We start from the raw sequence: 252,936 nt of genomic DNA, 5'->3' as shown, positions 1-252,936 counted from the left end.
CTGATGCAGAAACAATGACATCTTACAGAGATTCATGTGCATACTGAGAAAACAATGGAACTAGGACAACTGAACTTTATGCACTGTGTAATACAAAAGACAATGAAATACAGACATAGTATGAACAGTATACCAAAGCAAAAAACAGTAATGTTTTGTGTATTTGCTCACTTCAGATTTGCAGTTGCAGGGTGAGATACAGTACTGCCGGCTCGGAAGCTGCCCACATTTGTTAAGTAGCTTCAGTAGCAGTGATGATGAGACCAGTGTGCAGTTGGTAAGTTGGACTAACATGCTTAGTCAGTGATTGTGCGAGTGACAAAGTCAATGCAAAGTCACACACAATAAAAAGTCTCACACAGACACAATAGCATACACCACAGGAAGAGGCACGTGTCGAAGTGGAAGTAAGAAAAACAAGTTATCTGTCAGGGGTCAGATTGGGTCATTGATGAAAAGTTTCCGATGACTCAGCAATACAAAAAAGTTCCCACTGGTATTTTTAGATGATCCCCAGTACAAATGCAAATTTAGAAACGTTTGAGTGTGACAAACAAGGGCACAGACTTAGGACTGTCTATCAATAAATGTCTTCTATTTGTAACTCCAAACGGCCCACACCTATTGACAAATTATGAAATAAGGAGCCCCTGATGGACACTGGCATGTAAAAGGTCCCTGACCCCTCATAACACTCCTCTCCTGCAAGGCATCCAGACAAAAGCTTTTTATGGTTGTATTGCATGTCTTGTAATTGTTTTTTGTTGTTGTTGTTTTGGTTTTTGGTTGTTTTTTTTAAAATTCTGTGTCTGTGTTGTTTCTTTCTGGAAGCTTTTGTGGTTGTTTTGCCACTCTGTTTTGTGCATTGTCTATGTCTTTGTGATTATTTTGCATCTTTATGTAGCTGTTTCATGCTGTTTATGTGTTTCCTTTTTTTTCATGTCTCTGTCATCTTTTAATGTCATACTCAGGTGTAGGTTTCGGGGTCATCTCACCCCCACTTGCACAAACACATATACCGGGTATTCACATTAGCCCAAGTTCACCCAGTATTTCTGAAAAATCTGAAAAACCCAGATGAGGAGATGGTGGACCTGCATACTGTGCATCTTGACAGAAAGAGCACAGCGAAGCTTACACAGCACTCAGCTATTGTCAGGCTCTATGCCATGCCTCGCACCAACAGCTTGCACTCTGTTTCCATCAGATGTAACGCACAGTCTGGCACTGCAGCCAGTCAAACCTTGTTAGTTGCTTTAGCCTCTGTTTACAAAGACTGGGCATTTTGTCATGTTGATCTTATATGTGGTGGGGATTGTTTGATCAAGGAGGGTGGTTGTTTTGGTTTTCCTTCTTTTGCTGTAGGCTGCTTTGACAGCATGAGGTGAGCTGATCTGGAGCTCCCCTCGGCAGCACCAGAAACACTCATTGTTAATAGGCGTCTTTATGGCACCACAGACTTGTCATCACAGTCTATTTTTACTTTGGTGGAGGCCCGGCAGGCTCAGCGGTGTGGCATTTGAAGCTCACGCCGTTGACTCACAAACAGCACTGCTTCACAGAGCCTACACAACTAGTTCACAAGCTGTTCTGTCGCACATGTTGCCTTTCTATCACGCCGCTTTGGAGAGACTGAAATAAAGCAACGTGTTCCCTACTAAATCTATTTTTCATTGGCTTTTAGCACTGTGTTGTGCAAGCTGTTTGATTTCGGCAGTGCTGCCTTTAGAGCTTTGGCTCAACACATCAAAACTCCTACATCTCCTTACAACTCCTAAAACCTTTGGAGGTTCCTTTCTCATATTTGAGTCCAGAAATAGGAAACGGTGTGCAACACATTTGCCAAAAAGGCAATTTGATGAAGCATATGCATTTTTTAATTCACTGCTTTTGGTAAAAATAGACTAATACCAACTAGACTAAGACCAATTTAAGTCCCCGTAAAATGTAAACACACTGCAAGTTCATTAATGAGAAGAAAACTAAGAAAATTAACAAGACAAAGGCACATCATATTTTCTTTTCACCATTTCAGTACCTGTTACTGTCCTTCATCCTTTGCTTGTGCTGAATTCTTTACACTTTACCCACAAGGGTACACATGTTGAAGGCACAGTGTACATCAGTGTGTGTGTGTGTGTTAATGTGTGACTGCACTATATACAACTCACACACCAGCCTGAGTATGTGGCAGAATCGAAGCCCACCTCTCTTAAGATGTCTGAGGACCTCAGGGGCTCAATATAATATTGTTGTTTTCTACTTATTTTCTAAGAATGTTCCATTCCCAGTAGTGTGCTTCCATCCAATATAATGCTGTTTATTGTGCTGGAAGGACAGGATATGTTTGTTTTGCTGTCTAAAGGATGTGTTTTGTGTCTGCAAGCACTCAAGGTTGTATTCTGAATACCGTATAACAGCAATGACACAGAGTACAAATAAAGGTCCAACAGCTCAATGCTTCAGTCCATAAACTTTTTATATATTTTAGTCTTTATGAAACATTTTCTATTTTATATGCTGTAACCCTGATGAAGACTGCAGAGCAGAGTCATTCCAGTTTATTACTTAACTCCGTTTGTCATGTTGCTGAATTGTATGTTTTTGTTATAGTTCTCATATTCAAGCACCTCGCTAGAGCAGCAAATTAGAGACAATGAGTGTTTCATAAACTGATTAGCTCATGTTGACCTTTAGCTGAAACTACATTAGAAATAATATTTAGTTACCATTATGTTTCTTGAGTGGGTACAGTTCATGTTGTTGTTTTATTGAGTAAGCTATCTGTGAAATGCAAGCTGCTGCAGTGCCAGCGTATGAGTGTAGTGTGAATCTCACCTGTTTGTCCTGTCCTTGTCCTGCGTTTTCTCTCCTCTATTTACTCATATATCTGAGGATTTTCAAGTACAGGGTGTTGATTGTTGACAACAGAGCTTCACAGGATGCTTCCAAAAAAAAAAAGTTTAAAATTGTTAAGTTGGAATTTTGATAATGTTGCTGTTACAATACAAAAGCTTATACTGAACGAGGACATAGCACCATGCAGAGGTATGGATGGATGTTCGCTTTCACAAACTAACTTTTAAAGTAAACTTCAACATAAATCTCTTATAATACTACCGTATGTAACTTCTTTTTGAGTGGATTCAAAGACATTAGTTAAAACCGTCAATCAGTATTGCATCCATTGTTCTCCTCTAGTGGATCATTTGCAACAATCCAGAGATAAATCTGCTTTCTATTTTTGGGCTCTGACAGCCTCTACCTGTATCCAGCCGCCTGCTAGCCCCCACGCAGACAGTGACTGGCCTAATGTCTGGTCGCAGTGGCTTCCTTGAAGCGCTCCTGCAAGTTAATAAATTCTGGGCCATCTGTTTTCATACATCCCCTTTCCATTACCAGGTGCCCCCCCCACCCCCCACCCCTCCCTTGGACCTCTATCTAATTAACTTTCCTCTCTCTGCCTCTCTTTGTGCCCACATTCAAACTGGGGAAAGAGTGGTAGGGAGAGAAAGGACAAAGAGAGTGAAAGATGGGAAAGGTAAATTTGTTTAACCTGATGTTTTGAGGCAAAGTAAACCTTACGGTAGCCACAATGCTCTTTATTTTTTTATGCGATTTAGCAACAATGTTATTAATAACCATGTGATTCTGAAGGGTACTTAACCATGCAATAAAGAGATGGGGCATTGAGTGCCACTGTTCTGCCATCGCTTTGGAGGGGAACACTAATTGCTAGTCTGGGAATCTAATGAAAACCCTCCAAACAAATAACAAAGCAGACAGTGAAGAGTGTATGAAGTAGAACAAAGGAAAGAGAGCAATGCAAGGGAGAGAATATATGAAATAATTATAATGATAAACACTGTTGGTATAGTTATTCAATGCAGTCGAAGCTTCACAGACAGTGAACCAACAGTAATTCAAAGTCACAGGGAGAAGAAACAATAAAAAACCAGGCAGCCATGAATTGAGGAAGGTATTAGAGATCAATAAAACAAGTATTTATAGTAAGAATAAGATAGGTAAAAACAAATAATATAAAAAGCCCTTCTGTGGAACATGTTTTTGGAAAAGATTTAAAAGCTGACCCAAAGGGATGTGAAATGATCTCATTTTATCATTGGATAGCCTTTTATCAAATAAACATGAGCTCAGCTCTCACAGATTTTGTGTCCTTTCCGTGGATGAATGCTGTTGTTGAGAACAGAAATGGCTGTGGGAAGAAAAACAGCTCCCTGACACTGAAAAGACCAGCAATGCCCACAGCATATAACGCTTTTAACTACTTTTTGCTCTCACAGTCGAACTCAAAGTATCAACCATCAAAGCCATTAGGGTGCCAGAGTGCCCCTGTGGTTTTACCATTAGCCAATAATATATTGGCAACAACATGGCACAACGGCACTACAGTATCAACATACATGCACGGAGGAAAAATGTGCCACATAAATAGCATAGCCAAAAGAGCACTACACTCCTCACAAGGTTAGGATTCCCCATTGTGGAGGAAATGTAAGTGATGTGTCTACATTAAGCTGCAATGTTCTTGGAGAAGATGATGCCACTTTTTTATGGTGAGGCTGTTGACTATTCATGAAAATCATGATGGTGGCTGTAGGAGATTAGATTCCTGCTGTTGCAGGAAACCCTTGTAAGTCTAAGTAGTAATTTCCATGGTTCTACCTGAGCTGAAGGTTTATGTGGTTCTTTATAGGAAATGCCAGCTGTGTGACCCCAAGGCCCACAAAATCTATTCATAAACTACAATAAGGATGCATGGTTGTCAGTAAGAAAATAAGGCTGCTTTTCAAAGATACAAGGTTTCTACCCAGTGGCAGCCATATTTCTGACACGTTTGAGGCATTCCCATTTGCATGAATCCTATGCATATTACATCGCTCCGACCTGTTGGCTACCATGGGAATTGTCATCATCGGTTGCAGGCAATAATAGTAAGTTACTGCTGCTTGTCATATGCCTTCCTGTTTCTGCGATAATTTATGTGCATAGGACCATTGTCTTCTGGCCCAGGGGGCATTTTGTGTGCCTCGAATTTTAGCTTTATGACGTGAGGAGCGGAGAGCCTACACTGATTCCAAGTGAGCTGAAACCTGGCACATGTAGAGAATCTCCTGTCTAAATGAAGGTTTCACTTCTCTCCCCATCTGTGAGATGCACAGGGAAACGCATGGCCTTCCTGTTGACAGCGTTAGAAAGGCTACATATAAATGAAACTTAAGGAACGTGATGGGGATGGGTTACACCTCTGAGGAGCTCATTGGGAAGGGCACGTCCCTCATTACAGCTGTTTGGAGAGAGGTCTCCTTTTGCCAGCGTACTCTCCTCGGCGTCTTCCACCTGCAGCAGGTCAGGGAGGGAGGGAGAAGTCTCTGACATGACCTCCAGTGAAGTGAGCATGTCGGGAACCGCTGGAGATTGGGGGTGGAACCAAAGCCGAAGAGGGAGAAACACAAGCCTTGCAATCAGCCATGAAATGCAACCTGGCACCAATTGGACTGGGCCTGCAGGGAGCCTCAATAGACCCAAGCTTGCAGAACAACAGGGAGGGAAGCATGGGTAGAGGGTGAGGGATGCGGGGGGTGTAGAGAGGGTTGTGGGGTGCGAGGTCATTCTACCTCACAGGGTGTTTTATTAATGTAATTAAACACGGGCGAGCTCTCTGGCTCTGCATCATAGCTGACCTCCACAGCAGAGGGAAGGGGGGGTGGTTGGGGGTGGTGGTGGTGGTAGTGGGGAAGAGTCGGGGAGAGAGAGAGAGGATTGAGGGGGGGGGGGGGGGTGCAAGGCAAGGGAAAGAGGTAGGGATAACAAGGACATGAGATTGGCAGGATAAGGCAAGATGAAACAAGAGAGGACAGAGCTAAGCAAGAGGGATAAAAAGAGATAGATGCAGCATGATGCATGAGTGGGAGGGGAAGATGTGAATTTAGTCAGAGAATTAGTGCATGGGACAAGGCAACTGAGCCATGGAGGAGTCAAGGCCAGGGCATTTGAGGAAAGAGAGGTCAACATCGGGGCAAACAAAGGCCTCTGGGCCTGGTGCAAAATGTGAGGAATGTCATGTAATCATATTAGACACAGTTCAGTGCTCTGTCTAAACACAGGGCTGTGCTCTCTCTCTCAGCATAATGATAATGTTGTGCAATATCGTTTTTCCCCACACTTGAGTGTTTTTTTAATTATTATTATTTCTTATTAAATCTACTACACAGAGGCACGCAGACACTTCAAAGCCCCTGAAAAGTTGGTGTCATATCCTGTGTATTTCTCAATAACATTAAATGTTTATAAATAAATAAGAAAAAAAGAGATTTTGTTTTAAATTATTTATCAAAAATCCTATCAAAACTTCAGCTGATCTGACCTGTTTTATCAAGACTGTGTGTATGGGGTTTGATCTGTTTTTGTAGATTGGCAGCATAAACAAGAAACCTCACAACTGTATAACTACAACTGTCTAACTATTTAAATTAAAATGTTGGTTAACGCTGATTGGTTACCATAGTATGTGTCATTTCCTTTTTGCTAGTGAGTCCTAGCCACACCAAACCTCTGAGAAAAGGATTGACAGCAGCACAAATATAGAAATCTCTGATGTGAAATGACCAGAACCGTTCTAGTGTCTGCAGACAGTTTTGTGTACCTGTCAGACCCCATCACTCCCAGTTTGGAGCATGCTGAGAAAATATGTTTTGAGGGCTTTTGCAAAAACTTATGAGGCGTTCATGTTTCCATCACAATAGCTGATGAGCTGACCACTTGGTTATGGAAATCAAGATTTTGTTCTTGAGCAGAGAACTTGCAATGTTCCACAAAGGAAACTCAGAAGGAGAAAAGAAAGATTCAATGCCACACTACAGTATCTGGTGTGCAGGTTTGTGTTTTGTTCTTAGGTTCTGACTTGTCACTTTTGATGTTTTCCTTCCTGTGTCAGGCAACCCTGCACTAAAAAGAAAAATAAATTATTGTAAAAGAGAGCAAATCTGTTATTTTATTTAAGGTACAGCTCGTTGCAAAGTCACACATCTGCTTGGACCTGTTATCAGTGGGGAAAAGAGGTTCAAATAAGTCTTTCATGCTTTTTCTTATCCACAGTTGGCTTGGAAACATAAGGGCCACAAGCCGTCAAACCACAGCGTTCCTGCTTTATTCTTTTGTTTGCTTGGGTGTTTCTTGATTCTCCACTTTCTCACTGCAGTAGCCATGTATTTTTAACCATACTTAAGTTACAACATGATGACATTATATATTCCTACCATTTTTTTTTATGAAGGAAAATATGAGTTGAATGCCATAACAGTATGTTCCCCCCAAACCATGAAAGTCCTTCTGTCTCTGGCTCTTTTGTTACTGCACTGTAGATGAACTCAGTCACACAGTGTGCAGGCAGATAGAGAGACATATGCTTCAGAACACAAGCTAGAAGGATGAAGCTCTGTAATAGGTCAAGGCTTTTGAAGAGTGGTGCTGTAAAGAGGGGTCGGCAAGAATTCACCACTGTACGTGACAGCTTGAAGCACACTCCGTCACAATCCATTTCTCATCTCCACGGCCTGCATTAGACGCCTTGTCACAATAATTACATTTCTTTGTATTAATTGATGACTTAGAATGGAAATAAGAGCTGTCGGGGAATGTATCAAACTACAGCAACAATAATAGCAAAGGCAATAACCAAACAAATATCAAATGGACAAATGAGGGAGAGTATTAGACATGACTGATGAGGGGAGTGGGCTCAACCACACACACTGTGTTTGTGCTGTGGGACTTCTGCTGCTGTACATTTGACAGGCTTGTTTGACTGTGAGCACGTATGTATATATTTAATGGAGAATGTAAGAGTTTGGCTGCACTTTATTCATATGTTGGTGTGTATGTGTGTTGCTGTGTGTATCTACTATTCACGTTTAGTAGAGGCTGGAGACTTTGCTTGGAGGGAAATTATAATAACTAATAGAGCAGGAATGAGGAATTTGTAATCCGTGTCAGAATTGAATTACTTTCCAATAATGCTTATTTCAATACACAAAAAGACATAATCCCATTCATCTGTAAGCTTTGCTATTGTCATAAGCACTACACAGCAGAATATCAATGCAGAAATACACAGCCATTACATTATTGATATGAAAGCTCATTTGTCCTTTGCCCTCTAAGTTCAGAGTGGCTTAATGAGGTATATCTGTTGTTTTCAGGTATAAATATTTACAACTGCTGCATAATGGTTATGCGCAAAATGTCATTAGAATGTATGGTTTCCTCATGTGTAATGAACTGAAAAACCATCGCACACAGTTAACGATGCACGGTGCGAGCACAAAGTGTGTCCATGTATACAGTTAGTAATGCTACAGCGTACTGTAATCGTCTTTTTTTTTTACTTTGCCATTTGTCTCCCTTGTCTCTGAGAAATATCTTGCCACTAACATGAAGAGAGGGAAGGTTTTAAAGACTGAAAATGAATATACAAGCACATTTCAGTTATGACTCAGACCCAGACTTAATCTTTTAACAATAAACTTCAAAATCAGCCCTGCACCAACGCCACATCTACCTTCTCTTTTCGCTCTGTATTACTTTTAGTTCACTAGTCGAGGACGTAACAGATACATTGGTGTCATTTACAGTCATGCAGCCACTCTGCACCTCTAAGTGCCGTAACTGAAATGTTTACAAATTGACCGTCCCTAAAATTGTGCTGATGATCATCCGTGAAATTATATTCAGTCAAATCAAAAAGTGCCTTGATTTTAACCTTGACTCTGGAACAGTCAGAAGACTTAAATGGCCTTTAGGGACAGCAAAGTTAGAAACTGGCTGATGTAATCTGGCACCAGGCCACATAAAAACCTGTATGTAATCAGTCTTACAATAAACAGGGAAGACAAGAAGTGATAAACTCTCAGCTGTTTATATTGCTTTTATTGATACACCATTGTTCCACTACTTCATTTCCAACCAAGTATCTGTATGTGCAAAATGAAAATGCAGATACAAACAAAAGGTTGGAAACCCACCTAATGACATGTCCATTGGTGCTTGGTGAAAGGAGTAAAACACTCAGGATTGTATGAGTGATGGATCTGTAGAAAGTTGTGGCAGTTGTTTTGACTTATTGTGGGTTCACTGTAGTTTTCCTCCAGTGCACGATTCAAGTGAGTGAGTGTTCAAATAATGAAAGCTTGTCTACCAAGGAGCTGTTGTTTTTTTGTTCTCATCAAACCAGAACCAGCACCAACTTGCTGTTTTAATCCAGTCTTATCATGTAGAAATAGATATCTTAGGTAAACCAAAGCCAAAGACTGTAGCTGACATAATAAAATGGAAAGTTGAGATAAAGAAATTCAGATTGGATTTAAAAAATGGGTGAATTAATTCAAACCAGTGCCTGAAGTACCATCTACTGTTTTAGGCTGTTAATTAGAGTGGTGTGATCAATAGCATCAAAGGTTGGGCTGAGGTCAAGTAAAGCCAATATTGTGCACTCTCCTGAATCAACATGCTTACAGTAAGTATCAAGTCCAGACCATTTCAGCATTCAGGGAACCCAAACTGTCCCAAAATATCTGGAACACATCCAGATGAAAGAGAGCTGTTTTGAATAAAAAGCAAACTCAGGCCAACAGTCCTCACAACCTCTCAGAATACATTTGTGGGAGTACTATCAAGAGGAGAGGATGGCCTTATATATATGGCACCTTCTCAGTGACAGTAAGCAAAAAAAAAAAAAGCCCAAAGCAATTCAACAAATTAGGGAATGGGCAAGGGAGGTCCGCGGCAGAAATTAGAGAGGTTGGAGGAACGATATGAGTTCTTCTCCAGACTGAGCAAACCTGGGGAAAAGTCTTTTCATGTCCATGAGATACTGTAATGCAAACATTTGGAAGCCATTTCAGGGTCCCAGGGATATCACAAATATTTTTGCACTATGTCTTCTTTAAAATTAAGATGCATTTGTCATGTCCTGGCCGAGAGCACTGCTTCCATCTTGGCTGAGTGTCTAGTGAAGTGAGGTAGAAAAAAAAAAGAAAGAATGAAAAGAAATTCTTACATATCATTATATCAGACTCAGACAACACCACACCCCCAAAACCTTGACTTCTGTGTCAACATTCTTATCTTATTTCCATCCCCTGCTTAGACCTCTGTATAGCTACTGGATACAAAAAGTATATAGATATGATTAAAGCCATGTTTTAGGTCTGCTTACAGCAGAGAGTAATTTGAAATCTTCCCCTTCAGGCCATCCAGCTAGCCATTAGCATGGGGTCAGAGCAAGCACTTTGTCTTAACTATTGTAAAATCAAAATACTGTTGCACTGTACAATTCTCAACAACCAAATTAATGACCAAAAATACCATTACCAGCTATTCTACAATAGCAATAGCAATTCTACAATTTTATATTAACATTTAATGATCAACAGTTGTGTTACTCCTGGTTGTAAATGTGTGTTACATAGCATTTAATATACTTTCAAATTGGATGAATCTGCAGCATCCAAGCATTATAGACAGGTATCTCAGATAAAACATCCATTCCCCTGAAATGGATGAAATAATATGTGTCATCACTCCTTGCACCAGCATGAGTCAGCATATCCTTAACAGCATTTCAGAGATACTAAGACAGCATTATGGCTACTATCACCAATCTGCATTGAATTATTGTTGGGAGGATGTACTGTACAGAGGTGACATGGACACATTTCAAAGTTTATAGCTGAGTAATATGGGAGCTTTCTGACAGGTTTGCTTAAACACATTTGATAGATACACATTCTCTTGTATGCCATACTGTATGCAACATATGAATGTCATTTGTGAAAGAGTTGTCATCTTTTCAGGCACTGAAAAATGAATGTACTGGAGAGAGAAATCTTGAGATTCTTTAGGGAGGGAAGTACACAGTACAGGACATTGACCAGCCACCCAAATCACGTCTAAGTTTCCCTCATTGCAAACACGGTGTGTGTATAACACTAAGTATGTTCAGTGAATGCCAAACATAGTTCTGACATCTTGGGGAGCTCAAACCTATCACCAGGCTGTTAACATATTTAAACTTGATAATGGGTAATTTGTCAGTGCTAATTTGTTATGCAAATTTTCTCATCAAGCTTCCCTAAAAAGATTAGCTTTGTGGAAGCCAAGTACAATGTAAACCACTATGGTAAATTCAGCTCCTTTTTTCTCTCCTTTTTTTTCCAGGAGACAGACGTGTTATTGAGCCAATACTGGCTAGTTCTCATTTAAACAGAGAACTGGGATGCTACTTATGCTTTTATTAATGTGCTTTTATTTCCACTCAGTATTTTTGTAATATAGTGCTGGTACACAGTATGTGAAATCAAATATTTTTAGATGTCTGACTGACCATGCATGCAACTCCTACTCTTGTACTTTAAGATGGCAAGCTCCATAATAATAAATGTGGACTTTATAATGTGTATGGCTCCATTATCTAATGGTCTATCTATCTTTACCACCTCATCTCATCCTCTATAATTGTTACTTCCTATAGTGCCACAATTGTGCTATACTCTCCGTGTCCAACTCTTCTCTTCTTGCTGAGAGCAGGTGGTGATGATGATTGCTTGAAAAGAGCCTCGGCCACCACTGCATTACTGCATGCTTAGAACCTACTGTAAGTAACAGGAGAAGACATAACTTACTAGTCCAACAACAAGAAGCATTCTTGTATCCTGTCTTTTCTCTGAAATTTCGCCAAGGACTAAAAGCCAGTCCAAGATTTACCCTTGGCTCACCTATTCTCTCTTTTTCTTTTTCTTTTTCTATTTTTTCTTTTTTTTTTGACAACATCTTCCCTTGGTGTCTGCCATGACACACATAGTGAGCTACCTAGCCTCTTAGGCGAGAAAATGTTGCACTAAAATTACATGCAATACCAAGCCAGCTGAGCGCTGTGTCAGTGGTGCAGGTCTCCATCTCACAAGTCAATGTACAGTAGCATTAAACCATTTTGAAATCACAATTACATAGTATAATATAATGTGCACTCTACATCTACATCATCAGGGCAGGTTGGAGGCTACAGTGACTATACAGTAATAAAGAAACTACTGTAGAAGGAGCTGGGGGTAGCTGGTTAGTGTTCTCATTTCAGAAGAGGAAAGGACTAGAGACAAGAGTTTACATCAGCTTTGTTTTCCACTGCTGGAGACAACTTTTGGTGATTAAAGGGATGAAATGTGATGCTAAATTCTTAACGTTTCCGCTAGTCTGGTAAGGAAAAAGCTGTTAATGCCAGTGCTACAGTAACTGTGTAATAATGCCAAATAGCTAACAATGGCTAAAGCACACCCACAACCCACCCATAAATGTTATCATGTCTATAGGGGGCAACTTTTTTCTCTCTCCGGTGAGCTATCAAGCCTCCATTTCTTGGATTTGGTGAATCTGGAAGGGTCTCTTGTGATTTTTTTGAATAGCAACCAAAATAATTGACAGAGAGTATACCCCTTCACTTAAATGTTGGTTTGCAACTTGAAAACCCCCCAGACTTTTCTTTTATTTATTTGTTAAAAAACCACGACACAAGTATAAATATATAATTCATTAACCATCAATAAAGTTGTGTTGAATATCTGATGTACTGATGAATTATTTACAACACCATTTTACAATGTGATGAAGAGATGTCTTTTGATTTCAGTGTTGTTTCAGATACCTGAGATTGCAGGTCATCAGGTTACCAGCATGAAAATTTAAATAGCACAAAAACCCACCATACAATCGTGAGACTGTAAGAATCAATATTAATATCAGAAAAATCAATTCAAAAAGAAACCAAGACTTTAGAAAGGGATACATAAACCTTGTAGTTGGCTAAAATTACAGTACAGTAAGTTCACCAAAATAACAGAACAAGATGTCAGATACAGTCTCTACCATTAACTCTTGCCTGGTTTTCTGTCTCTCCAATCTGTGCAATCTGAAATTTGTAATTTCTTGTTGCAAAAAGGGGGAATATGAGTTTAAATTATGTTAAGAAAATAACACATTTGCATGGGGTGCATAATTTTTCCTCTCGAGACTGTAGGCCAGTGCTCTACATAAAAATGGGACATGACAAGTTAGTGAACATCTGGAAGGAGGAAGGCGACAAGGAGACAAGTTAGGAGTTATAAGGGCATCTGTTTGGCTCTCCTTCCTTCCGCAGCCTCTCTTGGAGCAGAATCTCTCCTTCTTCCTATTTTCTGGCATCTTTATCCGAGAAAGACAGATGGATTTGCTTCTCCCTGGATACGCACTCAATCACACACACACACACTCTAATTCCCATGCATGCATGTATATACACACATATAGAGTAACACATAACCAAAGGCACAAATAACTTACAGAGTGCAGGCATAGTGACTTTGACAAACAAATAGACTCCAGCGGGCACACACTCATACACTCAGCACTTGGGAGACAGACAGCTGTGCAAATATGCCCGGCCCTCATTCTTGGGATCTGAGTGGCGCTCCAGCCACAACAGCAAATATTTCCCCTGCTGTCATCTTCTCTATTTTCTCTCCCTTATTCATCAGAAGCGTGCCCAGGAAGTGGCAGGAGAGGTTCAGCAGCTTCATGGTACGGCCAGAAACCACAGCATCCCTCTTTTTCCCATTTCCCTCTTCTTCCTCCAGGAGCCAGATGCTGATTGGGGGGAAAAGTGGTGGCGAGGTGGGACCCCTACCTGTCCCCTGGGGAAGATGAAATGTAAATTTTGCGACGTGGGCTCATTTGCTGCAGTCTGTAGCTGTCTGATAGGACCTGACTGGAGGCTTATTTGATTAGCTTAATTCCATCCTCGTGTGGACCACCGCAGCAATGTTCCTGGAACATTTGTTACATTAGGCCCATAGTTAATGAACAATTTGTTCCGTTGAGCAACGAACCACACGAGCAACAGTGAGCTGTCCATGTGCTCTGTGAAAAGGTTTTCATAGTTGTGACACCTGTCCAAGAAATTAGATTGGAGAACTTGTGACTGTAAAAAAGTGCGGCCTTATTAATTTTCCTGTGCTCAGATGATGGGAAAAAAAACAGCCTTGTTAATTTCTCTCTGCTTGGATGATGCCTTAATTTGATGGCTTGTGCAGGTTTTGTATTATCCCAGGGCACTACTATGAATGGTGTTCACCTCTGAATGCATTACATTTTGCTCAGTGCTGCACATACAAACTGAATTTCCTCCTGGGACAATAAATCGTATTTTGTCTGACAGTATATGTCGCATATAAAGAGGTTCGGTGAAAGGTTGAGGCCTGAAAAGCTTCTCAGCATGAGCTCAGACATCACTTGTGGTGAAGTCATTCTACGCTCGCCTTACATGGTGCATCTTTCACACCCTCTCCATATGTTGCATTTCAGCGTACATCTCCATGTGAGAACAGCATGAGTCACAGCACCAAACAGCGGCAAGAACAATCAAACATGGCTGAGGAAACAGTACATATCACACACACATGGCCACATAGATTACCAGGCAAGCACTAAGAGTAAAATACATTTTGACAAAATGTTATAACCAAAAATATAAATGTGTGTTCATAGCAACTGTGAGTGTTGTGGACAATAAGCTGAAAGTGCTTCACACAGTGATGCTTTTTGGATGATGGAGAACATGGAACAGTATTGATGGTAACGTGCAGTAATGTGGCATCACAGCTCACTGTTGCAACGTAACAGATGTGATTTATGACTCAGAACAACACATGAACTACTACAGGCTAACAGGTGTGCTGTGTCTGTGTGCGTCTGCATAAATCAAAAAATGCACAAAAGCTTGGTGAGGGAAGCAATGGCATATGTAACGATTCTCAATTACTGTAACAACAGGAAATTTTGATATTTTACTAATTGTGTAGACTCCAGTATATTAATTGTACATTGTAAGCTACACAAATCATTTACATATGATTGAAGTTACATGAATAATCAATATTGAATAATCAAATTGATACCTGCTACCTGTTTGATTAATGAATGAAACACAATCCAGGAATTTATACATCCATAAATTTGAAGGCTTATGAGACACCAAAACACAGCTTTCTAATAACTGTGAGGTGATGTGAGAGACTTAAAGTTAAACTACCTTGTTCATGTACTTGCAGTGAGATGTTATCTGTTTTTTAGGCTGTGTATTAGAGATGAGTTGGATTTCCACATTGGTATAGTGGTAAAATGGCATTATTAAACCATGCCCAATGATTAAGTGAGACTTTTGGTAGTCTGTCATTTTTGTTGTAAAGACACAATTTCTTATCCTCCCACTGTCATGTGGGATAACATACAGATGAAAAGTAGTTCAAAGTTGCAGGTTTCAGCAACTGACCATAAGACAAGAACCTAAACTATAGGTTAGGGTGTGGTCCAGCAGGATGGTTGGAATCATTGAACAAAAGCCTGAGACAGTAAATAACACTCAATCCAGTTGCTACTTGACTCAGCTTACTCAAGCATTCGGTAATATTAATCAACTTTCCATATCATACCGCCATGGGATCTAGCACTGAGTAAAACTGAATATTTCTTTCTCACCTCAGTGCCTTTCTCTACTGTCACTTCAACCCCTCCTCCCTTCTTCCCATACATGCACATCTTTTTCTCTCTCCCTCACTCTTTCTCTCTCTGTCTCTCTGCCCTTCCTCCTCCGGCCTGCCGCGCTCTCATTTGTCACATTTACAATGGAAACATCCAAATTTACAGATGCTATCAATTAATCACCTCCGCTCTAATTACAATCCAATTAACCTCTGTTTCCACGCGCCATGCTGCAGGACGGCCAGCACCCTCCCTACTCAATCACACTGCTCAGAGAGAGACAGACAGAGACGGAGAGGGAAGGAGAATGGGAAGTAGAGTGAGATTTAATGCAAGAAAAACTAAGTCAGATGGAGAGGGAGATAATATACATGGTCAGATAGATGTACCATGTGGCCAAATAGGCTGAAAGTGTGCAGTCTATTTAATGGTTTGGTCTGTGCCCATTGAAGGAAATTTTAAAGTTGTAACATACTGTCTATTTTCTTAGAAATATATTGTATATCATGCTTTCAAATTGGTAGCAGCAGTTTGGGGAAGCACATTTCCTGTTTCAACATGACAACACCCCCATGCAGTGAGATGCATGAAAAAGTGTGAGAACTTGACAGGCCTGCACACAATCCTGACCTCAAGTTGAATGTACGTTTTTTGGATTTCCTGGGCCACCAACTGTGAGCCCATGATGCACATATACAGCATGAATACATGCATGCATACATATACATGCATATATACTATAGATGGACCAAAAACTGAAAGGAGGTGAGAGAGGAAGCAGACAGTCACGGATAAAATGAGAAAGAATTGGAAGAGAAGGAAAAAAATAAGACTCAGCTCAAGAGCTGATGTCTCAGCGGAGGATCACAGGTGTGACTTGTGCCGAGACAAAGAGAAAGCTAGAGGAGGTAGAGGTAGAGGTTTTGTTTATTTGTGACGGGTAGAGAGTGAAAGAGAGAGAGAGAGAGAGAGAGGAAGGGAGGGAGGGAGGGAAAGATGAAGAGCTGTTGCTGTTGTTGTCAAGAGGATTGAAGAAAAAGGAAGGATGTGTCCATTACAGACGAGACTGTTCTCTGGGTGCCATGGGAGACCAGACTGTCACCATGAACCACCTGTGCATGAGTGTCTGTAAGTGCTTGTGTGTGTGAGGTGTCTATATGCACATACACATACACATTATATGCTTCTGTATCCCCTACAATATGTACTTTCATGCATGTGCTTACACAAAAGCCTAGATTGCATCCTTATAAAAGCGCCTACAAATATAGGAACATCAACACAAAAAACTGAAAACACATACTGTTTTTAGACGCACACACACACATACCATACATGTATTAATATCATGTAGCCTACGTGTGTATACATGCAATAGACCAGACACACACATACATGGACACACACACTCTTATCCAGCTCTAACACAGATGGATATACACCACCACTATTAGCAGCTCTGGATTTACAGTGGCCCGTCAGCCTTCAGCTTTTAATGCCACGTGGGGCCTGTTTTACAGCTCTGCCCCAGGGCCCCAATCGGCTTTCAATTAGCAGGTGAGCTGCAGCCCTGTTCCCAATCAATAGCCCAGTACAGGCAGGCTGCAGGCACCCTGGGGCCCCCAGCTTGGAGGGAGGAGAGAGCGGGCGGAGGGGGAGGCGGTGGGGGGAGGGCAGCTGGCAAGAAAGGCTGAGGTGGAATCATGCCATGCTACTGGGCCAGAGGGCTGTTTGAAAGGGCCAGACCTGTCGCTTCCATATACACACATGCATACAACAAGAAATGCACGAGGGCAAATTGTTTGCAACGTTTTTTAAAACAAGGAAACCAGGCTAATAAAATCGACCAACTAAGAGAAGAGTGTTAATGCACCGGTGGTAGCCTTGGAGGAGGAACTGCCCTCCAGTCCAGCTTAAGAAATAAAAGCAGTGTTTATCAGTGAGAGAGGAAGGGGAATAAGAGTAAAGAAAACTCACTACACACAAGTTCAGTTTCACAACTTGGATTACATTCTGTAAGTTGTACAGACACTACAGTTTTTAATTCATTCATTTAAGAAAGTCATGTTTAAAGGGACAACGAGGAGTTTTGGAAAAGCAAAGCGTTTTCACACTACATTTATGAGCCTCCGCACGCACCGTAAAATTCTTTGACCGGCGCAAGACAGACTCATGTTTTCATTCATCAATAATTAAAGTCAGAGGTTCAAAGAGGTTCAGTTACCGTCGTAGTTCCGACCATAAACGGCCATTCAGCTGCGTTATTCTCATTAAGGAAACGCTGGTCGGCTCGACCAGCATTTCCGCCACCACTAATAATAACAAAATAACAATAGACAGAACGATATATTTATCGAAAATGGGCCCATTAACAAGTGTGGGTAGCGGAGATTCATCCACATTAACGTGAGACTTTTTTATAACCGAATAGAAACTCCTCGTTGTCCCTTTAAGATTTACAGTTTGAGAAAATGCATGCAGTTTAAATATTTGTGTTGCTGGCAATAACATCTCTATACAGAGGTAGTTTCACATGTTTCCTCTTTAATTTCCCCTGGTTGTGGAGTTTTCCTCAAAACAAGTGACAGTATCTTCAAAGTAGGCGATTACTCTCTATTTTTCTAAGAAAATGCCAGTTAATTCAAGAAGGCACTTGAAAGTGACTGGGTAGCATTAGACACAAGTGAATTTGTCTTGCAAAAGCGAGACTGTTTTACTGTTGAGACAACTGATTTAAAGGCAGATAAGATGAAATAATTCAAGATGGACAGTATATCTTTCATCAGGAAATCTGGGAAGTCAGTCCCGTGCCTCTTTCCAGGAACATCAATGAAACCAACATGAGTCGAGTCAAACTCAGCCGATGAACCGCCTGACAAGAGCACCACCATTTCTACACTTTGTGGTCAGGACATTTTAATCCCCCTGCGTTGGAAGTTAAATTATTTATGGCTATAGGGCTGAATACAAATTAAGTGACTTATTAAATTATTTTTGCAGTACACACACACACAAATATGCATCCACATGCATGCACAGCTGTCAAATCTGCACTCTCATCAAGGCTCAACTGAGTCCAGCTCCACAGAGAGGAGGCACCAAGCGAAACAAAATTAAGTGTTTCAATTCTTATCCACCTCCCTGAGACACCATCGCATGGCAAAATAGCCAAGTCATTTTAATTAGACCCACAGAGCACCACATGCTTTGGTCCCTACCTCCAATGCATGAAAAAGAAAAATCCCATTCCCCATAGTGACAACAGAGAGTGGAGGGGGGGTTTAAAGCAGGCAGCTTGGCACAGAACGGCATTCACTGAATAACGGAGCAGAACACCATTTTTACATCATGCCGCACTGATTGTCAGAAGAGCAACCTCCATCAAGCAATTTGCTATCTTGATTTTTTTTTCTTCTGTGTTTTGTAACCTTGCGAGAAAGCTAGTAACAAAGGGAGTGTGTTGCATAGAGGAGAGGTTAGAGAAGATTGGGAGGCGCTGAAGAAGAAGAGGAGGAGGAGGAGGAGAGAAGCTACAGGGTTACTGGAGTGACATGGGGGTCTTTGAAGGTACCACAGTAGAGGGGGTTGGGTAGATAGGGGAGAGGTGGGAGAGATAACCGGGTCCCCTCCAACACCCTGCTCCTCTGCCTCACTCACTGTGCCAGTTTTATCAGAGGGAGGCAGTGAGGGTCTTTGAAGGCATCCCAGCAGGAGGTGTACAATTGTGTGTGTATGTGTGTGTATGCAGTTGTGTCTATTATGTGTCCATATGTGCACAGATGTACATGCATGTGGCAACATTAATGTGTGGATGTGAGTAATGAGTTCTTGAGTAAATGAGTTCAGGTGTGTGTAAGTGTACAGCACGTATAAGCACAGTCTTGTTTATGTATGTGCAATGTGTTTGCACATGTGTGTAACTGCATGTGTGACGGGAGAGAAGCCCACTACAGTACATCTCGCTCTGGTGGAGAGGCAGAGCTGGAGCTGCTGGAAGGCAGAGAGACAGGCAGCTCTTCCCTCCACACATCTCTGTTCAAAGGCGCCATCAAAGTCTGGCAGAAATGTCAGTGCTGCAGGCAGGGGACCGGCCTCTGAATGTCAGTCCTTCTCAGGTCAACACCGAGAGCCAGCCTGCCTCGCACAGACAGAGAGGAGGAGGGATGGGGGGGTTAGATGAAGATAAAAAGAGAAAACATGGGGACAGTGATTAGGGGAACATGATAAAATGATGGAGAAGGAGAGAATGAGATGAAATTAACGAGAGAAGAATGATGCAAAAACAAAGAGGGAGATTGCAGGGCAAAAATAATAACAGAGAGAGTAAGTGAGCAAAATGTTGGTTTTGGGCGTTTGTTGCAAGACTGAGTTGCTTTCATTCTGTCAGTGTGTGTTTATGCAGGTGCGGCAGGATATCAAGTGACTTCAGGCCAGAGATCTGGGGGAGACTTTGAGTGAGAGAAGTAATAAGAAAAGAAAGAGAAAGGTAAAGCAAGGCACACAATGCAAAAACATCCTTGCGTCTGTGTACATCTGAAACACAGGGATACACTCGCAGAGACAGATATAACAACAGGCAGACACACAGATGCAGGCAGAAAGAGAGAGAGAGAGGTGCACTCATACAGCAGGCATACACATGCACACACACACACACACACACACACACACTGGTGATTGTCCCAGCGCAGGCCATGAGGAGCCTGTCAGATTACAGGAGGGTAATTGAATGGTAAGGGAGCAGACAACACATCTAGCACAGCCGGACTCCAGAGGCGGCCGCCACCATACCAGAGCTCAGGGGAAATTCAGGGCCCACTTAATAGTGAATTGGAGATGGGACATTGTGTGTGTGTGTGTGTGTGTGTGTGTGTGTGTGTGTGTGTGTGTATTCACTTGGTAGGTGTTGGACAAAGGAGAGCGCTCCTGGCAGCATCAAAAATGGTCACTAAAATTCTGAAGAAGGCTGATTTGAGAAGCTACTTGGCATGAGGAGAAAAAACACACCCTGAAAGAAAGAAAGAAAGAAAGAAAGAAAGAAAGAAAGAAAGAAAGAAAGAAAGAAAGAAAGAAAGAAAGAAAGAAAGAAAGAAAGAAAGAAAGGCAAAGAGAGAAGCAGAGGGATGAAATATAAGGCACTAGAGAAGGGGTTGAAAAAAGAAGAGCAAAATGCAGAGGCAGAAAAACATGAAGGGGACAGTGGGAGAGCAGAGGGAAAGAGAGCCGAGGAGCAAAAAAATATATTAAAAATAAAAAAGACAAAGAAACAAGAAGCGAAGACGAAGGAGAGCTGCTGCACGCCGAGCCTGAGTGTCCATCTGCCAATGAACATCTCTAATGGCAAAGGAAAGTGACAAGTGAGCGGAGTGAGCGAGTAAAAGAAAAGCACTGTGCATCGCTTCCTGAGGAAAGACAAGTGAAAAATGAATGTAGATTTTTTTTTCCAGTTGCACTTTAATGACTATGATCACTCCGTGTAATTTGATTCCCATATGAATAGGGAGAGGCAAGCTGACAGGACGCGCACAGTACACACACATATTATGACATTGACTGAGGGGAGTGGGAAGATGTGCATGTGTGCTTGTGTGTGTGTGAGTGAGTGAGTGAGTGAAACAAGCAGCCGACTTCTGGTGGGTGCCTTTGTCAGTAGACGGTAGCCCAGCGGCAGGGTAGAAACTAACAAGTAAGTTGGTGAGAGGGAGAGTGAGAAGCAGGAGCGGCACAGAGACGGAGAGGGAGAGAGAAAATTAAGAGATGGTGTAAGTCTGAGAGAAGGATAGAGGGAGAGGGAGAGAGAGAGAGAGAGAGAGAGGAAAAGAGGGGAGAAAACAAGAAGGTCTGCTGGGTGTAAAGTTTCCCCTGGATATGATATGTGGATATGGGGATGTCATCAAGCCTGTGAAGTGGAAATAATAAAGAATTAGGATTGTCTCTGAAGACAGGGGAATTAATCCAAAATGAATTACGAAGGGGGAGAGGAGGAGAGGAGGGAAAAAAAATCAACATCAGCTATTTCCTTTTCCTCTGCTTCGAGGCAGATAGGGGGGTGGTTTGTATGAGTACTGTGAATCCCATAAAAATTAAATTAATAACAAAGGGAAAACACACACACACACACACAAATAGAGGTGGAAAAATTAGTGGTACGGGGGTGGAGGGAGATAGTTGTACAGAGAGCAAGGGTACAGATGGAAAAAAAAGACAAGAGAGATTTGAGGGAACTGAGGGTGGGCACTGTTGCTGCCAGATTGCACTGCTCTTTTGTTCCCCCCTCGTCTTTCTGGAAAGGGCTGTCGGTGTTAAAGAGGAGATGCCGCGGAGGCCATTGTAATAAATGCCACTTGTAAATTGCGGAGTGGAATTATACAGCGTGCAGATGGATCCATACGCCTGAGCAAAACGTGGCCAAAAAACCGGGAGCGATAATTAAGACTTAGGGGGTGAATGACAGAGCCATTTGTGACGACGGTATATGGCGTCTCCTAGCTCTCTGGGAAACAGAAGGGCTCGGAGAGGCTCGGTGTCACAAAACATTACCCACACAGCTGTTGGCTTTATGAGCAGCAATGGTGCACTCCTTTCCTCCCTCCCTCTCCCGCTCATCCTCTTCTATCTCTTTCTACCCTCTTCTCTTCAACCCCCCAGCCCCCATGCCCCTCACTCCCCTTGGTCACCGCGCAGTGGTGCTGTTCTTTCCCAGTTTGTGCCATTTCAAAACAACCACCACCACAACCCCCCCACCGCCACCGCCACCCACCCTTCCTCCTCTCCCAAACACCGCCACCATCTCCTCCCATCCATCGCCACCTCCTTCACCTTCTTCGCCTCACACCACCATCCTTGCCATCTCTGAGGGACTAGACAAGGACTTGTACTCCATCATTCATATCCAGGGAGGAGGAGGAGGAGGAGGCACTCCGCATGCACACAAATATAGAGTAACACCCGGGCTGAAAATTCAATAAAAAGCACTGACACTGACAGTGCTTGGTACTGTTTTGAATGGGAGTTTGGGCTTACTGGGGCTCAGGGCTGACTGTAAAGTAGGAAAATCGAATTCTCTTGTTTTTCTTCTCTCTCTCTTTGTTAAAAAAAAACATTTTTGTATGCCATCCCTGTGCTCACATTGTCCACATAAGTCCTTGCGTGCAACACTGCTTGTAACGTTCAGGAATCAGGTCCGTGCTTTGTTCATACGGAGGCTTATTTTAAGCATTTCTCTCTAAAATCATTAGACACTGCTTCCGTTGCACTCCTGGGGATTTACCACACCTGCTCAACAAGTGCAGCCACACTGTCATGTGCATGGATACCTCTTTTGTTTTGTGCCACTGCATAAATTGTGGCTGTGTCTCTGTGCAAACTCTACCAAGAGAACCTCCTGCACATCTATCCAAATAAAGGGATTCTGATTTTGATGTGTCCCCCAAACTCTGCCCTCTAGCCCCCATCTCTCTGTTAAGTCCATCTATCTCTCTGCCTGGCTGGCCAGCCTGTCTTCTGGTCTCATCTACCTCTTTGTCTCTGTCCCGGGGGCCTCCACAGCGTGCAGAGTAGTCTGCGAAGTCTTAACTCAAACGAGACCCCTTCGCGCCCCGTTAAACCCCCGACCTTCTCTGTCACTCCTGTCGCCCGCTGCTGCCGACGACGGGGGCCTGAGCTGCAAGCTAAGAGACCCCGAGCTCAATAAAAGTGTGGGTGATTAAACAACTCCCTGTAATTGCTCCTTTTGTGCAGGAATCAAACGGTCACTCTTATTACGGAGGCAGGAGAGAGGGAGGCTGGGAGCAGTCACTTCCGCCGAGGGCCAGACACCCTCTGTGACCCTCTGCCCTCCCGTCACTACTCCTTTATCTGACCAAACAACCACTGGGCAGGGTGTGTGTGTGTGTGTGTGTGTGTTTACCTGTGTGTGTGTGTATGTGTGTGTGGGGGTGTGTGTGTGTGTGTCCTAATGCCCTGTGCGTATGTGCCAGGGTGTGTGTGCATTAAGCATGCAAAGAAAGCAGTTGAAACAAAGCAGGGTAGAGTAACACTAGAGCTCCCCTCAGTGGCAGATGATTGAACTACATCAGAAAAAGCCATGGTTGGATCTTAGCTACATGCAGTGGTGCGCCACCAGCCAGCTGGCTTTGGTAATCGAGGACAAAGCCAAACCAGGGGACCATGTCCAACATGAGGGCCGGGTTTCAGAGATCATAGTAACACGTGAACTGTACACATCATCTGCTAGTCACACACACAAATACAGATATTACAAGGGCCCAGCCACAGCCCCTGTCAAATGAGTCAGCTTACAAAAGGGAGGGACCCAATTACCGTAGCCACAAATACACACATAAAGTGCCTTTCAAGGGTCCATGAGTGCTTCAGCTTCCCCATGATTATACCCACTCTCAGCACACCCAGCACTTGTCGTACACATACAGGACCTGTGTGCCAAAACAGCCATCAGACTGGACTTTTGCTGAGGAGAAGCAATGAGATGTGTTCAGCTGATTTGAAAGAGGAGAAGCTATCTGTGGTAAGAGAGACGGCAGAGAGGGAGGACAGAGTGAGCTGTTGGCCGGTCAACAACTATTAGTGATCTGCTCTCTTTGAGGTAGAAGCGTACCCTGCTATATTTTATTTTAGGAAATCAATGTGAACTCCAATCAATTTGTGATGCAATAAAATGAAAACATTATGAAGTAGTTTTGGGAAGCTTGGATGTGGTACACTGTATTCCATTGTATTGGCCTGTCCTGCACCTCCTTTACAATAAATCAGTTACTTTTGAATGGGAAATCTGTTTGAATGGGGAGGTAATGACTAAAAACATTAGTCAGTGGAGTAATATTTCTTTCATTTACTTACTTCTAATGCAGTAGCCTTACATGCTGTGAGCCTGGCATGTCTTTGTGCACAGTGTGATGTCCATCAGTATGATGGTGAGGATTTTTTAAATCAGTTTATAATTGTCTTTATCATTGTAATAATTAACCCTAGTTATTTCTACTCTTGCTTTCAGTGTAATATTAATGTTCACATGAGAATTATTAAAGGTATTTTGTTGTGTATCTATATGTTGTGACACACACATCTTAGTAAATAATACTTATATGTATCAAGCATGTTTAAGTCAAATGCAGAACATGCTGGATCTATAAAGTGCTGATGGAATATCTTCGCCCGATGTCACCTCATTAACATACAAGGTAAATTTGATTTCAAATTTAACTCTGATTACAAAACATATTCATGTCCATCTATTATTTGTATCAGCTCTTTAAAGTAGTTATAGATGTAAAAGTTATACATTTCATGTATGAAAAACAAAAAAGTCTGGTTTGATCTTCAGACTAGACCAGACAAAGAGAGCAGAAGACTCTGGTGGCTCATGAATGCGTAGGTGGAGTAATGGTGCCCCCTTCTGCCCAAAATGCTAACACAAAGCCTGAGCCACAAAAGGCAGTCCCACATTTAATGGCCACACTATTTTCCACGGAGACATAAAAAAAAGGACACTGTATGTAAAACTGTGCAAAATCAGGCTTTATTCTTTTTTTCTTTTTTCTTTTCCTGCATTGTCGCCTTTCATCATCATCATCATCATCATCATCATAATCACCATCATTGTCGTCAACATCATCTTTGAAAACATTACTCACCGGAGACAGGGAGCGAGAGAATAGATTCTCAAAGAGACTCAGAGCTCAAACCTCTTTGCAAAAACAGGCATCACGTTTTTTTAGCGCAGTCCCGCAACACAATGAGTCAGCTGTACATGTCCGTCTCTCTCTGGATGGTACATTTCAACAAGTTCTCCAATGTCCTTATTTACAGTCCATTCTCTTTCAGTGCCTCAAAAGTCCATTCAGTTGTCAGAATTTTCAGTTCATGGAGACACTGAAAGCCCATATTAGTACAGACATAGTTAAGATTTTGGATATTATAGTCTTCTGACTCCATAAATACCCCCGAGCCCCCATTTTTCCTCCACTACCTGTCTACTGCAGGTCTGTGGACAGTCCATATCTCCAGTTTAGGCAAACGTTGAATAAGTGCAATGTCTAGTATAATGTCAAGAAAATACAAACCCACACGTACATACATACGTACAGTACATGACTAACTGATAAACTTGATTAGCTATACAAGGACGCCATTTTCCAAGCTGAAACCAAGGAGCTGCATATCAATGCACCTCTATAACATCCAGTCTCCATTAAAGGAGGGGATGGGAATCATGTGAGCTCAACTGGACGGGATACTGTCAGTAGATAGTTTGGGTAAATTGTCCATATGAATCTGTACAGTGATTTTTTGTAAGTTGTGAATCCAATGGGAAGTGTAGTTCATACACACAGAGAATTATTTCAAAATAATATATCCAAAGAAAAAAATGATATTCAAAATCTTATTTTTCATCAAATGTCAAGTTGCTGAAACTTTCCTAGTAATTATAGTAATTTATAGCCATTTTTTCTTGATATAAGCCTGATGGTTCGGTACCATGGTTTAGCCTTTCAGACAGATTCACAAGTATGCAAAAATAATTATGAGGTGACAGCTAGCCACATAAAGCCAAATGTTTACAATATTGGGTGTAATATCATGAAATTATAACAGCAAAACAAAACAAAAAAACATTGTGTGAAGCTTTAAGAATATTTTATAACTCTTGTTGTCATTTAAACTGTTGTGTGACATTTTTTTCCAGTCAGAATAAAGTTGTAGCTGCTTTTTGTAGTAGTAATTTGTTTTGTTTTTATTTGTTTGATAGGGCTGTCTCGGGCTGTGAGCTTTTGAAAGTGCATCATTAATTGGAACAGTCTAAATTCTGAAATGAAAAATCATAATACTCTCCATGGCTGGACTTTACTTTTTTTCTTTCTTTTTTTTTTTACCTCAGATAATCAAAGTGCCTATAGCGTACGTTACTTCAAGCCACACCTCGCTTAGTGAATTCAGGCAGCAACATCCAGTGGACAAGGACAAAATGACAGAGCAATGCCTGACCCTCAGATAACCATGTCACAGACATTAATCAATTTCATTAGTGGAAGAAAATTAAATAAACGCATCAGAGATAATGCCTTTCCAAACACAATAAGAGAAAAAACTTCTATTTGCATGTAAATCCATCCAACCACAAAAGGGTCTAATAATCTTTTGGAATGATTATTTTGTCAGTAGATATTCACAAAGAGAAATGATAAATAGAGATAATTAGTCCAAAGGATCAGAAAAGTGCAGCAAGAAAAGGAGAAAGCCAAGATGACCCAGGGTTTGAAAGTGAGTGTGTGTGTGTGTGTGTGTGTGTGTGTGTGTGTGTGTGTGTGTGTGTGTGTGTATAGGTGTGGAGAGCCATATTAGTGACTACCTCCTTTTTTTCAGTTCTGTTGTAAATGTCATGAGCTGAGAAAAGCACACTGAATTTGACCAGACTAAACCTAACTGAGGGTTAAATGAACATGTTATGTGTAACCATTCAGACAGAGGGAACAAAGAGAGAGGGGGAGGTGGGGGGACCAGAACAAAACGAGTCTTGAAATAATGTGCGCGAGAGCTCAGCCCTCAGCCTTCAGTATGAGGACTGAGGTCAGCTCGCCCAAACATTTGCTCTATCTGTCTGCCTGCCTGTGTGCCTCTGCCAAAGAGATGCATTGATCCCGGCGTCGCCACTGAACCGCCATTAGCTGGAGTAGATCTGGGTCCCAATCACACGCATGATCTCCTTCTGGACCTTAGGCTCCTGGGTGTTGATGTTGGCATCTCCTACTTGGCCATCCTCATACCTGCACACATACATAGATACACTGAGTTTAGTTACTTATCATTCAGCATGTGGAAGCAGTCTGTGAAAGATGATTTATTCTTCTATTGTGTTTTTTTCTGTACTATTTGGTGATATAATATGCCAAAATAAATAAATACACTCTTATCTTGTGGACAAGGTATAATACCGTTCAAGGTTTCCATGACAACTGAGCTTCAGTGAGTTACTCCTATCACCGCAGAGATTTTACGAGGAGTGATGTTTGGTCTGATATCATAAATCTTCATGTTTTCATTGTAACCATATTAACCATTTCTTCATGCTGAAAAATCCAACCATACAGAGAGCACAAGTCCAGAACTGAATTATATTTAGCCGTAATTTAAATTTGATTGCAGGGCATCTCAAATCTGATTTCCAACTCATTAGACAGCGGTGGACACGTTAATAGACTTTGCCATCTGGTGAAAGCTTGGACTCAGAGAGTCCGAACATCAGCAGCAAGTGTGGAAGACATTTTTTTGTACCTGCTGGGCTCAAAACACTGTTTCAAACAGTCTTTAACCTGAGAGGTAGCACCACTCAACCATGAACACAATTCATTCACTACCAGTTTAAAATGATGCTGATGATAAGAGATGGGGGACGAAAGCATCATGTATCATGATACTATTAAATCGCTGTGTGCAGCTGAGCAGGTAACAATAAGCATCATGAGTAATGACTATGCATATTACAGTAAGTGTTGATGGTTTTGATATTTGCTGCCTTTTTGCTGTGCCAATTCTTTTAGTAATTAGGAATTCATTCTGTGAAAATGATCGAGGAGTGTTTGAAGTGTTTGGGGGTACTTACACAAAAAAGAAGCGAGTACAGACATGGTCAGACACAGGACACACCCAGATGTTACCATGTTTCTGTAGATCCTTAGAGGTGATGACTGTTTAAAAGAGAGAGACAAAAGGAAGTAGTTTATTATTATTATTTCATTATTTTTTATCATTATTATTTCTATTGGTTGTAGTAGTAATTTCACTTTTGTATTATATAATACTGTTGCATATTAAACCCAAATAAGTAAGTGATGCAATTTATTTCTTCAGTTTATTTTTAACAATTCCCCCTTGTTATGATGACTATGATAATATCATGATAATTGCAATTTTTTTCTTTTCACTATTATCTAATTTTATTTAGATTTTAATAATTTAATGTCATGCCATTTTCACCTGTAAATGATTTTCAAATGTGCTCAAAGAAAGACTGTATTCACTAAAAATATGTATTAAATAATTAATATAATTAGTTAATGTAATGTAAATGTGCACTTTGTGAATACTGTATCTCAGGTTTAATACATATCATGCCTCCTGTATGTTATTACCTTCACACAGAGCAATACAGTTCAGATTTCGACTCTGAAGGAACCTTGATTGTATTGGACGGCTCTATGAAAAAACAGACAACAGTCAGGACAACAAGTTCCACCAACGAAACAACTGCAATCTAGCTATATATGTGAGAATGTAGTAAGTCATGTCCTCTCACCTGTGGTATGGTGTTCATGCGGTTGTAACGCTGCACCAGTTCATCTTTGGTGGGCATGCGGTGCTGTCCTTTCCCCATTCCTGCAAGAAGCAGCACAGAGAGAGCAAACAGCCCTCAGTCAGAACGACCTTACCTCAAGTCATTCAAGCTGTGAAAAACCTTCCTCTAGTGGTCGTGAACTCAGATAAATTATTACCCACGGTGCTAACCTTCATATGAAGGTTACTGGCCCAAAATGCTGCTGAACATTTTTACATGAAAAAGTAAATTCTTAATTTAATATTAACAAAAGGGGATATAGCAAGTACAGCTCTTGTCATCAAAAAGTTTAGACCGTGCTCGTTCAAAAGTCCTATTAGTGCTAAATGTGTACCAGGTGAATGTAATGCCAAACAATGTCATATTTTTTAAGCTTAGATTCAATAATCTCATATCATTAAAGTTAGGAGAGGACTGGCTTTAGGTGCTTGGTAACCTGATGACCTGCTGTCCACATAACCATCAGCAGTCTACCACTGTGGGACCTGAAATCTAATCTCTGAAATTGTGTCTCAGCAGAAAAACACAAAAAAGCAAGGAAAGTGATTGTACAACTCCATCCAACATAAAGGAAGCTGTACAAAAAGCCACCCAAGTACAAAGTAACACACACAAATCCACTGACAGCTCCATTTTATGCAGCCACAACGTAAAGTATGGTATGGTAGGAGGCACACAAGCTTAAAGGCCCAAGGCCTGGCACCCAAAATGGATACACAACACAGTGCAGCACAACAGGATTGCATGGACAGCTCCCACATGTGAAAATGAAGTGTCCCAGGATGATAATCAGGCCATGTCACACACAGAGAACACACAGAGTCACGTCAACCAACATGGTGGAAAAAATAGGAGGGTGAGCCGGTGGGGTCTGAGTTGTGAAGAATGAGCCGTTCCTACCTGAGTATCCAAAAGATATGCTGGAGATGGGGCTCAGATAAATGCCCTTTCCATATGCTGCCCCATGCAGCTTGGGTTTAAAAAGAGCAAGAAGGAAGGGTCACTGAGCAGTTGCACAGGACAGCCTCACATGCACACACACACACACACACACCTGTGTGTATTCTCACACAGTGCAATAAATACTATACTTACAGTCAAGTCATAGGAATATACAGCATCTGTATACAATAGTGTGTTGTGTGTTGTTCAGCGACAGTTCATAGCAAACCCCAGCAACAAAGCATACAGAATACACACACGCAGCCATACACACATAAAAATTTAAAGATGGTGGACAGCAAAGAGACGAAGAAAGACGTTGACACCATAATCTCTCTTCACAACATAATGCAGTCCAGAGGAGATCATTTCATACTCTTGGATTTTGTGAGTAAAATTTGTAAGTAATGTTTTCAGCTTTTCAAGAAAAGTTCAAATAAAGAAAAATGAGACCACAAATCCTGCTTTGAAGATGCAAGATGGTATGGGGATGACCGACAATGATGATAATGAACCTTCACACAAGGATGTCCATAATGAAGATGACTGAGGGACCACAGGTAAAGCCAAAGTGACACCAGAGGAGAAACAAGAGAGAAGAACAAAGAGCGAATTGATGTGAATAGAATGGGAGGAAGATGGAGGTTGTGGACATGGAGGACATGGCACATCTGGTAGAAATCAAAAAGAAACAATAGACGAGAGATTTTGTGTGATGGCTGGACCTGGAGGCAGAGTCAACCCCCCTTCCTCCTGTGAAACACAATGACAGAGGTGGGGGGAGGCGGTGTCAATGCTCAAGGTGAAACAGACAGGAGGCAGACAAGCACTGAGGCAAGATCAAAGAAGGAAAGTTCAAAAAGTTGGACAACAAAGAAGGCATAAATGAAACACATCAGCATGATAGAGCAATCATGGCCGTCGTGAAAGTTTCATAGATCCTTGAGATTTCAGATTTAATTGTGTTTAATCTCTTTTCAGGACTTATGGTGTGTCTCCAAGCAGTCATTATCAGCCATATTGTGCAAATGAGACAGTTCTGTGCTCTGAAGCGCTGACTTCTTCTTTCCTTACTTTATTATTTATTATCTTTTACAGACCTGGGTCACAAAGTGCAACAGCAACCTTGGCAGAACAACATAAAGATGCAGATGTATGCAGACTGGAGTAAAACAAGGGCACATTGTGAAGTAAGGTATGGTTTCTATGCCTCTGCACTGAAATCATCTTTATGGTCCTGATTAAGTCAATTTTTCCCATATAGAGATTTCAAGAAAACTGATTCTTCAATACCAAGACAAATCCAAAATTCCAAAAATGTGATAAGGTATCAAAGGTACCATAGGTGTCATAAGCACTGGAGATCTATTTATTCCAGGGCAGACTAGGGCATTATAACAACTCTACAATGGCTCTAGTCCGAAAAAAAGAGGAAGGCAGGCGTAGCACGATAACATGTGGATGACAGTGGCAAGTGTAGGTGCAGCAACAGGTCCACCAGGACTTGTGGGAAAAAAAACACAGCAGTATTATTTGACTGATCAATCAAAGACAAGTAAATCAACGATGACGCATCTCAGAATTAAGGATGGGTGAGTTTCAGTTGTCAACTTCATATTAACACTGGGTCCTCAAAATGTTCATGTCCTGAAATGTTACAATTGTAATTTGTGAACTGTGACAGCTGTTGTAGCAGCACTCCAACCCACACACAATGCTCACGAAGGCTAAGCTTACATGGGCCTTGTGCTCACAGCACGAGTGGGTTACTATCATTACTGTTCAGTCTGTCAGAACATAACCACAGGTGGGTCCGTCACCTTAATGCTCATACTGTTGCTTGAGTGTATGTTGTACACACACACACACACACACACACACACACATGCAAGTGTTATATTGTGTGTGCACCAGCTTACGGTGTTCCCTGTCTTTGGCTGTAGTATCAAGAATCATGGAATTTCATTGGTATTGTTACTAAATACCAAATTCCTGGTACCGTGACATCCCTGCAGTCACCTGGTATCAACTAATTCAAATCTTTAAATAAGCTGTTTAATGATCTGAGGCTACTGTTGGACTTAAGTCTGAATAGATAATGAGCGGTGCCAGTTACTGACCTTTTATGAAAGCCTTCCTTGTTCACCCACAGGAAGTATGTACTCACTATCATGTAGCTTGTCCTTTGCATCCGTCACCTTCAGACCTAGCCTACTCAATGCTCTAGGTGGTTAACCCCTACAGGGCACACAGGCAGCCTCCTGGTATTACAGCTGACACCACAGTCTGCTCCTTTTGTCCCACAACAGGAAGAGACGTGCTGTCCGCTGCTGTCGGCGAAGGAGTCAAAAAAGCAGCCAGACATTGGCCAGGAAAATCTCCCAGTGTGCCCTGCTCGCTAAAATGCCAATTGCAAAGCTGATGAAAGGGAAGCTGGCATCCATTAACTGCAAAAATGAATCAGCCGGACAGCGAGCCTGCTCTACCCAAGAGCAGGTTTACTGTCCGAGAGGAGATGCATCGTAAATTCCAGCCAACTGTCAGGGTTACGTACCTGCAGTTTGGTATAAGAGGCATTGACTAGTCCATTTCTCAGAACAGAGTGCCAGTTCTCTATATGGGAACCACTAGAGCAAGTGTAGAGAGAGGAGGAGATAAGAAAGAAGAGATAAAATAAAGTGCTATGTGACGCGTGGATCCCAATGTGCAACCACTGATGTGCAATACCCAGATCCATTGTTCTTTAAGAACACTGGAAAAAATGAATGAAAGGAGAAAAAGGGATAGCCAATGTAAAATCCTATAATTTGTACATACAGTCTATAAACTATTTTGTGTACAATATCTACCAAAAATGCTGTCAATTTTTTCAGCAATTATCGGTAACACTTTATAATGAGTACACACTATTAAGCATTAGTTAAGCATTAATAAATATTGAATTCATCATTTATAACACATGAATACTCATTAGTATGTAGTTAGTAAACATAGTTATAAATGTTTTACTCATCATTGATAAGCACAGTAGTTATGGATTAGTAAACACTGAATTCATCATTTATAAAGCATGTTTCTGACGTAAATACTCATTAGTAAGTGGTTTACAATCACAGTTGTAAATGTTTTACTCTTCATTAATAAGCTCATCTATATAAATGATGGATTCAGCATTCCCAAGCGCTCTTACGCGTTCAGTATGAATGGTTAGTGAGTGTTAGTAAATGTTTTATAAAAACTCACAAATTTCATTTCCAATGGATGACTTATAAACAGTTATTAATGCAGGAATTCATGAATTCAGGCAGTTTACAAAAGCACCTCTACTACTCGTTAATTAAGTATTTTGTGTGAGCTCATCTAAAGTGGGCACTATCTATGCCTTATAGAGCATTTACAAATGAGATATTAAGATTCACAAGGAGAGACACAACACGATATGGTTCATATTGCATTGTATTTATTGCAACTTGGGAATATTATAAGAGTCTGGTAAAAATAAAACTGATCAACCAGCGCATCCAGCGTTTACCATTTGTATTTATAAACGAGTCTGTGGCGGCCGCGACTCTCTCCCTGCTCTCTCCCTCTCGCGCACACACGGGCAGATGGAACAGGTCGTGTTGTGACTTGGTAACATGCTAATGCTAGCTATAGTGTTCTGCTATCCGCCCCCCATGGGGGGGTTCCCAGTAGTGAAATGGCACCCGGGTACCGCCCAAGCCGAGCGAGTACTCGGATATCGGCTTCAGCCTACAAACAATACGGCATCTACACTGATATCAGTTCACTCCGAACCATAGACTGTATAAAGTTCCGAACATACATCCATGACCCCGAAGCAGTCTTTTGCCCCCTGTTTTTGGTTGCACGCGCACCGGCGGCCGCTGGACGTGTACGTCGACGAGCCTTACACGTCATCAAACGTCACAACGCCTGGACGACGCTGGGGAGGCGGCAACACTGCAGCCGGTGCAGCCTGGTGCAGCAGCTAAGATGAATGGAGAGTTGGAGACGGAGAACTCTGCCCAGGAATCGACGAGTCCGGCGGAACGCGGGCCCAGAAGAAAGCCGGTGTGGAGATGGATATCGAAGTCGGCGGTCGTCAGCGGCACTAGTGGTGAGTATGTGTTCGTTTTGTTTGCTGCCACACATGGTCCATGGATGATAGCTAACGTTAGCTTGTCTGCAGCTGAAGGCTTTAGCTCTCGCTCCCTGACGTACTACCGCGACATGTAACACACACATTTCAGGACTGCTGACTTGTATCATCAGAGCAGCCTCCTTTCATATTTAATAGAGGGGGGACAATAACTGACTCTCATCTGTCAGAATGTGCCTGCTGTAAAGGATAATCATAGCTGAAAATCAAGGTTATTATGTCTGTTCTGATTTTACAAGCCAATGTGTGACTGTGTGTGTGTGTGTGTGTGTGTAGTGTGTGTATGTGTGTGACTTAAGTTAAATATCCTTTTTTTTCCCCCCTCTTTTCTTTATTTTTTAAACTGTTGCTAATTTTCCTTTTTTGTTCTCTAAATTGCAGTCCAAAATCTGGATCAGGCCGTTTCCCGGTACAAGAAAATTCTCTGGCCGTTTGGTTTGCTGCTTTCAAGCGTGTTGGGATGGACCGGAACACTGCTCCAACCGCAGAGAGCTGCCCCCAGCAAATATAAGGAACTGACTTAATTTTTTGATACAGAAAAAAACAAATTAAATAGGCTACAGAAGGATTTTTTTTCAAAGAATTATTTGCTGAACTTAAACTTCTGTGATCCACTGTTGGCGTTTTTATTCTGCCATGCTTACCCTTGTTTTACATCAACAGAACAGTTACAATATGTTGGGAAGTTGCAATAATACAATGCAATATGAACTATCCCTTTGTGTTGTGTCTCTCCTTGGTCTGTTAAGATAACCAAGACTTTTATGAGTCTTGAGGCATTGCAGCCTTAATATCTCATTTGTAAATGCTCTATAAGGCATAGATAGTGCCCACTTTAGATGAGCTCACACAAAATACTTAATTAACAAGTAGTAAGTGCTTTGTAACTGCCTGAATTCATGAATCCTGCATTAATAACTGTTTATAAGTCATCCATTGGAAATGAAATTTGTGAGTTTTTATAAATCATTTACTAACACTCACTAACCATTCATACTGAACGCGTAAGAGCGCTTGGAAATGCTGAATCCATCATTTATATAGATGAGCTTATTAATGAAGAGTAAAACATTTACAACTGTGATTGTAAACCACTTACTAATGAGTATTTACGTCAGAAACATGCTTTATAAATGATGAATTCAGTGTTTACTAATCCATAACTACTGTGCTTATCAATGATGAGTAAAACATTTATAACTATGTTTACTAACTACATACTAATGAGTATTCATGTGTTATAAATGATGAATTCAATATTTATTAATGCTTAACTAATGCTTAATAGTGTGTACTCATTATAAAGTGTTACCCAATTATCTCCTAAAGCCTACTGATCAAAATTCATCGCAATCAAAATTTTAACTCACCCTCAAAGGAAGTACCGTACTGTTACTCATCTATTTATACCATTTGTGCAGGGACATTTTGAGATATTCTGTTGTATCATTATTTTCTTCCAAATTTATATATTTTAATATTTAGAAAAAAGTATTAAAAGTATTAAGGTAAAGATGAAAGATGACAACCCATCACTGCTGTCGTTCTCCCAGTGCAGGTATCTCAACTGTCTTATAATAAAATAGGTCACAGCAGTGTCACCGGTGCTGTTATTTTTAACTACACTCAAAGCAGCATGAGACTCTTCTTCCCACAGTCTAACAAGTAAACAGGGAGAGGTTCTTAATTTCTCAATCAGCTGTTTAAGGATTCTCTTTTAAATCTTCCAGACTGTTATTAATTTGACTTCGAACATGTATTTATATTTTATATATGTTTCTATTTATATCCATACAAAATGATGGCAGCCAAGCTGACTTACATTTTTGTATTTTCTGCTGAGAATTATTCATTTTGTGGTATTAATCAGCACAAAGAGAGACTGTTAAAACTGCTCATGAGAGAGTTGTACCCTGCAAGTGCCCAGATGGGCCGTGTGTGTCTAAAATATTCAGCAGAGCCCCATCTGCTACAGTACAAATCTCTTTCTCACAGATATTGCTGGCTCCATGTGCTGGCTTAGCAAGGTGGTTTCTCTGTCCAAGAGAATGGCCACTGCTCTGTGCTGTTGTTTGTTGTGGTTCCATGAAAATCTGCTAGAATGGCCCCTCCATCGGCAACATAATGACCAGGTGTTACACGGAGACATGCTCATGTGTTTACTGCTGTAATGCTAAATTATTCATGCATTTTAGAGAGCATGCTTGATATGACTTTGGTTATTTACAGTACAGTATGTGCTTTCTCACATTATATTTGCCCTACAGCCACAAGCTTAACAACATACCAACTACAAATTAATTTGTGATATTTTAAGTCAGAATAATTTTACTTTACAAGATCCGAAGTAACCGCACAACGGAAATACACAGTGTTGATTGTATGGGAGCTGCAAAAGCCAATGGCAAAGAGGACTCACTGGAAGGCGAAGGTGCTGCCGTATAGCTTCTTGGCAGTGCGAAAACGAGCCTCCTTGGCTGGGGGACTGCTGAGCAGCAGGAACTGGTGGGAGGTGTGCATGAATTTCAGTTGCTATCACAATGAGGTCATAAGGGACAGGTGAGAACGAGAGACAGACAAACAGAAAGATAGAAAAAGTGAGCATGAGGCGTCAAACTACATAATGTAGCAGGAAACATCTACTTTAATAAAGAAAACTTGAGAGGGTGTCGTTCTGGTGTCCTACCCTACTGAGAGGCAGCTTGACGATATGAGACCTGTTACTGGAAATAATCCTGCAGAGAGAAGGAAAGGAGGTCAAATAGTAAGTGTAAGACAATTCAAAGTGGTGGCCACTTTGCTCCAACCCTCAAAAGCACGTTTCTAAGAACATAACTGCTGGTTATTATGAAGTGTCCCAGTAAGCTATGACAGCACGACAGAGAGGCAAAACAGCGAACACTTAAAGTGAAGCAGCTAAATTGAATTTAGTCATCTCTGATTTTATTATTTATACCCATGCTTTTCTGGCTGTGCCATATCAAAATGTCTGTTGAAATGAACCCATTGGCATTATAGTGTAGTGCATGACCGTTTAACTAATGTGGTGGATCTGACATGCTCTCCACTGATTCTGTAAATTATTTTCTGAACCACAATCAAAGCTTGAAAATGTGCAAAGTAGAGAAAAGACATTTTTAGGTCCACTCACCACTGTAGCAGGGGATGGGCCAAAGGATCCAATTTGTCCATCTGTTTCTTGATCTCCAGATATGAGCCCTGGAACATCCACACAAAGCAGAAATGTGATTGATACATAGTACAGATGCAGTCTGGGGAAAAGTGGCACAGATGAAATAAAATTAATGAGCTATATCTGTCACTATGATAGGCAAAGCATCCGTCTACAGTATGCTGCTCAACACCACTTAATACAAGATTGTGTAACCAACACTTTCAGGCCTATGGTGGACATAGAATGAATGTCTCGCATAAATTGAAAACTTTAAAATTGTATTGTCCACAAATATTTACAATTAGCTTTGATTCATCTGCTGTGGCCCCTCCCTTTTGTCCCGCCCACTTCCTCCTTGTACCTGGGTCATTTCCCGAATGGACATGACGCTATCCAGTGCTTTCTGCAGTCTCTCATAATTCTTCTTCTGTGTTCATTGGTTGAGCCAGACATCCATTGGTATGCAATGAGAGAGGGAACAACATACAGATATCTAAAATCACTTGTAGAGGTTAAGCAAAAATATTTTCGATCACCTATCCATTTTACAGAAAAAAACAATATCAGGTATCACTGTCATATAATCTCATGCATTCAGCTTATTAATAGCTACAGCAGTAATGGTTTTAATATGATAGCCGTTATGTTTGGAAACAAAAATGCAAATTTGAATGAAATGCATGCAGTTAGTAAGCATGATTCCAATAGTGAGGATACTGACCTTTGGGTTGAAGGCCAGTGTCTTGGGGTCATTGGGGTCAACGACTGATGGGTAGGGTTCAAAGATGATGCTCTTACGGGGAGACTCGAGAGCGGCTCGACACATAGCCACGAGTAGGTCCACCACCTGGTAAGACAGGGATACATGTGAACATTTTCTAATCTACATTTTTTGAAGATAAGAGTAGATAACTGCAATACCGCTAATACTCTAATACTCTGAGTTTTGTCATATGGTCTATCTTGCTGTCACCTCTGCACCAGTGGCCACTTCCTCTGCAGCTCCAGACATCACGCCCAGGGTGTAAAAGGAGAACACACACAGCTCCCTGGTGCACACTGCAGGCTACATAAACACACACACAAAAATGAAATAACACTCATTTGAATGTGAAGTACATACCTACACAATGACCTGAAGTAAACCCACCCACACATGTACTGACACATGCAGTCTTGTTAACAGGATTATGTCACTAATACAAAGAGAAAACATCCAGTTTGTGATGTTCATGATGTTTTTTTATTTTTTTTAACCAATGGGGAAATACATAGGTTATAAATCGATACTCTATAAACGCTCTCTAGTCTGTGTTACCTTCAGCATGGATCCATTTTGAAAGACATGCTGTTCGTCACAGACCACGCAATACTCGTTGAGCGTGGGGATCCTCTGTTCTGAGTACTTCATTATCTGTTCGGAAAAAAGCACAATGGTGTTCCCAGTTATCACTCCCACCTCCAGCACTGCCATATAAAGGAATACACACTGGTTTGGCAGAAGAATTGTCACAAATTACAATTGTGCATTGCAGTTATGTCTGGTTTAACCCACTACGAAGTCCTTGTCACAACACAATGAAGTATAGTACATACTATTTTTATGTGCTGTACTGGGTTTTATTGCTCTATGAATGCTCAACAGAGTTTCTCCTCAGCCAATCCCAGTGAAAATGTAATTGGTTTAAAATGTCTATCATGTGTGAACAGTATATAGAGGACTCTCAAAGGATAGAGTATAAAGGTTCCTCTTGATTAGTGAACTCTTATCTCCTTAAGGTCTAACCTGCACTAAGAAGCCATACTCCAAGGTAGGGATGTTCTTGCAGTGGCCGCCCGCCTGGGATGAGAAAAACAATTCAATCAGCTGCCTCGTGGTAATCTGCGCTGGGGCCCTGGCCGCCGGGACAGCCACAGTCTGATGAGTCAAGTGAAGACAAAGCATTATGGGAAACGGCGCAGCAGCCATGTAACGGTAGGGGTAGGGAAAGGCTTAGGTGGGAACAGAGCAGGTGGCAGGTGACGGAGAAGAAGGTCAGAGTGGATCACAGTGGATTATAACAGAAAAGGACAACATACAGTGCCTACAAAAAAGACAAAAAACAAACAAACAAAAAGAACATAGCATGCAACTCCCCCACCCCCAAGATTGTGCAGACTTGTGGGTGAGGTACACAAAGACAACAAAGTTAAACTTGAAGGTATCTGTGTAGAGTTAGGCCTGCTGACTTGTTCTGACAGGCACTGACCTGGCTGTTTGGGGGATAGCTGAACAGCTCCCCTTTAGGATTCTTCATGGTACATGAGATGGAACGGTTCATCAGGCGGGTCACTCTCAGCTCAGGCACACTCAGCTTCCCTTTCAAAACTGTGTCTTGGATCAAAGGGAAACTCGGAGACCTGGAAAAGAGTAGACACAAAACATGCGCATCACTTTATCAATCATTTCTCTAATAGTAGGGAAATGCTAATGATTTTGCTATTAATATCTTTTTCAAAAAAACAAACAAATGCAGTGGACTGTTTGGCTTCAAAGCAAAACGAGTTTTTTTTTACATCTCTTTGTCTATTATCTTGTATGGTGACAACCTGACATCGCCATTTCTTCACCTGCTAAGTACTTTGGTACTGGTCATTTCATAGTGACTCCACTCACCACACTTACAGTATTATACTCGCTCAGACAAGGGAAACCTGTTTAGACAGAAGCTCCAGCCACTAACTGTTACAATAAAAGAACTAGTGTTCATTTCCACCATCACTCTCATGACATTATCCAGGTCCATTTCTCTTGACACGAGACTCCTGTCATGTCATGAGGATGTCAAGACAGCCTAGTAGTTAGTGAAGCTGACCTCCATCGAGTGGGCTGAGATCCAGTCCCTGTGCACCCATAACTGTCAAAGCATCCTAGAGCAAGACAGAGGCCGAGAAGAGCACTTTTCTCTCGGGGAAAATGGTTGAGTGTGTCCGATTTTGAATTTATGTCAATCTGTACTGTGCTGTGTCAGAACTTCCTTTCTTCTGCTTGTTATCTCTGCTACAGTTCACCTTTTGCAGAAAAACCTTCATAAGGTGTTTCCATCACTATTTTTACAGCTCGCAGTTTGTTGACCAGATGGATGACATTTTGCCTGATCGCTCAGAAAACTCTTGGAAGTCTTGGAAAAATAACTCGTTTGCAAGTGAGTAAAATCTATTTGCTGTATACAGCACCTTTAAAAATCAGATATCATAAAATGATGTCAAAGAAAGACACAGTGAGTGATAAATATATAATAATAATTAAAAAAAAAATATATATATGTATATATAAATAACAATAAAAGACAAGCTGTAGATATTAGTCCCCATGAAACAGGATATTTCACAGTAAATATGTTTCCAGAGCAAAACGAACGGGTACAGACTTTGTGACAAAGATTTATCGGTGCACAGTAATCTGTGAAACCCTAGGCAACCGTTTGTATATTAAAATAAGTTTAATAGCCCCTCTGTTATATCCTATGTGAAGAAAGCTATGCTACTGTGGATACAACGTATGAACATACTGGTCTGCTTTATGCAGTACAGTACTTGAGGTAAATTAATGTGTATTGCTCTTGCACTAAATCAGGGCCACTAATAACAAAACAGTGCTTTTTGAACATCTGTGTCTAAATAAAGCATGAATTCCAACTATAGACAGCGATATTTATATGATGGTCTCTATCAGTTTATCAGATATTGCCAAAAATGGTCATATCTTGCATCTCTACGACTGTAGAATATAGATACATGGGCAGTTGCTTTTTGATACATTTATTCTAGAGCAGAGGTCTTCAACAGCGGTCCACAGAGGGTCATGAAATCTTCGGTTGATTATACAATTTTGTATATTTTTTGTTTCCACATATGCTTACAATAAAAAAAAGTCAATTTCAATAGCTTGTATGCATGGTTATCATGCAATTGACAGACATTGTTGATATAACAAGGTATGTTTATAAATGGCAGTGGCATGGCCATCCTACTCACTTTACCTTTAAAATAAAAACATGAATACATGAACCTGTGAATAGCTCAGTATTGAATCCACTGTATGTTTATACATGGTACTAGGACCAGTTTAATATAATAAACAATTTTATAATTATTTGAAGTAAGGGGTCCCTGCTTCATCTCCCCTTGGCCTGAAAAATGTTGAAGACTCCTGTTCTAGAGTATAGTATTAACTATGAACCTAAACTGCTGCACATTCCTCCTCACACAGCAACGATGGAGTGGATGGCTTGAAACAGACACAGAGTGAGAGAGAGAAACCTACTTGGGTATGGGGGAGAAGATGCTGAGCCCGGCACGGAACTTCTTGATGGTTCCTCCAGCTTTGAACCAGCTGTGCCTCTTCTCCTGCTGGGCCTTGAGGAACTCATTACTGAGGTGCTTCCACTGCTGTGAGGTGAACGTGCTCAGGATCCTACCATGTTACAAAACAGTCAAGAGGGAAGAAATGTGAGTAAACCTGGCTGAGGGTGAATTACTTTTCAAATCAGTTTCTGTTTCTCATTAGCACACTTTCTTTTGTTTGTGTGGAGCCAAAAGATTACAGAGACTGAAGATTACAATTAATACTTATGCCAAGGCATCTATTTTCTAAACCCACTGATAATTTTTTTTAAAGTAAAAAAGATAGTGTGATTTCCATTTGTGATGCTGCTATGCTTTTGCAAAATGTCTCACACATTGCTTACTTTTTGAGCTGCAGGCCCAGACTGAAGCCTTCTTTATTAGAGGGCTGGAACACCTCTACTGACGGCTCTGAGGAAAGATGACTAACATTATTACACAGGGCACATGTTCACACATACTCTTTCTTTCACTCTCCCTCTTGTGTAGCACATTTTGTACTCACCTCCCACACTCAGTGAGTAGCAAAAATACCTAAAGTCCCTCCCAGAAAACCAACATCCACCCTGACATCTTTACTCACCAGGTCCATCGAGGTACTGAGAAAGAGAAAAGCGCAGTCTCAGAATAATGGGCTCTGTTCTGATTACTTTCCAAGCTGTCGCAACCTCCTCCTGATTCAGACACACACACATACACACATACACACAAATATACAGAGTTAGCACCCTAATTAAGGCCATTTCTCATGACATAAATAAATTATGAGCACAGGATACATTATAAATGATGTGTTACTTTGCAAAATGGCAACGTTAGAATAGTAATGGGCAAAGATGAAGGAAGTGTGTGCACAGAAAGAGGAATGCTGACTCACATCTAAGAAACCGATGTTAATGTGAAGATCGATGTCAACGTCATCAATTGTTCCATATTCCCTGTTCAGGGACACAACAACAGATACAGTTAATTTATTATAAGTAATAGGATGCATTACACTACAGCCCTTTCAACTGATTATCCCTTTAGGGGGGAAAAATGGGGGTTATTTCTTTCCTGTTTTGCCAGACAGTGTTGAGTTAAAATTAGCACATAATCTCTTTGAATCATGCCTTTGTATTCTGTGCAGCTAATTAACAATAGTCAGCAGACTGAATCTCACCACCACTTGGTTGTCCTGTTTGTTTCAACACTTTAAAAAACAGCCCACATACAGTATGAGTGTGTTTATCTGTGCCATACCTGACAGAGACAGCACTGTCAGTGTAGATGTCTTTTACTGCCTCGATGTCTGCATCCAATTGAGGGTGACGGTACAGGTCGGCAGCGCAGCTCCCCTGTAATAAGCACTTGCAGCACTGAATTCACCACAGATTTAGATTCAGATTTCAGATTCATTCTTTATTTGTTTTCACAATCCGTATTACAGTACATTTTAACATATCACAATTGTTAACATAGAAAAAAACACACCCTAAACACAACACTAACACTCATACAAATTGCTACCAAGTTTGAATTTGTGCTCCTACTACTTGGAGCGGCTGAAGTTCCCAGCCATTCATTACTTTTAGCTAACTATTTCTGTTTATTCATTATTAGCTATCAGTATTTTAGTGTTAATTAGCTTTTAACTCATACCACCATTTATCCATTACTCTTAGCTAACAAATCTAGCCATTGCTTTTAGTTAACCATTTCAAGCTGTTTTCTGTTTATTTAGCTAATTTATTTCTATCAGTTTAGTACTTAGTACTGTTTCAACTGTCCATTTGAGCTGCCTAATTTATCTGTTTCAGCTAACCACTTCAAATGTTTATCCATTTCAGCTGTCTATCTATATTAGCAAACTAATTCAACTGCTTATCTGTTTTCACCACCCAATTTTCTATTATTTAACCAAATTATTTCTAATATTTTCTTTTATTTTTAGTACTCTCTTGCTAACATGTTTTTAATGCACTCACAGCGTCAACACGTAGTGCTCACATGTTACAACCAATTCGATGTATGTATCTAAATATATTACATGTACTAAAGTCATCTCTAATTTCATTTCATCTTTCCTTTAAGGTATTAGGATGTGCAATTCAGCATGGTTTGTAATCTATTTGATTTAGTCATCATCTTCTCTGTTGTGACATCAAGCACATTTTATGCTGGCAATAAAACCATGCATGGTTTACTGTGCGATAAAAAGGAAAAATGATAAAACTTGTTCAGGAGATCTTTGTAAATTGACTGCAGGCGATGAGAGTCTCTTTAAATGGAATGACTGGATCTAATCAGGATGTAAAAGAGTGAAAGACAAATTTCTCATCACAATAAAGTTATATATTTTAAAATTTGTTTTAAATTCTGATATTTAATATGTTCTGTTGTTACCTTAGGGCACTTTTAAGGGGGATATATAATTATTAATATTAATAATAGGTAACACACATGTTCCTGGTGTCTAGACTCGAAGTCAGACTTTCGTCTCCTTAGCTCTGAATGTGTAGAACAGAACCCACACTTTCATCCTTATCTTCACTGCACTGCTTTCATGTCCTCTAGACTGCATAGAAATTAGCTTTAAGTCCCAGACTGGATTTACATTTCAATCACAGGACTTGGAAGATAAGAAGTAAAAAGGATGACTAACAGATTAAGATCTTGTGTGGAAGTGAAGCATTGAACTTCACGAGATGAGATGATACATTAAATGGCGGCCATAGAAATTAATTCGACAGCATTGCTTGTGATTGATACTCACATAAGATGATTAACACCAGAAAGGCACTGTAATACCTGATATAGGAGGAAATACTACTTTTCTTCGAGAACATGATTTGCACTTTGTTAGTGTGTTAAATATCATATTTGCTAGTGGCAGTATGCAAAATTCATAGTTCAGATCTAGCCTGGGCACATGCCTTACATTTTAATAGAATACTCAGATTCACATGAATTAAAATATTTGCCCCAGTAGCAGTGAAGCATTAAGATGGAAATGTTAGTCAGCTGGTCCATCTGTTCGGCACAACCAGTGCAAGATATCTCATTTAGTATTGGCTGAATTGCTATGACATTTAGCCTAGATATTCATAATCCCCTAAGAATCATGCTAAATTATTTTGTTGGCCCCTGATTTATTGTTTAGTACCACCATCGGTTCTAAACTACCGATCAACACTTGTCTCTGAAAATGGTTTGAAAACTGCAGCTGATTTTCTTCCCTTGTGGGTTGCAATAGTGGGTGATTGGTTTTTAGGGAGTGAATAATGCTGTTGGTGACCTTTCCTTTAGTGCTACCATTAGGCTAAAATATCAACTTGTACCAACGATATCTCATAATCTAGCAGGCAGATTGCCACAAGGTTTGATAAGCACTTTATTGCAATGATCCCTAGGCTTTTTCTTTCGTACCACCCTAAGATTAAATCATATATTTTTATCCTGACAACTAATGAATATCTAAAAATTACACTCATCTTAGTGGTGAAATAAACACCTCCAGTCTAATTTGAAAATTAAATTAAGTGCTAGAATGAATTACATTAAAAAAAAACTAAAAGGTTATACTTTCTTTAAAGGTTATTCCTGTTAAAAAGTGTAGATAATTACCCAAACAGTAAGACATCCTGTGTTTTAAAGTGATAAAGTCAGGGTCAGCTAAGACACTTAGGACAGTTACCAAATAGTTGTTTAATTTCAAATGAGACCATTTTTGTTTAGAAATTAAAAGGGTGATAACAGTAATATGTTAATATTAAATAGCATTATGCTTAAACAAATATTTCAAAACACTGACAACACTATATCCAACATAAAGATTCAGGCAGGTTAATAGACTCATCTGTACCTGAATGCCATACAGGAATTGTTCAGACTCATTCTCTCCGTCCGACTCCTCGTCTGTCCAACACTGGCCTTTGATGTCCTGTGGGCCCACACATTGTGAAAAGGCCATTATAGTGGAGTGGAGAGAAAATGTAACCTCTTTCTATCATCCTTTCATCTCACATCCTTTCTCACATCTCCATATTTAGCCTCCCGTTCAAGGGCTTCAAAACACTACTTTATATAGCATCTCAAAGGGAGAGACAAAAAGGCATGATTTATTTCCAAAAGACAGGATATTCTCTGAGTTCAAGCTTCAAACGAGTCCTCAGCTGACAATTAAAAGGAATGAGTTAATGAAAAATAGATTTTCTAAAATAAAAATAACCATGTCTCCTGTCATTTCTTGCAAGGCCTAAAGCCCATGGGTCTTGTTGCATAAACCTACAGTTCCTATCTTATTTAATATTTAGATTTAGCTTATTCAGTATTTCAATTTCTGTGGGAAGTCTACACTTATGTTAGTAGCCACATCAATTCATTTTTTTCTGTCATTTTATCTCATTTGCCTCTATTCCATTCTTTAGCTTAAACAAAACCACTTAAGGATGACTCAGCTCAGTTATATGTAGTGATTACACCAATAGAATGGTGGCTGTCTTACCATTGCGTCTGCTGTTCATAGGTCTCGCTCAGACAGGTTTAGGCCTGTGAATACTGCCAACCATTTCAGCCTATTTCCAGGTGGAAGGAACAAGAACAGAAAACCCGATGAGCTTTGGCTGACTGCCTGTCTTTCCTGCGCTCTATAGAACTGCACAACCTTGGAAAGACAGAAATTAAAAATCAATAATGGTAGAAAACACGAAACAAAGAGGACATCTCCAGTGATGCCATGCCTTGTAAACGGTGCCCTCATCCTCTTTCCTTTAAAACGTCTGTACTTCACCTTGCCATGTATCCTGTATCCTAGCAACAGCCATCTCTGCCTCCTTTCAGAGTGGCATTAATCACTGTGGAGAGAACGTGTGGGAGAAATGTGCTGTACGTTCAAGACCCAAGATGTCTCCATTTCTTTGTTTTGTTTTGTTTTTCTTTTCCAGGAACTTAATCTATTAATATTTACTTATCAGTGCTGGGCATAGTATAGCAAAAATAACTGTTAATGCCAGTATATTAATAAATCATTATTATTAAATTGCTCTTGATTTGTCTGAAAAATAATTACATGGAAATCTTTACAATATCCATCTAATATCACAGGTAAGGAGAGTACACTGAAGCTAGGGGATGTTCAGTAAAAAAAAAAAAAAAAAAAAATCTTAACATAATAATTGCTTGCCTTATAAAGGAATATTTACAAGTGAGCAGAAAAAATAGCTCTAAAAAAAAGCAATGAATTTTATGACGCACGTATTTTGAAATAAATTATAACAAAATACCAAGACTGACACGACACAGGCAGCAACAGCACACTATGTATTTTATGGCGGCCCATCACGTTTTGCATCTGACATGTAAACAATAGGCACTGTGTCGTCTTTATAAGACTTGGAGCTGTAGATGAAGAAATACTTCTTTCCTTCTGCGGTATCAGAATTACAATTTATATTTTTAGTGCATAGGAAGCCAACATAACAAAGAATGTACTGTATTTATCACGACTACATCCTAAGAATTGGGCAAACAGAGACTGGATGGCAACATAGCCTGGCACCATAGAGTGTCTAACAAAACCGTCACACATGAAAACATCTAAGCTATGTATCCATATAATTGAAAGAAACACAATATACATTTTCTCTTTGTTTGCTGCACTCACTTAATAGCTCAAGCTCATTGGGTTGGAGTAGATTAGAGTCGGTCATTTTTGTCACGTCTACATAAACATGATCACAGCCTTATTGTGAATATATGTCCTTCCTTTTACACAACACCATTCGAGGCATAAACTACACCCAGTTAAACATGGCACCCTGGTCATTCCACATCAGCCCCCTCTCTCTCTTCCTATATATTCCCTGCCATGTCCTTAAACCTGCTATAGCATCGACACCCTGCCACCCCATACTCCTCGCCATTCCCACAGCCTCTGTCGTCTCACATACCAATGGCGTCTCCGATACCCCCCCTCTTACTCCCCCTACATCCACCACCATCACTGTCCTCATTCCTCCCTCTGATAACTATTTAACACAAACACAGATGCAGTCAGGCGGATTTCCCCCTCCCCCCACTCTCTGCACCCTCACCCAAGCCATCCACAGATTCCACACTTACCTTCACAGAGGATGGAGACTTGGATGCTGTCCTTGCCTCAGCTGCTCCCCCTCTTAAAGGGCACACCTGCCTCTCTCGCTCGGTGGCTGTTTTCCGCTGAAATGATAGATGACAATAAGCCCATTAAAATAAGATATTAGGGAGAACGCGGAGCCACAGTCCCCCAGTCCTACAGCAACTGCCTCTCGACGCTTGTAGTGTGTGTCTGCGAGCAAGCCAGCTGGTGTGTGTATATGTGTGTGAGCCTGTGTGTTTATCTATTGCAGATCTCTGCTCCTACTGCTGTCTTATATTTTGCCTGACAACACTGAGGGGTCTGAGCATGCTCACTGAGCCCAGTCAAGCTGGTCATGTGACCTGCAGCTGACTGCACTGCTGCTGAGAAATAAGAGGAAAAAATGGAGGAAAAAATGGCTCGGCTCCAGCATGCATCTGCCTGTGTTTGTGTTTGTGTGAGTGTGTGTGTATGAGTGTGATTGCATAAGCCAATGTCTGTCAATGTGCACTCATGCTTTAAAGGCAGTGTCTAGTTGTATCTTTATGCTGTTGTCTAAATCCATTCAAAAAGAAAGAGAGAAATAAAAACCACAAATATGCTACATCTGTGCTTTAGTTTTAGCAGCAGTTCATGCTGTATAAATGCAGATGAGGATGCAATCAGTATTTAAACTACATTTCAGTTAAAATTTATATGTATAAAATTAATATAAAATTACAATTGAAAAATACTTCTATCTGTGGTACACTGATTCATTGTGTGCAAGTGTCAAACAAAGTCCTTAGGCATTTGAGCTAATCAGTCTTTAGCCTCATTATCTCGAGGTATCTATTTAAGAACTGACCTAAAGAATAGACAGATTAATGAACAGGTGTTAGGCCAACTGTCTATCTACAGGGGAACAGATGAAAATTGAGTCCAACTTTTGTTTGGAAACCGGACAAAGGACACTAAATAAATAGGGGGGATTTAGTCTGATATCATGCCATAGTTACATGTCTATGGACATTCTCATTCATCCAGGTCATCGTTCTTTTTGTCTTGCTAGTGCGGACTAGTGAGACTTGTTGCATACGAACTGATGAAGCCCCTTGGATAAGAGGCGAAACGTCTTCCCAGACAAATACAAGTCCAGTTGCCTATGATTCAATTTGCCCAGAAAAAAAATGCCATAGTTACTTTTTCAACCAATATCATACAGTGGGCTATTTTTTTGTATTGGAATAGGTGTTCCACATCCACTTAAAGTGTAAATGTCCATAACTGTGCATATACTGTATGTATTTCTAGATGAACCTACGTAGACTGACGCAGAAATCCTTAAGATCACTTGCAGTAGGTCATTTTCAATTCCCCCTACTCATTAGGCTGCTAAAACTGCACCGTAGGTGAAACTCCCTGAACCTATCTTATTGGAGGATCGTAAAATGCAGTGAGAATTTCATAGAGTGAAGGAATTTTAAAACTACAATATCTTATTTGTGGAGAGAATTCTTGACTGTTAGCTCTCTTTTAAACATTAAGTTATGGCTGTCAACCAAGCTGATTGTGTAGGCCTAACTAACTTATTGTAGCAAATTCAAAATAATTTTCACTGTATAAATCTAATTTAGCAATGAGTTCACCCCACCCTTACCCACCCATTAGAACATCCTATCTCCTCATCTCTGAGATTTATCAGAGGATATTCCCACAGTGTCTTACTGTACCTCGTGGCCCAGGGGTTAGCAGCCGTTAATGCTGACTGACAGCCGGGGGCTTGGCCTGTTGTGGACAGGGTGACTGGACGGAAGATCTGTCCCTCACCTGGACAGGTGTGGCCATTGGCTTCAGGCACTGGAGTGGAGTGGATCCAGACAGAGGGTGCCAGCAGCCAGTGAGGTAACAACATGGGCAGTGGAAGCAGCAGTGCTAACACCACCACAGCTGTAGACAGGTGAGTGCAAAATGGGAATCTGGGGAAAGGGGACATAGAAGTGTGTCAGTTTACTGTTGGCAATAGGGAATACAGGAAAAAATCAGTGAAAAACAATATTCCTAGTCCAAGGAGTGCATTGGCCAGATTGATTTGTTAAACCCCTTCTGCAAATTGTACATGCTTAAATATGTCACTGTGGTTCAGCTATCTCTTTCACAGAGCTGATTATCACAACAACACAAGGAATCATCCTGGGGAACATTCGTAACAGAGCTGTCGTCTGCTCTGGAGAAAACAAATATTACATATGTTGTGTTATTATCTGCCATTAATAACGTTATTTAGGAAGTGATGCCATTACACTTGACATTAGCCTATCTGAAACAATGCAGTGGTATAGAGAACCTCAAACAAATTGTATTTCTCTTTTGTGTGGACTTGTAATTGCTATAAGTTAACCTCCTAAGATGAGTTTGGAATTACCCTTACAAATATTGGCTGTGGACTTTAAATTTGTAATTTTTAAATTAAGTTTAAAAAGAATATTAAATCAATTAAATATAGAAAATCATTTGTGAGGAACTTTCTCATATTTAGATTTTTTTTTTAAATAATATGTTTTTCCAATACTGAAAAACAAAAAACCGTTATATCATTTTTCGTCACTAGATGGAGGTATTGCCTCAGACACTGTGCAGTAGCAAGGTACCAGAATATGGAGGTGGCCCTCTTGATTCATCACTCAAGCATCCACTGCCCCGTGGTGAGCTGCCCATGCATTTGATGCAATTCAAAGTAACTGCCTGGTATTTGGTACCAGCTATGAGACCCGAACCGTATTTCTGCCCGCCCGATGGACAAATTACCTTAACTTTTCCATGTTTCCGGTGTGAACATTTTGATATTTCGCACATCCACACGATAATGAGGCCGAAAATACAGAGGCAACATGCCACATTACTGATTCCAATCTGTCACGTAGGCTCATGAATATGCACAAGGCATTGAACGCCATGATAACCAAACTAGTGCGTTTTGGCAGGAAACCTCAGCGTGCTATCATCAGCAGTCACATGTCGAAACCCATGCTCTACTGATGTATTTACGCCCTCTGATTGGCTCCCTAACTTTACCCAATCACTCACACGTTCTCTCTACGTATCCTTCCGCTTCGTTTTCAGTTTTTACCATTTCCTGGCTTTCTATATGTTTCATACAATAAATAAAACCAATGTTTACATAGTTAGTGATGGAAATGGTTGATGTAAATATCTTGAAGTGGATGCTTCCTTTTTATTTCTCTATGTTTTCTCGGATGGATATGTCTCAGCATCCCTAGAAAGTAGTTCCGCAGCGTGAGGGACTAGGGAAGGGAGATCACCTTGAGGTTGTGACAGTGTACCAGCACTTCTATCGTCCCACGTTGAACAGCGAGGTAAGGTGGGTATCTGCAACAGAGGCTGCTGCTCCGGCGTTTTATCGATTCTCTGAAGTGCTCTGATAACTTGTATGACTCTTGCGTTGTCATTATTACTGCCTTAACCATTTTTGCCTTTTTATAAAAAGTAGCTACCAGTACATCCTGCACGCTGGTAAGTCCGGGGATATATTGAGTCCGTTCACTGGTGGCTTGTATCCACTCTTTACTACTCAACTGTTTTATCGAAATCATGTTGTTAAAAAGCCATTACTACGTATACACTTTGCTAAGATGAGCCCTGTTCCGCTTTCTGTGTTAAACAACGTTATAAGTTCAAATTGCAGGTAATGGGTGAATGAACTGTGGGGATGTGTCCGTTCAGCTGTCTGTTTTACTAACGTATATCACGTTAAAGTTGATGTCGTGCTAGAAGATACAGTTTTTACATATAAAATTATGCAACTAAATTGTGATGTGTGTAGTACTGGACGTTGAAGAAGAATCGCTTCCTGTTGCCTCCTGTTGTGGGTGTGGCTGCTATGTCCTCTTCGTCCTCCCATTGGCCAGGCTCCGTGATGCCTGTAGATCAGGAAAATGTGACGCAGGATGAGAACGTGATCTTTAGCGCATCGCCTCAGATACATTTCAACTGTGTTGTATAAAATGACATACGATACATATAATGTTTAATAGCAAATGGTGTTGTCATGATGTCATAATCCTCGTGAAACGAATTCACCCGAGTTAAAAAAAACTGGACCGCATTAAATAAGAGCCTTGTCGTATAATAGGCTTCCTGCCATTCGCATTGGCACTTGCATCGTCATAGGTTAAATTCATCACGATCACCCTTCTATCCATCTTTACATCTTTACAACCTGAATCTCGGTATTTGTGCAGTAAAATGTCATATAATTTGATGTGTGTGTGCGTGTATTCCCTCAGCAGCGTCACTGCAGTGGCTTGCTGCAGTGGTCGGCTGCTGTAACAGACCTTGTTGATACTAGATAGCCTACGCAAGAAGCAAGGCAGGGCTCACTCTGCTTTTCTTGGTTTGCAAGTTTATTGATTTTTATCTCTATGTTCCGCCCTATTTATTTGAGTACAATGCCATGTTTGTTTGACTGTTCTTAAAACAGCCGAAGGATGATGATGAGGTGACCTAGCAAGGCCTTGTCTGAAGGTGCATGTGAAATGTGATAATCTCATATATCCTGGGGCCTGTAGCCTTGCCTGTTTTAGTATGATGTAAGAAATAATTGTTTTGTGATTCACAGATTTATGGAGACATTGTCAGTGCTATGTCCGTCTCACGCCAAAGGCCCTGTTGTCAAAATAGAGTCCTAATCCCAGCAGGCCAGCCGGGTCAAATGACAAGGAATTATGTTCAAGCCATGAGCTCAAAAAGGGAAGTGGACAGTGTCTGCCTGCTAATTAAATTTAGTCTATTGGCTAAGAGGGATGTTTTTCAATGATCGAAAGTCTCAGTGTTGTAATAAATGATTCCCCATGTCGCAGGAGAATCTCATTTACTTAACAAATTCCATTTAAAACCTGCGTCGGTAAAGTTTATCTGAAAGTTCAAACTCTCCTAGAGCTCTTTTACCCACTGAAATGAACTGCTGGTGACATAGACACAAGTTTGAGCTGAAATTGCGATTTTTTTCTGTCACTGTTACTCTGCCGGTTAATTGATGGCAAATGTGGACTGTACTGTAATTTCCCATTGTGGCTTGAAGTGTCCTTGACCTGCTGTTGAAGTACAGTATGATAGTTCAAATGCAGCAGAGCCAGTGGTCATTGCAGTGCAAGAGGCCCTTTCCAGCTGGCACCACTCCCATGCAGCCTGTCACCAGTGTATATTGTAACTGCATAATAAATGACTAATACTTTGTCGAGTCACGGGTTTGAAAAACTACTAATTATGGGTATTCCTTTGCCCTAGACTTTACACTGCATTTACAGAGATCCATGCACTCATGCATCCATGTTTGATATCAGGTGATTGGATAAAATTATTTTATGTGTATTCATAATACACTGAATAGGCCCAGCGCTCTGTATCATTGATGTCATGCGGTAGGTTTGTGTTGTAGTTTGCAGGCCTAGTTTACAGGCCCACATAGTGTAGATTCTGACTCTCCGAGTATTGGATTTCTACAAACAGACTCTGCATGCTGTGTGTTATTATTAGTCAAGACTCTGTTTTTAGGCTCGGGGGGATGCATGACCTACAGTGGTGGTGGTGGTGGTAATATCGGTGTGACACTTCTCCGGTGTGTCGTCGTTGAAGTCTCAATGTATGTCGGTTGGATCAGGTCATGGCGATTGCCTGGTCACAGCAGGCACTCTCCGTGTCCTTTATCCTCATTGAAAGGATTTACTCTTGAGCTCCTAAACGTGTCGTACGTATGCATGCGCAGTGCAGCAGTCAGTTCTGCTTGGACTGCTGTTTCAGGAAGAAGTTTTCTCAGTGGCATTTCAAGTTTCAACAGGCTGGGGCTTCTGTGGAGATCATTGGTAGTAACGTGCAGGGTTGTCCCCAGAAGGAACAGGAAACTCTACTGGTGGTATGTAGTGCAACCTGTAACTGGTGCTTTGATTGTGTGAGTGTGACTGATTGGAACCACAGGCTGTGAGCCATGCTGCATGTGCCCACTGTTACGTCATACTGTATCTATAAGGGATGATAGTAAATGTCATGTCACCCTGACACCAATGCTACTGTGTGTGCTAATGATTGCCCAGACATTATTCCTAGATAAAAAAAGAAGGCAGTTGTCCTAGAAAGAGGAGATGGTACAGAATGAGAATATGTTACCATAAGAGAGTATGTTACAGGTAGATGTGTTGTGAAGGGATTGGAGGGGATTATTAGCAGCCAGCTCTAAAGCTAAAGCTGTATCTGTGTCACGGTTACAGTGGCTGCTGTTGGCCTGTGGTGGCTGACCAGGGGTTAGGCACGCTATATGTCTGTCAGTGGGCCATCATGGCGGACAGTCGTACTAATACAGTCAGGAGCAGGTAGACCGGATCAGAATGGTGAAGATATTAATGCACTCAGAAAAGGTCTCCGCCTTGGAGATATCTCTTTCTTCCTGTGATGTTGCCTGTGACTTTACCTCGCCTCACCCAAAGATATAAGAAGTATCTCAGGATTGCAGAAGAATGGCATTAAACTGAAAACATTACAGGTTATAACTTGTTTGCTAAGCTCGACTGGAAACACATGGAAGCTATGATTTAAGTGGAAAAGAGGTACTATTTACCAGGCACATCAGAAGTTACACATGTGTCCTAGGTTACTAAAATACATATTTACATGTCAGCATTTTGTAGCACTGGAATTCAAAGCCAGCTTTGTTATAGACACAAGTCACTAATACTGCAACTATGGTTTGCCTAGTTGCTTGTAAGGATAGCTGCCTGAAATGTAATCTTGGCCTTTCCCTCAGAGCCAAATGTGCATCCCCTTTGAGTTTTGCAATTGCAACCGTCAGTATTGCATTGTCTTTAGAATTACATTAAAACTTGATGTTGGTGATATCTGTGTCTTTAGTAGCAGGCTAGTTGAAACATATGTTTTACTAAAATTCTGAATTCAACAGGTGAAGATAGTCAGTTTTAGATAAATTGTTTAGTCAAATAGCCTTTATTACTAGCGCTACAAGTGGTTGGTTTTTTATGATATGCAACAGGGTAACAACATTATTTTACTCACATTTGAGAGGCTTCATCCAGCAACTGAAAAACACTTTAAATCATTATTTGACTATTGCCATCATTGGGTGTTTTTTGCATCAGCAGTGTGCTTAGATGTTGGAATGATCCACTTCTTGTTTTTAGCTATTTATATTTTGCACAGAAAAGCCAGTGTATCATACAGAATTTAAATTCAGTTATTTTTCTTAAAAATGTCCTAAAATGAAAAAAAAACATAACAAGAAATCATTAAAAAAAAAAAACACACACACACACACACATGCAGCATGCTCAAGTCACTGTCAGTATGTCAGATTCTTTTCTCCCCTCTGCAGTCTTTCTCAATGGTTCAGCCCACTCGTGTGTCTGCCCCCTAGTCTTGTCATGGTTGTGTTGCTCTAGTGGGGATGTGATGGTGCTCACGTACAGCTCTGGTCTGGCACTGGTCTGCCCCATTGAGTCAGATGTTACATCATTACTCAGTGGCTCCTTTTGGTGTCGTGGCACTGCCTGGAATCCCCCACCACTATGCGTTTGTAGGTAGGATGTGAGTAAGAGGACATAAGACCATGAGTACTGGTATTGAATGCAACACATTTTCCTCTGACTAACCAGGACTACATAGTCTATTAAGATGGAAATACAGAACCAATCTTTCAACTTTAAAAAAATATATATTTATGGTAACTTATATAACATGCCCATCACTTTACATGGCAGACACCTCAGCTAGGTCCTGCTGTGTATATTATTCCATGTTTTAATTGAGACCACCAGGTATCAGAAAAAGGATAAGAGGATTAACTTGTGTCCTCGAAGAGACAATTATTTGTCAACCTGTTGCTCCTGTTATGAAGCAACCAGTGAGAGTATTTTTGTTGAAGTCCACTTCAATGAATAATTGAAACAGAGGGAAACTAATCTCTCCACTGGATGCTTTAGATGCCCTTAGTTTGCACTTGACAGAGAACTGTAATATTCTTAAGGTAATTGAGTAAGATTTTTAGGGGTATTATCTTCTTTTAATCACTTTGACATTCTTTATACTTCCCTTAATTATTCCCTTATTTTGATAATGTATTAATTATTGGAAAACACTTTCTTTGGTTGTTTTGGAAGGAGTCCTTGACATTACTTTGCTTACTATTCTTAATGGGAAATGCTGGTAATGTGCACACATCAACCTCTACATGGGTACAGGTGCACGATCTGCTTATTACAATGGAAAATATTGCTCACTTTCTTGTTCTTGGTCACAGTTTCTGTATGAATTTTAAATTTGGCATTTTTTTGTCTCCAATTTTCTGTTTGAATCACGCACATTTCTACTACGACTGCCATATCGCCAGACTGATTGTTCAGTCATGCGTCTCCTCCTCCTAAGTCTGTGGTTTGGTTATGAAACAAAGCAACCAGAGCCGTAGTAGAATCAGTAATCCTCCTCTTCGTAGAGAGGCAGTGCTACATCTTGCTCAAATACACCATGTTGGCAGTTTGCTGAAACATGTCTGGATGACATGTTTTTGTTTGTACAATATGGGGAAAAGGAAATTTCATGGGCAAAGCACACATTCGTCAATGCTGTGCACTCATCACACTATTCAGTCAGTTATTGGTGCACAGATTGCTGTCATGTTCAGTGCGCTGTATTTTTTCACTTGGCAATTCCAGCCCCGAAGTGTTGTTGCCGTGGATGACTCAGGGAGAGGTGGGTGTGGGGACAGGATGTACAACACAGTGTAGCAGCTCAATGAGGTGCACCACTCTGAGGAATTAGCTTTTGCCTGCTCCGTTATGTATCAAACTACTGTGTGAATGTCTGACACCTGCCTGGAAGGGCTGGTGTGGTTTTCACAATTGTCACAAGTATACATGTGTTATCTGTATAAACTACTGGTTGTGTAAGCCTACCTACAAGACAAATAGTAATATAACTCAACAAAAGGCAGTCCCTCACAATGACCTACTATTTACATAGACTTGCAGTGGTTATTTCATAAGCCTTTGTGGCTTGGATAAATTTAAACTCCCAGCTTGACTGCACTTAGATGTTGGAAAGCAATATCATTCATTAATTGATTCCCACATAGAGATTCACTTCACTACCACAAGGTCAGGATAGGTATACAGTAGTACTATGTTGCTAAGGAAACACAGCAGGGCAGATACCCTATCTAACCCTGAGTCACATCAATGCAGCCACAGTGCGAACTTTAATCCTCCTGCTGGCCAAAGGCAATTAAGTTTTGACTCTTCATGCCACCTGATGTATCTAACTGTCTGCTGTCCAAAGGTCCTTCTCTATTTGAAAAGGCAGTTTTAGTTTATAAACTTTGAAAGTGGCTGATTTGGGGATCTAACAGTATTTAATGGAAGAAATCTGTTGATTACCTTCACTCTGTCCACTAAAATACCTTCATTTTCTTGTAGGACTTCTCAAGCTACCCCAGTGATTGCAATGCCTCAGCCAAAGTCAGACATGGGCTCTGCCTTCATCCAGACGCAGCAGCTCAACGCTGCCATGGCCGACACCTTCTTGGAACACATGTGCCTGCTGGACATCGACTCTGTGCCCACCACTGCACGCAACACTGGCATCATCTGCACCATTGGTTGGTCTACATTGTTGGTCTGCATGCTTAAAGACGAGAAACCACAATGAAACATAACTTTCACAAAACGATAGAAAATGTTTTAAACTAATTACAGAGGAGAGTTTATTTATACTGTAAAAGGTTACTTGCCTGCTTAATTGTTCAGACATATGTTTTGTTTAGATGTTATTGCAATTGAGGTTACTGCATAATTTCTTGTGTAGCTTAATTTTCAGTAAAAAATTAAATGGTATCAAAATGTAAATCCTTCCCTTCCCTAAATGACTGCCTACAGGACCAGCCTCTCGCTCTGTGGATATGCTGAAGGAGATGATCAAGTCTGGAATGAACATTGCTCGCTTGAACTTCTCACATGGCTCACATGAGGTGGGTCTTTCACCATCTCTTCCTCAGTGTAAATGAGTTTGGCAGGTACAGTCAGCATCAGCAAGTCTGTTAAAAGTCACGTTTAACCTGCCCTGATAATATCCATCAAACATAGTTCTGTGCTTTATCACAAAATACCGTTGCTGGTTTGTGGAAATCTTTACCGTCTCTTAATATTTACTTTATTTATTACCACACAGGTTTTGTAACCCTTCTCACATAGCTCAAGGCAAGCACGTAACTCATTATGAGCTGCAATCAGCTTGGCACTTTAGGAAAGACTTGGCCAGCCAGCGTGAAAGAAAAAATAGTAATTGTTAACTTATTTAATATTGAGAATTTGGGCCAAATAACCATCAAATGTGATGGAGCCTTACTGAGTCTGTGCCCCTCAATGTCATATGATCTCTTAGTTATACTAGCTGCAAACCTCACCTGAAAGTTCCCAGGTGGATCAAAACCAGAGACTCACTGGCTGATTGTCAGCAGTTTGTACACTGTATTCAGGCAGGCATGTCAACTCAGGTTAGATGAACCCATAACCTGACCTTGTTCCAAGGCTTCTGCAGGGTGGAAGCTGTCATGTATCCAAGTCACACCACTCAAACCAGTTTTAATTGTTAACAGTATCTCTGTATTGTTTCATAATTTGGAAATGAGACAAAATGAAAAATCACAGCAGAAGCATATATGGACAGTTTGTGTATATAAAAACTGATTCCATCGCAAACTTAGCAGAAAAATAATTCTGTTTGATTATGGTTTGTGTGGGTGTACAACAAGATAAAAGGTCTGTGTAGATTCAAAGAAACAGCAAAAGAAACCAGGCCTATGTGCCTTCGGGTACTATAAATACGTCATCTGTAGCTTCCTGTCCTGCCTTTATCTCCTCAGCAGGCAGCACGCCTAGATTCTGAAGGTGTGTGTCTGTGTTTACACAAACCCTCACCAAGGTCAGACAACTTCCAGCCAAAGTGACGAACGGGAAGTAGATTATTTTGCAAATCCAGTAAGACCCATCTCATAAACCAACAGTAATAATACTGATAGAGAAGATAACTGAATCCATAAAATGGATTCACTTTCGCTTTGGTTTAATTGAACATTATAAACCTATGGACTCAGATCTGTACACATATGTACAGTAAATTGTCACTCACCCTAAATATAGCATTGGTCATAAAGACTTAACTTTCTGCTTTACCTCCATTGTAAAACTGCTGCATCACACTGGGGGCAGCCAAGACCCCAACCATATATTTATTTTTGGCTGGACTTATATTTTAACTTTTTGAACCAACATTTCTAAAATATTGTATTTGAGTCTATGTAGCCTTAGTGGTGGTTTATGTGACATTGTGACGTTGTGACCATCCAGGTTTTCTTCTTGTCATTGTGCTGTGAGTATAGTGTTTCTCAGTGTGTTGCCAATGTGAAAGGCAGCCAACGTGATTACCTGCCACTTAAGTTATTACTGAAAGCTCTGTTTGCCCAGGTGGGCAGCATGGGCCATGTGCAGCAGACATCTGTCTTCAAAGCCACAAACATCCTACTGTGTGTTCATTAGCTTGCACTAATGGGGGAAAGATGACTGACTGCATCACTAGTATAGCAGTACTGAATTTCTTTGAAGTTCTTCAGAAGTTCCCACAGTATTCCCAGGTCAAATGTGCACCCGCTTTCATTGTTTCGCTAATTATTTTCACTGGAATTTGTCAGACTCTGTTTATGGTGTAAACAGTATCAGACAATGAGTAATGATTGTATGCAAGTCTCTTTAAACTTCCATCTTTCATAACTGGGACAAGATTTAAATTGTTCAGTTTTCATTGTGTCTTTCATTCACCACCAAATCCACAGTGGAATTTCTTCCTGAACTGAACTTCCTCAACTTCCTCAACTGACAACCTCATAATAAACACTGGAGGCAGTAGACATTACAGTCCTTGCAGGTGGCGTTTCAGGTTTCATCATAACAATGTGTGACATGAGTTCAAGGACACACACAGCTACAAGGACTCCTACCTCTGATGATTAGTATATTGCTTCTCTCTGTAATACTGTATGCTATGCAATGTATTACGTCTAACTTAATGGCAAAATTGAATTACTCTTAATTTGCAAGATATTTCAATTTAAAGGCTCTCAGTTATTCTGCTTGGTGACAATGACCTTTTATCATTAGTCCGGGTGGAGGGTGCAAGAATGTGACCCCTAGTGATGCTGACATTATGATGACCATGTGAGTTGTCAGACGCACTTTTGGCATAAAGGTTAGAAAGGGCATCAAAAGACAAACAAAACTTAGTAACACTTGAAAATGTGTCAGTGCCAAACTATGATTTCCTCTTCTTCCGATTTGTGTGCCAGGGGGAAAGGATTGAATAAAGGAGTTTGGAGGTCACAAATGTGTCAATATTACTGTCTTTTTACTCTGAATATATTTTAAATATGCCACACTGTTCTTCATTTCTGCAGTACCATTCAGAGACCATCAAGAATATTCGTGAAGCATGTGAGAGCTTCGAGCCTGGCAGCATCCAGTACAGGCCCATCGGCATTGCCCTGGACACCAAGGGCCCAGAGATCAGGACCGGCCTGATCAAGGGAGTGAGTTTAGCATCACTTGTTCTCACTCTTTACACAAATACAGTACTCTTTATAACGAATGCAGTAGCTGTTGTTGATAATAGAACATTTTGCATGAAAATAAAACAATTTCTATCAATAATGTGACAGAGTGGCACAGCTGAGGTGGAGCTGCAGAAGAATAACATGATCAAGATCACTTTGGACGATGCCTACCAGGAAAACTGCAGTGATGAGATCCTCTGGCTTGACTATAAGAACATTACCAAAGTGGTGGAAATTGGCAGCAACATCTACATCGATGACGGCCTCATCTCCCTGCAGGTTAAGGAGATTGGTGAGTGGAGGCAAACACATACAGTAAATCTCTTGTGATCCAGTAGGTTTACAAAGCACTGCCGTCTTTTAACCTCCTCTATATTATAATTTTTTTTCCTAGGCTCTGATTTCCTCATGTGCGAGATTGAGAACGGTGGCACCCTCGGCAGTAAGAAGGGAGTGAACCTCCCTGGTGCTGCGGTCGACCTGCCTGCTGTTTCAGACAAGGACGTCAAAGATCTGACCTTTGGTGTGGAACAGGGAGTCGACATGGTCTTCGCTTCCTTCATCCGCAAAGCAGCTGATGTGCACGCTGTCAGAGCAGTGCTGGGAGAGAAAGGCAAAGACATCAAGATCATCAGTAAGCTGGAGAACCACGAGGGTGTGCGCAGGTATGTGTATATGTGTACATGGATCATGTTATATTTGTGCTGTGTTGTTTTTGCTGCCCACCAAATCAAGACAAAAATACTCTATGTATGTTACTTCTTGTGGTTATGAAGGCAAAGTTCCATGTTGTCTTAAAATTCTGTCTGGTCCGCAGATTTGACGAGATCATGGAGGCCAGTGACGGCATCATGGTCGCCCGTGGTGACTTGGGTATTGAGATCCCCACAGAAAAGGTCTTCCTTGCCCAAAAGATGATGATTGGTCGCTGCAACAGAGCTGGCAAGCCAATCACATGCGCCACTCAGGTCAGAAAACAACAGGATGTACTGGAAATACTATTGCTGTATTTTGTAGGCTGTACTTTCCCCAGTTGGTAAAGTTTTACCAAAAAAAAAAGAACAGGCTATCTCAGTGTCATTTTTGTAAAAAATACTATAAACATTAATTTTGTTTGCACCACTCAGAGTTTGATATGTATTCATCATCTTCTGAACCCCTCACATTATCACCATTCAGATGTTGGAGAGCATGATCAAGAAGCCCAGGCCAACCCGTGCTGAGGGCAGCGACGTAGCCAACGCTGTGTTGGATGGAGCCGACTGCATCATGCTGAGCGGTGAGACCGCCAAAGGAGACTACCCTCTGGAGGCAGTGCGCACACAGCACATGGTGAGTTAATGCATTAAATAAAATGGTGGTAAACAATGGGGAAAAAGCACATAGTTGTATAGCTGTAAAGACCTCTTGATTGAAAAAATCTAAATGTTTGCATCTTCTGGGAGGTGGCACTTTCTCATTTCCTGATTTTTGTGTTCCTCCGAACACATCTTTTACTTCTCATTCAGTTGCTCAATGGCACAGCTTCTTCTTTCCACTTGGCCCAACAGCTGCTAAATTTACTGTCGGTGGCAGTGTTAGGCCAACTGGAAGTGCTTATCATTTGTTCATTTATCCATCCACCTATTTCCAGTTTCACTTGCATTTAGGATATCTATTAAATAATCAATCATCAATTAATCACCATTAAGAAATGTGATCATTTAAAAATAAACACATTAATAGTGCAACCTTATCTGTGCTTCCCCAAAGTCATTTACATTCAATGTGGATAACTGAACCAGTGTTTTTCAATACAAGTAGTTACCTTTATGACAAGTGGGGGCATTTGAGTCCAACGAAACTGAAGAAAATACCTGTCACCTGCACCTCCTTATCTAACACATTCACCGTGGCTGCTCTTCTGTTCCTTTCCTTGATCTGCTCTCGTCTCCCCCAAACTGATATACCTCAACAAGGATTTAACAGCTCATAGAGAATGACAATAACACTTGAGAGGAGGGAGCAGGAAGAGCACTTTGAAGTTTTGCTTTGTATTTTTCAAACAGGGAAAGACACAAATAAAGCACGTTATACAAGTGTTAACCATTCTTCATGAATTCCTGCATCAAATTCAATTATTATGGATGGATAGTGCAGCTAATGCTGTCTTGCATACCTTTTGTTGTTTAGGCCTTTCTTGGCTAACCTCCACTGTCCTTGGCTATGCTCTGTTGTTTGCACTGCTATGCAGACCCAGGAGTGACTCAGCAGTCCTACAGCTGCTGCCTCTGGGCTCACTGGCCCTATACTGAAGTTGCATGGAGAGCTTCACAGTCCATAGTAAAGCACAGCTTCTATTGACCTAAAACCAGACATTTACAGGGCTATATAAAATATCCAAAACAAGGACTTGCTCTGTTTCTAAGCCATTTTCTGTCATGTTTTGTCTTTTCTCATCTTTCTAAGTCTTACACGTTTTGTGTCCTCCTCACTGTTATAACATTCGCTTCACCTCTGTGTACAGTGTGTCACATCTCAACTCCCAGCATATTTTTTAACTCCCAGTTAACACAAGTTGACTTGTTAATAGTGAAGTAATTAATATGGGGTTCTATTTTAGCTTTGATTATCGTTATATCTTTTTTTTTTTTCATCTTATCTTTATGATGAGTAGTTTATTTCAATAGGTCATTTTAACAGTGCAGTTGCTATGGCCCCTGTTTGCATTGTAATATTATACATCTAATATTTTCTTAATGGTTGTGGTAAAGTCTGGACTCTGGATATGTTTTAATGTTGATGTCTCCCTGTTCCCCCTCCCCCCCCACTAACTGTGTGTGCACCATTACTCTTCAATGTCTATCCTTTCCTTTTCCTCTGTCCCTTTATCTTATGTTCTTCTTGTGTCTCTGACATTGTCTCTCTCTGTTTTCCATGTTCCTATCCTTTTTCCTTCATCCACTTTCTCATTTTACACCTGTTTGCCTGGTGTGGGAATGCCTTTGCTCGATGCTCACTTGTGCCAGATCGCTCGTGAAGCCGAGGCAGCCATGTTCCACCGGCAGGTGTTTGAGGACCTGCGCCGTTCCACACCACACTGCAAAGACCCCGCTGAAGCTATTGCAATCGGCGCTGTTGAGGCTTCCTTTAAGAGCTTAGCCTCTGCAATGATTGTGCTCACAGGCTCCGGAAGGTAGGCAGGTTATCTGGCCCTGGCAGGTCGCAGAGGACACAAACCACTGTTAAAAGACTCAGAGAGGGAGAGTAGGGCCAGACAGGGACTGAATGAGGAAGTAACTGGGAGAGCCTGGCAAACATTTTGGGCAGACAGCTTATTGGTTTTAACCTATGTGAACATAATTAAAGAGCAAAATGCTGGTGTTACATGGTAGATATTCATGTGTTGGCTAACCTTTCACTGAGGCTTATTGGCCTCTGCTTCAGCACTCAAAGGGACCATTAGGCCATCATGTCCCCAACAACTAAATCAGAAGTCTAGCTCAGCATTTGCCAGTCACTCCCAGTGGTGTGAATGACTCGGTGTGCTGTATAGATGGCGTGCGTGACTGAGAGTAACCCCCCCACCCTTCCCTCGCCGTCCTTCGGTGCTCAGATAGCACGGGAGGCCGAGGCGGCCACCTTCCACAGGCAGCTGTTCGAGGAGCTGAGGAGACACTCTCAACTGACCAGAGACCCGTCAGAGGCTGTGGCTGTCGGAGCTGTCGAGTCTTCCTTCAAATGCTGCGCTAGTGCCATCATTGTTCTCACTAAGACCGGGAGGTAAGAAAGAGAAGGATAGAGGTGAAATGAACCTGATCCTGAAGGTAAGGTGTTGCCAAACTGAGCACCTAATGTGCTCTAATAAATCCCTTCTCCTTCAGTTTTGTGTGTATGTGTGTGTGTGTGCTGTTACGTGGGGTGGGTGGAGACAGCAGCATAGATCAAGATTGAGAGTGGGGGGTTGTCAGTAGCCCAGTCCCAATTTCAACCTTATACAGACTTGACAGCAGCTGGTGTGACTGCACCCTCCTCAATGTTTCAAGAGAAGTGGGACAACATTTATCATTTTAGTACAATTCTCATCTTTGTCCTGCCAAAGGCATTTAATTAAAGTGACTGGTACATATATATCAAATGCTCTCAGAAGATTATTGGAAACCATTGGTGGTACACTAGCTGCCAAATTAAGCAGAAAGAAACCTGCACTTGACAGAATTTTTCAACTGACATTGTGAGAGAGCCGTGATTTCAACATCAGTGCCATAAATTGTGGGTAGTTCCTCCAAAGTAAGTGAAGCACTTTAAACTTCACAACAGTTGATTTAACAGTGGGGAAGTTCTGAGCTTACAGAGTTTGCAATTGGAGAGTGAACATTTGGACTGGGTCACTGACGTCTGGTGTTATATCACATTTTGATTTTGTTGCCCCTAATAGGGCAGGACAACTCAATATCTTTATTTATGGGCTGGAAAGCTTTTTAATCACATTGCGTAAATTTACATGTATGAGGCCAAACTGCTTATATGCTATTAGGATGCTAAAACACGTTATTACTCCCAAGTTTTAATAGAAATGTTCATTCATTTTCATATTCTCCCTGTGAATTAATATCTGTAAAAATAGTTCAGCATGCTGACATGGTGACTGAAACTCTATTCTGTCCACACCAGCATGGTTTAGGCATGGCTTAGTGTTTTAGCAGTGTCTGCCACCATGTCACTCTGTAATTATGATAATGATTAGGTGTATGGTTCTTGCAATTAGCTTTAAGGATATAAATATTAAAAGTCAAGCACTTCATTCACATTTTGTCTATATTTGTGCGTATGTGCAGGTCCGCCCACCTGATCTCCAGGTACAGGCCCCGTGCCCCCATCCTCGCTGTGACCCGTAACACCCAGACTGCCCGTCAAGCTCACCTGTACCGTGGCATCTTCCCTGTCCTCTACACCAAGCCTGCCAACGACGTGTGGGCAGAGGACGTCGACATGCGTGTCAACTTTGCCATGGATATGGGTAAGACTTGATGTGCTAACTTGTCATTGTCATTGCAAAAATGCACGTCAATATGTTCCCCTGCACTTTGATATGACTACTTAGAATTCCAGTGTAAGAACAGAATTAATGTCATTGTTGTGCTGAACAGCTCCTAATACATTAAATAACTTTGGCTAAATGTTATAATGTTTTAATTTCCTAGGCAAAGCCCGTGGCTTCTTCAAAGAGGGAGATGTGGTCATCGTCTTGACCGGCTGGCGTCCAGGCTCTGGTTACACCAACACTATGCGTGTGGTTCTGGTGGCCTGAGCAGCCTGAACAGGGTTGCTCCGCTTTCTCCCTCACCCTTCATCTATCTTTCATAGCTCTCCACCCCACACTCCACTCCAGCTGACAGCCCTTCACATCCAACGTCCAGGATCACAGATTCCACCCCTGAACAATTTATGGTTCAGGCTGTGATGGAAAAAAAAAAATAGAGTATAGCCTTCTGTACAATTCCACTTTATGTCTCCATTCCATTTGTCGATTCTCTCTATAAAACCAGTCTTCAGGGCCTCAGATGATTACACCCTAAACCAGAAACTGCTGTATTTATTCACTCAAACATTTGTATTGTTATAAGTGAGTGTAAGAGTGAATGCATCCTGGTTTTGTGTGCATGCGCATACTGGTTCTTGTTTAGGTGGGGTCGGTGATGGGGCAGACTGATCTCAGCAGAGCACCTTGACTACTGTAATAGTCTAACCGCACTCCCTCGCCGATTAAAAGAACAAACTTGTGGTGTCCTAAATCAAAGGGCTCCCCCTACAGCACAGCCTTGGCTTCACCACTCCACCGAAACAAACCCGAGTAGTGCTGTCTGTACGAAGTGTCCTCTCTTAAATGCCGGCTTTCACTGTATTTAAGTGTATCTGTAAGTGTTGCACTCCTAATCTACTCCAGACAATGTTACATTCTCTACTATACTTGACTTTTGTGAATGGTAAAGTTTTGTTGTGGGACATCCAATACTACATATATTTTGTCTGAATATAGAGAAATGTTAGTTTTGGATGTCCTATCCAGAGATGTTTGAGCTAGTTACTGTATTTGTATTATTAGATGTGTCATAAAGCCTTTACATTTCTTTGAATTTATGTCATATCTAAGTTCGCACTTATGAATCGTGTGGTTCAATAAAGTTGACTGATATGAATGAGCACTTTTAGGTTTTTTTTCACTGATATAGGGATAATGCCATGTCCTTGTCAGTCCCAGTGGGTGATAGGTAGAACCCCTTCGCTAATCTATCTCCCCTTACTCCAGTGACCCACTGTAGCTGTCTTCATGTGTCTGATGTACTTTTTGATTGTAATGCTAGAGTGTCAGAACTAACTAAATGTAAAGGGGTATTATAGTGTTTAGCTGGTGTACTGAGCTGTCCTACAAGACTGGATTTCCATCAATAAAAGAGATGAGCACCTATCTAAACTTGCAAGTGTTTTATTTTACAAATGACTCATCACAAATTGAGCACTGCAGTAAATTTACATTAAGATACAGTATAGAATTCAGAAAAACCATAAAGATGTAATTGAAAATGTAAATATTACACAGTGTGAGTGAAGTGTCGATAGGTTGGTGATGAATCTGAGAGCTTACAAATATATCCAACATTTTAACCTGAAGACTAAAGCATAGTCAGCCACAAGAAAGAAAGGGGGGGAAAAAGATGTCACTAAAATATTAACTTTATTATTCTCCACTGTATCACAACATTTTACATTAAGCACTGTAGTGTTTGGAAGTAATGCAATGGAAAAATAACATTTCTATTTGTTATAAAATGCAATTACACAGAATCAATCTTGAGTTTATGTTTAACATTCACTGGCAGTCCTGACTGTACACCACTCCCACCTGCCTTCGGATCTCATCCTCCGCCTCAGCCAGCAGAAGAGAGTCCACATGAGACATCACTGCACTCTCCTTCAGCCCTATATGGAACAGACATAGTGTAAGAACATACACAGTGTACTGTCACGACTACTTGCCTTAACAGTATACCATTGCCATTTAGAGTTTAGTGTCTCTGATGCCACCTGGTGTTGAAAGGGTGTATAAGAAGTATCACAAAATGCCTGCACTTGGAGAAATCCATTCAAAAATGATATTTTGATATTGTGTTAGTGCATTAATTTATTTATCTATAACAAGTTAAACATTTTAAATATGTACCTTTGAGCAAACACTGGCGAACTTCCTCTGCTTCATAACGCATCCCTGTACTGTTGACGAAATTGAGAGGCAAATACGGTTCAGGCACCGGATACTGAGTCTCCTTCCCATTCACCTCCAGTGATGTGGGGCACCACATGTGAGCAGGGACCTGAAAAATGTGTATAAAATTACAGCACGTTAATAGAAGATACATTTCTCAATTTTTTTGTTGCATAACACACTTTTTCAGTACACCACTCCCTTCCTTCCTCAATTGCTTCACAGGTGACTGTGGTTCACATAGTAACAATTGATTGAATTCTCAAGATGCAATGTGCACAGTGCAAACTGGAGTTACATTTCAGACAATTTGAATTTTATTTTGAATATGTGGCTTGGCTGTGATGATCCACCTTGATTGTACCCTTTGTGCCCACAATAATGGCCTCATTTGGCAGCTGCACACACGCAGAGCAGGTAAACACAGCCATCCTGTTCTTGGAGAACTTCAGACTGACAACCACGGTTTCATCCACCCCTGTAACAACATATTGTATAACAAAATGCACATTAAATGAAGTCAGTAAAACAAAAATCATGTGTTTGTGACATGAATTAAATGCACCAGAGTGTCAGTGCATTATCCTATGTTCTACACTGAAGAAGAAGAACACTTTATTGTGCCATAAAATAAGTGTCAGAGATAAGATCTGAAGTCTTATCTAGTTGTTTGTGTCATACTGGCACAAACAACTGGAGCAAGCCCTACAAGGTCTGATTTAAAAATTCCCATCTGTTAATACATGAGCAGCAGCAAGTGAGGTCAATGACTCAGTGTCAGCCTGTGTGAGTGGGTGATACCAGCAGGCTCCATGTGAGCAAAATACTTCACTGTCATGTCACTGTGAGCATAATTCAGAGTGAACCACTTGTTTTTGCCAATACAATGCCACAAACATGGTATGTTTTAATACTGAGTAAGTGCAACACTTCCCCTTATTCTAACCGATTTGTCAGTTGCATTGGAAAAAAATTAATCTGCTCTGGGTTTTACTTACCCGTCTCCTGGCAGACCCCAGTGGCTTGTATACACTCGGGCTTCTCTCCATTATACACCATATATATGAACTGCAGGCAGTAGATGCCGAGGTCCAGTACTGCTCCTCCACCCAGCTCCTTCTGTACTGTTCTGGGTATGTGCATCAACGGGGCACCAAACTCTGCTCTGACCATCTTCACCTCACCCACCTCCCCCTGGGCCAGAAGCCTTTTGATCTCCACAGAGGCTGGGAAAAAACGGGTCCAGACGGCCTGCAGTGAAAGGGCGAGAGGAGGTTCATGAAGGTTTTTGTAGAATATATGCATTTTGTTGTTTTTCTGGCTTTTCTGACCTTTCTAACTAATTAAATCATAATGAAAAGATTTCCTAAAAGTCATATGTAAATACATAGGTATTTGAGTACATAAATCCACTATGAATTTGGGTGGCAAAAACTAAATGAATCTATAAGTTTGAATAGAGGTAAAATATGATAAACATTAATGATACTTATTTGTAGGCAAGAATTGTAGGCTTATTAAAACAAAATGTGAGTGTCAAGAATGTAATGCATTTGATCAACTATCATACCACCACCATTGTCCAGAACCCAGAATAAATGTACAGATAAGAAGAAGAATTTAGAGCAGTGAAGGGAACGGTTGTTTTTGCTCCATCCATACTTCCATGAGGAAGACGTCATTCCTCTTGGCAGAGGCCAAGATCTCCTGCACTTGCTTGGAGTTCATGGCCAGCGGCTTCTCACACAGCACATTCTTCTTGGCGTTTGTAAAGAGCAGAGAAACACTCAGATGGTAGGGGTGGATAACTCCAACATACACCACATCTGCACACACATCCACACACACAGATCAGAGAACTTCCTGTAGTAGGAAGACACAGAAACTAAATTGGAAATTAGTGGTGATCCACCAGAGGTCCAGGGTTTTGCTTTGTTGTTGAGTCTCAACCCAACACATCCAGTGGCACAAAGTGTTTGAAATGCCAGATGCATTCAACCATCATCAACCAATTAAAACTGACCCTAGAAGGACAGGAACTGACCAATATCTGGATCTCTGGCCAGCTCCTCGTAGCTGCCATATGCTCGAGAGATGTTGTGCTTCCTGGCAAACTCCTTTGCATCCTCCAACTTGCGAGCTGCCACAGCCACAACCTGTAACAGTTTCAGATAATTATACCCACTCTAATAAAAAAGACACACCACACTCTTGCAGGATTGTGCACCCCACTGCTGATATAAAGCCTTAATTCTGATGATCTTCCAAACTCTCACATTATTGTCTTATAAAATGAGGCCATGTAATTGGTTTTATGATTTTTTCCTGCACAGTCCAATAATACACATAATATCATGTTGGTAAAGAACTCTGCCTTCCACAGCCTTTGGTGAATGGATGCAGACAAACATTGTTTAATAGATGAAATAGCTCTCTCCCACTTACATTCATTCTGGAGAGTGAGAGATTTAATTTAAGCCTTTTAGTTTTTAATGCTGCATTTTTTTTTTTCATTATGCAATTGTATTATCTAAGGCTTGTTTTGAGTGTGCCTTTGTTTTGATTATTGTAAATGAATGTTGATTTGATGATTATAGACAATACAATAATGATTTAGATTCTTGTTGCCTACATGCCTAAAAACTACAGCTGCACAAATACCGTATTTATTGGAATATGGGCTAAGGAAATCTTTAATGCGCAAACATGAAGGACACCTGCAGATTTTGGCTTGCAGTGTTCACTGATCGGTATGCACCCCTCTGCTCGTTTAAACTGCACGTTTCAGATGCTCAACATTGTGTGTGCATAATTTATGTCGCCACAGGTCTTTTGACATGACTTAAAATCAACAGCAGGAAGTAATAGGCTACATAACACTGTCCTCGCGGAAGAGCCTAAGTGAGTCCTGAGTTGTGATCACTGTTGTGTATTCGTGTCTACTACACTATTACACCCACTGATACTGGTACCTGATGGTCCTCGGTAGGCAGAGTTTTCAGAGCCACGGTGAAGTCATGACTAATCTTCCCAGCGCTGCAGATTCCCCACCTGGTTGCCATATTGGAAGAAGTGAGGTCGAATGAATGGGAGGAGCTCAGAGGAGCAGACTGCATTAGAGAGGCCGAGCTGCAAATTAGGCGTCACTGAAACGTAGTGAGTGCGGCCCAATAGTGTGTCTCTACAGACGGAGCCTTTTAGACAGGAGGAGTGTATGACAGTGGCCGCTCTCTGCCACAAGGGGGAGACACAGTATTAGTTTTCAGTGTGTGACGTTGCACAAAAATGACACGATGGTCATGTTTTTTTGTTTACAGAGCGAAAACGTGACCTCCAGATAATCTATGCCCTCGATATTGTGAGAAGCTCCATGCTCCCCTTTCTTTCTTTTCTTTTCTTTTTATTTTGTAACATTATTATTCACTACTAACAATTGTCATTTATTATTGTCTTCACTTTATATTCCTTCATTTAAATCAGATCTTTACTATTTCACAATTAGTCTTTCACCGTAGCCTACTTTTATTTCTCCACTGATAAATAGTGTGAATTCTTCTTTACATTTTCATTTATTTCATTCATTTATTTTTTCATTTATTGGTCAAGTGTTTAACCTCACTTTTAATTCTTGAGATACTGTAGTCTAATGTGAGTGTATATTATGGAAACAAAAAAACTATTCAAATCTATTATTGATATATTCACCCCCCAGTGCATCTCTTGTATTACTTTGATCAGGATAGATATTTTTTTCGTGAATGTAATCACCAAGAGTGGTTTAAGGTCAGAGGTCAAAATACAAAATAGTCTCTTCAAGTGCACAGGGACATTTTGGAAAAGGCTGCTGTTTATCATGGCTTGAATCTGGGCAGTCCATTTATTTTAGTTCATATAATAAATAGAGAAGGTTCGGCTGAAATACTGAAACAGAAATATGTGTTTAAATAATTATAATTCCCTCATAAAGTGATGTTTTAATTCTTTTGCATTAGCCTAATCAATATCAATTAAGTCTACATCATTAGAAATGTGCCATTTTTGTAATGGGCTTCATTGTGTAGCTATGACCAAGAGAGAAATTGAGTCCAAAGGGTCGAGAACAAGTATTAATTGAGCTGTGCTCTTTGCTGACTCATAAAGGCCTTCCTCCGTCCTAACCTTGAAAAGCAGACAGTGCAACCTATTTTTGTACGGAGAGAGCATGAATCTATTTGTAGACCGCTGCAAGGGGCAGACATGACAGAACACTTTGATTCAAATGTGCCACTCGAAGTCTACTTCTCTCCTGCGAGAGGATAATATTTGAAATGAAACATGGCTCTTACAATCAGTCCTTTATTGGATTCATCAATCACACATCTCACAGTGACAGCTGGGTTTGTCTTTAAAGGGCCTAAGACTTGATTACAGGATGGTGACACACAACATGGTCGCTCAGTTTGTTTACATTGTGATCCATCTGCTGTGAAACATGTTTTGGCCTATTTTCAACACTGTGTGATTTAAGAATATACAATGTGACTTTACATTTTGACTCGGAGGTAGAATTACTGTGTTTGGAGCAATCATGGCTGTGTCCTAGGATAAGAAGAATATAAAGAGAACAAACTCAGTAACAATAGTGGTAAATGCACACGTGATGTACAGTACGTCTTCCAATAATTTACTGGCTGTATCTTTAACTCAGTGGCAGCTGAAAATGTTATTCTCAGTGTCACTGGCTTTGTCACAATGCCATGAGTGATCTGCCTATTACAAAGATCCAAACACCTTCCCCAAGCAGCTTCCTCCGTTCCATTTGAGTAGGTTTAGATCAGGTGAAACAGCTCGGCTTCGAGTGATGTCATTGGCTGTCCTGGCTGAAGACAACTCCCACCTGTTTCCTGATTTCGTCCATGATCTCTGTCAGCAAGACAGACTCTGCCAGAGGCATCCGTGGGCTCTCCTTAAGTCCTGCAGATGAAGAGGAGTTTAATAGGAAAACCAAACGTGCCACAAATGCACAGCTGTTTATAAGCACAGACAGTTAAGTCATGCACATTCATAAATTATGTCAAAGCGAGGATGTAAAGATTGTGTAAATTATAAGAGGGAGCTAAATCAATTCAAACAAACTAAAGGACTTTCCAATTACTGATAACAGCCTGATGGCTGCATTCATGTCAAGCTCCAGGAGTGCAATGGTTTCACTGAATTGCAGCGTCTTCCGTTCAAACTCCCCTTTCCTTTGAAGCAGTGACCATTCAAACAACTTCATCTATTTGAAGACAAATACACAACGTTCCTTTTATCATGTCCTACCCTTAAGCAGGCACTGTCTCACTTCCTCTGCCTCATAGCGAAGCCCGGTGCTGTTGGTGAAATTCAGAGGGAGGCATGGTTCAGGAAGAGGGTACTCTGTCTCCTTGTCGTTCACCACTAGTGTGGTGGGGCAGTGCATGGGGCCCAGAACCTGGAGGGTAAAAAAGGAAATCACTCAACCTCATAAATAGTAGTATTTAATTAAATGTCAAAGTAATTATGGGTTATTGTAGTGTTCACACATCTCAATCATTTCTTAATCAAGTAAAATGTTCCTGAAGAGGATGAGCAAAGCGCACTTTAATAGAGCCTTTAGTGCCGCTGATGACAGCATCGTTTGGAAGTCGAGTAGCGATTGAAAAGGAACAGAAGGCCATCCTCTTCCTGGAAAACTTCATCACCACCACCACTGATTCATCCACTCCTGCCAAAAAAAGTCTCTGTCAAAACCAGTGAATGGAAAATGAATGAATGAATGCTAACAATATTGATGTCAATAGAGTTTAAATTCCAGTTTCCAGTTCAGTTCACTTCAGGACATTTTTACCAGCAGACTTCAGTGAGGTCTCAGTCCAGTTCTGTTCAACTTTACTGCCACAATGTCATTTTCTTAAAATTTAAAAATTATTAAATTTCATAAATGGAACTTCTCATTATATGTATGGTGTGACTGCGTACAGACATTTAGTCACATATCCCCCTGCCAGTTTTACAGTAATACTGTATTCTCTGGGGAGGATTTGGATTAGTCTGACATTTCAAAGATAAGTGTGGGATTTTCTGTGTGATGAATTCTTCCCCGAGGTGTTTACATTTTGGACAGTTCATTTAGGAAATGTGATTTTCTGCCTAAGTTTCTCCTACGTCTCACAAGAGATTCTTCTTTTCCCCTGTTGTCCTGCACTGTATAAACAGTACATGATCACTGATTGACACAATGTGGTTAATAATACTAATCCACATTCACACTTACGCTGCATGGGCCTATGTGCTGAATCATACCTGAGTCGAGTAGCACCCCTGTGGCCTGGATGGACTCTGGCCTCTCTCCGTTAAACACCATCAGCACAAACTGCAGGCAGTACACGCCGATGTCCAGCAGCGCTCCTCCGCCCAGCTCCTTCTCCACCGAGCGTGGGATGTGGAGCTGGGGGGAGCCGAAGTAGGCCTTCACCAGCTTCACCTCCCCTACTGCCTCCTCCGCCAGCAGCCTGCGCACCTCAGCGTGAACAGGGAAGCATCGGGACCAGATGGCCTGGGATGGAAGGACAGAGGTGACAACACAGCACCACTGTGGGTCAATGTTTAAACTGGAGTTGCACATGAGCAGTAGTTTATTACCACTGTATGACTACTGATGTGCTGGTCAAACATGACATGACAAGATGTTTCCCTTGTATCATGAGCCATAAATACTCGCAGTACATGACTTCAAATCCAGCAGCCAGAAAGGAGGGTTTTCTGAAATGTCACAACTGCTGTTTTAAGGTTCAGCATGGATGTGTGAGATTAGATAACCTCATGGCATCAAGATCCAAATCCACTTTCTGCATTTATATATGAAATGTCACAAGAGATTCTATTCTATCTTTCCAGTTTTTGTAGCCAAACGTCACTTTAATAAATTATATTGAGCAATGGAGCCCTGCAGTGCGCGAACTGTTTACTTTTTTGCTCCCAGTTTTTGAAGCCAAACATAAATTCTGGCACCATAACTGAACCTATAGAAAACTCCTCCAGGTGGCCACTAAGGAAATGACTACAACCTTTAAATCTTACCTACCTCCATCAAGAAGACATTGTTTTTCTTAGCTGCAGTGACGAGGTCTTTCACTTGTCTGGAGTTCATAGCGAAAGGTTTTTCACACAACACGTTCTTTCCAGCCTTGAGGAACAGCAGACCAACTCTCCAGTGCTCCGTGTGCAACACTCCCAGGTACACAATGTCTATGAGGACACAAACAGTAACTCCAACACGCCCTTGTTTCTGCCTTTAAACACAAGCTGTTTCTTACTATTGACTCACCAATGTCTGGGTCGTTGGCTAGCTCCTCGTAGCTGCCATAAGCCTTAGGAATGCCATGCTTCTTGGCAAACTCTTTGGCACAATCCAGGCTCCTTGATGCGATGACTGCTATCTGCACATGGGGGAGAAAAACACAGTGGGGCATTCATCATGGTGTTGCTCTCTCAGCAGCTCTGCTCACTCCAAAGGTTGACATCTTGTGTGACAATTAAAGTGTAGTGAGCTAATTTGCACCTGAGTACCTGATGATCTCCGGGAGACAGAGTCTTCATGGCCACACTGAAGTCATGACTGATCTTCCCAGCACCGCAGAGTCCCCATCGGGTTGCCATGTTGAATTGGTAGGGCGACAAATGAGCGAGGTGATGCTTCAGTAAAGATCAGAGCCGGTGGTGAGTTGTGACCTTGACAAAGGTGCAGGTTCAGGGAAAGGAATGCACTAAACTGTCGTGCCTTAGCACCAGTCTGCATTTATATGCTGGGGAGGGCAGGCTGTGTCACCTCTCTTTCCTTGTTGTGTTGTTGCTGATACAGGCCTTTCAGTCCAGGCTGAGGTGGTTTGCACCAGTTGGCTCCAGCAATGTGTAATCACTGGGGCTCCATGCCATCATTAACACACACACAGGGGAAAGGAAGTTACATAGTTTAATGTTTAAGGCTGGGGTGAGGTTTCACCTTGCCCTAAGATCAGATCAGCACAGGTCAAGTATTAGAAACAAGAACAGTTTTGTTTGCTGCTGAGAGAGACACTGATTAGCCTGCGATGGTTTTACAGCCACACAGAGGCCAATGATTAAACCAGAGTCTCGTTGAGGTTTCTGGGATGAATAGATATGCTGGGTTCACATGCTCACGGAGCCCACAGCAGGGCAATTCAACTGGCCAGTATAAGCTGAGCCAGGATGACTATGGAAAAGCATCAGCTAAGTTGCCCTTGAGCTAAATATTATCCGTTTAGCCAGACAGGCAGTAGTGTAAACTCCCTGCCACATGCTGCCAGCAGAGGACACTGTGTTGTCGTCAGCGGAGTTTACTTCCTCTCTCAAGCTCCGAGGATTTGGCATGGCTTATTGTGAGGAATTATATAAAGGTTTGCAAAACCAGGTGAACCAAGAAGAAAGAAGAAAGAGGCACTTTGAAAAGTATTTGCCTGAGGTCAGATAACATTTCTGGAGCAGTTTGAAAAGAGAAAATGAGGATTTTCATGTCAACAATGTTGTAAGACAGTGGAACAAAAATGTTTCACTTTTTAAAAACATTTCTCTGCATCAAAATATATTTTGTATACATGTAAAATAAAATAAAAAGTGTGATCTACATTCACTCATTGTCCAAAAATAACAATCTTGAGTATATAATTTCCTTTTTCTTATTTCCTGCATGCAGAGTTGATTTACATGAGAAAACAGCATCAGTGTCAGCGATGTCTTCATTATAGAAGAGAAGGAATTTTATCAATGACTTTCCTCGCTGGCTGCTTTCCTTTTGTGTTTCAATTCCAAATGAATTCTGGGAGCCGTGTGCCGTTGTCATAACAACAAGGTACCAGCTGGGCAATTTGTATGCAAATGGGATTGGGCTTGGCCTGATATCCCTGCCTATACCACAGGCCTGGTTGCCATGGGAATGCCCAATTCCTAAATGTGTGTGTATATATATATACACACCGGCAATCTTTTTTTTTCTTTTTCTTTTTTACTTTTTTTGGGGGGAAAGGACACCATTTTTCTGACAGGAGCTACACGATGACATCAGTGAAAAGAGTGAGAAGTGTGAAGGAAGCGGTGTAACCTGACAGGGCAAGTGCAACTAGATTTTGAATTGGTGTGAAGCAATGAATTGGTTCTGTACCGCCTGACTCAAATGCCAGCAGACGGACCCACACAGCACTTAGGCTCAGGTGGTACGGGGGGATGGGGGGTGGAGGAGGGGTTGTTCTGGAAAGGCCTCGGACAGAGTCACCTGACAGCCGTGCAACTGGGACCCCACTGCTCTCACCCAAAGCTGTGCCACGGATGCCTACTTTTCATCACTAAACTCTGAGAAATTTCCCGCTGAAAGCCGCTCCTCTCTGTGTGAGCTCAAGGTCACAAGAACAACGCTGTAAAACTTTCCATTTTAATGAAGAGCAGCTGCACAGTGGCCAGTGTTGGAGTGCGGTTCAGGGGCCTTGGTTTATGAGCCTGCTGAACCTGGACCAGCGTTGGAGGTGGGTGGAAAAGATGGCTCCAGAAAGTGGACAGTGATGAGCCTAGTCATTCAGAAACTTGGCATGTGGAAGGAAGTGAGCGCCTCATTAATTCAGCATGGCCAGAACAATTGCCTTCCACTCCTACTGTATCATTTCTCACTATCTTTATTTGACTAAGAATTCATGCATCATCTCTTGTCTGCGTCCCTATTCCACCAGGACATGGCAGTGTAGCATCTGATGGGTCACGCGACCGGTCACAACAGTTTCCTTTGAGGGGGTGGATCATTTTGCCCGTGAAGGTGGCTAAACATAGCGGACAGTTTTGCTTCACACGTTGTCACATCATTTCATCTGTTTATCCTGGTGTCAGAATAACTCCTGCCCCTATTTTTCATTGACAGTGGAAATGACAGCATTACAGTATAAGCCTATCATTTCAAAATTTGTTACTGATCATGCCAATACTTGGAAAAAGCTACTTTTTAGGGGAAATATTGAGGTTGCTGTGAACTCTTTATAATGTAATTATCTAAGATAGTAGAAGCTACTATGTGCCTCTGCAACCAGTTACCATGTAACAGCTCCGTATTTCATCAGCAACTTTAAGTTAATGGGAAATAAAAAGGACCAGAGAGAGGCACCCTAATCCTATTTTGATTGATGCAGATATGCAGAACCCCCCCCCCATACCCTTCTCCAGCTGTCAGTGTAAGTGAGAGCCATCTTGCTGCGGTGTATTTTTTTCTGAGGGGGGGAGAGGAACAGTATTGCAGCAGTTATTGGAGCACCATCACTCCTCCATCTCCGTCTCAAGGTCACTGCAGAGGAAGGGTGACAGACTAGACAAACGCCAGGAGGGGCCAGCCATTTTGAGGGGAGGTTGGGAGCTTGATGAATCCAGGGAGGGAGAGGAAAGTGTGCAGCGAGGAGTAGGCTAATAAGTCATTTTGTCAATGCTACAGCATGCTCTGATGTGTGGGCCGGGTTATTTTTTTTCCATTAGAAAAAGTATGATAGAGGGAGACTGAGAGGAGCAAGCCAAAATGGGAGCCTTTGAGCCGCCCAGAATTGTGCCGGCCCTTTGAGAGTCCTATCTTTGTCTGCAGCACACACACTCTGGGAGGCTGAGCTGTGGAGCAAGAGGCAGGCTGGACCAGAGCTGACTTAGCAGCCCTTCATCTGGATGTTAACGCTGATGGGAAGGGATGGAGAGTGACTGCAGCCACACATAGTGCTATTATGGCAAGTTACCATTCTTCATTTCAACCCACGCTCCGAGTAGTTCCATGGTTGTCGTCAGCCAAATCCATATTAGCCATGCTGGATTCTCTCCATATGCCTCGACATGGCTGAAAACACTCACATACACAAACAAGGAAGAAGCATCAGGCAAAACCTCAGCAGGTTGGTTATCTTATGGGTGATATTTACTCTAGTCAGCACTCTGCATGTATGTCCCTGAAGCTTGCTTGCCTGTTAAAGGTCCAAATTTTGCAAATATCAAAGCAACACCATGCAAGCATTTTACCTTAAATGAATGTAAATGAGTTTCAAAACCATTTTTATCCTGTAATGATAATGGCTGCAGCTGTTAGCCTGGTGTTGAACTTTGGGTTTATAGTGCAAGTCACTTTACAGCAACATGTCACACACCAACATGAGCACCTCTCACCTAACTATAGCCAGCTCACTGTTCTCAGTAACATTTGTCATGGCAGAAGCACCATAGAGACAAAAGACAACATTGTTGCGTGAAGAGAAGCAGAGTGAGGTGCTGACAAAGGACCGGACAAGGGTGAATCCTGGACTGGTTATTCAGAGAAAAGTCAGGATGCCAAACACATGTATGTTGCTGTCCATGAGTGGGGCTCAATATGCAACTTGTATTCATGATACAACTTTAAAAAGGAACTATAGGGCCTACTCAACAACAATAACACACACAAACAAACAAAAGCAATTCTGTTCCATTAGGACATTCATGACAATAAAGGATTAGCCAACAGCCAATGGTACTGAGCACAATGTGAAGTAACCCTCACATCTGAAAACTGACTTCAAGCTGAATTTACTTGATGAGACACATGCAATGTTGAGACACGTGTAATGTCTCATCGTGCTGTAATCTAAATTGAACTAACGACTACCACCAACCAAATATGCAGGTGAAAATACTAGCTTCATGAAGGTGAACTTTCATCATTACAAGTGCTGAAATATGTCCTGTCTTTTCTATAATGTTAACAACTAATGGAGGCCAACAAATGCAGCCATCTCAAAAGAGGTTTTGCCCCTTTAGTCAGTGTTTATTTCTGTTCTGAGTGCTAAGCAAGATGTCTAGTCTAACAGTGTTGTTGTTCAACTACTCTCTCTCCATTAACAGCACCCTGAATCTGGGAAACATGTGACGGGAAACACATTCTGGTTCTCTCTTTTTTTTTCTTACTGTATCCCACTCACACACACCAAAAAGACGTGTCTCTCCAAGCCCACCTTTTATTGGCACGCTGAGATCGTGTGAGGCGATATGGAGTCCATCACTGAGCCCCTGTTGAGGTGAGAGTGGTAGACACATGACAGGAGCCCAGACATGGGTCAGATACCACCAAGCTGATAATGTCCATTTGGGTTTGAGGGATGTCCACTAAGGAGTGTAGATCCATCATCTCCACAATGTTCTACATGTCCTGAGGAGAAGCAGCATGGCATGGGTCATGATGACATGCACAAGGAATTCAGCTGAGATGTGAGTCCCTGCAATCGATCTCAAGTTACAAACGTCTTTTGAGAGAGAGAGGAAATTAGGAAAAGAAAATATAGTGATACATGCATTCTTTATGAATTTTATGAGCTGTAATTACTTGAGAAGCCTCTCTTCAGATAAACTTTTAAGAGACTGACAAATATACAATTGGTTATTATTAATAATTGAAAAAGGATCTAGAAAAGAGTTGAGCACCAACCAAAATTATTTTTCAATCCATAGTCCTCATTAATGATTTATGAGTGATAAAAATGCAATTTTTGAATAAGAAATTGACAATTAATAACATTATAAGATAATTCATAATTTATCACTCATTCAAAAAATTAGTATTTAGATTAATTTAATTGCTTCATCACAATTGAAGTTCCACGTTTCCTACAGTAAGTGAGTGGTAAGCTCTCCTTGCTTCTACAACATAGACTGAGACCACTGTTGCAGCTTCACCCCCTTTTTAACTTCCAAACATGCGCCCCCCGCCCCCTCTCACACACACACTTCCTCCCTGATGGCCAGTCACACCGACTCGGGCTTGTGATATTTTTATCAGCCGTCCTGCGGTGGATGCCTGCCGAGAGGGGAGATGTGTGCATGTGTGTGTGTCTTTATACGTGTCATGGCTCGGTACACCTCTGACAAGGGAGAGCTGCCTGTTTGCTGCAGGAAACCCTGCGCTCCTGTGCACCTGCATATATCAAACTGTGTGACCCAGTCTCTCAGCCGTGACATAGCACAGAACATCCATGCCTAAATACAGCTTTGCCTTGGATGCATCATCATCCGAGAATCATGATAATGAATCGTGCCTGCAACTCTTTGGATCAGTGTTAAATATGATCACTGAGAAACACTTTGGTGATGGGAAGATGTTTGTGTGTGAGGTTTCAAGATGACCTGGAAAATATGGTGGATGGAATTATCACTCCAGACCACTATCAGTATCAGATACAGGTGCTTTTCCTGCCTAGATAAGTATAGGTCCTGCTCTCTCTCTCGCACACACACATGCAGGCACCATGTGTAATGCTACAACTTCCCTGCTGGCTGTTTATTTAGCTTGTCCACAGTTGGAGAGGTTTATTTGGTAAGAGGTGACAGGGGGTGAGCCAGAGACACAGAGACAGGAACCTATTTAGAGCTTCAGAGTCAACAACCAACTAACCAACCAACATAAAACCAGGGTAAAAACCAATAGGATTTTACCTCCATGGGATCTCTTTGAGTGCAAGCTCTGTTTTATGTGGGAATTATTGAATTGGCTCAGCAACTAGTCCCTCTGTGGAGTTGGAGACATTTCATCGAGGTCATTCTACACAATGATTGGATACAGCTAGTTAGTCACACTATCTTACAAAGCAAGCACAATTTCTTCTAAATAGGCTAAATGTAAACTTCAGGAAAACCAGGAAACCAGGGAAAAAAAACATGAAAAGCAGGTCAAGAATCAAATGCAATGTTTTGCAGATTCATGCCTTATTGCTTACTGGTAACAAAAATGGTTTTGGACCCTGTGGCTAATTTCCTCCATCATTACAACTGTATGTGCTGTAATTTTTTTTTTATAACTAGATTGTTTACATTTTACTTAGGCTTAAAGTTCTATATAATTGGAGTCAGGCAGGTGAGCGTATGCTAACCACATGCTGGTATGTGCAAGTCTTGGTGGATCAAACATAATTTGGAGCAGTGATGTAGGTCATCTCCTCCTGCCATATGCTGGGTGATATCTTTGTTCTGAAATTCTATACAACAAAATTGCAATATTAATTTACCATCCAATGAAAAAATATCTTTCATTTTTGAACATCATTAAGGTCAACAAGCAACTTGTCCTACGCATAATATAGCACTGCTCTACCACTTCACAGGGGTCCTGAAGGTCAGGAATCAATCCACTGACCTTCAAACTGGCAGACAGCCCACAGAGCTGCAGATATGTAACATACGTAGCTAACTGGGCATGTTAACATTTGCATCTTATGTTAGAGCACTTTTTAGCTTTGGTTTTCAAAAGTTAAAAATAAGAAAGAAAGAAAAAAGACACCCAGAACTCAAAACTTAAATTGCCTTAGTGGAGTCTCTTAACATGCTTAGTTGAGAAGCTATGATTGGATAATCACTGTGCAGGGGCGGGATTAGTGTACTGTCAATTGGGTGTACAGGAAACAAGAGGGCAGCTATAGGTCAATTAGAAAAACAACACAGCCCACTCTCCTAATCATCCCAGCAGAAAGGAGCATGTTAATAATCTACATTTCTTTGCGGCTGACACATAATCATGAAATATTCAGAGTTTAACTGGCTCCTTTAATCCCATCGGCTGTGCCAGGATTAGAGAGGGAGCAGAAACCGGTGTTCAAAAACACCGCCTCTTTCTCTCCCTGTTTATTTGTCTCTTCTTCACACTCTTCAGAAACACACACGCACACACCTAGGGTTCACTCACTCTGGCCACACACACACAGTCCATCACTCATCCATCACCTCACAGGTCCCTTTCTCTCACACTCTCACATCCCACCGCCTCTTCCTCCCTACACTATTTCAGCTCTGGGTTCTCTCCTTCACCCCCTCCTCCATCCTTCTTATCAAATACAAAACACACACGTTTACAAATACTGACATACTTTCAGCTTTTGCGTCCTGGCATGCATGCAACACACTCATAGACAGGGGCAAAGAGGCACAATCACACTCATAAACATGCACACACACATACACACACAATACAGTTTCCCCCCACTCCTCTCTCTTGTTGTTCTTTTTCTGTTTTGCTCAGCGGAAGTTGGCACTGTACTGTAACTGTGAATCCACTGCTGTGAGCTATATGGTTACACACTTCCATACACACACAGACAATTACTGTACTGTAACATGCAATATAAATCTTGCACATTTTGCATATAAAAATGATTCCCTGTGAAACACCTAAGGAGGAAACATCAAAGGTACAATAGCTCAGAAGGATCCACTTCAGCTAATGAAAGTGAGTCATCCCACAAATTAGCATCTGCTTCCTCCGCGTTATGTAAAGACTCTATAGCCACTACGAAACCAGCTTCACAGCTGGCTGTTGAAACTAATACAGACAGATTGAATTTTGTAGTAGACACCTGATTCTCAACTATGTTGCTTTTCGTCACATACATTTACACCTACCTACGTAAAAGCTCTACCGTAGGAAATATCACTCTTGCCACAGTAATAGAGGATGTCATTTGTTACTGGTACACAGTTGGAGTCTGAAAAGGGATGAGGCGGGGGTGGCTGATAGAAATAGAAAAAAAACCTTTGACTTCATGTTAGTTTGATACTGACCTCATAATGTTTCTTTTAGACATGAAGGTAAACATAGTTTGCCAAATAGTGAAGGAGAAAAATGTACAATGCCCTTTGAACTCTCATCAGCTATGCTCTACTCTTCTTTGCGTGGCTGCAGTGTGCTGTGGCAAGCAAGGGATAAACTATTGAAATATACTGTATCTGGATTACTGTAAACAATGGATTAGCAAACACATCAACATTCTGGGCAGATGCAAAAGTGAGCAAACTGCTATAGAGGTACATAAATGTTTCCTTTAAGTGTTTTTTTCCCCTTGTCATTAGTATGTGTAAACTGACAATGTGACAACAATAAGAAGGTCATAACAGATCTTAGTAAAAAAGCCTTTTGGATTTAGATTGGTGAGGTGGATAGAAATAGTTCAAAATTGAATAATGTTTCTCCATAAGTGCTGGGCACTCACTTCCAACTTGCTTATCACACTTGAAGTTGATAAGCAAGCACAAGTTGGTAAAGGTTGATAAGTTATTTTAACCCTAACATAACCAAATACGTTTTTTTTAACCCCAAACTATTATCAGTATTACGTAACTCTAATCACGTTGTCTTTGTGTCTCAGCCTTAATCAAACTAAAAAGATTTGAATCTAGATTTAATTTCTCGATCTGAGATGGTTATGGAAGGAACATTTGTGCTGCCTTCTAATATGAATGATGAATGAGGTTTGTTGTGTTTGCTACTCAGCCAGTCACATGTCAGTTTTTACAGATGCAGCTCCCTGCTGTAAAGAGATTAACATAAATGGTCCAGCTCTGCAGTGCAATGGCAACATCACCAAACGTCTGAAAGATCTGCACATTTCCCTAAAGCGACATACGACTTGATTCTCTCTAAAGCACAGAAATCATTTCAAAGTGCTCTTTTTGCAACAGCAGCCAAAAGCGAACCAGACGTGTTCAATAAGGTATGTCAATCAATACACGGGTATTTTAGAATTTAGAACATGTAGCCATTGTGTTGAACGTAATTAATTTTGCTGCAGGTCTCCCTTGTCATCCACCCCCTGAGCCCACCTCTCATTCTTCTGCCTCCCCTCCCTCCTCCCTCCACATCCCCCCTCTTTGTGAATGTGCTGCTGATTGTTCAACCGTCCTTTAAGCCTTATGGTAAGATCCATTTCTGACTCGTAAGCACACAAGAGGTGGCCAGCGACAGAGAATCTTTTTATGTCCCACTATAAGAAAAAGAAAAATTCAATAAAAGGCCTCTCAGGTCACTATGAAAGTCTAACAGTTAATTCTGATTTTGTTCGGTGCTTTCCTGGTTGATGTGATGTAACAGTACAGTGCAGGCCACTACTGGACATACAGTAGGGAGGATGGTTGAAATGCTGGCTTTGGCTCTTTCACCATGTGTGTTTCCATCTGTTAACTGATTAACAAGAAACATTTTGTATATAAATCTGAGGCATGCGTCCAGATGTAGATGACCACCGCAGGAATGCCTGTTTGATTGTTTGTTTGTTTTCAAATGGTTAAGGACTTAATTGGATGTCTCTCACCTCAGAGGATTATCTTAATGAGGTCTTTGGGTTTGCTCCAATCACATTTGGTATGAGCTTGGAATACATTACATGAATGGGCCACATTTTTTCCCCTCCCACCAGTAGCTAAGACAGTCATTTGCAGGTGAGATGAAGCATGGAGGTCAGCAGGGCCAGTATGACATTCAGAGCTTTGGCTGGCTGGTATTAAAATTGCTTCTCTGTTCCCCTTCAAGAGCGGTTCAGCTCAACAGACTGGCTCTTCTGCAAAATTAAAATGATCAGAGTCAGTAATGACACTAAACTATTTTAATTATTCTGAACAATGGCTAGTCCTGCACTCGTGTAATTAAGCCTTTAGATGCATATGGTGGATGATAATTTGATCCTGGCTCCCTCAGCTCTTCAAGGCTGATACTCACATCGACATGATTTTATCACAAAATATATTGTGCAGCTAATATTTATTTGGTTACCAGAGTCAAAGGGAAAATATATAAAGGACTGTGTGTGTTTTTCTGATCTCTCTCAAGGCTGGACGAGGAGCCATGGCAGGAACACAAGCCTACCAAGATAGCCAATCGACACGCTCCACTCTGAAGCCTGGCGATGGTTTAGTACAAGGCCATTTACTGTCTGAATTTAAACCCACATGATTTATGGTATGGCGGTCCTGGTCTGCTTTCCCTCCTTAGTTCAAAGGATGAGTCTGGCTGCAAAATGCTCAAGGGCACGGGCTAATATGATAAACAGGGAACAGAGGCTGCAGGCTAAGGGGGTGGGGTGGGGATACCTTCTGCTCTCCACAGTTTAGCCTCACTCCGTAGAAAGCAAGCGATGGTGGATGGTGAGAAATGCAGCATCTCTGGAGCCAAAGGGGGAAGAGGCGTATGAAGAAGGGAGATCTTTTTCTCCATCAGCAGGGGGAAAGAAGGAGGAGGAGGAGAAGGAAATGGATGAGGATGGTATTGTAGGGATCACCAGTCACCAGTCATGGAGGATTATATTAGCTAAAAATAAGAAAATGGTATTTTCCTCTTTTTCAAATGAATTCCTCTGGGTTTCTTTTCCTCATTATTATTTTTAGAAGAGAGTGAGTTTTTTTTAATGAAATATGCAGGATTCATCCCTTGAACTATATAGCACGATGATATATTGAGATGTATTTGGTTTCTTTGCAAAATGTTTGTTGCGGAAAGTAAACTATATCAGCTTACTGCTCAGCATTTCAAAACCCAGCACTTAACATCACTCATTTAAATTAAAACCCCAAAATATCCACTGGGATATTTTACTCTCATGTCAGTGATCAGTTAAGTGGTGCAGGGGTCATATTTTGTAAAGAGTGGATATCACATTTTGGAATGAATCTCTGCAATTCAATCCCAAGGGCCGATCCAATAAATATTATTCTAACATTTTATGAGGATCGCAAAGATGGTTCTAAGCCTCCCTAGTCAGAAGTCGACAGCTAACTGCATCAGGCTCTGAGTGTCTGTCTGGACAGAGGAATTGGTTTTGCCTAGAAACTGACATTTAGGATGGACTGTTAGCAGATGGTGGGGTGACAACATGAGCTGCTGGTTCTTGTGTTGACATATCACAGTTGGGTCGCAGCTCAAGGCATCACATCAAAGTCTGTCTCTCTCACTTCCGATTAACACTCACCCAATGACCTGGAAACAAGCAGAAAATGTTAAAAAAATAGTGGATATTATGTTATATATTGTCCCTGTACAATATAACACTATCACAACATAAATACAGCAGTGATGGAAGGTGTAGTACTACCTGCACACAATCACACATTCCTAATTTTGAATCCTATGTATACACAGCAAATTGTACTTGTAGTAATGAAACTGAGGAACCATTACAGACACTGAAATAAGGACCAGGAGCAAATTTGGGTTTAGCATCTTGCCAAATATACCATTTAGCCCTGTGACAAAGTTGAGTTGAGACCAACTGTTTGTAAAAACGGGCTATACAAATAAAATTGCCTTGCCTTGCCTTGACTCCATAACCTCAAATTGCTATTTTAACAAAACAATGTGAAAAGAATTCTCTGTTAAAAATTTCAACTACAAGGGGTCATAACAGGCCGGAAAAAAACAAAACAAAACTTGTATACTGAAATTTTCATTAAGTAGCATATAGTAAGAGTAAAAAGCACAATATTTCCCACTGACACTTCCCTGTACCTCTAAGTAGGGCACATTTGGCCCATTTCTGACCATCGTGATTTTATAGCAGAGGAGCGAAGGAATGAGCAGAGGAATGGGTAAGGTTGTTTGGGGAGTGGGAGGGGTGGAGGTGGGGGTGGGCAGAGGAAGAGGAAGAGCCAGAGAGGGGACATCAGGTTGGCAACTTGTGGCCATCTTTCTGATGTTATCCATGCGCATGCTTTCATGAACTTAATCCCAGGGGGCACATGCACACACACTCAAATACACAGAGTCACACACACACACACACACACACACACAGTGACACAAAAAGGAAAACTTTCAGCCATGCACATCAAAAGCTGGAGCATTGCAAAGTTGGCATCTGGACAATATTTGTGAACAAACTGGCAGATGTCAAAAGGCTTTGACGGCGGGATTTTAGAAGGGGAAAAAAGGCACTAATGTGGATGTGCGATAGTTACTGGGTGTTTCTGAGTGCTCTGGGACATGTGCTGCCAAAAAAATTTAAAAATACACTGCCAAAACTGCATGCCATAAATGTGAGAAGATCTGGAAATTAAAAGCATTTTCTTTAAATACAACCTAATATAACAGGCCTAAAATCAGACAAAAAGAGAAAAAAGCATGTTTTACTATCACTCCGCTTAGATGTTGCTCAAGTTTCTCCCTTGTTGTCAACTCATCCACCCGAGTTCTCATCTTTCTCAGTTGTCGAAATACTTAAGTTAATGTGAATACTGAGGCATGCACTCTCAGCACCAGTGTCATGTTGAAATGGTTGAATCTGGGAACAAAGAGGGGAAAAAAACTTGAGAAACATCTATATACAGTGGTAGGATTAATTACTGTTGAGTAAGTTTGACCCAAGAAAAACTAGAGCAGATTATCCCAGATGCTGCAGGGGAAGGCATTAGTGCTGGTTGTCTCTCTATAGCAGCAGAGAGACAGCCACCTCAACTGAGTGAGGATGTCACCATGACCTCACTGATCTGGCCTGTTGCACAGAACCACACAGAGCGAGCGTTCAGGAGGCTCACGTGGCAGCAGCGGTCATGCACCATTTACACTGTACTCCTGCCTCTGCGTGTGTGTATTTTTGCGGCTGAGCCAGCTCCTCTCCACTCAGCAAGCAGACATCAGAGGAGGAGAATAATGTGTAATTACAATAGACAATCTAAAACAAAGCCCTTCACTTTCAATGAGTTTCGCTTGGAGAAGGGAAGGTTACCTCAAGGGGGAATTCTAATGAAGCAGATGGCTGAGTGCTCACAGGGGCAGACGCAGACTGTCCTCCTTTTTTACAGTCTGCCAACATTTCCAGCGTTCTGAGGGGCTTCACCTGTCTCTTGACCACTTTCTTCATGTAGATCTCTGAGCCAGTGTGTGTGTGTGCATGCAAAAAGCTTTCTCTTATTGACACATCGCGCAAGATGCCCGGGTAAAAAAATAATGAGTAACCTCGTGAAGTTGTCCTTTCCTGCAGCCAGCTGCACACATGTATGCACAGATAGGAGCAAACCTACAAGAAAGCTGGTCTCAGAGGTGCACTGTGCTGTGTCCACACAGGTTTGTGATGTGCAGTTGAGGGCATGCAAACAATAGAGAAAAAAAAACACTCCAGGTAGGTTCCTTATATTTTATTCTATACCGTTTTATTTCATCCAGTATGTGTGCTTATCAACAATGCAGTTTTTGCCTCACTCCTTTCACTGCCACACAAACCATGAGCCATTGCTACTGTGAGTGTGTCTGTCTGTGGGTATGCATGTGTGGTTTTTCTGTGGGTCAGCGCAATGTCCTGTAGGTGCACATCCATACACACCATACCTGTACAGTTCCCTTATTGCTTTTTTCCCCATATGTAGTTCCAGTGTTAAATGCAGAAAAAATAGATATCCATTGATCGATAGCAAAGCGGTCAAAATACTGCCCTCCTCAAAAGGCTGCGTGTCCTTTGTAAGAAGTGTTGAACCAGTCGCTGCCTTCAGGAAACAAAAAGGTTGAGCCTTCAGGTAGAAAGTCTTGGTTTGTAGCATCTTGTAACGAAAATGTCCCACTCCTGCGCCACGCCAGAGTAGAGATCTTATACAATGTAAATGACATGTTTCCATACAAATCATGGATATGTTATGAACTCTGTACACACAGTTTGGTGAACATTGCTTATTAGTATCTGTTATGATGATGACATCACTTATTAAGAGAGTCTAAAATAAATACAGAAATATAAATAGGTCCTATGGAAATATAAAAATCTGTATAAGTAAGGATCTTGCTGACATTACGTTCCCAATGTCAGATTAAGTGGAATTATAGTACATACTTCAGCAAATGAAAGACAGTTTTGAGAAGCAGGATTTTTTTTTTTTATGTAAACCCTCATCTCTCCAAATACAGAACCCCCACCACACATTTAATCCAGTGAAAAGCAGCCTCACCTTTAGCTTCAACACAGGATTTTCCAATCAGCTGCAACCAATAGAGAAACAGTTGTACCATGTATTTTCAGACCCAAATTTGACTGATTTGTTTATTTGTTAGGTAACAGAACCAATTCAATTTTTTATATTTGAACAAGCTGTAATGAATGGCTTTCTATTGATGACTACAAAGAGACACACCTGCCACTCGCCCTGAAGGATCTCTAGCTGATTCAGTCTTTGAGTGAACTTACATGCACCCCTACTGTTGCGTGGGATCCCTAAACTGGGTCATATCCAGGTTACATTGGCAAACAGCCCACTTTGTGGTCAAAGTAACATTAATGTCTTGTTATTCCGTCCCACTGGAGCAGTAGCAAAAGAGGTCAGTTGAATTAGACGCTAGGATAAACAGACCTTTTCACTGCATATAGCAATCTTCATATCATAGCGAATCACTCTGAGGTACACCGTTATATGGAACACCTGACTCTGGTGCTCGTTAATGAAATAAATTGAGCGTTTGTGGATGGATGGGGGGGGGGGGGGTTGTTGTGGGGTGTGGGGTTGGGGGACTTTGAGGAAAAAAAAAACACACACACGTGCCTCCTTCTCCCACGAGAAATTGCAGGTTCGATTCCACTGCTGCTACATCTAATCCTCAATCATAGCAAATGATTTCATCAGTGTGCATCGCTGATTCACCAACACATATTCATGGGAGAGTTAGGGCGGCACAAAAGGAGAGGGGGAGGCTAAGATTAGGCGGATAAATTGGAAGCGCACCAAGCAGAATCCGAGCATACTGAACAACAGAAACAACCGGGAGTTGGAGATGCTACAGAGGTGCCATGTGGAGCATTAAAGCTCTGTGATGAGAAAGTTGCATTGAAGCAACGTATAAAATTGGGCAACGGGGGCAAACAGCAGGGCTGGATCCAGGTATGGCCTCAGGCAGAGAAATATGGTGATGTAATGACTTCTGCCAGACATAATGAAGCTATAGTAATTTTCTATTTCAGTTTCAATTTCTAGACTAAAAAGCCCCAATTCAGATTAGATACATTGTAACTACAGGAACTATTTCGTACAAATGTGTGACGGTAAGATGAAACAGTCCCTTACAGGATCACAGACATGTCAGATGCTTTCCCACTGTTTACTCTGAACTGATTTCAGAACAGCCTAGCTTGGAGCGTCTGGGCGGACTGCTGGCAGCTGTCGTGATCCTTCAACTGCCCTTCACTGCTATTTCCTCTGTTGCCCTCAAACAGCAGCTTTCTTCCCCTGTTCAGATGGGTAACACAGGGAGACATAATGTAAATAGTTCCCAGCGTGAGCGAGTGAGTCACAGTTGTTTTTCTTTCTTCGCCTCTCTCAAAAGACACAGAGTTTCAAAGCCTCTTTATCTAATTCCCAGCTGATTCCGCAAAAAAAAAACACACACACAACAAAACAAAAACAAAAACAGTCTCGATACTACATTACGCTACAGATGCAGCTGCAATAGTCTGGAAGGCTGGAAACAGCAAATCCCCTTGAAGAATAAACATTGCTGTCAGGTAAAAATCTTGTTACTCCAAATTTCATGAACCCGTGTGGCTCAAGAAACCTCTTTTCATTACCATTACATGATTTCCAAGTTGCATGGTTATCATCAAAAATTGCTTTTCATAATTTCACAACAAACATCATTTTCTGATTTCGTGCATAAAAAGTCCAAGAAAGAACATTTTGCACAGATGCTGGCCCCCTCGGATGAAACAGACAGGTCTGCCATGCAGATTGTGTCAGCCCTCTAAATGTTAGTGACAGATTCAGCTGATACAACCACCCACTCCTCTTCTAAACCACTTATCTGTGGTAATGGGCCAGACTAAGTTCAGGCCAACTAATCAATCCCTGTCCAATGTCTATCTCTCCGTAAGCTCTGACCTGTGCCTCCCCGTCTCACCCTCCGTAGACAGCGCCCAGCCCCAGTCATCGACCCTGCCAGGCAGAGCAGGAAACACAGTCATACACACTAGCTGCTAGCTCAAAGCTTTCCTTTATGTCCTTCCAATCAATACCACACTAACAAGCATCCACTAGCACTCAGGAACAATCATAAAGCAGGAGGAGGGGGAAATATGCCACGAGTCGAACCAGGAACAAGCCCCCTGTCAGCATGAGTACCCCATGGGGTGCCTGTCCGCCTTGTGGCTGAATGTCCGAATACATCCTTCCCTATGTCTCACAAAACACCTTCAAACTGTTCCTCCAACTCTACACCTTAATAAGGTCATATAATGAGGGGAACAAGGGGACTTATCCTGATGTCCAAGGCTAGCATGTACAGGAAGACCAAGGTCTGAATGCCTACACTCTGTGTGCAGACATTCAGTATTCCAGAGGTGTAACAGTTCCATCTATTTGCTCTCTGCTGTGTCCCTCTCACCCCTCTGGATTGTGGCTAAAGAGTCCTGGGCCTCATACCTTGAGGCAAACATAAACGTTTCAAAGCCTTTTCAGATTGTTGTTTACTGCAGATTCAGGTGAGGTGTTAAATGCGAGAAGAGGTGAACAAAACACTGCTCTGGCCATTAGTAACACTCTGTCTGTGGAGCAGACCGTGAAAAGGTCATGGATATAGCATAAAAGCTATAATCCATTATTGATCTCACCTATGTAATTTAATACAAGAGTTATTCACTAATGTTAAGACAAATAATTATATAGCAGAGTTCTTGCTGTTGTCCACTTCCCCTCAGTCTGCCTCGTCTAATTCTGTTTCCAGTGTTGATACTAAAAATTTCATACAATGAATGATAACTCAGGTCACGACTATTGAGGCGGTTTTGACAGAATGACAACAAAGCCACGCGCTGTTACAATTAACTGTTGTAATTTCTCATTTCTTCAGCACTGTTGATTTTCTTCTCTATAGATTTTTTGTCTGTTTTTGCACTGTAATGATCGTGACATCACGTGATGATGTCAACATTTTTCCAATTACCTTAACAAAAGTAAGGAAGCACGTCATCAACAACAACATGGACACTAACATTTGCACATCATCAACGGTCTTGTTTAAAACACAAATTGGAAAAAAAAAGAGATTAAATTCAGGGGAAAAAAGAAGCAAAAGTTATGTTTATATCTGATGTATGCCTAAGGTTACAGTCCATGTATTCATGTTTTCAACAAAACTCATACATTAAATCCCTAATCATAAAATTGGTAAGAAGTACTGGCTTTATAAACTGGCCTAGCTGGTGTGAATGTAATAAGAAAGTGGAAAATCAATTGGTCATAGATCTGCTTACAGAAAATTCAGTCGAGAGTATTTTCAGCAACATAAAATGCTATGGATAAAAAAATGGGATTGTTGAACAGTTTTTATTTTTGCCAGGAGCACTCGTTGTGTGCTCTTGTGGCTGAGTGCATGTCTGTAAACGTGCACTCCGGCAGCTGAGTGTCACGCCATGTGTATTGCTGTACCTTATTATAGGGACTTCTGGGAACTGTAATGAGGGGAGAGCATGGTCACTGTGCACCTCTGTGTGTGAGTCCATGATAGCCAGTTAGGGTCAAGGGATTACAGGCATGTCTTGTTAAATTAGGCTGCTGTGGCTGAGTGCTGTGACTGAGTTAGGGACTCAGCTGTCTGAGTGGAACCTGGGTCTGTCCTGGTGATGAGCTACAGACAAACATGTAGCAGGCATATCACTGCCTCTCCGTTGTGAGCATAGTGATACCTTAATCTACTGAGGATTCCGTCAGAGACACCTGAATTTAAATGAATACACATAAAGGGCTTTTTTTTTTTTACTGCAGACATCCAAATCTATCATAAGTTTGAACTATGTGTGTAATATACACACCATAAATACAGAAAAACCTACAGCAGTTCCACTCAAACAGGAGTCTGTTTTAGGGTAATGTGCAGTTTCTCTCAGGGTTACAGTTGCAGCGCAGTTGCAGTACTTTATGGAGCTCCTGCAGTAAAGAGTGGGCTGTTTTAGGCAACATATTACGTAATATATCTACATTGCCATACAACAATTTAGACAGTAGTGGTTCTGTGTCTTGCTAAAGGACACTTTGTCAGGGGAAATGGCTGCTGATGAAAATGTCTGTCATACATATTGTACCAGTGACCTTTTTAGTTATTGAACCATCTTTACCCCCTGGGGCACGAAGCCTTCAGTGCATCTACCACAGCTACAGTACTTACTTTTAACAACGACAAATGTACATTCAACATCTCAAACTCAACACATAGCTTTCAGTGAGGAGACATGTATATGTTGACCATATAGCAGCTACAGTAGAAGAAGTAATGCACAAATTAATTATCAAGTGGCATATTTCCGTTTCTAGCACTTTTTGGATATTTCAGCTTGTATACTGTATGAACCGTACTGTATGTGCTCGATGACTGAAAGTCTAGTTTTGGGCTATCATATATTTGACTAGTTTTGATTGTGAACTTTCTGAGTGCTACACAATGCAACACACAAGCTATGGTTAATGGAAGTTCTAGTTTTTTGTGTGAATAAAGGCAAATGTCCTTTTGATCAGTCCAGGGAAAAGTCTTGCCTTGCATCCGACTGTTCCACTGACTCACACACTTATTCTCACTAACACTCACACATTAACAGTTGCACACAGTCAGGAAGAAAAAACAACACATGCTTTCTACACACATTAGTGGCATGAGCTTGGAAGACAAAGTGAGCTTGTTAGGACATGGTTGAGGAGTCTGCAGAAAGCCAGTTGCTCACATACTGCTATGTCTCAATATTGAGATGGAGGGTAGCTCGCTGAACCCCTCTCGCCCTGCTTCAAAAAACAGTATTATTACGATAAAGTGGTATAAAATAAGGATCGATGGGCCAAGAGGAGGTGAATTAGTACCCCACAGGAAAAGTCTTTTTGGTTTCCTAAAATCTCTTCTCCATCTCTCGTAAGGTTTTGAAAAGTTTATACACAGGATAAATAAGTACAATCTAATAGATACATTTAAGGATCAACAATATGTGATCCTCAATGAGATGGTACAAGAGTCAGTCTGTCTCGAAGCATGTTTTTATAGCTAAAAATGTAGATAATCTTTTTAAACACACAAAAAGCCTTTATACATGCAGGTATTAGTGCATAGGTTCCTGCAGAAAAAGAGTATTATTGTGTTGTCCATTGAATCATCTTCCCAAACATCACCAGATGAATTTGGCATAGTTATAGAAATAAATAAAATGACAGTCTTTTAAATGGAGATCGTTTTTCACACCCTCCTAGTCCCTTGATTAACTTATCATTTAAATATATCTCTATCTATATACAGTATGTATGAATAAAAAAAAGAAGTCAAAGAAGCATAAAACAAAAAACTATTCTAGATCTCTAGAGTAGCTTCTAGAGTTACTGGGTAAGGAGTCATTTAATCACAGTAAATTTAAGATCTTGGTAAAATGAGAGGTGGAACACAGTGAAGTCTGAAGACAAAGAAAATAATGCCACACATGGAGATAGTTTCTGTGTGTGTTTCAGTTCGGAGGAGCACAGGAGGGTGTGATCAATCCTCACAAATTAGAAGGGAGTTTAGAGCGGACAGTTTGAGGTTCTAGATCTGATGAGTAGGCAGCAGAGCTCCTCCTCAGAGGCAAAGCCGGAGAAACCCCGGGAGACTGAGTCTGGTGAGGGTGCCCTGGAGACGTCTGGACTGGAGGAGTCATGCGCCCTGGCACTGAGCTACAGGGTTTGGGCACAAGAGTGGGTGAGGAAAAAGGTGAGGGGTAATATCCAGTTTCCACAGAGGAGCGAGGAGTTTGGTGGCCTAACGCCTGGGCCACCTCTTGCGGCAGAGATGGGTGTGAGCTGGATAAAAGCTTTAAGTCCTCAGAAAAGCGGCCCAATGGAGAATCTCTCCCCGTTGTTTGTGGCTGGCCGGGTAGCTGTGAAGGGAAAGACGACTGAGGCATGAAAAGAGAACTGTGGGATCCTGTGGCACTGGAGGGGTCACTGTAGTGGAAAGTCCTGCCTGCCACTGGGCTTTGGACAGTAGGGCTGGGCGCCACTGGGGTAAGGCAGGGGGAGGCGTTTGCTGAACCATACTGGGCCAGTGAGGCCAGGGCAGACCTCTCTAGGGACATCTGGTGAGGCATGAAGCCAGACTGGAGGCCTGCCAGGCTAAAATGGGTGAGGGAAGATGGGGAGCCCTCCGCAGGCTGCTGGGTGTGCTGTCCTCTATTAGAAGATGGGGAGCCTTGTGGAGGGGAATGGAAGAGGTTTAGGCCACTGGTAGTCCTGCCTCCCCCAGCAAATTGCTGCAGAGGAGCCACCTGAGGAGGCTTAGGAGGAGGCTGGCTATGGAGAAGCTGCCCAGTCATAGGGCTGGACGAGCCAGTAGAAATAGGACTCTGACAACGGGAGGAACCGATATGTCCAGCTGTAATTCCAGCAGAAGCCCCTCCTACTGGACAAGATGGAGACCCTGCTATATGGGTCCCTACTGCCCCTCCTGCCGCCTTGCTAGTATGTCCTCCAATCATCCCTCCCCCTGACCCACTTAAACTTCCTATATGGCTAGTTGTTGTAGTTGCTGATCCACCAGGAGCCCTTCCCAGGGATCCACCAGGATTCCCCACCACTGAATCACCAGAAATACCTCCAAGTGGTCCCCCAGAGGCCCTTCCAACTGATCCCCCACACGCCCCTCCTGTCAAACCCCCAACCACTCCCACTGATCCACCAGATGCCCTACCTAATGATCCTCCAGTGGTAGTCACTACCAGTGATTCCCCTGAGGGCCCCCCGACAGATCCCCCAGAAGCCCTTCCAATTGATCCCCTGGAAACTCTTCTTACTGATCTCCTGGATAACTCTCCTATAGGCCCACAAGTAACATTCCCCCCTGATCCACCTGATGCCCCACCAGCTAACCTACTACTAGCAGCACCCACCAATCCTTCAGACATCCCTCCAACTGATTCCCCTGAGATACCTCCTCCACAAGTACCCCCTCCCAAACTAAAGGGCCCCTCTGAAGTCACTTCCGTTGTTCCAGTTGTAAAGTCCTCTCCGGCCCAAGCCGTGTCTCCTCCAGTGGCTCCTTCCATAGAGCCTCCGATCGCTCCAGCCGAGGACCACCCCGTAGCACCACCACAAGCTCCAGCTGCTCCTCCACTTATCCCCGACCCTGTACTTCCACTTGTAGATCCTTGGTGGAAGAGGTTCGAGAGAGGTGGGGTGCTGGAGCGGAAGGGCTGTAGATGCTGTGGTTGCGGGTGTAGCTGAGCCATACTAGATGAGGGCGAGCCAGAGGATGAGTATGGTCCAAAGGGGAAAGCAGAAGCCCCTCCCCCACTAGACCCAGACCCAGACCCACCCCCACTAGGTCCATGTTGGCCTCCACTACCTGAAACCTGCTTGCTAGAGCCAGTTGCCCCTGAACCTGATGTCATATGCTGAGCCCGAAAAGAGGCCAGTAATGGCATGTCCACCCCAGTGTGCAGTTTTGAGGGTGTGCTGGAGGGGGAGTCACCAGCAGAGCCAGGTGATGTGGATGAAGGAACAAATGTGTGGAACTTCTTGAGTCGGGTGGGAGGATCCTTTAGAGACCCCAAAACAGAAACCGGAGGCCTAAAGAGTGATGGAGGGAGATGGGGATGGTGTGTCAGTGCGATGGCTACTGAGGTGGTGGCAGCTGCTGCCTGGAGCGGGGCCTGGATCAGAGGGGCCCAGATGACAGGGGTAGGCGAGGGAGGCGACTGGGGTGGGGCATTCTGCATGAGGTGCGCACAGTGGGCCATGTCCCTGTCATGCTGTACAATCTGCTGGATGATCTCGTTCTCCTGGTAGTTGAGTACACCAGAGCTGAGGTCATGTTGTACCTTGTGCTGCAGGATGGAGTTTTTCTTGCCTTTAAAAGCACACATACAGACAAACACAGAAACAGACACATAGAGAGTTATAGGTGAGAGAAAAGACAGAGAAAAGGAGAATAAGCACAAGTGTTCTAGGTGGTTGGAACCAGGCTGATATTTGGGTGTACTTGAATAACCACCCTATTTTCCAGCAACCACTTCACATAGAGCAACCTAAGACAGAGACAACTATGAAGAGGAAGAAATAAAGGAAAAAATGTACCTGAAAATCACAAGTGGGAAAAGGGAGTAAAAGAGATTTCAGAGAGCGACAAGGGATGTAGAAGAAAGAGAAAGACAAAGCATAAAAGAGCAGAGAATAAGAGAAACAACAAAAGGTGGGTGGGAGATAACTACCCAGAGACAGACGTTCAGGATGTATGACAGCCTGAGGTGTAGGTGATGTATGTTTAACTAGTTCTTGCTGTGGTTCCCTTGGTAACAGTGACAAAACAAAAATCAAACACCGTACCTGCAATTTGTAAGACATGTTGAGGAAATGCTCCAAGTCTGCAACTGTATCTATTTGTCTCTCCTGTAATTGGCTAGTAATATCAGAAGGGAAGCCACGCCTAAAATCATATAGTTGTAAAATTCAAGCTTTTGTGGGATAAGCCATCTCATGACACTAGAGAGAAGCTTACACATTTGAAATAAAGTATCAGGGTAGAGGTTTTCACAATTTGGTGCTCCATTATTTTCCAGGCTTGAATTATATAGGGGAGACCGGGGATGTTGTAACATTTTTGACACTTCTGTATACATCTTGGAGCTCTTTTAAGCCAGTGCATTCAACATGTGATACAAACTAGTTTGTATATGTCTGCTATTAAATGGCATAGCTGTTATCTCTGCAACACAAACAGAAAAGAAAAACTAAAAGCTTTCTAATCAACACTAAAATTACTTTTTAACATAATTGCGTGTGTGTGTGTGTGCGTGTGTGTGTCGGTGTGTGTCAAGAATATTAATTACTATTAGCCATTGTCTGATCCTATCCTTAACCGTAACCCTTTCATCTTTGTCTTTCATGAACTAGACATATTGAAATTCAAAATAAATTAAAACATAAATGCAAAATAAATTTGGGTTGGAGTAGGTTAACATACTAAATTGCTGTTACAACTAACCCAGACCTTTGTGGCCATGAAGTAGCTTACCTTACAGTGAACACCTAAAACATTAGCACTTACAACTTGCATGAAAGATATCTACATAATAGACACATAATAACCATGATGTACTTCTGATGAGTTTAACTACAAAGCAGGCAATGCTATCACAAAAATAAATGGAGGGGAAAAATACTTTTATACCTCAAAATTAGTTTTTTCCCTCTAAAACTGTCTGTGTCTGCCACAGGATGATACTTCTTCATAGAATAAGGATTAAACTGAACACAGTCAATCAGGTGATTCATAAGTTGTTCCCGATTGGAAAAATTGAAAGTGTTACAACTGACCCATGTTACAACCATCCCCGGTCTCCCCATGAAAAACAAAGTCCTCATGAGCTGTGCACAACGTCAAAAAGACATGTTGGAGTTATATCATTATGACAGGTATACCGACTGCTGATCCAACCTTCAATAGAAAAGTAAGGAACTCTGACCGCAAAGTCCATTCGTCTTTGTTGAATGGTTGCCCTAGCAGTGACAGGGTTAATTCACATGGCTGCCATTTTCAATTTGGTGCTAACAAAAGGCTGTGAAACCCAAAGATATTGTAAATGCAATTAGGCCCAGATCAATCTCTCCATTTTCTGTTATGACTGGTGGCAGATTAGTAGAGGGATTGCTGTGAGGTATTGTATCTACATCCAGCTTGACCCTGGCACCACCTGACCCTTTATCACCTGCACACCTCCAATCAGATTGTGCACAGTCCATCAAGACAGTAATTACTTTACGGATCAGTGCTGTGTGAGTGACTTTATTAGGGAAGAAGGGTGTACATGAACATAAAGCCCAGCAGATAGGACATACACCGGAGACCATCTCACAGAAACATCACTATCAGCCCACCACATCTTTCCAAAGCAGCCATTTTCTACAAAGAGACCCCCTAAAGCAATTTCTCTATCTTCCATTCTAAACATAGCTGAGGATAAAACAGAGCGAAAACAGAACACAGCGATGGGTGAGTGATGATACAGGCGTGCCTTTCATTGTGAATTTTTCATCTGCCCAGGCTGAGCCTGGGAACAGTGATGGATACGGAGAGAATGTCAATTGTATGCCTAAGAGAAGTCACACAGGGATTTCAAAACCAGAGCTCTATCTGCATGTTTATATGAGGACGGCCTTGAAAGTAATTCCACTCATTGAGTATCAGTGTCAACATCTTTCAGGCTTAAACTTTTGTCAGAGAGCTGTGGCTCTGGTTTGAAAGATCTTTTTTTGTCTGATCAGACACAAAGTAAAACAGAGATACAGTGATCTTCTCCTACCTCACTGCTGAAATCTTCTATAGTCTGAACAGGTGAAATTAGATTAATACTGTAGTAAGCCTTATATATACATTATTGAAATAACCTCTTAATTTTTATGGTATGCATCTTAGCTCATTTTTTTGACGGTAGTTGGAGCCTTCATGTCCTTTGTTATATAGTTTGTAACATCTTCTTTTAGATTTCAATCTTAAATTGCTTTTTTGAAAAGATCACTTTCTTACCAATCCGGTCCAGCCTGTCCAGTGCCACAGTTTCAAAGGCCCGCCTCATCATGGGATACTCCTCCAGCACCTCATTGAAGTTGTCGACCGACAGTGAGTACAGGCGACAGTATGTGTCTGCTCGGACACTGGCTGTCCTTCTACCCCGGGTCAGCAAACAAATCTCTGCAACAGAACATAGCAAATAAACACAGAGGGTTAATGTTATGCCGGCGCTAACACTGCTGTAGATTTCTCTGAGAGACAACCAAAGGCACAGTCCCAGGCTTAGTAAAGCACCCATAATCACTACACTGTCTACATTGTGACAAATGTCGATATCATGTTTATTTTTTTGTTGTTCTTGTTTTGTTTTTTTTACACACAACTCACCTTACACATAATACCATCCTAGAAATAAAAAAAAATGGCTCGGTTAAGGACAAGTAGCATGTTTTTGCACTTTAAGCCGGTTTAAGGCTGGTTCACCACTGCTCCTTCCTTGGACCACTTCTGACAGACACTGACCACTGCAGACTGTGAACACCCCACAAGAGCTGCAGTTTTTCAGATGCTCTGACCCGGACGTCTAGCCTGCACAATTTGGCCCTTGTCAAACTTGCTCAAATCCTTACGCTTGTCTATTTTTTCTTGCTTCTAACACATCAAATTTGAGGACAAAATGTTCACTTGCTGCCTATCCCACCACTAACAGGTTCCATGATGAAGTGTTATTCACTTCACCTGTCAGTGGTCATAATGTAATGCCTGATCAGTGTATAGAGCCAATGGTATTGTTACTGGGAAACTATTCTGGATCTTTGCAGTGGTAGAAATAATTTTATATGATTAAAACATTTGGAGAACCACCGTTGATTTTAAGAATTGCTTTATCTTCCTCAGCAAATAAACTATGCCAAGTTAAAACTATTACTTTTCTGTAATTGATTGCTGCAGAACTTGCTATTGAATGCTATTTTCAGAGAGGTCTCCCAGCCCTCATCTGCCATGTCCGTTTAGGAAAGTAATTCTCCATTTAACAAGCATTGCACTGCTGTAGAGATCTAGCTCAGAGACAGTTTGTGTGGGTGCAAGTGTGTCTGTAGTATTTGCAGATGTCGCATGTGCCTGCATGCACTACCATGCACAAGTGGGATATGTCTGTGTGAGTGCCTCTGCTTGCACAGAATGGTTGTGAATGTACAATAATGTGTGTCTATGCATGCCAGTGTTTTATTCATGAGACCAAGGCAGTATGGGAGAGTGAGATGGTGCAAATACAGGGTACATATTCTCTCTCTCTATATATATATATATATTTATTTACTTAATTACAAATGTATATGAATATACATGATGGTACTTTTTTCTACGTATATATTATACAGTATATTTGTGTATAAACAGGAGTTAAGTGACTGACGTACATTTGGTGGAGTGCCATGTGTTTATACACATTCCCTAATGTCTTTGCTCTTCAGCTTTCATCTCATCTTCTACCCTCCCCTCCTGTGTTCACAATCATACTCCCTCCTTCGCAGAAACTCATTTCTAGATCATCCACACACACACACATGTGCTCTCAATTCTCCCACAGAATGCACTTTCCTACTTTGCCTTCCCTTAGCCTACATCAAATCAAATTTTTAAAGAATCCGTCAACCAGTTTATCTCCAGCGAACTCATGCATAGTCTGACTCTCCACCGTTACTGTCTTTCTCTGCATTGTCCTTTGCTTCCTCCCTTGCTTTTCCCCTTTAATATACTGCACATAAAATGTTGGTTTATGTGGGTCTCATGTTTACATTATGCTAACCTGCAGACACACTAGCCTCTTGGTGGGAAGCATGCATCTTGTTTTTTCTCCATCAGACAGTCTATCAAAATAATATAATTTTTTTTTAAACTTTTGAAACTGATTTTTAAGCTGCACTCCATAAATCTCTGGGGCTTTAACTGAAAGCACAATTTCACTCTGATCAAGGCTCAAATGTGAGCAGTTTGGCCTGTAATCCCCCCTGAAACACCTTCTAAGAACAACAGACTTTAAAGTTTTGGTGTTTTTACCAATTTCCTAAAAAGAAATAACCTTTTCGTTTAGGTTTAAATAAAGGAAAACTACAAAAAAACAAAACAAGGTTGGTTCTGTGGTGAATTCTTCTGAATTGAACTTCAGTACTCACAGTTGTAGGGGGAGGCTGAGGCTAAAAACCAAAGACTGCACTTTTGCAGTCTCTGCGGTTCTGCACTACTGTATGTCCAAGACAATTTAATGTATACAGGCTGACCAATGCATGATAGCAGTGACAACAACGCAGCAAAACGTGAATACAATTTTTTTTTTGGAGATGTCCTTAACAGGATGCCACGTGTACTGCAGTGCATAGTTCACCACCCTGAGCTGGCAGATGGTACAAAATTCTGTGAGTGTTGACTTCAAACTTTTCCCTCACTGCACTCTGTTCCCACTGGTATTTTACCAATGGGACCAAAAATTGGAAACATGAAAATGCCACAGTATCACTCGCACATGAACCATAATTTGTCAGCATTATGGGGTTTGAGTTACTGTAAATCTGATTCAGTGTTTGTCAATGCCAACTGTTCATTAGTGTTCAGATATTACAGCTACTTCCCAACTCGATGAAAAATGCAAAACAAAAGAAATACCACCACCACAAAACACCAGAAACACACACATAACATACAGTATAACAAATGTCAACACTGTACTGTATGTTTCACGTAGCATTCACTGCACAGCAGCTGCATTGCATTGCAGTAGATTGTAGATAACTGTGTCTTCTTCTGGTCACTGAGTGTTAAGTGGTTATGATTGTGTGCAGTGGTTTGAAAACTGAGATCGGGGAACAGATAAAGGGAGAACGTGCGATTCCACAGGACAGCGAGAGAGGGTATGTGTATATGAAGCATAAGCCCAACACCATGTGTAATGTGTTGCTGTTTGTGTGTGCGCAACAGAGATAGAGAGAGAGTATATGGGTGAATGGACAACAGCCAAGTTAGCAAGAGAGCTGTGTGAATGTGAAGGATAAAATACCGTGCTCCTCTTTTTTCTCTCTCTCTCTGTCACGGTGTGTGTATGTGTGTATGTGCGTGTGTGTGTGTGTTTCCACATGTGTGAGTGCGTACCACATGTGTGTTGGCGGGGCAGCCCTGGCTATAGCTGTGCTGGGGGTCCATTTCCCAGAGCACTGCTCCAGTAATCCCCTCTGGAGAGGAGCATCACGGCTCTGTATTAAATCCTCTTGTCCCGTGGCTTTCTGGATGAAGCCAACACTGCCAAGATGAGGCGGTGAGCTGCAGTGAGCCCTCTGGCCTCGTCTAACTGTTTTTGCAGAAAGCAAGTGAAGCCCAGACACTAAGCAGTGCCATCTGAACTACAAGAGCAGAGAAAAAAAATCCATGGCAGGGTATGGGTCTGGGGCAAACCCACCTCCAGCTACACAATCAGAGATTAGTGGACATCTCTGAGTGCTGAGGGGTTAAATGCTGGCAGCTGCCCTAAAGATCAACACTGCCCTGAATATCTGGAACTTTAACACTGGGAGCAAAGTGAAATATGGCATCAAATTGAAGTGATGGCTTCTGGTAGAAGTGGATTTAGGATAAATATAGATATAAAACATAAATTATATATGGAAATATAAATTAAAGGGTTCAAACCGAGGTAAATGAGACTGGAAAAACTCAAAATATATGGTGTGTTTCATATGCTGTGACTGGAAAGGACTATTGAATTGTAGCTACCTACATAAAAGCAAAGCAACAAAATAATAATAATAAAAAAAAAAACTTAAAGTCCATATTTCTTTGTGTAAAATTAGACTCTATATTCCCCAATGTAAATATATATAAAAAAAACTGCTGAGTGAAATTAGACCTTCTATAATACGCTGTTAGATGCTTGTGGCTTTTGTGGATGGTTTGAGTTACATTCGATTTATTTATGAATGCCCTACTCACACTGCTCACTCACATCTCCTGTGACTCATTGCCGCTCTTCCCAAATCCTGCATGAAATCATGGCACAGGCTTAGTTGTTGTATCTCAGCCTGTATTCTATAAGGGGCGTGTGTTTTCTCCTCAAACTGACTGCCACTTCTACAATTGTTCATTTCTGTGTGGTCCTAACTAATAAAGAGATGATTCATAGTCAGCCCAAAATTGTGGGATTTGTTTGCTCAAATTAGCAAAGCTGTAATATCATTGTGATGCAAGATAACTGATATCTGCTGGAGAATTCAATATGTCATTGTGCTCAATATTCTTCAGTCTAAAAACAGAAGAATGGGTACAAAGATGCAACTCTGAAAATACTTGATGAATCTCCCCATCTCTTTCTCCTGCTGTTCTGTTCTGCTGTGAGTTTATCTGGCCCAGCAGCGGTATCTGTTCCTAAAACTGTGTTAGTGAAGTACACACAACACGGCCACATTTTCCAGAAGGAGAATTTATCCCTGCACGGGAAGATGTTGCTTTTAGACAGCCATGGTGTGGTTCATTTTCACACTTGACAATGTGTTCAAAATTGTATGACGTCAATTAAAATTGGATGTTGCTCTGAGAAAGGAGGACTTAGACGTCGTGTGCCGTGACCTTGGTGAGAAAACACAAGACTGAGCTTCTGTTGGACAGTGTAGCCCACGTGTCCTGGGCTCTTAACTGGCAAGATGCTTCGCCCTGAGTCCCCTGCACCAGCTCTCTCTCAAAGTGAAGAGTCAACTGCGTGGTATGTCAGTGTGTGTTGCATGTGCATATGTGTGTGCAGTGGGGCAAGTGCAAAAGAAGAACTTAAAGATACACAGCCTGAATGCATATATGTGAGACTGTGATACAAGGAGTGAAAAAAATACATTCATTTTGTTGTGTAATTTAAGTAATATAAAATAAAAGTAAAGTAAAAATATACTGAAAATCTTTTTTCTTATTATAAAATGTATTAATAATAAGATGAAATGAAACTGAATCAAAAATTTGGGCAGTAACAACAGTTCTGGTTGTGGTAGAGCAAAGGACTGGTTAATGTTTTAATGTTTAATGTTTTTATTAATGTAACTAACATCAACATCATTCTGCATCATATACATTTCTGAACATAATCAAATGGGTAAACTATAATGAATCACCATATAATGACAAGCCGCAAGCAGGGTTACAAACTATGCCCTCTGTGAGGCTTTAATCGATTTTCTCTTTGCTGCATCTGCACTATGTAGGAGGAAGCTGGGAAAAAGTACATTCTATAAAAATATAGAATTATATATGTTACAAGGCAAGACCGGCGTAAGAAAGGGCTGCAGCACAGAGGTGCAATTAATATCTCTGAGATTACTGTGTCAAAAAAAAAAGAATCACCAATCAAGAAATACGGGGTTCATAATTCTCTAAGAAAAGCAAAGCATCAGAGAGTGAAGGGTTTAACTTATTAATCAATAAACATAGGGGGAAATTTAATAACTGCAACAATTGCATGGTAATCAATTTTTAGTAATGAATGTATTATTAAATGTTCTTTGGGTACATGGCAAGATTAGGAAACTATGGTCAATTCTGTTCAGGGCCATCTTCATGTGACAGCTAATCCATATGTACTGACTATAAGCACATAACAGCACAAGTGTGCTGTTTCCAAATGCAAATGCTGGCCTTTGAAAGTACTTTAAAATAAGTTCAACTTACTGAACACGGACGTATTTGTGTGTGGCTGCACCTGCCTTACTCCCTGCTTTTAAGTGTGTGCTGATGTGAATTAATCAGCATGAGCAGGGCTGCTTGGTCTGTGATGAAGTATCTGTGTCCTGCAGCCTGGTCTGGCAAAGCTCACCTGGATCCTGAGTCCTGCTGTCAGCTCCCATCTCCCTCCCCGACACTGCCCCCAGCGCACGGAGCGGACACTCTCTAACCTTTTGAAACGTCCGCAGTGGGCTGCCTGATTCCCTGTGACACGCCATGCTCACTCCCTCACAGCATTAGCATAGCTACGCAAACACCTTCAGTTTTGCTAGCATGCACAGACAGGTAGGGGATATCTGCTGTTTTTCAGCACCATAGGCTGATGCTGGGGTCTGTTAGGGAGGAATTTGTGGTGATGCTGGTGAGTCCTGTATGTCTTTGTATGAGTTTATTTACTTGATCAAGGAGAACAGAGGAGTCGTCAACACAACATAAGTGCGTGACTGGCTATAGACACCAAAGAGGGGCCATGGCCTTGGCATGTAGGGCAGATGACCCCAGCAGTAATCTAACAGAAAGTCCTCTAATTCATAGCTCTCCACTATAACACAGAGGGATTGGCCATTAACTACACAAACTATCTTGGGAAGGGAAATTATTCTCAGGGTCCTGTCAAATCTCATTGTCTCTTTTTCACCCCCTGAACAGAAGCTGGATGATGTTTATCTTGGTGAGAGACCAAAATGACACAGTAAAACGACGTTCAAGGACCAGAAGGTATTGAATACAGTATGTGGGTCAGTGACATATACACCAGAAAAAAGTGTTTTTTCAAAAATTTCAAATAACAAGCATGAAAATGGTTGACTTTTGTTCTACTAACTCTCATCTCTATAGAAACATATGTGGTTTTTGGATTTTCAGTTGGAATCAGAATTTATGTGACAATTTGTTTTATTAGCGCCTAAAATCGTCATATGGTGTGACATGAAAATAATTGTATATAAACTGAAAATGGATTATAGCTCTCTTAAGTTACTCACTTTATCAAAGTCATTTATCATAACTAAACTGTGATCCATTATACTTTTGTGGAAATTAATTAAATTTGTGTATTATTTTCTAAATCATTGCTCAATGTGAGACCTATGCCGTCGGTCTTTCAACATATTTTCTATTTATTGTGACAAACATTGCTATAAAATTATAAAAATATTTGTGACTCTTGCTGATACTATTTTCTATGTATTCCATGAACATTTTCACATTTTATCATTAATAAAGGTATCATTTTCACAATTTGGAAATGTCACACCAAATGATATAGTGTCACAACCATATGATCATGTCGCCATGTGTGAATGCAAACCATGTATTATCCAACTTATTTATCATGTATTATTATTATTATTTTTATTATTATTATTACTATAATATTAGTTGCACTGCCTACAGTGTTCTAGTCCTATGATATTTTTAGCTATCATGTATTGCCAGGCTTCAAGAAATCTGCCTAAAGGCCTTTTGAATCAACAGTGAAAAGCACCCCTTAAAACCCTCCCTCAGACCTTCCTATTGGTCAGTGAATGGAAACAAGAAGTTGTTGTTTAGGCTACTTTTCTTTTCTTTTCTTTTCCTCAGCAACTCCCTCTCTCATTGCAGGGTCAGAATTCTGTCTCTCCCTGTATCTCTTTTGTCCTCTCTGCACTTGTCATAATTACTGCCTCAAATTGACCAAAGAAAAGGGAATATGGTTTGAGGTGAAGACAAAACATTGTTTAGACTTAAACAGCATTCTAAGGTTTCTGTGAAGGGGTCTGCTGTGTCTGTCTGATAAACTAGAAATCTGTATCACCGAATAAAACTAAACTAAACTAAACACAATAAATTGTGGATAATTACAGCCTTTATGTGATGATGGACCCAAATAAATGTTTAAAAGGACAAAACATACATTTTACTTTGTTATTTATAGTTATAATAGCAGGAAATTACAATTCATATCATATGGTGTGACAATAAAATCATATGGCGTGACAGGCAGACATGTCACACCATTATGACCAAGTGTCACACCATATGACGTTTTCTGCACTTAGCACAACCTTGAGTCTTGTAGCTACACATTAGCATACTAACAACATGCTAGATGTAACAAAGCAACATAGGTTTACATGAAAATATGACAAAATAATAAAATTTCTTTTGCATTTTTATGAAAAATGTGTCACACCAAAAGACATCTGGAAGTGGGACCTTTGTCAGAGTGCCAACAAGATCTGATTTATTGTAAAAATAAAAATGATGGCACAACTCAGGTTGTACAGTACTAGCAATACATTGCCAGTACTGTACAGTCTTCTTGAAGAGGGTCCTCTCCTTCCCAAGGGTGTCAAAGCAATTGCTCGTTGAAATATCCCAAAACAGTGTCACACCATATGATTTTGATTTTTGTGACAAAATCTTTTTGATTAGAATTGACTGAAAACATCATGCTTGGACATTGAAAAGAGTAGGCTCACAAATAGACATCTATATTATTTTTCTGTATTTTTTTGAGAATTTCTGCACTTATTTTTCTTAGTTTTATTCAGATTCTCACTTTGAGAAACAAGTGTCGGACAGTCACACCATATGACTTTTGTCATGTTTGGTTGAAAATTCTGAAAGAATGAGTGATGAACTGTTTAAATGTTGAGTATGTTCACATAAAGCATGATGTTCTGCACTATATTGAGAAGGTGTTTGGCAAATATATTTTTTATTCATATATGTTTGACACTGAAGACAGCAAAACTGCCATGTCACGTCATCCACCCATGTTCAAATGCAAATCACCTCATGTTTTCAGTTTTTGAAGACGTACTGTATTTCACAAGTCATTACTAGCTTTTCTGTTGTTCCGTTAATAATATTTAGCAATGCTCTAAGGTTGGTAATGTTAGGCTCTGTCCAGACTGAAATATCTTACTGTAGCATTAAATGCCAAGCATCAATGTGGGTGAGCTATAGGGATGGAAATCGAGAACCGGTTCCAGTTGAGAACTAACTGTTTCGATGCTTTGAGATCATTTTCCTTCATGCTTAATGATTCCATTATTGATGCCGCTTGGTTCTGTGTGCCTTGCAAAGCACATGAGAGGCAGTCAGGCAGTCGAGCGACAACTAAGAGGTTGGGGAAGTAATCATGGCGGATGGGAGACAGAAGAATTCCAAAGTGTTGCTTCATTTCAGTACTGCTGCTACCTCCCACAATGTTAGCTCGCAGGCTAACGTCACTAGCACAGCTCCATGTCTGAGCCTGACTCACCCTAGGGTTAGCCAGCAGAAAACACCATTCACACCTGCTGCAAAGGGGGAATGACAAAGGAGAAAGAGGACGACTGCCACTGTGTAGTACAATTTGTTGTGAAAGAAGTTGTTGTTGTTTCCTGTTCAGTGTTCAGAGACCTCTGTGAAAATCTGAACAGGAATACTTCTTTTTTCCACGCAGACAATCCACAGAAACTGATAGGGGGATCAATAAGCATAACTAAAGATGTAATTTCTATAATCCTATCACTTCCCATCCCTAGACTAAGCACTGGTTCACAGTGCTGCAGCTGCATCAGTGTGGACTGGTGGACATTCAAAGGGAGCCCTCTGCAACGTCACCGTGACTCCTTTTGAATGATATAGAAGAAATAAGAGGGCTGAAAACGACGACGAGTCCATACATTAGCTCAACCTAAAACATTTTGCATTTAGAGTCCTATATATTTTAGCTGCATCATAGTTGACAGAGTAGCTAACGCAGGAGCAACAACAAGGCAGGCTGTAAACATTACAAACCAAGTGCTGTCTAAAAATGCCCAAACCACAAAACTAACTGTGATGGAAACAGGACAACATGAGGCAGGGCAGAGAGACTCTGCTCTGACAGTCAGGTCAGGTGTCTGGCTGACAGCGCAGTCAGCAGCGCGGCAGGAGAGGCATTGCATGGTAGGATGTCACAGCTGAGCTATGAAAAAGATGCCAACTGTTACTTCCTGTGACTGTTTGGAAATGTTCACATTACAGATACTAGAATATCTTAAAGATAAGCCTTTAGAGTACAGGGGACTTTGGTGTGTGTAGTACTTTGAATAAATGGCGGGCAGATGTAAGTAGTGAGTATGATTAGCATACAGATAGGCTAAGTTTGTCTCTAGAAGCTGGTAGATTCAATGAAGCATGCAGACACAGAACTGCAGTAATTGCTTTGTACTAGTAAGTAGAACAAAAAAACTATTGAAATGCATCAAAGAAAGACAATAGTCCTTTCAAAATATAAAAAAAAGGTTTCCAAAATATTGGTTGGCGGTCTAAGTTTCACAAGTTTAAGCTTGGGTCTTCATGTAACAGTTCAGTCAATTCAGTTATCAGAATTCAGCTGTCACTTCAAGAAATTGTATTCAAGCAATACAAAAACACACATAAAAACTGCACTTTTCCACTAAAGCCCTTTGGTATTATCCATACTGCAATAAATGCAATGTATGCTTTAAAGGGATTTAGTGCTAATGGGGATTTTAGTCAAAACAAAACAAAAAGTTATTGCACAATCCCAGGACAGTTAATTGTAATCAAGTGACTAAATTCAGGAGAGTGAACAAGGGCTGAACAGTGGTAGCAATCCTACCACCAGGCCAGGAGAAGCCAGGCTTGCGGCCTGCGTCAGTGTGTTTCAGCTGATCCAGCTTCCTTCAGGGTTCATCTGCGTGTACTGCAGTCTACCATCCAAATTAATTCTTTTCCACAATGGCTGACCTGCTAGGTGAACAGGCGTAAACGTCATAAATCCTTAGAATTGAATCCATCCAGGTTTGTCTTGAACAGGCACAGTATCGTGCAACATTAACATTCAGTCAGGGCTCACCCAGTGTTCAGCCAAAAGCCTGCCTGGGTCCACAGCAGCAGCACATAAGCAGTAAGCACATCAAACAGTAGAAACAATCCAAGGGGTGAACATGGCAGCTTTTCCAGTTCCAAACATACAGGTTCCCAGCCTCCAGATTCCAGATTTCCAGCCTCCAGTTACTCCGTGTCAATGCTGTCTGGGTGGCTTGATGTCAATAGGTGGCTGGCTGGTGTGTGAATGAGCGAGGTAGCGATTTCTCCCTCATCCGGAGAAAAGGAGCAGATACCAGGTGAAGGAGAACGCCTCTGATTGGCTTAAATGTGGCGATTAGAAGGTAGGGTGACTAATAATGTAAGGCAATTGGCTCAGTTTTTTTTAAATAGTTAGACAACCATGGACTTTACACAGGACACTGCTCTATGGCAGAGTGGAGGAGCTCATTACTTTACCAGCGTTGCATGTGGGAAACTAGATACATGTTAATAAGATCTGATGATGAAAAGACCTCAGCAACTGTGTTGAAAGTTTATAAAAACACAAGATGAACCACAAGCATCTAATCCATCCCTATACCGACTGTGTCATATCACATAACGCAATGCATTGTATTGTTTACCATCCCATCCTAACCCACCTGTCATGTTATATAATTCTACGTATACTGTATCATCACAGATCACATCACATCTTCAAGTGATGCTGCTTCAGAATACGAGGTGCAGGGGTGTTAACTGGGTTAAGGACCAGGAGGATTACTGGAACCTCCGCTGCTGCCAGCCGCTCTCACTGACTCACTCAGTCAGGCTGGCAGCTCAATAGACCAGCCTGTCTGAGCTCAGACAGAGGGAAAAAGGCGAAAAAGGAGGAAGAGAGGGGAGATGGGAGGAGTATTAGTTCTCTAACCCAGGACTTCACAGGGCTACAGATTTAGAGAGGACCGTTCACAGAGAACCAGTTAGAGACCGAGTAAAGCCAAAGAGATGACACAGGAGATTGCAAACTGTGCAGTCAACTTACTCCCCTCCTCCTCATCCTCCTCCTCCCACTCTCTGACTCGGTCACACTTACCCCCCACCCCACGCAGAGAGCTGCTACAAACCACTCACTCAGAGGTAAAGTGAGCCATCTTAGCCGTGCAATCAAAGGCAGCTTTTGATAAGCACCTCTGACTGGCATGCAGGGCCACCACAAGGTCACCGAGCTCCACTCCCACCAGGAGAGATTCACAGTCTGCAATGGCAACACATCAATTACTGCAGGCAACAAAGAATGAACTATAACAACACAATAAGCTGCTCGGTTTGGAGGCTGAGGGGGCAGCGGAGATGCTGTTCCGATAAGTGTTTCGACACTGAACTATAAGGAGAGAAAGAGACGAGCAGCAGCGGGGGTGGAGGGTGCATGTTTTCTTTCCGAGCTCACAGCAGTGTCCAGAAAGCGGGCTTGGCAGCAATCCATGTGTCCCTTGGCGTTAGTACTGCAGTCACATTACATTTCCCCTCTCCACTGGATCGCTGTGTGCCCAGTCGATGCTCCCGTCCAGGACATGTCGTGTCCACTTTAGACTTTAGGCTCTCTGGCTCAAGCTAATCCAGCAGCTAACAAACTGGAGCAGACTGCTGAGTATATAATAATGTAAATAATTCAGGTCATCTATGAATGAATGAGTTAGGGTGCATGTGTTTGCTGAGATGTTGATGAGCACATATGCACGCCATTTGCCGTAGTGGAAACCGGAGCCTGCTGACGCTGAGTGTGATTAAGAAAACAGAATGCTCTTCAACAACTGGATGACTTTAGAGTTGACCCATCACATTAACAGGGACTAAACATTGCAATCCACCTAGAGCAGATCTTCAGTGTTCCTGCACATGAAAATAATAGAATAAATACTCATAGTTTTTTGTTTTTTGTTACCTCCTGCTTGCTGATGTTGACAGCCACACTGAGATCCACATGTGCCACATACTCTCTGTGCTGATCCTGCACCAATTAATTTCATGAATGACTAACTCGTATTTGGTAACAAACTCCCAGTGGCTCTAGGCTTACTTCACTAGCCCCCTCCCTTACACTCCCAGTAGACTGCTACTGCTAGGAATAGCCACGGGATAATGGAGTCAAAAGCCTTGTGCCTATAATGTGAAAAAGGGGGAAGAATAATTACAGATCCAAGGTTTAAGATTACAGCAACCCAGCCAGTTTCTACTCCAAAACCAGCGTGTTTTACACTACTCATGTTTACTTAAGGAAAAAAAAAAGAAAAAGTAAGAGGTCGATGTATTCACTCTAAGATGACATTGCCATCTAGAGCACACACGGTTCAGTGTCTTTGAGTGGCAGAATGTCCAAGCTGTTGCACAAACTGTGCCATTACCAGGATGCCTGTGCCAGAAACAAGCCCATAAGCTCACTCAAACTCTCTCTGAATCTGAATTCTGCCTTGCTCAGGAGGGACCCGGAGGAGGGAACATTTTGGACAACATGGCCCTAGAGAGAGCTGGGGCCATGTTGTCTAAAATGTTGATTAGTTTTGGCATGTGTAGAGATAGATTGCCTGCCATCTTTTCATTATTTCTGTGGAACCCCCCCAGAGAGAGGGCATGGAGATGGACTTGAGCAGGCAAGGCGTAATTAAACTTCTACAGGCAGGTCATGTGCTGTTAAACGCTTTGCCACCGTTTCTCATTACTTAACAGTGTAGTCTAAATGATACGCCGTCACTGGGCAAATTAATTGGTATTTGGTGAGTGCAGTATGGCAGCATTGTCTCCTACATGTGTCATAAGCTCTGTCGTACCATGAGAGGGCTATGCATTATCTGACCCTGATTAAGAACATAACGCGGGTTAAGTGACTCAAATCTTAAGCATTCATGAATGAAAACTATGAATATAGTATGTGATTACACAACTTTCTGACACAGTTGACCTTTGCATGTTTTCAATGCATTTTTTTAAATGACAGGAAGTTGCCGTTTTCTTAATTTGAGTTCGCCCTACATTTTAGAGACAGCACATAATGTGAATTAAGGGAAAGTCCTGCATTAACCATGAAGCAGAATTTTAAGTGAGGTGACAAGCTCTGCACATCATACTACTTTAAGCTCACGATGAGCTAATATTAGAGCCAGAATAAAATCATCCAAATGCCATTGCCTCACAATTTAAAATTCTAGGCCAAACTCTTAAGGTGCTAAAGGACAGCATTATTCATATGAAAACAGGTCAAATGTAAGCTCCTCAGAACAGAGGGTTATGTTTGTGGATGTGACCTTTGAGTTTGTGTTTCTGCTGCAGAACTAGCTCGTCTTACCTCCAAAGTAGGAACCATCTGAAAGCTTGGTCTCTTTATTGCCTTTGGTTAGTACACTGACAACCCCGTGTTGGATGAAGTACATTTTCTTGCCAATGGTGCCCTCCCTGATGATGTAATCCCCAGGCTGGAACACCTCGAACCGCAGCTTTGTGAGCATGGATGTGACAAAGTTGGGGTCGGCGTTGGCAAACAGAGGCATGGACGCCACCAGCTTTCGACAGTTAAAGTTGATGATTTCCTGTTTCAGGGTGCACAGAAAAATAGAAAACAGCCATTAAGTAAGAACAGCTGGAGCTTTACAAAATGTATTGACCTATCATAGTTTCAGACAAGGAGGATATTAGAGAAACAGTGGGGAAAAATGTCAGCTGTGCAAACCATTTTTTGCTTGTTTGTTTGTTTTACTTGTTTGGATTTGAACTTCTTTTCCCACAAGAATGTGAACTGAACTGAGGGGAATGTCAAGCTCTACACAGAGTTTTACATGCATCACACCCCAGTGTGCGCCTGATGCAAGACCACTCATCTCACCTCTCGGAGAGGCTCGTTTAACTCTCCCAGGATGCTCTCCTCGTCGAACATCTTGCCCTGGTAACGGTGCTCGTAGTAGTCGTGGATTCTTTGCCTCATATCTGCCGGCAGCTTGTGGAAGGACATGTACTGCTCCACCTGTTTGTACTGCAGGGACAGAGAGACACACAACAATCAGGTTATTCAAAGGCCATAGTGCTGTATCACAGACACACAGCCACAGGGAACAGCTGGCACTGAGGTCAGACACACAAGAAAATGGAGACAGATACATATTGGCCATCAGGGCTGTTGTTGCTTAGACCTGACAAAACATCAACTTTTCCTGTTTTTGATCATGCCTCTCTCTAGAAAGACAGAAAACAGGTGGCAAGTGTTTAATAACGCTGTCAGTTCATAGGAAGCCTGGAAACGACTCACCATTATGGCAATTTGAATTGGCCCAGAAACATTCTCAACGTAAATGTGTCAGCCAGTGTCTGTGTCAGAGGTCAAGTAGATAAGAGCTAATTTTACTTATCTACATATACTGAGTTGTCATTTGTGATGAAAAATACAATTACAGTTATGAAAAGCAGTTCAACTCCAGGGTACAAGAAAAGTTGATATGATAGAAAAAAGGAATCCGATAATGTGAAAGCATTACATGTGACATGATTACAAATTCAAATCAAAAGCTAGAGACACTGATGGCATGTGTGTGTATAGTGTGTGATGATAGATTTCTCTGTGTGTATGCATGCAGCATCATAAATCTAACCAAATAATGCGTAACACTGACTTAAAGGCAATGTATTGTATGTTAGAAGGTAAGAAGGTCTAGGTTCTATATAAATACGGTAAAAGCACCAAATGTGCAGTTTGAGAAGAAAAACACTTGACATGTATTCAGAAACTGAGCCTTAAAATGGGCCATCTGGACTTCTGTAACTTTGTGATGTCACAACAAAGCAGCCAACGCTTTTAGCCACTTCCAAGGTTTAGCCTGACCAAACATTCAACTTTGCCGGATTTGACTACTGCTATTTGTATTCAAACACTGAGACATCAGCAGGAGGAAAGGCTCAGAACATCTCTGATTGTCTGGCTCATCTGTTGTTACAAGAGCTCCAGAAAGAATCCTGACAGGAGATGTAAAATGACAAGATTATTTTGTTTTCTTTATCCACAAATATATCTTCTTATGTGGGTCAACACTCCTAAATAAAACAGTGTAAGGGTAAAACATGGGACCTTAAGAATTTATATTTTTGTAAGAATAAGAGAGTAGGATGACCTCAATACACAACATGCAATGTCTGTGTTACATACATATGGTACTGTACATTAGAGTAACTGAACAATTAAGGTAATATGAAATTAAAAATATTTGCATAATATAATTGGAACTCTAAATCTATATAATAGCCACACTGTGATCACATGAGTGTGTGCTGCTGATAATGCCTATTTATATACAGGAGTGCTGTGTCGCAATTAGTAACAAACAAAGCCCTGTGGCAACTCATACACCATGTTCACCAAAACACTTATCAAAGTGAAACCTGTTTGTGTACTTCAGAAATTAAAGTATTAAAATGTGTGTCAGATGGTCTAACTGATTTTGCAGTACTGGAAGCAGAAATACAGATCAAAGCACCTTGGGAATAATAAAAGGTAGAATATATGACCCTCAGTGAAAAAATAAAAGAGTAAAATTAACCATTCATACGGCAGCGCTTGCGGTGGTCTTTGATCACCACTTCTCTGCCTTACCACTCTGTGACATGGATGACCTCGGATGTCTCCCTCTTTGTTATCTGACTTTACTACCCTAGTCATTGCTAATCTTGAGGGAGATCATCAAAAGGCCAGTCTTGTGGAAATGTAGCACAGTAAATAAGGACAGCTGCCTCATGCAAGTCAGACTGTTTTTTTGTATGAGGAGGAAAGCTGTCAAACTTGCTGAGAGTCAGAATATGACTGGGGCTGGAAGGAAACACACACCAAGTGTAGAATCCTGTACACTAAAACATGCATGCAGACTTTACTGTAACCACTTTAGGATGAGGTCTGGTCAGGGTTCTGCAGGTTACATCTTCTACCCTCGCACTGACCTACTGACACACACAAACACACACCCTGCTGTGTTTGTAATCCTCCTTTATGCAGCCCTGGCTTTCAGCCTCTACAGTGTTCAGCTCAGCAATTTTCCCTTTTTTTCTCGTGTGCCCTCTTTGCCAAATTTGGATGCGTTTCAGTTAGTCTGTGTTTGACCAGAGCCCTTCGAGGCCCACACAGACACAGAAAACAGTCTGCAGTCAGTCTGTGCATATAGACAATATAGCTACAAACTGCTGAATGCCCCGGTTGGTAATAATCATTCTAAATGCATTGTTAGTTGAAGACAAATCACAAATTCAAGGATCTATAAATGATGCTGCAAGTGCAAATGTATACAACCTGTATATGAAAACACATGCACAAGAAATGCAGCAGATAAAGCCAAGCCTTTAAAACAATAAAACACTCAGAAATTATCTTAAAATTTGAGTTCACATCTGGGGAATGTCATGTAAAGTATTTGACAGTTTATATGTGTCAACGGTGAGAAAAGTGACCTGGAAAATGTTAATACTTGCACAAGCAAGAAGACATGGAAAGAGGCTTTTAGATATCCAGTGGGGTAAGGGTTTCAGTCTTTATCCCCACAATCCCCTTGGCATAAAATTGAGCATTTACTGATCTGATGATGAAATAGAATTCTTCACAGAAAGGAGGAGGAGGAGGAGGAAGAAGAGACTGCACTCCCATTGGCTGCTTGGAGTTGCAGTCATGATGGCTTGTTTGCATGTGATGCCAGGGTGAAGATGACAGGTGTAACCCACATTCTGCATCTTGTCTAACGTCTTTATGTCTCCTGCATTAGACATGCCACAGCATGATGCTCTGTTTCAAAGATGTGGATTATCATCTACTTCAGAATGTCTCACAACCTTTTTTTTTTACACTTTTCATGAAAAAAATAAAAATGATACTGTCAACATCTAATACATGCATTTATCCTCAGCTTTGCAGCACGTTACAAGTTGATTCTCTCAGCATGAAAGGGCATTAGTCAAATGAAGAAATGCAAGATGATGTCCTGTTGCTCTTATATTGTGATAAGTACAACTGAACTATACGTGCAGGAGCTCAGTGTCTCACTCAAAGGCATTTCATGTTTACTAATCACTGTTGAGACTCAAGAGGAGGAGCTGACAGGGATGTAAAAATGATGACCATGGCTGGGGGGGGGAATGTCATAGGAAATGATCTTATTGGTGCACAGCCGCCATCACACTGCCATCAGTCCTGTTGTATCCTGCTGTACTTTGTGCAATGTGAGGGTCGCTGTGGGACATTTCTATATGCAAGTACTGTATGCTGAGCAGCCAATTAGCTTAGTTGTGTCCATCCCTGTCCAAAGGTACTCACCAGCAGCTCTAAAGCTCAGGCAACACAGCCCGCTCTACTTTCTAGTAAACTCATGGTGCCAATGAGAATCCAGGAAATTACTTTGCCTTGACATGTATGTTTACCTTCACAATTAAATAAGTGGTCTTGTGTTTGAATGGTGATGCAGAATTTTTATGTGATGTTTAAAATGCGTTTTTCTTTTTTGCGATAATTCAATTTTCTGGCAATATTAAAAGCAGTAAACAATGACTACTACTTCAAACTGTTTTGGTGAAAGAGGAGAATAGTAATACAAGTTGTCCTTACAAGCCTGGCATGTGGCGACTGGCAGGTCCTGCCTCTCTATACTGGACAGCAAGTACCTCACTTTAACTACTATCCTAAGTAATTACAGAGATTCTTTCTTCTCTATGAAGCAAGCCCATTAGCTTCCAGGCCTGGCAATATTACAGAAGGAGCATACACTGCCCACTGAGCTAAACACAACTGTGTCTTCAGGCTATTTCATTTCATAAATCCTCTCCCTATCTTCTCAGTTTTGATCTCTCTTCACATGTCCATTCTTTGGTCTGTTTCCCATTTGTACTTCTCTTTTCCTCTCTCTTCAGCATGCCCCCCCCAATCCCCTTCTCTCTCACGCGGCTCTCCAAGCAGATGCAAATTTCTACGAAATAAAACATGAATTATTCATTTCCCAAAAGAAATGTGAGCCACTTAATTATACTTTCTAAATATTTATTTTTGTCCACTCTTCTGGCTCCTTCTCGCTATCCTTGCATTGCATGGTCAAAGGGTATGGGTCATATAATAAGGCTAACTGGAATCTTAAACATTTGTACTCGCAAATAGTGAAGAAAAATGAAAACTTTGTACCTTGTGCATGTGGGTGTGCTGGATGATGGCTTTATCTTGTGTGAAATGGTCACAACACCATTTAATTCTGGCCTGAGAGCAGCATCCACTTTATGTACTGTAAGTAGTAGTTATAGGTAAGTGGTAATTATTGAGACAGGTGGTTTCATAATAATTCTGCTACCCACGGGTAAGTGCTACTACTGTAATTACATACCCTCATTTGTGTGGAGCTGCATCAAGGTTTCTAGTCATGCTAGAGGACAATGTTAGTCACCCATTTAGTCCAGATTGAAATGTCTCAACAACTCTTGGGTGGATTGTTTGGAAACTCTATATTCATAGTGTCCAGAGGCAGAAGCCTGGTGACTTTTTAATAACATTTTTGGGTTTTGTTGTCAGTGTCTTGACAGCTACAGCAACCGATTGCCCTTAAAGGGGCTATAAAGGGACTATGTAAGTACCCTCCACCTAACATGGGCTACGTTCACACTGCAAGCCTTAATGCTCAATTTGGACCATTACCATCTAAAATGTAGTCTACATCAGATTCCAGTGTGAACGGTTTGCGGTTCTGAATTGACCCGCATGCGTAAAAGAACAATAACAATGACGCCAGGCGCAGCACACTGTTGTACAGGGAACAAAGAGTGAATCAGTATTTTTACTTTAATTTCTAAATGTCTGTGAAATGGAAGATGGAAAGTGTCTAAGCAGCTGCTACTGTAAGTAGGACAAGAATGAAGAAAAAGAGCCAAACTCTGTATTTAGTTTCAGTTAGGCTACAATTACTTTAGTTTCCTACGAATAAACCTCCTAAAGTGTCTTTAGGCAGCGTTCGGTTTAAGAAACGTCAACAAGGTTATTACAACCCACACCACGTGTCTTTTTTTATTCATAATCTCCTCTCTTTCAGCGCTCACATTCTCACTAAAGCTGTTTTGTTGTCAGTAAACACACGCCGCTGCGCGTCAAATTATCAGACCTTTTCTCGAGCCATTTTTGTATTGCTGTGTGTGTGTGTGTGTGTGCGTTGTGTATGTGGTCCTGCCGCCGTTTCTTAAAACAAAACCTAGAGTAAACATTGTGAAGTGATGTAAAAGTCGCATGAAATCTGCCCAAATCTGGCAGTGTTTAGCTCAGTTAGCCATGTGTTGAGGCTACAGTCCTCGCTGCAGGCGGCCCCGGTTCGAATCCCGCATTCGCCAGCCTGCCGTTACTCACTGACATTAGATGCAGCGAATATAAATTTTGCAGTGGCACAGTTTATTGACAGTGGCTGCACTTGCAATTTGGTTTTGGTTGTGCACTCAGAAAGTGAGCATTTTATAGAGTACCTCTGGGGCATGTCAACAGTCCTTGACTCAGCAGGAAAAGTTGTGCGGCAGGCGGAGAAGAGAGGGGAATATAACAGGGTTTAGATTAATGCCATCAGTCAGGTTCCGACTAATGACAACAGCTCTTACTGTAAGGCAGACTCTGACTTATAAGCTCCTCCAACATGTTGACAACTGTGTCCTTGAGTTGACTCAGCTGCATGGGGGAAATCATGACTTACGCTGCAGGGAATGCCAAGTTTCTGCTATTGTTGGATGGAAACTGTTAGGGTGAAAACTGTCTTAACACTGAATATTTACCTTTAACTGAAGTTTAATATTGTGCCGTACTGATTAACAAATAAAACCATCTTACTGAGTGATGAGATAAAGCTGAACCTGTGTCTCTACATTGGAGATTGCCAAACTGCACACAGTTACCTCATCAGAACTAACACTGAACATATATTCTCCACTTTGACATTACTAATCAACACTGAATATATCTCACTAATGATTGTTTTAGTAGATTGAGCACTTACACATTTTACCCACTTAAACAAGTTAATCCTGAGTGGTGTGAAACTTTTGTCTTAATATAAGTTGTTGATCTGTTGTGTTGAGTCAAGCATTAACCACATGGTACGAAGGGTTAACACATGGAGAGAGAGGAGCCAGGACATATAGAAAGATTTACAGTGTATATACATGTTTATGCTTCCACTTTAGGTACTGTAGTAGTAAAGTTTAGTCTCATGTTTTAACTAACCTATTGTGTCTTATATTTTTAATTAACCCATTGAGTTTAAAGACACTGAAACCTGTAAGCAAACCATATAGATTTGTGTTGAGCTTAATTCATAATGCAATGAATACCAGTAACCTGTTTGTTCATTCAGAGGCAAGTTGAGAGCACACAGAGCCACAGTGAAAGCAAAACATCTCCAAGGCCGAAGGGAGGAGAGGCTGAGAGGCCTGTGAGCCCTGCTGAATGGAGCATTGTGAGGAAGAGTTTTATGATCTGTATCATCTGCCTTGGACCCTCACCTGGGATGGAAAATTCATGTCAGTGTAGGGAGGGTTTTGTTGTGTTTTCAGGTCCAGAGGTTCGTGTGCTGGGACGATGGGACCAACCTGTGCCAGCCTGAGCGCACCAACGAAGGGGGGGCTAAGTCTAAACCACAGCCACTCCCCACCTGTTTTTGATCAATAAGAATTAATTACACACACACATGGTGCGAAGTATTAAAAATGAATGTACTGTAACGCTTTTGTCTTGGGCAGATGACAGAGAATTCTCGCTCTCTTGGGATGGTGATTGCAGATAACTGCTTGCAGACTGCGATTTCTTGAACGGGAGAGTTTTTTGTGTCTGATACGTTTGATGATCCAATTTAATAGTTAACCGGAACATCGTTGTTTGACCTCTCTTGGAATAAACGGACATGCATGTAAGTTTTTCTGTTTTTTCAACCTGACAAAACTTACATCATTTACATCGTGTTTTTAAAGCCTTGAAAAGCAACCAAGGAGATGACCTCATAAACATTTAGCCTAAATAAGGGAAACACTCAAGTGGCATGTTTTGTTCCTTCCCCAACAGCATTAACCAATTTCCACCCCTCTCTGAGAGGAAGGAACCACTCTATCGAGTTCAATCCCATTTATCCTTCTGATGGATATTTACTGTTTTTCCAGAGGTCTTGATTGCAGGATTGAAGTGGGGGAACAAAAGATCTCTAGAGCCTCTTCACCCTCAAATAATCAGCTTTGGGCCCCTTATTAACTATTCCCCAAAGAGCCATGGTTAATTAACAAGTGTTAATTAGAGATTTAAACGGGAGGGGCTGCAGAACCCTATTGCCATTTTCTTCTCCAGCCATTAGGGACTGGCATGCCACAACATGCTACTCATATACAGGTCCCTTTTGGACACTTTGGGACTACTAACAACAGCAGAACATCACTTGGTTATCCAACTCTGAATAATATTAACAGCATACTGGAAAAACATGAGAGGAGAAACACGCTCCAAAGGATCAGCCTGTTTCTGTAAAATAAGACAAAACGGATCACAAGTCACCTGGCTGAGATTATCTCTTTTGTTTGGCGTCCCCATCCCCGTCTCTGTGTACTGTATACATTTCCACGGTAGAGGGCCATGGTGACAGATAAGCTGTGGCTTACAGAGAGCTGGAGTGGCAGGCATACCCTGTATGCACAGTCACATGTGCAGCCATCTTGTGCCCCCAATCTGGAGAGCTGTAATTCTCTTTGTGTGATAATGGTTCTTAACATGCCCGAGACAAGAGGGGTGATCCTTAGGGGAATCTGACAGATGCTTAACCCATTCCAGCTCACAGTGTTTAGATGGTGGAGTAGTGCAGCTTCTCACTGGGTAATAAAGGGGTTCAATGCGGGGATGAGACTCAAACAGATTAGGGAATACAACCATTATTGCAGTATTATAATAATAAAAAGAGTTGATAATACAGTCACGTACTAAGTCCTACAATACCGCACTATTTTTAATTCTACAGGGGCAACATGCAGCTCCTGTTTCACTTCATCAACTCAAGGTTGTTACATTATGTAACACAATGTTTTTGCTGGATTAGTTTTATGTTATAATTTAAAGAATTTGACATCTAATTCTAACAAATTCACATGAAGCTAAATTGCTTGAGGTGCATCAATATCTCTGTTTAGTATCATTAGATGAAGTACTTCCATGAGCATATAGGAGCAGCAGTTAGCAGTTCATTCAAAGCTCATTTATGACCCAACCAGGGTGATGCTGGATGTGTTCAGGGGCGAACAGACTTGAGATGTTCAAACAAAAAGAGCAGCTAGACTCTGCTTTTCATCTTGGTGTCAATTTACTCTTAGAATAAAGCTACAATCTCTTAAATACAGCACTAATTCATTTTTGATCTAGCATATGGGAGTCATGGAGGAGCAGAATATGTAGCACTAAGCTAAAGCTACCATCAGAGCTCCATCTCCAATCTGTTTCTTGTTTCAGATCTGATATGGACCCAACCTAATCCATGCAGTCAGATACACCTGCAACACACTGAGTTGCTGGCAGGTAGAAAATGCAAAATGCTTTATTATTCCGCATATTTGTTTACACACAGCAAAAGACTGGCAACAAGATTTTAGCAGGGAAAAAATAAATCTAATAAAGCTATTAATCTCAGTGGGGCCATGTTTTAACCCCTCAAATTGGTCTGATTGCTGGGTGTAGTTAACAGGGCTGCCTGATTCCTATTTAAAAGCTAATTTAAGTCAGCCTGCTAGCTTCTGACAGCTCAGGCATTTATCACATGGTGCCACATTGTGATAGAATTCTATTCAGAAAAGATTATGCCAGGGCGTTCTGATGATAATTTCACCATCTTTGAGAGCAGAGCTTCCCCCCACCCCTCTTTTCCTCTTTCCTGTTCGTACACCTATGACATTCCTTCACAGACTGCTTTTCTTATAGTCCCAGAGAAAGGTTCCACTTATTTGTTCAAGGTCTAAATTTAACTGTTACCTGGATATCACCTCTGCAGACAAGCTGAACAGGTGGCCCCTCATTTTGGCCCCACAGCAATGTGTATCAGGGCTTCACACTCTACTTCCTATAGCTAATTTACAGAGGTTGAATACAAAGCTACATCAAAACAGCATGAGGCAGCTAAATGGGACATTAATGCTGCTTGGCACACCATATATCTATTTTTTCACTTCTTTATAAAACTAAACAGTGGTCCAAGACCACCCTGTGTCACACTGTGAACAGTGGTTGGTCATTTGTGTTAGGGTTATTGACCTGACGAAGCGCTCAAGACTCAAAACTTTGTCATTGTCTCGTTTTTATGTAGTCCTCTAATAACATTTCTGTATACTTTGGGAGCATACTGTACAGTGTGGCGAGTCCCCTTCTTCTTTTTGTCATTTGTGTTACCACACATTACATATTTACCTACTTGCTACCTCAGGTCAAATGTCATACAACACAACTGTAATTGAGATTATACAAAAACTCCATGCTACATAATGTTCATCCATTTCAATTTATACTGCCATCCACATTGGAAATTTCAAAATTATTGTATGATAGGGAAAATGTTCAGAACACATCAGTGATTTATGGAGCTACGCAAGTAAACCACATCCCATGCTACTTCACAGACTGCTGCACTATGCAAATAATGCAGTTTAGTAGTCTTGCTGACAGTATCTTTGGAATATAAACATGAGCATATTTGGCTTCTTGAACACAAAAACTCAAAATTGCAAACCACATAGCTCCATTTCAGCTTGCCAACAAGCAACAGAGAAAAAGAGCTGTGGCATTTACAGCTTTCACTAATTAGTCAAAAATGTATAATTCCTCATGTTTCACAGCGTGTAAAATGCAACATCAGCTATGCAAGTGTTGAGTCAGATTTGCCAAATTAAGTATTAAAAGAGTGCCTGTGAACACTGTTGCTGTTAAGAAACTAACCAGAGCTGTGAGTGAAAAACTGTGGCTGAGTTGTGGGTAAACACATTTATGAGAGCTGAAACACACACCCACCCTCAAACATCTTGGAGATCACAAGCTTTTTTATGAAGCTGTGAAAGATTTTTTGTATTAAAAGCAGCAGATTTTGTGATCCATATTTCAAGAAAAATCCAACCCAGCTATCAAAACTGCAGTGTTAACAGAAACAGTAAACAATTTGGTAGACCACAAGTCTCTGTAAGCACACAAGTAAAATAAGATTTTCATTCGAATTCTGTCCATTTCAGGAAAGAAAATTAGATAACCCTTATAATTATTGAGACTCTTTATATGTGTATTGTAATATAGCTCATATTTATGTAATTTTCTATGGGGACTAAAATAAGGACAACAGTATGTATCATCTATAGAATTAAACATAAAGTTATTACAAGGAAAAATAGATAAATATGGGCCTACTTTTATTTGGAATTATCAGAGTTCATGTTATCCAACAAATATCTAACCAAATAGGTTGCTCACTTATGTATGATGTATATACAGATGCAATGAGTCACATGACTCACTAAAAACACAGCCAAACAGCCACTGTATGTGATCCTGTTTCACACACTGTTACAAATATACACCATTTTTGATGAGAATTAAGTCTTTACAGTGTCCTTGTACTTTGAGTACCCACACTGAGACTGAGTTTGTACGTTCAATAACACTCATAATAGGCCCTGACAGGAGAGCACAGATTAACATGAATGCATATATCATTATTTATCCACCCTGAAATATGCAAAGAGCAAAAGAGAGAAAGTATCTACGATTAAAAAATAAATTGTTCCTCATCAAAGCTGCAGATACTGTATGATTTTCCCTTTTTTATGCAGAACCCGACTAGTGCAACATACCTGTTTGGGGATAATTACATTACATACAGTATTAGCATCACTGTTTGAAAGAAATGGTAGGTGCGCTGCTGTATGCAACTCATTTCAAGAGACACTATGGGTCATATCAGAGGGTTAAAAAAAACAGCCAATGTGGTTGTGTTAGGACTTGTTGGATTGAAACGATCAGGTATTTTCTATTTAACTTATTTCACATCATATTATCATCCTCATACTGTGCACAGTTTATTGAATGACTGAACATTAATCCTTGTGGCATTATACAAACAGCCCTTTGACCTGGCTGCTAAAAGAGATATGACACTTAAAGATGCTGCATGTAACCACCACACCATTCTCTAACTAAGACAGCATAATATCACTCATCCTAACAGACAGGTAATATGATAAGTTGGCAGGTTGAAGGCTGCTGTGTCGGTGGTGTCTCTGTTAGCATTTTTTTTCTCCAGACTGGATCCCTGCAGACATGAACAGCTGTCCCTGTCATGGCTCTCTGAAAACAGCCACCTGTCTCCTCAAAACTCCAGAGGCTGACCCACGGATTGTCCACTTCTTGAGTGTGTGGATTATAGTATTAGTCTAGCATGGAAAAGCAGAGTGAAATCTCTAGGAAGCCCATCCCATTGTCACACAACTGATGCAAAGGCCAATGACAGCAAGGTTTATGTCTTTGAGGGGAACGAGGAGAAAGGAGGAGTGGGCGTAGTACAGTGTAGTAGAAACGAACACTATCTGGCTCTCACAGCCAAATGAGCACGCAGTGACACTGGTTGCACCCAGAGAGTTTCTTACCACTGAGGCATGTGGAAAGATAAATGAGAGAATCCGCACTCTTAAAAATTAATTGCAGTCTGCAGTAATAACCTTTCTGTAGGCATGCACCATGGGAAGCTGTGGGAGCACAGGGGAGCCTTTTTAGCTGGCTGGGGGATTCTTAAGGCGCCTGAGGGGGTGATTCCAGAAACGGCAGCAAATGGCTTTGGTAGCACATGCTGACTGGTGCTGAGACAGGCCAGCTGTTCAGTCTACTTGGCAGCCAGGCATCTCTAAAGCAGATCAGCAGACAAATGGACAGCGTTGAGCCAGAAGTTGGTTCACTTGCATTCTAATAAGCAGCTACTCAGATCAGTCACTTTAGTCATGCACCTGCCTCCAGTTTTACTTTTTGAATTTTTTTTTATCATCATAGCTGTTGAAATTTGGTGAAAAACTAGTCTCTGTGTTACTCACCCCTTGATTTGTCAGGTGTTAATTCATCCAGTGGCCTTTTTCTCCTTTTGAAGATGTGTAACCCTCAGCCATTACATCAGCTAATCTGCACCCTCTGCTTGTCTGGCTGCTTCTTTTCCCCTGGCCTCTTAACTCCCACTCTCCCTCTTTCATTCGGGTGGGGTCTCACGAGCCTCTGCCTCTATTCCCTGGAGGTCATCCTCTCCTGTCTCCTCTTCGCTACAGATGGCGGGCAGTGTGGCAGCCTTTGCAGCTCAGCTCATTATCGCCCACGCTGGGCCCGCAGAGGGCATGGCACAGAGGAACACGTCTCAGCCTTCGGGGCCATTTGTCAGGGCTTTCCTTTCCCTAAAATGGGGATGCTGGAGTTCCTGTTTGTGTGCGTATGATTTCATTTCAAATGCAGGCAAAGTTAGAAAATGTGGACCCCTATGCTATAATATTTAGTAGTTATACTTTCAGTGGTCTTTGTCATACTAACGAACCTGCCCTAACCAAACCATACCCAATGACAAGTTCTTGAAAATTCACAGCTTTCACTGGAAATTGTTATGGCAGTCAGACCTCCTCCACTTACTGGACAGACAAAGACAGACAATATAACCCAGTTATGTTGTCTGTCTCTTTATGGGTACAATGCAAATTGCAAAGTGCTAAGAGCTAATATGGCATCATTTTTAATGGGGCACATTTGGGCTACATTTGAGCATATACAGCCTAAAAGGAAACACAAGACTTAAGGTAGCCGATCTTCTATCTTGCCAAAACAACATTTCTCTTTACATGACCAAAGCATTAAGGGAAACGTAGCTCAAAACTTAGAGCATGATTATCCCCCACATCAAAAAAAAACAAAACAAAACAATTTAAGTGCAAAACTAAAATAATGTGGTCCTATCATAAAGCATTCTTTCCAGTAGTTCTGTAATTAACAGGGATTGCTAGGGAGGCACAGCAGTCCCAGTTTAGTCTTAGAGCATGGGGGGGAGGCACAGTGTGAGATTGTGACTGACGGTGTTCGTTTTCCCTTTTTGGGAAAGTTATGATGGAGCTGCAGTACCTACAAGTCGGAGAGTGTTCTGTGGCTGAAAATAATATCACGAAAATTCAATTTTTGTGTTAAACTCCACATTAGACTACAAAACAAATCCAAGCTTCAGGTTGAGGACAAGAAAGCGTCATCTCCAATAAATCCAGACAACACATCAGCAACACATCATCTTGACTCACCTTCTCCTGGTACTGCCGTCGAGATGAGTCCAGTGATTGGATTAGCGCAGTGGCGTGGCCCACAAACATGGCGTAGCAGGTAGCGCCCACAATCATGCTGAGGATGGTCAGCCACACGTCTGTCATGCCCACCGGGGGGTACATGCCATAGCCGATACACAGCATGTGGCTCATAGCTTTGAAAAGTGCGTAGGAGTACTGCTGTCCCCATGTGTCATTCTGGATGAAACAGAGGAGATGGGGTTAGTCAGGGTGAGAACATTGGAACACTTTATCTCTCCATCTTGCACACTCTCCCTCTCATAATGGTGTTGACGGCACATTAAAGGTCAATAAGCACTCTGACAGCTCACCCACAAACATGCACACATCCAACTACTCAAGGCACAACTAATAGCAGGTGCCCACTTCAGACTGTCTTTCAATGTGGAGCAGCTGGTGGGGTAAAACATGCTTCTCAGTATGCAAATATTTGGAGCAAAGCAGACATTTGGTCAGGAGCCTAAAACAGAGTCCTGAGAATGGGCGGATAGAGCATGAGACACTAGAGGCTTGCATGACGGAAAGTAGGTCAGCTATTTAGAAAAATGTGATTTCTCTGTGAGTTGTCTCATTTGTAGATAAATTGCCCTTTTTTTCCTTTAGATCCTGATGGTAGTTCATAGTAAATCAATATCAACTCTCTCCTGGGGGTGACATGTCTAAATTGCTTTCAAACTCATTTCCACAGCGGAAAAGCCACGAGAGAGATAGCAATTTTATTAGTGCCCTCCTGAAAAGGTAAGGAGCGATGACCTAGCGAGATAATAAGACAGCTACTGTAAAAGAAGACAAAAAATGTCCCCTAATAATTCTAATCAGGGTCAGGCCATCTGCGACTGAGTGTATCAATACTAACCAACTCTTTGTCTAGCAGTTAATGTGAGCAAAACATGAGGAGCTTTCCATCAGAGAGGTGCCTGCCCCTGAGGCTTGAATTAATTCAGAAAGATAGATTTGTTATTCTGTCACATTGAGAACCGTTCTTCAATGTAATGCAATTAATTACACAGTGTTTACTGTGTGAGACAAAACAAACTCCATTTTGATGTAAATGAAAGGCTACATCTCTCACACGGGATTTCAAACTAAGTACATTATGAGGGTTCCCCCTCAACATCTGAGGGCCTCTCTGCGGCCCGACATGCAGAGAGTTGTTTTATGGCAGCTGGAGTCTGTGGAAACAGTGAGAGCAGTGAGATGAAGCACAACTCTGAGCTGTAACAACACAAGAAGTAGAAAATGCCTAAATATAATCTAGTCAGAACTGCATGAAATCGTCTTGTGAGAAGGCATCTGGCATGTGAGCACACACTCCAGAGTTTCTGAGATGGATGTATTAGAATATTTAATACCAGACTAATGGTAGAAGTAAAGGTAAAAGTGGAGCTTGTTATTAACAACAGAAGAAATTGTGAACATACCACTGGGATTTTTTTTTGTCTAAAAAGCACAGCATGGCAAATATCTCGTATGGCTCTGTGGGACTACTTAAATCTGCCTTTCTTTGTTGCACCCTTATGTTTCAGACAATGTTTATTTCTCGTTGTATTCAGGGTTCAAATATGTTTTTCAAGAATAAATCAAAGAGATTAGTAAAGCAATCATATTCTTGTTTTCACTTCTGCAAAAAAAGACATCAAATCCAATCTTAATCCATGCATACTGTACTGCTCCTTAATGATGAGCTGCAGTTTACATTATGTTGCCTGACATCTTATGTAAGTTAAGATAATCCCCTTACAACTTGGCTCTCTGCATATTGAACTAGTAGTAAAATGCATCTTTCATGGTGCCAAAGGGAATAGAAACATAAAACTGGAAGCGGACGAGGTTTGCATTTAAGCATATGCAACTTGGCAGCCTTAATATATAACTCAATTTTGTGTCTTCATCCATATAAATAAAAGACAGAGAGGTAGGGATAAACTGGCAGGACCACCTCACCTGAGTGTGCTTGTACATCTCTGCACAGACAAGTTATGGAAAACAAGCTAAAATTAACCTAAGAGTGAAACATCTCAAGGGACAGTGGTTTGCACACATCTGTCGTTTCTTAAACGTAAGAGGAGCAGATTCTGTGAAACATGTGAGCATGTCAGAGAGGCAGCGAGGCATGGTGAACCAAATACATCATACCTTGAGCAATGTAACTACTCGTGTGGCATCCGTTCTTCCACAGAAACGAGCATAGAGCTGACTAGAAGCTGGTTTACAGTATGTCAACTCGGAGTTGGCTTCTCTACCTGTTGTTTTGTGGTCACAGTTTAAGAATAAATTTACTCTGGCCTGTTAATAAAATAATACATTTATCATTCTGCCTAGCTGAAATTAAAACATGAATTAAGTCTCTACTGTAAGCTTCAAATTCTAATTTAGCAGTGATCACACAGAAAACCCTGCTTGATCAAAACTTTACCAATAAAGCTTCTACATTGGGAGAACAAAGCGTAAATTGAAGGCAAGATTGGCAGAACATAAGCATGCCATTAGAACTAGTAACCCACAGTACCCCATGGCTGTCCATTACAAAGATGTAAGTCATGGTAGTTGCGACTCTTTAAAGATATCAGGCATAGAACATATTAAAGACTCTATCAGGGGAGGAGATAGACTCAAAATACTCCTGCAAAGAGAGTCATTCTGGATTTATACATTAAAGGCCACTCAGTATCCAGGGTTGAATGGAGAACTCGATTTTTCTGCTTTTCTGTGAGTGTATTTTGTGACTATTGGTGTGTTTTGTTGTCCTTTAAGATTGACTCTGATGACGGCTCCTCAGTCTCTTATTAGGCTCAATATTTATATTGTATGCATTCCTGATTTGTTTAATTGATTATGTAATGTGCAATGCTGATTTATTGACTCTGTGATTTTATTATTTCTTTCTTTTTGTACAGAGTCTGCTTGTCATTGGCAGGTCTTGCTGTTCAGGTCATGTGACCTCCTACCTGCTCACACTGAGCAGCTGTCTGCAATTACCTACTTAACTGTGAACTGAGACTGACAAACATTTCACTTTTGTCCTGACGAAGGCCAGTTTGGCTGAAACGCGTTGACTCGCTTTTAATAGATTAGCCATGTACCAATAAAGGCATTTTAATTGGTCGTACCCTCACGAGTGCCTCAGTTTTCTGTCTGCAACTCTTTATGGATCTCCCCAACTGAAGAGCACCTGAGGGATACACTTTTCTGCAACACCCAAGAAGCACTCCATGCACTGCGTTCCTGTCTAAAGCTTTTTTTCATTTGTATTGGTGAATCAAGAAAAACACAGACATCACAGACTACAGTGGGGTTAACATCATACTGAATTGAACACAGACTATGATCAACTGAGGACAGGAAGGAAAAAACAAAAGGCAAATGCATTTAGCACATTATCATTAACAGAGGTCATTCAATGTGCTTAACAGAAATAAAAGAAGCATAAAAATGTGTGATTAAAAAATGGACTGCGGAAAAAAACAAACGAAGAAAAAGCTTGTTGGATGCAGAGATGGTTAATGAGTCTAAGGCAGAAAGAAGGTGAAGTGACTGGGGAGACTGAGGTTGTTTTGTTTTGTTTTTAATACATTTGTAGCGGCTAATGGATGAATAAATACCTAAATACATTCCACAGGGATGCCTTTATGATAGTCATACACAGCACAGGCACATACACAACTAAAAAATACAGATCAAATAATGGCAGATGAAAAATAAATATGAAGACTTAACGTATGAAACAAATGAAAATGTTAATGTGAGTTTGTCAAATGTCTGATGAAGTGGATATGTTATCGTTATTTATTACACGGCTCTATTGAATGCTGCTCTCTGATTGGTCCAGCGCTGCGGTCTGTTATTTCTGTATAACGGACCGTCGTCAAGTATAATGTATAATGTATATATTTCTGTATAACAGACCGTTGCTAGGGACAGCGCTCTGATCAGCGCAGCAGAGAAAAGAGAAACTATGCAGGATATTTACCTTGTGTTTCATTTTTATCGTCATTAAACAGCTTCAAACTAATAGTGATGTTAGATAAATGACTTGTAACTTGTTACAAGGAGAGTGGAGGCTCCTTCCACATCGCTGCTGGAAACCAAACCTGCTGATCAGAGCCTCTGACCCGGTGTCAGCTCTCCTCTCGTCTCGGTCGGACCGCGACTCCGCGACTCCGCGACACAAACGCACCCCGTAAACAGTAAAGTTAATCTCTTGTTTATGACAGATACGACTACACACAATACACACATTTTAACACGTGTATGGTAATCTATCGATCCACTGATTGATTATCAAAGGCTTCAAATGCACGAACGGGAGGAGGCTCGGCAAAACAGCGGAAGTGACCGGTCTTGCAGATTCGCTAAATTATGCAATTTTAAATCAATGAAAGTCGTATTTTGATCAGAATTATGTTTCAAATTAATTATTTCACTCGTAAACCGTGTAATAAGCGGGATAATGTATAGTTGGTCGGTTGTTATGGAGAAATAAACCCCTTCATGTTGAATGAAACCATACAACCTGTCGGGGTTTATTTCTCCATAACAACCTCCGAACTATACATTATCCCTTACGTAATAATAATAGTAACTGGAACAGTCTTGTATAGCATGACTGTGTGGTAGACATAGAAAGAGGAAAAGAAAGAGAAGAACAGAGAAAGAGGAGGAAAAAAAAATGTGATTGTCGATTGTGTGTGTTTGCTAATGCCAATAAATCTATTCAATCTAGGGAGCTTTTATTCCATCGTATGGACGTCTTTCAATTTCTCACTGTTGACCCCACCAAAGTTCAAACACTGCCCTATTGACACTCACATGGCTGTGTACCGTATATTGATAAGCCATCAGTTAGAGAGCCGTCCCTCAGGGCTTTAAAATATGTTGATTTACTGTTAGGCTGAGAAGAGACGACTCCCCGCCACTAAACCTGACGATAGCTCAGATTCCTGTGGGGCTTATACTCTTTTGTCACACATTAAGTTAACATCAGCTGCGGGTGATTCGGAGTCACACATCAGGTGTGACACAGTCCGCTTCCGTAAGCAAATAAAAGAGAACTCTATTATGAGTCAGGCTTTTACAGAGGCTTCACTCAGGCAGCTGTTAACAATGAAGGGAAATTAAAGCACAGCATGAACGTTTACTGGAAACTGTCAATATACAGCCAATATTGGATAAGAGCCGTCTGTCCTATTCAGGAAATCAATGTTCCATGCTCGGCCTCACAGTCTCTCTCCTTTCACAGCAGGGACAGATGTCAAGAGCTCCAAATAAATAAAAACAACCAGCAAATTGAATAAAAGTGGGCAAATGTAGCAGATAAATACATTTGATGTATGGTTTTAAATGACAGATATACAAGACAACCCTTTCCCAGGATGCTGAGGGGTTTTAGTACAGTAATTACTGAAGCTGACGGTTGAGATAAGACAGGGCATAATCTGATTCAAACAGGAGGGAGGACTCGTTGCAGAGGCAGCACTTACCACCATCTTATTTTTGGACACCCAGCAATCGGCGGGGAAGTCCTGCAGCATAGGTACGAGGAACTGCAGGCAGCCGTCCCAGTGACACAGCAGCAGCATCATGCCGATCAGGTTGACTATCCTCACCATGGCGCTGGCCAGGTCATAGGTCATGTGGAAGATCTGAGAGGTGGAAGTGGAGAGAGGAAGCAGGAAACAGGGTTAGGGCAGGATGACTCAACATGCTGATCTCTCTACAATGAAAACACACACACACACACAATCAAGTGGGCTTTTCCTCCTCCACAAGTAGTACATCTTTAATCACATCATGCACAGCGTTTGTGGTTTAGAAATTAGGTGACAATGTACTGTCTGCCTGTGGAAACCACAGCTTATTATTACACTGCAAGTAGATGAGCCGCTGGATGCAGATGTTGCTGTTCTGAGAACAATTCCCTTGGGGATGGTCGGCAAACTGGGAGCAGAGCTTTACCTTCCCTGCTGCTGAATCGCTCTTATCATCAGCCACTCAGCCAAACACAATAATGGTACAAGGGTAGAGGTTGCTGAGCTCCTGGGGTGAGAGTGTTCACAGGCTGGGTTTGTTAATCCTAATGATAAATATACTCATAAGGCGCTCCAGGACTTCTGGGCTGGTGTAGATTTTAATGGCCTCAACCATTCAAAGCCTCTTAATCCCAACGAAGACCACGGTGTACACTGCTAATCGCTCCACTCCTTATTAAAATCCACTCAGTGCATTTTACAGTAAGAGGCACATTCCATCTTCAATTTGTTGTTCAGCAGTGGGTGATGATGAGGATAAAGATAAAGTCATTATTTGTCACACAAACTTTAGTCGCAGTCCTTGTTCCTGAAGTAATGGAGGTTGTTTATTTTTTTCAGTTTTAATCTCAACACACATAAATTGTGAGTGTTTTATTTTTTCAGTGTGCGTGTTAAGAGAGAAGCTGGCAGTGACCAGTGTTTGTCTGGGACAGTGTGGGTGCTGCTGCTGCACCATCAAATCACATCAATTTAGCTCCGTCAACAGGCTGACATGAAGCCAGAGGTATGCTGAGGAAAATGTGCCCAGGCGAGGAGCGGAGCCAGGCTGTCTCAGAGTGGATGGAGACATCCCCCGCTCACGCACTCTCTGTCTGTCTGCCTGTCTGTCTGTCTGTCTGTCTGTCTGTCCACACACAGGAAATATCAACCTGCCCCTTCGCCTACTCCACCCCTCTCCCTCTTCCTTTTGTTCTGTTGTTCAAAATGTTTAGCCTCGGGCACTCCTACATCACCTAAGCCAAATCATTCGCCCAGCTGCACCTTTTTTTTTTATTTGCTCAACCCATCGGATGCTGTCGCTTTCCACACCTCCCCTCACAGCTGCACTTCAACTGTGAGCTATTGTTTGTTGTCTTGTTTTCTTAAACGGAGCCCGGCTTTCCTTTAAACACTGTGATAAATAAGTTATGTTGTCTAGTATGCAGTGTTGTTGTGTGATGCCAAATTTCTTGTTGGAGCCGTAATGAAGTTACAGTGCATGTAAGTAATATGCAACTGTTAAATTCACTTTGTGGCAAATAAATGAATCATGAGGTATCTCTTTCCATCTCCCACATATAGAGCAGAATATATTTTACTTTTGTGAAATTGTATTTCTGGATAGGAGAGGGGAGTTTTTTTTTTTGCTTTTTTATACCTTTGCCAAACAATCAATGAATTTCAATACAACAGTTCTTGGGACATTAAGGGCTGACAGAGATATAATGCATACAAACACAGTGTATTTTTAAAATTAGTTGTCAGAGATTCTGACTTAATTGCCATTGCAATATTGCATTCCCCCATCAGGCTGTCTGCAAAACGAAGCTGCACATTTTGTCAAAGGGCTGTTGCTTTCTCTACTGCAATGGAACGGCAGATACTTAGTTTCAAAGGAAAGGAGATATGAGATGATAAACGTGAAATGATTTCTTTCCTCAGTTTTTTTCCCCAAAGATAGTACAAAGGGCTTATTCAATAATTTTCATTTACATCATAATATTATATTGTACACTGTAACACGACGAGCCACAAGACATTGCTCTAAATTTTGGACAGTGCAGTTGATAATATTGTGATTATAATAATATTTTAATTACTCTTATAGCATTATTTTAATTGATATTATATAAATGGATTTGACAAGGTGGAAAGAGTGATTTGTGATTTGTGAGTTAACTGATCAAGCAGTTGGGCATATTTGGGATTCAATAACTTAGAAATTAAGATGAAGGTAGAGTATTTTCTCCCAGAGACTGACCACACTCCATCACAACCGAATAAAGTCGGCTGGCAATCAAAGCATCAGCCAAATCGAGTGGGCGAGGACCAAAACATAGTCTGTTTACGTGATCGTGTTTCGACCTCTGCTGTTTCATCTGACCACGGATCCATGGGCTCAACTAACTTCAAACAAACTCCTGCTACCAACAGGGTGTCTAAAAGAAGTCCAAACACAATCAGAAGTGACATCCTGGAACATAAAGGTGAATCACCAAATATTGGCTGATTTTTGGTCATGGTATTTCTTATGAAACTCGCACTGTCTCTTTGCATTGTGTGGGCTGTCCTTCACCATGTCAACTCACTGGAAACCAACAAACTTTCTCCACTGTCGGTACATTTCATTTCTGAAGCAGAATAAATCCTTTTCAGCCTCTTGTAGTGCAGCCTGAATGACTCATTACAGTTCAACAATAACTGCTCCTACATCCCTACTGTAGAAGTGCCCTCAAAAGACCTCCGGCACTTAACCGCTGCGTAGAGAATAAAGCCTATGAGAACTGTCACGGGTAATGCCATGCAAATCTTCAGTTTGTAACCCAAACTGTACTGTCACTGGAGGAAGGTGAATCCCCTATCTCGCTTCACAGCTGTAATCAATTCAAATACACCGATGCCAAGCAGGAACAGACTTTCCAGTTACCAAAATGTGCTCCCAAGATTGGTTCTGTTAAAAGGTTGTTAAAGGATCATTATTCTGATGCAAAGGAAGGATGTCTCTGTGTCTCTTCTCCCTCTTCTCTTTTTATTTGTGTCCTCTATTTGAGGACAGCGTCTGACAGCGGGACAATTATGCTTGTAAACACGGTTAACGCACACACATACAGCATTTAAAAACAGACATGCACGTGTTATTTGCACACACAGCAATTCACAACCTGCCGTGTTAAATGGAGGATGATGGATTGCTGACCACTTTCTTTTAATTGATAGGGGCACAGAGTAGGGCTGGCAGTATTAGCATCAGAATAAACAAGAGAGCTTTGATTGATGAGGGCACAGGAACGCAACACAACCGTTTCTTAAGGGGTCTCGTTGTTACTCACACTGCCCTCTCCACATAGACCGATATCTGCTTCCCTTTCTTTTTTTTATCAAAGTCATGGGTCAGGTCACATAAGCTAAGGTAAGTCAACATAAATGTATTGGTTTCACAAGTACAACTAATGAAACACTAATGAAAGCACTTTGAGGTAGGAGCTGTAACTGTGTGCGTAAAGTAATTAAATACTCACAATTAAACTGGTTCTTTCACTAAACTGCTGCTAGAAATACTGATCTCTTTATCTATACTATACTGCTTCAAGTCCTGTTACTTAAACACCAGTAAGCCCTGATGTTCCTCAGACAGTGGGGGGACCTATTGCTTTTATTTTAATATGTTAATAATAATTATTAGTGTAATATTAAACTTTATAATGTATCATTATCTTTAAGTAGTATACTTGAAATCATTTTTATAACATTATTGAAATTTACACTATTTTATATAAGTATATATATTTCATTAAAAGGATATCAAATAAATTATAATTATGTATAAATATTATTCTTGCTACAATTATATAACACACACACACACATTACAGACTAACCATACACATAAAATGCTTTATATTTCTATTACTGCTCTTGTTTCACTGTCTTCTACAGGTCTGCCTATTATGTATTATGTACAACATTGTCACCAATAAAGGAAAAAATAAAAAGATCAATGTGCATAACAGAGATCAAGTCACACAATCACGGTATCATTCTCAGGCCCAGACAGACAGAGGGTGGATGTAAGCAACTGCCGAGTCAGAGAATGATCCAGGTGAGAGAACAGATGTGCAGTGCTGATGGTAGCAGCCCAAACACAGTCAACGTCACACAATACCGAGGCATCAGGCGTTCGCTGCTAATGATGATGAATGTCTTGGCATAACAGTGTCACGACGACACATAGGAGAAAACAAGATTTTTCACTCACATTGTTTTTTCCTGACTGATCCTCAACACGTATCCTCCTGTCCATCACAGATCTTAACCTCCCCTTGATGTTTGACTTCCACTGATATGCTGCTAAGGGAAATGCCTTATTAAGAAAATTAAGATTCATTTACTTTAATTCGTTTTTTGCATAATTAATGTTATGATTAACTTTGAATGTTAAAGCTACATTTCTACAGCAGTTATTTCACTATTAACATGGTGGACATTTCATGCTATCGCACATTTTTTGGTTGTATCACTTATTGTATATGCACCGATATATTTTTAAATTTCTTTTTTATTTCTGATTTTAGGGAGTCCACACTAGTGCAGTTGTAGTTAGTGTGTTTAACTTTCATCCAGCTCATCATGTAAGAATTTTAAATATGCCAGGTTTTAAATATAGACAGGAAATCACAGGACTTCTTTGATTCATCAGTTTGGAATATATGAGAAACAAAAACTATAAGATTTAGCTCCTATTGAAAATGTACATTTTAAATCAAAATATGTATTGAACTATAGATGGGGTGTTTAACACGTAGCTTACTAAGTAGTGGATGTAAACGTTCAGTACATTAAATTGCCACGTGCTGCATTTTCCTTTGCTGGGGCGAGACAAGATTTCCTGTGATAAGTAATGAAGTTCATCAACGAAATCATTACATGCATGTTATTTTCAATCATCAAACATGATGGCAGATTCTAGGAGCAGACTGTGGGCAGGAGTTAGATTTCTCACTATAAATGCCTCGACCAAAATGTCATGCTCATGCATGCTGTCATGGTGGACGAAAGCACATGTGGAGAATGAGAAATAGCCCTGGGAGTGGACCACAGGGAACACCCTTCCATCATCTGTCTAAACAGGCCTGGAGGGCTCGGATCACAAAAACCACTCTCACTCAGCTCCCCACCAAGATGCGCCATTGGGTTTGTGCAGGATTACACATTTTTGTGTAATAGTTTTTTTAAGCAAATCCACTGTGGGTATTCGTATCGCACACAGGCTCATTCAGTGTTGAGGACCTGTCACTGTTGCTGGCAAGCCTCATTGTGCACTCAATAATAGCCCATTAAATCTATTCTTCCTGCTTTTCTTATCTCTGAAAGACCAGTCATTGGCCAAGGTAATGGGTCAGTGAGTGGGTGGCTGATTAGTTGATTTAACTTATTTAAATATTTTTGTATAGATTTTCTGGGTGGAAATGAAACACACCTCACTCTCATTGTCTTGGTCGACACGGCATCAACATGGCTGACGTTTAACAAAACACTGGACATTTAACTGACATGTCATTTTGTTTCTCCATTTCTACAGTTCACAGCCACTTAGGTGGACTGAGCCATGAATCTTAACAAACCAAGATGCAAATATTAACAGTAGGGCTGCAGGATATGCTAAAAAAAATGGTTGAATGGTCATTTTTACTTTTTTTTTTTTCTTGTTGAGTCTTGTACCAAACAAGCATGTCCCTTTACATCTTGAGAATATGATTTTCTGGCCAGGGTGTCTCTTTAGCAACACAACGCTCACGGCGCTCACAATGCACAAAGAGTTTGCAACACATACAATTGGCCATATTGCAGTTTTGATTATATTGTGATTAATTGTGCAGTAGTAAGGGTTGATGTCCTGTCACTTGTAATAAATAAACACAGGTGAGTTATTTGTACTTAAACTTATTTGACTGCACACCTCAGTATATATTTTTTAATTCCCTGCTCTCTTAGTAAAAGCCTTTGCTCTTCTCAAAAACTCATCTCCATCCGCGCTAATGGGAGCGTCTACAGGGTCGGCCAGTTGAGACGGTTATGTTGTAGGCATCAGGCATGATGAGAGGAAGCCCTCAGAGCTTAGTCATTAGTGCACTGCCTTGAATCTGATTTAACAGGATGACTAATCTCATCCAAGTCACTGGTTCGTCAACAGGAGACAACTCCAATGAGGAGAATATCCGGTCACAGTCTTATTTTTATCCTGATGAAAAGTGACAAGAGGAAGCTGACAAGAGGGAGACAGGGAAGGCACCACAACAGCGATCTGCTGTGTGCACGTGTGCATGGGTGTGTGCACGCGCGCAAGTGCAGACGATGTTGAACATCATTATGCATGACAGTGTTATCACTGGCATATAGCCACCACTGCCAAAACCTCCTTGTTTGTTAACAATATTCTGTCAACATGGCGGTTATAAAAACGCCCTTAGAGCTAATTTAGGATAACTGCAATAAAAAGGACATACAGGGGTTCAGCTTTACTTTGCAAAAGGATACTGATGGTGATGTTTGGACTGGAGTCTTTGAGGAGGTTATACAGATGTCATTTTAGTTGCTGAGACCATTTTGTGCTTTGTTTTTTTACAAAATATTCCATATTTTTCAAGGGGATAATGTAACTACTATTAGTATACAAATAACATGACATGAACATCATGTTAGATATAATTTTCATTAGATATATGCAACTCAGGAATAAAAGAACCATTGTTTTCTACATAATATAGCAGCCATTCTGTGTGTTGAATTTCAACACAGAAAGACCACTGAACAATTAGGTGATTGCCTGAATCAAATCTGGCTTTCGAGTATAAAAATTGTAATCCCTATTCTCAAACATGGAAAACAATGCTAGTAGTGCCTCAAAAGTAGGTCGAAACAAAAGGACTGACCATGCCAAATCAGCTGAAAAGAGAAGCGAGGAGAAGACAGCTTTTCTGGCATTACAGGCAGAGGGATACACTGGACGTCTTGTTGCTTCCATCCTTGAAATTTCAAAGACGGTGGTTAATAACAACAAGGTCAAGCAGCAGACATTGCGGGCCAAAAAGCTACAGACTGGCAGTGGGTGAAAACACCTCTCCACTGACCGAGATGACCACAATATCATTTGAATGTCACTCAACAGCCATAGCATCAAGTGACCAACAAAAAGAGTGGCAAATGGCAGCTGGGTGAAGTGCACAGCAAGGACGGTTTGAAACCCATCATCCGTCAGTGAGAAACAAAAAAGAGTCAGGATTTGTTCCGTAAAAAAACAATAAGGACTAGACTTTAAAGGATTATAATCATTATAATTATTTGTAATATTATTACAGATTATATTAGTGTTTTGGGAAAAATTGTTTTAGTGGTTTATGGAATAAAACAAAAATATTCATTCAACAAAGCCAGTAAAAATCTATCACAGCCATATGATCTATTTTATACTGTCTGAAAAATGCTGTTAATACAAAGGAATTAAATTTACCCCTTGGTTTGTACAGTAAAATCTCCTCATACAGTGATTCTATAGGAGAATCATGGAAACAACTTGCCATTTATGGGAAGAATCACGCTCAAGGACACATTGTGGTTATGTGCCCACATGTCTGAGCTCCAGGGCTATGAGCACAGTATGCTCTTCTAAGGACATGCTATCACAGTCCATGTCAACAAGCCAGTAAAAGCATGCATACTCAGGAAAACACACAGCTGACACACATATGGGCTCCCGCAATGAATATACATATATGATAATTGCAATGCTCAGGATTAATGATCTACTCCCTTGGCCTGTTACATCATTTCCATAATAAAATATGATTTTATTCATGCATTCATTGACAGACTTAGATATGTTGTTATTTTACAAGGTATTGCCACTATAATTGAGAATGATGCTACTGTTGCTGCAGGAGCGCAAGTCAGCTCAGTGCAACTCCTCTTGAGTGAGAGTGTGAAACAACAAACAATTTGCTTAGTCACCTTTGGAAAAAATGGTTTCTGTACAAAATGTGTCCAGAAGTCATCTGTTTAGTATGTCACTATGATTTTGTGAATCTATTTGCTTCAGGCACTTCACCTGTAATACATTTGAGCTTCGTTTTGTCTCTGCTTTTCCTATGAATAGCATCTCTGTTTCTTTGCTACATCTGATATTGTTTTATTCCTTTGTCTTGCCCTGAATTCCTAAAAAGCTTCACTCACTGCAGCAAGTACATGAGAAAAATACTCTTATTCAAAAATTTGTTCCCAAAAGTATCACTCTACGAGGCATTAAACCAGGCGCTTCAGTTCACTGAGCTGTATTCAACGCCTCCCGGAGGAAGTGTCCTTTCTGTGACTTCTAACTGAGGAGGAGATGAAACTCAAACAATAACAAACCAAATGAATTTGTGCAGGACTATTTATGGATTGCAGATACTTGTGATATATGAGTGAAATAAATCGGCTTTGCCTTTTTGGAGGACATTGGGACATCATAGGTCGGCAGCTTCCGCCATGAGTGCGTCTCATTGCGGCGCCATATTTAGAGAAGCAAGCAAAGCAGAATGGCATTCAGTAATGTTACAGGGGGATAAAAATTGCCCAGTGTCACGGATCACAAGGATCCTGACTCATTTCTTCGAGGCAGTTTTGTTTGCTTGGACAGTATATGGGTTTTTGTGACCAAATATTTTTATTTGAACAAGAACACAAGTTACAACCAATAGAGACAGTGCAGGAATTGACAGTAACAGAACTACATAATAACCCTGCAGCTTGGACAGTGTAGGTATAAAACTGTGGCCACATAATAACTACTTCCGGTTTCACTCCAAAACTCAAAGTACAGGTGAATATATCAACGTAAGGTCAGCCTGAAGTGTTGCCAAAATATTCAAATGACTGTGAGACACTCACATGTTGTCTGGAGTGTAGGCTGTCAAAAGTAAAAGTCAAAACGTCAGTCAGGTGGTGAGATCTGGGTGACAAGTTATTCTGCAGTGACAGATGACATTTCTCTGAGGTTACATCTGGAGTACTCTGGCGCTGTGGCGAAGCTGGCCTTTCACTCTGTCCGCCTAACTAGCATTCATCAGCTAAGCCTTACAAACACACACGCACACTACCAACATACCGTAGGCATAACACGTATAAATGGCAGCTGGCTCAGTGAGTGTAATGGGTCGTCTCTTTGTTGTACTGTTAATTTTTTTTTTTTTTTAATTTATGGAGTCACCCCTGTCCTGCAATGTCCATCCAGTTTTTAGATAGATAGATAGATAGATAGATAGATAGATAGATAGATAGATAGATAGATAGATAGATAGATAGATAGATAGATAGATAGATAGATAGATAGATAGATAGATAGATAGATAGATAGATAGATAGATAGATAGATAGATAGATAGATAGATTTACTTTATTAATCCCGAAGGAAATTCAGGTGTGGTCAACTGCTGACAGAAGAATCAGTCACACACAAATACGATAAAAACAGATTATAAATATCTAAAAATAAATAATAACAATAACTAAAAACTGGAGGTTAAACTGGCTTGAGGACAAAGACAAAACCACACACAACAGCAGTTTTTGTAGGAAAATAAGTATGAATTTGTGTGTGGTTTTCATTTTGTTTTCCTCAGTATGTTTCTTTATTTCTAAGGTGGTCAATTACAATAAAACAACAGCCCACGGCTATAAACTACTTCAGCAGGCACTTCTGTTTCTTTCTTTCTTTTCTCTCCTTCTTTTTTTTCCGCCTCCACTGCTGCCTCCTCTCTCCTCTCCTTTGTAGCCTTATTGCGCACTCAACATGTGACAGCTCGCTGTCAGTGTGTCCACTCTATTCAAATGAAGGTTGGCCTGAACTACATGTTTCCCTGCCTACATTTTGGGCTCAAAGGTGCAGCAGCAGGCATGCATGGCGACACAGGGATTCTCCCCCAGTGATTCATTTGAACTTTTACTCTCTTTGAAATGGCATCACAGAGGCCCTGCATGATTAATGTCACCACACTTATATACACTGTTCTACCCAGAGTGCCAGCTGAATATCTGAAAACCAGGAACTTTTCTAAATGCCCGTGGGCAGGTCTGGGGGCCACTGTGGTTTGATTGGCAATCAGCTTGCTATTCAACCTTTTCCACTTGCACATGTAATGTCATCAGCTCAGGTGAGCACACCCACCAACTAACGAAGCTGTGCTGCATTTTGATAACATTGTGTAAACAGGCTAATTAATCACAATGTAGTGTATATGTATTCTCTTGTCTCTAATGTCAGTTCAATGTGGAAATGAGAAAAAAAAACTCCACAGTAAAGAAAATGTGTTTTACACTACAGTACTATGACCATTGACAATCCAATGAATATGACAATTTTCACAGTTGAGATCCTAATATAAAATATGAAAACAATACAATTAATGTTCCCAAGAAGTCACAAAAAAAATCACCAATATGAAAGCAACAGTATCTATACTGATTTGTTTCTGTGCTATATGATGAAAAAGTAATTTTTGTGATATGTAAAACTGAACTAAACTAAAATAATCTAATAAAGACACCAGAAAATTCAATAATGTATTTGTACTATGCTGTAATACAGTATTTCAATGTGCCATGATAGGTATGAACCACTTACATTAAGTGAAAGAGTCATCTGTTAAATTATTTCTGGTTCTGGAGGTACACAATCTGACTAGTAAAGAAAACATGGGTTTAATCCCTGACACTAATAACAGCATGTACTGCAGCGATGCAGTGCTGCTGCTATAACATCTGTATTATGACCATGCACACTGATTCTGCCAAAGTACTCTTCATCGAGACACTAAACCCCGAACTAAAGCCTCAACCCTGCACCACCACTGCCTCGGAGAAATAAGCATGTAGGGGGCTTTGGTTATTTTTAGGAAGGATATGTGGAATGACAAACAGCAGTTTATTATGAGACTCTGAGCTCCAAGAAGCACTCCTCCTCCTCATAGGTTTCATTTATTAAATTATCCAGTGTTTTCCCTTATTTTGTGACTGGACAACATAAATAACAAAACTCTAGTCTGTCTATCTGCCCCCCTCAGCCTGAAAACATTACCTCATATAACCTCACAGAATAGACCAGTGCACCTCTGACTGTCCCGGATTATTCTCTAGTGAGTGTCCTCCTGGTGACTCCACACTGAGGCTCTGATTCTTCACTTTGCACCTTTTACCTCTGAGACTAAACAACAAGATCCATCCAGCGAGAGCAACGGGAACTTTTCTAATTATTACCACAATTATAATCATGCTTGTATTGCAGCGAAGCCTCTCTGGGCTCTGTGGTCCCACTGCTAGCTGGATGGGCGCACAGAGAGAAAACGGTAATAACATGGCAGCTTCATCAACTCATTGGTGGCTGGGGTACAGCAAAAGAGCCTCTTCACTCATTTCAAGGGTGGATGTAATCAGAAGCTGCATCTATCCATGTTTCCTTTTCAGAGGAAAGGGGAAAATACAGAGCTCTGCAAACAGTCTTGCTGTTGCTCCCCAGCATGGGAATACTATTTGGACTATAATTGGATTTAGGAAGTGCAACCGTACGTGGTTGACTGGCATAATCAAACGGTATCCTGTCAATCATTGTGATTTCCTTGGTATTTTCCCTGTCTCTGCATCTTGCTGACATCCAGGGAATCTAATTTGCCTTGGCCAAGTCAATGCAGCACAACAAGTGAAACATTCAACACAACTTTCAGTTGTAAGCTTTAAGCTACTGTACGTTGTGAGGTGCACTTTCCTACCTCTTCCCACTGGTGGATGTAGCGAATGAGTCTGGACAGGCGCAGGAGTCGCAGCAGGCTGAGAATCTTGGTGAAGCGGACAATCCGCAAGGCGCGCGCCGTCTTATAGAAATCTGAATCTATGCGTGTTTCCACAATGAGGAAGATGTAGTCCACAGGTATGGAGGAGATGAAGTCCACCACAAACCAGCTCCGCAAGTACTTAATCTTGATCTGTTGCGGATCCAAAATGATCTCTGTGTTGTCCTCCTTGACGATGCCCGTCCTGAAGTTAAGGACCAGGTCCATGAGAAAGAAAGTGTCGGAGACCACGTTGAACACGATCCAGGGGGGCGTGTGCTCATCTTTAAAGAACGTGATGCCCACAGGGATGATGATGAGGTTGCCCACCATCAACAGCAGCATGGTCAAGTCCCAGTAAAACCTTGTTGGAGAGAAATGGAGAAAGGAATGAGAAACTAGATTACCAAAACAGAGAATATTCAAAGTCAAACGATGGGTAAAAATCATGGTGAACTACCCAACAGCTGGTGATGTTACTTACAATAACTCATCAGACAAAAAAAGGATAAAGGAATTCACTTGTTAATATTAGGAGAGCAATGTGTTATGGTGGTAACACCTCGGATTTAACACAGCAGTTCCCCTTTGTGCACATCTGCTTGTTAATTGCATTCCTTAACATTTGGGTTAATTTGTGACATACAAATTAATTTTTTCGTGACTTTAAAAAAGAAATGATATTCAAGCATCAATAAATTACACAGATACAGATATGGCAAAGTGATGCAGTATCTATGTTGACACATTTGTTTTTATTTGACCATACATTAGAACATAATACGTATTTGACACAAACTGAACTCAAATCACCTGCATCACATCGTTTATATTGTTTGTATGTTAAATGTCCTTGTCACTTAACACACACACACACACACACACACTTTAGCACGTTCCAACTAGATTCAGGCCAATGAGGGAGAATAATTTGTTTATCCATTCAATCTATGTGACAGATATGTAATTCAATCCTATCTGTGTCATATCACTTGCCTATTTTACCCTTAGGTGCCTTTAAGTGTTATGCAGTGTGGTGGAAGTAACCATGTGCACACTCACACAGTGAAATTATGGCATAATGACCTAAACATATGTAACCTCCCCACCACACCAGCAGACAGCTTGACATGCAAGCTATTTGTGTTTGACCCATAAATCACAACTCAAAGGTCAATGAGGGTTAACTGTTAATTACAGACTGTACTGTGACCTCGTCCATCTTCCAGCCCTGAGAGTTTGGATATAAATTGCACTCTCTGTGCACTCTTGCTTGGTAATTGAATCCAGATTGGGTCTTTTGTGGTAAGGGTGATGTATCCTGGATACTCCATATATTGCATCATGAGGGCGTTCTGCATGGTGCGCTGGCCCACTGAGTTTGAGATGATTTACCCACTCACCTCTATCTGGGCCATAAAGATCTGTCTTATGTGCAAAACCAATTTCACGAACACGGCCATAAGAAATAAAGGAGAAAGGATGCTACATACATAAGCAGAGAAGACAACGCATTTTTACCGGAAGTTCGCTAGATCCTACAATGAGTAACTTCCTTGTTGGTTTTGTGGCAAGATGAAGAGGGCCCGGGCGGGGATTGAACGCACACCTCTCGGGTAAGAGTCATGCGCGCTTGCCAATTGGCCAAAGGGACATCCCCTTGGCCAAGTAGCCAGGGCGCACGATCAATTGGGGGCATAGTGACAGGAACCTCAACTGTCACATCTCTCCCCCTCTTTTCACAAGCACGTCCTCGTGCTTCCGCGCAGGCTGCCACACATTAGGAATCCATGGACCCACCCCTAGTGCTATATGGATCCCGCCAACAACGCCAGAATGTGGCAAGGTGAAGAGGGCCCGGGCGGCAATGAACTGCTGCTCTATTGGATCAGACAGCCTCATCAAAAAAGACATACTGTAGTTCAGGTGAAGTCAGGCTGAGTAAAACTTCAGTCCTTTTTTTTCTTCTTTTCACTAATACTTACTGTAGGCACATACTGTCAGTGTTGGGGGTAACGAGTTACAAAGTAACGAATTACTGTAACGATATTACTTTTTTGGGTAACGAAGTAAAGTAACGCGTTACTTTAAAAATATAGGTAACTACACTACTTTACTAGACTACAGGAACGCGCTTTCCTGCGTTACCTAGGCCGTGTTTGCCTGTGCTGTGTCTGTTTAAGTGGCGCAGGAATTATGTGCGTGCTGCGGCTCACTCAGCGGCTGCTGTCTGTGTGCGTGCGCGATGCATGCTGCACAGAGATCCGGAGGGGGGGCGAGACGAGAGTGACGCCGCAGCAGGTACGAACAGAAGAGAGGGAAATGGAGACGGAGACGGAGACTGAGGGGTTCAGCCAGTGGCGATATTCCCACTACTTTCAGTTTATAGCTCGTAAGGACAAAAATATTCGAGTGAAATGCACTCTATGCCCAGGTGACAGGCTCCTTTCAACTGCTTCAAAGTCAATGAGCAACCTGTCCAAGCATTTGTCAGCCCAGCATGGCAACTCAAAACTTGTGGCAAAAAGTCCTCGCCAGTCATCTGCAGGAGTCGATGAGCAGCCGACCCAGCCTAAACAGGCCAAGCTTTTTTCAAGTTTTGGAGCACAGAAGCAGGTAACACAGAAAGACATTAACACAGGCTGGTTGCAGGATTCATTGTAGAGGACGTGCTTCCCCTGTCGACAATTGAATCGCCCAGGTTCAAAAAATACTGGATAAAATACCCGCGACTACTCGCAAGCCAATGTCCGACAGGAAAACATTTTCCCGTTACCTCGACAAGTGTTACTCCGACATGGAGTTAAACCTGAAAAGAACCTTGAGTCGCGGGATAACGTGTCCACCACCGCGGACATCTGGTCCGCTAATAACAAGAGTTATTTAGGAATGACAGCGCATTGGATAGACGGCATTAGTTATTAAACGTGAAAAGGCTGCTCTTTGCTGCAAGAGAGTGAGAGGAAGACATACGTACGATGTTATAGCTTGCGAGATAGAAGGGATTCATTCAGCATTTGGGCTATCACATAAAGTAACAGCATGTGTCACTGATATGGCAGCAATTTTTTCAAAAGCCTTTAGAATGTTTGAATCCCACCCTGATGGTTCTGACTCTGACGAGCCACCTGATGAAGAGGAGGACGTCACTTTTACTGATGTTGCTGAAGCACTCTCCACAGGATCAGAGGAGACATTTTCACTGCCACCTCATCTGCGCTGTGCATCACATACACTCAATCTGATCTCAAAAAATGACCTGAGAAATGGCTGACCAGTAACAATGACTGTAAATCAGTTTACAGAAGTGCTCTTGCCAAGTGTACAGCTCTCTGGACAAAAGCTAGTCGCTCTACTGTGGCCTCGGACCAGATTGAGGATGTGCTGAAAAGAAAGCTCGTCATACCCACTGCTACACGCTGGAACTCGACTCATGACGCCTTGTCTCTCATAACAGAAATCCCAATCAGAGATTTAAACACCATTTTTTCTAGACTGGGTCTTAAGGGCATCACTGAGCGAGAGTATCAGTTTCCTGAAGGAATATTGTGCAGTGACAAGACCTCTTGCTGCTGCATTTAGATATACTACAAGGAGAAGATGATTGCTACTACGGCACCCTCCTGCCAACCTTGGAGATTCTCATGTCAAAGTTGCTTGCCTTGAAGGATGGCCTTTCCCAGATGACAGCTGGCATGCCTGGTGCTATTGTACAGGTAAACTCATATTGAATAATAACATGAATAGGCCCTACCCTAACCCCTAATATCTTGCAGTGTAGGCTATAGGCCCTAGAATGTAATAGCTGATTTAGCCCAGATTTATGAGGCTGTAAAAGCTGTTAATTTAACTGTATATGTTTGTCTAATGTAGCCTACTAATTTTATATCACAGGCAATCAAAGACAGATTTGCATCTGTCTTGGACAGCAAGGATGCTCTGATGGCTGCTGGCCACATCACCCAAATTCAAGCTCCGCTGGCTCAAAGATGAGAAGAGAAGAGATGCTGCCCAAACCATGCTGATTTCTGAATGTCGTGCCCAGACTCCTCCTGAGGAGCCACTGATGAAACCAGCAGATCAGAGCCCTGCCACCTCCAGTCACAATGGCTTTTTTGATTTTGAAGATGACATTTCCTACACAGCAGAGACTGAAGTTATGGAGTACTTCAAAACACCTGGATCCGGCTGGGAGGTTCCTCTCCAGGTTCCCCCGGATTAAGGAAATCGCAAAGCAGTACAACACTCCAATACCGTCAAGTGCACCGGTCGAAAGGCTTTTCAGCCTGGGCAGTATTGTTCTGACCCCAAGAAGGAACAGGCTGTCAGATAAAAGATTTGAAAGACTTTTACTCATGCGATACAATCGTTATTTTGAAGAATAGAGAGAAAAATTAATTGAGTGGTAGGATAAAGTTGCACTTCCTGTTCTCTCTGTTGCACTTTATGCTTCCTGCATTGTGATAATTGCAACACACAATGTTTCATAATAGGTTCAAGAGTTTATGACGGCTGTCAGATAAAAGATTTGAAAGACTTTTTACTTATGCGAATATAATCGTTATTTTGAAGTTCAGAGAGAAAAATCATTGAGTGGTATTAAGTTGCACTTCTGTCTCTCTGTTGCACTTTTGTTGCACTTTAAGTTCCTGCATTGTGATAATTGCAACACAATATTTAATTAATATGGTAGGTACAAGAGTTTTGTGACGGCTGTCAGATAAAAGATTTGAAAGACTTACTTCTGCAATACAATCATTATTTTGAAGAATAGAGAGATTAATCAATTGAGTGGGATCAAGTTGCACTTCCTGTTCTCTCTGTTGCACTTTGTTTCTTGCATTGTGATAATTGCAACACTCATTAATAGGTAGGTTCAAGAGTTTGTGACTTTGTATGTAACCAGCTTTATACAATAAACACCAAGTGTTGATAGAGCTATGATGTTTGTCCTGTATCTACTCGGTAAATTAAGAAATGGCAAAGTAAAGTAATAAGTAGTGAAGTTACTTTTCAAATGCAGTAACTAGTAAAGTAATTTCATTACAATTTACAGAAGTAACTAGTAATAAGTAACTAATTACTTTTTTTGAGTAACTTCCCCAACACTGCATACTGTCAACCTCACAGGGTAGTTAGAAATAACCTGGCACAACTGAGTGTGTCTTCTTTTTTATTTTCTATTGATACCTGTATGGGAACCTTGTATTTCCTTTTTATTCCCTGTGTTTCCTTTGTTGGATGATGCACAGTGAGTAGTTGGATCTTAATGCCTTTTCTTTCTAATGTCCTCTGATTAAGTGCTTGAGTTTTAAGTACTTTCCCATTACATCTTGATATTAAATAGATGCTGCTCCAAACCACTAATGTCCACACTACCATTAAAGAAATGTTATCATTTTAAGGGGTGAAGACTTGGTCACAACTAATAATACATATTTGTTTTCAGCTAGCAGTGTGTATTTTTATTTTCTGAGCATGACAACATAAAAGTCACGGATGGCCTTCTTTTCTTCTTGTTGGTCATTTGCCTCAGGGGATGAGAAGTCTCAACGCCTCTAAAAAATGGATCTACTGTATGGACAAATGCTATGGAACAGATGCTTGTTTTTTAATGTGTTTGGATTACAGTTTGGAAGAATAACTCACATTTACACATACATGCTTAACTATACAGTATGTACCAACACACATCTCATGTCTATTGCAGACACACACACACACACACACACACACACACACACACACACCAAGGAAACAGTGACAGTAATTGGAATTCTTCAAAGTAAAAGGGTATCTACTGTTCCAGCTTGTTGTCAAGTGGAGTTATATTTAGACAGACCTTGCCACCACTGTGTTTGCTCATGTTACAACTGAAAGCCCAAGAGGACAAGAAAAACTTCAAAGGACAAAATGCAAACACAGGTAATGACATTTGTTCTAAGTTATATTGCCATGTCCTCCAATACAACAAATGCTAGATCGCCTGTGTATGTGTCTGAGCTACGCAGCTTATTAATAGGATGCAAGTGTGCTCACAGCACTTGACAGAGTCTACCAGCAATGAACTAACTTAATCTGTTTCTTTCGGTATCTGTAATAGTTGTGAGTCCTTGCGCATGTTTCTATGTACGTATGTATCAGTTGTGATGACTCACTTTTCACTTGTTAAGGGCTGTGTTGGTTTGCATTACAGCAGCTTTTAAATGCCAAATTACAAAATACAAACGCACATGTAACCTCAAGATGTAAAAGCAGAGATACTATTGTTCTTTCCATTAAATGGAAATCATTGGTTATTGACATGACTTTATACAAATAGGCAAAACTATGTAAAATCACATTGTTCTTTGTAGACAGTATTCAAATAGGAGAGAGCTATCAACACAATGCATAAGCTAATTTCAATGACATAATGATGAGACTGACAGTCTTCAGACAGGCTTGCAGTGCTGTGAGGCTGCACAGTGAAGCACTTGCAATCACCATGTTAACATGCTTTAAAATTTCACATGTTAAGCAGGTATAACGCTCATCACATTTTCCTTCTACATTTGGCATGTAACCATTATAACATTTGCACATTAATAAATTAAGACGATTATGATGGAGTTTTGACAGATATATTGTTGGGGTTACTTTCGTAGGTTTGAGAAGGGGGGCTGCCATATTGTGTAATGTTTTGATTGGTTGCCTGGTTACCTGGCCGCTTAAGTCTGACGTGAGCGCAAGGAGCAAGGGAGTCTGGGAAAAAGCCAAAGAGAGAGTCTCGTGGACTGAGGAGGCTGCCGCCCCGAGGAGAAGTCAAGGGAGTTGACGATAGGCCCCCTCCACCTCAAGAGTGAATTATCGTTTTAGTTATTGTCTCGTCTAAACAAAAATTAACTAACAAAGCCGCGACCGCGTGACGACTGACGGAGGTTGACACGCGCAGGATGCTGGAGCAGGTGGCCGGCCCGGTGCAGGACACCGGTCTGCCAGGAAAGCCTCGCGGACCAGCTACAGGTGGTGAGCGGAAGCAGCCGGTAAGTCGAACATTGAGCAATATGGCAGCGAATCCCACCAGACTCCAGGTTTTCAGCAATAGAAATATGTGCACTTGTGTCATCCCTGTAGCCTAGACTCGTTAGAGCCCTAACCGTAAAACTTTACTTACCAGGGTGGCGTATGGTTGCGACAATATATATTTTTTTGTATGTTTTTATTTTGCACAAGGTGTGTTCTGATTGATGCATTTCCCTTTACCATGTGACTCATCATGTGACCCTCAGGGGACGGTTTAAAAATGGGGTGTCCAGGCCAGCACCTTTTAAACTGGATGTGCGCGACCTTGTCTACTCTTTGTACACATTAATAAATTAATAATAATTATAAACACAAAGTATAGCCATGGTTGATGGGATTGTTAATGGTTTGGTGTCCTTTATAGAAACTTTGACAATACTGTACAGGCATCGCCCAGTGCGGTCAAATTAATGCAGAATCAGAATTCAGCAACTGGGTTTTTTTCAGCATTAGAAAAACAAGACAAGCCATTAAAGGTGGGACCTGACAAGGATGTTTGGTTCATAGAACAGAATAACAAACCTTCAGCCAGAAGTTAGATGATGCCATGTGAATGACAGAATGAAGAAACAGTGTGAAAGAAATAGAAAAATGGTGCCAGAGGAGAGCTCCTCAGCATCTTTTCAGACAGAATAACAACACAGAATGGTGTTTAAGACCCCTGAACACCCCCCCTGGCATAACAGCCACTGCTGCCACATGTTTCAGCAAGCCTCACTTATTTTAGGAGTGTTGGGACTGATAAGATTAACAACAGCAGCTGTATAAATAAAAAGAAACATGCATGGCACGTGATAACAAATAAGAAAGATTAATTACATAATGGAACTACTGTATTGGATAGATACAGTATTATTTTCAGTTAAACCAATCAACTGGCTAAAACAAACTATAGCTATGAAGCTTTAAGAAATCTGCAGTGGATCGGATTATAGTATTGTGTTCAATTTCACCTTGGTGTCTTGGCCAGGACAGGATTTTCAATGTATGGAAAATAAAGGGGTGAGAGGCAGAGATGCATTGTCTTCACATTTTAGCAGAAGCATACATTCATAATTGTGTGTACATTATAAAAGTGTAATAATGTCAACTTTAGCACAATTTTAAGACAGTGAGTGGGCAAAAAACAGTCATAAGCACATTGTTTTCTGATGGTCAAAACAAAGTCATAGACACAGTCGGCAAGCAAGGAAACGTCACTTCCGGTTAGGGCCGTGGGGGAAAACAAACCGTGTCCCCCATACACACTCATGCAAAAACGCGGCATTTTAAACCTTTGTCAAAGGCTTTTTCGCCGTCCTGTCTTAGTTTTAATCACATGTATATGCTGACAGAGAGCTATATTTTTAGAAACTCATCACGATCTGGGTCGATTGTTGTCCGTACATTTAAAAATATTAGGTATTTCACAGTCAGTCATATTTGTCTTCCCCCACGGCTCCGACGCTCTCTTAGTCGCCGCCGGCCGGCTCTACTCGTAGACACTGCCTGAGTTATTGTGTATTATTTTGCACCGCAAATAAATTCAAAAACCACAACCTGAACTTTTATATCGGAACTTCGCTCATCTTCTCCAAACGTGTAACGCTCTGACCGGAAGTGAAGGTTGCCGACCCTGCTGACTCGGTGTAGGCTATGGCTGTGAAAACTTTATATTTTAAGATGTACGGACAGCAATCGACCCAGATCGTGATGAGTTTTCTAATATATAGCTCTTTGTCAGCATATACATGTGATTAAAACTAAGACAGGACGGCGAACAAGCGTTTGACAAAGGTTTAAAATGCCGCCTTTTTGCATGAGTGTGTATGGGGAAAACGGTTTGTTTTCCCCCACGGCCCTAACCGGAAGTGACGTTTCCTTGCTTGCCGACTGTGTCTATAGCCACTATTACACAGGTTTCTCTGTCACATCATCACTGCATGAAGTTACTGGTAATGTTAGAATAACACTTCCTACTGTACTATAACTAGTGGTAAAGAAAGCCTTTAGGATTTACCTAACTGCCTGCTTTTATCCTGAAAGTGCTTAATGCACTACATTCAGTTACGAAGTCAGAGTAACTTCAGCATAAGTAAAGTTTTTGACCAAGACGAACAAGAAACAGCACAACAGTTTTTAAAAGTATGAACATGGCTTTAGCTCATCATGACATATTTAAATCAGCAGAGACAGGTGAGTTGAGGGTGGCTCCGGCCCGCCTGCTTCCCTAGCATAGCACTAGCATAACAAGTAGCCTACATTAACTCGGACTAATTCACATGAACTGACAACATCATAACCACAGCTGCATCAACACAATGAGTTTCAAAACGATGCAGAAATACTCAGTAAAGACTTATTGCACGGCAAAATGTAGCTCATCACTTGACTGAAATGCAATTGAACATACCGTGACATGACGTCTAAAAATCACGTGATTCAGGCTATGCAATTACTGACAACCAAGACTACACTCAATAACATAACAGATGTTGTTTGGGGACAAGGAACAAGGAACCTCAGTGTGCAGAATTTCAAAGAGTTACTGTATGTGGGAATGTTTTCATTGTTTACATAGACATGTTTGTGCGTGTGTAAGTGTGTGCATGCATGCATGCATGTGTACTGCACACACTCGTGAATTCTCCTTTCACTTTTGTGGTTGTCTCCTAATGGAGGTCAGGTCACCTAAACATAGCGAGGATCCATTTACTGTGTTTTATTATGCACTAGGACCCTGACATAGAAGAACATTGTTCTATAAATACAGTTGGGCAAGTGCGGGATGTTAGGCGGACATTTCAAAGGCATTAAAGAATCCCTTATCTCTCTCTGTATGCATCCCAAATCACAGACTCATGCTGTGCGGTGCTGCACCACCTGTCTTGAAATTAAATAAAAGCAAAAAAATACAGTGACCTAGCAGTGGCGATATGAAGGCAATACCCTCAGGTGTGGAGGGAGATGTTAGGATATGGTGATCTGAGGATCTAACAACTTTTGTTTTTGCATTTTGAGTCTAAATAAACTTTTGTGCCAAATCTGAAGCCCTTAGGGTATTTTCCTGGGATGTAGCGCTCACATGAATGGGAGAAACTAACTGACAAGCTAAAGATATAATGGCTTTGGCCACAGCTGTTGCCCAGATAGACATAGAACAGAGGGCTACAGAAGCGGAGAAACATTGAGAAACAGAAGCAGGGCATTAGTTCACACCTAACTTGCTTTGGTGTTGAGAGCTCCCTGTACTGATGAACGGAGCCCTGACATTTTGCGGTCTAGAGGGCCAGAGCCACAGCTCACTCTGCTCTCTGGTGGGGTGACTAGAGACAGCAAGAACATGTTGTCACCCTCAGAGTGCATCTGACTACACGATAAGCTTCTCTCATCCTTCTCGCCCTGCCAGCCGGGCTACCTGAAAGGCACCGTGAGCCACCGCAAACACGAAGACACACTTACTGTCCCTTTCAAAGTCGCCCATATTGACATTAGGGGATATATTATCCTTCATATTCAGGGGATATGCAGAGGGTATATGTTTGTATTTGTGCATGTATGTGTACAAATGTATTTACACTTTCCTTGCAGAGATGTCTGTCTGTTGGCTACCATGCTGAGGGTGATGGCATGCAAGCAGATCATCTGTCAAGTCAGGTACAAGTTGCAGACAGCATTTAACAGCGTCTCCCTTTATTCTGCACCACACTGACTGAACGGGAACAGCAGAAGAACTGTGGGTGCTCCCACACAGCACTTCCATGAGGGCACCAGCCAACATAGCATGCAGTGCAAATGTGATTTGGGCTGATTAAATGACTGAAATTTGTCTGTTTTAGCATAAAAAAACAGTTTCTGTTTTGAATAATTTATTTGCTTTCTCTCTCTCTGTCTGTGTATGTGTGTGTGTGTGTGTGTGTGTGTGCATTCGTCTGCTCCCATTTTCTCTCCGACAATTAGTTATCAGGGGTCCTGCTCAGAAGTACTGACTCACCATATGACAGAGAATTCTGACTCATGTTATAATAAATATCTGCAGCAAAACGCCCTGTTAAATTTTGAATATATCCCACCTCACAGTTCTCATGCCACTTTATTTCTCCCGTACTGCAACATCTGAACGCCAGGTGTCATCTTAGACTGAAATTTCAAAGGAGGTTAAAGCAGAAGTAAGTGGTCCGGTCGTTTTCGCTAATGCTGCGTTCCAGGCAGGCTTTTGAAATCGTAAATTACAGCTTCAAGTCACAACTTACGACTTTGTAGCGTTCCAGGCAACCCACTCGTGTTTTTCCGACCTGTTTTACCTGTGAAAGTCACTATAACGGCCACTCGTAACTTCTGACCCGTGAACTCGTACCAGATCGAACTGGTACCACTTCACGGTCGGAAAAATACGAGTTTGTTTGAACGCACCATAACAGTCCTCGTCGCTACGTCGCCACATTCACGGCGTCCCTTGGCTGCACACACAGCCCTGCATGCCGTTCTCTCTCCTCATTGGATAAAAACTGTAGGATACGATAAATGTTTTCTCCTCGGCTCAGAGCAGAGCAGAGTGACTGACAGACCCGTGTTTCAGACCAAACACTCTATAGAAGTGATTGCTGTCGGAAGATACAACTATTTAAGACTTATATTAACACAAATATATCACTTACTTCTGCTTTAAATCGAAAGCAACTGGACTTAGTTATTTGTCTAGACAAATAACTAAGTCCAGTTGCTTTCGATACTATGACCTGGGCAAATGAGAATATGCACCGGCCTTAGACTGAAATGTTATTAATATGACATTATAGAAACTTAACTTAAATTTATTTTTTGCCAGTGACAGTGAAATGGAACTGAAATCAAAGGTAAATAAAATGATTTAGTCACATTATCTCACATACATGATTGACTGATAGCCACAACTAAAGGTCATGGTGATCTCAGAAAACACAGTTATAAAATGTTTTTCTTTTTATTCAGCTCCAGACCTAAGACACGAGGCTTCAATGTTCATAATTTACTGTTTGATGCTGTCTATGCTAACTTAAATATTGTACAGCATAAATGTTTTGCCATAATATGGCAGCCATATTCATAAAAACTTATTTTCCCTATTTGTTGATTTGCTTTAATTACTTTTAAAGGTCAGACTGAGATTGATTTATCATTTTACAAAATCTATATAATTTATATTCAAAGCAAAAAAGTGTAAAACAGAAAGTTTAACAGAAGCAAACAGAGCAACAGCCTCATTAACTGCAATCCCAGTTTTGAATGAATGAAATAGACTGAATGAAAATTTAGTATGAATGGCTGTTGTGAGAGAAAAAGAAAAGCACTTATTTTACACAAGCTATAGCCACAGGGATGGGCGATTCACTAAATCCTGTCAAAATTAACAGGAGATCAACATCTGTAGCAATTTCAGCTTTACCAACAACAACAAAACACGTGTATTGCCAATAAACGAGCATCCCATTGTTTATTGGTATTTGGCAAAAACAGCAAGATTTAGGTGTTTAGGAGAAAAACATTGGGTTAAAAAGGGTTAATCCTATTTTTGTTGCCACCCGCTCCAATGAACTGTTATAATGACGTTGTCTTTACTAAGCACAGCCAGCAGGCACACTGCAAGCACATCACTGACACTGGGGCTGTGCAGTCGCAGGTGGCTATATTTAGGTGAGGCACGCTGGTTTATCAAACCTAGCCGAAGAAGATTTCATCAGTGGTAGAGGCAAATCTCCCCAACCTTAGGCTAAGAGAAAACAGAGGGATTTACTAATACCTGCAAAGGGGAGAGGAGAAGCAAAATCAACTGAAAGTAGTCAACCTCACCCAACGCTGCTAAAAGAGGCCCATAAATAAGATTACAAGAGGTTCTACTGGTAGGACATCAAGGAAAGGGTACAGTGTATGATTTTTCATTCACCTCTAAAGCTCTGTCTAGGACTGTTATTCAACACAGCCAACAGAAAGACAATGCTAGGGCCAATGTCACATACACTGCAGTGGGACACTTTTTCTAACAGACAGAAGTCTGACCCTTTACAGGTAAACACTGGCAAATGTACTGTAAAAGGAGATGCATAACCAGTAAAAACTCAAATTTCAAAAATTCAAATTGGAATCACGCGAGGGCTGTCAGTGTGATTGACTGACAGGCTCAGATTAACAGCAAAAATCTCATGTAGTATGTGTCATGGGTTATTTAGTGTTCAGTCCACTGTGCGTCTATACTGAATGGTCATGTCAAACATGCACAAAGCACATTACTTTAGTTTTGATTATTAATATTTTAAAACAAAAATATTCTGCAATTATTCTGAATTTAACAGTTTCTTCTCATTTCCACAGTGATGGGGACTGAGATTCAGAGATCTGAAACCAGCCTGACCATCTTCAGGAAATTCTCTGAATGCATGAGCATCAGTCTCAGACACTCGAAATGACGCCTCAGATCCTCAAGTTGAAATACACTACTCACAAAAAGTTAAGGATATTCGGGTTTCAGATGAAATTTCAGAATGCACACTATAACCTTTAGAGGTGAACTTAATTTGGCCTGCTCAGTACTTACAGTATAACATGAGATGCTGTTTTCTAACAAGGCGATTAACTACAAAAATCACAACAAGTGTCTGATCCATGAATCGACTACTAAATGTTCTGGTTCAATGACAGTTTGTATTGAAACAGTCCTCTTCATCATGCTGTTCACATTCTGACATCACGAGACCAAGACGACACCTAATGATCCATCAACAGTACCTGGCCATGTCAGGGCTTCAAATGGGATGTTCTCAGAGTGAAGTTGTAACTGAGCTCAGAGTGGACGTCCTTTGACCACATGGAAATGTATTGAAACATTGACATTTTTTGTTGTGGTATCACTGTTGTTAGCTTTTGTTTCAATAAATTATTTGAGATGAAGAAATTACCATTACATACTACTACTTAAATACCCTACATTACTTTCATGATATGATATCACTGTAGCACAAGCTTTTTACATTTTCCATAAATTTCACCAGAAAGTCAAATATCCCTAACTTTTTTTAAAGTCCACACTAAACTTACTCTGATGTTTGAATAGCTCACGAGTTAAAGAGGAACTAAGCAGGATTTTCCCATGGCTATGCTATATTTTTACCTTAAAGGTAGAGTCCGGAGTTTTGTTCGTTGCAGTTTGTAAACAAAACAATCAAACTCGTCTCTGCGCATCCCGACATAAACGTGCTCCGTAACCAGCAATCTTTTGCTTATGACAGTAAAGACTACACAAATATACATGTCGTAACATCGTATATGTTATAGCTATAACATTATCCACCATTCCATGGATGGATTTTTCACCGGCTTCGTTAAAAACAAATGCACATGGCCAGTGGAGGGTTAGCAAAACAGAGGAAAAGCGACCAGACTTGCATAGTTATTCTTTAAGAGCCCTGACTAAATCATGAAATCACAAGAGCCACTTCACAGACTGACCGATGTGATCAGAGAGTGCACAGAGAAGACTACTCTGTGTCTGTGATGTCCCATTCTCATACCACTGCAATCTTTTCACTTTTTTAGGCTGGAGAGACTGTCTGGTGCCAAGAGTGGCTACTCAGTCTCCCTGCCCTTGTGTCTGCAGTCCTGCAGAGTCCTTTCCTGAAAGCAACTTGCTATCTGCTGCGAGGAACAAAAACTGTACCTGAGTTCTCTGCAGTCAAAACATAAATATGCCCACTGATGAGAAAAACAGAGTAGAACAGTGAGTGGCAAGGCTACTAGCATTTGCCACTCTGCTTGGCGGACTGTCATCCTGCCACTAATTGCATCTGTATTTTATCATGATGCCTTGTTATCTCCCGCAAGGTCCTCAGGGTCATGTCAAAAGGGTCCCCTGTCAGCCAGCCACAGAGTGTGGCAGAGGGAACACTGGCCAGGGGCTCCCAACTAAAAGCAAAAAAAAAAACCCTCCCCCACCAACCCGCCGTCCTGTATGACAGGAGAGAGCAAGGGAGAGAGAAAGAGAGAGATGAAGCAATGTGCTTTCTCTTAACATAGATGAAGTGCTAAGATAATGTACAGTCTGTAATAACAGGCGCTGGTCATGCTTTAGACCATCACCTCATGCCCTTGCTCTGGGCTGCACCAGTGCTGGGCCATTATCTTCACAACTTCAGGTGCCGCAATCAGCAAATGGAACAGTCACAATGAAAGCCTTTTCTATCCATCTCCAAAACGATGATCTGAGGTCAAAGGGTGAGAGGAAGAGAGGGAGTTACAAAAAGAAAAAAAAAGAATAAGTGGAGAAAAAATGTGGAAACAGTAGGAGAAAATGAGACATATTAAGACTGAAGCCAACAGTCAGAGAGACACGTTAGTATGGTTTCTGGACTTTGGGGTCATCTCTTTTTGTTGTAGTTTTGAAAACAAAACTTTTTTTTTTCCTTTTTTCCACGAGAGGTAATTCAAGGTGATTCAGGAAGCATTGGAAAACAAAAAAGAATGATGTTACTAAATACCAAAATTACAGCTTAAAATCTGAACACACTCATGAAATCTAATCATATCGAACGGGAGATGCAGTTTGTCTGAATTTTGCGGTTTGCTTAATTAAGAAAAAGCAGAGGCTGATCTGATTGTTAAACCAAATGAGACAGGACATAACTCTGCTGCTACATTCCTGTTCAATCAAACACTGGGTAACTTGGGACAACCAATGCGGGTGAGGGTTAAAAAAAAAAAAGGATGTGATTGACTGAGGAGATGGCAAAGATAAACTGGGAGCCCCCAACCACCTACCCACCCACCCATACTGTAGCAGAGGAGTGGGAACAATCTGTCTCTCACCACTGCATGTCTTCTAGACACCCAGCATGTGGCAGGGCCAGGCCTAACATATTGATCCAGGGAAACATTTCCTGTGAATCACACCAGCCACACACAACGTTTTTTATTCAGCACACTGGACTAGTCCTCTCTGAGTGGAAACCCCGCTGTTTCCAAAGCACTTTAGCTTTCTATACATTCTTACAGAGTAAATCATGTAGAGGTCCTTTGTGAAAATGCCGTCCTCCTGCAATGTTTGTTCTTACACATACAGACGGGTGTAAATGAGATGTGTGGATGCCTCCACACAGGTGCACTGCATGTCGAAAAATATTGAGTAAGTCCAGTTAAGTCTGATTTTGCATCAAGATGGTGAGAGTAAAAGATCTAAATGACTTTGAAAGAGGCTCATTGTCAGGGCATGGATGGGATGGCTGCTCAATTGGCTGGGGTTTCATTAGGAACACTGGATAAAGTGGATGGGGGAAACAGAAATGCACCATGATGCTCGTGCATTAGTTATGTGAGGAAAAACAGAAGAGTAATGTGAGTACATGACATGATCAGACTGTGTCAGCAAGAACAGTCTGTCAACAATTAGAGAGAGATATTATAATGGAGTTGCAGTGAGTAAACCCCTCATTGCAAATATAAATGTGCATTTGAGAGTTCAGTAGTGCAAGAACCAGAGACGCTGGTCTATAGTGATGTGGAAAAAAATGATGGTCAGACGAGTTGTCCGTCATCATATTCTCCACAACTGGGCGAGTGCAGCGTGACTTATACAGGCCAAAATGTTTGACCACTATAATGAGGGGATCTGGTACTGTAGGTGGGTCCACTTGTCTTTCCCAGAGAGTGGTCCGCGGATCACTGGTGGTTGTGAGTAACCCCTAGTGGTCAGCGAGATGACATGATAACATATCATGTTTTAAAATTTACAGTGTTTCAAACTGCCTGTGACATAAGGCAGTATTCAATTCAATATTAAGGGTGTTTTCACACATACTGATGCAAAAATGACACATTATTTGATACATTTGTTTTTCACTGTGGTCCAAACGCCACACCAACAGTTTTCCATGACGACTGGCCCCCGATTGGAAAAGTGAAACTCTGAGATGTAACGCACTCAAATTTTGACTGGGCTGACCTACACACCGCCTGTGTGAAAACACCCTTACTGTGCATTCACACCAAAAGTGTCATGATCGTTGCGGGTGCTCTGGTCACTGACATCGTGCTGCCTGCCTGCTAAGAAAGAATATTTAAATTAAGAATGACAGTCTTGCTGTTGCGTATCCATCATTACCATGTGACACATGGTCACCTGAGTCACCTACGGTTGGAAAGTATTATTATTTCTGGCATATTCTGCTAATTAGCCCTGGACTTAATTGTCATTGCCTGCTAGGATGACTTTGTACGTACTAGTGAATGTCTTACATTAAATTCTAAGCACTCTTTAATATGGTGTTTCTCATATTTTGTCCACCGCCTGGAGCAACATTTCAGTGCTAGTTTCACATCTTGGCCATTTCCTATCTAGGCTGATAGGAAAAAAGCAATCCAATTTCAGAGAGACAAGAGGGGTGTGAGAATCCACCTGGGACACGGGCAGGGCTGAAAAGGTCAACCGGTATGTAGTAGCCTACTAGATATAGCAGAATCTGTGTGAGAACGAATGAGCAGGCCTGGTTGGGGCTGAAACGTGCAAGCAGAGGTCAACACATGGAAAGTTGTTTGTTTGTATGGTACTTTCCTCCAGCTAGAGGACAAAACCAAGTCAAAATACATTTAGCAATTAATACTTGAATTTATTAAGGTGCAAAGGCACATGCTTTCATAAATTAGGCCAGTTTGGCGCATCAGATCTGAGCTGCCATATATTGTGAATGTTTGTGCTTTGTACCCTTATGGCTTTGTTCAAATTAGCAGATCCCAGCCATCTGGCTCCTAACTAAGCAGGAACCAAAACAAGAAAAGTTTTCAATGGTATTTCATCCTGAAGTGCATATAGCATGCATGGACCCTGAATTTAAGAGAGAAGAGACAGAATAAAGACAAAGGAGGTATTTTAACCAAAGCAATTGGAATTGTTTCAGTTGGATTTATTTATTCCAACCACACTTAGATTTCCCGTATAATTTGCCATGCTGTGCTTACTTGATTGCTGGCATCCAATTGATTTCTTGTTTTCAAAGTTTTCCTGTTTTGTGTAAAAAAAAAAACCCTTCACTCACAACATGTATGTTAGTAAAAAGCAAAAATACATGAAAGAATCTCCCTCAGTCTGGTTATAAAATAGGTGCAGACAGCTGGATCACTGCAGTGTCAGTAATCAAAGTAAAGAATGCCCTCTTGGGTATCATTGGAAGATTACACCTACATAATCTGTGTTGATGTTGATTGCTTTTCCGTCCAGTGCTGATTACATGTCAAATGTCAAAGTGAAATTAAAACTAAATGCGTAAAATGAGATTTATAACCAGTCACTATATGTGTATGGAAAAGAGTGCCACAGTCAAAAATAAAAAACATAAACAGTAATAAAAGTATTATTTCCACTTTCATCTCCACAGTTACAATCACTTTTCTAGTTGTGAGTTTGCAGCCCATTTTGCAAAATGTATATTTTAAGTGTCACAAGGGTCAAAATGCCTCATGTAACTTGTCTCCCCCACTTCTCAACGTGTCCCCTGCATGACTTTGTGGACAGGTGAAGTCAGCAAGGGATCTCGACTCTCGGTCCATTGTAGGAAGACAGCACAGTCTTAAAACACACATTTGCACTTTCCCAAAACAGGAAATGGTGTTACAATTTTGCTGTAAGCAGAATGTACAAAAAGGTCTACAGAGGTCATAGTCACTCTATATGTCATAAACAAGGACCTTCAAATATGGCTTGTCTTTGGGGTGATGCATTGTTAATAATAAATAAATAAAATAAAATTTTCTCCATCCATCAAAAACCCTGAAATGTTGAGATAAGTGAAGGTGACATATTTACCTCTGGTCAGTGGGGCAATAATCACATCTGTCCAGCGGCAAGAGAAATAAATCTGACACTGAAATGTGTTAAAAGAGGGAGAAAAAAACACGTGAATGGGATCTTGGCTGCCTAGTGTTGTGTATCCACCTGGAGAGATTACAAATTGATGTTGCAGTGCATGGGACGGAGAAGCGGGAAGGACACAACATTACATTTGTCAGGTGACTAAAATGCATCAAACATACCAGCTGGGTGATGCACCGAGAATGCTTCCAGCAGGTTATCCCATTTTTAAAATGTCCAATCAATCAATATAATCTCACCTCCAGATTACTTTGCCAAGGTTAAACTCAGCTCTCTGCCAAATAAATAAAGCAGAATTAAGTGCTGTTTCAGAGAGGAGGGGGAGGAATTACAGACATGCAGAAGAAGAAAAAAAAAAAGGCCATTCTTTTACAGTTGTGATCCCATGTCCTGATTTCACACTCCCACACAAGTGGGCCTGGCGAGGTCACACGGTACCGTTCAATCATTCTGTCACTATGACAGACAACCTTCCACCCACTGGCCACGCACATCCTCCCTGGGCTCCCTCCATTAAATAAATTGTGCTGTAATAATCTCTTGGCTCCTAATATTCGTAGTTGAGCACAGCAGCCTATTTTGATTACCCCACTTTCAGGACCAGCCAGAACCATCTGTAATCCCCATGTTTAACCCTCACTAAATTAAAGGAGGAATTATTTAATGGAGCCCGAAAGGAACAGTGTCATTCATCCAATATAGTCTCACGCATCCTTTCTCCACCTTCCCATACAGATTAGCACTATAAGACAAAAAGGGCACAGCCTACAAAAGCACGGGCTAACGCTCTGCAGTCTGGATTCAGTCTCCTATTTGACATATGGATATTACAATAATCACAGCACTAAAAACTGATAAAAGGTATTTAAATTGGGCTCTAAAATCCAGGCTTAACAGCACCTACTGACTTTTTGTGTACCTCTCGCTCAGACTCCTGCCAAAGCCACATGAGGGGAATCACCCTCGCTGCAACCGTTTATGTTTCTCCATCTCATTTTTCAACTGCTACTGACGGCAAGCTGGAGGCCTCACAAGACCCAAACAAATCAATAGTAAAACGTGATCTCAAATCAGCTGTAATCAACCTGACTGAAACAGAGAACACTGTTATTAAATCTGATCCACACACACGCACACAGGCACACACACAAGCACAGTAGCATACTATATTTTCAGCAGCGAGCCTGTAGCTGTTTGTGGCTGCTAATGCTTGATAAGGACTGCAAAAATAAAAGTTCAAAATGTGTGCAGGATTGATCAAAATTCATCATAGGAATAAATATGCATGGGAATTATTTCCCCCAGACATCCTACAAAATACAAGGGCAGTCGGAGTTCAGGTGGCTCAGCTCCCATTCTCTTCATTCTTAAAGGTCCAATGTGTAAAATGGGAGGGGGGGGGGGGGGGCATGATATCTAGCGTTCAGATTCTAGATTGCAGTGCTTGCCCGCTTGCACTCACCCCTCCCATCAGGCAAAGTTATGGTGGCCTCCAAGGACAAAAAAACGTATACCATGACTGGGACGACTGGGAGTATTTCAGGAACATGGAGCGATGAGGTGAAGGATCTAAACCATTTTACTATATGTCTGCCGTCTCCTACTCCTTCTTCTTTGTTGGTTGGCTGGCTGGATTTTCCGTTCAAACATGACGGGGCAAGATGGCGACACTCTCTAAAGCAGGGGTGGCCGACCTGCGGCTCTTGGCCAATAAGAATGCAGCTCTCCAACTTACAGTAAATAAAAAAAAGAAAAAAAGACGGTGCTCACTTGCTCCAGCCAGTTCTTGAGTTCACCTGCAGCGTCAGAGCCTTTGCCTGTCGTTTGGCTACTTTGTATAAAAAGAGTTCAACATGTGAAAATCTAACCTCCACGTGAGCACCGTCAGCTGAGACAGAGCTCAGTGGATGTGGCTCCGCAGCTTGTGTGTTTTATAACGGCAAGAAAAGAAAAAAACAATCTCCCATAGAGGATCGCGTTGCCACTCGCGTCAGATCTTTTCAGTTAACGGTTATTAATCAGTAAACAACCTGCACTGTTTTCCCACAGCAAGCTGTGTGTGATTCATTCACAAAAATGGCTAAATGCAAAGCTAAGCGCAAATATGAAGACAAGAACAGGACACTTCTTGAGGACTGGGAGGATGCTTACTTTTTTGTTGACACATCCTTAGCACTAGCCTCGTAAACCAGCCTCTCGCGGAAGTGCATTTCATTTCATTCCGAGGGAGAGTCTGGCCTCATCCCCATTCTAAGCGTTTGGACTGAAACCCTCAGAAGGCCGAGCCAATCAGCGTCGCCCGCTGTGATTGACACAGCATGTTGGCCAATCAGGGACCGACTGGTGCAAAGCCCCGTCACTACACCAACTTGCTGATTGGCTGAATGGGGTTGTCTGTCAATGCTACTACCAAAGATATTAAACCGTCTTTGCTACTACTCCCGCCCTGCTGCCGCCCACCCCAAATGCTTAGAGGGGGGATGAGGCCAGACTCTCCCGAGAAATGAAATGAAATGCATTTCCGCGAGAGGCTGGTTTACGAGGCTACCTTAGCACATTTCAAAGCTTCAAATCTTCAGCTCGATTCAAACATAATAAACATACGGCAATACAAAAAAAACAGCAATGAGTTAAAAAAAAAAAAACTTCTCACATATTCTGTTTTCTGAATGCTATTGCAAATGTTAGGGAGGACTTGCAGTGTGATGTGAATCTGGCTGAGCAATATGTGTGCATGTATTGACAATGACTGGCCTGTAGTCTTGGGATGAGTTTAAGCCCATTTCTGACAATATCCTGAGGGGTGTGAAATTTGTGACATGGTAAATTGTTAATATTTCATTCTCTCTGTGTGTATACCTATATAATGGGGTGGGGCGGGGGGCATATATTGTGTGGCTCTTTGCAGTACCACCATAAAAAATTTGGTTCTTAGACCCTGGCTGGTTGGCCACCCCTGCTCTAAAGCAAGACCCTTGCTATATGTATATATAAAATAATAATTATAAGGTTACGAAAACCAAACAAATTTTATTTTATAGCTATTTTACACTTATACAAATATATTCATGGGTAGGATATTCAGATTTTGCCACACTGGACCTTTAAGTACTGTATGCTGAGGCTTTCATTACCATTTTACTCTTTTGTAGATAGATATGCAGATATGCACAAGAAAACAAAATTGTGAGAAATGGTCCTATTTTGGCTAATAGAGGACATTGAAAATACTATGATTCACATTAGTGAGAGGGAGAAACCATCACATTTAGGAAATGGTCAACATAACAGGTGACATTTGTCTAAAATTTGAGAACACATTGTTCACTTTTATTTACTCATCACTTTGCTTAAAAGTTAACTTTTCTTTAACTATATCACAGACCTAAATGTACATTGCATTTGCTCTAGTTTTCTTTAATATATTCTCTGCAAAAAATAAATAAATAAATAAATAAAAATAACAGAAGCCAAATTGTAAGGTGTCTTTGCAGAGGATTTATTTTTGCCACTGTCTGGGTAAATGTCCTTTGGGAAACGGAACTGGATGTGCAGGAGGAATAAAAGGCTGTTGAAAAAGTGGACTTTGGAGAGGGGATGGAAGGATTCGCCTGACTGTTGCAAAGGGATTTAACAGATTGACAGAAACTGCAGGACAGCTGACCCCCCCTCTCTGATAGTGTGGGCATCACAGCTCTAAAGGAGAAAGAGGGACTAAAGAGAGCCTTCAGTGTAAAGAAGAGTTCTAATGTGCCATATCTTCTTTTCTATCTCTTCAGGGAAATGTGGAAGTCTTCCCAACAGATGTGTCCTCTGAGCTTTGAATCACAAGATAATTAAAAGGCACTTGACGATCAGAGGGATGCATTCTAATATTGTGCCGCATCATTTTGTCTAGAACTCCACATAATGCTGTTGCGCTGATCGAATGCACTCAAAGGGCTCTATATGAGCAAATCATCACCTGCTTGTCATCATGCAAAGATGCAAAGAGAGGGGCTATCATTTTGTCAATCAAATACCAAAATAGCACTGAAAATCTGTTACCTTTAAAATGGCTCAAGTTATTCCATGACTATCAGTCTCCATTTAGGAGCAAATACATGCAATACCAATAGGTTTCCCTGCACAGCTGATGGTGCAGCAGCTCTTAAATAACAATCATAATGTCATATTTTCACATCTGACACAAGTAAGCAGGGCAGCTATCCGACCGCAGCACCCAGTGAGGAGCAGGTCAGAGGGCACAGTTATCTCAGCACCAATCATATGTATTGCTCAACAATCCTATCAAACCCCCCACAGATATTTTATGGTCATCGCGTGCTTGAGGTCAGTAATAATCATGTGTATTTAATACGCAGTAGACATCAGTCATCATGTAGGAAATGAATGCTTGTCTCCTCTTTTTTGGGGGGCTGATGTCACCCTCTGGTTAACTGACCATATCTGTTCACTGGGAGATGCTTGTTCAGAATCGAAGGAGACTGTTCAGCTTTGGATCTGGAAATGAGGCTGTAGATTGGATTATGATGCCATTTTTAATCCGTCTTTTTCCCTCGCAAGATATTGCTCCACCCCTGCTTCTTAGCGTTATACAATACTTGACAAGAGGAGATTTTGCTGAATTCCGCCACAGTGATGACTATGTGATTCCTTGTGACACTCTAATTTGAGCTTATAGTGCCAAAGCTTTGATGCAGACATGGGAATAAAACTTTTAGTCACAGAAACCCTTCTCTTCTGCGGGTCCATTTAAAAGGTCCCACTCATCTACTTGTGTACTTTAATTACAGTCGTCTTGTCCTGTCTCTGATCCTCATTTTGGAGGAAGTAGGCATCCAAGTATCATATTTCTCCTTCAGTTCATTAAAATTAAAGTACTAGTGGAAACTCATCTCAACATGCTGTGTTAACTGACATGAATGCCTTCGGCTCAATACTACGAAAAAAAAATTAAGGTGTCATAGATGTTGCTTTCCTACAGTAATGGGCAGTTATCATTTAACTGACTTGTATATACTGTAAGTAACTAAAGTAAATGTATCTACTAGTGTTTTATGTATGCCATTACCCTGTTCCACACAGTGATAGTGAATTGGCACAGTGTCGGTTTTTTACTCTCCAGATTGAATGCCACATCTGTGCTTTTAATTGTAGAGCTGATTGATTATGTAATCATTGTGCTGAGTGCTTGAACTGCAAGCAAACTGCTCTCAGATCACCAAAATGTTTAATTATGGTAATATACAGTATCCACCTTCAGACCCTGGACAAGTGGGTGGCTAACCTCATTTATTTTTTATTTTTTTTAGAACACTTCACTCTCAGTGCATTTTCATTTAGGGTAATTATTTAATTTTCGTACCTCTCAGAGAGCCGCACATGCATCTGTTTCACTGAGTGGGGTGTGAAACAGATTCATTTGTGACTTGCTCAACAACACTTCAAAACTGCTGGCTGGGGCCAAATCTCTGACTTTTCAGTACCAGGACAGACTCCCTGAGTCCAAAATCACCCTTCCATGTGACATTTAACACAGTGAGTAAGAGCGTGGAGAGGGTCAGAGGAAACACAACCAGCTGGAAGGAGCACAACAAAAATGGCAGACTCTGTTCTTCACAATGTCCTGCCCTGACTGTCTGGAGATAGAAATACCTGAGTGGTATCAGTATAATGCCAGGATGCTAGTATACACAGACTTGTACTTTTTGAGTAGAAACATATAAACTACTAAAGGAAAGAGACAGGTAAAAAATACAGAATTAACCGATCAAATTGTAAACATATTGGAAACAACAGAATTGATGAGCCGATAATGTTTCTACCAAATATGCCTATTTGTTAGAATTTTAAGCACAAGAAATCCCTATTGTAGTTGTACAGATCTCTCTTCTCCCTCTTTCTGTTTAACTCCAAGTCATACACACAAACAATAAAAAAATAAAAAACTTTTCACGAGAGCTTAAGACAGTACATCAGTAACAGAAAACATCCCGTGATGTCAGCCACCACTATGTGTCCCTTCTCTCAGGATAAACAGGCAGATAAATGTATCTGTTTTCTATTCTTGGGAGAGTCTTATTTAGCATTTGCCTCCGACACCCTGGGCCCGTGAGCAACTTGCACTACAACTCACATGTCTCTAAAATCGGGACATCTTGTTCTGGAGGGGGAAAACACCTTCCTGTGATAAGTGATAGTTTCTATAACGCATGTCATTAAATCATCATAGTTAATCAAACCCCAGGCAGCCGAGCAACGTTCAATGTCATAGACAAGGAGAAATGTAACAGTACGTGTAACAATAATGATACTGCTCTATATCCCTTTACATCAGCATTAATGTCTCCATATGATTTAAATCATACACGTGGTGGGTGCAATGTGAACTAAATGCCAAGGCTGACACAGCTTGTAATGAAATAGTTTTGCCTGAATAATTTAACTGGAGAAAAATGTGTTCAATTAAAAGAAGCTGAGGTTCTTGCCTATGTACAATACAATCTTTAAAGTTGTCAAAATAGATGTCATTTGTCAAATTTACTTAAACCTGATGCGAACAGAAGGCTTTGAATACACGGCCCATCTAATAATAACAGCCTCGACAGGACATCTGAGATGCTGAAAAATGTACATGCACATGTATGCATGTGAGTTAAATTCACCCACTGTTGAAATCTTAAAAGAGAGGACAAAGGACCTCAAATCTAGTTAAGAGCCTCCATGTGGCCATAAATCAGATGAATATGTCCAATAACATACTCAAGGGCACTACGAAGGAATCTGTCCGACAACAGGAGTGCTCATGGACTTTATTCGGTTTTGCTGCTGTATTTTGTCAGCAATGAGTTGATCACCTCCATTGCTGCACAACTATAATTATTAAATCACATTTAACCAAGTGTAAATGATTTTAAACTGCTGCTTTAAAAAAAAAAATACTACATAGAAAAGAAGAGGAGAGTAAGAAAATCAATATGTAAGCCTGTAAAGACAATGTGAAGTGAAGGCCTCATCATTAACCTTAATCAGTGATAAATGAAGTCCCCTCAACACAAGTTTTGTCAAATAAAGGAGAAGGAGCCACTAAAGGGATTCAATTATAAATCTATTTGAATAGCATCTGCCCAATTTGGCCCAATTAACAAAGGTCTTGTTTCATAACACAAGGCCTCCTAACTAATGAATGAGATTCTTCTTCGTTTAGAGTAAATCTGCTATCACATGTGTAATATATAATAGGAATACTATTTTATAATAAAAAATATTCCTTATTCATTCAGTATAGGTGAACTGTAAGGGTTCTGTAAAGCAGTGAAGCACATTAATAACAGTTATGTCTCTGGAAAATGTAATCTCTGAGTATGAAGGAGTAAGATAAGTGATGAAGGTGGAATAAAGCTGGATAAAACGATGACTGGGCTGCTCTCTCAGTAATGAATGCCCTAATAAATGATAAACACACAGAGAAAAACATCTGGGCCTGTGCAAGGCATGCCTTCCTTAAAGTGACGCCTCATTCTGAAACATTTGTTGTGAGGGAGAGCACGTGTAAGGTGTCTGAATTTACCTGAAATCACTGTAAGGATGAATTATCCAAAATCCGGCGGATTTAACCCGCTCTTGTTCCCGTTCCACCGCCTTCTCACTTCCAAACATCCTCAGGGAGAACTTGTTGACCCCTGGTTGGAGCATTGCTCCAAACTGTCTGTGCATGAACCCAGCTTGATATAATCTCTCGTCGTCCGGCAGAATTTGATCAATGCCATCCAACTTTATAAACCCTGCCTGCTGGCCTGGGGACTCGTTTTGGGTACCACCGCCACCGCTGGCCCCTTGCGCGCCTTGATCCGGCGGCCCATCACCGATGGCTCCGGGGGGGCTCTCCTCGCTCGGGGTGACATCCCCCTCGGTGATGAGGCGCCTCTCCTCCGCCGAGTCCGAGTCGTGCACATGCCGACTTGTGATGGACGAGAGGCTGCCTCGAAACCTCCGACAATCTCCGTTTGAGCTGGTCTTCATCGGTCTCCCCATGTCCGTCTCCATGATCACAGACTCCCCACCTTTGGTCTCCCCGATGCCTTTACAGCTTCCCCCAGAGGTCGGCGACGGTAGAGGTTTCATCCTAATACTCTTTCTCCGGGTGTCCTTGTCTGCGTCTTCTCCTTCGCCCATTATAGATGCTTTCTGTCCAATGTGCTGTGGCAAACTGTAGAGCCTTTTACGCATGGAGGAGTGCAACCTGTCCATTATGACATTGAGACACAGTGGAGAAAATTAAATAAATCCTGATTGTTAGGCTGTATTGAAACGACTATTGCCACCAGCCCCGCGCTCCCTATCTGTTTGTGAGAGCGATCAGTCTGGAGCTAATCTGAATCCCTGAAAGCCTGCTACACATGACATGGACCGTCGTGGCTCTGCTGAAACAGACGGGAGACACTCTTTTTCATAATTAGACTACCTGACAGTTTGCATATGTCCTCACGCACAGTCTGGGCGGTCCGCTTGGCCACAGCGTCCCCGATGTGCATCTTTGTGCCGCTTCGACATTGTGCGCAAAAGTAGAAAAACTGCTTGAAAGTCACCTTAGCGTGACATGTGAGGGATGTGCCGACGGACGGTGATACGGAGACGAGGGAAAGGTCATGCGCGGCGAAGGATGCTCTTTTCATCAGATGTCTTTCCAGCTGCCGTCAAACAACGCGACACAATCATGAAAAAATACAATGGAGCATTCCAGGGACTGCTGACATCACTGATCCATAGTCAGGGTGCGTTTTGGTGAATTGTGAATATTCATGATGCTGATCTATTGGGTTGCCATAGGAGCGAGATCTGCAAATAAGCTCAGCCCACCTTGTTTAAAGGGGAATGCTCTTCCCATTCTTAAAACGCTCTCCGTTTCTCAGGTTAAGGCTACAGGTAGGCGATGCAAGCCCGTTGTTTAGCACCGCGAGGCTGGATGCTCCAAACGGGTAAACCAAGCAGCAGCCTGTTTGCGATCCAGATGATCAGAGCGATCCTCTGCGTAATTTGCGCACACAAACGCCGGTGAGGTAGAACCTCGTAAAACGTGGTTTATAGAACTGTAAGAGCAACTTCTCATTTGGCAGCAAACACAAATAAAAGCATGCACACTTTGACACTAATATCAGTCGGTTCGTTCATGGATTTCACATAACCTTTTAACAGATCATGCCACAAATCATGGGGGGAAAAAGTTTATTTTTGACATTTGAAATATCCTCGTCACGTAGGTTGATGTCAAACAAAAGCGTTACCGCCTTCAGAATGACGCACTGGAATGTTTCGATCTTATGAGTAAAGCTTTGTAAATATCCAGGCTATTGTGTAATATTGACAGTATGTGTCCTCAGTAATTAAACATCACCGCATGTACGTGGAAGTAGAGGTTTCTTACCTTTAATGTCAGCGTTTAAGGTCATTCATTCAAGTCCAAAGTGGGCACTTGGGAGTTTCAGCACACGATGATCTGTTTCTTTCTGTAATACATTTCAATACGACAAAAGAAATAAATAACACAATTTTTTTTAAAAAGAAAAGAAAATCACTCACTACCATAACAGTCAAGCACAAGCAGACCCAACATTTGGTAAATCCTACATGAACATGGGAATGATTGAGCCCTTCGGTATTAAAAAACATTAAACATCAAATTTGCTGTAGGTATTATAATGACTAATACAATGTACTCATCTTAAGTGATACCATTGTTAGTCATAGAGTTTATATTATTGAGATCAACAAATGAAAGGTTCTACAGTTTTTGTGGATATAGGTCAGAATGTTGCATTTAATTGTGGTGAAGAGACAGACTTTTTGTTGCTGGATTTATAAAACGTTCTTGTCTCTAAAAAAAAAAGTGTTCCTCTCTGGGCGTTTTTGAAATATAATACAAAAACTATACCTCTTCATTTTAGAATAAAATGAGATAAAGTGTGTATTTGTAAAATGGCTAGATGTGGAAAGAAAAAAAACAGTGTGGAGATCAGACAGATAACATGACAGGTATTGATACATTTGGACCAAAGAATAGTTCTAACAGACATGTCAGCTGATATTGGTTTATTCCAGATGTTTCAAGTGTGGTGTAGGGCAAAAATGTCAAACTAGTTTTGATGTATTTTAGAAACAATCCTTTACGCAGCTGGTCTATGGTAGTGAGCACTGAAGTTGACTTTTTATTCTTTTAATAAATTGAGAAATGTCTGACAAATAAAGTAATCTCCATATGTTTTAATTTGAAGACACACATCTACTCTGTATCAAAACATGAGTATAAACCACTAGACAGCACAAAGTAACCAACTCCTGAATTCCTGGAAAACTCGGCAAATTATCAGATGTAACAACAGCTTATTAGAGAAAAGGGCATATGTTGGAAGAGTCATCCATGGCACCAGAAAACATTGAAACGCCCCACTCTGCTGAGGAAGCAGCTTGTGAGCTATGTCTGTCAACCCCTGGAGTACTATGAATCTCCAAGTGGCTGATCGGAAGTCCTGCCAACAACTTGACAACACAGAGCTTCCTTCTCTCCAGAGAGGATGATAGTGTAAGACTGGAAAGGACTCAGCCTCAGAAGAAGATGGTTTCCACTGATCTAGTCAACTTTGTCTTTGGATTGACTGTGATTCCATGACAGTCTGCAGCAAAAGCAAAAGCACAGTCTGCACTTAAGATAAAGGCAAAGATGGAGATGGAGGCAGCTGTGTCAAGTTCTGTGTCTACTGACACACACTCTGTTTAAATGAAGCACAATCTGCAGTAGAGATGGAAGACGAAGCAGCTGTCTTCGCGGCTGTGTGTATTGGAGGAAAAAAAAGTCTGCAGTGAAGATAAAGGCAAAAAAAAAAAAAGATGAGGTAGACCACAGACCTGACCCAGGAACAGAATTGTTTTTGACCAGACAGAACAGATCCTCCTTCATCTACCTGAGATACATTTAATTGGATGAGAATGAGGAGAATATATAGCTACTGGGTATGCTGGACAAAAAGACCTGAGTCTTGATGATGGAGGCAGAGCAGTTGAGATTAGAACTGACAGACATCACAGAGGAGAAGATGGAATGGGAGGCATCCAAACAGGAAGGTATCAAAGACCAACAGTGAAAAGGCAGAAGACTGATACATGCCTAACCAGACAAGTTAAAGCAGAAGTAAGCGATCCGGTTGTTTTGGTTAGCTTCCTGTCAGCCGATGGAGTTAGCAGTCCCCACCCTCGTCCCTACGTCACCACATTCACGCGCATCCCTTGGCTGCACACACCAGGAAATCCAGGAAAACCTTTGCGGCATCACTGGCACATGACGACCTGGACGAGAGAGAGAAAGATCAATTTATAAGTAAAATCAATCAAAGAAAACGTATACATGGAAACAATTTATCCAGCTTTTTAAATTAACTGGGGGTTACCCAACGTTGCTCAGACCTCCCAAAGGTATAACATCCATTACTCATGCACTCTCTGTCTCTATCTTCTCTTTTCTTGTTCCGCTCACTCTCTCTTTTTACAGGACCAAGAAGCTAAAACAAAAACTTCATTCCGTGAGTTTGCATCTGTCTGTGTGGGCCTTCTCTGGGGTTTCTCCCATTTTCCAAACACTTAATTTAAATAATTGAAAAAGTAAGTGTGGGACAACAAAGTTTCATTAGAAAATTTCCTCTGGGGAAATTTTGATAGGACCACGGGGGGCTACTGCAGTTTTGCAGAAATGTGCAATTTTAAAACAGGGGTCCGTTCTGCTTCTCTCAGAAAATCTTTGTATTAGAGCCAATGAGGAGCAGAGACAGACGTGGCATTTGAGGTTTGGCACTTCTTACACACTTTGGACTACCTCCATTTTACAATGAGAATAGAAAAATATATCTGACCTCAATCTTAAAACAAGTAGCCTAACTTAGTTTGTCATTCATTGGGCAAAACATATCAAGATTTAGCCTAGTGCATAACTATCTGCCCTCCCCGAAAGAAAATAATAATAATAGGCTAATAATAATAATAAGACTTTATTAAGGACACAATCCACAATCCAGAAATACATAAGTCTCTTCTCTCTGATATCTACTCTGGCCCTCAGATCAAATCGAGTGTTGAGGTATTAGCCTACCACCCCTGGTACCAACTTGCAGCCTCCTTAACTTTTGACCTGGATGATATCATCTCTGAGCGCTACGCGGCGCGGCTTGTTTACCTTAAAGTTGTTACTGCTAATACTATGGTTCATTTCTGCATGTTTCTGACTTGTCAGAACAAAATGACCAGCTGGACGAAGTTCAGCTTCCACAGGCTTCCTGTCCCCAACCTGGACTTACTAAAGCTCTGGCTAGTTGCGCTAAAAATGGAGCCGAAGTGGAATCATTATTATCAGAATGAGGCGCTCAGAGATGACATCATCCAGGTCAGAGGTTAGTAGGTCAACCTACAGACCCCGGATGTTGATAACAGGTAAACCCCAGACTCAGAGGGGAATACTGTAGCACTAGTGTATCATAACAAAATAATGATGAAATGAACTAGTGTTATATAGAGGCCAGATTGTAAAAAACGGCAAAAGCAGAAGTAAGCGATCCGGTCGTTTTGGCTAACTTCTTGTCAGCCGATGGAGTTAGCAGTCTCTGCCTTCGTCCCTACATCACCACATTCACGCGCATCCCTTGGCTGCAGACACAGAGAGGACCGCCCCTTTATGCCGTTCTCTCTCCTCATTGGATAAAGGTTGTAGGATACAAGGAAAGTTTTCTCCTCGGCTTACAGCAGAGCAGAGTGACCGACAGACCCGTGTTTCAGACCAAACACTCTATAAAAGTGATTGCTGTCGGAAGATATAACTATTTAAGACTTATATTAACACAAATATTCTGCTTACTTCTGCTTTAATAATCTTTCTCAGGATATTCTGACGCACCTGTAGGCTACATTGGAAATAATTGGAGTAGTATGCAATAGCCTAATTACTTAGGCTACTGCATAGATCTTGACAGCCCTAATTTACACTGTTGAAATCACAACCGACATGTCCAGTGATTTTCAGCCTTCTGTGATTACATTTGTGCCCCCCCCCCCCCTCAAATAGGTGACCCATTCCCAAATTAAAGCAGAAGTAAGTGGTCCGGTCGTTTTCGCTAATGCTGCGTTCCAGGCAGGCTTTTGAAATCGTAAATTACAGCTTCAAGTCACAACTTACGACTTTGTAGCGTTCCAGGCAACCCACTCGTGTTTTTCCGACCTGTTTTACCGGTGAAAGTCACTATAACGGCCACTCGTAACTTCCGACCGGTGAACTCGTACCAGATCGAACTGGTACGACTTCACGGTCGGAAAAATACGAGTTTCCTTGAACGCACCATAACAGTCCTCGTCCCTACGTCACCACATTCACGGCGTCCCTTGGCTGCACACACAGCCCTGCATGCCGTTCTCTCTCCTCATTGGATAAAAACTGTAGGATACGATAAATGTTTTCTCCTCGGCTCAGAGCGGAGCAGAGGGACTGAGAGACCCGTGTTTCAGTCCAAACACTCTATGTAAGTGATTGCTGTCGGAAGATAGAACTATTTAAGACTTATATTAACACAAATATATCACTTACTTCTGCTTTAAAACGGCGGCGAAAAGCGACTTGTTTGCATCCCTGCATTTTAGCAACTTTTTTAAAACCATAATTTCAAATGAGGAGGCCGCTGTCTCTTGAGCACCCTAGGAACCACAGTTACCATCTTTCACCATCTGACCACTTTCACACTTTTCACACTTCAGGACCATGTGATGTGGCTGAATATGCTTCAGCTGTCAAATGTATACACTGGCTGCATTATGTTGTAGAAACAACATCTGTTCTGTGATGTCAGGATATTGATTAAAGCAGCTAGCCTAGCCCTACATTAATTTTGTCTCCTTGAGTGGATCCCGTGATTGTGGAATTAAGTGACAATGAACTTCATTGTTTTGTACAATTAGCCTACCTTTTCATTTCCCATGTCTCCATCGGTGCTACAATAAAAACAACAAAAAATCTGTCTGTCTGTCTAGTGTGCTCTCCACTATGTGCTACCAGTGTTGGAAATTAATTTGCAATCCAATTATCATTATTATGCCGAGCTGTTTTCCAGTAGGACAGTGCCCTCATTGCAGCAATGTACACCAGTCATCAGTCAGTCACAGTAAAGGTAACAGGAGGACTTGGATGAAGAAAAAAGAATCGTTTTGCAGCCAAGGACACCAACAGAAAGGAGAAAGTCGTGCAGTAGCTGGGTCATTCCAGAATTGGAGGACATTTAAGGACTGAAACACCTCAAAATTTTACTATTTATTTGATCATTTTCTGCTATATATTTAAGAAATACAGGTAATTAATCATCAAATAATTATGTTTGGCCAGCTCAGGACTCAAAGTGACACTTTTTATTAGATATTTTATATATTGTGTGTGCTGCTTGGTGCAACCCTGTTACCAATACTCAGGAACCTGTAAAGGTATTATAAAAGTATTTATCTATAAATATTTGCCAAAATACATAATGAATATAATCATACACACTACCAAAATGACAATAGGATAAACCCTCATGAGCTGATACAGTCATTTAAGATAATGTTAAGATAAATTACACAGTAACAGGGTTGAAATTAGAGTAACAGGGTTGAACAAAGTAACAGGGTTGAATAGATTCATTACTTTTGATTGTAGATTATGACATAAATCTCAACCCTGTTACTCTGAAGTAACAGGGTTACAAGTAACAGGGTTGCAAATCAATGCTTATGTCAGCTGTTTAGCAGAAGAAAGATGCTAGCTATGGAATGTAATGTTACTGTAAGGTTGAGAACAAACTTAGTTATTTAAAGGAACAAAGAAAACTTTATTTTGCCTTATTCTGGTAATATGAGTAACAGGGTTGCATTGGTTAGAGTGACGCACTCAATCAGGGCAGACGAAATATGAAAAATATGAAAAATAGAAGAGAGGACTTACCTTGTGTCTACTCCTGCTATTATCTAACAGTTTGATAATACAAATTATTTTGTGTCATGTGTCTCATACTTCTTTTTCTTCTTCTTCTCTGCTAAAAAGGTTTTGGTAACAGGGTTGCGTGGATGTTGTGGGACACAACTTTAGTGCAAAATTACTTTTATTTAAAATATGTTTATGATTAAACTAAGTGTTTTTACACTTACAAAAGACATAAATCAACAAAATCATACAAAAAAATTAAAATTTTAAACTTATTTTAACCGCTTTATTTGACATGCATGTTGGCCATTAAGAGGGTGGGACAAGAGAAAAAGGCCATTTTAGGGGGTGCTTAGAGTTATTTTGTATTTTAAATAATATTTTGGAACCAGTTTTTGTATAACTATATTTATATTTTGTCTCAGAGTAATTATAATTTTCACCACAAATGCAAGTTTTGGAATTTCATGCATGATTTATTGAAAATGAATGGGTGGGACATGAAATGTCCTCCAATTCTGGAATGACCCAGCTATGTTATAGTGAACAGCAAATCAACCTCGGAAAGGCAAAGTGATCTGTTGCTTAACTTACATGTTCATCTCGCTTGATATGGCTGTTTTCATGTTAGCTTGTAGTTCTGCCGTGATCTCGGGTCTCCAGCTCCGCAGCACAGTGAATCAAGAATAGCTTACGCTCAGTTGGCGAGGGCGACCGCATTTGGTCGGAGCAGAACCGTCTGTGGACATGAGGACCGACTCCATATTTTTTCCGCTCAGTTCAGTTCGCATTGACCGCCACTGAAGACGCGCGCTGCGGCGGCGGACCAGAGGCCCTCACCTAGCTGCCCCCGCCCCGACAGGTCAGTTGTTTAACTCGGTTGAAAGCTCTCTGATAGGCTATACCCGTATTGTCAAGTGCCAGATGCAAATGTATCACCCTGGTGCGAACATGCAGTCTTTCATATAACGTTACACTCACCCTGTTTGTTACTTAGCAGGTCAGTGTTTATTCGCTGTGGAAAATATCTCGAACAACTTGTCTCCAGGAGAAATGGCCGCCAACCAGGTATGGCGTTTGAAACGCTACGCCCGTTTCACCCCAGGTCTCAGAGAGAGGGGAGGAAAGCCTTGGACGGTATGACATCTGCTCTAAACTACACTTGTAGCCGTTGAAAAACATTATGCTAGCTAGCCGGTTGAGATTAGCTTTGTTAAGCTAATGCTAGCTCTTGGTAGTAGCAAAAACAGCCTACTGCAGTAGCCTGACATTCAGCTGACAGTGTTGCTGGTTTATGGGCTCAACATCATTGTGTGCAGTGCACACATGCTTCGAAGCTCCCTTCAAATATTGTTGGTTGTAATCAGTGTTTTGTTATTGGGGCTAACATATAGGTAGTCAAAGGACAGTCGGCTAGCATCACTGTGTAGGTCATATGGTAAAAGTTGAAAAGAAGGAATTAAGGATCTTCAGTGTCTTTATGCAAGTGCTTTGAGGATCCTTGGGAACTAATATTTGAAGGGAATATGAGGAGTAAAGCTCCCTCTACAAATAAGACCATTAGACCAAATCTTTAAATTGTAAAACTGTTATAATCCAGACAGAGATCCTTGAAGTGCAATATCTCCTCTTAGTTGAAATAAATAAGTAAAAAAGGTAATTCATTTACACATGATTGACGTTCACAACATAAGAATTGCTTCTAAATGTGTTATGAAATTCTAAGTGGTTGGTAAATTTCCCTTCATTGATAGACGAACAAATTATGTTTAAAGTGTGTGAGAGTTTAATAAACACTTAATAAACACGTTTTACATTTCTCAATGTCCTGTATGTGTTGGGTTTCAAAAATATTAGTTTTAATGGAGCTTGACAGATGGTTAAGAGATGTGGGAATAATACTGTTTTCTTTGCTGTAAAGAAAAAAAGACTGGCATATAAGATTGTGGCTTTGTCTTTCATTGACTGCATCAGACTCTAGATGGCAAGCTGGAGCTGCAGTTTCTGAGTGAAAACAGGAGTTGAGGACTGTGAAACTGAAGTGTACCCTTGTACATTATATTGTATGACAACTCATGAGAGTTTGGATACAGTCGCACACACTGTCATTAGACCTTGTGGGGTGTAACACACAGTTCAATTTGTGAGCATGGAAATACATGAATCTGGCTGATTTTATTTTTTTTTAAATATTGATTTACATTGGATCATGGAACTTTCTAAAAATAAGAAAATTGAAAATGACATCAAATACAGAGCATGTGACCAAGTAGTCCTTCAGTGCCCTCAAAATATTATGTGATAAAACAATGTCTATGACATGCCTCATTTAGTTACATTATGGTTTAACCAAAGACCTAATGCCTGCCAAAATGTGCTGTAGAACCATCATCAGATGATCAAGAAGATTAATCACTCACCGTAAATTTGCCCTGCTTAATATTCTCTTCTTTTTTTACCAGGTGTATGAGACAAAAGGCGGTCAACCTGAGATTGTCCTTACATTTTTGGAATCTGGATATTTGCATGTATTACAGGATCGGGAAAGTTTGGTAAGTAAACAATATGGCGTGATTGTTTTAATTTTGTTTCCATGGATTGTCTAATGCTGAATCCGTGTCCACTCTATTGTGTCATCCAGCCTCATGCATGTCCATGTTGTTAGTGAGAAGGCTATTCTTTCAATTAACTTCTTTACAGCTCTCTGATGTGTGCAATAATTTAATACCATTAATCTACTTAATTTATGTTATTGCATATTACAATCCTACCAGTTCACTGCCTTTACTGTCTTTCAAATGAATGGTCTGAAATTCAACCCTTCGGGAAAGGGAATGGAGAAAAGATTGGTTGGTCAGATTATTTTCCATATGGTATTTACCTTAAAAAGATTAGTTATTATTGATTAAGTTATGCTGAACTTGAAGTGCCAAATCACATGGACAAAGGCTATTCAAATGATGGTGGAGTAGTTCAGCACAGTAACCAGAGACTTTCAGCTCATACAATCCGATTATTCTGGCTGTAGACACTGGATTAGTAGCAGATGTCAGTGCATAAAACACTGTGTTGCATAGATGCTGCATGTGTACCTTTACTTGAAGCTCTGTTATTCAAAAAATAAATTGTGGCTATAGGGGAATTGCTTGAAATAATTTACGGCTGCAGCTGTGAATGTCATGCTCCGACACTTGCAATTTGTAGTACGTCACAGTTGTTATTATTGGTTGTCCTCCCCCATGTGGAGGGGACACTGAATATGAATTCTATTAATTATTTGTAACGCTATTCCAAAGTGGGATTCTTGACTCTTCATTCAATTGTGTACATGCATCCTTAAATGCTTTGTTATGTTATTACTGTGATGGTGTTTCCTGACCTGGCTCCTCTGTATTCAGCCACACGTTTCTCAGATCTCGCTATTTGTGTGTGTGTGTGTGTGTGTGTGTGTGCGCTTGCATGCATGTGTATGTGCTCGTGCGTGTGTGCATATGTGTGGGTGTATGTGCTGGGGTAGGGGTGGGGTTGCTTTTAAACATGTAAAGCACTTTGTGCTACATTTTTAATGTATTAAAAGTACTTTATAAATAAAGTTTAGTATATTATTATTATTATTATTATTTACTAAGGATCCCCCTTGAATTTAAAGAAATAAACAATTAGCTTTATGTAAAGAGACTATGTAGTGGCATTTTCAACAGCACATTTTCCAAAGTGGCAAACTAAAAAGGGATGTAAATGACAGAACAGAACAGAAATCTGCTTTCCAGATAAAAAGCTTCGATGGAAGCTGTATGAAATATTCTGCTGAGCAGCTTGACATTTCTGCTCAAATCTTATGGGACTTGACTGTGAGTGTTTTGGTTGGATCAAGCCAAATGTCCCTCATAACCTACCGAGTACAGGTTCAAAATCGGTTAAAGAACTTCTATTGCGAAAGATTTGGCTCACAAAAAGCTAAAAACCACCACAGCCTTGGTTGAGATTAGGATTTGGTTGCAAGATTTTAATGTGGTTTATTGCAAATGCACTTTACATTGTTATCTTCTCTGTGCACTGTTTTTTCAACCTTGTGAGTTGTGTATATTAACTACTAGACAATTAGGCCGAATGCAGCTGTGGACAGTCATGCCACACCGTAACCCCCTTTATCAGGTGTGCTACACTATAGTAGTCTGGTTCAGCATGTGAAATAGTAAGAGAAAAACATGACTTGGCATTTTTACCAGGCCTAAGTTTGCTTTCTGCTCCTCAGACAAAAACATTTAAGGGACTTCTCAGTGCCTCATTAATGGTGTTCTGGCAGGGCACACGGCTATCTTGCTGCACCAGGGTGTTGAGCCAGACAGATATTCAGGTCAGACTGCAGAGAGCTTTCACCGAGGATGATAGACTGGTCTATTATAGCTTGGTGCAGTGAATGCTCAGAAACTTTCAATACAGAGAGCTCAGACATCTAGACTACATGATAAGGACAGAAGGAAACTTCTGGGACTGTCTTTGAACAATGCAGAAATGGGCTGTATTAGAGAAAGTCGGGGTGACTGTGGAGCTTTAGTGCTTTCCTTAAAATATAAATACTCCCGACTTAACAGGCATCACTGATCATAATAAAGATGATGATGTTGAATGCTATATCTCTTGAAAATATTCTTGCTGGATGTCAAATAAAGGGAAAAACCCACCGCAAGCCACTAGAACAGCTACAGCACACCTTGGCATTGATTCTTGGAAACCCCTGTTGGGAGATGAATGCCATTTTTCCAATAAATATTCCCTTATTTGGTCCTTTCATGATGTTTGTGAAGAACCTGTCAGTGCTAAATGCCCCAAAGGTGTATGCTTAGGCTTAAATGTGGTGACTGACTGATGAGGCCATAATGTGATTACTGTGAATATAAATAAATACCAAACAGCATGCTGCCATATGATTCAAATCATTTGTATGTCCCTCAGAAAATATTTACTTTGCGTTTTTTTAACTAATGCATTCAATTTTATTCCCCTGCAAAAGCTTTTCCCCCCTGCAACACAGTTAAGATAATTCCTCTTTGAATAACATAGCATAACAATTTAAATTTCAAAAAAAAAGAAAAAAATATATAACTTCACCGGAAATGCAAAAGTCAAAACAAGTTAATATTTAAATTAAAATATTTAGGTCACAATATCAGGCTACCATTTATTATTATAAATGTTTGTTGAATTGTTTCTATCATGAAAAAGCTTGTAAGCCCCAAACCTGAGGTTCAGAGGTTACTGGGTGAATAGAGACCCCTGCAGGCAGGTCCAGGTAATATTATTTTTCCAGTCTTCCTGATGATGTTAGAATACTTACGTGTGTCCTTGACATTTATCCAGTGGTTTGAAGTGAATGAGTGGAAATTGAGATGATTTTACTTGGCACATTTGGTATAGTTTTTACATGAAGTGTTTTTTGTTATGTTATCCAATCACTTAATGCAGCTTGTATGAAAACCGTTTGCTAAAGACTTTCATTCTCTGGTCCCTTCTCAGGATACCGTCCCATTGCTCTGTGGCTCAGACTCTATCAAGGTAGAGCAGAAATCTGATAACCTGATACTTCAATTTAATGTGAAGGTGAGTCGTGAGATGCATTGCAATCCCATGGTGAATAGTGGTTTCTCAATGTCTGACCTAATACCTTAATTCACTTTGTAAGATGAAGATGAAGTGAGGCTAATTATATTCAAGATCAATATGATTATTTTGATACAGTTTATTCTAATGCCATAATGCTGAACAGCTTCACTTATATAATTCAGTTAAAATTTTAGGGTTCAGACATGAGTTGCCTCTGTGTTTACCAAACCTTTTTTTTTTTTGTCTGTCAGTTTTGGCGCTTTTCCACTACACAGTCACGGTACGGCACGGCTCGGTAAAGGTGTTTTTCCACTACAGCTGAGTTCTCTAGTTCCTCCTCAGTGGGGGCAGGGTAGTCGCAGGGGCGATCGCAGGGCCGCATTGTCCGTCTCTCTTTTTTCGATCTGTTCGTCAGCTCCAAACTCACTCGTCTGCACCTCGATTACGGACCACAGCGTGGTTTTCCACACAGCATCATTTAACTCGGGTGAAGGAATAACAACAGTCTCGATACAGATCAGTGGTCGCTGTTGCCGCTCTGTTTTTGAAATTTCCGGGTTGGATTCTCATGTTGGACACAGCGCTCGCACTCGTCCAGTGACGATGCTCTGTCCAGTCAGTGGAAGGCAGTCGGCTGACGTCACGTTTTAGTATTGCTTCGACTCGCTTGGAACCAGGGCCGAGGCGGTACTAAAATAGTACCTGGTACCAGGTACTAGGGGCTAGTGGAAAAGCAAAAAAAGCGTGCCGTGCCGTACCATACCATACCGCGCTAGTGGAAAAGCGCCATTTGAGATCAAATGTATTTGTGGGTTTCTGCAGGGAGAGAGCCGCATGATAAGGATGCAGTTTGATGGAAGAAGCAGGGCAGAGGCTATAAAGGGGTGTTCAAGTGCTGTGGAAAAACTGATGGAGTACTCCCAGGTCACCACTCAGGATGACGCCCCTCCACCCCATAATCAGCCCCCAACTGAGGTCTCTGCACCAGTGATACAGGTTGCCCACTTTACAGTTCACTAAAGAAAATGTCTGTGTTGGAACCAGCATGACACTGACAAAATGCATTTTCTATAGAAGTCCTCAAAAATACTCTTTGTGCGTCTGGTTTGTAGCTGCTTTTTTCTGCCATGTTCCAAGTTTGATGGGAAGGAGCCACTGAGCTCAAATAAGCATGTGTTCTTATTCTAGTTTCTAAATTTAAAAATACATCAGTGTCATGTAAATTGTCACAGTGGAAGTTACACCCACTGCTTAGTCGACATTATTGTCACAGTGCTGTTACCAGCTTTACTGTATGAGCAGCGGCCACATTGTCCTCACTAGATGGTGCTGTTTGCAGTACTGTTTTGTTCTAAATGCTGACTCTACAACTGCAGTAGGTGGAGTGAGATAGTCTATATACAGCCCATGTATCATTAGCCAATCACAATGCAACATATGGTGTAGAATGCAGTATGTCCCAACCCAAACACACACACGCAGACAGGAATGTAGAACAATAATATAATTAATTTGTAAATACAACCATCAAAGTGGCATACCCCTTTAAGCCACTGAAGAAAGTAGTTCTTAATATTGCCTTTAACAGTCAAATTGTTGATAAGGAAAACAAACATTTTTGTTCAAAAGCTAAAAAACAACAACAACAACAACAACAACAACAAAAGAAGAAGAAAAAAAAACATGTCATCAAAGCATTTAACCAGCTGAAAAATACACTCTACAAATCACACAGGGATGAGATTGTTGGTGTCTCATGTCAGTACTTGCCTTTTATTTATTTTCAAACTTGAAAACACTCAAGAGGATATGGTTAATTAGAGACTGGATTCTGAGTCAAACTTAGATCCAGCTCCTCTGGGCTTCATAACATTTAACACGAAGGACTGAGAAAGGAATGGACTCTGCCATGGGGTAGAATTTGACCTTTAACAAACAGACTCACTGAAGGAGTTCACAGTGAAGATGAAAGGGCTTTGACTGGTGGATATCTTTCAATTAGTAATGAAGCCATTGATTGGCCTCTTAACCCTGTGGTTTCATGCCGTGTTTGTCAAATCTTTTTTCTTCTTTTGCGTGTCACCCTGTGTCTGCAAACCTGGCAGGGGAAGGCTGTGGGAGCTGAGCCTGAGGTTGTCCAAGGACCATTGTCCATCAAGCGCCTTACACAGGTATTGACTGGGAAAAGTGGGAGGAAGTAAACAGTAAGTTATCCACAGCCGACAGCTGCTAAAAATTGAGATAGCCCCTATGCAACATATTAACTGTAAATATGTGTTATGTTTAACCATGGAGACAAAGATTTTTACTGGGGTATAGGATGCTTAATCAATTTGTTGCTGTAAATTATCGACCATGTCTTAGTCGATCCTCAAGGGACTGTTTCCTATATTTTGACTCACTGAAATATTTTTTGGACCATCCACAGCACTTCCTGGGAGAGACTGCTGTGACTCTGCCTCAAATATATAGCCACGATTCTTTGGCACAGGGTGACTTGGAGCCAATCCTTCGTGTTTGTTTGCTGGATCCCAGCTTTCCTGCATTTGTGGAGAAGGTGGAGGGGGAGCTGAAGAAATTGCTTCAGGACTGAAGACTCCTAGCAACAGCTGAAGGCAGATAGGTCAAGTCAGTGCAATGTTTTTCTTCTTATACAGTTTGTGTAGGCAGTACCTGTGGCGATTTTGTGCTGTTCTGCCAATGTTGTTTGAAATGTTGTTACATATTAGTTGTGATGATACACAGCCCAAAGAGCATGTTTTCAGCTGTATTGAATTTAGGTGTTCAGAGGAAGAATTTCCAAAACAAACCCCAAAAAAAAAAAAAAGATCTGGATTCATTTTTAAACGTTTTATTCAGAAAAAAAGTATTGGTCTCACTCATATGTTTGATCGTGGCTATATACTCTGGTCCCTCTGTTCCCACCTGAATGCAGGTCCATTCCCACCGCAACACACATGGATACATTGTATTGAAAGAGGAGTCATGCAGCTACAGCAGTGAATTTTGCTATGCCAGCTTCCAAGTGATCCCACAATATTAAAGCTTCACTGAGTAAAACAAACTGCCCTCCATATATCTATTTAAGAATACATATTGCATAGGATTATAGCCATGCTATACAGTTAAAGAGAAAAAATAAAAATCAATTCATGAAATTGGGATATATAAAAAAAATATTATTATTACTTTTTTTTTTTTTTTTTACAGATTTCCTATCATTTGAACACTCATACTTTAACATATACAAGACACCTAAGTTACTCTGGAAATTAAGTAAAAAATAATACACATTATCATTTTAGTTTAGATAGTTAAACACACAGTAGTCATTTTCTGTTATCACTCTCAATTAAATTTAAATACTGCCAGTCATTGAAGCCCTTGCTTCACAATAAAAGATCTGTTAAAAGTGGACGTTTTGTCACAAACTCAAACAGTTAAATGACAATGATATGCTGTACAAATCTTTAAGAACAAAGTAAAGCAAACTATATATATATATATATATATATATATATATATATATATATATGTATATTTATATATATATATATAATTTTTTATAAGGATGACTCCATAAAAAACATAGGTCATTTTGGATGCAAAAAAGCCACACGAGGGATAACAACAGAAAATGTATATTCTGAGTATCCTATTGCGTAATTATCTTGCATGCATTGTACATGATATGTAATACAAAAGGGATCACCTCATTTGAGGACATGATAAAATTAATTAAGGAGACATCAACAGCACATTAAAAATGTGTACACCTTTGTGGTGGTTTTCGTCATTATTCGTCATCCTGAAATCTCCATGTAAGACTGAATAAGGCATGCTTAAGACAGCCATTATGTTCTTTTTGTTGCCAGTGTTATGCTGATATTGTTTCTCATAAAATGAGATAAGATATGCTTTTTTGAAAACTGCCCGGAGCGCTATCCACCGCTGATACCATCTCGTTGTCAAAAATGCAGTTTAGCCATCTCACCTGTGAAGAAAATCAAGACAATATGTAACTATGGCTAATCCTCTCATTGAGTTCTATATTTAGCCCTCGTCCTCTACAACAGTGTCTTACTTGAGTAAATTGCTTATTTTGTATTCCTCTGGCGAATGTTTTTGTCCTTGTGGTTGTTTGTTGAATTTGTTTTCCTACAAAAAGAAGCAGTTTTAATTAAGTGACGATAATAACACAAAATACAGCACTGAGTATATTATATACGTATATACAGTATATGTATATATACACACACACACACACACATATAGGAAGAGGGATATTCATTTACTTACATTGGCCCAACTGGTTCATCGTCTATGACATGAAGACAGAACAGGACAGAAACAGAACAAAGACAAATATGAGATACAGATAAAAGAAAAATACATGTTGTTGTATGTCTCAGTACATTTTCACAGGCAGCTATTAGTTTACAATCATTTCACTATGATATGAAAATTTGTTTGAGATTGAATTTTGAATCCGTCCAACAATGAACAACAATACTGTGTGATAAAGCAGCTGAAAGCCCAGATTTCTTTGTAACATTGTAATACTGATGAAGTCGGAGTCATGCACTGGTGGGAGGCTCTGTCATCAGAGAAATTCGAGTCTGTTGCTGAACAGCTTTACTGTATATGCACAAGTTCTGGATCTGATAAACGGCCTCAGAGAGAAATTACTAAGCAAAAACAAGAGTGTAGATTTAGACACTTCTTACATTAAGGAAGGTTTCTGGACCACACAAAACTCATTCAGAAAAAAATATATAACTGTGCTTTAAATGGTCAGTGGTGACATATTTGTTGTAGAAGGGCTTCTTCTGTGAAAAACTGTGTTATGATCTTGTAAACAACCACAGCTTTATCGCCAAGCATTTCTAATTTAACCTCAGATGCCATCTGAATCTCAAGGGGTTCCAGTTCATTGCAGACTGAGCATATGTGTAGGAGAGCTACAGATGGCTCACTTAAAGCCATCTTTTAATTACACTAAGAAATGTCATAGTGATTCTGGAAATGCCTAGTTCATGGTTGTGTTATTATAACTGAATTGGCATTAAAGAACATGGAGCTAGTCAAAGCTTTCAGAGGATCAGCATATAGAGGTTGTATCAGTTCCCTGCAGTGCACAGTGGTTAATGTCCCTATTCAGTGCAAATTTCATTCAGATGTTCAACATTTAATAACTTCCTCATTTGTGCAAACATGTGCAAAAGAAGCTTATCCTCTCCATACAGCAGTGCAATAAATAACATACAATAGGCTGTCACAGTCAGAGATACTGCAGGAAGAGGAACTGTATAATGAATAATACTGAATACCGTGGCACTGAGTGACAGGTTAGTTCGAAAACTCACAACCTCAGGGTTGACAAGGTGGTTGGTGTTTAGCATACAGATGACAATATGTCAACAAGTAAGTAACCAGTCACAGTGAGATATTTTCCATGCAGTTACAAATCTGAGATAAGCAGCATTAGCAGCATTCCATGGCATTAATATGGAGCAGGTTATGGCAGTTATATGTTAGACAAAAAAAACATGGTTCTGTGATCATTTGGAGGAGAATCCGTTGGCATATCCATCCTTTTCACATTTCATATGCAAACACCGCAAAAGCTACGTTTGCTTTGCAAGCACATAACAAATAACAGATTTTTACTGTGTGAGGTGCATAATAATCATTTGATCTCTGTTATCTTTATTTTTTAAGTGAATTGAACAGACTTTGAAGTGACATACAGTATACCTTATGTAGGTGCACATTTATCGAATCTTGTGTTGAGCGGTTGTGTAGCAAATCGTCACACAGCAAAATCTGTAATTTTTAGCAACTGGTTTTTGAAACACAGGATAGAAAATGTCAGCCTCTGCCTCAGAGCCTTTGGCTGCGTAGTATAAAAGTGTTCAAACACAGCTAAGCCATCGGGAGACCAGAACTCATAATGCACGCAGACAGGGGCCAAAACCTCTGGGAATATGGGATGCTAAAAGGAGATTTTAGAGAGGCTGTGTGCATCGTGAGCAGGGAGTCCTCATTCCTGATTTGAATGGCATAAACATGACAAATATAATCCACCTTAATCTCTTCATTTTTCCGGTAGATGAAACCAAACTAGAGGCCATGCACAAAGCTTACTTCAGCGGCATAGTTTGTGCATGTATTTTGAGCAAGCAGTCAAGTAGAGCATTTTTCATTTGTTATTTTTTTCTCTAAGTATCAAGTAATTATGCATCTTAGAAAATAAGCAAAGAATATTCGTTTTTATCCTTCACATGTTAAATTAGAAGTTACAAATGCCTTAATAGATTATAGATAAATATGTGACAAATTACCGTGCCAAGCCAAGGAGATCCTCCTACAGAAATCAATTCCATATTAGCATTAATACTATATTAATATAGTTTTAAACCTATCTACAGCACTGGTAAATGTTCACATTAAATGACATGCAATAAGTTAAGTATCAGTAAGCACTGTTTTTATACCACACTTAATAATTCATTCATTTTGAGTGTGTCACCCTAACCCTGACTGAAGTACAGCTAAAGTGTCTATGAGGAGTAAAGAGGTAGAAAATGACAGGGAGAGGAAGCCTCACATCTAAGGAGAGTTTGAACATTGAAATCTAAGACAGATTCATCTACTTAATATTCCTTCAGCCGAGTAAATCTTATTTTGTTTGTGCTGCGTAAATGAAAAGCAGAGTGTATACTGAAGGTTTATTTGTGTAGTCTGCATTAGACTGTGGCGTACAACTATTGCCCAGCTGGCATGATTCATATCAGGAGGGGGAGGGGGCTGTTGTGGTTCTGCATTTTTGCTTGTGTTCATGTTTCGTTCTAAAATGAAAAGTAGGCGGTGCTTCATGAGAAGAGGTCAGACAGAACCTTTGCTGCCTTTGGGCTTTCTGGACAGCTCTCATCGCGTCACATTCCTATCATGTGATTTTTTTTTTGTCTTCCTTCCGAACAAGGGGTTAATTGACCTATGGCTAAGCCATGCCCCCAAACGCGATGAGCCAATCACAGTGCGCATAGCTAGCCCATACACTTGGACATTCTCTGCTTCCACGTCCATTGAAATGCATTGCAGTTAGTCAGTTTTCATCCGTTTTTATATGTTTTTTCTTGACATTTTAGTGCATGGTATACATGCAACTCCGACACTAGGTATCCCAAGAGGCTGGGCGACGGGGTGTATTTTTTTTACCTTTTCCCAAGCCACATCTCAACCGAGAGAAGTGTCTGCTCTGGATAAAGTTATGCGGTAGACCACAACACCAACTAAACGTGAATAAAATTAACAAGGATGTCTACATCTGTTCTAAGTTAAGTCAACAACGTATTTGAGGCAGCATATTGTCAGAGATGTTTAGATGTTAGCCAGTATCACAACTAAGCATAAAGACCACTAGCTTAATGCTAACGTATAATGTAAAACTCCATAGACAGGCTAACAGGAATTAGCCCGTCGCTATCGGCGTTTCGCGGCAACCGACAGCCATAACAGTAAAGCTAAGTTAAGTTTTGGTGACTTCGAGATGATATTTAATCGTTCTGTCTCCAAAAATCATCAACTGCCTCCTGTGAAATGTCTCCTACTGTGACAGCTGCCATAGCGCCTGTCACCGAATGTTGACTGTTTGTCCGAGTGAGTGGAGGGGGCGGGGCTTAGCCATGGGTCAATTATGTCATTGGATGGAACTGAACTTGCATAGAGGGTACAAGAATTTACTAAACGGATGTTGAATTAAAATGAGTACATACAGTACATGTCTTCAGTGGTTGAAAACAATGAACAAATGAATGAGTCAATTGATCCAGCACTTGTACTTACTTTTGTATTTCTTTGCCCACACTAGATGTGGTTTTTATATTTGTACATAGTGATCAGTACAAAACTGCAGATTCTTCAGTGTACAGTAACCTCAACTAGCCACCAGAGTAGGGACCTTGTTAGTATTTAGTTGCTCTGTACTACAACTGCATTGACCTTAAGAGCAACGCTATTCTTTATTCTGGAGATTAGATTTAAAAAGTAGCACAGACATTTAATCATTCATATGTGGTTGTTCTTGAAAAGCGTCAAGTGCGGTTTAACTCCCTGATGTTGCTCAGCTAGATGGGTCTACCCACCCATCTGTAACATGTTTGCTTGAGTTACTAAGTTCATTTCAGGCGCTGACATGGAGTGCTTAAAACTGTCTTAAGTGAAGTCATTACAATGAGCAATGAGTACATCAAGCAGTGCTCATAAGAATGTCCTCCCTTGTGCAGGCAGCACAGTAACCTCTTTCATCGCAGTTCCCTGGCCATGATAAAGGGATCACAAAAAGAACAAAAGCCCATCTTGTGTGAGGAAAGTTTTTAAAAAAAGTTCCACTGAGTATGTAGCAGCAGACTGAGGTTAGAAATTTTCTCATTAATTTATTGTCTTTACTTTTTACTTTATTAATATTTGAAGATGCTAAGATTTCATTTTAAGTTATATATTCACAAGCTGATGAAGCAGTGAAATTAAGTTAAATTAAATCAAGGCATGTTGATTTAGATTTTATTGTGACAGTACTGTAATAGTACTGTATATTGAATTATTATGTCCAAGCCTAAAGCTTTGACCTCAACTGTTTTGTTTTTGGATCCTCAAACAATTGTTTATTTTATGTCTCACTTAAAGCTGTTCAAAACAATTTATATAGTTGTATTTGATGATGTATGTTTAAAAATGGGTTGAGTAGGTTTTTGAACTCACTGAAAATTATGGCCCTTTAGAAAGCGTAAGCAAATTTAATCCAACATCCATCCAAACATTTAACTACCTGTAGACATGTGACACTTTATGGGTTCGGACTAATGGAAATGGAAATGAGTGGAGACATTCATTTTATCGTAACTTGTGTGAAAAAAAAGAACTTAGTTCACTGTATTGAGACTCAGCAATATTGAAGCAAAGGTTGTAATGTTTTTGGATGGACTAGGCTCGTTAAAAACATACAAACTGACGGAAAGAAAAATAACGTCTCTGAAACCATGCAGGGTCTCTCACTTACCACCCATATAGATTATGTTGCCATATGGAAAGAAGGGGGGAATGGAAAAGAATAGTAACCAATTACATTATAAATTAAGTTACCGGTATATATTGGGACTGGTGTTTCCTGACAGTTATCAAAATGCAAACAAATGTGCTGTTTCCATGGTGATTAGTACAGCACAGAAATAGTCAACACTCTTGGAAAAGATAGCTGAGGGCCCCCTGTTGTTGACCTGATGTGCATCTTTAGAGATGTGGCATATATATGTCAGTGTCCTTCCTCCCTCTTTTACTACCAGTCAATAGGTCAGGGACATGAGAAGCAAATACATACTGATTTATCATTATTACAGAAAGTGTCAAAGCACTTTTAAAATATTCCAATATTTTCAAGATCAAACATGACACAAAAATACTAAATTCTCTGAGTTGTGATTTGAGCATAAATAATGTAGTTGCCACTTTCATGGTTTATTATTTAGTGTCTAGGGCTTGTAACAGAAAAAGTTTTCTTACCATCAATAATGTCGTCTGGCCTCTTGCGTTTCTCGTACACAACGATGATGACTACTAGGATTATAATCTCTGCAAGCACACCCAGGAAAGGCCAAAGCGGTGCAAGATGGCTGCGCACCCGTAGTATAGTGGTCTGGGCTGTGTTTCCAATCACATTAGTGGCATTGCACTCGTATATTCCAGGATCTGTGGTTATATCCAGGTTTATTATGTTGAGCTCCGTGTAGTTGTCTCTGTTAGTGATGAAGAAGCGTCCAGTGGAGTTGTCAATGTCCTGGAAAACAATTACCATTTCTCAAAGTTAATTACATAGAAAACAGGCTCATAATAATTGATTTGGAGTAAATATATATAGCATGTCTCTTTTGTTTCTACACATACACACACGGAGATATAAACATACTATACAGTACATGTACCGTATTGGATGTTCCGTCGACTTTACGCCATGTCCAGGTGGGATGAGGGTAACCGACAGACTTACAGTACATCATTGCATTTTCCCCCTCGTTTTTATTTTCACTCCTCTTGTGGCCAGTGATATCAGGTTTTGCTGGGAAGGTGAAATAAATATATAAAAAATTATAATTAGCTGAGTTGGCAGAGGTAAAACATTCAAAGGAACGTTTTAACTCCTACCAGATGGCATGAATAAGGGAATAATGATTGGCTGTTCTGGCTACAGTAATAATTTGAGGTATTCAGATGTCCATATGAGAAAGAGAAGTGTAATTAAGAGTCTCTATGGCTGATTGACTATATATTAGGGGTGTAACGGTTCACCAAACCCACGATTTGGTTCGAACTTCGGTTTTTGAAAACATACTGAAAAACCTTTTGGAAAACTTCCAGAAAGGATTGTTGCATTGCAATATCAAGAACATGAACATGACTTAAGTTATATTAACTTAACCAAATATAACACTTCTCTTTAGACCAGTCCCCTATAAAAATAGATAAAAAAATTAATTTAAAAAACAATATTCGAGTTAATCTCTTAACTATCCAAGGATACAGAAAAATAAACATTTGTCTTAAGACCAGTCTACATTGTCTGAATAAATAAAATAAAAACTTCTTACACCAGTCCGAGGTATAACAATAAATAAGTAAATAATAATTTCAAAAGAGTAATAGTTGCATGATAATCGATAGGCGCTATTTTCTCTCCGCATCACTGCACACTGCAGCTTATCGACAGCTGTGCACATTTCCATCACCTGTTTCACAGTGTTTACTGCTCGGACAGTTAACGTAAATATGTCTGACTATGACACAAGTGATGAAGACGTTATTAGCACAGAGCCAAAGGGAGACCTTTATGAACCTGAATACAGATGCCGAACTTTGTCAGATTGAGTCAGAACGGGCAGAGAGAGAGAGAGCTGAAGAGAGAGGGTGACCGGGTAATGATCAGTAATGCAGCGCACTGAGTCCGTGATGAAAGATCAGACAGACAAACGTAGGCTACACAGACAACAGCAATTAAGAGGACGATTTGTTTTTCTTGCCGTTATAAAGCGCATAGCGCAGCGACACACCAGCCACATCCACTGAGCTCTGGCTCTGCTGACCGGTGGTTAGTTAGCGGTCAGATTTTCTTGTTAAACTCTTTTTACACAAAGTGCAGCCAAACATCAGGCTGAAAGAGAGAGAGAACTAGCAGAGGCTCCTCTGACTGCTGCAGGTGAGCTGGCTGGAGAGCGTAGCAGCACCGTCCTTGCAGGTGATGCACGCTGTCTGTCTGTGTATGTTTGTCGGACTGATCTTCCATCCCAGACTGTGCTGGATTACTACTGATCAGCCGGTCACACTGTCTCTCACAGCTGTGGGTCCAACTTCAGCTTGTCACTTCTCTGTCCCTCCTCTCTCTCTCTGCCCTAATAGGCTTTATGCACAGCTCCACTACATACTGAATTTAAACAAACTCCTTTATTTCCTGTCTTACATTACTGGACAAGCTGATTAATCCAGGTGTGTCTGACTCTGACCCCAGTAGTAGTCACAATAATGGTCAGACACACCTGGATTAATCAGTTTGTCCAATAATGTAAGACTGTAAATAAAGGAGCTTGTTTAAGTTCAGGAAGTAGTGGAGCTGTGCATAAAGCCTATTAAATTTGGCGTATGAGTGTGGGAGGGGCGGGGATGAACCGATCGGTTTAGGAAGACAGAATGAGTTTCTGAACCGAAGTCCTTTGAACCGAGGTTTTCGGCTTCGGTTCAGAACCGTCACACCTCTAATATATATATTTTATAATCATATACTATAAATCATATTGCACCTTTTCCCTTAGGCATGTTATTTTATCACACAGACTAGGTTGCTGAATTTGTGGGTGTTTGTGAGTCTCATATTTCATACATTTGCAGCATTTTCCGTTTGACTCCACTAGACTCACAGGGTTATTTCTTTTTTTGCATTCTTTCTAAAAACGCATTATGAAGGTATTCATCTCGTATGAGGTGAAAGGGTGTCAAACATTTTAACATGTACTATAAATTATTTAGTCGGCTTTTAAAAGCTACAGCTCCCATTAGTCTTTGGCACAGGCGTTGTGAGAGCTGTAGTTGTTGAATGAATGCAAAGTAACCTTGTTATGAGAGGAATACCACTCTGGGATAGACAAAAGCATTTCAATACAATTCATAATGAGGTCATGGAAGAGGGGGATCAGTATGATATGAGAGGCTCCAGATGTTCCCATTCAAAATAATTCCACAGTGAATTCCACAGAAGAGATTTTGAGCCAATGGAAAATGTTGTAAACTGGCTCTTGTTAATGAAAGAGCTGATGATACAAATGCAACACAAAGGTTATGGGTTAATTAAATCAATTCAGGCATATGTCATAAAGCACTCAAACAGATGCCAAGTCAAACTAATCCAGCAATAAGGACAGGGAGTAAGCACCCAAAGGTGAGAAACAGATTCTCTATTTAACTATGCACAGCATCAAGAAGATAACAGTTCCTGCTTTTCCGCTAATCCTCAAAATTACAATAATTCCTTCCATGCAATTAAGCAGGATAGGGGAGACGCATAGAGGGAGCATTTTCCAGTAGTGCATGGATAATAGAGAAGGAGGGGTCTGAGCTCTTTGGTGACATCACCCCACTCTAATTATGGTGCACACGTGCTCCCTGAGCAGGGGAGTGGCCAAGCTCATTTGTGCTTTATCCTAACTGTATTATGTCAGTGACTGACAGCACAGCGACAGCCCTCGGACAGGCACAAACATGGGCACAAACCTCCTTTTCACACTCCTGACTGAGATTACTGCGATTATTAATCTGCATGTGCCAGACAGTGGTAAAGTGACGTATGACTGTGAGGGGGGGGAGTGTGAACAGAGGCAAGGTCATGGCTGTCAGAGAGAGCAGAAACAAACAGAGGGAGATGACACGAAGACGTTAAAGAGACGTGAAATCAAATACTTCATTAGATACTGTCCACAATTTATGTTTGAGTAGGTACATGTTGTGATTTCTTTTGAGAATTTGTGTAAAATTGTGTAATCTCAGGTAGTCAAATGTATTTCTTTAGGGTACTGTGAAATTAGCAATACGCATGATCAATCATTTTCACAGAGAATGTAGTGAAAAATTTGGTAAAACTGGAGAAATGCGAGGTACTGAATATGTATCTGTGGTAAGCTTAGTATCACAGACAATAAACTCCACTCCCGCCACAGAGATGGCTGGGACAGGATTCAGAGCCTTAATCCTACAACATCACAGAACCCTCCATCTGTTGCCTCTGAGCTGAGTCCTGCAAGGATGAGTGTGCCAAGGACACTGTAGGCGAGGGATCTCAATGAACTGCTGCCAGAAGCACGATGCAAAGCTGGCTAGCATAAAAGTGGGCTTGCTACCTGGGTCACAAAAGATGTCAAACACCTTTAGAAAATCACAAGAACACTTAAAAGCTGAAGAGAATGCTTTGTTAAGCTTCAGCATTGGTTCCTACTCTTGACAGTGAAACATTCTGTTATTTTTAATAATTTTACGACATGGGCTCTAGGCCTATTTAAAGGACAAAATCATGCATCATCAGTTTAGTTAAAGCACTGACTCTTTTCTCCAGGGGACAGATAGCAAGCCTCAACAATCACAGGCCTGCAGTCTAGTGATGGCTGGGACACTTCATTTTGAATGGCGATGAGTCCCGTCATCTCACAACCCCAGTGAAAGCAGAACACACACGGTCATCACCCATGTTACGCAATCAGGCAGCGCTTGAAGACAGCCACTGAATAAGAGGCAGGGCATGCTCAGTATGCACCATAGCCATGCCATGGCAAATTGGCTTAAGCACTACACACAGCCAAGATTCTCTTGAACAGGGTTTCACTTGCCCTTTCTCAGAGAGGATTCCTAATTCAAGTTGATGGCTTCGCTGTCAGCTTGAATGAAACCAACACAGTAGTTTAGCTTTGATTGGGTTTTCCAGCTATTTCATACACCGTAGTCGATTTTGTTTTTAACCACTGTTAGCTCTGTGGGGTTAAGAAAAGAGCAAAAATTCACAGACGTTAAACCATCCGTTTAATTCTATTCTTGAAAGAGTAGGATGCCTCCTTGTGGGCTTAATGTTTGCATGTTTTGGTGAGCATGTGCTGTGCCTGTCCACTTTGCTACAGTGTCCTCTCAGTGAAAGCCAAGAGTGACAACAGCCTCAGGAATGCTCCCTGTCATCCCCACCACTCTGCATGAATTCAAACATCTTTGTCAACAAGAGCTCTCTTTACACAGCTTTAGGTGGTTAACTTTTTTCTAGGACACCTTTATCTTTCCATCTCTCAGCAGAAAACCACAGACAACATTACTGTCATCATGCTGCGAGCTAAAATCAAGGTCAGGGTTTCAGAATTCCAGCACGTCACAGAGGTTTTTTTTTTTCAAGCAATATTTTTGACATTCATAAATTACAAAGGTTCAGGCTTACCTTTTACTTCAATTGTTGCATTTGCATTTGGTGCCAATTCAAATGTGTAAACACACATGTATTCCCCAGAATCATCTGCCCGTGGTTTATTGATTCTGCAAAAACATACAACACAGCAACTTATCCCATAAACTGAACATACCAGTCACTCTAATAGCAAGTAATCAAGTAAATAAGTCAACTAATTTCACATTAACTCTGGTAATTAGTTGGGACTACAGCAGTGAAAGCTTGAGGGAACTCCAAGGCCATAGGAGACAACATGTTGGCATTATGCTGTTTTATTACGGAGCAGCAGCTCTGGATTCTGCAGGGAAGGGCACTACAGGCATTTTAGCTGTAATCTTCAGAGTATCACTGATGTAATGTGACAAGGAAGTGACCAATTGGTCTTATCTTGTGGCTAGGGAGAGTCTGTGGTAAGTCTACGGGGGCGACAGAAGCTTTGTGCTTCAATGGTTATATTGTGTGACAGCAGGAACTAACAACTAGTTGGTTCTTTAGGCAATGGCAGAGTTTTTCTAGTTAGTGGCATAGGTATAGTTAAACATTTGTCTTAAGGCAGTATATGTTACATAATGTTGAGAGAGTCTGAGGGTGTCACATTTGTCAGGGTTCTTCACAGGCTTGGCTTTTCACTATTCTCCACTATAGTTCAATACATTAATAGAAAAAAAGAACAATGAATCATCATCTGAATTACAATGTACTGATATTTTGTCGCATTTTTCTGGTTAACCAAGCAGCATAATGCAGTGAAATGTGCCATATAACTAAATTTGTCCAATGTGGCACCATGCCATATGTACACTGCCTGTCCAAAAAAAAAAGTCACACACTCTTTAACATTTCGTTGGACCGCCTTTAGCTTTGATTACGGCAAGCATTTGCTGTGGTATCGTGTTTTTTTGGACGGGCAGTGTATATATATATACTGTAGCACATCGTCAGCCACAAGATCAAGCTGCTATAGGTACTGGCAAATAAAACATGTCTTTTCAACTTAATAGCAAAACATGTTCCAATTTCAACGTATTGAAGTGTGTGTTTCTACTAACTACCAAGGTGCCTGTACAACCAAGCAAGTTTTGAGAAGCTGTCATCTCTCCCGTGTCTGTGAGAAATGCACAAACCACACACACTGACTAGCGAGAGTGTCAACTCTGTGGACTGACCCATTTACAAGAAAGTACCAACAGTTAGTTAGCCAAGCAGAAAAGCAAACTTGAGTTACTCTCATTTTAAACTCAGAGCCAATCGGTGCATTGTCTTGGTCTCAGCAAGCTCCTCTTCTCCAGCATTCCCTGACATGTATCACTCCTGACTTCCACTGTTGGAGACTGAGACTTAGCTCTGCAAGATTATCTCATCATTGTTTTTGTTTTTTTGCTTGCACAGCCATTTTAATTTTATATTAAATGTTTTGAAATACATTCTCATTCACTTTCCATTGCTGAGGGCATTTAACATTATAAAGTTATGCTAACTGCACAGAGGAAAAGCTGTTTGTCACCTGTATACTGTGGTCCTCCGCTCTGTCCTTGTGTTGCTGATCTCGTGTCCATTCTTCATCCAGAAGCTTTCCTGGTGGGGAGTGTGGGCAGTGGTGAGGTTACACTGCAGGGTAACTGGTTTGCTAGAGGAGTCCGCTGATAGGATGATCTGATCAGAGGCACTGATCTTTGGTTCTGGAAGACAGAGACAGTCAAACCTTATCACAGAACTGGGGCTCATTGCTGGTTTAATGCTTCCTCCCATGCTGTAGTAGCTGTAGGCTGTATGCTGTTTTTATACGATCTGTGTAGGAGGGTGTCTATGAAGTGAAGACAAAAGTGCACACAACAAATAAACAAAAGACATAATAAGGATATGAAACAGCTGGAATGTCTTGTGTTAACCATTTATCTTCTGTTTAAAACTGCAGTAACTGTTATTTTTGCTAAAAGCTGAGCATGCAAATACTAAGTTTGTCTGTCGATCTACAGTAATACCATTAATGATACATCAACATTAAATCATAACATCTCCCTAACAACTTAACCGATATTAAAAGATTCATCAAATATTAATTTATATAGCCTACCTATTATACCTATTTTGCACCTATTGCTTGGTCACTGCACTGCATTACTAAATGTCTTCCTGAAATACAGTACGGTCATGCAGACTCCTGGAAGAGATTTCACAGATAGAAGATAAACTGTAGCTGAAGATGGCACTAATTTTTAGATTCCATCATAACACAGGAAAACTGGATGGGCTTTTAAATATGCCTCAGCCTAAGCTCATATGTAAATGTCTTCAGAATCTAGTGTAGAGGTAAAATAAGATATGTGATTGGCGATCTAAGGGCTAGGACTAATGTAAAATTGAACAGTCATTTGACATTTTTACACTACTGCTGAATGACTACTCAAATTACTTCAGCTTCTACGCTGCTAAGCACACTGATACTAAACAATACCAGGGTCCATTTCTCAAGGGCGTTGAGGGAAGCAGGAGGTGTCATCTGAGAGCGAGGTGCCCTTTGCTCTGCCTTGAGTAGTGAGCAGGAAGCCTCCTCGGCCCTGCCCCTCCTCCTCCTCCTCCACCTCCTCCTCCAGGGCGGGCCAACCATGGCAACGATGGAGCCCCCGAGGGGAGGAGCAGAGAGGAGAAGCATCATAATCCTACTACTGGCTGCTGTGGCTGCAAAGCTACTAGCAAGGCAAAACGGAGGAGAGGGGAAAGAAGGGCTACTGAGACTGGCAAGTGACTTCTATCAGCATTCATGGCACCTTTTTCCTGCTATTCTGTATACTCAATAGCTAAGGGGATATTACTCCACCCCCCACCCCCCATTACATCTCTCTCTCCCCCACCAAGCAGGACCACATGGACTATTAATAGTATCTTTGAGACATGCGTACACACAGAACATGAGGTACATAAATTAACATTTAGCAAACACGGCACAGTGGTCCACAGGCAGTTTCACCAAAAGGTTGTTTCTAGGACACCTTGTCACAACTTAAAATGCGGGAACTGCTGGATAAAACATCACCGTATCAGAATGTAAAATATAAAATGCCTAAATGAGTCAAGATGTAGTGAAGCACGATTTCCCCCCCTTTCCTCTTGCAGTCACTCTCATACAGAGTTGCATTTTGGTTAATATTTTATCCAATTTACTTACACGTTACATAATGAGGGGTTAATACTTGAATTTAAAAAAATTGCATAATCGGTACAAATGTGTTTTCTTTTTAACGTCATCTGTAACATTTTTGCCAAGATGTATGAAATCAATTACACAAAACAGCTGAGGCATAGAAACCGACTTATCAAGGTCTATATTTAGGGGAACATTATGTCATTGTAAAAAGGCAGTGTACTCCTGACAAAGGTGCCAGTATCTATGCTGGCACAGGGAGAATAGTGGGCCTCCTGAGCACGTGGTTGAGCTAAATGGTTTGAACCACTCATCCTTCATAAGGATAGGCAATTTTTTAAGACATTCATATGTATGATATAGAACAATGCACATTTGTGGCACTTTGCAGTAGATAACATTAGAGCTTCCCATATTTTAAAAAGCAAAGTCTCACAAATGTGCTTATAATTCAAAATAACAACTTGGCCTTTAAATGTACAGTACTGTATGTCTGTACTCAAAATCTACTGAGATCTGTGCACTTAGTGAAAGCCATACTACATGCATAAAATATGTGTATGTATTTTGGTATGAAACACTCATCTCTAGAAAAGTGGCATGAATACTTGTCATCACCATTGGAATTGGTTGTTACTGGCATAAATTAAAGCTGATGGCAGCTGCTGTTCAAGATTTTTGAAATATGTTTATTCGTTTTCTTGCATGGAGTTAGATTAGAAGATCAATACTAGTCTTATATTTGTAAACATTACGTTTCAGCGATTAGCCTAGCAGCTTAGGTTAGCATAAAGACTGCAAATGTGACATTTTTAGACATTGTTTTTCATATGGATTACCAAGATATGGATGTGCTGCTACACTATCTACCTTTGGACAGAGTTAGGCTACAGTAGCTCCCTGTTTCCAAAAGATATCCTAAACTAAGCTAACAATCTGCTGGCTGTAGCTAAAATTTACCATACCAACTGGTACCATTGTTCTCAAAAAAATAATAAGTGTAATAAGTGTGTTCTTAACTGTCTTAATCATTCTGTTAACTATAAAACTACATCTTTTTTTGAGAGAGAGTTTCATACTGAAAATACAGATTTATTTTAGTACACATAGAAAACATTTGTTTAAGAGAAATATCATCAGTAGATTTTGTCCATGCATCCATGCTTGAGTTTCTTTCTGTTTTTTTATTACACAGTAAAACTGCAATTACTGTCAAATAGAATTAGTATATTATAATGAAAGCATTTCAATTGCTATATGTATACTGATTTGGGCAGAAGGATTTAGACCAGTTCATATTCACAAACTAAATTAAGCAAAACTAGGAGGCCAAAACAAGACAATCAGACTTCAGCATGTTTCCCCAGCTACAAACTATACATTCATATCAAGTGGCTATCATGTATAGCCTTTTATATACATGTAATAACATAAATATTACATGTATATATAAAAAAAAAAAACATTTATTCCTCAGTAATGACAGAATATATGTACATCAGATCTGAATTCATGGTTTGAGGGAACATATATGAAATGACTAAATGGGACAAGTGAACAGCTGCTGTCTATTGCACTTCATAAAGGAGTTGAAATGACACCAAAAAAACCCTGATCCAATAGTGTTCACCAGAAGTCAAAATTTGTCAGTCTAATCAGAAGAGTCAGCAGTGATCAGACTCCTCTGAGCTTCTCAGAGAGCTTCACTATGACTAACAACATTCCACATCTCCCTGTGCTACAGTGGGCAGAGCACCGAAGCATGCACAGATTAGAAGGGTCCAGTTGAAATTCAGTTTGTTTGAACGTTAGTGTGCATAGAGCAGAGGGTTAAAGGATATAATGTCATTACTGATTCACAGTCACACGCTTAATGGCTGAGAAGGCACAAGGTTACACATTGCACAGGCAAGTCCAGAGAGGCTGTTTCTCAGAGGTGAAATCTCTGTCTCGAAGGCCCGCACATGGCCATATCCTTTATTTGGATTTCCACACGCAAATTAGAAAGCAGAAAATGTTAGCTTTTATCAGGCAAGAGCTGACAGCAGGAATCACTCTTTTACGCCTTATCGGATCCCTCCTTGTGTCTTCTTACAGTCTCATTTACACTACGCCCAGAGTGAGAAAGCCAAATCAAAAGCACCATTACTTCAAAGCACCACTAGGTTTCTGCTGCATTTAGCAGGCAGGGCTTTGAAGTAAATGAAACAATTCACGTAACGCAAAAGACACAACATAATGTTAAGGGAATAGGTATCACAAATAAACCTAGGAATAGGAAATGGTTCAAATCAGGATACAGAGAAAAGAGATAGTGATCAGAATATTATAAAAGGACACATGAGACAGTAAGAACAAAGGTCTGGTGTGGGAGGAAAGAGGGAAATGTTGATAGAGGCTGGGTAAAGTTCCTGGGTTTGTGGTCATTTACAACAAGATGCTCAAGGGATTCAGGGAGAGCCAGGGAGTTTTCTGAGCTCAGTGGAAGAAAACATAAATAATTTCCAAACCAAATAAGAAACTAAATTTAATATGAATGAAAACCAACAGGAAAAGCACCCACTGGCAATGGGGATTTAGATAATTACAATTTTTTTTTTCTATTTTACTACTATAACAAGCAACTTAAATTATGAATATGAATAAATAATGTGGTTGGTATTTATTTTAATTCTGCTTGGCCAGTGAGGGCTGTGGTGAGGGTGAGCTCTTGAAAAGATTGTACGGGTTGGAGTGGTTGGGGGCAGGGGATTGGTAGTTCATTCACCATCTAGGTACTACAGGACATATACCACTCACTCTGTAGCACCGAAATGGTGGCCTGGGCACGGATCCAGGTGATGGCTGGGTTTTGTCGGAGGTCATTGCGCCTGGGGTCGTTGCTGGCTCGGCACTCATAGGTCCCAGAGTCCTCCAGTGTGAGGCGCGTGATGCCGAGCACACTAACCCCATTGGCGCCGTAGGCCGTGTTGATAGATACCCGACGCTTGCGAGCTCCGTCCCACAGCTGCTTGAAGGAGTCGGCTCGGTTGATCTCGGCATACCACCACTGGATCTCTGGAGTGGGGTTACCAACCACGTCGCAGTACAGCTCAAAGGTGTCCCCTGTAAGCTTAGTCTCAGACATGGGCGACTTCACAAACCCAGCTGGAGAGGAAAAGTGTGGCAGGGTGGCAGGAAGGAAAGGGTTAGAGCAGTAGAAAGATGTGAAAAGGTTAAGCGGTGGAGAAAGAAATAAATTTAACCCAATGAAAGGATGATTAAAGCCAAAACAAAAACAAGCAAGCTTCAAATCATTGATAGGTGAAAATAAGCAAGACTGATGATTGTCTAAAAACCAGTCCGTTCAATGTCAAGTTCCCTGGCCCGCTGAGACCTGTCAGACATAGTCAAAGCCTCAAGTCTTTACCAGCAAATCATGCTAGTGTCTTGTGTATGTCCGTCTTCTTTTATTTCTCTCTTTCGCACACGTAAGGATCTTTGAAGTTCACCTTTCATTTGGTTGTGCTTGAACAGTACAAACATTACAGTGCATTAAATGTGGTACATGGCTAAATCTTAAAAATGTAACAAAACACTTAAAGAAACAAAGAGCTAGTCTCATTGGGTTTGATCAGTTTAATCAGCCAGTTCCTTAAAGGTTTGTTTATCAAAGAGCCTCACCAAGATGATCAATCACCTCACCCTTTTCTACCTTTACTGTGATGCAACAATTAGTGGCACCGTTCTTGACCCCCATTGAAATGAAAAGTCCTCACAAGTGTGCCACATATGTCAATGCTGAAAAAAAACATTAATAACCGTTAACCAATAAGATTACGATTGGCGATCACCGATGGTTTTCTTTTTCTTTTCTTTTTTATTGCTGTTATAAAATACACACACATGCACAGCAATAGCTGATCAGCGCCAGATCCACTGTACTGTGGCTCAGATTGAAGTTAGCTCCTTTATGGAGCTGCAGGTGAACCGGCTTTTTATTTTTTTTTTAGCAGCACCGTTGTTACAGATCGTGCACCTCTATATCAGTGTGGGCTACATTTATTGTCTGACCTTCCCTCATGGGGACTGCGCTGCATAACTGGCACATACAGTCAGTCCTCCTGTGTAACGTTTTGCTGCGAAATATGACTGAAGGCAGGTGAAAGTCTGCATGTGTCGACACGCCCCAATGAGTTGACGACATAAGGAGCAAATATTAAAAAAATAAACAATAGTATTAATCGGTCAAAGGTCTTGTTATCGGTTAATCATGTGCATCCCTACATAGTATTCCTCAAAATCCGCAGCTGTGAAATTTTCCCTTTGAGCTTGAGTCTCATTGACACAACTCTACCAGAGGAATGAATGTCACTTAAAGGTCCCATATTATGAAAAACACGTTTTGTCTGGTCTCTACATATATAAACTGGTCCTCCCTGAGCCTACCAACTCCTAGGATGAGCAAAGCAAACGGGTCCTGAATTGACTCTGCAGTCCACCCACTGGTAAAACGGCGCTTCTACAGGCTGCTCAGAATCAGTTCCTGTGGTGACGTAACGACGGGAGTGAATTGCATAGGCCGGCCCCCCCGGTTTCTATGGCTGCACAGCAAGAAACTCCTGAGCTAAGTTGATGAAATACTGACCAATTTTGAGTCATAAAGTGGTAATAATCTTTGCCGTGTACAGTAACCATGTTACTTAACAAAATAAAATTTATGGTAGACTGATCGGTTCACTGAAAAACATTTATTTATTTATGTAAATGTGGTGATTTAAGTACATAGCCCAGAGGCAGTCCTGCTCACTTTTCATTCAAACAAACTAATGCTACTGCCAAAGTTGTTAGATTTCATCAATGAGACTAACATTAATCTCCTAAAAAGAATTTAACCAGCCAGCGGTAAACCTCTAAATGCGTAAGTCCATTTGTAAAGCAACAAAAAAAAGTTTCCACCGCTTTTACAATGTGTCCTTTCAAATTGGATTAAAAAAAAACTATACTAATGACTTTTCTTATTATTAATGTCCTTCACCTATCTCCTTCAAGTCCATTTTCTACTCCTGCTCAGGGTGCTGGAGTCCATCCCAACACACTTGAGGTTAGAAGTAGGGTACATCCCTGGACATGTGGTCAGTCTGTCACAGGACTAACACATCCAGATGGACAACCACATTCACACTCACTTTGACACCTACGGGCAATTTAGTGTCACCAGTTCATAAAATCTGCATGTCACTGGACTGTGGGTGGAAACTGGAGGAAAGACATAAATTCAAACACATGGCTTTCTAACATCGGTGTCATCTGGCAACTCATTCTAGCATGTTAAACAATCCTATTAAAAATCAGAAAGAAAATGTACAGGTTTAAAAATCTGTATGGTAATTCATTCATCTATTCATATTTTTTATCTGAATATCCATGTACATACCTATTAAAAGCAATTCCCAGAAATCATCACCAACAGATATAACTTCAAGTATATATGTATGGACCTAATCTCTCTTCATCCATATCAGCTCTTACTGGTAACACCATAAATTAGGTCAACCAGCTTTTCATTTTGGATAAGCTGGAATTTAAGAGCAGGTTTTCAAAACTCACATCTGGTCAGAGTGGAACAGGATAGTTCAACCAGCTTCTGTACAAGTATGGGCTCACGCAGTTGATTTGGGCTTCTACTGTAAAGCAAAATTTGCTTTATATAACTCAAACACAGAACCTAAATATGTATCAATAACCATTAATACAGTTCACCACAGGCATTTAATCTTGGGAGACAGATAAACAGTCCCCATTTTCTGTGATGCTGCTGGACTACCTGAAGTAGAAAATACAAAATATATCAAGAACTCAAAGTGAAATGGGGTCCATAAGCATCATCGCCACAACGGTGAGGGCTGTGTCTGTGGCTGATTCATGACGCTGTTCAACATCAGTAGTTTGCCCAACAATACACTGCCAGCCTTAATGAACCTCATCTAATGACAAATCACCTGGACCACAGACACTGTTCTCTGCAGCCCCTGCAGCCTGTCAGCTGTAAACCACATGTGCTTAAATAAATCAGAAAAAATGCACTGCCTTAACTCTGCCCTGGATTGTTGTAGAGGAAATGGGAACAAAGAGCCTGTGGTCTCCTGAGTGTTGTGTCTAACTACAACAGCTTACAGGCCCTCCCAGATCTGTCTGCCCTGCTCAAAGTAATGCATCATAGGCACATGAACAGATAAGCCTGTAGAAGCCAGAGGAAGGAGTGTCAGCAACTGCAGTATTCAGCTCACTCCCACAATGAGCCATGGTACATTTACCTTAAATAAGATTATTGAAAGTTTAATTGCAGTGGAAGTAGAGATACTTCTCGCAAGGTTTACGTAATCTATTTTGGGCATTTTCCACACAGTTTTTTTTTTTTTTTTTTGGGGGTGGGGGGGTTCGCCTTTTTTGTGCAAAGCTTGAGAATGTTATTGTCATTGCACTATACTTAGACAGGCTGTCAACATATCGTCACAAATATTTCACATACTTGACAATGCAGGACTTGTTAGTGTCATGTTGCCCAGCACCAGTTTGTGACTCACAGCCATATGAAAATTATTTTTTAATAGGAAAGTGAGATTATGACAAAGAATTTGGCAAAAGAAAATGCAGTCTTCCTGTTGGGAGATATGTCTGAGGATATTAGGTGCTTACAACTTGTGTTTCTATGTGCAATGCCTAGAGATATGCTGAGTAATTAGCATTTGTTTCTTTTCTCTGGAAACATCTGGGCCCATCAAGCTCACCACGTAATCCCAGAGGGTGAATCCAAGCCTATCCGCCCACACTTTGAAAGCAATATTTCAATTTGAGAGAACATTCACTATGGCATTCTCTATTATTATTATGGATATGACAGTAAATTGGCTTAGCACGCGGCATAGATAACCACTGTCAGTTATGCATAAGAGCTCATAATCACAGTATAGTATCTGCTTAGAAAAAAAGTAATGAATGTTCTCCAAGGTGATGGCAAATTAAATCAGAAAAAGGAACAGATGACTTCATTTAAATTCAGGCTCAGGGAGGCTCTGAGGAGAAATACGCACAGAACAAACTACAGATGACACTCGGCCAATGAGCGGACCAATTTTCATGTTGTTTAAACAAGGAGCTTACACTGGCAGTGAAAACAAAACACAAAGCAGCCAGCCGGTACTCATTCATTTCAAATGCAAGTTGTGAGACGAGAAGTGACAAAGAGCCTGTGGACGGTGGAACGATCTCAGCAAGTACAACAACAGTGGAGGAAAGATGAGCAAAGTTCATCTTTATGTAAATGAGCAGGGGGGCGGTTGACTGAAGGGCAGATGTGTTGACTTGAGTTCAGTTTTGTTCTGAGTAAATGCAAACGAAAAAGGAAAAAGAATTGTCTCCTTTTTATTTATAGCACATCAGCACCAGAAACTGGAAAATGTATTAAGGAAAATAACCACAAAAAGAAAGAAAAAAGTATAGCTGTCAGGACATGTTATGTAATTCCTAGAAATACATAGTATGGGCACCAGAGACAAGACACTATTAGTCTTACAGTAGCACACAGTTGATATGCTGATGTGTGTGCAAACAAAAACAGGACATAAAAAAGCTCCCAATGACACAGGTTAACAAAGGACATGACAAAATATAATCCAAAACACTAAGAATAAATAGATTGGTCTGTTTTAAAACTGACAGAACTCCTGAATTGCTAAAGATGTGTAGACTTCACTTAAGCTTTAGTAAATGAAACTATCACCTTAAAGCCTGTCCACTGTTTACATCTAAAATATATCTTTTAGTATCAAACCCTTGCTGCCTATTGGCTTTAAAGGTAGATCTGAATAATGTGTTGCTTTCTCCTTTTGCAGTCATAATTACATGGCCAGCGGTGTATTGTCATTTGCTTAGTTTCTAAATGTGGCTAACTGCTATGTTTGCAGAGCTAACATTGGGATGTTGTTTCAGTGGTGCTTCACACTGGCTGCTGGATGTCATGTCATGTACTGTAATGTTACAAGTATAATTTCTAAGTCCAGCATGCTTGTAGAGACATGGATGAACACAGAGTAAATATTAACAATGCGTGACTGTATATTGGAGGATGTTATATTATTAAATGTAGTATTCTTAAGAGAGTAATATGGGATAACTGAAGCAAATAAGAGCCTCACTGCCAGAAGAGACATGCTGTTTCTCTCTGTTTGAGCAAATGTTTATATGAGTGGATGATTTAACAGAAATTATTCAAGACTAATTAATTAAGTCCTTCACAGCGCCATGTCTGGCTTGCACTCTTTACCTCGGTTTACTCCTGGTCCCAGGTGACGTGCAGAATAGCATCGCGAAATAACCGGTAGTTTTCTGTGACAAGCTCTGTCTAAGGCTGTATGCGAGTCACAGTCATTAGCCTACCTACTCCAGTGATGTAGGTAGAGAGGAGAGCTCCCCTGAGGACTGACAGCTCGCCACACACACCACCACCATGCAGCCTGAGAGTGAGTCAGCTGCCTGCCTACAACCTGGATCCCTGTCCGCAGTCGCACAACACAGACAGAGAAAGCCGCGAGTGGGAAACCCCCTGGGGCTAATGAACTGGTTATGGCTGTGTGTGTGTGTGTGTGTGTAGGTTTAGGTGTAGGTTTGTGTGTTTGAAGTTGTGGGTTTGGGTGTGGATGCTTAAAGGTTAGGGTTGGAGATCTTGGAAAAACGGTTCTAGTAGGCCACATTTTGAAAATACACAAGTCAAAAGTCCAAGCCCCTTTCCTCACACTTCTCTCCAAAGCTCAGGAACACGCAACGCTTGTTCAGTTTGGGCTTCACATCAAGGTGAAGCCGCGAGGGTATCACACTCGTGGTATGACCGTTGTAATCCCAATGTGAGCGACGCAACTTTCTGCCATACTGTCATGTGTCACTGCGCAGCAATGCTAACTGTGCGCCAGCTTTTTCTCATGGCTCATTCACATGAGAGAAAACACTAAAGGAGCGGTATGTAAGAAAGTGGCAAAAACTTTTTCTGCAGTCAAGTTCAAAACGCAGCAGCACATTGTTTCCCCTCCCTACCCCCCAGACTCGAGGTTGCCAGACAGCGACGCGCTAACCTCTGCTCTGCTCACTCACAGTCAGCCTCAAAGCAGAGTAAAAAGCTAAATATTCATCAACAACCTCACTGTTTTATTGCTCCGACTCACGTAACTCACGTGATTGGGAGAGAGCGCTGGGTGGCGACACATGCCAAAACATAAATTCAAAACATAAACATGATTTGCGGCCTGCAAAAAAATGTTTTTAATGCGAATATTTTGGCTGTATTGTTGTTGGTGAGTTCAGTATGTTATATCAGGTATATTATTCCTGAGTCTCTGTGACATATTAGGATGATTTTACGGCCAGTTGCTTTACATTTCTTACATATTGTACCTTTAACATCAAAATAAACCACCCAGCATTACGTTTAGAGGTAGATTACCACCTACTGGACTTCAGTGTGGTACATTGGGTTACTGTTGTTGTCTTTGCCGCGGTCGTAACTTCACACATGCGATTAGTGAACGAAGAGTGGTACGCGCAGAGGATGGAGGGAGGGAGAGAGACGGCAGCTTGACACATCACGATCCAATTGACTTTAACGTCGCATTCCCAATTGGATGCTGTTTTGGCAGGATTGTCCCTCCTACAGGCTTTGACTGACTTTTTTCATTTTTGTGAAAAAGCATTGAAGAGGCGTGAAGAGGATTTCAAACAATTTTATAAAAAAATGCAGAATTGAACGCGATTTGAACTGACACCGGCGTAGCCGTGAACTGGGTGTCACAGGCAGAGCAGTGAACTGAGACACTGGGAGCTTCTGCTACAAACAAGCTTAAAATATAGACTTATTTAATTTTTTTCGGAACAATTTCTCATGTCGAGCCTTCAATACAAGAGGGACATTACAGACGAGCAGTATGGAGGTATTTGGATGTTTTTTGGTGTGTCTTTTTGGACAAAGAAAAGTGAGCCCCGTTCGCTACTATCATAAGCCGTTTTCCCACTAAAATTAGCGGGTCGACGCGGGTTTTTTAAACGCAGGTCGACCCGCTAACAATCGGCATTTGGCCCCTTTCCCATTGACCAAAATGAGCCGAGTCTGCCCCTCCCGCTGGGGGATCAGACAGAGCATAAACCAGTCGTCATCCGCAGTGCAAGAGACACACACAGTCATGCCACAGCCAACCGCCGCGGAGTGTCCGTCCGCCGAGGCAGACTCTCTGGCTGGCTGACCTGGAGCACCAGGACCGCGGAGGACAGCCAGTCTGCCGCGGCCGGATGACGGACGTCCGCGGCACACCACGTCAGTTAAACAGGCTGTCGCTTTTTTTCTTTTCTTTTTTTCAATCGTTTTTGGTCAGTGTTATTTGATCTTTTGATCCCAGTCTCGAATGAGAGCAGAGCGGAGCAGAGCTTTGTTTTGGTACGTGATAAGAGACGCGACCGGCGCGATGACGTGGCGTCACGTAACGCTCAGCGCCATCACGTAAATTAGCGGGTTGACGCGGGTCTGGCGTTCCCACTGCAAGCCGATCGGAGCCGAGCCGATTAAAGGCGATTTTAACCCACGTCGCTTGCCGAGTCGTTTGACCGTGTCGACGCTGACTTTTCCTCACTGACTTAATCAAATCACTTTTCTGCCTTATGTGATGTCACTGTGATGGGACAATGTAACACAATTTTCAAATCTTAATTTGAAGAAAAAAATGTGAAATTGTGGCTGTCTATTTCCATCTTCCACTGGTAATACTGGAGTAAGTCACTCAGATCACAGAAGGGAGGAAACAGCTTAATAAGATTTAAAGCCCAATAACCCCTGTTCTGGGGAGAAATGCGCTAATCCCATCCTCTAATCACAACCACCAAACACCTCCTAGTTCTCTTTCAGAGGTCAAAACAAGGGAGTTCAAATGATTTGATGTATGAGAAACGCATAGATAGACGCATCTCAGAATGCTGATTTCCATCGTCAGAATAACAAGATCATTCTAAAATTGGAAAAATCACATCTTCAGATGAGTGTCTTCCTCTACTTGAGTTTTCTTCATGGGTAACGAATGCTTTCCCCCAATATCCTGAAAACTATTGAGTTTTATCTGTCAACTTAAATGACCCTGTTCCTGCTGAACAACAGCTGGCATGAGTCTCAAAAACATCTTCGTGTCTGCTACGTCACCCAGGCGGACAGGACAAATCAGGCACAGTTTAAATGAAAATAACCTCTTTGTGCATTATGTCTCTGAGCTGCCCTTGCTCCGGCACAACAGTAGAACAGCGCTGTGGCTAAATTGGGGAATCTCCAGCAGCGACTGTGTGCAACTGTAGCCTAGGCATGTGAAGCAGAGTGGGACTGAAAAAAACAAACAAACAAAAAAAACAGTGTGCATGCTCAGCAAAAAAAACCTTCCCTTGACAAATCACTATTAAAAAAAAAAACACTGCTCACCTTGGAGCTGTGCATCAGCATGTGCCTGCAGTGTATTTTACATGCTGCTCCTAATCAGTGCAGTCCATATCAGATTTCACAGTGGGCAAGACTGACTCATTGCAAGAGCTGGCTTGGGTCCCACAGTATATTTTCCAGACTCATGTATGTAACTTTGTCCACAGCTGCAGCCGGGGCAGTAACGTGATAATGGACAAGCTACTGCATCATATCGGTCTATCGATTGGATGGCTCATAGCTGTAAATGCTGTTCAGCTATAGTGTATATAGCAATGCGCAAAGAGCTTTCTCTACAACATGTCTTCATACTTTGAAGAACTAATCTTTGCAGTTGTATGGTAATAAGTAACTCCAATCAGTTAACTCAAAGGAAACTCAGGATTAGCTCATGATTGTAGACGTTATCTTGACGTGAGCTGCCTGTTGGGGCTCACGAAGACAGTGGTAACAGTGGTTGGCAGCAGAAAAAGCAGGCTGCATGCTTTGTATTGAGAGGTTATATAAGACACAAAGGCACTTCTTCAGGTCAGCCACAGCCACCTTCTCAACAGCCTTTATTTTGTTGGCATAAAGATCACATCATCTCTCAGCTTAAATAGTTCACAGCCACCTAAGCGAGTCTTTAGAGGGCTGTGCAGCTGTGCACAAGGAGGACGTCCATTAAGAGTTAATGGATTCACTTTCACAAAAGGACCTTAAAGCCACAGTTCTTCGTGCTGTGGCTCAGTGGTAAAAATAGAAACGAGGCAGAATGGACGATTGCTATTTACAGTCCTCCAAATATCTGTCGCAGAAACTAGCCACCTATAGTAGACCTACTTTTCCCTCAACACGAGGGAAGTGATGGCATGAATTCCCTCTGCTTCCCCGATCGTCTCTTGCACTTATAATTATTATTCTACCCACGTCACTCCCTGAACTCTGTAATATCACAGGAAAATCTAGGATTGCATAAGAAGCCATGAGCCACCGATTAACCTTAATCTGAACTGTGAAGGAGAAATGAAATGGCTTTTGGATACATATGATGTGAGTAAATATCAAAATGTTACCTACAGTGTTAAACACTTACCATAGCTGAATACATCTATGGAAACACATCTGCATCTCAATATTAGCTATATTCCTATAATATTCTAATATTCAGATTTAGACACATTTAGTGACTCACACACACAGGGACGGGCAGTGTATACTGTATATGTGAATTAATTAATGTGTATTTGTTTCATAATACTTATAGACGCGTTTCTGTGCATCGTCATCGCAGATGTGTGCGCGCAGCCAGGGGGCAGAAAGCGGGACATTCCTCACTGTTTACAAGCGGAGTCAAGCAGCAAACGAAAAGGACAAGGATTTGTTGTTCTGTTAACCGCACAAACCGGCAAAAGGATGAATAGAAACTGTATAATATCCCGAGGGGATCTCATCCGTTTGCCAAAAACAGAAGAAGATTATGGCTCCAGACCATTGAAAGGGCGGATTGGGGTCCCGAAGTTCCTAAAGGCAGCGAGAGTCTGTGCAGCACCGGTGTCATAAAACTAAAAATAATATACTTTTTTTTTTAAAAAAGAAAAGTTTTGCACATACTGACTTATCTGCATGCAAATTGTTGTTTCTGTACACACTGGGCTTCTCTATGAGATAACTGCAAATGATAGCTGGGCACATATCTGAAATCCATTCGTCACTGAGAATATTATAGTTATGGGTCTGGTAAAAACGAAAGTCATCAACCAGCACATCCAGCGTTTCCCATTAGTAAACAAGTCTGTATGGCGGCTGCAACTCTCGCGCGCGCGCTGGCACACACACGGGCAGATGGGCAGGTCACGTTGTGATGGTAACATGCTAATGCTAGCTAATGTGTTCAAATTGCTACCTGGCCCCGTCAGACCGGGGGTGGCTATCCGAGTAGTGAAATGGCACTCAGGTACCGCCCAAGCCGAGTGGATATCGGCTGGAGCCGTACAAACAATACGGCATCTACAATGATATCAGTTCACTCCGAGCAGTCTTTTGCCCCCTGGTTGCGCGCGCACTTAGTATTGTTTGTACACAAGAAACCCATCTATAGGGTCCACACATGGGGGCCAACGGTACTCTCTGGGGGCCAAAAGACCAGATGGCACATGTTTCAATGGCATTGAAGGTTAAGACATAGTATTCGTAGTTGACATCCATTTGTGATGGTTAGGGTTATCATACGGACCTAGAGAGTGCATTACGGTATGTCAATAAAGGGTGCACGGCAATATAGTACAAAAGTGTGTGTGTGAGTGATTATGTGGTGTGAACAAGGCCTCAGTGAGTGCGACCGAACAGCACAGAGACCACAGGAAATGCTTGGAATGCCTTCGTCTGGACTTTATCATACAATAGAGGGCTTATTGGATATTTGATTTTTTCCAGATAGCAAGTTGAAAGTGCGCCTCACTGTGCACAGGCTCTAAGCACCTCAGAGGAATTAAATAAGAGGAAAGAAAGGAATTTTGGGGGATAATATTTTGTTATATTAGGGCTGGGTGACATGGCTGAAAAATGTATCATGATGTAAGTGTTTCATCTCAGTCAATATCGATGATTATTGATTCGGTTTTTTGACCTATTCTAAATAGGGACCAGGAGAAAAAAAGGCTGAGTTTAAATACTTTTATTTTAAACGTAAGCTTTAACCTTTAAAAAGCGGTCAACAACTATGAAAAACAATACATAAATAAATAAATATACTGGTCAGTGTGCAAATATAGACATTAAATAAATGCTTAATCAAACAAAATGTGCAAAGTATTTTGTAAATAAGAAATTAGTGTACATCTGTGGTCGACCTCACATCTTTGACATGTAACACAGTAATAATGTCAGTATCAAACCAGCATAAAATTATGATAATAACTCAAAAACAACTCAACATAGTTTCACTGCAAGGAAATCTGTTTAACTTTCTCAGGCTTTAAGGCCATACTGGTATATGTAACAATATACACAAATACAAAACAATCGCAATGGATATCTTTTTCACATCAAGTAAGCAGATCAATAGGGAGCAATAAACAAACATGTCTAACAAATAATTTTAAAATATGTGCATAGTGCAAATTTTGTAAACATAGAAATCAGAATAAACTTGAGGTTGTCTGAACTTCTTTGACATGAAAAAAACCTGTTACCCAGTCCAGTCAAATATGAAAATATCAAACCAGCATGTGAATAAAATAGCTCAAGCAAGCACTATTCAACCATGGCTTCACTACAGATTTTGGGAAAAGGAAAACAAGCTGGTTCACAATCTCAGGTTTTAAGGCTGCCCTGGTACATTTGACAATATTACCCCTAGTACTAAAAATCCTTTAAGAGGCGGTGCTGGTGGCTGGAATGCACAAGTATTTTTTGGCAAGCTGGGACAATCTTGGAAAGTTGTGCTCATGTTGCTTCCACCACTCTGGGGGGTCAGACTCACTGTCTGCATCAAGACACTTCAGGTAGCTTTTCAGGTCACTTTCAACTTCCAGTGAGAGGTGAGGCATCTTCTTAATCTTCTTGACTTCGTTTTTTGAAGAAACTTGCGTTGTTTCTTCACACCCAGTGGCAGAGGTGGTTCAGTGGCAGCTCCTCCTTCTGCACCTTGGTTCGCTGTTCCCTCTGAAATCTCTGCCTGTGATTGGCCTGGGTATTCATCCAATATCTCAGACACTGCTCTTCTTTTAATGGCATCTACCTTCTCCGGGCTGATGTACTGTGCCTTGAATGTAGGATCCACAAAGGCAGCCACGTCCAGGAGATCATCTGTTGCAGAGTCGGCATATTTCTCATCAAGATAGGTGGTCTTCAGCTCTTTTGTGAGTTGACAGGTGGAATACTGGCCTCACATAGGAGACTGTCACATCTGACTCCCCAGAAAAGGAGTGTGTGAACTCCAGAAGAGGAGTTAAGGCCTCATGCAGTGACTCAAGAACATCAATGTCATTTGATGCTGCTCTACTCCAACGGATGAGAGCGGCTGAGGTGGTAAAATAAATTTGTCGTATTGCCAGACTTGGTAGGGACGACGACCTTGCATAGTTTGCAGACAACATCGGTCTGACTCTTGCTGGACTTAAAATATCCAAAATACTGCCAAACTGGTGACGTGACCCTATCCACAATTTCCTCTCGCGCTGTTGTACTAATTTTCTCCTTTCACTCCACGTTCTTTTTTTTTTGTTGCTGTTGTTGACGCCACCAATCTTACTAAGCTGGGCCGTTAGAGGTCGAGAGGCTAAAGCATTTCCTCTGCCTACATCCCCCAGAATGCCTTGCAGTTCTGGATTGGGGTTTTCTTCCTAATTTTTTTCTAACAGAGTTTAGTGAAATTATTGAACATTCTATCAAACGTATATATATTTTTTTATATTGATCACGTGTCTATCTTTTTTTTTTTTTAAGTATATTTTTGGGGCTTTTATGCCTTTAATGGACAGGACAGTTCAGAGAGTGACAGGAAATGGGAGGCAGAGAGGGGGGGAATGACACGCAGGACAGGGCCGCCCGACGCGGGACCCAAACCGGGGGCGCCTGCAGTGAGGACTGTAGCCTCAACACATGGGGCGGGCGCTCCACCAACTGAGCCAAACACCGCCCGATCACGTGTCTATCATGATAGATAAGATATCGTTATCGTTTTATCGCCCAGCCATATGTTATATAACTGCTTAAGTTTTATTTTTTGTCTCCTCACAAGCTGAAGACGTAGGCTGAGTTTGTGATTACTTCTAGTATCTATATTTCAAAACTGTGCTTCTTTCTTTTCTGCACACTCTCTTTAATTAGTGTTACACAGAAATATTGTAGTAATATATCACACTCATGTTGTCTGGATTTAAAAAATCATTTTCAATTCTTGCAATATTAAGTCCTTTAATTGTAGGACAATGATGGAGTGAGGTCTGTCACAACCTTCTCTTCCTATTGTCAAAATACATGTCTTGCTAAGTCTTGCACAGTGGGTGTCTGATTATCCCACATAAAAGATGGGGTGAACATTAAGCATTAAATTTATAAGCATGCAGTTTAATTCTCTGCCTTATTTATTTATTTATTTTGAAAGGGGATTAGATCCTGTCAGTGACGTTGATCTGTCAACACAAAACCTTGACAGGAGCTTCTGAAAAGGCAATGATTACTTTGTTAACAGAAACTGAAATAGACTGGTTACATTTGCATACTAAAGCACCGACTTGTCTGGGTTGCCAACGGAAGCTATTGAGGTTCTTTTAAAACATTTGAAAAAAATAAAGACCCCACTTTCATTTTGTGAAGTCTGCTGATTTGCGTGCCCCTCTGGGCTGATGTGATTCAACAGAATGTGAGAACAGGACATGCTGTAGCAGAGGAGGACAGCCTGGAACACCCAACAGCATGTTGCTGCTGACATTTGTTTAAACCGCATCAACTTTTTATTATGATTACCGCACAATGAAATTCAACTTACAAATGAGCATCCTGCAGCTCTTCATGTCTGTCAACCAAATGTCTCATGCACTATATCTGGATAGTTTCAAAAACAAGAAACATCTGGTGCTCAAACATGGTGGATGAAGATCAGATAAGTGTGTTTAGATTTGCTGTAGTTAGGCAATAAAGGAAGCTCCACATTGCATTAGAGGAACTGTGCCATTATGAGGAAGCGTGTTTCTCAATTAAACAGATGCACAAGTCCAAGCCCAACACCTGTGAAACAGAAGGGCCTGATATTTGCAGTATTTCAAACATGCACTGGACGAGTCATTAGTCTGTTTGTGTGTGTCAACATTACTTTATCAGCATCTAGAGCAGGTTAGTCTTGCATGACACACTCTGCAACCCAACCCCCTCTTTGACTTAGCAAACTGCTCACTGACAGCCCCAGGCTATACTCATAGGCTCTATGTAAATACTGACAACTAATTCCATGAAGGTACAAGCCTCAGTTTTGCTCCCAGCAACAACAAGCACTGTCAACGTTTTCTATTTGCCCTAAAGTGACAGTTAATGCAGACACAGTAACACAACACACACTGTAGCTGGAATAAATGACAACCTTTCAAAGAAAAAAAGAAAAGAAAAAAAAAAGATGTCACAACACAGTCAGTTTACTTTCCGTCTTCTAAAGGCTACACTGTGTGGTCAGTAACTGAATCAGATTTGTTGGTGTCTAACTCTGGCCTTCTTGTCGAGATGCGTGAAACTACAGTGTAGTAGAGGCTTAATCGCAGTCATTCTCAAAATCCTCTTTGGCAACATTTCGCTCGGCGTCCTCCTCATACAAGTCAAGTCACTTTCCCTCAACGCGATGTTTACAATTATGCCACGGTCAAATCTGCTTTCTTACCGTTTTGAGCCGAGATGAAAGGCAGCATCAAGTTCCCTAAAAGGGCCACCGCCAGCAGCATCACTGCGTTAGGATGCATTGTCGGGGGGCTAGATGAGAGTACCAGGGTCTCGGTCGGACGAATGTGGGAGGAGAGCTCGTGTATAGATCACCAGATCTAGAGAGATGGGCCCAGCATAGCACCGGGTGCTTAAAAAAAAAAGCAGGCAGACGAGGATTATTTAAAGATGTTTGTAGAAATGCCTCCCTGATTCAAAGACCTTAAGAGGACGGCGATGGGTGAAGGGTCCGGGGGGAACGAGGCCAGCGGCTCAGGGATGCCGATGTGCAGCCATAGGCGGTGATGAAGCCTCGTCGGATTGCGGAGGAGAGGTCTTTGGATGTCAGGGAGATTGTCCACAGTGTAGTTCTGAAGATTCAAAGATGCGCAGACCGATGCGCATTTGCGCTCTCACGCTCACGGTTCGGTGATTAAAATGAAAGTGGCGCACAAATTATTCCCGACGGGAAGTGATGTAGCCGAAACATAAGTCTGTTATCAGCACCGGTCTATTTTTAATACCTAAAAAAAAAAGAAAAAAAAAAGAAAAAGAAAAACAGAGGAACAGATGCTGGTAGGACACCAACGGCAGCAACGACAGGCTGCGCGTGCCCTATGCGCTCATGACCGTGGATAAACACACATGTACACAGAGTCACGCTCTTGCTCTGTCTGTCTCTCTCTCTCACACACACACACACACACGGACGTAATGTTGTTTGTAAACTCAGGCAGTAACTAGACTGTGTGATTTCCGAGCTCTCATTTCTACATCAGTGGATAAGATTCATTTATCTTCATTCATTTTCTTTATGAGACGACAGGTGCACATTTTCATCATCTGTAACTTGGAGGAAGGTGTTCAGTTTATACGCTATTTCCTCACTACAGGAATAACCTTGCCGTATCATTTGATAACCCTGTTCAACAGCTCCTGCAGCAGTAGTACTAATACAACCCAGACATTGCCAGATGGATAATCGCCAACAGAGATCTAAGCAGAGAACGTGACGTGTTTGAAATGCAGTGAGTGGCTGCATTAAAAAAAATGCATGGGTAAATATGCAGATGAACTAAAATCAACCCTGCCAGACTTTTCATCAGTCACATACTGTGTCTCCAAGCCTGTTTCACAGTGCCTAAATACTCGCTCTTGTCAGGTTTTAATGTGAGGAGATTATAGTGATGCTCTTGAGCTCACTGAGGTCATTTATAAATTATGTCATCACATCAGTGGCCTGGGTGTTCTCAAGCTGTATGTACCACATCCCCTTCAAAGTTCAACATGGCCTCCTGTAATCCGCTCTATCCCCTTATCTGTGCTGCAGCATGGGCGCCCTCATGTGGTCAGATGAGGTAGACAGACGAGAGTGCATGCATTTCTCTTTTTTCTCTGTTTCAGACAATATTGTAAAAAGAAAAAACAACAAAAAACAAAACAGGAAAATAACCTGAGCTTTTAAAAAAGATAAGCAGGGGGGCAGTTTTATTATGCATCTTGGATGACTTTCCTTTAGGTAAATATCTTTTTAACTATAAAATTTTTGTAATGTTTAAATGTAGTGTAAATTTGGCCCCGTAACTTGATTCTTCAATGTAAAGGCTCACCCTTTGTTACATGCCAACACCTACATTAATGTGTTTTTTAGTTGCACTATTGCAGTGGGCCAGTCTGTGCTAAACTGCAGAACAAACTTCCCTCCACTTTACAGCCCTCCCTCCAGTTTGTCTATGGGAGACCACATTTAAAATGTAACCCCACCTGAAACCTCGCACAGACCAATCAGCCAGAGAAATGTCAGAGCAGACGGCACACCCTCCTTTGTTCAAAACCAATCAGAGTGGAAGTGTGGCATTTTGCCCGAGGGGAAAACTTACCCCTGGATGAGTTAATTACGCATCACTTAGCTGTTGCCAATGTGTTCACAACGGTGGACCCTCTTTTGGGCTTTTTACAACGATTGTCTTCATCTTTCGGTCAATCTAGTATGGAAAGTAGACAACAATGGCTTACCAGGCTGAAAAATGAACTTAGCAACAGTCCTCTGGTATCAAATGTGGCTTTTGGCTTTATCCTCATGGGACTAGAGAAGCTGGTGGAGCTGGAGTTTGAGTGTCCTTGCAACCCTACATGGAACGGAATGTTTTCATCAGCATTCTTCATCATTCCTGCCGTCATGGCCTTCACCTTGATGCTGATCATCCAAGGATGCAGATGTGATACGTGGTGCAGGAAAACTGTTTCCCTCTCCAGTTTTGTTCCTGCTATCGTGTGGCTGATTTTGTTGTTCCTCGATGGCCAATACTTTGCTTGTGCTATGACAGACTGGGACGGTAGATTTGTACTAGTTGACAAGGCACCTCCGCAGAAGTGGTGTGAGCCAATTAGTGAGGGAGATGTCACCCCACAAGAACTAATGCTCCGCTCGCAGCAGCTGTTTGTTTTTTCTCAGGTGAGTTTAATATTTTCTAGTTTACAGAAAATTATGCAGGATGAGAGGAGTTGAAACACCTCCGCCTCAGACTGGGTACTAAAGAGAATAAATCCCAAAATGCCAAGCTATTACCCTTTGTAAAATTTGAGTAATAGCTCTGTTGGTAGACTTTGTTAACAAATACACACCTCCTCTGTTGTTATTTACTAAACAAAGTGTTGCTTCACTCTTCTGTATCCCAGGTTATAGGCATAGTCCTCCTCATTTTCATCTGTGTGGGTCTCGTAGTGTATGTCATCAGAGAAAGCTGCCAACAAGAGGTGGAGATGCAGGATGCAGATGTAGCTGAGCTCACTGTGCTCAGGATGAGCTCTCTACGGACCAGGACATCATGAGAGGATTTACACCGCCCACTACACCTGCCCTGCTGGCATGGACACTTTGTAAATACCCTGGACAGACTTTACTATGACTTTTCATGGCTAAAGACTGGAGAGTGATGGTCAATGATACTGGTAAGAGGCTGCGTAAATACGGCTCTGACTATAAACCCTGATCATGTTATTTTCTCTGTATTATCAGCAAATATGTACACAGAACAGTGACCTGTGCTCGTCTGATGCGTCAGTGGCAACAGGTTTTTAGTTTTGACCTGAAATGGGAAAGACACTCTTCATGAGAGTTACATGGAAAGACTTATTCCACTTTTATGTCCTGTAAATAGGCCCTTGAAGCTACAGCCAACTGCCACTTAGCTTAGCATAAAAAACTTGAAATAGGTGAAGACATTCACCCTGCCTGTTGCCAAAGTTTGGCTACAAAACTTTACAGCACTAGGAACTTTTTCATTTATGATGTCCTGTTTGTTTCATCTCTGCAAAATCCCAAGCATAAAAATTATAATTTAGCATTTTCATAGGGTTTATGTGCTGGATTATTCCTTGACAAGGATCAGTTGCCAGGCAACCAGCAGACACTCCAGAAAGTTACTGCAAGACAAGAAAATAGAGCCTTGTATATCAAGCTTAGAATGATTTTTCTTCTTTTTCCACACTATTCAGAGCTAAACTGACTGGCTGCTGATTGTAGCTTCATATTTTGCTTACAGATTAATAGTGGGATTGATCTTCTCATCAAGCTCCCAGCAAGAATGCCACTATTCTTTTAAAGGAGACATTTTTGTGAGTTTTGGTATTGCTACTTAGTCAGCACTAGCATTAGGAGCTATTTACTTACCAATCCTCAGACACTGTTTTGCTTTTACAAAATGTTTGAGGTTATAATATGCTCTCTGAGTGGTGCAGTTTCTTCAAAGAAGCCTGAAAGCTACAATCATTTGGTACCAGGAAGTGACAAGAGAGTCTAACTGGGCCAGAGCTAGCTAGATAGCAGGCTAACTTCAATAGAAGAAAATCGATTTAAATGGAAGCGCCACTAGATGGTTACAATCCATAGCTGCAGACAGCTCTTGACAAATAAAGAAATTAATTTTGAAACTGAAATCACAAAATTTCCTCTAGAGTAGATAAGGAAATAGCTGTTAATGCTAACATTGGCTAGGGTTGCAATAACAAAGCTCGCAAATACCACCTTTGAAGTGATATTTCACACACATTTTGTGAATTTTTAGTGGACATGAATCGTCAGTAGTTCTGAGACACTCAGTCAGTAGGCTACTGCTTTCAACTTTTATCCCTTGAAAATAGAATTTCATTGTTTTTAACCACAAAGTTTGTTTTAATGCTTTTTGTATTAGCTTTATATATTGAGAAGTGGAACCCGCCAGGCAGCTAATATTGATCCAATATTAGTTGACTTGTTGTTTGAGCAGTGTGTGTCAAAATTGTGAAAGTGAAATTTCACTTGAAATATGTTTATTTTTTCCTTGTTGGTTGCAAATGTCTGCAGACATATATGTAGGGTCGGACCCCCATGATGTCTAATCCTACCTAACAGTATGTAACTGACGATTAAGGCACAACTGATATTCCTAATGATTTACCTGCGTGACAGCTAGAGATGTAAAACATTATATATGTTTTGTGTAATGGCTGCAACAAGACAAAAATAGGAAGGATGTAGACACAAAATCTATCACATTTGCAGCATGTTTTTTTTTTGTAATAAAAGAATTTATTTATTTAAGTAACAACCCTCAGGGATTTTGTACAGTCATGTCCTAACAGCATGTTCTTTTCCACAATGCTCACAAACCTACAGTCTTGAGAATCTGAGTGAGATTAACTAATTTGTGAAACCAAGTTTTACTGTAACATCTCTCTAGCAAGAGATACACAAATACTGATACACTTTTGGACGAATCATAGGCTAATTTATTTTGATTCTGCTGTTTTGGCATCCATATCAAACTATGGTAACATTGGGAATATCCTTTCTACCTTTAGTGGGCTTAAAGTAAATGCCATAGATTCAACACCTTAACACAGTCCTCTGTCGTGCTAATGATATCACAAGACCAAGACTGTCTGTAGTTTTCTCAGGTAAGCAGCACCTTTGTGTCTGAGGACGTCCTCTGTCCACAGTCTCTTGTGGAGATTCTCTCTGGGTCGCTAAAATCCGACACATACAGCGGAAGTTCAGTTCTGACTTGTATTCCATGTTATTTACAACACTGCCCAGTTAAGCCCATTAAGTGTAGAAATTGGGGCAGACCCTGCATGTTCACCCTGAGGGAGGGCTTATTCAAGACTTCCTGTATGGCCCAGAGGATGTTGTTGTCTTTATCCACTCTGTTCCACACTTAAAGACTCAGCAGGCCGTCTTTTTTTCCGTAAACAAATGTGCATTCACAACTGGGACTCAACAGACTCTGAAACTACTTCATTTCATTTAATGAAAAATAAACTTTTCCTTTTCTTATGACCTTGATGGTAAATTGTTCTTGCCCAGGGAAGCTCGTCTGTCAATCCCACGACATTTGGAGGTAATTTAAATCTGACTTTTTTTTGCAGTCCCTAAAGACATTTTCATGTCCATATATTCAGGGACAACTTTAAGGGTGGGACAAAAAAAAAACTGGTAACAATGGAAACTTTTTTATGACTCTGCTTAGGTGGTTGCTTTTTCATAATACAGTATATTAAAAGAACACACTGATAGTATATCCAACGATCCATAGTGGTTATTGTAAAGATCAGCTTGCTCACTGTCCTTTATTAATATGCATGTTTTTGTAAAATCTTACAGTAAATACCCGCCTGTGAACCTGTGCAAAATTCCCCTCTTCTATGCTCCCTTTATCAAATATTTTTCATACATTAAAATAAATATTATATTTGTAGTAAAAAGGCACATAAAGTATGCAATCCCAGATGAAAACATGGAGTAATTAGACAATTTACTACATGAATGAAATTATTAAAATAAAAAATAGAAATAAAAAAAACGTAAACAACTTTTGTTGAAAGTAGAATTTAACTATTCATCATCAGTTGGCTTGTGTCTAGAATGAAATCTCCACCTTTCCACAACAGAGATTTTTAAGTATTATGTTAATTGCATAAAAAAGTAAGATTCAGTTTGAAAAGTAGTCCATAGTGCAAAATCCTACAGGTAAAAATCATGAGCCAAGGCTTATATAAGTGTACAAAGGTTTCAAGCTGGCCCAAGATAACCTTGGCACGTCACTCCCATCTTGGTGTGAGAAATTGGATGTGTTAAAATCCATGTTAGATTACACTCCAGGTTTGGAGGAGATAAGAACATGAGTCCTCAGTATGGTGCACTGCTGAGGAAAGAATATAGTCATAACATAAATACAGTAGTATATTGTACTACAGATTAAGAGTGAATTTAAAATGTATTGCAAAGATGCAAAGCTTGTCCCCACTGTGTCAATTAAAGAGGACAAGCTTGTGAAGAAGCAAGCAGCAAACAAGCAAATAATTTAGAAAAATTTAATTCTTGCTACATCAGCAATATACAGTGCATTATCTTTCCTGCTATGACCAAGGTTAAACATATCACTGTGTGGCGAATGTGAATGTGAACAGAATTTAAAGAAAATATACTGCATGTATGTACATGTAGCACATAAGATTTGTTCAGCCAGAGTAAAGGATATGTAAAATATTACAGTTCTCAGTCACATAATCAACCTGATACCAATGTATACTTTTCTTTGGAATTGCTGTCATTTTATTTTAATTGTATTTTTTTTTTCTATTACCAGTAATACAAATAAATCACTGAGCAAACAATTCATGTTTCATTAATTTAAATGACTAAGAATATTTGTGGTCTAAATTCCAGTTTGTTTGCCTCTTTGTTTAAAAAAAAAAAAATCACATTCCCGTTTTGTTCTTGGACAGAGTTTACAGCATCTACATGGTGGGGGTGGGTCATCAGGAGCTCTGCTTAGGCATTGTAATCCCACTTTATTAAACAAATCAAATCAGTGAAGCATTTGTCTTTAATATTCAGTTGGGTGGTACATCAACCACTGAACATAAACAATACACACTTACACATTACACACATTAGTCAGATTTCAGTTTTCTTTTCAAACACAATCTGAAGCACGCCCATATTAACCCAACAACAAATAGGAAAATAAGCAGTGTAACTGTTAGCAAAAATAATACAACATCTACAGAGTGGTAGGAGTACCAGGGCAGTTTGTAGGACTCTGTTCTCAGGTGAGCTGCACCTTTGTGTCTCATGACAAACTCTATCCAGAAGAGGGCAGTGTCTAGTGGTGCCATTGGCTGATCTCTATGCAGCCTGGAGAGTCTCTGCATGTTCATACTGTAGGAGGGCTCAGTCAGGACTTCCTGAATACCCTGAAAGAAGATATCCTCATTCATTGTAAAAATGTCAATTATCTTCCCTGCTCCTCTTGCTTCAATTCTAAATAGATTATCACGTTGATCAAAAATCAAAGGAAGTCCTAGTATAGGAACTCCATGGTAGATGGCCTCTTGCACTCCGTTAGTTCCACCATGAGCCACAAATAGTTTAATCTTGGGATGTCCTAGGAGGTCATTCTGTGGCATCCAGTCCACTAGTAAAGTGTTGTTGCCCACAGTGGCTGGTCTGTCACCTTTATACCTCCAGATGACTTTCTGCGGTAATTTTGAGAAAGCTGCACTGATATCATTGGCTAAATCATGGGGAAGCTCTCCAATCAAAGTCCCCAAAGACATGAGGATGACTCCATGTTCTCCAGAACTCTGCACAAACTCCTCCAGGTGTTGAGGCAGAGGTTTTGCAGGTTTACACTGGAACCCTCCCATATAGATGACATTGGGCATAGTAGGCCGAGGAAACTCAAACACAAAGTCCACTCTCATCAGCCACAAGTCTGCTGCTTGAAATAGGGAGCAGTAGTCTGCATCTGGTCCTATATATTTTTCAATTACCCCATCAAAATGTGGCATGACATACATAAAAACCTGATATTTCATAAAAGCATAAATGGCGACATTGAGAAGTCTATCGAGAAAACTCATTTTATCTGATAGCTCAGACCCTGTCATTGGAACATAGGAAAGAGGAGAAGGTGCAATTGAAAAATGGCCCTCGTTTTCAGTTGTCCATCTGACATTATACACAAACGGTAACTTGAAATAATGGGCAAGAATAACACCCACTGGTGTAACAGGGTCTGTAAGGACAAGGTCATACTTGCCTTCTTGTAGTGATTGCATCACATCTTTGTTTTCAAAAATCTCCTCAAGCATTGTACTCATTTTCTCATACATCTCAGAGGATTTTTCTGCTTGTTCCATTTCCAGTTTCATACGTGTCCAGAAAGACTTCCCTTCCCTCTGGATTTCCAACAACTGGGCCACAAACTTAGTTATAAAGTCTTCATCAAATCCAGATCCCATACCAACTGTAATCGAGGTATAGAATGGCGAAGTTTCCTTGATGTACCAGCTGTCTGATGACCGCACAACAGCAACCTGGTGGCCCCTTGAATGTAGTCCCTCTATGATGACTTTCATGTTCACCCAGTGGCTCCCATCCACTGGAAAAACAAGTACTTTACCACCATAAAGCACAGATGGACAGAGCAGGCAGAGCAGGATCCAGACATAGGGCCAATTCATTTTTATTCTTATAGAAGAAAGCACATGTTAGATTATATCTCATCAAATGTGCAGGCTGCTGTAGCCTACACAGTAACTTTTCAATTGTACATGAGAAAATCAATACCATTGGAACATAGCAAAAGCCAGTTAAAAATTAACCTCTGAAAATACAGAATTTCTACAGAAATACTATACCAGTATGTTGTATTTGCAAAATATTTAAACATGCAAATATTACCTTTATTGGCCGTGTATTTATTTAGGTCTATCTTCTTTGTCAGACAACAGTGCACATGCCTTCCAAGGTCCAGAATGACTAGGACTTTGGTACTGCAATTTCATGTTTATATATGCACAGGTGATAAGGAAGTACAAAGTTGAGTAACAGACTTGCAAGGCGTTAACAATTTTACCTGCAATGCAAATTCCCTTGACAAAACCAAATGACTGGGAGACAGTAATTTCAAAAATGTAGCATTAATTCCCACTTATAAAGTTCTCAAATTGAAGGCATTTGGATTTCTTTTCAGTTCTGTTTTTACCTCCTATTGTTTTATTTCATAAGAGGTTTAGGGTTGCAACCACAATACAGTTTTCTATAATGCATTTACATAATTCATTCTCCCTAAAGCTGCCACTCTTGATGGTCTGAGGAGCTAGTTTTGTCATATGCCCGATAATAATCATGTGTGCTCTGTTGTCTTCTGACAAGTCTTTTTTGTAAGCTCACATTTTAGACATTTTTCCATATGACTATAAACTAATGAACAGCATAACCTGGTGGCTGCTAAGTGGATCAGCAGACTTTCATCTAGATCAACTTCTAGTGCAGGGACTATAATAAACCTAGAAATGTACATGATTTTTCTTAAGTCAAGAATGTTTCAATATTATACTGAAAACTCGTGGTCTTTGCTTTTAATAGAATTAACATTTGTATCTTATCTAATGTCATCAAGTTAGTATACCGACCGTGCAACACCTGTGTTTCCAGACTTTTATTTTGGATAGGGCCAAAATTAAAGCTTAAATGTATGCATATGATGCATATGATGTCTGATTACTGACAGACTTCATTCAGTAAAAGAGCAGTCAATACTGGCAACAGTGTTTAATCTTTGGCACATTTTCTCTAGAAGGTTCCAGCAGTCAGTTCTGTAGCAGTATAGTGCAAAGGTCAGACATGTATCCTTAATATTCAACAAGATTCTAGCTAAACTGGTTGTAATACATCAACCAGGGAAATTACACAATGAACCCTTCATCATTAGTCAGATTTAAGTTTTCTTCTCAAACACAATCTGAAGCACACCCATACTAACCCAACAAAAAACAAAAAAATAACCAGTGCAACTGTTAGCAAAAATAATACAACATCGACAGAGTGGTAGGAGTACCAGGGCAGTTTGTAGGACTCTGTTCTCAGGTGAGCTGCGCCTTTGTGTCTCATGACAAACTCCATCCAGAAGAGGGCGCGGTCGAGCGGCTTCATTGGTTGATCTCGATGCAGCCTGGAGAGTCTCTGCATGTTCATCCTGAAGGAGGGATGATTCAGGACCTCCTCTATGGCAGTCTGAAATGTTTTCATATCCAGTGCAGAAATATCCATAACCTTTGCAACTCCTTTTGCTCTGAGTCTAGAGAGGTTGTCAACTTGATCAAACACAAAAGGAATGCCTACCATAGGAACTCCATGATATATAGCTTCATAGATTCCATTTGTTCCTCCGTGACTTACAAACAGTTTAACATTGGGATGTCCTAGGAGGTCATTCTGTGGCATCCAGTCCACTAGTAAAGTGTTGTTGCCCGCAGTGGCTGGTCTGTCACCTTTATACCTCCAGATGACTTTCTGAGGTAATTTAGCAAAAGCTGCAGCAATCTCATTGGCTAAGTCATGGGGAAGCTCTCCAATCAAAGTCCCCAAAGACATGATGATGACTCCATGTTCTCCAGAACTCTGCACAAACTCTTCCAGATGTTGAGGCAGAGGTTTTGCAGGTTTACACTGGAACCCTCCCATATAGATGACATTGGGCATGGTAGGCCGAGGAAACTCAAACACAAAGTCCACTCTCATCAGCCACAAGTCTGCTGCTTGAAATAGGGAGAAGTAGTCAACATCTGGACCAATGTAGCGGTTGGACAACATAGAATAATGTGGTCCAGATATCTGTTTGTACAGATGCATCTTCGTGGTGTAAAAATATATGTTTTTGAGCCTCTCAAAGAAAGTCATTTGATCTGTTAATTCTGAAGGCGGAAACGGGATGTAGGAAAGTGGAGAGGGTGCAATTGCAAAATGGGCCTCACCATGCACAGTCCACCGAGCATTAAACACTAATGGCAATCCGAGGTAGTGAGCCAGAATGACCCCTCCTCCATTAGCTGGGTCTGTCAAAACCATATCATACTTGGCATCTTGGAAGGACCTCATTAACTCTTTATTTTCAAGCATGTACACAACCATTTCACACACTCTTTTGTGTAATTCAAAGAACCTGTCCTTTAACTCCCTGGCTGCAGCGAAAAGGGCCCACATGGACCCTTTGCTTCGTTTGATTTGAATAGTTTCCGAGATGAAGGCACGATAAAAATCCTCATCTCCACCTCCAGCAATATTGACCGTGACTGTATTGTAATGTGGAGAAGTTTTGCTGACGTACCAGCTGTCTGCAGCCCGGATAACTGTCACAGCATGACCCCTGGAATGCAGCTCCTCAACGAGTACCTTCATGTTTACCCAGTGGCTGCCATCATGTGGAAACACCAGAACTTTCCCACCTCTGGCAGCTGGAATAACGACAGCCAAAAGAGAGATGATGCGAGCCAGAGATAAAATCATCTTCATATCTTCTCAAAAGGAGCAGGTCTGGAATGTAAATAGGAAAACAACAGCACAAAAAACAGGTAGCTGTTATTAAACTAATCCAGAAATTGTGTGTGCAACAAAGACAAGCATGTCCATATCTACACTAGGAATGATATTCATTTTTAATATGTCTCTGCATGGTAAAAAAAAAAACTCCCCTCACGTGGACATAACACATGGAGCCTCAGGAAGTAAGAGTGCAGTTCAGTGCCAAGAGCACTGGGTGCGTTCTGAGTTAAACCCTAATCTCCCTGAGCAGGCTTGTATTCATTACCATGGCGTTTAGTCTGTGTGAAGGAAATAACCATGAGCTTCACTCTAAGAAATGCACGATTGATGCATGTATAATAACTCTCATGCATAGATTTTCTTTCTGATCGCATGTCTAATCCTTCAACAATGGACATGAGTCAATAACATCTTCATCCACGAAAACAGCAGCTGTCAAAAGCTAGAAACAAATGTCAACAAGGATAACTTACCCTTGGTGCACAACCAAGAAGAAAGTAGCAAAGTAAGTCACACTGAAAACTATTCTGAAACTTGTGTTAACAAACTCTGGACCCACTAAAAATAAAGTCAGTGAAGATTTGAGGTCTAAGTTGTGCAACCCTGACACACTTCCTTGTTTCTTTTGTCCCACCCTCATGACAGTTACATGAGAAGCTTGTCTCTTTACCAAGGTACCAAGTCCTAAAAGTGCAATGAGCCAGAACTGCTGTGTTACCAACAGGAAAAGGAAAAGAGTAATGTAGGATGTGGGAATGCTGCTGTGTGGTGTAGTTTTATGTCTTTGGAATGACCTTAGATCTGCGCACATTTTCATTTCAAAGGGAAACACGTCAATGACACATGAAGTGTCATGTGTGTGTGAATGTGCGGTTAGAAAACCATTTCCTTATGTCTTTTTTTTAAACTTACTTGATGACTGATAACAGTTCTGCTGAATGTACAGCACTGAGCACTTCAATTTTAGGGAAGTTGACTGCAGCGACTCAAAGCTCTGAAGCCATCTACAGAAAAAGCATGTCCATGCTCAAACTTACATCACACTTTCTACTTAAACTGAACTTGTCTAAAACATTAACAATGTTATAAGAATGGAACTCACTGAACAGACTCTTTGGTTGGGTGCATGAAGGATGGAAGACTCAAAACACTTGAGTTGACATGAGGTGACTTGTCTTGCACTTTGAATCTGTAATGAAAGTCAGGCTGTGAACAAGCTGCATGCACACCAAGGAGGCAAATGTAAACATTTACATGCAAATGAGTCATGCTGTAGCAAGTCAAACATGCCATGGCAGATTACAGTCACTATGTAGCCTACTATTGTTCAGAAAAGTAACAGGAAGCTGCTACAGTGAGAATTAGAGATAAAGCTCACCACTTATTGTTCCTTTTCAAATGTTCCACAGGGCAATCCACAATCCAAATATGAAATCAACTGGTGGAACACAACATGGCACACACACATTCAGCGACCCCCACACCACACACAAACACACACAGGTCCAACCCCAAACAGCCCCTATCAACTCCCCCCTACGTTTCCGCGTCCACGCGCAGCTTCGTCATATGGGCCGTCCCAAAACTAATTGACTACGAATGCGAGTGTATTGTTCAGCACTTAGACAGCGAGTCTTCGACAGTCTGCACAGTCGAAAACTCGCTGCAGACTTTGTCAAGTATTTTAGATCAAACGCTCACACCGTGCTTAAACGAACTAATTAAAATTCTCAAGGATGTGTGTGTGTGTGTGTGCGTGCGTGTGCGTGCGTGTGTAAAGAAAAGAAAAAAAAGAAAAACAAAAGCAGTTATGTCTGTGAATTCAATTCATTACTTTCTTTATCCTACAATTATTGTATCTTTTATTCAAGTAGGCTATTTTATTTTAACTAACTTTATTTTTTAACTAATTTTAACTCCTATTTGAATATTTATACAGTATATAGATTGCCATATTTATTTATTTATTTTGTAACATTTGATCCTGATGCCTTTTCTGTGTTTACGTTAAGCACTTAGGGGGAAAAAAAAACACCTTGAATTTCAAATATTCTATATAAATAAAGTTGCTTTTCATCTATCCCAGGTTTATGATTCATGGTCCAGGCTCAGTGAATGGGGTGAGGAACTTACACACCACACACACAAAAAATTGTCCTCCACTGCTGCAAGTGTAACTTGGTATGGAGTGATACTCTGTATAGTTCAAGTTGGTTTGGGAGTGCTTTGGGACTGGCCCATACACCCACACAAAGAAGCAACACCCAAAGCTGATCATATCGGCCTTTTGTCACAGTTATTTATTTCAAAGCAGAATGCTCCACCTAGTGGTTGGATGTGTAGAAATATTACATGCCCACAACAAAAACAGACAACCAACAACATCAACATTCAATCAAATATTTGACTTCCATTCATGTATTTATAGTATTTGTTTGATGATGAAAAGGTAACAGCGTACAAAATGTTGCCTTTAGAAAACAATCTTATATTCATCTTGATATTGTAAAAACCATTGCAACATGCATCTACAGTATCTATTCTTTAAAAATAAAATGTACAATGCTGTATATCCCTTGACAATCAGTCACGTTTCACTTTAGATTTACACACTGCATTGTATAAACACATCATAAAGATGAAAAGAGTTAAAAACACGAGTAGCACAGCTCCAGCCAGGAACAAAAATACATCTACAGAGTGGTAGGAGTACCAGGGCAGTTTATATGACTCTGTTCTGAGGTGAGCTGCACCTTTGTGTCTTATGACAAACTCTATCCAGAATAGGGCAGAGTCCAGTGGCTGCATTGGCTGATCTCTGTGCAGCCTGGAGAGTCTCTGCATGTTCATCCTGTAGGAGGGCTCATTCAAAACCTCCTCTATGGCATCGAGGAAGTTGTTGTCTTTGTCAACTGTTTTAAGGGTTAGAATTTTACCCCCTCCTCTCTCCTTCAGTCGCAGCAGGTTGTCATACTGGTCAAAAAACAAAGGAAGACCCACGACTGGGACTCCATGATAAATAGCTTCTTGGACTCCATTTGTTCCTCCATGAGCCACAAATAGTTTAATCTTGGGATGTCCAAGGAGGTCATTCTGTGGCATCCAGTCCACTATCATAGTGTTGTTGCCCACAGTGGTTGGTCTGTCACCTTTATACCTCCAGATGACCTTCTGAGGTAATTTAGCAAAAGCTGCAGCGATCTTATTGGTCATGTCAGCAGGAAGTTCATTGACAAAAGTCCCCAGAGACATGAGGATGACTCCATGTTCTCCAGAACTCTGCACAAACTCCTCCAGGTGTTGAGGCAGAGGTTTTGCAGGTTTACACTGGAACCCTCCAATGTAGACAACATTAGGCATGGTGGGCCGAGGAAACTCAAACACAAAGTCCACTCTCATTAGCCAAATATCTGCATTGAGGATTAAGTGGTTAAAGTCATTATTGGGCCCAAGGAATTTGTCACATATTTTCTGATATGTGTGTTTAACCACGTGGTGGTTCTGCATTAGGGTTATCAGATGCAAAACAACGTTTTGAACTCTTTGAAAAAAGCTCATCTTATCAGTATTGCCCGTTCCTGTTATCGGAATATAGGATAGAGGTGAAGGAGCAATAGCAAGATGACCTTCTTGCGGTATCAGCCAGCGAACATTATAAACCAAAGGAAGGTTCAGATATTTGGCCAAAATGACCCCACCTCCCCAGCAAGGGTCAGCGAGCACCAAGTCAAACTTGCTGTTATTCAGGTTTCTTATCAATTCTCGGTCATCAAGAATTGCTGTTATAGTTTCACTCACAGCTTCATGAACGTCAATAAATGTGCCCATCATTCCTACAGTCAAGTGGAGAAAATTAATCAATGGAAGAGCCCCTCTTTCAAATGCAATGCTCTCAGATATGATTTTTGTGATGAACTCCTGATCTAAGCTCTTCTCAACTTGGACTGTGATGGTGTTGTAATAAGATTTGTCATCCTTGATATACCAGCTTTTGCTGGAGCGCAGAATTGTTATATTGTGTCCTTTTGAGTGCAGAGCTTGAAGCAAAATATCCATGTTTATCCAGTGGCTGCCTTCAACGGGAAAGACCAAGATGTTCCCAGCCTGACAGGCTCTGGGAATGAGGCAGAGGAGCAGCAAAGCACTGCAGCAGTAGATCAGCCTCATCTGAAATGAGAACTAGGTACAGTTAACCACAGTGACCAGCATGTCTTCACTGTAAAAATGAACTGTAATCAGTTCAAACAGTGCAGTTAAAAGTTGTGCAAGGCTCATCATAATTGTTATTTCTAACTTCAATTATTTTCCATTTTCATACTGCCATCCTAAGTCCTCCTGGTTTTCAACCAGCTCAGTTTGTCAGAGCTTGCTAGCTCTAAGTCAACACTACAGTATGTCTGATCAAATGATTATCATTACTTTGTTCAAGTACACTAGTACAACTCAAACGTAGATATAAGCAAACTTTCTTACTGTTGCCTACTGTGTTTTTCCGTCCAATCGTTGTGCTTTGTATAGCATCTGTCCTTGTTCTGACAAGTCTGGCCACCAGATGTTTGTCCAACCCAAAGGGGAGGAGCTGATCAGGATACTTTGTAGTTCAGTTCTGGGCTGCTGGAAGTAAAAGCAGGATCCACGTGCAAGCCAAGTCGATAAGGAAGATCAAAGGTCATTGATAAAGTTGTCGGTTGATAAGATCAATGCAACAACACAGTGGCACAGGGATGTAATGTGTTAATCATTCATTTGTAAGCCGAAGATGAATTTCAGTGTGCTTAACAGAAACAATCAAAGGCTCTCATTAATTCAGTCATTCTCAAATACAACATGTTGGTTTACTGAACCACAACCCTGACCTTAAAAGACTGAACACAGGGTCCCAAAGAAGTCAGTAAATAAAGAATCCCACTACTCAGTGCACGTGAAATGTAGTTTAAACTCAGTTTGTGCAGGTTTTGATCCACTGAACTGATTTGATAACTATAATTTCCAGTGTACCAGTGTTGGTGGCAGGACAATATTCTCAACTGTGGTGAAGAATATCTTGTTTAGTATTTACAGGTATCAATATGCCTCTGAGATAGTGATCCAAAGTCAAATGAAAGTCAAATAACAATATTTTACCACCTGAAAAAATAAAACCAATAATGAGATGAGACTTTGTTCAAGGCATTTCAGTGCAAAGATAAGTGTGAGCTTTGTCCTGACATTTTATTTTACCTACCTCTTACAGTTTGGTTTTTATGTAATTGTTGTGGATATGTGCTTGTAAATTGCTTTTATTATTTTGGTCTTTTTCATATGACCATTGATGTGATGTGCCCAGGGACTACAGATGAAAATGAGCTTGTAGCTAACTCTGGTACAGCGGAGAGCTGTACACTGCCCCTGTCAAACAAACAAACAAATAAATATGTGATATTTTCCGCGTTTTCAATTTCTGTTTAGCTTTTAAATTCAAGTTTCAAACCTCCTGTTTGTTTAATCGGTTTTGGATATACAATTTGGCTCAGATTTTACTTATCATTTGATACTTTCTCTTTTTCCTGAACCCTTAATGTAACAAACTGTGAATACAGATTTAGCTTTCTTTGTATTTGCTCACACCAAATTGGATACAATATATGGTAGCCGTATAACTGAACATTATTTTAATACTGTAAAATGAATTTATGTTGAAGCAGAATTCATGTTTTCCTCTGGATCTAATTAACTCGTACAATCTCTCATTCCTTAGAGAATTTTTTGAATGAATTTAATAGAAATGTCAAGGTCAGATTTTCAAAAATCATATTCAAATCAAATTCAAATGAAAAAAAAATTAGATAATGCAGCTGTACAACTTGATCCTTCGAAGCTGGATATTGATTCCCCCTACCCTCAACCCCCGCCCCCCATCCCATAGCCCACACCATCTCAATATGCTGTCGCCATGGAAGCAGTCACATTCACATACTGAGAGAGTGCAAGGAATAAGAGGAACAAAAAAACACAGCATCACAGGCAGATGTGGACACCAGGTAATAAACTGGAAATAGCAGTGGCAGAGCTGCCCTTGTCGTTTCCTGATGATGCTGTGGAGATACATGGAGAGGAGGCAACTAACCCTGTCTGTGATGAGTGAATACAAGAATGCTTGGAGAGGGGGAAGGGGGGTGGAGGTGGTGGTTGGGGAAAATGGGGCGGGCTCTCTGAAAAAGGAGGAGGAGGATGTGTTTTCTGTGCACAATTGGAGACAGCAGGGAGAGGAGCAGCTGTATGAGGCGAGAGAAAGACCCTGCATGGAATGGAGGAGCGCTAGAGCAGCTCTGTCGCTGTTGTCTGGGTACCCACCATCATCACCGCTCTGGACTGCGTATTAATGGGAGAGACTCAGTGCAGGTACGTATACAGCATTTGCATGCATTACAATGTCAAATGTGCTTATTACCTTGGAGAGATAAGCAAAGTGAGGGTACAGTGCATGCTTGTGCAGGATACTGTTCTGTATATCAAAGGTGTGTGATTGAGGCATTTTGTTGTTTAGAATCTGTTTTCGTTTCTTGCTTGCTTACTTAACAAAGCCTATGTACTGAAATCCATAACTGTGACTGACTATGGTTTGGGAGCAGGGGTGGCTGCCATGGGATTTGCACCCTTAACCCATGGCATTGTTAAAGCCTCACTCTACTAGCTCAGCTCCCTCTCCTGTTTTTAATAACCACTGTTTTTAATATTCATTTTCCAGCTCTGTGATGCCTGAGGGACCAGCACTGTGCATCCAGTGCCACCTCTGATATGATGCTGAGAGCAGGAGGAGCAGCCACCTCTCTCGCACTGCTGCTGCTGTTGCCGTTGCTGTGCTGTTGCCACCTGTGTCACTCACTGCGTAAGTTTCCCAAGGACTGGGAATGCCTCTTAAAATTATCATGGTGGCGACAGATGGTATAGTTGGAGATGAGTTGGACTCTAGTGGATTTGTAACCAAGAAGCCAAGGAGTGGGTGTAGAAATGTAGAAATTGCCAGATGGTTTGTAAAGAGTGATGATATCAAGTTAGTGAAACAAAAAATATCAATGTGAGAGTGATAGCCTTTAAAAGGCTTTTATAGAAAGTGGGTCAACTGTCAATTGAACAAGCAAAACAATTCTAAAAGCTAATGTGTCAACTTAACATATATGATTTTTCCTAAAACTGTATAACTTAATGACAAACATTTACAGGGTGAAGTGTTGGACCTCATCCACATTTCCTTTGACTTTGCCTGTTTACATAATTCAAACTAAGTAATGAAGAAAATCAGGAAAACTGGGATACATATATTAAAAAAAAAACTTTTGATCTTGATGTGAATGCTGTCCACAAAGCAAACACCAGGTAATTACAAAAATCCTGCTATGAGATGAATGCAGCATGAGGCAGGCAGGTGTGCATATTATGAATATAAAAGGGGATGAGCTGCTGCAGCCAACTCAGCAGGGTAGAATAAGAGGAGAAAGGTAGGGTATATGATACATGGATATATATAAATACAGGGATAAATTGTATCAACTAGCTTATGTCCACTGTAGCCATAACACTGTGTACAGTGTATACATGTATCTACAGTATGTCATAAATATGCAGTATGTCATAGGTTTTGCATATTTGGCTTGTTACGGCAATGTATCCTATTTACTTTAGATTAGTGTAATTTTCATTGCTTTTATGGTAGTATACATAAAAAGGTACTAATTCTATATTATCCCATGTTTTTTTTTTAATTATCTATTACTGATAAGCTTTTTGACATGCTGCCCACTGCACCAGGCAGACAGCTGCAAGCATTGACCCAGGTCTCCTTGAAAATGCAGGAATTCGTTAACACGAAACATGAAACTTTACTCAGCATGATTTTCCCAGCTATTACAAATGAGCATTTCCTTTTCTTGGTGCACATACTGTATATTAACTCAGTGGTTTATTCTGCCTCTATGATTACCCATCATACTCTGAAACAGATTAATATGGAATTCAGCAGTCACTGCAGCTTGCCGCTCAGCCAAGCGGGACGCTGGTGTAAGTGGGGGAGAAGCTGAAGAGATGATGAATTTGCTGATTACAGGGTCATTGATTGAGGGTGTTGCAGCCTTGTCTGTATTGATCTGCACACACTGAAAGGGTGACACCATACATTTGTGGTCAGTCTCGAAGTAGTTTTCAAGCCACAATCTCCATTCATAAATTGAGTTTATAACTGCGTTGGTGAATGATTTAAGGAGCAGGATGAGAGAAATTGCGTGTAATGCAATCAATAATTTTTACACTGTAGTGGATATCAGTTTCAGCAAAACAAAGCTGCAGTTTGACTGGAGTTTAGGTAGTTACACTATATATGCACTACACAAACTTTGTCACCTACTCAGTAAATACTTTGTACATGTACATGTGAGGACAGAAATAAATGTATTTTGTTTATATTTTTTTAAATACATAGGCTCATGTTTGGTTAGAAAGAAATAGTCACATAAGGCCGATGTGAGTTGGCACCATCTAGTTTTTCTGGGCGTACTGTCTTTTCTCTGTCAATGTGAACTGTGAATCCTAGTAAGTGTTCAATGTTACTTGAGTACACAAATGTTGTATAACAGATTCTTTCACCACCATCAGTTCAAAGTCCAAGTCATGTTTGGGCCTGTCCTGTTTGCTTATTTATCATCTCAAAAAACCACTGGCAAGCAGTTATGTTTTAATAAAATAAATAATAATAAAAAAACAAAGAAAGTTGAGATGAGTTTGATAACAAACACTGGTACACATGAGTCACAGTGTATCAGTGTATAGGAAGTGGTCCAAGCCTCTTCAATGCTATGTACAGTCAAATGTCATGACTGCTTCATTTGATAATTTTCCTTTTGTAAAATTATGGCTTTGTGGCCGAAAATACTTCCTAAGTTTCACTGCACTGTATATTCACACGTGTTTCAGTCAAAGATCTGATGTCTCTCCTTGAAATCAAACCTATACAGTACCACAGAGGTCATATCTGCAGAAACTTGACACATGGTGGTAAGGTCAGAAAGGTGACTGATGTGCTGTTTGAGGGCAATGTTGGAAACAGAGTTAGAAATTGAGTCATTATCGACAGTGTAGTTGGAATTGGTGAATAAATCAGAGGTACTGTTTTATCAGCTACATGTTGTAATTTTCCTCTTTAACTGTCTTGTCCTTTCCAACCTTTCAGGGGTCCCAAAGCTCTCATCTTATGCAAAAGCAGAGGACAAGCTATTCAAATACCTCTTTGGAAACTACCAGAAATGGGTTCGTCCAGTGGTATATCAAAACCAGACCATCTGTGTCAAGTTTGGACTGGCCATCTCCCAGCTAGTTGATGTGGTGAGGATAAAAAAGCATATTCTTAATATTGTTTATGGATGTGTGTCACTGAGGTGTTAACAGGGCTGAAAGACTGAATAATATTTAAAATATTGTGCTGCCATTTTCTTTTCAAACTCAGATTGTTGTTTTGCCATTCTAGGATGAGAAAAACCAGCTGATGACAACCAATGTGTGGATGAAACAGGTAAGTGAAACATCGCATCTAACGCTACCAGCTGCGGCAGCATTGCATTTGGCCATCATCTAAACATTTAGCTAACATTATAAGTGAGTGGTTAGGGCTATGGAAATACTCTAACAGCCTCTGGCTTACATGGCATTTTGAGACAACCAGTCACTTTCACCTCGGCCCTCTTTAATCTGATCTGGTGGCATTTCACTGACAGTCCTCATCTATATGAGTCCTTTTCGTACTGTGCCCACGCACCTGCCTCCACAAGTCATTTCCTCCCCACCCAGGCTCCTGTCAGCCTTATTCATGGTCTTGGGTGTCCTGTCTGTCATGCATCTTATGAATTATCCCCAAAGACCAGGCCGTTCAGGTTAATGGAAGGGCAGAGGACACAGATGCCTTTGGCAAAATGAAAGGAATATCTCTTTCATCTCCTTTTCCTTTTAATTTTTTTCTTTTTCACAAACTGTCTCATCTTCAACATTATTCTATCACAAGTATGACATGTCCAAGAATATGATAGATTTGCTATTAAAAGTACTGGAAGACAGATTTTATTATAGACCCAGACAAGCTGTTTCTCTGGTGTTTGTGAGAAGCTAAGTCAGCTGACTGCTTGTTCACACAAAGGTTGCTCAGGACAGCAAGTAAGTAGTATATCTAACAAAAGGACAAGCTTATCTTTAAAGTCACTATGTATAGATATTTATTTTGTTGAATCTTCATAATTTTATTTTCCTGTGTATAGGAGTGGACTGACATGAAGCTCAGATGGGACCCTGATGACTATTTGGGCATCACAACTGTCCGAGTCCCCTCTGATAGGCTCTGGCTTCCTGATGTTGTACTGTATGATAAGTATGTGCATTTTACATACATTTCATATTTTCCAAATTCAGTATGTTGTCATGGCCATAATGATATGCTATGCATGCAACACTGTATCAAAGAATTTCAAGAGACTATCTAATAATCAAAATTACGTAGAAATTGTGAGAGGACATAGTTGGTGTAGTGCCTATGGATTCAGTGTGGCAGGAGTACCAAAAAAGTGTATTCTAGAACCCAAACTATAGCTTTGAATGTAAAATACAGCCTGACATGAAATAGAAGTTCTTAAAACAACGATAAATGTTGTTTCTTTCAACAGTTCAGACGGGCGTTTTGAAGGAACTGTCACCAAAGCTGTTGTTAGGTTTGATGGAACTATATCATGGACACCACCAGCCAATTACAAGTCAGCCTGCACCATCGATGTCACCTTCTTCCCATTTGATCTCCAGAACTGCTCCATGAAGTTTGGTTCCTGGACATATGATGGCTCCCAGGTGAGTCTCTCCTCCAAGGTGTGTATAGTCTATTAAGCTCAGTTGTGTCCAGTGATTGACATGACATTGTCCTCATTATTTAACAGGTGGACATCATTCTGGAGGACTTCCACGTGGACAAGCAGGACTATTTTGACAATGGTGAATGGGAGATAGTAAAGGCCACAGGCAGCCGTGGTCTGAGGAAAGATGGAAGCTCTTCCTACCCCACCATCACCTACTCCTTCATCATTCGCAGGTTGCCTCTTTTCTACACCCTCTTTCTCATCATCCCTTGCATTGGCCTGTCCTTCCTCACCATCCTTGTTTTCTACCTGCCCTCCAACGGTGGTGAGAAGATCTCTCTCTGCACCTCGGTGCTGGTGTCGCTCACTGTTTTCCTCCTGGTCATCGAGGAGATTATCCCGTCCTCCTCAAAGGCTATCCCTCTCATTGGGGAGTACCTAGTCTTCACCATGATCTTTGTCACACTTTCCATCATCATCACAGTCTTTGCCATCAACATCCACCATCGGTCCTCTTCTACACACCATGGCATGGCGCCTTGGGTGAGGAAGATTTTCCTGCATCGACTGCCTAAGCTGCTGTGCATGCGCAGCCACGTGGATCGTTATGCCACAGCTGGAGTTGCCAGGACGGGAGGAGGACTAGGACTGGGTATGATGAAGGACTCAGCACCTGAACTCACCCCGCTTCTCTACACAAGACGCCACCTACAAGCAGCTTTGGATTCTATTCGCTACATAACCATGCATGTGGTTAAAGAAAATGAGGTCAGAGAGGTGAGTTTGTTGGAATTTTCCTGTTTATCTTTCTTTAATTTGTTATAAACAATCATTTTTGATCCTACACAGTTTGTCACTAAATACTTAGAAATTTCTTGTCGAGAGAGTAACACGTGTGTCTTTTCTGGCACAGGTGGTACAAGACTGGAAGTTTGTAGCACAGGTTCTGGATCGAATGTTTCTGTGGGCCTTCCTCCTGGTGTCCATCCTTGGCTCTGCTCTTCTCTTCATCCCAGTTATTTACAAATGGGCCAACATCATTGTCCCTAACCATGTTGGAAGTCTCCTCTAAGGACATTATGGAAATTGAGTTAAAGCACATTAACAGTTCACTGAGCGAGTGAAGATTAGCAATGAGAAATGGGCCTGCTCTCCACAGTCCCTCTGTAAACCACTGCTGTGGCAGAGCTCAAGCTGCAGATTTAAGACCTGAGCTTCTCACAGAAGCATGTTTTTTATTTTTAATTATTACTATTATTTTATCTCAAAAATTCTGAATTCTGTATTTGATTTGATTTAAACATGAATGAAAATTGGTGTACTACATATAAGAAACCTCAGAAATGAAATAATCCATGTCAAGTACAATTTTCTCTGTATTTCTCCTGTCAATAAATTCTAGTACATTAATTTCATCGAGTATACACTGGGATCATAGAGTGCAAGTGTATCATTGGGCCTAGTAGAAAAACAGCACGAGCATGTCCTCACGGTATCATATAGGATTACTGTTTTACTAATGGCTTTTATGTTCATGCAAGTTACAGAATAGAGTGATTAATTTAATTCAATTCATTTCAGTAATTTATGGATCCCTGGAAAGCCAATTACAAGGCAGGCCCCCAGATCAGCAACCGAAACATGACAGATAAGAGAAGATGTGTGCGAGAGAGAGGAAACAGAGGGATCTCTCATGCCGGGACTTGAATTTTCCAGGCAGCCCCTGCACCCTTCAGCCTGAGAAAACATCCTGCATTATCCAGAATGACACATCATAGTATTCATTTACTGGGTCTAACTCTAATGTTTTTAACATACGGATACTGAGATTAAGCACAATGACCTAGCTCCATCACAACTGAAAAATAGCTATTATAACTCCTCAACATCTGTCTTGTTGTTTGATTGATGTTGCATGCAGATGCCTCAGATTATGTAAATTTGGAGACATGTATTAAAGGACCTTAGGGTCACTTTTCCATATCTCTAAGAACCAGGATGACTCTTGTGTTCTGCAGCTTAGCAGCTCTCAGCCTGTGGTTGACCCTGCACTGCCTCTCCATGGCCATATTAAACCATTACAGTTGAAAAAGAAACACAGGCACCACTAGCATGTAACTGCAGAGCAACTGACTTGACTTCAAATAGCTACAAAGGTCTGCTCATTAATAATATTGTAAAGATAGATCACTTACACTCATCAGATTGTATTAGGTATAGAATTACTGTTGACATATGAACCCTCATTACTGCAAATGTTAGATTTATTTTAGACTTACAGTAAGAGTGACATGATACTTGAAAGTTGTACTGCTCTTAGGGACTTATCAAACATGATATTAAGTTTACAAATTTTTTAAACGTATTACATTTACATCAAGGTACACTATATGTACAGTATATACTATACTGTTTTTAAGTACATTTAGATCATGGGATGTTCTTAAAAGGTGTGAGGTATGAGCAGAAAACACCTGGACAGACCACATTATTTGTCTACATGTTAGGTGCTACTGTTGTTGAGGCCTCTCTGGATTAAAAGGCAAATACTTCTGTCTTCAGCTTATTGCACTGCAACAGTTACATACGGTAAGCCGGATTCATTTTACACCTTTACTGTAGTATGATGTAAGGCAAAGACAGGCTAATTGTTGCAAGTATGTAACTTGTTATTTTAATAACATACAATATTATCCAGATCACCTTAGGTTTGTCCCAGAGGATCAAAGGATTTGCATCTTTTAGGTGATTTTGTATGAATGTATCTTCCAGAGTGCATGCCGCAAACAGTTAAAGAAAAATATCTACGGCTAAATTCACACAAGGGAAAACAAATAGCTGTTACATGAATCTGCCCACAGCTTCAATAAAGAGGTCACGTTGTTCTTCAAGAAAGGCCCAAAGAAAAGCTTAATGATAATCTTCTTATGAGAGCTTTCCTGAAATTTGCACTTATGCATTCTCTGGTACCTAGTTTCACACCAACGTCTAAGGAATAAGCGTATGCATGCTCGGGGCTGCCTCATATAAAACAGGTATGTAACAGTTTGATCTTGCATGAAATTATATTCTCCTTTCTCAGAGGGAAACCTGAATGCAAAAAGAGTAAAAATACTTTTATGACAGTTAGGGCAGGTGTCATTCAGAGACACCCCAAATTAAATTTTATATCTGTTCTTCTTTCAGGTTAAAGATGTCGCCAGGTGGAAGGATAAAAACCTTTATTCTCCTTTTATTCTTGGTGTTCTTTACATTCAGAATGTGTCATGGGGGAAAGGTTTTGATCGTACCTTTAGAGGGAAGCCACTGGGTCAACATGGATATCATGATCAAAGCACTCCACTCTCGAGGACACTCCGTTGATGTGGTACGAACCAATGAAAGCTGGTACATCAAGGATGACTGTCCACACTACAAGACAATCACAGTTCCTGTCAGTGAGGCTTTTAATCATAACTTTATCAAACCGATCCTGAAAAGGATAATTGAAATAGAAAGGGGAGGGGGCTCTGCTGTGAACTTTGTGAGTTTGCAGGTCGAGATGTTCACTGCAATGTTTGACATTCATAGAATAATGTGCAAAATGGCTACTGTCATGTTTAAAGACAAAGCGTTGATGGATAGTTTAAAGGAGAGAAAATATGACCTAGTCCTTACTGACCCAGCATGGGGTGCAGGTATATTGTTATCTCACGCTCTTAAGCTACCTCTGGTCTATAATGTGAGGTGGATCACTAGTGGAGAGGGACATTTGGCCATTGCACCTTCTCCTTTATCGTATATCCCAATGACTGGCTCAGGGTTGTCAGACAAAATGAGTTTCATACAGAGACTCACAAATCTATTATTTTATGTAATTTGGCAAGCTCAGGATGCATTTCTAATTAGCCCTCAGTATCAAGCTGTTTGTGATGAGTTCTTTGGCCCAGAGGTCAGATACAGTGACTTATTACGAGGAGCAGACCTGTGGCTGATGAGAGTGGACTTTGTGTTTGAGTTCCCTCGGCCCTTCATGCCTAATGTTGTCTACATTGGAGGGTTTCAATGTAAACCTTCTGAACCACTTCCTGAACACCTGGAGGAGTTTGTGCAGAGTTCTGGAGAACATGGATTCATCATTATGTCTCTGGGGACGTTCGTGAATGAACTTCCTCCTGACTTGACCAATGAGATTGCTGCAGCTTTTGCTAAATTACCTCAGAAAGTCATCTGGAGGCATAAAGGTGACAGACCAGCCACTGTGGGCAACAACACTATGATAGTGGACTGGATGCCACAGAATGACCTCCTTGGACATCCCAAGATTAAACTATTTGTGGCTCATGGGGGAACAAATGGAGTCCAAGAAGCTATTTATCATGGAGTCCCAGTTGTGGGTCTGCCTGTTTTTTTTGACCAGTATGACAACCTGCTCCGACTAAAGGAAAAAGGAGCAGCTAAGATTCTTACATTAGCTACTGTGGACAAAGACAACACCCTCCTCAATGCCATAGAGGAAGTCCTCAATGAGCCCTCCTACAGGATGAACATGCAGAGACTCTCCAGGCTGCACAGAGATCAGCCAATGCAGCCACTGGACTCCGCCCTCTTCTGGATAGAGTTTGTCATGAGACACAAAGGTGCAGCTCACCTCAGAACAGAGTCCTACAAACTGCCCTGGTACTCCTACCACTCTATCGACATAATTCTGTCTTTTCTGGTAACTACTTCAGTATTTACTTTTCTTCCTCTTGTTTTTTTTAGACTTGGATGTCTTAAGAAATGCAAGAAAACACAAACAAATAAAAAATGACAACGACCTGCTCTTAGCTTATCTGACTAAAAGATTTTTTGTCATTTCATGTAACGCAACCTTGAATTCATGAATTCATTACATTTTCTCAATGTAAAAATACTTTCTTTAACTCAATTTATGGTGCAGTCAAGGGATTCTGATTGCTTATGACTATTCAAGCCTTTAGTAAATAATAGGAATTTATTTTTTCCCAATAAAGCTTTATTATGTAACGATGAGAATGAGCCACCAGGGAGAGTAGGGCGAAAATGTGACACTATAGATTCAGTGTTAGCAGGCGCAGCAGACAGAAATGCTAATTAGCAAACAAAGACAACTGCACTCTGTTCAGAAATGTGTGTTTGATGAAAGCTGCAAGCATTCACTAATTATAAATAACTTTCCACATATTCCATTTTCTAGGCTACTTGGGATAGTTTTCCCTTAGAGGGAAACAGATGAAAACATGGCAGAAATAAAGAGAAAACTGTTAACATGAACCCCAAGCCTGAAGCCACCATTAAGTTTACAACTTTGGCCTCCTCTAGTGGTAGCAAGAGAAAATACACTGTGACAGACAGCAATCATACTTTTTGGTGACAAAGCAAGCTCTGTTCTTTCCGTCAGGAGAGCAGCAGTAATGAGAGTGGGTAGAAAAACAACACTCACAAATGCACTGGATGCTCCAGCTGATTGGTGGGTTATCTTATCAACCAGAAGCAATCATTCTGTGCTAGAAAGAGAGACTGCCTAATCACGGAAGGTCATTAGACTCGCAGGTTGAACTTTCATAATGGTACACTAGGTCAGTGGTTCTCAACTGGTGGGTCGGGACCCAAAAGTGGGTCGCGGACCCGTTCTGGATGGGTCGCGGACAGCTGGTCAAAAAAGTAAATAATATCTAATGCACATCTGATGTTGGACATGTCTTTTATTTTGAAAAATAACTTATATTGAAAGGCATGCGTCACATGAACACATGCAGTTGTAATGGTCCTCCTCAGTTTCTTATTATTTGCTCTGAATGCAAAGATATCAGTTTCTTATTAATGTGGCCTGAATGCAGTGAAAATACCTTGTTTTGTTTTGTGGGTCTTTATTTTGTGCAATTTGATATTTATTCACTTTTTTGAATATCTGAATGCAGAGATGCATTAGAATTCAAATATATCATTTGTTGGTCTCCATTTTGTAAAGTTTGATATTGTTTTATTCACTTCCATACATGCAGTTGTCATGGTCCTCCTCAGTTTCATTCATGTGCTCTGAAATGCACTTTGCTCAATAAAGAGCAAAATGAGTTTTTAAAGGCTTAAAAAATAATAATCTTGGTTTGAATTCTATAAAAGTGGGTCGCGACTTAATGACCATGGGAAAATGTGGGTCCCAGAGTGAGACTAGTTGAGAACCCCTGCACTAGGTTAATGGTGAATGCAGCAGGCTACTGATTAGATAGTGTCTAATCATGGGTTACATGAGTTCTTAATCATGCAATTACAATTTTTGAAACGTGAAACATTCAGATAATTGATCCAAGTCCTAGCTGGACTTGGTTTTGGTGGTGGATTGTAAGATCAACAAAGACATTAATTCATTTCATTTTCATTTATTTGTTCATTCCAATCCAGTGCTTGGAAAGTACATTATATGAAGTAAACAAAATAACATACCCTGCTGATACAGACAATAAAGATTTTCCTCTGCGTAACAGCTGGTAACATTATATTATTTAACATGTTATTAATTTTCATTTTCTCTCCATGTTGGCTTGTTAGCGAGAAAGGAATCTAAAGACTAATAAACATTTTTAACAACACTTAGTACTAGAATTACTGCTGTGTGGTTGTATGCCTCTACTACTGTCGTAAAAAATATTAACAATTTGTGTGAAATGTGTTATAATTGCTATGAGGAGTCTTAAAGTGTGGCTAAATATGTTTGTGAAAATACAATTTCCTTGAGTTCATTCAGAAGGAACTATCAAAAGGAGATATCACATTCACAAGGCCAAAGTTGTATTTTGCGAGATGATCTTGACCTTTAACGTTTGAGTGCCAAAATCTAACCTGTTCATCCTTGAAGGACATTTGTGCCAAATTTGAATGGATTCCCCTGATATGTTTTCAAGAGTTTTTGTTTTTTGACAACACTAAGACCTTGACAAAAGAAAATTTGTTGAAAAAAAAATCAGTTGATCCTTGAGTCTAACCACAAAAAATGTTGCCAACTGTACTTTACTCATTTTGTATGAAAATATTGCATTGTGATGATAACCATAAATTGTGTATCTATGACCAATTAAAAAAAAAATGTATTCCTCTTCAGATGGGTAACATTGGTGTTGCCAGGAGGTCAGTGTTGTTTGTGTTTGCTGTTTGTGATAGCGAACTGGTTAATTAGATAGCAGAGGTAGGGTTGTTGCAGATGGAGTACATGATCTGCAGGAAGTAACATCATAGACAACATGCAAACATTACTTATCTGTGCCTAAACTTAAATCAGAAGTAAGTGATATATTTGTATTAATATAAGTCTTAAATAGTTATATCTTCCAACAGCAATCACTTACATAGAGTGTTTGGTCTGAAACACGGGTCTCTCAGTCCCTCTGCTCTGCTCTGAGCCGAGGAGAAAACATTTATCGTATCCTACAGTTTTTATCCAATGAGGAGAGAGAACGGCATGCAGGGCTGTGTGTGCAGCCAAGGGACGCTGTGAATGTGGCGACGTAGGGACGAGGACTGTTATGGTGCGTTCAAGGAAACTCGTATTTTTCCGACCGTGAAGTGGTACCAGTTCGATCTGGTACGAGTTCACCGGTCGGAAGTTACGAGTGGCCGTTATAGTGACTTTCACCGGTAAAACAGGTCGGAAAAACACGAGTGGGTTGCCTGAAACGCTACAAAGTCGTAAGTTGTGACTTGAAGCTGTAATTTACGATTTCAAAAGCCTGCCTGGAACGCAGCATTAGCGAAAACGACCGGACCACTTACTTCTGCTTTAACCAATGGCTTCACTTACTTTTTCTTCTTTCCCCCCTATTTTACACCTGTACTAGGGTGAAGTCAGGTAAAATGGGCCACTTTTTGGTAAACGATTAATAAGACCATCAAAAACGCTACGCATGAAATCCATTGATATTTTTAAAAATCGATATAGGTCTCTTAAATGTTTCTGTGTGAAAAAAAAATTTAAAAGTATAATTATTTTGGAATTATGAGAGTTAAAGTATCGGGATATTCCCTCTCGAGGTACGATGAAGGTTCAGGTAAAATAGGCCAGCCGTTCAGTTAAATTGGGCCAAGAGAGAACAACACAGTAATTTTAGCAGAAATCATTTAAATTTTAATAATTAATTGACACTACTACTAAACTACAACACTAAACTTAACATTAACAGTGAAAACATAAGAGGTTGAAGACATTTTTTAATCTTAAAATGCATTTTAAAATGACATGATCATGTTGTTGCTATGCTCTTTGTTAACTGACCATGTTATAGGCTCTTTTACTGTGTGTGTGTGTATGTGTGTGTGTGGTATTATAGATGCCATTTCCCCCCCCACAGTGCTAATGGCACCATGAGTGGCACTGACCAACCTTGGATATATATCTAACTTTGAACATGTTTTGCACCTTCAATTTCTGTGTAACTTCAGTGTAAGACTGTGTTTTGTATGTGGCCCATTTTAGCTGAAATGCATGGCTCAATTTACCATGATGCATTAAGGTAAATTGAGCCATCCACAAAAAATGGATTTAAATTAAAAATAAGTAAGCTTAGCAAGAATTTTGCATTCTATCCAATGGGGGGAATCACAATGTGTATTATAAATCACATTTTTTATTGTAGATCTGTTTTTTTACGGAGTTATCAACCTTATCAGTTTCAAGTGAAATTTGTTTGCCAGGCCACTTTTCGCACACTTCTCCTCAGCAGGCTGGATATAAAGCATTGTCCCACCCAAAACAGCAACCAGAGACCACTCAAATCTATTGTTTTTTTTCAAGTACAGTTGTAGCAACAATTTGAAATCATTTACAGCCATTGCCTGTTAAAACTTAAAAAGCTAGGAGGCTCAAACCTTAACTGGCTCATTTTACCTGATGGCCCAATTTACCTGATGTCACCCTACATGTCAGTTTTACTAAACTTAACCAGTCGGGAATTCTTGACGATTTTTGGTGAGGCTCTACGTCACTTCCTGCAGATCATGTACTCCATCTAGCAACAACCAGCAGGTAGGCTACTGCTGTCAGACTCATGTTGAGTATCGTTAAATTTCTAGTTTGCTAAGATGTGGTGCCACTGATGTGATGTTAGCTGTCTGCAGCAACAGTAGCCAGATATTTTCCATCTTGCTCTGTATCATGTTGTCATAAGATGGAGCTTTGAAACAGCATGAACAAGCCTGTGTTTTTATTTTCAAGAGGTAAATGTTTTTCCTACAGTGGCAGTGCACTTGAATGCACCTTGGAGAGTGTGAGGTAACACAGCTGAAAAACCTATAACTTAAATAGTCCAAGTTCTACAACCTTTTAGCTTTAACTTTTAATTGGTGTGTTGTGACATCATCACTACAAAGTTGAAAAGGTTTTATAGCCATGGACACCTAAAAACACACATCTTTCTCAAATTGTGCACTTATTTGCTTGGATGCGTACTACAAAACATAGTCCCAAATCACATTGCACTCCTTGTTAGTCTAACTGCAGGTACACATCCTCCTTTCTTACTGACTATATATTTAGCTATTACTCCACTGTGTTATGGTGCTGTGATTGTGAGCACGTCATTTGTTTTATGAAGTTTCATGAGGTTTGTTTTGCTTCATCTTTGAAGCAAAACAAAGAGCATGCACCTCAACACCATGTAAGATGCTCAGGATCCCACCATAATGATGCTGCTATCAATAAGCATTGATTCATTTGGGGTGTGGAGCTTCTGGAGGAGAACTAAAGAGAGGGTTGTACTTGTTTTGCTGTTGAAAGCAGTCCTTCTCCAATACTGCTTACTCCACCTTTAATGAAGTTAATGATCATCCTCTGAGAATTCATTGTGTTCATTTTGGTTTTTTTTTACAGAATGGAATCTAGTTATGTTTTCTTTCTGTCATCATGAGTAATTAAACATACTTTTATTTCCCCAGAGTCTCTCCTTACAGTAATTTCATTTTCGGCATTTCTCCCTCTTCCTTTGTCAGCCCCTGCCCCAGTATCAACACAGGAAAACTCTATGTTTAAATTCACGAGACAGACATGAAAGTGGTCTCCATCCAGGTGACACTGAATACTTGCCCATAAAACGTTGTCTGACTCTTTCTCGGATAAGACTGAACAAGTTGGCATACACCAAGAATTTCAAGAGCATCAGAGATGGCACATATGACATACATTATCTCTTGTCACTGACAGTCACTCACTTACTGGAATGTCTGTTGTTGTTGTTGTTGTTGTTTTTTTGGAGGGGGGGAGTTTGCTGTCTGGCAGAAGGAGAAAATACATGGAGTATATATAAGACTGTCATAATGCTTTTAAAGTGAATAAAAATTCTGATGTTGTGCCCTCTTGTTGCTAGGTGCATATTCTATTTTGGAGTGACCACAGCTGTAATTTCTGCCATGAGGATGACTAACTTTGTACCTGGTAAGGGTGGTATATTTTGTTCAGCACCATTTTACAGATTCCAAGGACA

The 252,936-nt window shown here is 40.9% G+C and overlaps 9 protein-coding genes and 4 pseudogenes across 29 annotated transcripts; 5 read left to right on the top strand and 8 right to left on the bottom strand.

Moving 5' to 3' along the window:
- Positions 1–26,918: 26,918 nt before the first annotated feature.
- LOC146989889 (protein mono-ADP-ribosyltransferase PARP6) lies at positions 26,919–48,035 on the bottom strand. 12 transcript variants are annotated; one of them, XM_085765397.1, is made up of 23 exons: positions 47,707–48,035; positions 46,091–46,249; positions 45,449–45,526; positions 42,847–42,962; positions 42,482–42,542; positions 42,188–42,278; positions 41,949–42,015; positions 41,525–41,674; positions 39,468–39,618; positions 39,005–39,058; positions 38,537–38,632; positions 38,192–38,284; positions 37,940–38,065; positions 37,580–37,642; positions 37,195–37,262; positions 36,730–36,778; positions 36,463–36,575; positions 32,436–32,508; positions 29,840–29,909; positions 28,901–28,980; positions 28,737–28,800; positions 28,208–28,292; positions 26,919–27,371 (listed from the first exon to the last, which is right to left on the bottom strand). In XM_085765397.1, the coding sequence occupies exons 2-23, from the start codon at positions 46,091–46,093 to the stop codon at positions 27,269–27,271; spliced, it is 1,854 nt and encodes a 617-aa protein (XP_085621523.1). In that variant the 5' UTR covers positions 46,094–46,249; positions 47,707–48,035; the 3' UTR covers positions 26,919–27,268. The 12 variants fall into 12 exon arrangements, 11 of the variants coding, with proteins under 11 accessions (XP_085621523.1, XP_085621514.1, XP_085621481.1 ...); XM_085765388.1 differs by having other exon boundaries at positions 26,920–27,371; positions 37,580–37,645; positions 47,707–48,033; XM_085765355.1 differs by having other exon boundaries at positions 26,921–27,371; positions 39,005–39,136; positions 47,707–48,032.
- Positions 48,036–49,531: 1,496 nt separating this feature from the next.
- On the top strand, positions 49,532–66,813 carry pkma (pyruvate kinase M1/2a). Of its 5 annotated transcripts, none has more exons than XM_085765278.1 (11): positions 49,532–49,640; positions 57,175–57,356; positions 57,634–57,725; positions 60,204–60,335; positions 60,465–60,651; positions 60,754–61,024; positions 61,177–61,327; positions 61,539–61,691; positions 63,368–63,534; positions 65,177–65,358; positions 65,543–66,813. In XM_085765278.1, exons 1-11 carry the CDS (start codon positions 49,594–49,596, stop codon positions 65,647–65,649), a joined length of 1,671 nt encoding a protein of 556 aa, XP_085621404.1. In that variant the 5' UTR covers positions 49,532–49,593; the 3' UTR covers positions 65,650–66,813. The 5 variants fall into 5 exon arrangements, with proteins under 5 accessions (XP_085621404.1, XP_085621421.1, XP_085621413.1 ...); XM_085765295.1 differs by lacking the exons at positions 49,532–49,640; positions 63,368–63,534 and adding exons at positions 51,018–51,062; positions 63,955–64,121; XM_085765287.1 differs by lacking the exon at positions 49,532–49,640 and adding an exon at positions 51,018–51,062.
- Positions 66,814–67,055: 242 nt separating this feature from the next.
- dhdh.2 (dihydrodiol dehydrogenase, tandem duplicate 2) lies at positions 67,056–70,699 on the bottom strand. Its single transcript, XM_085765308.1, has 7 exons — positions 70,575–70,699; positions 69,647–69,758; positions 69,265–69,428; positions 68,601–68,853; positions 67,956–68,080; positions 67,561–67,711; positions 67,056–67,319 (listed from the first exon to the last, which is right to left on the bottom strand). Exons 1-7 carry the CDS (start codon positions 70,662–70,664, stop codon positions 67,210–67,212), a joined length of 1,005 nt encoding a protein of 334 aa, XP_085621434.1. The 5' UTR covers positions 70,665–70,699; the 3' UTR covers positions 67,056–67,209.
- A 1,222-nt stretch (positions 70,700–71,921) lies between these two features.
- Positions 71,922–75,395, bottom strand: LOC146989886 (trans-1,2-dihydrobenzene-1,2-diol dehydrogenase-like). Its single transcript, XM_085765318.1, has 7 exons — positions 75,172–75,395; positions 74,930–75,041; positions 74,687–74,850; positions 73,906–74,158; positions 73,203–73,327; positions 72,904–73,054; positions 71,922–72,555 (listed from the first exon to the last, which is right to left on the bottom strand). The coding sequence occupies exons 1-7, from the start codon at positions 75,259–75,261 to the stop codon at positions 72,446–72,448; spliced, it is 1,005 nt and encodes a 334-aa protein (XP_085621444.1). The 5' UTR covers positions 75,262–75,395; the 3' UTR covers positions 71,922–72,445.
- Positions 75,396–92,268: 16,873 nt separating this feature from the next.
- hcn4 (hyperpolarization activated cyclic nucleotide-gated potassium channel 4) lies at positions 92,269–173,135 on the bottom strand. Its single transcript, XM_085765250.1, has 9 exons — positions 172,583–173,135; positions 171,689–172,360; positions 145,122–145,545; positions 133,297–133,458; positions 127,775–127,993; positions 114,309–114,455; positions 113,775–114,015; positions 99,905–100,069; positions 92,269–97,228 (listed from the first exon to the last, which is right to left on the bottom strand). Exons 1-9 carry the CDS (start codon positions 172,594–172,596, stop codon positions 94,890–94,892), a joined length of 4,383 nt encoding a protein of 1,460 aa, XP_085621376.1. The 5' UTR covers positions 172,597–173,135; the 3' UTR covers positions 92,269–94,889.
- A 6,822-nt stretch (positions 173,136–179,957) lies between these two features.
- rec114 (REC114 meiotic recombination protein) lies at positions 179,958–187,372 on the top strand. Its single transcript, XM_085765237.1, has 7 exons — positions 179,958–179,965; positions 180,103–180,235; positions 181,561–181,650; positions 184,616–184,699; positions 185,525–185,698; positions 186,808–186,873; positions 187,131–187,372. The coding sequence occupies exons 2-7, from the start codon at positions 180,152–180,154 to the stop codon at positions 187,293–187,295; spliced, it is 663 nt and encodes a 220-aa protein (XP_085621363.1). The 5' UTR covers positions 179,958–179,965; positions 180,103–180,151; the 3' UTR covers positions 187,296–187,372.
- A 161-nt stretch (positions 187,373–187,533) lies between these two features.
- Positions 187,534–220,865, bottom strand: LOC146989883 (neuroplastin-like). 2 transcript variants are annotated; one of them, XM_085765214.1, is made up of 9 exons: positions 220,194–220,865; positions 205,162–205,509; positions 200,725–200,899; positions 199,212–199,306; positions 194,683–194,816; positions 194,264–194,537; positions 189,002–189,023; positions 188,787–188,860; positions 187,534–188,696 (listed from the first exon to the last, which is right to left on the bottom strand). In XM_085765214.1, exons 1-8 carry the CDS (start codon positions 220,270–220,272, stop codon positions 188,800–188,802), a joined length of 1,188 nt encoding a protein of 395 aa, XP_085621340.1. In that variant the 5' UTR covers positions 220,273–220,865; the 3' UTR covers positions 187,534–188,696; positions 188,787–188,799. The 2 variants fall into 2 exon arrangements, with proteins under 2 accessions (XP_085621340.1, XP_085621351.1); XM_085765225.1 differs by lacking the exon at positions 205,162–205,509 and having other exon boundaries at positions 220,194–220,861.
- Positions 220,866–222,194: 1,329 nt separating this feature from the next.
- Positions 222,195–223,190, top strand: LOC146989882 (calcium homeostasis modulator protein 6). The gene is made up of 2 exons (XM_085773117.1): positions 222,195–222,686; positions 222,911–223,190. The coding sequence occupies exons 1-2, from the start codon at positions 222,222–222,224 to the stop codon at positions 223,061–223,063; spliced, it is 618 nt and encodes a 205-aa protein (XP_085629243.1). The 5' UTR covers positions 222,195–222,221; the 3' UTR covers positions 223,064–223,190.
- Positions 223,191–226,964: 3,774 nt separating this feature from the next.
- On the bottom strand, positions 226,965–229,357 carry LOC146989881 (UDP-glucuronosyltransferase 2A1 pseudogene; annotated as a pseudogene). The gene is made up of 2 exons (XR_015034608.1): positions 228,963–229,357; positions 226,965–228,749 (listed from the first exon to the last, which is right to left on the bottom strand). The product of XR_015034608.1 is annotated as a UDP-glucuronosyltransferase 2A1 pseudogene (transcript).
- A 459-nt stretch (positions 229,358–229,816) lies between these two features.
- On the bottom strand, positions 229,817–233,116 carry LOC146989880 (UDP-glucuronosyltransferase 2A2 pseudogene; annotated as a pseudogene). The gene is made up of 3 exons (XR_015034607.1): positions 232,984–233,116; positions 232,708–232,794; positions 229,817–231,596 (listed from the first exon to the last, which is right to left on the bottom strand). The product of XR_015034607.1 is annotated as a UDP-glucuronosyltransferase 2A2 pseudogene (transcript).
- A 768-nt stretch (positions 233,117–233,884) lies between these two features.
- Positions 233,885–235,804, bottom strand: LOC146989879 (UDP-glucuronosyltransferase 2C1 pseudogene; annotated as a pseudogene). Its single transcript, XR_015034605.1, has one exon. The product of XR_015034605.1 is annotated as a UDP-glucuronosyltransferase 2C1 pseudogene (transcript).
- Positions 235,805–237,830: 2,026 nt separating this feature from the next.
- Positions 237,831–244,449, top strand: chrna5 (cholinergic receptor, nicotinic, alpha 5). Its single transcript, XM_085765170.1, has 8 exons — positions 237,831–237,986; positions 238,333–238,473; positions 240,808–240,959; positions 241,102–241,146; positions 241,883–241,992; positions 242,285–242,462; positions 242,549–243,244; positions 243,381–244,449. Exons 2-8 carry the CDS (start codon positions 238,383–238,385, stop codon positions 243,537–243,539), a joined length of 1,431 nt encoding a protein of 476 aa, XP_085621296.1. The 5' UTR covers positions 237,831–237,986; positions 238,333–238,382; the 3' UTR covers positions 243,540–244,449.
- Positions 244,450–245,354: 905 nt separating this feature from the next.
- Positions 245,355–247,259, top strand: LOC146989877 (UDP-glucuronosyltransferase 2C1 pseudogene; annotated as a pseudogene). The gene is made up of 2 exons (XR_015034604.1): positions 245,355–245,502; positions 245,654–247,259. The product of XR_015034604.1 is annotated as a UDP-glucuronosyltransferase 2C1 pseudogene (transcript).
- The last annotated feature ends 5,677 nt before the right edge of the window (positions 247,260–252,936 follow it).

The sequence above is a fragment of the Trachurus japonicus genome, chromosome 3 (genome assembly GCF_045865225.1).
Source record: "Trachurus japonicus isolate A0001 chromosome 3, Traja_1.0".
In the NCBI taxonomy this organism is placed as follows: Eukaryota; Metazoa; Chordata; class Actinopteri; order Carangiformes; family Carangidae; genus Trachurus; species Trachurus japonicus.
The sequence above is the reverse complement of the archived record's forward strand: the minus strand, read 5'-3'. Positions and strand labels throughout refer to the sequence as shown.

Coding starts and splice junctions, on each gene's coding strand:
- LOC146989889 (XM_085765333.1), bottom strand. CDS start 45,556: ATGGCCTTTTCACAATGTGTGGGCCCACAGGACATCAAAGGCCAGTGT. Junction 42,543..42,846: donor GACAGTGCTGTCTCTGTCAG/GTATGGCACAGA, acceptor GTCCCTGAACAG/GGAATATGGAACAATTGATG. Junction 36,576..36,729: donor TCAAGCTGCCTCTCAGTAGG/GTAGGACACCAG, acceptor TCATTGTGATAG/CAACTGAAATTCATGCACAC.
- pkma (XM_085765262.1), top strand. CDS start 53,341: ATGTATGTCGGTTGGATCAGGTCATGGCGATTGCCTGGTCACAGCAGG. Junction 57,726..60,203: donor TCTCACATGGCTCACATGAG/GTGGGTCTTTCA, acceptor TCATTTCTGCAG/TACCATTCAGAGACCATCAA. Junction 65,359..65,542: donor CAACTTTGCCATGGATATGG/GTAAGACTTGAT, acceptor TTAATTTCCTAG/GCAAAGCCCGTGGCTTCTTC.
- dhdh.2 (XM_085765308.1), bottom strand. CDS start 70,664: ATGGCAACCAGGTGGGGAATCTGCAGCGCTGGGAAGATTAGTCATGAC. Junction 67,712..67,955: donor GCACAAAGGGTACAATCAAG/GTGGATCATCAC, acceptor CACATTTTTCAG/GTCCCTGCTCACATGTGGTG. Junction 67,320..67,560: donor TCGCCAGTGTTTGCTCAAAG/GTACATATTTAA, acceptor TGTTCCATATAG/GGCTGAAGGAGAGTGCAGTG.
- LOC146989886 (XM_085765318.1), bottom strand. CDS start 75,261: ATGGCAACCCGATGGGGACTCTGCGGTGCTGGGAAGATCAGTCATGAC. Junction 74,851..74,929: donor AGCCAACGACCCAGACATTG/GTGAGTCAATAG, acceptor GTGTCCTCATAG/ACATTGTGTACCTGGGAGTG. Junction 72,556..72,903: donor GAGACAGTGCCTGCTTAAGG/GTAGGACATGAT, acceptor CTTCATCTGCAG/GACTTAAGGAGAGCCCACGG.
- hcn4 (XM_085765250.1), bottom strand. Junction 114,016..114,308: donor TAAACGAGCCTCTCCGAGAG/GTGAGATGAGTG, acceptor ACCCTGAAACAG/GAAATCATCAACTTTAACTG. Junction 100,070..113,774: donor AGATGGTTCCTACTTTGGAG/GTAAGACGAGCT, acceptor GTTCTGTTGCAG/AGATTTGTTTGCTGACCCGG.
- rec114 (XM_085765237.1), top strand. CDS start 180,152: ATGGCCGCCAACCAGGTATGGCGTTTGAAACGCTACGCCCGTTTCACC. Junction 184,700..185,524: donor TACTTCAATTTAATGTGAAG/GTGAGTCGTGAG, acceptor GGGTTTCTGCAG/GGAGAGAGCCGCATGATAAG. Junction 185,699..186,807: donor TCTCTGCACCAGTGATACAG/GTTGCCCACTTT, acceptor CAAACCTGGCAG/GGGAAGGCTGTGGGAGCTGA.
- LOC146989883 (XM_085765214.1), bottom strand. CDS start 220,272: ATGCATCCTAACGCAGTGATGCTGCTGGCGGTGGCCCTTTTAGGGAAC. Junction 200,900..205,161: donor CACCATTTCGGTGCTACAGA/GTGAGTGGTATA, acceptor TCTGTCTTCCAG/AACCAAAGATCAGTGCCTCT. Junction 199,307..200,724: donor CGGAGGACCACAGTATACAG/GTGACAAACAGC, acceptor ATGTTTTTGCAG/AATCAATAAACCACGGGCAG.
- LOC146989882 (XM_085773117.1), top strand. CDS start 222,222: ATGGAAAGTAGACAACAATGGCTTACCAGGCTGAAAAATGAACTTAGC. Junction 222,687..222,910: donor AGCTGTTTGTTTTTTCTCAG/GTGAGTTTAATA, acceptor TCTGTATCCCAG/GTTATAGGCATAGTCCTCCT.
- chrna5 (XM_085765170.1), top strand. CDS start 238,383: ATGATGCTGAGAGCAGGAGGAGCAGCCACCTCTCTCGCACTGCTGCTG. Junction 241,147..241,882: donor CCAATGTGTGGATGAAACAG/GTAAGTGAAACA, acceptor TCCTGTGTATAG/GAGTGGACTGACATGAAGCT. Junction 243,245..243,380: donor AAGAAAATGAGGTCAGAGAG/GTGAGTTTGTTG, acceptor TTTCTGGCACAG/GTGGTACAAGACTGGAAGTT.